Source organism: Rana temporaria, chromosome 5 (assembly GCF_905171775.1).
Source record: "Rana temporaria chromosome 5, aRanTem1.1, whole genome shotgun sequence".
In the NCBI taxonomy this organism is placed as follows: Eukaryota; Metazoa; Chordata; class Amphibia; order Anura; family Ranidae; genus Rana; species Rana temporaria.
The window spans coordinates 235,213,262-235,460,217 of NC_053493.1; the positions used below are offsets into that span (position 1 = coordinate 235,213,262).

Genomic DNA, 246,956 nt, shown 5'->3' on the forward strand with positions numbered 1-246,956 from the left:
TCCCCCCCCCAAGAAAAAAAAAAAAAAAAAAAGGGGCATCCATGTCACTCCCATGTTCTCCCGGCATCTCCGCCGTCTCCTTCCTCTACTCCTCCCCCCTCAAAACTCTCCTTCTCTGTATCTTATGTAGGGATCCCATATCAATCTGTACCTATCTTCTTGTTCTCTTATGCCCATGGTAAGCTTTTCCATTTGTTGAATTTCCGAAATTCTACCTAGCCATTGCTGTTTGTTTGGGATGTTTGTACTTTTCCACAGGATTGGGATACACGCCCTAGCTGCTACTAGTAGATGTCTTAACAAAGATTTTTTGAACCTGGCCACGGAAATTGGTAGATCCAGCAGTAAATACGTGGTGGGGTTGCCTCCCAAATCCACCTCCACAATATCCTTGACCGTGTCTCTAACCATTTTCCAGAAATCCCCCAACTTTGCACATGTCCAGAAAATATGTAACATATTTCCCTTTTCCCTACCGCATCGCCAACATCTATCTGAAACCTCCGGGAATATCCGGTTTAACACTACTGGGGTTTTGTACCATCTGATTAAGATTTTGTAACCTCCCTCTTGGTATCTGGTGGCCAAGGATGCTTTATGTGTGAAATTAAAAAATTTTGTTCTCTGGTTTTCCGAGAGGGCAACCTCCAACTCTCTTTCCCAAGCTCTTATGAACGGTAAGTCACTCGGTGCTGCCTCGTCCACCCATAGGCTATACATCAATGAGAGGCCATGTCTTATCTCTTCCCCCTTTAAGCATATTTCCTCATAGCCTGAAAGATCTCTGAGGGGTTTCCCTTTTGGGTTCATTGCTCTGATCGCCGTTTTTAGTTGATTTTGTCTCATTGGGTCGAGTTCGTTTATTGGTGGTTCCTCCCTTTCATCCCTTCCAACCCTGTGGGTTTCCCCCTCAAAGTGTATTACTCTACTCCAGCCTAACCGTTTTAACGTCTTAAAGTGTGTATCTTCTATCCCTAACTGAAATTTCGGGTTCCCCAAAACCGGGGTAAGTGGACTTGGGAGGACCGAGCATTTCGTTTTCCTGAATAGTTTTTTCATTACTCGCAAGGTGGGCCCTATTGTTGGATGTTTCTTTACTTCTCCTGGTATATCTACTTCCTGTATCCACGCCATACCTTCCAATGGGATATTTGTGATCATTTGCTCTATATGGATCCAGAGTTTATGCTTCTCTCGTGTACACCACTCGACCACTCTTGCCATGTGTGCTGCTTCATGATATCCCACTGGGTCAGGAAAGCCCACTCCTCCCCTCTCCTTGGGTAGCGCTAATATTTCCCTACGTATTCTCGCCTTTTTCCCTGCCCATACAAACTGCACGAACCTGGATCTTAAGTCCCTTAAGTAACTCGGGGGAATCTTTACCGGTAAAGTTTGGAATAGATAAAGTAGTCTTGGTAGCACGTTCATTTTTAAAATGCTAATTCTCCCGAACCATGAGTACGTCTCTTTTTCCCATCTAATGAAGTCAGATTTAATTTGCCTCGTCAGCGGGACAAAATTCAATTCAAAAATTCTATTTAAATTTTTTGATATTTTTGTTCCTAGATAGAGTATGTGCGATTCCGACCATTTAAAGGGAAAGTTCACTGTTAGCTGATCTTTTGCCTGTTTGTTTACTTCTATCCCCATTGCCTCTGACTTAGTGTAATTTACTTTGAAATTAGAGAGGGCTCCGTATTCCCTTATCTCTCTCATCAAAGGTGGCAATGATAATTCTGGGGCCGTTATTGAGAACAAGAGATCATCTGCAAAAGCCGCCACTTTATATTCCACTCCTTTAACCTGATATCCCCTTATGTCTGCATTTGATCGAATTGTCCTCAATAGTGGCTCCAGTGTTAAAATAAATATAATCGGGGAGAGCGGGCAACCTTGTCTGGTCCCGTTCTGGATTGGAAATGGATCAGATAGTACTTCATTAACCTTTACCCTTGCCGACGGGCAAGAGTAGAGGCTTGCAATCCAATTCTGCATGCCTACACCCAACCCTATGTACTTAAGTGTAGCCTTCAAGAAGCCCCAATCCACCCTATCGAAGGCTTTCTCCGCGTCCGTTGAAATAAGTGCTACTGGTTTATGGTGGACTTGGGCCAAGTGAATGGTACTTAACACTCTTTGAGTATTCTCCCTTCCCTCTCTTCCAGGTACGAAGCCCACCTGGTCTGGATGTACGAGGGGTGGGATATTGGGTACTAGTCTGTTGGCAATTATCTTTGAAAATATTTTTAAGTCTATGTTCAACAATGATATCGGTCGATAACTCGCACAGACTGTAGGATCTTTCCCTTCCTTGGGGATGACAGCTATGTGTGCCCCTAATGTTTCTCTTCTCATCGGGTGTCCTTCTTTCAAAGAATTAAAGGCCTCTAAGAATTTCGGTATTAGTTTATCTTGGAAAATTTTGTAGTACCGGAGCGTATAGCCATCTGGCCCTGGTGATTTACCTGGTTTCATTTCCTTTATTACTTCCTGACATTCCTTTGCCGTGATCGGACCTTCCATACTCTCTATCTTTTCCTCTGGTATTTTAGGCATTTCTGACTTCATTAGATATTCTTTTACTCTCACTTCTCTGTTATGTACTTTCTCTACCTGAGATTGATTAGTCAGTTGGTACAGATCTCTGTAGTACTCTCTGAATGCATTTGCTATTAAATGTGAGGGGCTCACTAAGTTATCTCCCTGTGTTTTTATTTTCTCTATATGTTTTCTAGCTCTAGACTCTCTCAGTGCATTCGCAAGCATTTTGCTAGGTTTATTGCCGAATTCATAGTAAGCCCTTCTACATCTATTCAGCTGGGCTTTCGCCTTGTCCATCAATAGTAAATTTAGTTTCTCCCGTAGGGATATCAGTCTTTCCTCCTTTCCTATTTTCTGCACTCTCTTATGTTCATTTTCCACCGTTTTAATTTCTCTTAGTAAGGAATCTATTTTTACTCCTAGTTTTCTCTTCCTCTGAGCCCCCAATGAAATCAGTATTCCCCTTAGGTAGCACTTATGTGCTTCCCACTTACAAAGTGGGGATGTTCCATCGTCCCTGTTTGTATCAAAAAATATCTCTATTTCCTGCCCAATCTTCTCCTCATATTCTGGGTCCTTGATTAGGGTCTCGTTGAGCTTCCAGTTCCATTCTCTAGGTCCTGTTACTCCCCAGTCAATAAGACAACTGACTGGGGCATGATCTGAAATTGTAATCGACCCAATTGAGGATTCTTTTAAATTCAACAGGACTGCTCGGTCAAGAAAGATATAATCGATTCGTGTGTAAGTTTTGTGTTTGTGGGAGTAGAAACTATAATCTCTGTCGTGTACATGCTGGGATCTCCAGCTGTCTACTATTTGCAGGTCGTACAACATATTTCTTACTTGTCTAAGTTTAGAATTAGATATGTTGTAGGACCCCCTGGAAGAGTCAATTTTCGGGTCCAACAGCATATTCATGTCTCCTCCTACTATAAGGGCCCCTTCTTTGTTTTCTTTTATTATTTCTACAAATTTACCCATAGTGGACACTGGGTCTTCATTGGGGAGATAAATATTTACTAATGTAACCTTTCTTTCATTTATTAGGCCTTTTATCAATATGAACCTCCCTTCTTCATCAGTCACTACCTTAGATTCTTTCCAAGTTATGTTTTTGGCAAGTAAAATAGCTACTCCATTCGCTTTTGATGACTGGGAAGCCCCCATGTATACCACTGGGAATCTCTGGTTCTTCCATTTTGGAATCTTATCTTTTCTGAAGTGGGTTTCCTGTAAAAACACAATATGTGTTTTTAATCTCCCCAATTCATACATCAGTTTCGTTCTTTTTTCCGGGATGTTAAGCCCTTTCACATTGTACGATGTTATATTTAGTCTATGCATTTCTGATCTCCTGGTTGCGTTGTCGTTTATATGCCAGATTTTCCCAACCCCCGTCCACTTTTACCGCAGGTCTAAGCCCTTATCTCCCAAGGGGCATATGAGGAGAGAGGAAGGAGACCGGCCCAATTAACCCTGATGGAAGGACACAAGATGAGAAAAAAAAAAAAAAAAAAAAAAAAAAACCCCGAATCCCCCCCCCCCCTTGTATCTCAGGCTCAAGATCTCCGTCCAGATGCCTGGGTAATTGTAAAAGGAAAAAAAAAAAAAAAAAATAAAAATTATTAAGTCCCTTCGGTGGTCACCTCTTAACCAGATTCGACCCCCAGTCTGTCGCTGGGAACAGAGGAAAAAAGAAAGAATAAAAAAAAAAAAAAAAAAAAAGAAAAAATAAAAAACCCACGCGTCTCCGACTTCCCTCCTGCAGGAGGAGAGACGCTAAGTGGGGGGAAGTGTGAGAGCACAGCGGAGAGTCTCCTCCGGTTCCCCTATCAGCACTCACCCTCTTTCTTTTTAAATCTAAATCTATTGCCCCTCACCCCACCATTTCTATGAAAACTTATTGCTAACCGTCCGGTTCACTAGCGGCCAGTATTGTCACCTTCTACACAGACTTCTCCTCTTATTCTCAAACTTTTCCCATAAGTAATATGTAAGTTATGCTTATTTAGATATAGTACACATACATTAATAAACCGAAAACATAACCAACAAAGGCGCTTAAAACTAAAATTTCAAAACATAATTTCACATCTCTATGATCACATATAGGTTAGCACCTACCTCTTCCCTTACCCCCGTAACCCCCTCTCATGTTCCCGGCAACATCGTCTGTTCCCCCTCTGAACCTCCCCATCACCCCCACCACCCCCCCTCCCCTCTCTCACAACTCCTTGTCGTCTCAACTCACTCCCCACACCAATCCGTCAGCCTTGACTTGTACTCTACTCTCTTTTTACTCTACTTCCCCTAGTTCCTAAATCCCTTCTAGGATGCCCTTTCCCACCCTCCCTCCCTCTTACTTCCTCCCGCCCTCTTCCCTCTCCCCCAGAACCCTATACCCCCCACCTACTTCTTAATTCTTGAACTCCCTCCCTCTTACGTGCTCACAAAAATACCACCACTTATATTGCATAGACTAGTGTAGCTTAGCGTAATAATAAAAATAAAAAAAAAAAAAAAAAAAAGGACTCTAACCACTTCTATAATGTACCCTAACCTCCCCCCCCTTAATGGCCATTTTTCACGTCATGAAAAATGCTCTGGAGCCCACACACGGTCGTTTTTATTGAAAAACGGTCGTGTGTACGCGGCATGAGACAAAGGCATCACAACACATTCTAACTCATTATGAAATACTTACCTTAGAACAAAGCCCTCCAGCGGTGCCCGCACACCGCCGAGACAGTTGACATGTTCCCTGGTGTTTCTTCCGGGTTCGCGGGGCTCCGGCGCTGTGATTGGCCAGAGCTGCGATGAATTCACTCCTGCGCATGCGCTTGGGAGCTGCCAGTGGCTGTTCCTTCAGAGCGCATGCGTTGATGACGTCATCGGCAGCATATACAGTAAATATCTCCTAAACGGTGCAAGTTTAGGAGATATTTACAGTACCTACAGGTAAGCCTTATTATAGGATTACCTATACTCCCCCTGGGGACCTATAGGTCCTATAGGTACAAACAAACCAGGGGGAGTTTACTTTCTCACACTTTATTACCGGGCACTTTTACCCCTTCTTGCCCAGGCCAGTTTTTAGATTCCAGCACTGTTGCACTTTGAATGAAAATTCATGCAACACTGCACACATACAACATTTTTATCATTTTGTTCACACAAATAGAGCTTTTTATTGGTGGAATTTAAAGCGGTTGTAATCCCCAAAAAAGTAAAAAAAAAAAAACAACTGCAAGACAAAGGCAGAATGAGCTAGTATGACTAGAATACTAGCTCATTATGCATTTACTTACCTTAGATCGAAGCCCCCTAAGCTGTCCTCGTCTTCCGGGTATCGCCGCTCCGGCGCTGTGATTGGCCGGAGCGGCGATCACGTCACTCCACGCATTCGCGCGGGAGCCGTCAAAGCCAGCATTATTCAATCAGAAAACCAGCATTCTCAGTGCTCCTGCGCCGTAGACGCATGCGCCGTAGACAACGGTGCATTCTATTTGGCAAATATCTCCTAAAACGTGTAGGCTTAGGAGATATTGAAAACACCTACAGGTAAGCCTTAGACCCCTTTCACACTGAGGAGTTTTTCAGGCGGTACAGCGCTAAAAATAGCACTGCTATACCGCCTGAAAAACTCCTTCACTGCCTACTCAATGTGAAAGCCCGAGGGCTTTCACACTGAGGCGATGCGCTGGCAGGAGAGAAAAAAATCTCCTGTCAGCAGCATCTTTGGAGCGGTGAGAGGAGCGGCATGTATACCGCTCCTTCCCATTTAAAACACTGGGAAACCGCGGCTATACCGCCCGCAATACCGAGGCGCATTGTGGGCGGTATTAACCCTTTATCGGCCGATAGCGGGGGTTAATACCGCACCGCTAGAGGCCGATTCCCGTGGCAATCCCGGCGGTATAGCGCCGCTATTTTTAGCGGCGCTATACCGCCACCGCGGCTCCCGCTCCAATGTGAAAGGGGCCTTAATCTAGGCTTACCTGTAGGTGAAAGTTGTAATAGAGGGTTTACTTCCATTTTAATTACCACTGGGCTTTTTATTTTTTGCTAAATAGACAAAAGACTACTGAACATTTTGAAAAAAAACAAAAAACGTTTTTCTTTGTTTCTGTTTTTCATAAATTTCAGCCAAAATGTATTCTGCTGCATTTCTTTGGTGAAAATACCCCAAATCAGTGTAAATCATTTAGTCTGTAGGAAAGTTATAGGCCCAGATTCTCGTAAATTTGGGCGGGCGTAACGTATCTGTTTTACGTTACGCCGCCGCAAGTTTTTCAGGCAAGTGCTTTATTCACAAAGCACTTGCCTGTAAAGTTGCGGCGGTGTAGCGTAAAACACCCGGCGGAATTCAAATTAGGCGGGTAGGGGGCGTGTTTCATTTAAATGAAGCGCGTCCCCGCGCCGAACGAACTGCGCATGCGCCGTCCCTAAAATATCCCAGCGTGCATTGCTCTAAATGACGTCGCAAGGACATCATTGGTTTTGACGTGGACGTAAATTACGTCCAGCACCATTCACAGACGACTTATGCAAACTTTTCGATGCGGGAACGATGGCTATACTTAACATTGACTGCGCCTCATAGACCCAGGGGCAACTTTACGCCGGGAAAAGCCTAACGTAAACGTTGTAACTTTACTGCGTCTGCCGCACGTACGTTCGGGAATTTGCGTATCTAGCTAATTTGCATACTCGGCGGGGAAATCGACGGAAGCGCCACCTAGCGGGCAAAAAAAAATAATTGCAGTTAAGATCCGACGGCGTAAGAGACTTACGCCTGTCGGATCTAAGGGATATCTATGCGTAACTGATTCTAAGAATCAGTTGCATAGATACGACGGCGCTAGGCAGAGATACGACGGCGTATCTGGAGATGCGCCGTCGTATCTCTTTTGAGAATCTGGCCCATAGAGTGTAAAAGAGGAACAGGCTGCACAGCACGGTTTGTGATCCAAAATACGTTATTGTGACACCCCAAGAGCAGAGTGCCCGGTACACACGTTTCACACTGTTATAAGTACTTAATCATTATAGAGTCCACAAACTATGGTATAGACAGTATCTCACAAAAGTGAGTACACCCCTCACATTTTTGTAAATATTTTATTATATCTTTTCATGTGACAACACTGAAGAAATGACACTTTGCTACAATATAAAGCAGTGAGTGTACAGCTTGTATACCAGTGTACATTTGCTGTCTCCCTCAAAATACTCAACACACAGCCATTAATGTCTAAACTGCTGGCAACAAAAGTGAGTACACCCCTAAGTGAAAATGTCCAAATTGGGACCAATGTGTCACTATTTTTGCGGCCACTATTATTTTCCAGCATACCCTATTGGGCATGGAGTTCACCAGACCTTCACAGGTTGCTACTGGAGTCCTCTTCCACTCCTCCATGGCGACATCACAGAGCTGGTGGATGTTGGAGACCTTGCGCTCCTCCACCTTCCATTTGAGGATGCGCCACAGATACTCAATAGGGTTTAGGTCTGGGGACATGCTTGGCAAGTCCATCACCTTTACCCTCAGCTTCTTTAGCAAGGCAGTGATCATCTTGGATGTGTGTTTATGGTCCTTATCATGTTGGAATACTGCCCTGCGGGGCCCAGTCTCCGAAGGGAAGGGATCATGCTCTGCTTCAGTATGTCACAGTACATGATGGCATTCATGGTTCCCTCAATGAATTGTAGCTCCCTAGTGCCGGCAGCACTCATGCAGCCCTAGACCATGACACTCCCACCACCATGCTTGACTGTAGATAAGACCCACTTGTCTTTGTACTCCTCTCCTGGTTGCCGCCACACACGCTTTACACCATCTGAACCAAATAAGTTTATGTTGGTCTCATCAGACCACAGGACACGGTTCCAGTAATCCATGTCCTTAGTCTGCTTGTCTTCAACAAACTGTTTGCGGGCTTTCTTGTGCATCATCTTTAGAAGAGGCTTCCTTCTGGGATTACAGCCATGCAGACCAATTTGATGCAGTGTACAGCGTATGGTCTGAGCACTGACAGGCTGACCCCCACCCCTTCAACCTCTGCAGCACTGATACGTCTATTTCCCAAAGACAACCTCTGGATATGATGCTGAGCACGTGCACTCAACTTCTTTGGTGACCATGGCGAGGCCTGTTCTGAGTGGAACCTGTCCTGTTAAAATGCTGTATGGTCTTGGCCACCGTGCTGCATCTCAGTATCAAAGTCTTGGCAATCTTCTTATAGCCTAGGCCCAATTGTGTCCCCAATGCAGCCATGTGTTCCCAATTGTGTCCCCAATGCAGCCTTGTGTCCCCAATTGCAGCCATGCGTCCCCAAATGCAGCAATGCATCCCCAAATACAGCCTTTTGTCCCCAATGCAGCCATGTGTCCCCCAATGCAGCCATGTGTCGGTCCCCAATGGCCTACCGCTGTAGGGAAAGAGAGAGCCACCGCCACCTGGTTGATCAGCGCGTGGGGAACATAACAGCTATTAATACTGGGATGGTATAAAAGTGCCCGGACAAGGGGGAGGGGCTGTATATGATTGTTCCCGACGGGGAACACACAGCTATTGAAATGAAAGCTGTTATGATGTTGCCCACACGGTGATCAAGCAGACAGCGGCAGCAGAGGCAGCTCTCCTCTCCTCCCCTCCCCTACGATCGCCCCCTCCCCCCCGCTCCCAGGCAGCCCACACTCGCCAGTCCTCAAAATACACTCGCAAAATGTGAGCGGCCGAGTGGAATTTTTGAGGGCTGGCCTAGACCATCTTTCTGTAGAGCAACAATTCTTTTTTTCAGATCCTCAGAGAGTTATTTGCCATGAGGTGCCATGTTGAATTTCCAGTGACCAGTATGAGAAAGAGAGAGCGCTAACACCAAATTGAACACACCTACTCCCCATTCCCACCTGAGACCTTGTAACACTAATGAGTCACATGACACCGGGGAGGGAAAATGGCTAATTGGACCCAATTTGGACATTTACACTTAGGGGTGTACTCACCTTTGTTGCCAGCAGTTTAGACATTAATGGCTGTGTGTTGAGTTATTTTGAGGGAACAGCAAATTTACACTGTTATACAAGCTGGACACTCACTACTTTACATTGTAGCATTTCTTCAGTGTTGTCACATGAAAAGATATAATAAAATATTTACAAAAATGTGAGGGGTGTACTCACTTTTGTGAGATACTGTATATAGTGTAGGTAGGTAGTGTGGTAGGTGTGCTGTGTATTGTGAACCATTCTCCATCCTCAGGGAGGAGTATGGGTGTCTCCAGTGACAGGAGTCCCCCCTCCCCCCATCTCATGTATTATATTGTCCTATATATGGAGGATGGAGAATAATACACAGCACACCTATCTTACTACCTACATTATTTACAGTATATATATATATAATGTAGGTAGTGAGGTAGGTGTGCTGTGTATCATACTCCATCCTCAGGGAGGTGTCTCTAGTGACAGAGGCTATCCTCCTCCCATGTAGTATATAGTTCTCCATATATATATAGTGTAGGTAAGTAGTGAGGTAGGTGTTCTGTGTATTATTCTCCATCCCTAGGGAGGTGTCTCCAGTGACAGAGGCCGTCCTCCTCCCATGTAGTATATTGTTCTCCTTATATATTTAGTGTAGGTAAGTAGTGAGGTAGGTGCACTGTGTATTATTCTCCATCTCTAGGGAGGTGTCTTCGGTGACAGAGGCCGTCCTCCTCCCATGTAGTATATTGTCCTCCATATATATTGTAGGTAGGTAGTGTGGTAGGTGTTCTGTGTATTATTCTCCATCCCTAGGGAGGTGTCTTCAGTGACAGAGGCCGTCCTCCTCCCATGTAGTATATTGTCCTCCATATATATTGTAGGTAGGTAGTGAGGTAGGTGCACTGTGTATTATTCTCCATCCCTAGGGAGGTGTCTCCGGTGACAGAGGCCGTCCTCCTCCCATGTAGTATATTGTCCTCCATATATATAGTGTAGGTAAGTAGTGAGGTAGGTGCTCTGTGTATTATTCTCCATCCCTAGGGAGGTGTCTCCAGTGACAGAGGCCGTCCTCCTCCCATGTAGTATATTGTCCTCCATATATATAGTGTAGGTAGGTAGTGAGGTAGGTGTACTGTGTATTATTCTCCATCCCTAGGGAGGTGTCTCCTGTGACAGAGGCCGTCCTCCTCCCATGTAGTATATTGTCCTTGTGCAGCTTCTCGTCTCCTCCCCCCGTCTCCGCCTCATTACAAGATGGCGGCCCCTGCATCAGGCTCAGGCCCGGGCGGCTCCTCGGGTGTCCCCGCCGGCTCCGCGGGCCCGGTAGGTCCAAGCACAAGTAGTAGCAGTGTGAACCCGTTCCTGAGCGATTCGGAGGAGGAGGAGGAAGAAGAGGACGAAGAAGAAGAGGAGGAGGGTGAGGAGGACGGAGATAACGAGGAGGAAGATGTGTCTCCATTGGACACCCGCCCAGGACACCCGATCACCGGCCGCTATCCCGGGGATGACAGTGACCCCCCTTCCCTACAGCTGGCAGGGGGGTCCCGGTATAATAACCTCCCGCTGCCCTGTGAGCCTGGCCGGGTACCCCTGGATACGGTGGCGGCTCAGCTGCTGCGGGATCAGCTGCTGCTCACAGCCCTAGAAATGCACACCGAGCTGCTGGAGACCGGCCGAGAACTGCCCCGGCTCCGGGATTACTTCTCCAACCCCGGCAACTTCGAGAGACCGACAACCGCGGGGGCTCCACCCTCCACCGGCATCAACAACCCCAATACCGGGGCCGGGGGACAGCTGAGTGAGTGTGACAGGGGGGCGGGGCTGCCTGCGGGCTGTCATTATGTCAGCCAGTCTGTTGCCTGTTACAGGAAGCATTGCTAGCCAGCCTGCCTGCATATATTGGGGGGTGGTTACTGGCCTGTATGGGGGGGAGATCAGGGATCATTGCTGACCTAGCTGTATGGGTGGATCATTGCTGACCTAGCTGTATGGGGGGAGAGATCAGGGATCATTGCTGACCTAGCTGTATGGGTGGATCATTGCTGACCTAGCTGTATGGGGGGAGAGATCAGGGATCATTGCTGACCTAGCTGTATTGGGGGGGGGGAGAGATCAGGGATCATTGCTGACCTAGCTGTATGGGGGGGGGGGGGGAGAGATCAGGGATCATTGCTGACCTAGCTGTATGGGGGGGGGGGAGAGATCAGGGATCATTGCTGACCTAGTTGTATGGGGGGGGGGGAGAGATCAGGGATCATTGCTGACCTAGCTGTATGGGGGGGGGAGATCAGGGATCATTGCTGACCTAGCTGTATGGGGGGGGGGGAGATCAGGGATCATTGCTGACCTAGCTGTATGGGGGGGGGGGAGATCAGGGATCATTGCTGACCTAGCTGTATTGGGGGGGGGGGGAGAGATCAGGGATCATTGCTGACCTAGCTGTATTGGGGGGGGGGAGAGATCAGGGATCATTGCTGACCTAGCTGTATGGGGGGGGAGAGATCAGGGATCATTGCTGACCTAGCTGTATTGGGGGGGGGGGAGAGATCAGGGATCATTGCTGACCTAGCTGTATTGGGGGGGGGAAAGATCAGGGATCATTGCTGACCTAGCTGTATGGGGGGGGGGGGGAGATCAGGGATCATTGCTGACCTAGGTGTATGGAGGGGGGGGAGATCAGGGATCACTGGTGACCTAGGTGTATGGAGGGGGGGGAGATCAGGGATCACTGGTGACCTAGGTGTATGGAGGGGGGGGGAGATCAGGGATCACTGGTGACCTAGGTGTATGGAGGGGGGGGGGGAGATCAGGTGACCTAGGTGTATGGAGGGGGGGGGGGGAGATCAGGGATCACTGGTGACCTAGGTGTATGGAGGGGGATCATTGGTGACCTGGCTGTATGGAGGGGGATCATTGGTGACCTGGCTGTATGGGGGGGGGGGATCATTGGTGACCTGGCTGTATGGGGGGGGGGATCATTGGTGACCTCGCTGTATGGGGGGGGGGTCATTGGTGACCTGGCTGTATGGGGGGGGGGTCATTGGTGACCTGGCTGTATGGGGGGGGGGGTCATTGGTGACCTGGCTGTATGGGGGGGGGTCATTGGTGACCTGGCTGTATGGGGGGGGGGGTCATTGGTGACCTGGCTGTATGGGGGGGGGGGGTCATTGGTGACCTGGCTGTATGGGGGGGGAGGGGTCATTGGTGACCTGGCTGTATGGGGGGGGAGGGGTCATTGGTGACCTGGCTGTATGGGGGAGGGGTCATTGGTGACCTGGCTGTATGGGGGGGGGGTCATTGGTGACCTGGCTGTATGGGGGGGGGGGCATTGGTGACCTGGCTGTATGGGGGGGGGGGGCATTGGTGACCTGGCTGTATGGGGGGGGGGGCATTGGTGACCTGGCTGTATGGGGGGGGGGTCATTGGTGACCTGGCTGTATGGGGGGGGGGGGTCATTGGTGACCTGGCTGTATGGGGGGGGAGGGGTCATTGGTGACCTGGCTGTATGGGGGGGGGTCATTGGTGACCTGGCTGTTTGGGGGGGGGGTCATTGGTGACCTGGCTGTATGGGGGGGGGGGTCATTGGTGACCTGGCTGTATGGGGGGGGAGGGGTCATTGGTGACCTGGCTGTATGGGGGGGGGGTCATTGGTGACCTGGCTGTATGGGGGGGGGGGGTCATTGGTGACCTGGCTGTATGGGGGGGGGGTCATTGGTGACCTGGCTGTATGGGGGGGGGGTCATTGGTGACCTGGCTGTATGGGGGGTCATTGGTGACCTAGCTGTATGGGGGGGGAGGGGTCATTGGTGACCTGGCTGTATGGGGGGGGAGGGGTCATTGGTGACCTGGCTGTATGGGGGGGGGGTCATTGGTGACCTGGCTGTATGGGGGGGGGGGCATTGGTGACCTGGCTGTATGGGGGGGGGGGCATTGGTGACCTGGCTGTATGGGGGGGGGGGTCATTGGTGACCTGGCTGTATGGGGGGGGGTCATTGGTGACCTGGCTGTATGGGGGGGGGTCATTGGTGACCTGGCTGTATGGGGGGTCATTGGTGACCTAGCTGAATGGGGGGTGGGGGGGGTCATTGGTGACCTAGGTGTATGGAGGATGGGGATCATTGGTGACCTAGCTGAATGGGGGGTGGGGGGGGTCATTGGTGACCTAGGTGTATGGAGGATGGGGATCATTGGTGACCTAGCTGTATGGGGGGTGATCATTGCTGGCCTATTTGTATGGGGGGGGGGGGGTGGTATAATTTCTAGCCTGCTTGTGCTGGGGGAGGGGGGCTGGCCTGCTTTCCCTGTGGAAATCATTGCTGGCCTGTGTGTTTGTGGTGGGAGTCCCTGCCGGCCTGCCTGGGTGTCCCCTCACGTATTCCTCTGTTATTAGATAATGATAGTGTGACACATTCCGCAGTAGTTGTGCTGCACAGTAGCTGTTTGTTGTTTGCAGCATTCTGTTGCTCTTGTTCCTAATGTAGCAGTGCTGATGGCATGGTGCCCAATTATCTCTACAATGCATGCTTGCAGCATATTTGTATTTACATTGGCTATACAGAAGAAGGTGGGTAGAATTTCAGTGAAATAATACAAGCCTTGTGATTCCTCACCTATCACCAACATAGGCACAGTTACATGTTTTACAGCCAAAGGACCGTATATTGGTGGCCAAGGGTACCGTAGGCCTACCTGTATACCTACCTAGGCTATCCATCATATGTGGCTTTGACCCCCTTGGTCAGGCATGTCTGCGCTTTCTTTTTATATATCCATCAACTTTGGGCTTCGTGCTGATGTCTGCTGTATACTGTATATCCATCTCACAGCAAAGCTGCACCAAGCTGTAAATCACCTGGGGGTGCGGACACAGACAGACAGACAGACAGACAGACAGACAGACACACACACACACACATAGACAGACACACACACACATAGAGACAGACAGACACACACACACATAGAGACAGACAGACACACACACACATAGAGACAGACAGACACACACACACATAGAGACAGACAGACACACACACACATAGAGACAGACAGACACACACACACATAGAGACAGACAGACACACACACACATAGAGACATACAGACACACACACATAGAGACAGACACACGCACACACACACATAGAGACAGACACACGCACACACACACATAGAGACAGACACACGCACACACACACATAGAGACAGACACACGCACACACACACATAGAGACAGACACACACACACACATAGAGACAGACACACACACACACATAGAGACAGACACACACACACACATAGAGACAGACACACACACACACATAGAGACAGACACACACACACACATAGAGACAGACACACACACACACATAGAGACAGACACACACACACACATAGAGACAGACACACACACACATAGAGACAGACACACACACACATAGAGACAGACACACACACACATAGAGACAGACACACACACACATAGAGACAGACACACACACACATAGAGACAGACACACACACACATAGAGACAGACACACACACACACACATAGAGACAGACACACACACACACACATAGAGACAGACAGACACACACACACACACACACATAGAGACAGACAGACACACACACACACATAGAGACAGACACACACACACACATAGAGACAGACACACACACACACAGAGACAGACACACACACACATAGAGACAGACACACACACACATAGAGACAGACACACACACACATAGAGACAGACAGACACACACACACATAGAGACAGACAGACACACACACACATAGAGACAGACAGACACACACACACATAGAGACAGACAGACACACACACACATAGAGACAGACACACACACACATAGAGACAGACACACGCGCACACACACACATAGAGACAGACACACGCACACACACACATAGAGACAGACACACGCACACACACACATAGAGACAGACACACACACACACACATAGAGACAGACACACACACACACATAGAGACAGACACACACACACACATAGAGACAGACACACACACACACATAGAGACAGACACACACACACACATAGAGACAGACACACACACACACATAGAGACAGACACACACACACACATAGAGACAGACACACACACACATAGAGACAGACACACACACACATAGAGACAGACACACACACACATAGAGACAGACACACACACACACACACACACACACACATAGAGACAGACACACACACACACACACACACACATAGAGACAGACACACACACACACACATAGAGACAGACACACACACACACACATAGAGACAGACACACACACACACATAGAGACAGACACACACACACACACACACATAGAGACAGACACACACACACACATAGAGACAGACACACACACACACATAGAGACAGACACACACACACACATAGAGACAGACACACACACACACACATAGAGACAGACACACACACACACACATAGAGACAGACACACACACACACATAGAGACAGACACACACACACACATAGAGACAGACACACACACACACACATAGAGACAGACACACACACACACACATAGAGACAGACACACACACACACATAGAGACAGACACACACACACACATAGAGACAGACACACACACACACATAGAGACAGACACACACACACACACACATAGAGACAGACACACACACACACACACATAGAGACAGACACACACACACACATAGAGACAGACACACACACATAGAGACAGACACACACACACACACACATAGAGACAGACACACACACACATAGAGACAGACACACACACACATAGAGACAGACACACACACACATAGAGACAGACACACACACACACATAGAGACAGACACACACACACATAGAGACAGACACACACACACATAGAGACAGACACACACACACATAGAGACAGACACACACACACAGAGACACAGACACATACACACAGAGACACAGAGACACAGACACATACACACAGAGACACAGAGACACAGACACATACACACACACACACACACACACACAGACACATACACACACACACAGAGACACAGACACACACACACACATACACACAGACACACACACAAGCCTGAATTAGAACTGACATGCAAAGTCACAAAAAACATGAGGATTCTGATGTGTCCCATATAATCATTTAAGCATGGGAAGGAGGAGGTGCAACTTGCTATAAAATCTGTCACTAATCCTACTGCTTGATAATGGTCAGATTATTATCTTTTTTTTTTTTTTTTTTTGGCACCTCTCTGTTCGCCTTTATAAAAGTAGACATAAAACCTCACTGACTTTAATGACTGACATATACAGTGGGTACCCCACATGCAATTTTTTTTTTATAAAAAAAAAAATATATATATATATATATATATATATATATATATATATATATATATATATATATATATATATATATATATATATATATATATATATATATATATATATATATATATATATATATATATATATATATAATTTTAGTTCTCAAGCTGATGCATTACTCTTTGCCTTCCTTGCTGGGCCATGGACTTCCAGTCCCAGAATCCCATTACTAGATATCACTGAGACGTGGACTGCAATTCTTTTCCAGCCTCTGCCAATCAATTTGGCAGGGCATTGCAGAGGGAATGAGGAATATCGATTGGCAGCTTGACATATGCTGACAATGGGGAGACTACGGACAAACTGTGTGTTTAGCATAGCTGCCTGTAATCCATCTCTATGGCAAACTGACAACGCTACTTCTAGTTCACAGGCAGTGGATGAGTGTTGTCACTCTACTTCAGATAAAGCCTTGACTGGCAGGATCTGCAGAAACAAGGTAGCAAAGGAGAAAACCCCAAGCTTGGGCAGATGCAAGCTGCATGACCTAAACCATTGTAGTTCTGGGGCCTTTTCACACCATATGCATTGGGCAGCCTTGCCTAACATTTATCCTTGTTTATTAATCCAGGTCACATCACTGTGCTGTGGAGGTGTGCACTCAAAAAATGGAACTTGCGTTTTTTTTTTTGCCCAGCATGTTGTGACACATCACACAACTGTGCATGCAGATGAATAAAATGTCATTTTGTGACATTTCAATAAAGTAAAAAAAAAAAATAGTGCGATGCATTGACAACCTTCTTTTGCAGAGCACACCAGCGGCGTTCTAATCTGTATGCTGCTAGTGTGAATAGACCTTTACATATAACCTTTACTAGGCACAGGCTTGAAAATTGCAAATATATTTTTAAAGCATTCTCTAAAAGAAGAAACTGGTAGTAATGCAGCTTACCAGTCCTTAGATGTGGTAGCTGCATTGGTTTTATTTTTTTGCATTTGTTTTGGCCCTGGTTCACGCTGCTGCGGCTAAAATCCTGACATCCCTGCTTGACTTCTTCACAGCTTGCATACGACTTCTTTAAGATCCCTTTCACACTAAGGCAGTTTTTAGGCGTATTGGCACTAGAAATGGTGCCTGAAAACTGCCTCTCATGCCGCCTGAGTGCTTTCCCACTGGGGCAGTGCGCTTGCGGGACGTTGGGAAAAAGTCCTGCAAGCCGCATCTTTGCGGGCAGTTTTAGGAGCGCTGTATAAAGTGCTCCCAAAACGCCCCTGCCCATTGCAATGAATAGGCAGCGCTTCGGAAGCACCGCAACACGGCGCTTTTAACCCCTTTTTTGGCCACTAGCGGAGGGTTAAAAGCACTCCGCTAGCGGGCAAAAAGTGCAGATAAAACGAGTGGCGCTTTATCGCTAGCGAACAGGCAGCCCCAGTGTGAAAGTAGCCTAACGGAAGGCCAATGCACATGGTGTTGAAGTCGCACCAAAGTAGTGCAGAAACCTTTTTCTAGGTTGGAGCGACTTGAGTCACACTATTTAGAACTGTTCCATTGCCGTTCTTGGGGCACGACTTCTTCTCATGAGACTTTGAACTCTCAATCTGGTAATTCTGCCATTAACTCACTTCCTGTCCTAGGCTGACAACCGTAATGAACAGAGCTTCACCCTAGAACAGGGAGTGTTAGGACTATATAACTCCCTTCCACTCTTCTCTACAATGCGGGAAGGTGCTTTGTAGTTTGTCATCCAGAGAGATAGCAGAAAGCAATGCTGATAATAGGGTAGGGGGAAGTGATCAGTTCACATAATTTCTGGAGGGATGAACAGCTACTTGTTAAAATAATATAAATGGGGAGACTACGTACACTTCCATTTATATATTTGACGTCTTGGTGCCGAGAGTACACAAATATGCATCCTCTCGCTGGGTGGGTCTTGATACCAAGACGCTGCATATTTGCATACCTAAATGTAAACAAACCTGTGCCAAGAGTGCATTCCCTGCACACCCCCACACCCTCCATATTATATGCAAGCTTAGGGGATCCTACCTACAGTAGTCATCCGCTTGCCAACAGGAGGATTTTTTATTAAAGGGGTGTGACTGGCCCCGATTTTTATTTTTATTTTTTTTTCCCTCGGTGGAGACGCACTGTCCCTCTCTCCGCAGGGTCCCAGCTCTTGATTGGATAGATTGATAGAAGCACAGCCAATGGCTCTCGCTGCTATCAAATTCAATGACGCGGTCTCCGGGGGGCAGGGCCGAGTCCTGCATTAGTATGGACGCAAATGCTGGACTCGGGAGCGCGCCCGCAAGGTAATCCCCCTGGGAAAGTGCTACTCCTAGGGGATTATCTGATGGAGGAGGAGCCGCGAGAGCCACCGAGGGATCCCAGAAGTCGAGGTTCAGGGCCACTTTGTGCAAAATGAGCTGCACAGTTGAGGTAAGTATGACATGCTTGTTATTAAAAAAAAAAAAAAAGAGCTTTTGCAACCCCTTTAAGAGTAGAGTCATCACAAGAACTGAGGCTGGGCATGAGGGGATGTACAATATTTTGGTATAGCATGTTTGGTGATATGTGTTTGCTCACAATTTTGCTGATTTTTACAGCACATAGTGTGTACTAAGCAGACTTTTCAGCTTGTGTATAGTGATCCCTATGGGAACAGAAATAAAGGATTTGCATTTGCACAATGGTTTTCATGGTGCAGTCGGGCTGTCGTCCAGATCTTGGCTTTGCTATAGTAAAACTAGCCATACATGGTTTCGATTTTTTCATTCCGTCACTAGGTAGAATGTAAAAAACAGATCTAATTGTGTGTGTGTGTGTGTAAATTCTCCCTGCTGCTCTATTGTATTAGAACAGCGGGGAGACCCCCCCCCCCCCCCCCCCACAGATCAGCTATGCAGCCTTTTGCCTTTCAGAGCTGATCAAATGGCTTATATCGACAGGTCAGGTGAACAGAATTCGATTGGTCGATCAACTTCTGTTTAACCACAGTGGCCACACATGACATCGAAATTTATCTGGTCCTTGCAGAGCCGCCCGAATTTAGATCACTGTATGGCCAGCCACTGATATTCAACAAATATGTAGGATAGGCAGGGCTTTTTTTTTCTGGGAATAGGTGCAGGGACTCGCCCCTTCTGAGTCACTCCTTGGTTCTACCCGCCTCTGAGCACCATCTCTTGGTTCTACCCCCCCCTCTGAGCACCATCTCTTGGTTCTACCTCCCAGCACCGACCCTTTGTGGCACTAAATCATTTGTATGGTATTTGTTAACAAGAAAAATAGCAAAATAGATCCCCTCCAGAAGTAATGGATGCCCCCCAGCAACACTAGACCCACCCCAACAGTAATAGATACCCCTAGAAACACTAGACCCACCCCTAGCAACACTAGACCTCCCCCCAGCAACAATAGACCTCCCTCAGCAGTAATGGATACCCCTTGGCAAGAATGGACCAGCGGTTATAAAATTCCACCCCAGCAACAATAGACCCACCCCTACAACAGTAGAATCCCAGCAACAGCAACAATTGACCTCTCCCTCAACAATTGACCCCTCCCTCCCCTGCAACAATTGACCTCAGCAACAAGAGATTCCTGCCAACGTCAATAGACCCTCCAGCATACTGCACTACCCCTTGCCATTACATAGATTCAGTACTGAAGGTGCTGGAACTACGTTCTTCCACGTTCCTACTGAAAAATAGCCCTAAGGATAGGAGATTACTTTTCAGACTTCACTAGCCACGTGTTATCCAAAACACGGTGGTGATGGTGTGGTGAAGGTAGTGATGTAGTAGTCAGCAGAAGGAACCATGGTGCCCAATGGGGAGCACGCTGTTTGACACATCCAGAATGTTGGATAGCAGTAGCAATCATATGTCTTAAAGCAAAACTCACCGCCCACTTAAAAGGAATGCATTCAAGGTTAAATTCACCTTTTTGGAGCATGTTACACCCATATTCCGGGATTAACATGTAATATGCTTCAGACGCAGACCGGGTCCCCCTTTCTTGTGAAAGCAGGCAGGGGTTCCTCTCCCAGCACCCACTGGCACATTTTAACCACTTCAGTCCTGGAGGGTTTTAACCCCTTGACCAGTCCTTTTTTTTTTTTTTTTTTTTTTTTTTTTTGGCCGTGGTTGTGCGACACAGACCCAAATAAAATATTTCCCCCCTCAAATAGAACTTTCTTTTGGTGGTATTTGATCAACTGCGGTTTCATTTTTTTGCGCTAAGACTGACAATTTTGATAAAAAGAAACAATATTTTACCCAATAAAGAAAAAAAAACATGGATCTTTTCATCAATTTAGGCCAATATGTATTCTGCTACATGTTTTTAGTAAAAAAAAAAAAAATCCCTATAAGTTTATATTGATTGGTTTGTGCCAAAGTTATAGTGTCTACAAAATTGGGGATATTTTTATGGCATATTTGTTTATTTCGGGCATCACTAAATGGCGGACCGCAGGCCAAATACGGACCGCCTCACTCTCCTGTGCGGCCCGCCGCGGTAACGCCATTTAGCAGCCATTTTTTCTTCTCTGTAATCCTCACACAGAGCCGACAGAGGGAGATGGGACAGTTCTGGATGGAGGGCGTAGCTGCCGGAGGTAAACAAACCAGGAGATTGGCTGCTAGGATGAAGGGCTGTCTTAGCAACCAATCACCATCTTGCAACACCTGCCCTCCATCCGAGAAATGTCGTGCCTCCCTCTGATCTTTGGTCTGTGCAAGGTAAGTGAGGGAGGGGGAGAAGTTGCAGGGAGTGAGGACACTGGTCTGGAAAGGAGGAAAGTGTGTGCTGACTCGCTGAGGACATGATTAAAGTGGAGTTCTTAAAGGATGGGATGTGGTGGGCTGATGTCATCAGGGTGGGGGGAGGGGTGAGCGGACTGTGATGTATGGGGGGAGTCTGAGATGTGGAGTGTACAGTGGGGGGAGATGTGAATATTAATAGTGCGGCAGCAACATGCGGTTTGGCACATGCGAAAAGGCACCACGGGTAATGACATGATGTTCGGACCTCTGCTGAAAGAAAATTTTGCTGACCAGACCTCAGTGAATTTTAATTACCCATGATTGATTTATTTATTTATTAAAGTGGAGGTTCACCCGAAAAGTTAATTTTTAACCTTGGATTGAGGCTCATTTTGTCAAGGGGAATCGGGTAGTTTTTTTTTTTTTTTAAATCAAAGCCGTACTTACCGTTTTAGAGAGCGATCTTCTCCGCCGCTTCCGGGTATGGGCTGCGGGACTGGGCGTTCCTATTTGATTGACAGGCTTCTGACAGGTTTCCGACGGTCGCATCTATCGCGTCACGATTTTCCGAAAGTAGCCGAACGTCGGTGTGCAGGCGCCATATAGAGCCGCACCGACGTTCGGCTACTCGTGACGCAATGTATGCGACCGTCGGAAGCCTGTCGGAAGCCTGTCAATCCAATAGGAACGCCCAGTCCCGAAGACCATACCCGGAAGCGGCGGAGAAGATCTAAAACGGTAAGTACTGCTTCGATTTAAAAAAAAATACCCGATTCCCCTTGACAAAATGAGCATACATCGAAGGTTAAATTTTTTTTTTCGGGTGAACTCCCGCTTTAATTAGTAATGATGGCCATCAGGGTTTTTTTTTTTTTTTTTTTTTTTCTTCTCTCCTTTTCTTCTTTCAGCAGGACTGCAACATTGCGGCATTCAAATCAAACACCTAACTGACACTTTACAGTGACATTACAGTGATCAGTGGTGAAAAATATGCAGTTACCATACGAATGACACTGGCAGGGAATGGGTTGACACCAGGGGCAATCAAAGGGTTAAGTGTCCCTAGGGGGTGCTTTCTTACTGTGTGGGTTATGGCCTCTCACTGTATGAATAGCAGAAACACAAGATCTCTCCGTTCATACCTGACAGGATGTCGATCTGCCATGTCTACATCAGCAGACCGCTGTTCCGTCTCTGTGGGGAGCGATCGTGGATGGCCGGTGGGCATTGTGTCCACCGGACCTGCTGATTGGCTCCCCCTCTGGCCAATCAGAATGTGTGCCCCGCTAGCTGTTGCACGAAATGACGTACAGTTACGTCATTCCACGCAATCAAGCCGACCTGCCGCAGTATATGTACTGTGACCGGTTGGCAAGTGGTTAGAAACAAAGCAGTTGTGCAGGCATGTCATTCATTCACAGGAATGGTGTCAAAATATAGATCCTAATCTTCATAGGTGACGCTTTTAAAGCCTTTATAGGTTACGGTAGCTGCTGACTTTTAATATTGTGAAACTTGCCTGTCCTGGAATCCAACGATGTCTGCACCTCGGGTGCTGCCACCACCATAGTACGGCTATGGTGACTACCCGCTGTGCTTTATGAATGGCATGAATGGTGGTGGGCAAGGAGGAGCCGAACTTCTGACGTACCTTGCCACGGCGAGGTCCGACAGAAGATGGGACAGATACTCGGAGCTTCCACTTTTGGGTGGCTCTGACACGTAACCAAAATGCACTGGGGGGGGGGTATTGGATTTTTATCATTGCGGTGGGGGAAGGAATCCAGAATGTGTAAAGTATTTTGTGAATGTATAGTCAGTCGACATTAATAATACAATACTGTCCTGTTTGGTTGGCTAACATTCCATTTGGGCGTATGAAGTGCTTTTATACTGTTTAGAGGAGTCTGCAGAAAACGGTTTGCATTCAGGAGTCTTTGTAGCATATTTCTTTTTATTCCGTGGCCCTTCTCGTCTTATGACTGTCATATGATCTTGACCGGACATTCTTTGTCATAATTTTATAGCCTGTGAACCCATTGTAATTTTAACATCAAAACAGACTCTTCCCCCTGTTTATATTCTAGTGGTATAAAATCTGTCTAAACCTGGTACACGCTAGTTTTTTTTTTTTTTTTTCGTTGAACCCAGCGGGCTGAACGAAAAAACTGACAGCTCAGGAGGAGCCGATGTACTAACTATACGACTTTAGTACAGTGATCTCCCCTGCTGTGCTATTGTGTTCTTATAGGAGGACGCCCCCCCGCCAGAACACCCCCCCCAGGGAGAGCTCTGGGCCATCAGCCGATCAGCAGACCTTTTTTGGTCATGCCCCTTTGACAGAAGCCGGTGATCTGCCGAGCTGGTTCCGGCTATCGTGGAAGTTCCAGCGCAGGCGCAATCTGATGTGCCGAGATGGTTCCGGCTAACGGGAAAGTTCCTTCAAGGACTGCACAGGCGCAAACTTGCTGACGGAAATCTCCGAACCTTGGCCAGCATCCATGGCGACGTGGCTTTCGAGGTAAGTGGCCGATCGGCCTCACGTCCTCGCTTCGCTCGGATGGCTCACCCTGCTCGCTCGGCCTCCTGGCTCTTTTTTTAACTTCCTCCAATCCACGGGGATGTTAAAGAATGAGTCTGGATGCCGGGCGAGGTTCGGAGATTTCCGTCGGCAAGTTTGCGCCTGCGCAGTCCTTAAAGGGCCCACCACCCCAATCAGTGGATTGCAGGAGCAAAGCCAGGCTCTTCCTTCAACACCCTGTCAGTACACACCCCCCCCCCCCTTTCCGACTGCAATGATGGTCGAGGCAGTGAAATTTAACCCTCCATTTCCCCTCTCCTGCATTGATGCTCAATGGCAGCAATGTACCCCCATCTCTGCCTGCATTCAATGGTCATTTCAGTGAAAGTTAACTCCTCCCAACATGGGTGGTAATTTACCTAAAACTTACACTGTGGGCTGAGATAATTTTGCTGCCAAACTGGGGGTTTAGGGAATGATAGATAAGGTAATCTACATACATTAGAACTGCATGATTGTTAAGAAAATCCCGATTTCGATTCAACCCCCCTCACGATCTTAATCTGGCATTTCAATAAATCTATGTAAACTGTGCCGAGCCGTTCTCTGCTCAGAGCTGTAAAAAAAAAAAAAAAAATGCTGGCAAATGTTTATCAACATTGGGCAGCGCTTAGCGATGGAGAAGAGAGGCAATGTATCATTTGGTTCTTTTAAGGTCAGTTTAACCTGCTGAGCGGTATTCCCAAGTCTGGCTCGGGGTGGAATTTCAGAATCAAAAGCGGTAACCCCGAGCCAGACTCGGGATCGCCTCGCAGTGTCCACAGGCATGGTTTACTTACCTTGTGCCTGGATCCTGCGATGCCTCCCCGCTGTGTGAGCGAGCGGTGTCTTCTCGCTCGATTCACACAGTGCCGAGTGCCGCCGAGCTCCGTTCCCTGCGACGTTACGAAGCACGGGGGCGGTGATTGGCGCCAAATTCAAATAAGTAAATAAACACATTTCAGTGTGAAACTGACGCGTTTCGCACTGAAACTAGTGCTTAGTCATAGTGACTAAGCACTAGTTTCAGTGCGAAACGCGTCAAGGGTCAGGTTTTATTTTATTTTGCTGTGACTTGTAGTGCTGTCCTTCTTTTAATAAAAGGCTACAATTTGTTCAGAGTGCGGCTGTCCAGAGACCATCTTTGTTCCTCCCAAAGGGGTCTGCTTTTAGAGTTTATTTCTCCATTTCAGATTGTGGCCTGATTGTTTTGAGGTCTACTTTTTCCACCTTCAGCATTTTACAGCAGTTGATATCTAAAGATTGAATCTGCTATTAGAAAACAGAAAAAAAAAGAAATGCTGAACTATGCACTTTTATTTATTTTCTCAGTATCAAGATTAACCTCTTGTCAGTTTCAGCCCATTGGTTGTGCCTATTAAAAATGAGACAAAAGTCAGCAAGAGGTTAATGCCAGGCAACATATAATTGTTCTTGTGTGGGCAGAATTGGCTTTGTTTTGTGACCTAGGTGGTACCAAACCTCGAATCCCCAGTCTTTTTCTGCACATTTGTTAGATTTAAATATATTCTGTAAACTACGCTGAAACCTGTGATCTAGTTCTGGGTATGTGAGAGAAGGGACACCCTCCTCATTCCACTATGTAATATTCAGTGTCTATTGTCGGAGTGTTGTCACACGGAGGTCCTAAGCCTCTCCTTGTGCAATCTAGTGTTACATTTTTAGAATGTCAGAGAGTTGTCACATGGAAGTGTGGCTCATCAATTTTCCTGTGTAAAATACTGACGTTCTGAAAGCCAATTTACACAACATCTTTTGGGCAGGCACAGAATTCAGCCCTCCTCTGGACCATCATCCCATATTATTATTCAGGATTTATATAGCGCCAACAGTTTGCTCAGAGCTTTACAACCTGAGGGCAGACAGTACAGTTACAATACAATTTAGTACAGGAGTAAGCAGAGGGCCCTGCTGGTTACAGCTTACAATCTAAAAGGGAGAGTCTAATGATACACAAGGTAATGACTGTGGGGAATGAGCTGATGGGGAAAACCTAAAAGTACAGCTGCTAGGTGGAGGCAGGATAGGCTTCTCTGAAGAGAGGGTTTTCCTGGGGTCGGCCAAGGCCCCGTACGCACGGACGGACAGTCCGCTGAAAACGGTCCGCCGGACCGTTTTCAGCGGACATGTCCGCCCGGAGATTTCTGTCTGATGGTTGTACACACCATCAGACAGAAATTCGCGCATAAACAATACGCGGGGACGTGGGCGGCCTTGAAGTTCAAAGCTTCCACGCATGCGTCGAATCAGTACGACGCATGCGAGGGATGGCGGTCGGTCGGACATGTCTGTACAGACGACCGAACACGTCTGACGGACAGGTTTCCAGCGGACAGATTTCTTAGCATGCTAGGAAATTTTAGTCCGCTGGAAAAAGTCCGCTCGGCCGGGAATCCGGTCCGGTCGGCTGTACACACGACCGGATCTGTCCGCTGAAACTGTCCGTCGGACAAATATCAGCGGACAGATCCGGTCGTGTGTACGGGGCCTTAAAGTGGATAGAGTTGGGTAGGGAATTCCAGGGCTGTCTTTAAGGCAGGACAAATAGGGGAGAAACTAGGGGTGCAACAGATTCAAAAACTCAGTTCGGATCATTCCTCGGATCAGAGTCACGGATCAGATAATTTTTCGGGTTGGCAAAAAAAAAAATCTCCCCCCACTGTAATATCCACATCTCCCCCACTGCAGTGGCGTCCCACCAACTATAGACCCCCCCCTCCCTCGGTTACAGACGCGCCTCCCCCCTCCCTCGGTTACAGACGCGCCTCCCCCTCCCTCGGTTACAGACGCGCCTCCCCCCTCCCTCGGTTACAGACGCGCCTCCCCCCTCCCTCGGTTACAGACGCGCCTCCCCCCTCCCTCGGTTACAGACGCGCCTCCCCCCTCCCTCGGTTACAGACGCGCCTCCCCCCTCCCTCGGTTACAGACGCGCCTCCCCCCTCCCTCGGTTACAGACGCGCCTCCCCCCTCCCTCGGTTACAGACGCATCTCCCCCTGTTAGACGCCCCCTCAGTAGTACAGACAGTAGCCCCTCAGTGCAGACCCCCTCATCAGTATGACTCCCAGTCCCCCTTACAGACTGCGGTGTGTGTGTCCCTCGAGCTCCTCCTCCTCCTTTGTGGGTGTAAACAGAGAGGAGGGCTGCCGCCGGGTATACCAAGATGGCCACGGCTCGGGAGCTAGGCCAAAGCCGCGGCCTTTTCTATTGCTATGGCCGCAGCAGCAATCCGCGGATCACATAGTGTGCCGATCCGAAGGGGGTGACCCGTTCAGATCACGGATCAACGGTGATCCCTTGCACCACTAGCAGCTACGCTGGGCCCCATCATTGTTGTTGGGCCCAAAGAGCATGCCTCATACTTGCCAACTACCCCAGTTTAAATTCCCTTAAAGTTTTTGTCCTGTGTCTTGATATCTGTGTGAAGTGCTGATACAAATACAGCCCAGCTCTGCATTATTGTTGTGTACAGATGACTTGCCAGCAGACCCTATGTTTACATGTAAATAGCGGTGGCATTCATATATAAACTTAAAATAAGGCGGCATTCATATGTATATCATGACTCCCTAAGTCATATCCACCATCACCTATACTGAATGCTGCCCACTGACAGAGGTAAAGGGGCATGCGTGAAAGTCCTGCCTGCAACTGTGGTCATTAAGCCTAACATTAACTTGTTCTGCGAATGTAAGAAAATTGGTGGGGGGGGGTAACCTCTAGCAACCAGTCAATAAGCGGTAATAATACACTGTAACCTCTGGCAACCAATCGTAATTGCTGCCTGATCTGATTCAGTAAACTGATATTTTTGAGTCTAGCTGCGATTTATTGTATGTCTCATGCCTTACACACGATCGTTTTCCCGACGGAAAACAAGGGGAAAATCGCGAACCTGCTTGGTTGCTTTTCCTTGTGTAAACACGGCCGGTTTTCCCGACAGGAAAACTGCCATGACAGCTTTGGTAAAGAAAACCGGGCATGTGTATGCTTCGCTGCAGTGTTTCCCATAGGAAAACTGCCGAGCAAAAAAACGCCAAGAATCGCGGCGGGGAAAAAGAGAGAACAAGTTCTAATTTTTTTTTTTTTTGCTCGCAGTTTTCCTGTCGGGAAAACTGCTATGGAGCATACACATGGCTGGTTTTCCCGACCAAAAGCAAACATGGCAGTTTTCCCTTCGGGAAAACCGGTTGTGTGTACGAGGCATCAGAGCAGGTGGAGAGCGAAATTGCATAGGGTCCAATTTATGTTAGAAGGCCCTGGGAAATTCCATAGGATGGGAAAGGCTCGGGAGAAGTCCTGGTGGCAAACCAGGTAGAAGGGAGCTAGAGAGCAGGAGGTCTTTGGAGAAACGAAGACAATGATTTGGTATTTTGAAACTAGGGTAGTGATGTACCTGGGGCCAAGTTGTAGATGTCTTTGTAAGAAATTCAAAATACTAATAAAATTCGTAGGGTGAGTGACTGAGCGTTTTTGTAAGGTAGATGAGCCTAGAAGCAGTATTCATAATAGACTGAAGCGGGGATAGTCTATTTTAAAGGTAAGCCAATGAGGGGGCATTTGCAGTAGTCGAGGTGGAAGATGACCAGGGAGTGAATTAGAAGCTTAGCAGTGTCGTTGGTTAGGAAGGGACGTATTTTGTAGATGTTGAGGTGGCAAGCTTTGGAAAGTGAAAAGAGAAAAAATTGCGCTAACAAATAGTAAATCAATTAAGTGAATAAATATGGAGGCAGCAATTGGAGGCAGCAATTGTGTGATCTAACACAAAATAATAGAAACAAGGGGAAAAATTGCGCCAACCTAATACGTGCAATAAAAGTCCTTATGTGTGTCCACAAAAAATTATCAAATTATTAGGAGAGAATCGCACAAAATTGTCCGCTCTCTGGTCAGATGATGGGGACGGTTTGAGGAGGAGTACTACACAACAGATCTCGCATATTCCGCCAAGGATTCCTATGTATTGTTGTCTGTTTACATCCCGGGTTCAGCTGTTCCTCACACTCTGGAGTATCCTGGTGTTAACCATAAATAACGCTGTTATTTGCTTGCCTTGTGGTAAGCCTCAGTCCATGTGGTGGCGGATCACGTTTATGTCATTAATCACACACTGGGTGTCGTTTGTCCTGGATTTCACCATTTTGGACTTTAATGTTGCATATGTGCACTATTAAGGACTTATTTGCACTTATTTTTTGCACGTATTTTGTGCGATTCTCTCCTAATAATTTAAGCTTTGGAAAGTGATTGAATGTGGGGCCCAAAGAGTTCATAGTCCGGGACTACACCTAGCACTCTGGCATGTGGGGATGGGTTGATTTTTGGGCCATTGATCCTGAGAGAAGTCAGGAAGCAGCATGTGGGGGAGGATTCATGAGCTCGGTTTTGGATAGGTTGAGTTTGAAGAAGTGGTGTTAAATTTAGGCTGATATGTCTGTTGGTAAATTGGTGATGCGTGAGGAGACTGATGGAGTGATCTGAGGGGTAGAGAGATGAATTTGTCAGTGTAAAAATTATATTGAAAGCCATGAGAGGGTATCAGCTGACCCATGGAGGAGGTGTATATCAAGAATAGAGGTCCAAGAACAGAACCTTGGGGGACCCCAATGGAGAAAGGAAGGAAGTAGACTTGATGATACTGAGAGCCGGTTCACATAGGGGCGACTTGGCATCCGACTTGACGTCGCCTCAAGTCGTCGCGCTGTCGAGAAAAACAATGAAAGTGAATGGGAGCGGTGTTAATACACACGACTCGAGTGGCTCCAACTTCAAAAGAAGTTCCTGTACTACTTCAATCCGACTTGTAGGCGATTTGTATTGATTTCAATGGAAGTCGCCTCCAAGTCTGATCACTGTCTTAACTGAAGCGGCTTTCCAGGAAGACAACATACATTTCTCAGGCAAACCTCTCCCTCCCCCTCCCTCCCCTAGAGCTGATTGTTTTATTGACCACTGGAAAGTCTCCTGTCCTGGAGACGACTTCAAGTCGTGTTGTAAATCGCCCTGTGGTTCATGCTCAAGTCGCCTCTGAAAGTCGTGCTGGAAGTCGTGCCTCCCTAGTGTGAACCGACTCTTAAGGTGCGGTGCAATATACGGAGGCCAAAGGAGTAAGTGTGTGTGTGTGTGTTGTTTTTTTTTTTCGGCAGAAGGGGTGGTCAACTGTATCAAAGGCAGCCGAAAGGTCTAGAAGTAGGAGTACAGAACAGTAGCCATTGGATTTTACTGTTGGAAAAACCTACAGCTGTAGTCAGCCTGACACACATTCTGTTTGTTAATGGGAGCCCACTAAGCCATCAGTTACAGAACCGTCCCCTCTGCACAGTTCCAAAAGCGGCTGTCACTTTACCTGGCATTCAGGGATGCGTTATGCTGTGCCGCGGGCAGGAGATAATTACTGTGCAGGCACCAGGTATCTTCATGACACAGATTTGTCGTTTCAAGCCTGCTGGCTGCTGCACAAGTTAGAATTGAGGAACCGAGGTCGCCTGACTGAGATCTGTCAATTTAATAATGAAAATTAATAAAAAATAAAAATAAAATAAGCTAATGATGCATATGCTGTATTTAATTTGATATGCATAGTTTTATAATCGCACTAGATGGGGGGGCTGGGGGAACAATGCTTGCAAAAAACACACGTCTTATATTTTTGATAGCACTGTGTTCTTTAAATTGACAGTAAGATCTCATTCACATGTTCGTAACTATAAAAATCATTTTATTTTTATTTTTTTTACTGATCACAAGGAACAAACATTTACGCCTAATACGTAAATAGCTAAACAAAAATTAATATGATATTTTTATTTATTTTTTCTCGCGTGAAGTATACACAGATGCAGAATTTTGTGTTGTGGCTCTGAACGCAGTGCATTTTTATGCACTTGTGTGACTGTCTCCATTGAAAACAATGCAGCTACATTCAGATCCATACATTTAAAAAATGTGTGTTTTTTTTTTTTTTTTTTTTTTGCGGCCATGTAGAGCTGCACGATTCTGAATAAAATGAGAATCGTAATTTATTTTTTTTTGCTTAGAATAAAGATCACGATTCTCAGTGTGACTGTAATCTAATCTTTCACATTATCCCCAAAAAATTGTTTTCATTAAGAGCCGGTTCACACTAGGGCGACACGACTTCCAGCGCGACTTTCAGAGGCGACTCCGACACGACTTGAACATGAACCACAGGGCGATCTTGGGCGATTTACAACACAACTTGAAGTTGTCTCCAGGACAGGAGACTTTCCAGTGGCCAATAAAACAACAATCCGCTCTGGGAGAGGGAGGGGGAGGGAGAGGGGGAGGGAGGGGTTTTCCTGAGAAATGTATGTTATCTTCCTGGAAAGTAGCTTCAGATAAGACAGTGATCCGACTTCTGAGGCGACTTCCATTGAAATCAATGGGTACAAATCGCCTACAAGTCGGATTGAAGTAGTACAGGAACCTTTTCTGAAGTCGGATCGCCTTGAGTCGTGTGTATTAACACCGCTCCCATTCACTTCCATTGTTTTTCTCTACAGCGCGACTTGGGACGACTTGAGGCGACATGAAGCCGGATCGCAAGTCGCCCCAGTGTGAACCGGCTCTAAAAGTGTGTTTTTTTTTTTTCCCCCAAATAATTGCGCAAAATACACTGACATAAAATATTGCAATGGCCTCCATTTTATTCTCTAGGGTCTCTGCTAAAAAATATATAACATTCTTAGTTTTAAGCAAGTTTTGAGCAAACGAATACTGATTTTTAACTTGCAAGTAAAAAGGCTTTAGTTATTAAGTGGCTAACCTGCCCTCATTTACAGACCCAAAGTTCATCCCTTTTGATCTAAAAGAACTAAAGGATACAATGTTTCTTTTTATCTCTCAGCGCTGAGCAATGTTGTGATAAACCTTGCAAGGTACCGTTTATTTTATTTATTTATTTTTGACAACTCTAAAGCAGAGAACGGCTCTGCCCTTTATTACATGAATCGTGGACATGCCGAATGAAAGTGGATGTAAACCCTGAACAGCCTCAGGCTCAGAACACAGTGATGACAGCCAATATCCCTACATAAGTTTTACATGTATATCTGCCATCTTTAGCTTTATATATTCTTTAGAAAGTTCAGATCGTGTTGGGAGAGTTCTCTTCCTGTTCAGCACTGCAGTGAAGCCTGGGCATACAGCCAGGACCGCTGATTAGAGGAAAGGCACATTATAGGTCACATTAAAGGGTTACTAAACCCTCCTTTGTTCAAAAAAAGTCATACTTGCCTCCTCTGTGCAGTTGGTTTTGCACAGAGAGCCCCTGATCCTCCTCTTCTGGGGTCCTTAGCACTGCTCGTGGCTCCTCCTTCTCAAGTGCCACATCGGATAAGTGCTCTCCTTCAAGACACCCGTGCGCATGATGCTGTGTCCTGCTGCGTCTATTGACACAGACAGCAGGACTCGGCCCGATGCCAGCGTCATTGGATTTTATTGACGGCAGCAGGAGCCAATGGCTGTGCTGCTATTAATCTATCCAATTGGGAGACGAGACACTGACTAGAGCTGGTGTGCTCATCCTCATAGGATGCATTAAGGTGAAAAAACACGCTGGTTTACAATCCCTTTCAGCCCAGGGCTGCACTGAGCTGCGGGAATCAAGCCGTGCAAGTTCAGCTGAACTCGCACGATTTCAATCCCACATGCGAGTCCCGATTTCGGCCGCGATTACAGAGACATCTGCACAGATATCAATGTAAATTGCAGCCGAAATCGCAAAAAGTAGTACAGAAACTACATTTTGAAATCTGTGCAGCGCCACACCGATGAGGACGGTGCCATTGGCAGCAATTGCCACCGATTTGGCAGGGGTGTCCCTTTTTTTTTTTTTTTTTTTTTTTTTTTTTTTAACGGGTTGCCCAGAAAAACAGGTTCACTATCTTGGTGCTATGGAGCTGGTAAGTCTTAAAATAATTAACGCCGTTCAATAATTGGTGATTTGGTGAACCACAATGATTCAAAATGTCAGCTGCCGCTTAAAATGCAATAAGTTGCCCAAAAAATCATTTCGTACAATATAGGGTTGTCCCGATACCGATACTAGTATCGGTATCGGGACCGATTGCGAGTATTTGCGGGAGTACTCATACTCCCGCAAATACCCCCGATGCCTAAATAGAATACTTGCCCCCCCACCGCCGCCGCCGCTTGGGTAATACAGGCGGGGAATATTACAGCTTTCATTTGAACAGCTGTAGTGTTTCTCGCCGTGCCGCGTATAGACACTCCCCCCTTGCTCGGGTGAACTGTCCAATCCCGAGCAAGGGGGAGTGTCTATACGCAGCGCGGCGCGAAAGACTACAGCTATTCAAATGAAAGCTGTAATGTTCCCCGCCCGTATTAATCAAGCGGCGGCGCGGCACGGCAGCATGTAGGTAAGGGGGACATGGCTGCATATGGGGGAGGCATGGCTGGATATGGGGGGGGGACATGGCTGCATATCTGTGGGGGAGACATGGCTGCATATCTGTGGGGGAGACATGGCTGCATATCTGTGGGGGAGACATGGCTGCATATCTGTGGGGGAGACATGGCTGCATATCTGTGGGGGAGACATGGCTGCATATCTGTGGGGGAGACATGGCTGCATTTGGGGACACATTTAAAAAAAAGTATCGGTACTTGTACTCAGTCCTAAAAAAGTGGTATCGGGACAACCCTAGTACAATATAGTAAAATGTCCACAGTGCTTCAATGAGTACCCCTGATTACTAAAGCAGCGCTACCATCATTACTTATGACCAGCTTTCATATGATACATGGCAAAAAGTGAATAACAGACGGTGATAAAAGTCCAGAGAAACACAGATGGTGGTCCTAATGGGTGTGCACCTCGCACCAGATTTCTCAAGCCGTGCGTCACACTCCCCCTTAGGATAACCTTCATTGGTAACATATCAAGGCTTGATGTTTTCTGCTTTCTAGTGAGTGCGAACCCCTAAGTGTTTGTATAGCGGCAACAGCTTACGCATTGCTTTACAATTTGAGTGCAGACAGTACAAATACAATACACTTTAATACAGTAGGGATCAGAGGGATTGGCTCCTTTTTTAGAGCTTGCAGTCTAAGGCCTTGTACACACGACCAGACATGTCCGATGAAAACGGTCCGCGGACCGTTTTCATCGGACATGTCTGCTGGGAGGTTTTGGTCTGATGTGTGTACACACTATCAGACCAAAATCCCTGTGGACAGAGAACGCGGTGATGTATACGACACCGACGTTCTCTGACACGGAAGTGCAATGCTTCCACGCATTCGTCGAATCAATTTGATGCATGCGCGGAATTTCGGGCCGCTGGTTATACGTCATAACCAGCGGACATGTCCGATGAGTCATACTAACCATCGGACATGTCCGACGGACAGCTTTCCAGCGGACAAGTTTCTTAGCATGCTAAGAAACTTTTGTCCGCTGGAAACCTGTCCGCTCAGCCGGAAAACTGTCCGCTAGGCCCTACACACAGTCGGACATGTCCGCGGACCAGTTTCAGCGGACATGTTCGGTCGTGTGTACAAGGCCTTAGAGGGAAGGTCAAGAGATGCAAGAAGTAATAACTGTGGGGGATGTGCTGATGGAGAAGATAAATTCACAGTTGTTAGGTGGGGGCCAGATAGGCTTTTCTGAAGAGATAAGTTTTCAGGTATTGTCTGAAGGTAGACAAAGAAGAAGAAAGTTGGACAGATTGGGGTGAGGTGACAAGGGAGTTGGAAAGCAGGAGGTCTTGGGAGGAGCGACGAGAACGATAAGGTTGGTGATGTAGCTGGAGACCAAGTTGTGTATTGCTTTGTTAGTTATTGTTAGTATCTTGAATTTAATTTGTTGGTTGAGTGGCAGCCAATGGAGGTATTGGCAGAGGGGTATAGCAGACTCAGAGCAGTTTTTATGGTGGGTGAGCCTGGGAGCAGCATTCATAATAGACTCGAGTGGGGCTAGTCTATTTAGAGGTAAGACCGTGAGGAAGGAGTTGCAGTAGTTGAGGCGAGAGATTACCAGGGAGTGGATTAAAAGCTTTATGGTGACATTGGTTAGAAAGGTATCTTGGAGATGTTATGGAGGTTGAGCGGGCAAATTTTGGATAGCGATTGGATGTGAGGTCAAAGGTTAGTTCGGAGTCCAGGATTACACCTAGGACCTTGGCATGGTGGGACAAGTTGATAGTTGAGCCGTTGATATTGACAGAGAGATCAGGGGGGGGGGGGGGGGGGAGTAGCACATGGGGAGGAAATATCATGAGCTCGGTTTTGGATGGGTTGAGGAAGTGATGTGACATCCAGGCTGATATGTCTGCTAGTAAGTTGGTTATGCTCAAAGGAGACAGATGGAGAGAGCTGGATGGTGGAGAGATAGATTTTGGGTGTCATCAGTGTGGAGATGATATTGAAAGCCATTGGAGGCAATCAGCTGACCCAGGGAGGTGGTGTAGATGGAGAAAAGAAGAGGTCCAAGAACAGAACCTTTGGGGACCCTGACAGAGGTAGTAGAGTTATAAGTGACACTGAAGGAGCGGTGGGATAGGTAGGATGAGAACCAGCGAAGAGAACCAAAGGAGTGGAGATTTTTGCAGAGGAGGGGGTGGTCCACTGTGTCAAAGGCAGCAGAGGGATCCAGGCGAAGTAGTACAGAATAGTGTCTGTTGGTTTTAACCGTTCATTTTCTGAGTTTAATGAGAGCAGTTTTCATGGAATGTTGTGGGCGTAACCCGGACTGAAGGGGATCAAGACATTTGTTCATGGTCAGATGGTCGCTTAGTCGGTTATAGACCAGTCTTTCAAGAAGTTTTGGAGGAGAAGGCAATTAAGGAGTTGGGGCTTAGGTTGGTAAGATTGGTGGGGTCCAGTTAGGGCTTCTTAAGTATAGGGATGACTAGCGCACGTTTTAGAGCGTTTGGGAAGATGCCACAAGAGGGAGAGGTTGAAAATGTGAGTTAGAGAGTGTAGAATTGAGTCAGTGAGCGTAGCATTTGCGAGGGAGCGGGATCCAGGGGGCAGGTGGTTATTAATAATAAAAAATAATCAAAAAATAGATATCCAGTACCCTTTACCACCAAAAGAAAGCCAAATTTGTACAACCCCCCTCCCAGAGTATAATCCACCTGGATAGACAAAGTAGTTGCAGTGATATGTACAGTTTTACCAATGCATGTCAAAGGGCTCATGCACACATGACGTTTTTACAGCTGCAGTTGGCGTTTTTTTTTTTTTAACTGACTCTAAAAGCCCCTCCATGTTAACCCATGTATCCATACATGTCTTTGGGCGTTTGAACACCATAGAGTGTTTTCCATAAAAAAAAAACTGCTAAAGCTAGAAACACGCAAAAACCTACTGTGTGCATGAGCCCAAAGTTGCAAAATTGTGTTCAGGCGTTTAGGATTTGTTTTACCCTCAGGCACTAAGTAGTTAATAAAATATCAAGTAAATTGCTGGTCGTTTACCTTTTTAAGGCTTCATTTCCATGGACGTTTTTACAGCCACTTTTCTGAGCGTTTTTTGCAGCTTAAAAACGGCTCTCTATGTTAGTCTATGGCCTCATGCCCAGGGCTGTGGAGTCGGTAAATGTTCCGACTCCTCAGTTTTATGTACTTCCGACTCCGACTCCCCGACTCCGACTCCTCTGTATTAATATGCGAATGTATTTTATACATTCCTTGAGGGAAAGAAACGCAACCTACCACAGGACTACTGGCTGGGAAGCCAACAGTCTACTGTATTGCACAGTTTAACCACTTGAGCCCCGGGCCATCGTCAAATGACGGCTTCACGGTGGCTCTGAATATCCAACAGGACGTCAATTCACGTCCTGGATTCCACCGGCCACTGGGGGGCGCGTCCCCGAGATGCCGATGCGCGTGCCTGGCGGTCGCGATGTCCGCCAGGTACCCGCGATCGGTAATGACAGAGCAGGGACGTGGAGCTCTGTGTGTAAACACAGAGCTCCACGTCCTCTCAGGGGAGAGAGGAGACCGATCTGTGTCCCTTATACATAGGGACATAGATCGGTCACCTCCCCCAGTCACCCCCCCTCCACACACAGTGAGAACACAATACAGGCACACATTTAACCCCTTCCTCACCCCCTTGTGTTAACCCCTTGAATGCCAGTCACATTTATACAGTAATTAGTGCATATTTATCGCACTGATCGCTGTATAAATGTGAATGGCGCCAAAAATGTGTCAAAAGTGTCCGATGTGTCCGCCATAATGTCGCAGTCCCAATAAAAAAAATCGCAGATCGCCGCCATTACTAGTAAAAAAAAAATTAAAAAAAATAATAATAATAATAATTCTGTCCCATATTTTGTAAGCGCTTATTGCGATTTTTTTTATTTTTATTTTTTTTTACCAAAAATATGTAGAAGAATACGTATCAACCTAAACTGAGAAAAAAATTTTGGGAAAAAAAAATTGGGCTATTTATTATAGCAACAAGTAAAAAATATTGATTTTTTTTTTCAAAATTGTTGCTTTTTTTTGTTTATAGCGCAAAAAATAAAAACCGCAGAGGTGATCAAATACCACCAAAAGAAAGTTCTATTTGTGGGGGAAAAAAGGACGTCAATTTTGTTTGGGAGCCACGTCGCACGACCGCGCAATTGTCAGTTAAAGCGACGCAGTGCCGGAAGCTGAAATTTCACCTGGGCAGGAGGGGGGTATATGTGCCCGGTAAGCAAGTGGTTAAGCAAAAGACAAACACAATGAAAACAACGTTTTCTAAAAAAAAAAATATTAATCAATCAAGTGGCTGGATAGTAGCAGCAGGCATAAACATCAGAAACAGGATCTTTACCAGTTCAAAAATACAAACCACATTATTTGGTTGTTTTAGAACAAAAACAAAGCTTATCTATAATGAACCAAAAACAAAATCTGCAAAACCTAGAAATGGTTTATATTAATCTTGAAATGTAGTTCTAGGCTTAGCAAATGCAAATCAATTCAATGTAGAGTTCTAAGGAAGAGAATTGCCTCTGCCAGATCCTCTTTCATAGAGGCTCTTAAGTCAGACTTTATTATTTTTAGGGCTGAAAATAATCTTTCGACACTGACTTGGGTGGGTGGCGTTGCAGTGACTATTCTGGCCACATCACTAACGATCTCTGGATAAACAAGGATGGCTTCTTCAACAGTAAGTTTTGATGAGCGATCATACTTTTCAACTTCTTTTAGTGCTTTATAAAACTCCTGCTGGAATTTTTTTATTTGGACACTTACTGGTTCTCTAACATGCGTTCCCTGTAAAAGCAGAACACAACACTATGGAAAGTATAAGTATTGCAGCTCCTAATTGTGCTTTGCGTGCCATATAGTGAAGCACATGAAAAGCGCGCTTCTTCACGGTCACTTAACGTGTTTGTTTTGCGGTTACGTGAGGCACTGCATGCATTGGTCTTTATTCTTACAGTAGATAAGTCATTAATTATAACTTTTTGTGAATTGGGACATTTAAACTTGCTTTTTTTTTTTTTAATTCCAATCTAAATTTAGTAGGAGTCGGTGCATTGTTTGCCGACTCCGACTCCAGATACCCAAAATTTCCCCCGACTCCGACTCCACAGCCCTGCTCATGCCCACCATGACGTTTTTGAGCTGTAGATGGCGGAGCCGTTTTTAAGCTGCAAAAAAAACCCAGGACCAGTGCGTTCTGAAGCTCCAGCGTTAGAGCTGTAAAAACGCCAGACGTCAAACGCTACCGCGGCGTTTTTGAGCTCCAGCTAAAAAAAATAAATAAAAAAATATATATATATATATATATATATATATATATATATACATACATACATACATACATACATACATACATACATACATACATACATACATACATACATACATACATACATACATACATACATACATACATACATACATATAATAAAAAAATCAACATGGACAGGCGTTTTTAAGCTGTAAAAAAAGTGGGTGTAAAAACGTCCATGGAAATGAAGCCTTATGGCAATATCAATACATGAAAATGATAGAAAAGCTGACATAATAATATGGCTGATTTGTACATTCTCCGTATACTGGAATATTGTGGTCTGGCCTTTTTAATGTCTGCCACTCTGCATCCCAGAACCTTTGTGGGTGATGCATTAAAAAGCCCCCGAGGAGGATTTCTGATGTTGATTTGCTTATGGTTTCAATTTAATGAATCATTTTCTCCTGAAAGGCAATCTTCCATAACAAATTGCTGGGAGTTATGATTGGTTTTCTGATCTTTCATAGTCTGCTTTTTATTTTCAGTGGCCCTTGAAGGCCATACATACTGATTTGTTTGTGTTCCCAAAAATTATTTGTCTGGTTTCATACCTACTCTTTGTGCATGAACGCACATGGTAATATGCATATATTTTGGGGGTGTACCCATTCATTTCTAATCGGCCCATAGTGCACACGGGTGTGGTGCTGGAAACCTCATGTGATTTGGACTGGAATCGCATCGCATTCCTTTTTTTAAATTGCATGTGATTCTTTGCAGTGCAATTTGAGCCCACTCGTACACTTGGTTTTCTTCTCACTGAGCACTGCAAAGTATCGCCAGCTCCCCACTTTCTGGAAGCTCGGACAAACTGTATACATCCTGCACTTTGATAAGCTGTAGAGGAGAGAGGGCTGCAGATAAACAGGTACAATTTATGTATGTAGGAGGATTTGTTTCATCTCTGTAATACCTGAGGCCAGTCACTTCACAGGGTATATGTAAAGGTTCACAACCACTTTAATGTTTCTCTAAACTGATACCCTGCAATGTGTATTTTACCGCAAAAATGATTCTACATTTTCTACAATGTCCGTATCTTCATGCATGGGGTTTCACTCACTATTAGAGCCTCGTACACACGACCGGTTTTCTGCTGCCATGGCAGCTTTTGGCCGGAAAAACGGGCCGTGTGTATGCTCCATCGCAGTTAACCCAACGAGAAAAATGCGGGGGGAAAAAAGTGAGCATGTTTTTCTTTTTTCCCGTCGGGAAAACCGGTTGTGTGTGTGCTTTCCCTAGGGGGAAAAAAGGGCCTGCTCAGAAACAAGTATGAGACACGAGTGGAGCTGCGGTGGCTCAACGCGATTGGCACTGACAAGCCAATTGCGAGGCTCCGCAATGACTCCTGGGAGCAATGGGAAAAGCTCCCAGGAGTGCGGGTGAAGGATATGATGCACTACCCACAGAATACCTGCAGAAGAGGGAGACGGGAAGCAGAGTGACAGATGCTGTAATCAAAGGTACTGTCACAGAGTACATGCATTAGAGTACGCTATTTGATTAAGCGAATGTTTAAAAATAGGGTGGAGCTTCGCTTTAAGCACCAGTTTTGGGATTGGTCGCCCGTGTATATAATTCATTGTGCACATTGATGCCTAGTGTGACAAGTGTGTCCTATGATTACATTGAATGAATTGTGGCGTCTACTATATAAATAAGGGGTTAATCCTCCACATTGTGTAAAAAGGCTGTTTGATCCTGTCTTCTCCGATACTCAAATTCTTTGACCTGCCCCACACCATCTCTTCATACAGAGCCTCTGGAGGCACGCCCATCTTCACTTGGCTTGATTACGGAATCAGACTCCGCCTCTGTGACTGGCTGGAGCCACGATAAAGTCCCTCCCGTGCATGTGCGTGGGAGTCACCGGTCACGGCACAGGGCTCTGAAGGAACGGCATGAGTGGCCATTCCATCAAAGCCCATACGCCAGTGATGTCACTGGCTGCCTGTACAGTAAATGTCTCCTAAACGGTGCAGGTTTAATTACACTACTTCTAGGTAGGCCTTATTATAGGCTCACCTATGGGTACAATTTTGTAATGGAAGTTTACTTCCTCTTTAAGCTCCAGTATTTGAGACGGCTTTGTTTTTTGAAATGCACACTTTGATTAAAGCAAAGGAAGGTGTGTTCAGGGATCAAAGTCCTTTATGCTTGCCTTGGTTGATAAACGATGGCTCTATTGGTTTATAAAAGAAGGCAAAAGGTGAAACTAACCAACCAAATGTCCTTTGCACTGCCGGTTTTACATCGATTTATTGTATAGATTATTGGGATGAAGATGTGAGGGTATGAGTCAGGCTGGTTGTTAGGTGGTGGCTTTTAAAGCGTTCTTATAGTTCTGTGGAGTCGGGAAGTACTACAGCTGTTTGTAAGATTGCCCTCATTACATTGTTTTATGATAGACACGGAGAATATGGAAGTGTGTCAGATTACATACAGTATTCTGTCCATAAAAGCGTTTCCTGCTGTTTTGTAATACCAGCTCGCAAAGTACTAACCTCTTTCTTCCTATGTTTACATTTGGGCTTACTGGACTTTTAGGGCCCAGTCACACCAGCTCTGTCTACTGTGGTGCTTGCTGACTGCCTAAATGGGGATGTACGTCATGATTTTGACGTTAAAGGGGTTGTAAAGGTTTGTTTTTTATTTTCTAAATGGGATCCTTTAAGCTAGTGCAATGTTGGTTCACTTACCTTTTCCTTCGATTTCCCTTCTAAATATTTTTTTTCTTTTGTCTGAATTTCTCACTTCCTGTTTCTCCTCGGTAAACTTACCACCATCATCCAAGCGGGGGTTAGTCAGCCAGAACAGCTTACTGAGGAGGAACAGGAAGTGAGAAATTCAGACAAAGAAAAATTTTTTTTAGAAGGGAAATTGAAGGAAAAGGTAAGTGAACCAACAATGCACTAGCTTAAAGGAACCTATTTAGAAAATAAAAAACAAACCTTTACAACCCCTTTTAAGTACCAGGATTATGGCTGCAGCTAGATGCCATAACCCCAGTATCATTCTTTCCCTTAGATGGCTGGCTTTCCAATTAAAAGTGATCCCCATGGCGGATTCAGGTTATTGACAGGTTATTTACACATTTCATGCACTAGCCTGAGACGGGCATTTTTTAACCACTTGACCACTGGGCACTTAAACCCCCTTAAAGCGGTTCTCCACCCTAAAGTGGAGTCCCGCTGATCGGAACCCTCCCCCCCTCCGGTGTCACATTTGACACCTTTCAGGGGGAGGGGGGTGCAGATACCTGTCTAAAGACAGGTATTTGCACCCACTTCCGGCCCGGCATTCACGGGCAAAAGACGGGCATTCCGTCACTTCCCGTCAACCCCCCCCCCCCCCCCCCCCCCGTTGTGTGCTGGGAACACTCGGCTCCCAGCACACAGCGGGAGCCAATCGGCGGGCGCAGCGCGACTCGCGCATGCGCCGTAGGGAACCGCGCAGTGAAGCCGCAGCGCTTCACTTCCTGGTTCCCTCAGCGTGGATGGCGGGGGGAGCAGCAGAGAGACGAGCGATCGCTCGTGCTCTGCTGCGATCGGCGCTGGACTCCAGGACAGGTAAGTGTCCTAATATTAAAAGTCAGCAGCTGCAGTATTTGTAGCTGCTGGCTTTTAATATGTTTTTCCCATGGCACATCCGCTTTAATAACCAGACCAATTTTTAGCTTTCGGTGCTCTCACGGTTTGAATGACAATAACTCAGTCATACAACACTGTAATCAAATGACATTTTTGTCCTTTTTCTCCCACAAATAGAGCTTGCTTTTGGTGGTATTTGATCACCTCCTGCGGTTTTTATTTTTTTCGCTATAAATGAAAAAAGAACGAAAATTTTGTAAAAAAAATGAATTTTTCTTAATTTTTATTATAAAATTTAGCAAAAAAGAAATTTTTCTTCAAAATTTTTACCTAAAATGTATACTGCTACATATCTTTGGTAACGAAACAAAAAAAAATGGTATATTTTTTAGTCTGGGTGAAAGTTATAGGGTCTACAAGCTATGGTACCAATTACTGAAAATTGATCACATCTGATGTACTGACAGCCTCTCTCATTTCTTGAGACCCTAACATGCCAGAAAAGTACAAATACCCCCTAAATGACCCCTTTTTGGAAAGAAGACTTTCCAAGGTATTTAGAAAGAGGCATGGTGAGTTTTTTGAAGTTGTCATTTTTTTCCCACAATTCTTTGCAAAATCAAGATTTTTTTTTTTTCATTTTTATTTTTTTTCCACAAAATTTTCATATTAGCGGGTTATTTCTCACGCATATGCATACCACAAATTACACCCCAAAACACATTCTGCTATTCCTCCCGAGTATGGCGATACCACATGTGTGAGACTTTTACACAGCGTGACCACATACAGAGGCCCGACATGCAGGGAGCACCATCATGCGTTCTGGAACACCCAGCCCAATTCTGACATTCCTCTCCTACATGTAAAAATCATCATTTATTTGCTAGAAAATTACATAGAACCCCAAAACATTATATATGCTTTTTTAGCAAAGACCCTAGAGAATACAATGGCGGTCGTTGCAACTTTTTATCGCACACGGTATTTTATAACACTTTTTTTTGGAAATAAAACAGTTTTGTGCTTTTTAAAAAAAAAAAAACATTAAAGTTAGCCCAATGTTTTTGCATAATATTAAACGTGAAGTTACGCCGAGTCAAGAGATACCCAACACGTCACCCTTCAAAATTGCACACACGCGTGAAATGGCACCAAACTTTGCTACTTAAAAATCCCCATAGGCGACGCTTTAAATATTTTTACTGGTTACATCTTTTTAGTTGGAGAAGAGCTCTAGGGCCAAAAGTATTGCTCTCGCTCTAACGTTCGCAGCGATACCTCACATGTGCGGTTTGAACACCGTTTCCATATGTGGGCGGGGCTTGCGTGTGCGGTCGCTTCTGTATACGAGCACGCGGGAACAGGGGGCGCTTTAAATTTTTTTTTTTTTATTGTTCATTTCACTTTATTTTAGTTTGACACATTTTCCCCCAAAAATAAATGTTTTGATCACTTTTATTCCTATTATAAGGAATGTAAACATCCCTTGTAATAGGAATATAGCATGACAGGTCCTCTTTACAGTGAAATATGGGGTCAATAAGACCCCACATTTCACCTCTAGGCTTGAATGCCTGAAAGAAAAAAAAGAAAAAAAAAACGATCTTCGTTTCGATCGTAGCGGTGAGTCGGAAGAAGCACGGGAGGGAGAAGGGAGGGGGGATGTCCCCTTTCGCCTCCCGTAAGAACAATCAAGAGGCGGAACAGCCGACATGATTGTTCTTATGGTGTAGAGAATCGCCGGCTGAAAAAAATGATATCTGAATGATGGCTGTAGCTGCAGGCATCATTCAGATATCCCTGCACAAAGTCAAGGACGTCATGACGGCCGGCGGGCGGGAAGTGGTTAAAACGCATTTTTTTTACCCCAGAGTATTGGTGCGGGGGGGGGGTATTGCAGAGTATTGGTGCGGGGGGGGGGGTATTGCAGAGTATTGGTGCGGGGGGGGGGTATTGCAGAGTATTGGTGCGGGGGGGGGTATTGCAGAGTATTGGTGCGGGGGGGGGTATTGCAGAGTATTGGTGCGGGGGGGGGGGGGTATTGCAGAGTATTGGTGCGGGGGGGGGGTATTGCAGAGTATTGGTGCGGGGGGGGGGTATTGCAGAGTATTGGTGCGCAGGGGGGTATTGCAGAGTATTGGTGCGCAGGGGGGTATTGCAGAGTATTGCGCAGGGGGGTATTGCAGAGCACTGCGCAAGGTATTGCAGGGATGACTGAGCAGGGATGGATGGATCTGTGACTGCAATAGTCACAGATCCACCCACAGCGCTGCTGACACCCGCGCTCCCTCCTCTCACACTGTACCAATCAGTCATTGGACGGAGCGATCACGTGGTAAACGGCTGCTATCAGCGGCAATTTACCGCGATTCCCGTGTGCGCGATTCTGGGAGGACGTCAATGTACGCCCTCCCAGAGTTAAGCAACCGCCCTGTAGACGTATATTGTCTATGGGGTGGTTACTAAGTGGTTAATTCCCACCCCCACACGTTTTCTGAAGTCGTGTGGTTACTTTTTTGGATTTTGACTGGATGTTGGTGATCATAGCAGAATTTAGTGTAAGGAATACACAGGAGAAATGCATGTTGACAAGGGGAGTGTAGAGGAGGGCGGGGAGTCTACTGACATCACGACTCCACCCACTGAGCTCCAGACAACAGATCTACCCACAGAATCTGCAGTTTTTCAGTTCTTATAACAGACAGAGGAAAAACATTTGACAGGTAAGGATACATGCAGGAGGCATGTATATCCTTATAGATCAGCACTATGGCAGTAGTTTAGAAAGGATGAGAGTGGGTTTACATACGCTTTAAGCCTAGTACACAGGATAAGATTTTTGGACAAATGATCATTCGTGTGTTTTTGTTTGCATGCTAGTCGCCATATCGAAAATGAAAAAATTACTATAGTACGAAAATTCTCATATGACAGAATAAAAATTTGGAAGTGATATACCGTAATGTTTTTGTACTGTATTTTTGGACGAAAACTATACTGATTAAACAGAAATCGTACGATCAGGTTTCTTACAGGAAAAATTTCTGCGTTTTTGTCCCTTCGTAAAATTTTGTCCAAAATCTGTGTACTAAGGAACGGATTATTGTACAAATTAGGGTTGTCCAGATACCGATACCAGTATCGGTATCGGGACCGATACCAAGTATTTGTGGGAGTACTCGTACTCGTGCAAATACCCCCGATACCTAAATAGAATACTTAACCCCCCCCCCCGCATCGCGCCGCCGCATCGAAAGCCGGCGCATTGGTTAAACGGCGTGCGGGAACATCACAACTTTCATTTGAATAGCTGTAGTGTTCCCGCGCGTATAGACACTCCCCCTTGCTCGGGATTGGATGGGTGATCGTGATCTGTCCAATGCCGAGCAAGGGGGAGTGTCTATACGCGCGAGCAAAACAGCTATTCAAATGAATGCTGTGATTTTCTCCATGCAGCGGCTTTCGGCGGCAAAGGTATGGGGGAAATGGCTGGAGGGACATGGCTGCATATGTGAGGGACATGGCTAGAGGGACATGGCTGCATATGTGAGGGACATGGCTAGAGGGACATGGCTGCATATGTGAGGGACATGGCTAGAGGGACATGGCTGCATATGTGGGGGACATGGCTGCATATGTGGGGGACATGGCTGCATTTGGGGACACATTAAAAAAAAGTATCGGTATTCGGTATCGGCGACTACTTGAAAAAAAGTATCGGTACTTGTACTTGGTCCTAAAAAAGTGGTATCGGGACAACCCTAGTACAAATGCTTTGAAAGCGGTATTGTTTTGTACGATATTCTGATTGTGTGTTCAGGGCTTTAGACTGATAAAGAGCAGTGTGTTGTAACACTACTGCGCCTAGAATAATAAATCCCAAGTACTTCTTTTACTACCCAAGTTTAGTAGATTTGTGTGTGTGTGTGTGTGTGTATATATATATATATTGTATTTATCGGGGTAAAGTGTGCACCGGCGTATAGAGTGCACCCCAAACCTAGAAGGGAATTTGAAGGAAAAAAAGCCCACTTTTTTAAAAAGAAAATTTCCATCTAGAATTCCCACGCAGATTTCAAATTGCTACAGCAGTAATGTAATAATAAACCAGCAGTACTGCCGCTTAGACCCCTTTCGCACTGGGGCGATTTGTAGGCGCTATTGCGCTAAAAATAGCACCTGCAAACGGACCTGAAACGACCGCTGCTTTCTCTCCAGTGTGAAAGTCCTGAGGGCTTTCACACTGGAGCGGTGCGCTAGCAGGACCGCTACAAAAGTCCTGTTAGCCGCATCTTTGGAGCGGAGTGTTTACCACACATTCCCAATGAATGCAATGGGACAGCGTGGCTATACCGCTGGCAATGTGCTAAAAATAGTGGCGCCACCGCACCTCCCGCCCCAGTGTGAAAGGGGCCTTAGGCTTTACGCTTTGACCCTCTTGGCCATATAACAGAGTTTCCATTCAACCACTGTACCTCTTTTCAGCTTTCATGCTGCTCAGCCCACAGCTTTGGGCCCTGTGACTATACTATGCAGACATGCAAGCTTTTCTCTTGAAAGCCTGCACCCTGGCTTCTCCAGTGCACGCCGGGACTCCTCGGGAGGGTGGAGCCCAGAAACCTGGTTCTGACTCTGCTATAAGCCCAGGACCCACCTGCTCAATCAACCAGCCGGACTCCTGGCTGTTCCCAAAACCGGTCCCAGGATTGGAGATTCCATCCCACCCATATCGCTATGGAATCTCCGGGCTCCAGGTCCCCAACTGGATTTTACAAACTTTGGAGGAAAATGATAACACAGATTCCTCCACATTAAATAACCCTGGAGCCCCTCAACCTGCCTATTTGAGAACCCTGGGCGACAATTACCAGCAAAGGGAACTGTAATGTCACAATAAATATATATTATATATAAAATCACATTTATGGATGCTATACATAACGCACACTGCTTCCAGGGAAAAGTAGAGAAGCAAACTGACAAACGTTTGTTTCTATGGAAACCGACAGTCAAGAACGAGAGTACCTAATATTGAGCATATCGTGTGGGTGTCTTTATTGGAATTTTCTTTACTCCATATTGAGCTTAGATTTTTCATGTAATAATGTTTCCTAATTTAAATACTATTGTTTTACATGTTTTAGGGTTTATGCATATGTGTAGCGAACGTTGTTTCCTGAAATTAGAAAACTGTAGTGAGTAAAATTTGAATAATGTGTATTCGGTGCTCATTTGTCATCATATTTTTATCTATAAAGAAGTACTAGTACACATTGCTAGAGTGGTGTTTTTTTTGTTTTTTCAACCCAGCGAGCTGAATGAAAAAAAAATCGCTCAGGTTGGAGCAGCTGTACTAACAATCCGCTGTTAGTACAGCAATCTCCCCTGCTGTTCCATTGTCTTCTGATGGGGGGGGGGGGGAGTTGCCTGTTCATTCACAGACTGAAGCATAGTAAATAGGGGGGGGGGAGGGTGTGTTCTAACTGAAGGGGGGGGGAGTGGACTGGCAGGGACAGTAGACGGTAGATCTGGAAAAATATGTAATGTCTCGCACCAATAAAATTTATGTATTAATGTGATAGACAACACATAAATAATAAATAAGCAGCTCCCCTAAAATTTAGACCTCAGTCAAAGGTCAAAAATTGAATAGTAATGGTATGTGGAGGGGGCGCTAGAGCTAAATAATAAATTAATAAGTGATACCTAACGGTAAGTGATACCTAGACAATATTAATATAAATAATGTAAATAATGTAAGATGGTCCGTGTGAACCAACAATAGCATACAAATAATCATAAGCACAATTTAAAGTGAATACAAGCGAAATGTGATGAATGAATAAATAAATAAATATAGTCCATTCATAAGTGTCCTTGTCAGATTGAACTGAATAAAACAATGCTAGAAATTCAATGTGAGAGATGTCCACCTCCACCAAGAAAATCTCCCAAAAAGGTGCGCTAATGGATGGCTTCTTACCACAAGGTGTTGACCTAATCTGTTAGAGAAGGTCAAATAAAGTAGTTGGCCACTAAACCAGTTCCAAGATTCAGCTGCACGGCTCTGTTTCCTAAGTTCAAGCACTCTCATAATATAGGACAAAGAGAGAGAGGGAAACCACCATAGTGAAGTACTGTTTAATAAAATGTAACAAAAGTACAGCATCGCCAAATGGCCTCTTACTTGTGTAGTGCCTCGAACCCGGCACTGAGGCTTGTCAGCGTGGCAGATGGAGATTGTGAAGAGTTCCTCGCTGTGACACTGGCGTGCGTTCCAGGCCGGAGAGCCAGCGGGACTGGAAGTGCGTCGTTGGTGCGTACGTAACCAGGCGCCTCGACGTATGTTTCGTGATTGACACGTCTTCAGGAAGCCTGGACTATATATTTTATTTATTTATTCATCACATTTCTCTTGTATTCACTTTCTCGGCTCTCGCTGCCTGTCTGCAAGGCATGGTGTGACATGTGTAGCCCATCCCCTCAGCAAGGTTCATGGCGCAGCTCCCACCCCCTGCAGCTCGCTAAATCTGCTGGCTCTCACTCCCTGCCTGCCCTCAATGTATGGTGTGATTTACAGGGCCACGCTTATGGGCACGTTTTTATGTTAAAGGACACTCTGGGCACATTTTGTTGTGCCCATCCAAGTTCCCCTTAACATAAAATGTGCCCACCACAGTGCTTCTGATTTTACAAAGCATACCTGCAGGGCAGCTGCACAGAACTGCAGCACCATGCATTTTCCCACACCCCAAAAGTGTTGTGTGGGGGTGCCATTAAGAATTGCCACCCCTGCACGTCTGCTAAAAAGCAGTGCATTGTGTCTGCAGGTTTGGAACCAGTGTGATTTTGGCAACTGATCGCAACATGCATATGTGTGAATCTAGCCTTAGGGAGTTTATTAAAATGGTACCTTTTTTTTTTTTTTTTTTTTACTTTTATATAAAATTTTCCCTAACTTTTAGAGAAAACATTCACTACACTTGTACCACACTAAATCAAGCCTAAACCATTATTCTCCTTGTATGGAAGCTATACATTCTTTTCATCATTTCCGCTGTGAAATTTTCTACTAGGTGACAGATTTGGTTTAATAGTAGCATATTCTTTAATGATAGGCTAAGGATTTTCGTGAATCTTTATTTTCCTTGTTCTCGATCACTCTGTAAAATGGATTACACTGGAATATTATTTAATGTTTATTTAATTTGTGGTATTTCTTCCTTGTTCTATGAAATTCAAAAAATGTGACACACCCCTGACTGAACGATTCTTATTCTTTGCAGATCGAGCTGGTAGCATAAGCACTCTTGATTCACTGGACTTTGCTCGCTACTCTGATGATGGCAACCGTGAAGTTGACGAGCGTGTGGCAGGTGAGTACCAACGGAAGTATCATTTTAGCTTTGTGCTGCTGTTTACAGCTACAACTTACCTGACTGGACTTCTAGCAAAACCAGGGCCTTGTCATCTCCTTGCGATAACATTTAAGTAAAGGAAAACATGCAAAAAAAAAAAAAAAATTAATAAAAAACCTTTTGAAAATGAAAATCAAAAAAATATACAAATCCCGCACACAGTTTTTTTACCGCTTCACAAAAAGGCACAATTTAAAATCTATAAATTATTGTTTTTAACAGTTTTATGCTTTAGCTTAAGTAGGAATTGAATTAATTATTTCAGTGTATTTTTATCAAAAACATCCCTTTTGATAAACATTTGCTCAAATATCATTGAACCTACAAAATTGGTAACACTGTCCTTTTTTATTCTACGGGTCCTGTGCCTTTCGAAAATGTATAGTTTATGGGTCTTTTTGCAAAGTCTAAAAGCTGTAAGTGAAAAATGATTAAAAATGGTGAAAAAAATCAAATTGTCTGGCAACCTGGGATGAAAAAACAGGATGACCTGGTCCTGGAAGTGTAAGGTTTAAAGGGCATGGTTTGTTATGACACACCTTTTTCAGATGCTTTGTATGCCAAAGAAAGAGGATTGTAAATGATGACATACTTCATGGACTGAATAAACTGGCTGGTGCTCTGTGAAAAAGATCTGGACTTACCCAAGATAAAAGCAACTAATAAAAACCATGCTATCGTAAAACAAAAACAAGTTTCTCTACCATTTTAGGATAAGTAAAACACCTATTCAAGTTTTTGTAATTGAGAAATGAAAAAAACCTGTTGGAGAAGCAAAGCATGACTTGACCTGTGCAGAATTAAAAGCAATATGTAAATGGATTTGTAATTTCATTTAAAATTTAAAAAAATGGCTACATTTATTGCATTAAAATAAACCTTAAAGATGAATTCCAGGTAATATCAAAAGTTACCTTGTAGTTGGGCCCCCCTCCACCACACAAGTGTTAAATGTTAATTTAGAGTGAGCATAATGGCTTATCTCTTGGCTGTCGGCACTCACCCCTTCTCTCTGACGCTCTGGGTTGTGTTGGCAGGCCTGGGGCATTTTTGCTTACAATGCAGGACTACTGGTTTCTGAATTGTAATGCATTCTGCATTGGTTTATGTTTGGTATGGCTGCCGGTGTAGTGTCAGTTTGCTGCCTATCGTAGAATGCTGCGGAAGTCACGTGGCGGGCAACTGCGCATGCGTGATGCGTTCCAAACGCAAGTGCGATGCGTTCCAATGGATTTTCGACAGTACACACCAGCGAACCCGGCATTCAGGGCGACGTGGATTTAGAGGAAAGTGGCCAGTCTGCCTCACGTCCTCGCTTCGCTCGGACGGCTCGCTCCGCTCGCTCGGCCTCCTGGCTGTTTTTTTAACATCCTCCAATCCACGGGGATGTTAAGGAAAGAGCCTGGATGCCGACCGAGGTTTCACTGGTGTGCACTGTCGTGAATCCATTGGAACGCATCGCGCATGCGCAGTTGGCCGCCACGTGACTTCCGGAGCATTCTAGGATAGGCAGCAAACTGTGACAATACACCGGCAACCTACAGAGAAGCCAAGACAAGTGGCTTTGGGGGCCTGATCATGCTGCTGGGAGGAAATCTACAGAAGGCAAGTAAACTGCTTGTTTATGTTCCCCCTAAATAAAATGGGCAATTACCCTTACAGTGTGGGAGTAGCTACACTGCAAGGGTGACTTCTAATTATACCTGGACTTCAGCTTTAAGTGAAAATTGGCATTCAGTCTACTGAATAGGATTGTGAATGATGGAGGGAAAAGAGGATGGTAGAGAGGAGGCAGTGAGGCCAGGTGGTAGGGAATGTAGAGACGAGGAGGGGATGGGGCGGGGGGAGTTGATGAGTTAGTCTTGCTCTCTACCTATCTATAGATAAATAAATCTGCTTCTCCCCAATTTGGACCTTGATCAGAACTGGACTTCTTACAATGCTGTCTTCCAGTATCGACATACTGTGGGGACAATTCAATTGGAAGTGAACCCTATTGTTTTCAGCCAAGGAAGCTTACATATTGGCCTGCCATGATGATGCACATGTGATCAGTTATGACACCAGCCCTTGGATAGATTGACAGTTTAGCTGAGTGCACAACCAATGTTGCATGTGTCTAGAATGTAACTGTTTGTGAAACTGTTAAATTTATGGCTTTACTTCTATTTTAAGGTCTAAATGGGGAAGTAATCTCACTTGGGGCCATCATCCCCAAAATATGTTGGTGAATGCCCTCTTTCCCAGTCCTTTTCTGGTTCCAGGCCAGAGCCTTGGTAAGGAATGAAGTAGGGCTGCAACTAACAATTATTTTCATAATCGATTAGTTGGCCGATTTATTGTTTCGATTAATCGAATAATCGGTTAATAACCTTAAAAAAAAAAAATTGCTGCATTTTTTTATTTTTTTTGGCCAATTTGTTGTTGGGCAGATTAGAAAACACAAATTGCCACACAAATGTTTTTCTGCAGCTTCTCTGTTGAAGTATATTGAACCCAAAAAAATGAAACCGCACCGTTTTGCGTTAAAAAAAAGTCCTTGCCCTTTCCAAATACGCAGCAGCTGAAAAAATCATGGATGTAAAACCATGTAAATTAACTGTAGTGTGTTTCTGCAAAAAGCAGATGTGTGACCCAGGCCTGAGATGTTAAGTAACATAACGGGGTTAAAAAAACTAAAATGAGTACAAAAAGAGCAAATAATCACTAAGGGGGGTTAATTTTTTACTGTGGGACAATGAAAGTAATATTTACAGTCAGGCCCGTCGCTACAGGACAGGCAAAACAAACAATTGCTTGGGGCCCCGAGCTGGCCTGGGGCCCCCAACTTCCCCTTCCAGGCTGTAGCGTGGCCGAGCTCCTCTTCCTTCCTTCTGGAGTCCTGTCAGTGCGGCCGGGTACCACATGTGGTACAGGAGATTCAGTTTCCTGTTCACGGCCGGACTGACAGGAAGTGCACACTGAGTGCTCACTTCCTTTCAGTCCGGCCGGGAACACGAGGAACTGAATCTCCTGTGCTGCGCGGTACCCGGCCCGGCCCGGCCCTGGCACTATCTAATAGGGGACTGGGGACTCATAATGAGAGAACACCGGACTAAGAGGAGCTTGGCCACGCTACAGCGACAGCCTACAGGGAAAAAGGGGAGGTGAGAATAGAAAAACGTAGGGACTAGGGAGGGGGGGGGGGAGTAAGAACATGAGAGTAAAAAATTAGTGTAGCGCTAACGTAGGCTTTTTGTGCAGGGGGGGGGTGCTTGAGGGCCCCCATTTTGCTTGGGGCCCCCAAATTCCTTCAAACGGCCCTGTTTACAGTACAGATTTGCTCTTTTTGTACTATAAAGGGCTATTTAAAAAAAAAATGTAACCCCATTATGTTACTGGCCGATTAATCGATTATGAAAATGGTAATCGATTAATTTCATAATCGATTAGTTGTCGATTAATCGATTCGTTGTTTCGGCCCTAGAATGAAGCCTTTCGATCAACAAGACAACCAAGAAACTAGTACTTTCAAAATTGGGGGTCTAAAACGTCAACTGCAATATTTTCTTCCTACAGGAAACTGTCAGCAAGAAAATAGTTCTTGGGCATATACAAGTTCATGACTTGGGTAACGTAGCATATTTTGCCAGGGCTGCCTGCATTGGGGCTACACTGTGACTTTATATTGAACATTACAGCTATGTATCTGCAGCACTAGATAAGGAGCCAAGAACTCCTAAGGATTTGCAACTATGCATATACTGTATTTGTTTGGCGTAAGGTCTTGATAAAAAAGCGGCTAAACCACTTCTACATACATGTGATAGTTTTACTTTAATTGAATTCATTCTAAGCCGTTCGGCACCTAAATATTGTCTGTTCTTCACACTATCGCGATTGTCCCCACCAACAAATTGGTACAGAAAGTAGGGTGTGTAAAATTCCCTTCATTGTCACACCACCTGTGTTTTTCCTATCACGAGACAGATGGTATGGTGTCAGTATTCTGAGTATATGTGAAGTCCTGGACTGATCTTCTTCTGTTTGGTAGTTCCATATGGCATACCATGCATTTGCTGTCAGCATGGAGTGGATTGGAGATCTCAAATGTATTTGAGGGAAATGTCCTGGGAATGCATTGATAAACAATGTTAATCCATCTGGGACCTAAACCAGCACATAAACCTTGCAATTATGAGATGTCTATAGTTAAAAAAAATGTAGGTCTCCTTGAATTGCAATTTTCGTGTTTGGTAATCTCATACTGGATGCCAGGGGCCACTTTCTTGACATAGGATACCAGACATCTCTCTAGGGAAAATGAAAATAAGAGCAGCTTGATGCTGTACACTTAGTCAGACCCAAAAGAGCATTTGCCTGTCTCTTGACATAATGCATCTCCAGAAGTACCTCTGAAAAATTATTAAAATGGAAGTCTAGTTTTGGATAAAGCGGCGGAAAGGTTTAGACCCTCTTTCAGTTTTTATTGCTAATGGTTCCCCCATTAAGGAGATTCACCCCTTCATTTGTACTGGTGACCATTGTCATGAGAGAGAGAAAGTGAGGAAATTTCCAAAATTGTCCCCAAAATAAGAGTTTAAGGGAAATGTTTTAGTGGGGGGCACCTGTCTAAGAAGGGAATATATCAGGGCAGGGTCAAGCAACCTTTAGGAGGTGGAGATTAAAGATCTCCGGGGTGTGCCATTTTGTAGAATTTTTTTATTTTTTTATTAACAAGCCCCCAATAACAAGTAAAGTCCTATAATTTCTTTCTGTGGCCAGGAACCAAAGCATTGTGACCACAGTGTGTGCACACTCCCCGGCTGCTGTCTTTGCAACCTAATGGGGAGTGGTTGAGAGGTGCCCTCAAACCACTAATGTGGACAAGCCCTAACGCACAGACCACTTTACAAAGTACTACCAAAATTACTACCCATATTCCTCACGATGGAGATCTCTCCTAACTTCCCTTATCCCCCCTACCAGCCTACTCCCTCAGTACAGACTCCCTGTCCAGCAGAGACCTAACTAGCTTTCCAAAACTGAACCCTCCCCCCACCTAGTACAGACCCCCTTCCCAGTTTAGGTGCCTCAATACAGAAACCCCCTAATCCCTTTCCTCCCACCCCCCAACCAGGGTACAAAACTGCAGGAACAGAAGACACCCAGCTCAGAGTGAGAAGTCAGGAGTAGGGGGGAGGGGACTTACTCTGCACTGAGCTACTTCTCTCACTGAAGCAGCATAGTAGTTGTGGGCTCACTGGGGCTGCTGCGGCCATCTTAGTTTTTTTCTTTGTGTTAAACAGTGCTAAAGAAACGTGGGCAGCTGCAGAAGCACCAATGAGCCCACACCTGCAGTGCTGCTTCACTGAGAGAGGTCTCACTGAAGTCTCCTCCACTGCCTTCACCCAACTGGCTTGCTCTTTCGCTGCTCCACCCGCCTTGCTCCTTCCTCACCTGTTCTGACTTCCAGGCTCTCTCCTCCCTGGCTCGACTGCCTGGCTTTCCCCTTCTCTGATCTGCCTGCCTTGCTCTCTCCTTCCCTGATCAGACAGGCACAGCAGCCCCAGTGAGCCTACACCTGCTGCTTCAATGAAAGAGGTAGCTCGGTACCTGAGCAAGTCGTCTTCTCCCCTGATCCGCTGGCCCGGCTCTCTCCTTCTGGACCCATGGACTTCTCACCACTGGGGAGGAGCAGTTTGGTCGGCTTTTAGGGCATCCCTAAGATGCACTGTTGTGTCCTTTGGACAGACAGTGAATGGAAATGTCTCCATTTGTACATAGACACAAATTGTTCGGTACATCCCATTTAGGGCAGCCCATATGTTTCAGTGAGCTGTTGTAAATCGCACAAAAGAAGTGCAATCCCCAAAATGCATGGTTTCTTGATGCCATTCGTTTTTTTCCCAGGCATGTTGGCAAAGTGCATTCGGTAACATTAATGCCGCATACACACCATCACTTTATGTGATGAAAAAAAAACGACATTTTCTACACACCATCGTTTTTCTCACAATGTTCTAGCAAAGCGAGGTTACGTTCCACCACGTTTTTCCATTGAAGCTCGCTTCATAACTAGCTTCTGGGCATGCGCGGGTGTAAAAACGTCTTTTTAAACAACGTTTTTTGCTACACACGGTCAATTTCTGTGAAGTAAAAAACAACGTTTTGAAAAACGACACATAAAATTGAAGCATGCTTCAATTTTTTTTGGTCGTTTTTTACAAGACATAAAACAAAGTTTTCCCCCACACACGGTCAATTAAAGTGACGTTTTTAAAAACGTCGTTTTTTTTCATCACATAAAGTGATGGTGTGTACGGGGCATGTGTATTTAAAAAAAAGTTTTTTTTTTTTTTTTTTTTCTGTGAAACGTACAAAAAGGAACACTGCCTTAACCACCTCAATACAGGGCACTTTCACCCCCTTCCTGCCCAGGCCAATTCTCTGCTTTTCAGTGCTGTCGCACTGTAAAATGAGAATTGCTCAGTCTTGCGAATCTGTACCTGAATGAAATTTTGTATCCTTTTATTCACACAAGTAGAGCTCTTTTACAGTGGTATTTACCACTGGGGTTTTAATTTTTTGCGCTACAAATTAAAAAAAATGTTAAGGAAAAAAAAATGTCTTGGTCTGTTATAACATTTTGCAAACAAGTAATTTTTCTTCATACGTTTTGACCAGCATTTATACTGCTATATTTCTTTGGCAAAAATACCCCAAATCAGTGTATAATATTTGGTCTGTGTGAAAGTCCACAAGCTATGGTACCAATCATTGAAAATTGATCACACCTGATGTACGGACGACTTCTCATCTCTTGAGGCCGTAAAATGCCAAGATCGTACAAATACCCCTTTTTGGAAAGGAGATGGTCCAAGGTATTTAGTACCACAGATTGTGGTTGATAGCATCTGAGGTGACTCGCCTGTTATCCAAATAGACTTAATTAAGATAGTCCTGCTCAAATAGCCATAAATAGCTTGGACTGTGTTACAAAGAATGCTATGGAAATTAAATCTGTGTTTAACAAGCTTTTTTAAACCTGTTATAACTGAAGGCTAAACTATTATTATACAGCACTTGTAGCGCAAACTTTTGTCGCTCTATATAAAGCATTTCATATCAAGTGATTTTATTGGTTTTAGTGTTGCAAGTGATGGCAACAACAGGTTAAATAAAAAAATACCATGGGAAAGTAAAAGCTCATGTTTTATTAACTCTAACCAGGCTTCCGATACAGACGTTAAAGCTGAACACAGATAAAGTACACGAATAAGAGCATTTTTACTTGTTGTAAAGGTAGAATTTTTTATTTTGTTTTTCCTTAATGCATGAAGATAAAAAGCCTTCTGTTTTCAGCAGCCTCCCCAGCACCCCTTAATACTTAATTCGGCCCCATCTCTATCCAGCGATGTCCCTCGGCCGTCCAGGACACTCCCTCCTGAGCCATTGGTTCCCACTGCTGTTCATCAAAAACAGCTGGCCAATCAGGAGAGAGAGGTGGGCGGGCCGACCCACAGCTCTGTGTCTGAATGGATATGTAGAGCTGCAGCTCGGCTAGGGTGCGTCAATAAAAGGGAGGGGCCAGGAGCAGCAAAGAGGGCTCTGAGAAGAGAAGGATCCAGGCTGCCATGTGCAAATCCACTGCACAAGGCAGAGAAGTAGAACATGTTTTATACACTGATTTGGGGTATTTTTGCCAAAGAAATATAGCAGTATAAATGTTGGTCAAAACGTATGAAGAAAAATGACCATTAAAAATTTAAAACATGCTCTAATTTTTCTTGTCATTTTTCACGTCGTGAAAAACTGTCGTGTGTAGGCTTTAACGACAGGGCAAAAAACGCGCATGCTCAGAAGCAAGTTATGAGACGGGAGCACTCGGTCTGGTAAAACTAGCGTTTGTAATGGAGATGGCACATTCGTCACGCTGTAACAGACTGAAAAGCACGAAGGCTGAAAAGCGCGAATCGTCTCTCACTAAAGTTTTACTAACACGAAATTGGCAAAATCAGCCCAAAGGGTGGCGCCATTCGAATGGAACTTCCCCTTTTATAGTGTTGTATGTCACCGTGCTTTGCTGGAGCATTTTTTTTCACGATCGTGTGTATGCAAGGCAGGCTTGACAAGAATCACGTTGAGAAAAACATTTTTTCCATGACATTAAAAACGGTCGTGTGTACGCGGCATAAGAATCGGTAAGCTGAAATATATAATACATGTTTGCTTTTGGGATTTAAAATGCTTCAACCTTAAAGCGGGGGTTCACCCTAAAAAAAAAATTCTAACATTACAATGAGCTGACCTGTGACACGGACATTATGCTGGTCTTTTTTTTTTTCCGTACATACCATTTTATCTGTATTTTCTCCCCGGATTTCCTGCGGGAGTGGGCGTTCCTATTCACAGGGTAAGTAATTGATTGACGTTCTTCCGACCGGCGCACACAGTGCGTCACGAGTTGCCGAAAGAAACCGAACATTGGGTCGGCTCTATACGGTGCCTGCGCACCGACTTTCGGCAACTCGTAACGCGTTGTATGCGCCGGTCGGAAGAACGCCAATCACTTACCCTGTGAATTGGAACGCCCACTCTCGCGGGGAATCCGGGGAGAAAATACAGATAAAACTGTATGTACAAAAAAAAAAAGACCAGCATAATGTCCGTGTCACAGGTCAGCTCATTGTAATGTTAGAATTTTTTTTTTAGGGTGAACCCCCCGCTTTAAGTGGTATTAAACCTAAAATGTAGTAATCTTGCCAATGTTAAGCAGTAGTGGTGGATTTAGTTTTCTTTTTTTTGGCCTTTTTCAATCTGTTTTCACCTGGTGATCTGGCCAGTAACACCCCTCCTGCTAGCGATACTCGTATGTAAAATCCAACAGATTGGTTGTACCCAAGTTGATTGACCGATCAACTTTGGTACATTTAGCCTGCCCATACATGGTTCGAAATTACTGACTGACCGCCTTTTACATGTAGTTCACATCTCAGCTAAATAATTGCTGAGATAGTTACCACCTTTCCATATGAAATCTTGGTTACAGCTTTTACATCTTCTATAGATGGAGAAGCTGTATTTCTATCCAGGTTTTTATATGGCAATTCATGAAAGTTGTGCTGTTGTGGAAGGTAAATGGAGAAATCTGGAATTATACTTAAATATAGCAATACCCTCATGAGTCTCTACCTTTTTTTAATGCATTTTTAATTTTAGATCTGTGCTTTGCGCTCTATAAATCAGAGGAGTTTTTGTAGGGCAGGGTATTTTAAACTGTTAATAGGCTGAAACAATCTTTCTAGGTGGCTTGGTTCTGGAAGATTACCAGAGAAGGCATTCTAGTGAGTGTATTCCTAAAATTTTGAGACACGGGCTAGGCTTTCTGATTCTTGTACCAATTGTAGCCATCAATGTAATAAGCTTTCTGACTCTTGTGCTAATAGTCAGCATTGGACTAAGCTTTCTGACTTGTACCGATAATAGCCTGCACTAGACTAGGCATTGTGAACCTTGTGCTAATAATTACCTGCACTGGACTAGGCTTTCTGAACCGTGTACCAGTGATGACCTGCACTGGACCAGGCTTTTTGATTCTTGTGCCAATGATGACCTGCACTGGACTAGGCTTTCTGAACCTAGTACCTATGACGACCTGCACTGGACTAGGCTTTCTTAACCTTGTACCAAAGATAACCTGCACTGAACTAGGCTTTCTTAACCTTGTACCAATGATAACCTGCACTGAACTAGGCTTTCTTAACCTTGTACCAATGATGACCTGCACTGGACTAGGCTTTCTGATTCTTGTACCAATGATGACCTGCACTGGACTAGGCTTTCTTAACCTTGTACCAGTGATGACCTGCACTGGACTAGGCTTTCTTAACCTTGTACCAGTGATGACCTGCACTGGACTAGGCTTTCTTAACCTTGTACCAATGATGACCTGCACTGGACTAGGCTTTCTTAACCTTGTACCAGTGATGACCTGCACTGGACTAGGCTTTCTTAACCTTGTACCAATGATGACCTGCACTGGACTAGGCTTTCTGAACCGTGTACCAATGATGACCTGCACTGGACTAGGCTTTCTGAACCGTGTACCTATGATGACCTGCACTGGACTAGGCTTTCTAAACCTTGTACCAGTGATGACCTGCACTGGACCAGGCTTTCTGATTCTTGTGCCAATGATGACCTGCACTGGACCAGGCGTTCCCATTCTTTTATTGTACCAATGATAACCTGCACTGAACTAGGCTTTCTTAACCTTGTACCAGTGATGACCTGCACTGGACTAGGCTTTCTTAACCTTGTACCAGTGATGACCTGCACTGGGCCAGGCTTTCTGATTCTTGTGCCAATGATGACCTGCACTGGACCAGGCGTTCCCATTCTTTTATTGTACCAATGATGACCTGCACTGAACTAGGCTTTCTTAACCTTGTACCAGTGATGACCTGCACTGGGCCAGGCTTTCTGATTCTTGTACCAATGATGACCTGCACTGGACCAGGCGTTCCCATTCTTTTATTGTACCAATGATAACCTGCACTGAACTAGGCTTTCTTAACCTTGTACCAGTGATGACCTGCACTGGGCCAGGCTTTCTGATTCTTGTACCAATGATGACCTGCACTGGACCAGGCGTTCCCATTCTTTTATTGTACCAATGATGACCTGCACTGGACCAGGCGTTCCCATTCTTTTATTGTACCAATGATGACCTGCACTGAACTAGGCTTTCTTAACCTTGTACCAATGATGACCTGCACTGGACTAGGCTTTCTTAACCTTGTACCGATAATAGCTTTTTTGTAAAATGTATGTTTTTATTTTAGGATTCACTGGTTTCTAATAATAAAAAAAATAAACATTGGCCCGATTACACAAAAATGTGGAAAAAGTCTGCTTGCCAATGCAGTCAGCATCTTTGTTCTTTACCCCATCTTGCTGAATAAAGCACCTTTTATACATTATTAGGGTTAAATGTATGAACGCTCTTCTCTAAAACCTGTTTTCTGTATTTCATACAGTTTGTTCAAGCTGTCATACTTTGTGCATGTTCTTATACTATACTACTTGATGTTTTAGACATGATGTTTTAGACCTGAATAAGTATTAAGAAAAAAAAATGAATAACCAAAAAAGATCACATAAGATCCTCTGTAAGAACGAAACATGCAGCAGAGTGTTTGTTACCGTTGGCCTTTCCTCCCAAACGTGATGCGCTCCATCTGCCATTGGCTTCTTGCAGTCTGACATAGGTTTTCTGTTTATTGTGTTCCCTTTATATTCTTTGCAACATTTTATTGTTTTCTTTGTTTTTACTATGTATTTTTATGTTGATCATTGTTTTTCATCATTAGCATATATAGGAGTTCATTTATAAAAACTAGCTCAAAGGAAAGTGTGCCTATTTATGTGCTTTTTTTAACATTTTTTAAATGTTACGATGTAGGTGACCTACAAGCAATATCCTTTCCATTTGCTCTAGTTTACATAAATGTTCCCCTTGTCATGCACTTCTGTACCTTATTTGCAGAAGAGTTGTGTTGTAAGTAAGAGTCTTTGGCTATTTCTCAAAGGAAAAAATAAACGCATAGTAACTGTCCAACATTATACTGGAGGCAGTAAAGTTCTTATTGTTATGTTTAGTACATTAGGATCACAAATTCTAGCAGGATATACAGTACTTTCCAGAATAAACTGATACAATGTATTTTCTTATTCGCGTTAGCTGAGTTTAAAGCTGAACTCCAGGCAAAAATTCGAATTACACAGTTGATGTATAATTTTATATTTACTGTCTAATCTTAAAAAAAAAAAAAAAAAAAAACTGTCATTAAGTTCAGCTAGTCTTATGATCCAGGCGCCTGAGTAAGAAGGACTCATGCACACTGGACTGTTTTCTGCTGTTCCTAGGGGCATCTAAATGTAGGATTACATGCAGGGGCATTTGGAGGAGTTTAGAAGCAGGAGCGTTAAGAGGCAGACAAAAAAAAAAACAACCTCACAACCAATACATCCAGGAGTTTTGGCAGAAAAAAAGCTTTGTTGCGCCTAAACGCTCTTAACCACTTAAGACCCGGACCAATATGCAGGTTAAGGACCTTGCCCCTTTTTGCGGTTCGGCACTGCGTCGCTTTAACTGACAATTGCGCGATGTGGCTCCCAAACAAAATTGTCCTCCCCCCCCCCCCCCCACAAATAGAGCTTTCTTTTGGTGGTATTTGATCACCTCTACGGTTGTTGTTTTTTGCACTATAAACAAAAATAGAGCGTAAATTTTGAAAAAGATTCAATATTTTTTACTTTTTTGCTATAATAAATATCCCCAAAAAAAGATAAAAAATTTTTTTTCCTCAGTTTAGGCCGATACGTATTCGTCTACCTATTTTTGGTAAAAAAAAATTGCTATAAGCGGTTCACGATTTGGTTTGCGCAAAATCTATAGTGTTTACAAAATAGGGGATAGTTTTATGGCATTTTTCTAAAAAAAAATTTTTTTTACTACTAAATTTTTTTTTTTTTTTTTTTTTTCCCCGTGACTGCGACATTATGGCGGACACATCGGACAATTTTGACACATTTTTGGGACCATTGTCATTTTCACAGCAAAAAGTGCTATAAAAATGCATTGATTACTGTGAATATGACAATTGCAGTTTAGGAGTTAACCACTAGGGGGCGCTGTAAGGGTTAAGTGTGACCTCATGTGTTTCTAACTGTAGGGGGTCGGGGCTGGACGTGTGACATCATTGATCGTCTTTCCCTATATCAGGGGACAGACGATCAATGACACTGCCACTGTGAAGAACGGGGAAGGTGTGTTTTACACACACCTCTCCCCGTTCTTCAGCTCCTGTGACCGATCGCGGGACACCGGTGGCGATCGGGTCCCGCAGCCGCGGTCACGGAGCTTTGGACCGGGTCGCGTGCGCACGCCGGCCCCACGGCTGGGCTCTTAAAGGCGACGTACCTGTATGTGCCTGTGTCCAGCTGTGCCATTCTGCCGACGTATATGTGCAGGAGGCGGTCCTTAAGTGGTTGAGCACCAGGGTTCATTCATTTCAGTAGCCGGAATATATAATTTTTCTGGCCAATTAATTTAACGCCTAAGCACTTGACGCGCTTAAATGCTTTACATGCTTGAAGCAGTTTTCCTGCCAAAACTCTGCAGCCAGGAGTCTAGGTGGGTTATAGCCCACTGCCAGCAACCTGCTGAAATCAATGACAGCCTGAAATACGCTGCAGTTCACGCATTGGAGTGGTACTTGCCTACATGGCCTTATGCATACAAGGGTATACACCGAGTCTGTGTACAGGAGTACCGGCTTGGATATGCATATACAGCAAAAACATATTTCACTCATTGTTTCAGCTGACTGCTGGCAGAGGGCTGTATGCACCCCCTGGAACTCCTGGGCAGTGCTGGGACAAGGTCATCTAATTAACCCCCCCAAGTTGTGAGCATTTTGTCAGCAAAAAACTCCTATAAAATAAGTTGAGCACTAATCTAAATTCCCCCCTGCCAGCACAAATCTCTGCCCTCCCCTCCAAGCTCAAATCCTCTCTCCCGAAATCCCCCCAGTAAAAAAAAAAAAAAAAGAATCACTCCTCTTGGCACAAATCCTTTTCCCTTCATATTTCCCCTCTGAGCACATATTATCCCCCCCAATCCCCCCTCTTGGCACAAATCCTCCAGCACAAATTTCTCCTAGCACAAATCTCCCCCCGTCCCCCCTTTACCATTATTGCCTCTGCTAGCACAAACCTCTAAAATCCCCCCCCCCCCCAAATTTCCCCCTCCTAGAACTATTCTTGCCACCTGTAACCCCCAAAATTCTGCATCCCAACACAAATCCCACCCCCCCCCCCCAAATGCCTTTTTAGTGCTCCCCAACCTCACATAATGCCACAATGCCCAGGGCAGCCGCTCCTCCTGCCCACTACTTGTCCCGGTGACTTGTCGGTATGGTTTCCCTTATCGAGATGGTTCCTGTAAGGACTGCGCAATCCTTGCCGACGGAAATCTCTGAACCTCGGCCGGCATCCAGGCTCATACCTTAACATCCCCGTGGATTGGAGGATGTAAAAAAAAAAAAAAAAAAGAGCCAGGAGGCCAAGCGAGCGTAGCGAGGACGTGAGGCCGACTGGCCACTTACCTCAAATTCCACATCGCCCTGGAGGTTCGGTGATATCCGTTGGCAAGGATTGCGCCTGCGCCGGAACCATATCGTCGGATCACCCGCCCCGCTTCTGGGTGCTGAAATATGCCTGTTGGGTGAACACGCCGTTGTGATTGAAGCCTTATTGCAACAACGGATGTTTTTTAGGACAAAATAAGCACCGCCTCTACAAAGCTTAAAAGTAATACCTAGACCTGCCACTAGTACACAGTGCCAATGCCACTGTGGCATATTGGTAACTCTGTTTAGTCAGTACCCTCTTTTTAAATAAGATTTTGCAACTTAAAAACCTAGGTATATTCTGCTTTTTAAAGAGAGGTAGTTAGGACGTGGTCTCCAGCCTTGTTCCCATCCAGAACAGAAGAAAAAACTTTTGCGGAGATAAATACAATTTAAAATTCAAGTGCACATATTATTTCTTCTCCTGCTGCTTAAGCTCCTTGTCAGACAGCTTGAACGGAATTTGGTTTGATTAGATTCATGTCCATAGCACAAGACGCCATTCATTGGTTTGCTAAGCCAACTCTGCTGCATGCTTCCATAAGTTCCATTAGACTGCATGCTTTCTGTTCCAGTACAAACTGTATAGATATTTTTCCACACCCATCCTTGCTTTTTATTTTTATTTTTGTTTCCCTTTTCTTGGTTGGATGCCTGTGTGTGTTTAATCCAAATCCCTGTCCAGTCCTGGAGTTTGAGCTACGGAAAGCCAAGGAGACCATTCAGGCCCTCAGGGTCAACTTGACACTGGCTGCAGGTGGCGTACATACAATTTTTCTTTCTTCCTAGTTTTCTTTTTAATAAATTCTGGCTAATCATTTGATGAGCAGTATGATTGTCGCTCTAAGTAGATTCATTTTGTTTTGTTTCTGTATTGCAGAAAACGATGTTCCTTTGCAGGAACGAAGGAATTATAAATCGAGTCCTGAAATTCAGGTATGTTGCATTTGTTTGGAAGATATTTAAAAAGCTCCTTTTATTCTAAGGTTCTTTTATGTACTAAATTGTTCCATCCGTGAGTAACAAGGCATGTTGGCCCCCGATCACAATTTGGGGTGATTTAGAGGTGTATTTTCTCCAAAACTTTTTATAATTTTTTTCCCCCAGAAATTTCATTACAAAAACAAATTACACATAAAAAAACAAAAAAAAACGGGAGTTCAATATGTAATGTCAATTATCCCAATCTCTTCCTAATTCCTCCTCTCTATTTCCCATCACAAAACCAACTCTGACCACTAATAGGTAGATTCAGAGAGAATGGTGCAAAGTTGCGGCGGCGTAGCTTAGCGTGTTTAGGCTACGCCGCCGTAAGTTAGCGAGGCAAGTACTTGATTCTCAAAGTACTTGCCTGCTAAGTTACAGCAGCGTAGCCTAAAGCGGGCGGGCGTAAGGGCGCCTAATTCAAATGTGTGTGTGTAAGGGGGCGTTTTATGTTAATGCGCTTGACCTTACGTTTTTGACGGGTTTTTTTCAACTGCGCATGCGCCGGGCACCTACATTTCCCAGTGTGCATTGCGGCTAAGTACGCCGCACGGGCCTATTGATTTCAACGTGGACGTAAACGACGTAAATCCCTATTCACAGACGACTTGCGCAAAACGGCGTAAAAATTTCGAATTTCGAAGCGGGAACGGCGGCCATACTTTAACATTACTATTCCATCTATTAGATGGAATAACTTTAGGCCTAATATTGCCTTATGGAAACGGCGTAAATGTACTGTGGCGGCCGGGCGTACGTTCGTGAATCGGCGTATCTACGAATTTACATATTCTACGCCGACCGCAATGGAAGCGCCACCTAGCGGCCAGCCTCAATATTGCAACCTAAGATAGGACGGCCACTGTGCCCATTTAAAAAAATTGAAGAGTCATTTTCGTATATATATATATATATATATATATATATATATATATATATATATATATGTGTGTGTGTGTGTTTTATATATATATTTATATATATATATATATATATATATATATTAGGGCTGTGCAAATTAACTTTTAATTAATCGATTAATCTTTAATTTTTTTTGATCGATCAAAATCTTTTTGATCGATTTAAAATGATTATGATTGGTACTCACCTCTCCGCCGGCTTCAGGGAGCTCCGTCGGAGATCCAGTAATGTCACGGACACCAGCAGGGCTTGCCGTGTCCATCTGAAGGGCTCCTTTGCTGTGCCTTCATATCTGCATGCTGGCGGGACCTTACTATCTGCCACGCGCAAGGGCTGTTACACTTCCCTCTATCACTTCCCTCTATCAACCTGGGATTCTACAACCATCCACTGGGAGTTGTGATAGTTCCCTTCGTGGGACATCTACATATCGACGGACCGATGTTAACCTCTCCTCATCTGGATTCAGCAGTGGTATCGTTGTACACATTTTTATACCAGTATCATACTTGGCTACATGTTTTTATGACTGCTTTTGGTACCGTTTGGTATTACTCGCACCATTTTTACAGTTTATGTAGCTACATCGATTTTATCTCCAGTGCAATATGTATTTTGTTACCTACTTGAAGACTATAAAAGTTCTAATGCTATTCCCATTGAGCACTGCCTTTGTGTGTTTTTTGTATCCTGCTATCCATTTTTCCAGTTCTTTGTAGCTGCACTGGGAATCAGCCTGCAAGGAGGAGATCAGCTAAAAGTAGTTGGATCTGTATGTGCGTTCTAATTAATCGAAATTAGTCGATTAATCAATTTAAAAAAAACAATTAATCGAACAGAAAAATTTTGATCAGTAACAGCCCTAATATATATATTTATATATACACACACACACTTTTTTTTGGGGGGGGGGGGGGGTAGACTTCACATTTTAAAGTCTATAGGGCCAAAATCGTGTGATTCTGCTCCGAAGAGATGACCTGGCTGCTGAGCTCTGTACTTGTGGACGATATTTCTTAGCTTACACAATAGAGAAATTGTATAAAGTATGGGATTTTGATATGTACTTGACAGATGAGATGTTGCTGGTGTAAGTGGTCTTCATTTGATCTGTAATATACTGTATGTGAAAGGGTCAGAGCAGAGGAAGGATATATAGTATATGTTAAGTCACAACTGTGTATCCAGACCATAATCTTGTAGTAGAGACCAGAACTGACATTGATATCTTAAACTGTTCTGTCTAAGGAAACCCTTAGTTTCCTATTAGTAATATTGCTTCCTTTTGATTGCTGAGTACTGTACAATCTCCCCACCGTCATGCTGTTTAGATAACGTCAAGCAGAGTGTCCTTTATAATCCGCTGCTGGTTAGATAATTCATTGTAACCATATTAACTCTGAGCCACACATTATTGTAAAACCAGACCAGTCTTCCTAAAGTGACTGCAGTTTGGACAACAGTAAGTGTGCATAAACGTGAGACTTGCCAAAAGCAGATTTTGTTTCATGTTGGCTAAACAAAAAGGTTTTTAACCACAAAGTGAGAACTGATCTTCCTTTACCAATGCCCTGTGATGGGTACTCTATAGGCACCCCAATATTTTTAAATTTTGTTAATCCCTGGTGAGTGATAGTTGCAAAATACCTTTTGGAAGCTATAGACTTCTGGAGCTGTCGGTCCAGGCAGGGTGTTGGCAAATCCATTTTAAAAGGCAGGTAACATATTTCTCCATTTGCAAAATAAAGTTTAAAGGCTAACTTGCATTTTTTTGCATCATATTTGGGGAAATAAAACCCCTCTCACCGTTCATGACGGCATGTCAATGAATGAACTACACGTCCCGTCTCCCACTATCTCCCACTGTGGTAGGCAAACTTGAACCTCTTGATGGGACACGAGTGCTGTAATCGCTGCACCCACAGTCTGACGCTCCAGCAGCTGAAAGCCCATACCTTGGTACAGAGCTGGAGGAGCATGACATTGATATCCACTGATCAGTTTCAACGCTTTGCAGGCTACTGTGCAAAAAAAAACTGCAAATCCCCCCCCGCAAATGTCCAGTATTTTTTAGATGTAAAAAATCATAGGCACATTTTGTTTCCCCTTTGTGATCACATTGCCTCTTATCTTAGCTGGGGGAAGGAGAAGCTGCAGTGTGTGTGTGTGTGTGTGTGAGAGAGAGGGCTAGGAAAGTGTCAGGACAAGTCTGATCATTGAAGGAGAGCAGGCTGATTTCCCAGCACAGCTAGAGAACTAGCCCATAATGTGGCACTGTAAACAAAGCCTGCGCTGTCCCCACAGGTGGCCGCATTCATCTTCGCCCCTCTTCCTACTGGGTAGGGGGCAGACTCTCTGTGACTGGCCAGAGCCGCATGACATCACTCCGTGTGTGCCTGTGGGAGCCGTCAGTAACGGCACTTGGGAGAGAAGAAACTGCACGGAGGTCCATTTCTTCACAGCGCATGCGCTGATGACATTGGAGCACTACAAGGTAAATATCTCTTAAATGATGCACTTTTAGGAGATATTTCCACTACCTCTAGGTAAGCCTTATTCTAGGCTTACCTAGAGGTAAAAGTGACTATTGGGGGTTAACAACCACTTTAATAGAGGAAGTCTCTTCTGCTTTTCAATTTCAACTAGTCTGTCCATTCAACAGTAGCTTACTGGCCAGTGGACGTGCATTGTGTTTCAGTATAACAAAAAACTGAATCCCAGTCAACCCTCCTATATATAAATTATTTTCAGCAGCGGCACTCACATGGTGCCATAGGGCTCATCTCTGACTCTGGACTTCTTTTCAGTTGTGGCAGTGGCGGAACTACCAGGGTTGCAGCAGTCGCACATGTGACTTGTGACCGGGCCCTGGTGTTCCGCTAATGCGGGGGGCCCCCAAGGCAGCAGGAACATAGTTGACATGCCAACTATTGGGACAGCGAAACTGTCTCGGGTGCCCACAGATAAGTGTGAGGTTTCACATCGGACATTGTACAAATTCATGCCAGGAAAGAGATCCCTCCCCTACCTCCTCCACCAGAAGCAGATCAGGCTCCCTCGGGTCACTCTTGCTAAGAACATCCCTGAGGTGAATCCTGAGTTGAAGTAATTGATTCTCCTGCACAGTTCCCCACCATTTGTTTCTGGGAGGGAAGGAGAAGTAGTGCACAACCAGGAAGCTTTCAATCACAATGCTGGAACTCTTTGCTTCTGCAGAGGGGGAGACTCTAAAGCCAAATGTGTGGGTGCTGGGCCACATTAAGAGCGGGAAGACTTTGCTGGCCGAGACGGTGGGCACGACCTCCTCCACTGTTGCCTTCCACAAGAACCACCAGAGCCAGGAGAGGGGCATCACCCTGGGCCTGGGTTTTTTCTCTTTCACCATGCCCACCTCTCAACACCTGAGACACCAGAGAATGCTGTCTACAGTTCACCCTGGTGACTGCCTGGGACATTCCTCCCTCAAGATAATCATAGCAAGTGAGTGCACTCTGCTGGTTGAACGGAGGGAGGGACACAGGTCAGCATAGTCCAAAAGAGCACCACAGGACCCATCATGCCTTGGCAGAGAACTAAAAGTCCCAGCATGACCTGATAGAAAACCACAAGTGCCAGTATACCCTAATAAAGAAATTGTTCTTTATCAGGGCATGATGGCACTTGTAGTTTTCTATCAGGCCATGCTGGGACCTGTAGTTCTCTATCAGGCCATGCTTGGACTTGTAGATGTTTATTGGACTTAAACTAGCATTCCCTGCCAAAGAACTAAAAGTCAACATGTTCCATCATTTGAGGGAACACCCTCTGATTGTCGGCACACACTGGGGCTACTAGTTCTTTAGCCAACAGCACATTGGAAATTGTGATGTCCCTGTCTTTGGAGCATGCTGGTACTGGTAGATCCTCCCCCCTGTCAGGGCTTACTGGGACTGGTGGTTCCCCAATCCCCACCTGTTGGAACACACTGGGACTGATAATTTCACAGCTGTAAGTGCCAGCTGAGTTTGGTAGATCCCCCAGCTGTTGGGGCACACTGAGACTGGTAATTCCCCCACCTATCTTTTTACAAAGCCCTGGAATTGTAGAAAGTGACTGATGGATCACCATGCTCACTGACTGCCCCTGCCTTATCGCTCACTGACTGCCCCTGCCTTATCGCTCACTGACTGCCCCTGCCTTATCGCTCACTGACTGCCCCTGCCTTACCGCTCACTGACTGCCCCTGCCTTATCGCTCACTGACTGCCCCTGCCCTACCGCTCACTGACTGCCCCTGCCCTACCGCTCACTGACTGCCCCTGCCCTAGCGCTCTGTGACGGGCCCTGTCCCGCCCTAGCGCTCTGTGACTGCCATGCACTGCCAATTATACAGGAAGAATGAAAAAAAGATTTTCTATCCTGAAAGGAAGAAAAAAACACTGCGCTAACAAATACGACACACGTTGGTGTATATAAAGCTGCTAGTACTAATACTTAATTTACCAAAGTAAATAAACAATAAAAAACAAAGTACAGCGCTCAGTGAACAATGACAGCCAATATTCAGTTGAACAATATTGGTATGAATAACCGTGACATATATGTGAAAAATAATAATAGTCCATAAACCTAATCCTCATCCGACCGAATGAATGAAAAAAAAGTTCATGAAGTGCTCATAAGTAAAGGTGAAACAGAGATCCTCCACCGGAAAGGGCACCCAATGTGTGAAATGTAGTCTCCTTACCAGCTGGGTTGACCGTTATTGCAGCGGTCTAATAAGGCTCAGGGATGTTTAGAGTCTTCCCAATAGGACTATCTCTGGATGTGGAAGATGCAAGGGACAATTCCAAACCATGTACACTCCAGTAAATCTGTGCCTCATTCAGGCTCCCATGAAAAGAAAAAACAAGGGGACCACATAGTGTAAAACCGTGTGATGGCTGATTTTAATGAAGGTAGGATGCACTTACAGTTAGGTAGAACTTTGGGCGCAATGACACATAAGGGGAAGCGGCGTCTCCTCTAAGCTTCCTTCGTCTGCTTGACTCTGTCGTTGCGTGTCTCCGTACGGTGCGTGATGACGTCACTCAGCTAGGCCACACCTACGCGTTTCGTCATCAAAGGACATCGTCGGGGATAGGCTGCTGAGCGTGCGTCATCACTGAATCCCTTATATAGCACTACGACGCCATTTTGAATGAGGGCAAATGCAAAGGAAGTATGGGAAAGGCAAAATAAGCGTACACATATTAACGTGCAACATCTATGGAGTATGCAGACTTAAAAAGAGTATGGGCAGACATCTGCCATCTTGTGGAAAGAAAGGAGAACTACAATTCTATGGATTCAAGCAATGACAAAGAAAAAGCCAGAGCGAGACGCCACCATAATAACACCTTTTGAGTTGCAAATGCATAACTATTATATACATACTAATTAAGGCATATATATAAACATTAAAATGTTAAAAAAAAATGAATAAAAAAGTTATACATTTAAAAGAAATACAAAAATTCAAAGGTAATTAAAACAGGTAAAATAAGAGACATCTAAATATTATTTAAAACCTCTTAGGTATTATTTATGTCCCAGTCTACGTTTAACCCGTACGGAATAAAAGATTTCATGTTAAAAATCCATTGAGTCTCAAGTTTAGAAATGGAACAGACTTTATTAGTCCGCCTCCAATGTGGGCATAATTTCTCAATCGGTAAAAACAGGGTCCCTTTTGATATCTTTAGCATGGTATTTGGCATAGTGCTTAGACAGGTTATGCTTAGGGAAGCCCCGTTTGATATTGCCCACATGCTCCTCCAATCTTATATGGAGAGCTCTTTTAGTCCGACCAATATATTGCCTAGAACATGGGCATTGTATGAGATATACGACACATTCACTGGAGCAAGTGATAAATGAATCAATATTATATGTTGTCTTTCGGGACCGCTTTAAGCCATTGGGGGTGGTGGCAACTGGTGAGTGGGATATAGGCATTACGATCAGTTTCCTTGAAATAAGTGGTAGTTATCACAGCATCATCCCTCACTAGGATGTTGAGATCCAAGAAATGGATCTGTGAATCACTTACCTCATACTTCAAGAAAATGCCTCTGTCGTTGTTATTTAACCCAGAAAAAAAATCCTCTAGAGATGAGAGGTCACCCTCCCATAATATCAAGATTTCATCAATATATCTTTTCCAAAGCCTGAGTTGACTGGGAGGATTGATGTCAATTACTTCTCTTTCCCAAAAAGCCATAAAAAGGTTCGCCAAGCTCGGGGCAAACTTGGCTCCCATCGCCACTCCGCATTTTTGTAAGTAATAATTATTACCAAACCAAAAATAATTGTGGCTAGTGACGAAAATCAACAAATGAATAATGAAATCTTTTTGGATCACTGATAGTGAGGTATCTTGTTGGAGATAGAATCTAACTGCTTCTAAGCCATGGGTGTGGGAAATAATGGTATACAGAGAATTAACATCTGCAATGGCCAAGATAATTCCCTCCCTCCAACCAAAATCTTCCAACAAGTTAACTTGTGTCATATCACGTAGATACGAAGGAGGTGGTAGTGACCAATGGTTGTAAGAACTCGTCTATGTATCTACCGATACGTGCAGTTATGGAATCTATGCCGCTGATGATCGGCCGGCCAGGCGGATTGGTCGTGCTTTTGTGCACCTTCGGTAGGTAGTACATTATGGGAATTCTGGGTGCTGATGGTACCAATTGAGTCTTCTCCTTTTTATTGAGTATGCCCAGAGAGAAGCCCTCATCAATTAAAGCCTTGAGTTCCTTCTTATACTTGACTGTGGGGTTATTGGCGAATTGGCTATAAGTGGTTGTATCGGATAAAAGCCTATTTATTTCAGTCAAATAATCACTTGTATTCAGTATAACACCCCCGCCCTTATCAGCTGGGCATATCACCAGATCATTCCGTGCACAAATCTGTTTAAGATGATTCTGGAATTCAGAATTGTTCCCGGATCTAGGGACTTTCAAGTCCACTATGTCTTTCAATATCAACTCCTTAAATGTTTGTACAGAGGGAGCGACAAAACCAGGTGGATTGAATAAGGATGCATTGGACAGCTTAGTATGTCTGGTAGGTACCAGACTGTCCATATTGGTAGGTGTATCAGACAATTGTATAGAACAAAGTCTCATTATACAGGAAGGGGGCCTGCTGTCTGAGGCCTCGTACACACGACAGAGTTTCTCGGCAGAATTCACCGAGAAACTCGGTCAAACCCGGATTCTGCCGAGAAACTCTGTCGTCTGTACACTTTTGGCCCGATGGAGCCGCCGAGGAACTCGTCGAGAAAATAGAGAACATGTTCTCTATTTTCTCGTTGTTCTATGGGAGAAGGCGGCCCGCCGAGCTCCTCGGCGGCTTCATCCCTGAACTCGACGTGTTTGGCACGTCGAGTTCCTCGGCCGTGTGTACGGGGCCTGAGAGTAATAAAGGGCCACAGAATGGGAGTAAAGGGACCCGGGCTTTGAGGGAAGGGCTCCTGATACTGATGGAAAGGGCCCTGGGATGGGGGTCAGGGGGGCCCTTCGTGGTTTCTTGCACCAGGGCCCTGGAGGTTGTAGTTACACCTCTGAGTTGTGGGTTTAACTTAAAGTATAACTAAAGGCAAAACGTTTTTGCTCTGGATAGAGTGGAGAGGGATTAGAACACCTGTCAGTCCTTATTGCTGTCTGTGCCCCCATTGGGGAGATTCACCCTCTCTATTTGTCCTGTTTACCATTATCAAAGTAAAAGAAAATCTCACATTTTGGGTTGTCCCCAGAAAAGTAAGAGGACAAATCTTCCAATGGAGACACTAGATCTGCGGGTCCCCAAGAGATTCCCTTTGCAGGGATTTTCTGTTTGGCTATGGGACAGGAAGTGAATGTAAATCTCCTGCCCCATGGGACAAAGATAGCAAAAATAAACCTTACAGGAGTTATAACCCTCCCTTACTCTATTCAGAATGGGGAAAATGCCTATAGTTCTACTTTAAGCTGGGTATACACTTATTGAAGTTCGGCCATTGTAGCAGAAGGCGCCTAAATTTTGATCTGTGTAACCCTGTTATTCGCAAAAAAAAACATTTGATCAGCTAATGCAGCGCTCATCAGTGTATTATGAAGGGGGAGGGGATAAACTGCTATTCTTTTATACGCTCTGTTTTTTCCAGAGCAGTATGTTTCCACGCACTATACTACATTATAACCCGCTGAAGTGAATAAAGATGAATGAAATGTAATGTTGTGACATTTCAATTTAGTTGAAAAAAAATAAACAGTGAGACGCGTCGCAACAACACAACCGCATGGCTTCCTTCACAGTGCACACCGACAGCCACAGTATAATGCTGCCGCCGGAGAACACAAACCCTAAAACTGAGTATACACTGATTTTTTTATATATATATATATATATATATATATATATATATATATATATATATATAATACAGTAGGTTGAAAAAAAAAAAAAACTCCAGATCTCCCCTCTAGCGCTATTGGTTTTCCTTTCATCTTAAACTTGAAGCAAATCTGAAGCTATTCAGAAACATTGTATTAGGGTTTTGGAATATACATGAATGGTTATTAATCAGAATGGGAACAGATTCGTTTTGTTTATGATTTATAATATGCAAGCTGTACATTGTTACTTTTCTTCCTAGAGTTACACTTTTACAGCTTTTGTATGCCATCTAGTGGTAGTTTTTCAGATTTCAGTTATTGTTTAAAACCAAACTTAAAGGGGTTGTAAAGGTAAAAATAGTTTTTATTTTTTTCCCTTAATAGCTTCCTTTACCTTAGAGCAGTCCTCCTTCACTTACCTCATCCTTCGATTTTGCTTTTAAATGTCCTTATTTCTGACTCTTCTGTAGTACAAGGGAGGGGGCGAGCATGACACTTTACACCAGGGAGAAAGCCTCACATTACTGTGTGTAGTTAGACAGAAGAACAGGAAGTAAGGATTTCTCAGAAGAAATAAGGACATTTAAAAGCAAAATCGATTCTCTCCTCAACTACTGGGTTTTGGAGCACGTCTACGTCACGGCATCAAAGGAACTACAATTCCATTGAGGCTTAGCAGCATCGCGCATGCGCAAGTGGCACTTTATCGTCACATAATGAGAACAAGCCGACGATCCTGAGTCTAACTCTCAATGGAGCAAATAAGGGGGTGGAGTTAAGGCAGGGCTGTGCAGCTTAGATGGTCATTCGGTACAATAACAAGGCACGGGAGGAGAAGTTACAGCGTCTTAGACACGCCCGCGGATCCCCTGCCTCCCGTGCCTGTGAACGTACGCAGCATCTCCCCGCAGGGATGTAGTCCCAAGGGAGGGGGTTAGCACGTGACTAACCCCCAGCCAGAACGGCTTGGATGATGGGGGCAAGCTGACAGAGGTGGAACAGGAAGTGAGAAATTCAGACAAAGAAAAAAATATTTATAGAAGGGAAATTGAAGGAAAAGGTAAGTGAACCAACAATGCACTAGCTTAAAGGAACCTAATTGGAAAATAAAAAACAAACCTTTACAACCCCTTTTAACCACTTCAGCCCCAGAAGATTTGGCTGCTCAGTAACCAGGCCATTTTTTGCGATACAGCGCTGCATCGCTTTAACTGACAATTTTGTGGTCGTGCGACGCTGTACCCAAGGAAAATGTATGTCGTTTTTTTCCCCACAAATAGAGCTTTTTTTTGGTGGTATTTGATCACCTCTGCAGCTTTTATTTTTTGCGCCATAAACAAAAGAGCTACAATTTAGAAAAAAAACAATGTTTTATTTTTTGCTATAGTAAATATCCCAATTTTTTTTAACCGCTTTCATACCAGGCACTTGCGCACCTTCCTGCCCAAGCCAGCTTTCAGCGCTGTCGCACTTTGAATGACAATTGTGCGGCCATGCTACACTGTACCTATTTTTTTTATTTTTTTTATAATTTTGTTCCCACAAATAGAGCTTTCTTTTGGTGGTATTTGATCACCTCTGCGGTTTTTATTTGTTGCGCAACAACTAAAAAAAATAGCGAAAATTTTGTTTTTTTTCTGTATTTTTTTTATTTTAAATAAGTACGTTTTCTTCTTCAATTACGGGCACCAATGAGTTGGCACTGATGGGCACCGATGAGGCGGCACTCATGGGTGGCACTGATAGACACTGAGGGGTGGCACTGATGGCATTGCTGGGCATCATTTATTTACTAATTTTTGACAGTGCCCATTTGTGGGTACTGATTGGCATCTATTGTATTTTTTTTTTTTTAACATGTGGGTGGCCATGGGGGATACCTGGCCATACACATGTTGCCCCCTTCCCTGGTGGTCCTGGTAGCTTTGCTGGTGGTCCAGTGTGGGCATCCGAGGGGGGGCTGCACTGATAAACAATCGGTGCAAACCCCTCCCTGTCAGGAGAGCCACAGATCGGCTCTCCTCTACTCGCGTCTGTCAGACGATCAACGGCTCTTCCTGTTTACATCGTGATCGGACGGCTGATCACGTGGTAAAGAGCCTCCGCTGGAGGCTCTTTACCGAGATCGGAGATGCAGGGTGTCGGACACCCCGCATCACCGATCGCCGCTCTGCGCACCCCCACGCCGGCATGTTATCCTGCAGGACGTCAATAGACATCCAGTCAGGATTTCAGAACCACTTCCCAGACGTCAATTTACTATTGATCGGGCGGGAAGTGGTTAAAAAACAAAAACCTTTTTTTCCTCAGTTTAGGCCAATACATATTCTTCGTATTTTTGGTAAAAAATAGATTGATTGGTAGATTGATTGGTTTGTGCAAAAGTTATAACGTCTACAAACTACAGGAAAGATTTATTTTTTTTTTGCTAGTAATGGCGGTGATCTGTAATTTTTATCGGTATTGCGGCAGACAGGTCGGACACTTTTGACACATTTTTGGGACCATTGACATTTACAGAGTGATCGGTGCTATAAATATGCACTGATTACTATGTAAATGTCACTGGCAGGGAAGGGGTTAACACTAGGGGGAGGTCAAGGGGTTAACTGTGTTGCCTATTGTGTGTTCTAACTGTGGGGGGTTTGACTAACTAGGAGAGATAACGGATCGCTGTTTTTACTTTGTAGAAACACGCAATCTGTCTTCTCTCCTCTGACAGCACAGGGATTTGTGTGTTGACACACAAACCCCCGCACAGCTTCTCGTGCATGCAATCGCATGTGCCCTTTAGCGATCGCTACCGTCGGCCACGCGCATCAGGTCCCCCACTGTGCAGCTGCCGACAGTCACTTTTAAATAAACTTTTCTAGGCAGCGATTCATCATATAGATCAGGGGTCCTCAAACTTTTTAAACAGGGGGCCGGTTCACTGTCCCTCAGATCGTTAGAGGGCCGGACTATAAAAAATCTAAAAAAAAATTCCTAAGCCCCCCCTCTCACCATTTCAAGCCCCTAACGATCATTGCAACCCTCCCCCTTCATCATTATAAGCCCCTCATTGCAACCCCCCCCCCCCCCTCACAATCATTAATTGCAAACCGACCATGATCATTGCAAGCCCCCCACCTCACCATCATCATTACATCATCATCATTACATCATCATCATTACATCATCATCATCATCATCATCATCATCATCATCATCATCGTGAGCATCCTCTCATTGCAAGCCCCCCCTCGCCATCATCATTGTAAGCCCCTCATTACAAGCCCCCCTCACAATCATTAATTGCAAGCCGATCAAGATCATTGCAAGCCCCCCCAATCATCATTACATCATCATCATCATCAGACCCTCATTGCAACCCCCCCTTACCTTTGCAAGCCCCCCTCACCATCATCAGCCCCTCATTGCAACCCCCCCCTCACAATTGCAAGCCCCTCATTGCAAGCCCCCCACCTTCATCATTACATCATCAGCCCCTCATTGCAAGCCCCCCCACCATCATCATCAGCCCCTCCCACCATCATTACATCATCATTTTATCATCATCAGCCCCCCCCCACCATCATCATCATTAGCCCCCCCCCCCCCACCATCATCATCATCATCATTATTACATCATCATCAGCCCCCCCCACCATCATCATCATCATTATTACATCATCATCAGCCCCCCCCCACCATCATCATCATCATCATTACATCAATATCAGCCCCCCTCACCATCGCAAGCCCCCCCCCCCTCCCTCCCTCACTATCATAAGCCCCTCACAGCACTTTCTCCTTACTGTGCCACTGCTCACCCAACTGCTGTGACGGTCCCGCTGTGTCACGCTGTGCTCACAGTGTTGGTAACAGTTCTGGCGCACTGTGAAAAATGTCCCGCCCTCCTCCTCCTAGACCAGCTCATCTGATAGACAGAACACTGGCTCTATCACACAAGCTAGTCTAGGAGGAGGAGGGCGGGACATTTATCACAGCGCGCCAGAACTGTTAACACTGTCATCTCCGTGACACAGAGTGTTACAACCTGCAGTGTAACCGGTGTTGCCTGTCAGGTTGGGTGGGCCGGTTACAAGTCCTCTGCGGGCCTCATGTGGCCCGCGGGCCGTAGTTTGAGGACCCCTGATATAGATAGTTAATGAGTAACTGCAGATCTGCATTTTTTTTTTAATGCTGTTCTTTTATCTTCTCCTTTCTCCCACTTTACACTACAATAATTAGGATGAAAACCCTAGCTGTAAAAGAACGCAACTCACTGGGGCTGGTGTACCATTGGAATTGTTTTTTAATTTACCTTGTACATTATTGGGTATACAAGGTGAGCACAGCTTTGCCTTATTTCCTTAGCTGTGGGAAGATTCACCAAGTAAATAGTCTGTATGCCTATAGTTATTTAGCTATACTGAGTACGTTGAAGTATAAGAAACTACCCCAATATTTGTTACAAAACAAATATCCTATATTTAGGCTTAAAGGGTCACTAAAGGAAAAAAAAATGTTTTGCCTAAAATTAATGTCTGCAAGGTAGACAGACAGAATAGTGTAATGATTCTGTTAAAAAACGAGTAAATACCTATTAAATTCCTTCATCTATATCACCTCCGGCATTCTAGTTTCTGTTCTCTCATTCACTTCCTGGTTTGCATCGCTCGTTCATGTAAGAACTACATTTCCCAGTTTGAATTGTGGCACGCCTAGTAATTCACACCTCCTTGAAGTCTCTAACACGTAGAGCGCATCCTGACACACAGATGTAGTTCCCAGGAGGGGGTGAGCATGTTACTGACCACCGCAGTAAAGCCTCCCGTCACAGTGGTGACTAACAATCAGACAAGCAGGAAGTGAACAGAACAGAGAAGAAATAGAGCAACTTCTGAGCAAAAACTAACAATGAGGAAGTGAAAAGAGGAATGTCTGCAGGTAAAGGATGCTTATTATGAATTTTTTTTTTTCATTTACAACCCCTTTAATAACTGCTGAAGAAAAAAAAAACGCATTTCCACATTTACATTAGCCCGAAATTGCATTCTAGAATGGGGTATGGTAGAATTCCAAAAGATGGATTGCAAGGGTCATCGATATATGTTTTTAATATGATGAGATGTGGGCCGCCCTCTGTGAACTGCCAATGAATACATAATCGGAAACTAAATCGATAATTTGCTAAAGCGTGTATAGGCCACCATAACACTTCAAATTCTGAGTGGTGTGTGTGCGCTACGTGTACATACTGTGTACATTGTGTATGTATGTGTGTGTGTGTGTGTGTGTGTGTGTGTATGTATATGCGTGTGTGTGTGTGTATATATATATATATATATATATATATATATATATATATATATATATATATATATATATATATATATATAGTGTGTATGTATACAGTAAGCTTACTGTAAATTAATTTCATCATTCTCATGTATTTGTATTAATTGGTCCCTAGGTAAATGAATAGTAAACACTTGCTAGCAATTAGGAGTGCATAATCTCATAATAATTATCTTTCATTAGTAAATTAGATTTCCACTTAAGGTAAACTAGTCTGCAGAGGTGGACGGTAAGGGAAAATATAATTGAAATCCAATATTGTTGCATTATGGGACCAAACCCTGTAGCTCTCTCTGCAACCATCTCACTAATGAGCCTGTACTATTACTGAATACATTGCAAAGGTTATGCTAGTAGGTATAGCTGCTATTGTTGGTCACGATTTTAATACTTGACAATTTAAATTTAATGCAAATTTTAGTCTGATCCCACTAGGGGTGTCGGGACAAGGAAGAAAGAACTCCATTAACCTCTTCCATACAGGGCTTTTATACACACCTCCATACCGGGCCTATTCTGTCACTTCTCTCTTACATGTACAAATCATCATTTTTTTGCTAGAAAATTACGCAGAACCCCCAAACATTATATATGTTTTTTTAGCAGACACCCTAGGGAATAAAACGACGGTCATTGAAACCTTTTATTCTGCACGGTATTTGCGCAATAATTTTTCAAACGCCTTTTTTTTGGAAAAAAATTGTTTCATGAATTAAAAAAATAACAAAACCTTTACTGACTCTACAGAGTTTCGTAACTTATCCCATCACCCTACTTCTGACTGAGACTACCCTGACCTTTTAAGTGACAAATTACCGAGACTCCCTATCCACCTTTTTTTTTTTTTTTCCCTTTTTTATGTTTTGCTTGGTGATTCTTATTTGGAAGATAAAAAAAAAAAAAGAAAGAGGTGTATTACTATTTTTTTTTTTTTTTTTTTTTTTTTTTTTTTTTTTTTTTTTTTTTTTTTAACTATTCCTGATAGAATTTTCTACTTGTTATCATCAGTTATGAAAAACAAAGAGATATGTATTCTCTTGGCTTCTGTTGTTCCGTGGATATTTTTAATTCACTTCATTCGTTCTGTTATTTATCTTGATGTATCAATAGATGCTTATTGCTTTATTGTACAACTTATTTCAAAATTCCAATAAAATCTTTAAACAAAAAAAAAAAAAAAAAAAAAAACAGTAAAGTTAGCCCAATCTTTTTGTAAAATATGAAAGATTATGTTACACCAAGTAAATAGATACCTAACATGTCACACTTTAAAATTGCGCACACTCATGGAATGGCGCCAAACTTCGGTACTTAAAAATCTCCATAGGCAACGCTTTGAATTTTTTTACAGGTTACCAGTTTAGATTTACAGAGGAGATCTAGTGCTAGAATTGTTGCTGGCACTCTAGCGCATGCGGCGATACCTCACATATGTGGTTTAAACGGCGTTTACATATGTCGGCGGGACTTGCGTGTGCGTTCGCTTCTGCGCGCAAGCTACTGGGGACAGGGGCCTTAAAAAAAAAAAATGCATTTCTTTTTTTTTTTTTTTTTTTTTTACATATTTATTTCTTTTTTACACTTGTTTTATTTTATTTTTTTTATTATCACTTTTATTCCTATTACAAGGAATGTAAACATCCCTTGTAATAGGAATGTGTGTGACAGGTACTCTTTATGGAGAGATGCGGGGTCAATAAGACCCCACATCTCTCCTCCAGGCTGGAAACCATGAGATCGGTGAAAAAAAATTCACAGATCTCATGTTTACCGTTGCTTAGCAGCCGCAATTGCGGCTTTGTTTACTTACGGGGACCCGGGCGTGACGTCATCACATCGCGCCCGGGTCCTCCGACGGTCATAGAGATGACTGGTGACCATCTGGTCACCAGTCATCTCTATGCTTCCTGCGAGCGCCGGACGATTCGTTCTCCGGGCCCCCGATGGCACGGGAGAGCCCGGAGAAGCACCGGATGGCGGCGGGAGGGGGGGGGATGTCCCCTTCCGCCGCCTGTAAGAACCATCTAGTGGCGGAACCGCCGCTATGATCTTTCTTACGTTGTGCAGAATCGCCGGCACAAGAGAAGGATATCTGAATGATGCCTCTAGCTGCAGGCATCATTCAGATATCCCCCCCCACAAAGCCCAGGACGTCATATGACGTCCACTCTGAACGGCAGAGGTTCTTTGTGGACGTCATTTTACTATGGGCCGGTAGGGAAGTGGTTAATGGTTTGACGAGCAACATGTACCCCACAAGTACCGCTCACCACTTGGTGTTTAATGCCTTCAAGTTCCAACGCTTTACTTGTATGAAAGACACCCGTATAGTTATCTCATAAATGTTACTTATGTCTTTCTATGCAAAACCTCAATAAAAATATTGAAAGATAACATTTTTTTTTTTTTTTTTTTTTTTCACTCGAAAGATAACATTTTTAAGAAGAATTAAAGTTACTGCAAGTAAATGTCACGTTGGAAACCAAAAAATAAAACGTGACACCCCCAGCCCTCTTCCCACCACCACCGTTCCAAAAGCAAACTATGAAGCGGATGCTGTGGAATTGGAGCATAGCAAAATTGAAGTTGTTTTGAGTGGTCAGTTTCCTTGTCTTAATTTAGATATTGATCCTGATTGTTGTCTATGAACAACATCTTTGAGTACATCTGTTAAGAGAAATGTGTGGATTGGCATTACCAACACCTTCTGAAAATGCTAGTTGACTTAAAATGAATATGCAACAAATGAAATTGGAGAAAAATTCAAAATTCTCTGTATCTCTCTTCTTTTTCTGGGTTGGTGACTTTACAAGTGCCAATGCCAAGGGAATAGCCAATCAACCAGGAAACGTTTTCAGAAGGAAAGGTCAACTATAGCAGCCCACATCTTTCATGATACTTTTTTTCCCCCTCCCATTTATTTTTTATTTTTTTATTATTTTAATATGAACGATTTAGATGCAATCTTTGCGAGCCTACTTAACATAGCTAGTAAACGGAAAAATTTGTGCTAAGAGTATAAATTTAAATCCTGTGATAATGTAAAAACATTGCAAGTATATATCCTTAAGACAAGACCATACAGTACACATGATGATCAAAAACCATATACGTGAAAAATTTAAGACAATGTCTCTGAAGGGATAAATAGTGACTCCTAAGTGCAATGTCTATAAAGAGTGATAAGTGGATCAGGTTCTAAGACAGTATAAATCCGGGAACAATGGGAGAATGTTCAAAATTTCCACCACCACCAAAGGATAAAAAGGACGAGACTCTTCATGGGACGTACATCGGGAGAAATGGAAACTCTTAACGGAAGGAGTGGACCTTCTATTGTAGCAAGGTCGCCTGCAGATATAGCCCTCTGCGGGGTCTGGCATGGATCCAGGTTGTTTGGTGTAGTGTGCTCCAAGCCTCCACCTCATTCAATGGCCACTATCTGTCCGCCTTACTCCAAAGTACGATCTCCCAAGTGAAATCAAAGCATACAAAAGGACAAAGGCTCCAATAATGTGTTATTGTTTTCAAACACAGCTAATTTATTATAAAAAATGTTCCAGTTGGATGAACAAAAACATCATAATAACACACATTTCGGCAATAAAAAATTTCAAATTAAAGCGAATGCCCACACTTCCGGGGTCACGCAAGGCGTGATGACGTCAATGCGCATAGTTGCTTCCTCACATAAGGAGATTCTGTATTATACTCGCTGTTGTTTCCGAAGGTCATTTTTCTCTCTGATCGCATATCATAAAACAGAACTGGTTACAAGAATGGACAAACGGCATAGTACATTAAGATGAGGAGAGCAGGGCCCCCATTTAAATGTACAAATATACAGAGCTAAAACACATGACATTAGGAACCATTAATTTAACACTGTCAGTTTTGGAGAAAATAGCCTTTTTGTCATTTATTTTAATTTTAAGCCATTGCCCCTTGATGATGGTGAAGCGAACCATTGTGTGTATGTTTACCTCTTTCCAGTTTAAAGTCATCACTTCCTTTAGCATTTTAGGATTGCCTTTACCCCTGAGATCCATAATATTTGCCCTGCCAAAGACTGTATTTTAAGATAAGGATTGGAGGCTTGCTTAATATACAATATAGTCCTGTTTCAAAATACCGATGGTAGCGGTTTTATGGAAGTGTTATGAAATTTCCTGGATTTCATATCGGAGTTCCTCATGAGCATTAGTCATCGAGATGCATTCCTTTTTTATTCTTGAAGGCAGCTCTAGAGGTGCCACATACAAATAAAGGTCGGGGGGGCTTATATAGGCAAATTGTTTTGGCTACACAAGCGAGTATTGGATGAATTTTTCTTACCTGGTTGGTAGTTTTTCTTAAGACCTACACAAATATGTCTAGCTTTTGGTAAGCTAGACTCGCGGAATGGATGAAGAGATGGAGCACATCTTTTTACACACTTTTTCTTGTATTTTTTTTTCTTTCTTTTTTTATATATATAAAATATGTCTAGCTTTTTCTAACTGCTTTTGGTTTTGTTTTTATTCTAGGAACCTATTAAAAATCTTGAAAAAAGAGCACTAAATTTCCTTGTGAATGAGTATTTATTGGAAAATAACCACAAGCTTACTTCTATAACCTTTTCTGATGAAAATGATGACCAGGTAATGTGCTCATTACATTTAAGTATAATCTGTTTATTATTGGTTTGTATAGAAACTCTAGAAGGTGCCTAATCCTCAGGTAAAAAGACGGCGTATAAAAACAGTTATGTTCCGAGACTTTTTCTCAGGAAAGCGCCATTTTAGAACAATGTAATATGGAGGAATATCCTAGCAAGGCAAAAGGATATCCTTCTAACTGCTTATATTGTTCTTGGAATTTCCTTCCATAGTTTTCCATTCAATGCCAAATGTGATCTGACTGCAGATGCCATGACGTTAATTACCATGAATTAATATAAAACGTTTGCACTGCTGATTTTCAAAACACTTATGTAGAATATGGATTAAATTCTAAAACACTCACCGGCTCTTATCAAACATGGTGTTTTGTCCATGGTAGTCTACAATATGTCGGCTGTAAAAAGTAACTATACAGTGCAAGATGGTTTGTGTACAATTGCTTTAAATCCTGTTCATGGGTGAATATTGTATGTCATGGGTTCAGATCTCCAACAAATATTTTTTAAAGGACGTGGTGGCATTTGAACCTCCCTGTTCAATGAACCCTTGGAAGAAAATTACCAACTTTTTTTTATTTTTTTTGTGGTTCTTTGCCTAGCCATTGTGCTAACAAAAACCAGCATGTGGCACACCACCAGTGAATTACTGATAATAATTAACTTTCTGTATAGTATGCAGTTATAAAATACAGGCAATAACACTTTTGCTGTATGGAACTTTTTTTTTTTCTAGCTTTAGTGGTATGTTGATTCCTTAAAGCGGTTGTAAACTTGCGATTATTTATTTATTTATTTTTTCACCTGAAAGGCAAAAGCCATAATGAGCTAGTATGCACCGCATATTAGCTCATTATGAAATACTTACCTCGGAACGAGGTGAGAGGAACTTACCTGGTCCACGCCGAGCGAGATGTCCTCTTGACTCGGCGTGTGTTCCGGGTATCGCCGCTCCAGCGCTGTGATTGGCTGGAGCGGCGATTACGTGCATGCTTGCGGGAGACTTCAATTCGGCAAGGTCTGGTGGCTGCCGGTCCTTTAGCTGAGGATCCCCGCTGCGCATGCGCCGCTGCAATCAGCGGCGCATTGCGGGGGGAATGTCTCCTAAACCGTACAGGTTTAGGAGATATTCTTTATACCTACAGGTAAGCCTTATTATAGGCTTACCTGTAGGTAAAAGTCATAAAGTGGGGTTTACAACCACTTTAAATTACACTATAAAGATTTTTTTGTGTAGCACTGACCCCCGAAGGAGCTGCTGGTTTAATTTGGGCCTGCACTCTACTAATAAACCCCACTAACTTGGCTCAATCCCCTTGGCACAGCTGTGATGCAATGCAATGCAATACAATACAATGTAAGACAATACAAAATACCTGTATTATAACCCCAGGATCCACTGACTGCATTTGGAGTGAGAAAAACAGTACGCCACAACAACTGGATACTTAACCAGAGATATATTTTACTGTGAAATATGCAAATAAGTGATTACAGTAATTGTGCTGTCATCCCAACGTAAGACGACAGCACAATTGATTTAAACATAAGCTATTTGAAAACAGTATACATAAACATTTTATACCTGGGAGCTCCCCCTACTTTATTAGCTATGCGTGAGATCTCACTTAAAGTACTTGGTCTTGGATCTTCTTTTCTTCGCTAGCTAAAGTGATTTGTAATCCACAGTTTTGATGAGTCAAATTGAAGTGAAAATGCTCCTGGTATAACTGCAACAACTATTTTAAAATCGCTTGAAACGTCAAATTAGATAGGCCTCAAGCCTTCTCAGTTTCAGTTCCTCTGCTCCTCTGTGGAACTATAACTCCCAGTGAGGCCTGTATATGAGTCTAACTGTGTGTAAACTTAGCAAACTGTGGGTCGTGACCCGCTCACCCACTGGATCGGAGCTCCGGGTAGTAACTTTTGTTCAGGGTCCTGTGACTGCAACTTGCTTCTCCGTCAGCTCTGTTCAGCTCCGCTGGATGGATCCGGTTCTCTGATGCTCGGATGAGTGTCTCTCGGTCTCTGCAATCCGGCCACCGTCCTCTAGCTCTCCAAGCTCAGCCTTTCGCTCCCCAGCAGCTCGGCATCAGCCCCCAGCAGGCTTTTTTGTTTACACTCCTGTCTCCCCTCGTCTCCAAGGCAACCAAAATCCTCAACAAAACATCTCTCTGCATTACCAGTATTTGGTCACTAGATGGCTCCAAATACTTAAACATAGCAATGTCCATAGACGTTGTATTAAAGTATGCAAACACACATCAATATACAGGAATGTCAGCGCTACATTTGTAATATAATTTATGTGATCAACATTTTGGGAGCAGCACCTGTGTTTTTTTCCTTCTCACTAGTAAGCCGTATTCAGAGCATATAACGGGAATTCCTTCTGCCTGACTCCTAGTTAAGCCCCATAACTGACATAACTGACTGCGATCTGAGGTTCCCACAATAGACGATTGAATGGTCAAGGCAGTGAATTAAATGAGTGGAGCTGAAGTTGAGGTTCTCTGTATGCTCCTGATCCAAGGGAGTTTCAGGTGCAAAGCAATGAATTTACCAATTACCAAATGTGTCCTTTTTAGCCCTGGTCCACACCAGTGCTGCTTTGAAATAACGCTACTTCAGCAACATTTTCAAAGCCGTAGATCAGTGCAATTTGCACTTTTGATTTAATTGCGACTTCATTTAACAGAAGTCTATGCAAGTCAAAAATTAAATCCACAAAAAAGTAGAGCAGGAACCTTTTTCAAAGTCGTAAACGATTTTGAACCGTTCCCTTGCTGGCAATAGGGTGGAACCGGTCATGCAATTGTGGACTGTCACATTGCATGAACCAGGGCTTATTGTACATTTCAGGAAAGCAATGAAGTACATGGTAAGCTAGACTCGCGGAATTTATGAAGAGATGGAGCACATCTTTTTACACACTTTTTCTTGTATTTTTGTTTTCTTCATATCTATCTATCTATCTATCCTTCTATCTATCTATCTATCCTTCTATCTATCTATCTATCCTATCTATCCTATCTATCTATCCTATCTATCTATCCTATCTATCTATCTATCTATCTATCTATCTATCTATCTATCTATCTATCTATCTATCTTCTTTTCTTTTTTCATTTCTTTTCTTTTTTCATTTCTTTTCTTTTTTCATTTCTTTTCTTTTTTCATTTCTTTTCTTTTTTCATTTCTTTTCTTTTTTCATTTCTTTTCTTTTTTCATTTCTTTTCTTTTTTCATTTCTTTTCTTTTTTCATTTCTTTTCTTTTTTCATTTCTTTTCTTTTTTCATTTCTTTTCTTTTTTCATTTCTTTTCTTTTTTCATTTCTTTTCTTTTTTCATTTCTTTTCTTTTTTCATTTCTTTTCTTTCTTTCTGTCTTTCTTTCTGTCTTTCTTTCTGTCTTTCTTTCTGTCTTTCTGTAAAAATCCATATACAATAGCGAAGACATGTGCCTATAGAAAATTTTGAATCTTTAATGGATTTTTAGATAACTTTTTTATCTTCCCAAACTAAAATATCCCACTCTTAACATATCGCACCTTATTTATGTCATTGGTTTTTGGCAGCACCTAGATTTGCGAACAACTATTTTCAAGGATCAAGCACAAGTAGGTCAAATTTGGAAACCAAAATATTGGATATGCACCTTGAGAATTAATTGAGATTGCTGCTACATCCATCCCACCAGATATTGATGCATTAAAGTGGATGTAAATCCAATCTCATCCTTTCTAAACTACTGCCATAGTGCTGATCTATAAGGATATACATGCCTCCTGCATGTACCCTAACCTGTCAAATGTTTCCCCTCTGTCTGTTATAAGAACTGAAAAACTGCAGATTCTGTGGGTCGATCTGTTGTCTGGAGCTCGGTGGGTGAAGTCGTGATGTCAGTGGACTCCCCGCCCTCCTACACTCCCCTTGTCAGCATGCATTTTTCCTGTGTATTCCTTACACTAAATTCTGCTATGATCACTAAAATCCAGTCAAAATCCAGAAAAGTAACCACATGACTTCAGAAAAGGAGTGGGGGTGGGAATTTAAAAAATAATTTCTGTCTCCAGGCTAGTGCATGAGATATGTAAATAACCTGTCATTCACAGCAAGGGGGCGGAACGGACTAAGGTTTTTCTCTGTAAGTCTGTTTTATTTCACTGAACAATAAGAGGATTGCGCAGAGCTGGATTAACTCTGTGTGGCAAGACTGGGCACAGATGATAGGAAATCTTATACTGTATATTGTGACATCAAAAAATAAATAAATAAATTCCGGGTTTACATCCACTTTAATTTATCAAAACCAAAACAAATGTGGCACTTGTTTTATGTTGCTCTTTAAATTTTATCATAAATATTACAAGAAAATTAAGTTTTATTACTCAGACAGGTACATTATATGAGCAATTGTTAACTTGTGATCTACCTGACTTTTTCTGCCAATCGTCTATCCTTCTTGTTAGTGTATTTTATGGCCCGAGACAAATCCTCTTTTTCCAATGTGGCCCAGGAAGGTCAAAAGGTTGGACACCCCTGATTTAATCAATTACGCAAAAATGTTTTCCAGTTCTGTTACCATTGTATACACATTATTTTGATATAATGGTTCCTTTTTTTTCTATTAATACAAGGAATGCTTCCTTAACATTGCTATGACCCTGGGACCGGGTGTGCCCTTTTGTCTCAGGAAACCTGATTGTGAAATGTAACATGTAAAAGTATATGTTTTATGTTGTGTTTTGTGGATTGCTGTATTCAAAAAAATTATAGGAAAGAAGGCACAGAGGTTGTATACACTAATCTGTTTTATGCCAGGGAATTGGAATCCTGACCCTCTGTACTTTTTCTTCAGGACTTTGAATTATGGGATGATGTAGGTTTAAATATTCCAAAACCTCCAGACCTTTTGCAACTTTATCGTGACTTTGGAAGCCACCAGGCTGTAGTAAAAGACACTGCAGATGTTGGAGTTGTTGTAAAAGAAGATGACCTTGAGCCCCTTTCTACTCCCCAGATAGCCATAGTGGAACCCCAGTCTGTCCAGGTGAGATTCGTTTTATTATTTATTAAAGCTGAACTTCAGGCAAACCATTTATTTTTATTTTTTTTAATGGTTGTACATTTGTGTTCAATCGTATGGTTTTGCTTTGCTGTTTAAATACAGCTTGTCCCCAATAAAGTCTGTTGATAAGTTGCCTTACCTCAATCCGAAGGAATCTGCAACCTGTCATGAGGACCATTCACCTCAGCTTGCATCTTATGGGCTGGGTGACTGGTCTGCTCGACTCCCCTCGGTGGTTCAGAGCTGATACTGCTGACAACAGAATGCTAATACAGTAAAACCTTGGTTTGAGAGTAACTTGGTTTGAGAGCGTTTTGCAATGCAAGCAAAATGTTTTGATACATTTTGCTTTGATATACAAGCGATGTCTTAATATAAGAGTAAAAAATGTGGCGCTAAAGGAAACCCTGAGGGGGGTAACCTGAGAAATAAAGTGAATACAGGTTGACCCAGCAAGGTCAATCAGGTGTATGGGTGTGTCACCCAATATGGAGCCTGCAATCACTCAAAGCTCCGCAAGGGGGACCACACTTAAATGTCAACCAAAAGATTGACGTGAAAACATTAATAACACGTGTGGGAAATAAAACAAAACAAAATGTACCACAAAATGTGTATAGGGCACATTCAATCTATAAAGGCACCCGAATCAACCAGGCGCATGTGTAGCGGTGTGCCTAAAGGCAAATAGTTGCAGTACACCAAAATGTATTGTGTAGTCTTCCAAAACAATAAGGTCAAAGTTCACGTTATGTTATAGTGAGTAACAATGAGGTGAGTCTCAACAGCAGTGACCCAATACACAGTGATAATAGTCCATTCAATCAGAACTGGATCAAAGTGCTGTATGTTCTCTTCAAACAATGGGTGGAGCAATAAACATCAGATACAATCTTCCGTGCTGGACATATTGATATGTGAGTAAATACTCTTACCGGAACCGATGGACCCTCTATCTCACCATACGATAGGAGGGTCGTCAGGGCTTGGTTTAGACCGACTGTCTAGGCAGGAACGTCACCACGAAGATGGTACGGGGCCAGGACGATCACCATTCGGTTCCGTTTGTCACGACAGTTGATTGTATCCGGAATTCACCAATAGCAGTAGCTCACACACCCCAATCATGAATAGGAGAAAAAATAATAAAAAAGGAGGTGCTCCTCATAGTGTAAAAAAGTATTTAATAAAAATTCCTCAAAAATGTCCACACAAGTGACAAATATTAGATTAAAAAGTCAAACTTGCAGAAATCACACATCAAAAAGCAAACTGAAAAATGAATGAATAACAGCAGCAATAAGAACTCCCACCCTGGATGGATGTGAGGAGTGTTCCAATAAAATGCAGTGGAGATGCGATAGAACAGAAAAACCCTACCGGTTTCGTCTCACAAAGACTTCAACTGGGGTATCTATCTGTCCCCTGCATCTCCCATGCATTAAATACCTGTTGATCCTGCCTCCGTGAGAATCCCAGCCCAATCCGCCATGATCTCCTGGCGTGCGTTCCAAGGAGTCAATCATTTCCGTGTGTGCGTTCCATAGACCGGATGGAGAAAGGCGGGGTTCAATTGTATAAACCAGCGTTGTTTGGATGTCATTAGTTAGCCCATAGGGCGGAAGGGATGCGACGCGACACAAGCCAATCAAACGAGACGAAAGAGGAGGTGAACACACCTCCCAAAGAGACAGCGTCTCATCCTCATCGTCGGCCGCATATGACAGAAGAGCGTCAAACACTCTCCACCAACCAGCGGCACACGATCGCGTGGCCACGCCCCCCGTGGAACACTCCTCACATCCATCCAGGGTGGGAGTTCTTATTGCTGCTGTTATTCATTCATTTTTCAGTTTGCTTTTTGATGTGTGATTTCTGCAATTTGACTTTTTAATCTAATATTTGTCACTTGTGTGGACATTTTTGAGGAATTTTTATTAAATACTTTTTTACACTATGAGGAGCACCTCCTTTTTTATTATTTTTTCTCCTATTCATGATTGGGGTGTGTGAGCTACTGCTATTGGTGAATTCCGGATACAATCAACTGTCGTGACAAACGGAACCGAATGGTGATCGTCCTGGCCCCGTACCATCTTCGTGGTGACGTTCCTGCCTAGACAGTCGGTCTAAACCAAGCCCTGACGACCCTCCCATCGTATGGTGAGATAGAGGGTCCATCGGTTCCGGTAAGAGTATTTACTCACATATCAATATGTCCAGCACGGAAGATTGTATCTGATGTTTATTGCTCCACCCATTGTTTGAAGAGAACATACAGCACTTTGATCCAGTTCTGATTGAATGGACTATTATCACTGTGTATTGGGTCACTGCTGTTGAAACTCACCTCATTGTTACTCACTATAACATAACGTGAACTTTGACCTTATTGTTTTGGAAGACTACACAATACATTTTGGTGTACTGCAACTATTTGCCTTTAGGCACACCGCTACACATGCGCCTGGTTGATTCGGGTGCCTTTATAGATTGAATGTGCCCTATACACATGTTGTGGTACATTTTGTTTTGTTTTATTTCCCACACGTGTTATTAATGTTTTCACGTCAATCTTTTGGTTGACATTTAAGTGTGGTCCCCCTTGCGGAGCTTTGAGTGATTGCAGGCTCCATATTGGGTGACACACCCATACACCTGATTGACCTTGCTGGGTCAACCTGTATTCACTTTATTTCTCAGGTTACCCCCCTCAGGGTTTCCTTTAGCGCCACATTTTTTAATTTTTTTGTATTCACGGAGTATCCACTTTGTTATGTTGGCTGCTTGACTCACTTTCACATTCTGATTTGCGCAATATTTACACATATTATTTTAATATAAGAGTAGCATCATGTCACAACTGAGTATAAAAAAGAGGAGCCTCCAAGTGTAGCAATATGGCTACATTTAATGAAGGTACAACATTTAGCAACTTATTGCTACACTCATGCCGCGTACACACGGTCGTTTTTTGTGATGAAATAAAACAACGTTTTTAAAAATGTCATTTAAAATGATCGTGTGTGGGCTTCACATTGTTTTTTTGTCTTCTAAAAAACATGCTTCAATTTTTTATGTCGTGTTTCAAAATGTCGTTTTTTGTGTCCTAAAAAATGATTGTGTGTGGGCTAAAACAAAGTTTTAAACCCGCGCATGCTCAGAAGCAAGTTATGAGACGGGAGCTTGAATGGAACAGAGTGCCGTTGTACGTAACCGCGCTTTGCTAGAGCATTTTCAGAAAACGATGGTGTGTGGGCAACGTTGTTTTTTTATGATGAAGTTAGAAAAACTTTGTTTTATTTCATCACAAAAAACGACCGTGTGTACGCGGCATTAGAGGTGCCTCTCTTCTCTTTTATACCCTGTAAAAAAATGATTTGATATACAAGTTCTTTGGATTACAAGCATGTTTCTGGAACGAATTATGCTTGCAAACCAAGGTTTTACTGTACTCCCTACTGTACATTGGTGCAAGTTTCAGGTGCTCACTGCAATCCATTTTACCTTATTGCACTCAGGGATGCCGGCAGTGCTTGGTAATTGAATGTGCTAGCGTGGATGGACATGCAGGCCATGGTCAGTGAAAGAGTTGAAGAAAACACTCCTGTAATTGCTGCAGCATTGTCTTGGGCATGTAGGTTATGCTTGTGCAGATTTTGTTGTAAGAAGGCACAGTTAGTTTGCCCAGCACAATGCCCCCACCAAAATTAGTGCTGCAATGCTACAACACTGCTATTAGAGGATGGAGCAACTTATAGTGCTGCAGCAAGTTAGTTTTCTAGTCTTTCACCACCCGCAACAGTGGCCTGTATGTGTTTCTGCTGGCTCCTCCCATCACTTGCTTTAAAGGATAAGTTCACATTTGTGTAAAAAAAAATTTACTACAAGTCTGCAAAGCACTGCACCCGTGATCAGGAGATTGCGGGAGCAATGCAGGGTTCTTGCAGACAGTCTGTGTAAGCTGTACGAGCAGGCAGTTGCACAATGACTGGAAGACGCAATGAGCTACTGGAGCACTCGACAACGCCCTGTTAGTTCATTTAGAACTACAAGCCGACAGCCAGACAGAACACCGTGAATGAATGATGGGGGGGGGGGGGGGTGCACCCGTAACACCTGAATATGGGTGTACCAGAAGGTGAACTTATCCTTTTTAGGGCTGGTTCACATAACAAAAACACGCTTTCCAGATCCGTGCCGGATGCGTTTCTGCATGCACGTTTTTAATTTTCGAATGCATTCCAGGTTCCTTTTCTCCCCCCCCCCTTTTTTTTTTTCCTTTTTTTTCTTTTTCACTGTACTGGGGACTGGTCCCCCCCCCCCCCCCCCCCATCATTTTATCACAGCGTTCTCAAGATCTTATATCTCCACAAAACAAATAAATAAAAATTATACGTTTTACACTACAGAAGGATGGGTAGGGAGCTTTATAGATCTAGATTACCTGGAGATCTGCTTTTAAAATGTTGCCCAATGTTTTGTATTTGTGACTGTATTAATTTGAACAAGTAGCTGCAATTTTTGTTTATTTACGCTTTATTTGGGATCATATGCACCTTCCTAATATGGGTCTGTTATCTCTACCCAAACATATGAGGCCAAATATTTACAAGCTACACATAAAACATATAGTACAATGTTCACATTCAAGTGAAAATCAAGTATATGAAAAGTAGTCATCTTAAAGAGACCATAATAGCATAACTATCTCGAGTAAAGAACGGATATACTACTGCTAGTATGGAACTTTAGAAATCGCAGGGTGGGTGGAATGTTTGGCATAATCTGGATTATGGCACACTTGTCTGCTAATCTGCTCTTTCGGCAAAGCACAATTTATGTCTCCCTTTGTCACTTTATTCATGACCATTGACATCCACAGTTGCACTGTAGTTATGCCGGTACTCTGCACCATTTTCAATATTAAAGAAACTGCTAGGATAAGCAGCAAAATGTCTTCAGCCTTGTAGAACAAACAGTTGAACATAACGATCACTAGCTATACCATGGATAAACGGAAAACGTCACAGATTTAGCAGCGGTTGCTTGTTGAGGAAATGACCATAAGTTTGCATTAAGTTGCAAATCACATGGATTAAGAGGAAAAAAATGTCTGCATTTGTTGTTTCGGGGGAAAATATTTAACTTTCACAATTTTTCTTTAGTCATCTGCAGTAGTTCAAGAACTAGAGGATAAAATCAGTCAGTGCAATGAAGAAAAAGTGGCTTTACTGGAACAAATTACGACTCTGCAGAGGTACGTAGAACTGCTATTCGGATATGTATCTATGTTGTCCTAGAGCAGACACTGTCGTTTGACAGAGTAAAGATGAAGAATGTTATTTCATGGGGATGGGGGGGGTATGTGGTTCCATACTAAAAAAATATAATGCTTTTAACCTAAATACGTACTCTTTTTATAAACAGTTAAAATGGTTAAAGGTAGGCCTTGCATCTCTGTATGCATGTCACAAATTAATCTGAAACTAATACATAATAGATGTTTGGTTTCCCTTTTTTAAGGTCTTGAAGGGCGCATCCTCTTATGCACCATAAGACGGCGGGACAATGGTTCCTTTCCCCATGCTTCTAAATTCATGCACTGGGGCTTTGAGTGCGTTTTTATAATAAGGCTTTTACAGAAGAGGGGAAAGTTGACTTGCCACGTAGCAAGGATGTGGTCAGGAGACTAATGAAAGGGTGAGCCACAGAAACGTTGATATAGTCAATAATTTAATAAGGGCTTAGGATGTTGGAGATCACTCTACCAACAAATTAGGACATTGTAATAAGTGATCACTGGTCAGTATTGCACAATATGGTCACTTACAACTAGGACTGATTAAAACTTTCATGTTCGATTAATCGTTTTTTTTTTTTTTTTTAAATCGATTAATTTACTAATTTCGATTAATTATAACGCACATACAGATCCAACTACTTTTAGCTGATCTCCTTGCAGGCTGATTCCCAGTGTAGCTACCAACAACTGGAAAAATGGATAGCAGGATAGAAAAATTACACAAAGGCAGTCTCGATGGGAATAGCATTAAAACTTTTATAGTCTTCAAGTAGGTAAAATAAATATCGCACTGGAGATAAAATCGATGTAGCTACATAAACTGTAAAAATGGTGCGAGTAATACCAAACTGTAGCAAAAGCAGTCATAAAAACATGTAGCCAAGTATGATACTAGTATAAAAATGTGTACAACGATACAACTGCTGAATCCAGATGAGGAGAGGTTAACATCAGTCTGTCGGCATGTAGATGTCCCGTGAAGGGAACTATCACAACTCCCAATGGATGGCTGTAGAATCCCAGGTTCATAGAGGGAAGTGTAACAGCCCTTGCATGTGGCAGATAGTAAGGTCCCACCGGCATGCAGATATGATGGACACGGCAAGCCCAGCCGGTGTCCGTGACGTCACCGGATCTTCGATGGAACTCCCTGAAGACCCCGAAGCCGGCGGAGAGGTAAGTACCGATCAAAAAAATTAACGATTAATCAAGGAATTAATAGTTAGTTTACACAGCCCTACTTATAACCAAACATAAATTCACTAAATGTACTGCTTGGTGACTTGTTTAAATTCTAATGGCAACCAATTATTTTTATCAAAGTTTCAGCGGCAAAGCTGACTTGTATTTTTTTTTTATTACATACCCAAAGTTTTGCTGACACTGTCTCATCACATTTATATAAGATTGTTGCACACCCAATTATAAAATCAAGAGAATAATTTAGAAGTTCCACCCCTTTTTTGGCTAGAACAGCCTCCACTATTTAAGTGGTTGTAAACCTCAGACATGAAATATGAAAAAAGCTTATCCCTCTATAGTGTGTGCTTGTTTCAATTATGAGCACTGAGTGTCGTTTCTGTCTGCTGCCTCTTTCCTCTGCTATCAGCATATTTCACTTTGGACATGTTTTCCTGACTCCCATACAAAATGGTGACAAGGGAGGGGTCTCCAGCTGATTGACAGCCTCAGCTTTGTTCTTGTGTGCTGTGTGAAGGGGTGGGTCCCTTCACTCCAATCAGCTTTTAGAGCTCTCCTCACTGAGCTCTGCAGTGTGCATCTTCAGCTCTTCGCCCGTTTTCTAACAGCTCAGACAAGCTTTAAAGTGGTAGTAAACCCGCACAGAAAAAAAAAAGGGGGGGGGGGAAACCTGCAAGCCAAAGGCATAAAGAGCTAGTATGCAGTGCATACTAAACCTCAGACCTGAGACAGGAATGATATAGCACAACACAATCCCCCTCCCTTTGGGCCAACAGAGCTGTTTTCTTCTAGGCTCTGTGCTAGTTGCAAGGACCTCCCCATCTGACTGCCTGGACAAGCCCCTAGGGAGGTTAGGCAGGTTTAGGACCGGGGTGACTGGAGGAACCCCTCTCGGTTACGCCCTCCCCTTTGCCTGAGGTTTTGCTCCCATGGGGGGGTGGCGGTAAGCCACTGCCCCCCATCCGCAAGTATCAAATTGGTGGCACCGAGTGTCTCTGCCTCATTGCTGCAGGGCCAGGAGGAAGAGCGTTTGCTCTTTTTCCCCTCCAGGCACTGACTCCCGCCTGCTGTGTTCAGTCTGGAGCTCAGGGTGGACCAAGATGTCTTGCTTGTTGGACATGGTTATATCATCACTTCCGATTGGTACCATCTTGGTGGACACCTTTGGTTGCATACTGATAGGTTGCAGTGGGTGCTATCACTTCCTGTTTCACCAAGGTGGCATTTTTGGTTATGGAGCCAGACACCTGCTGCAGCAGAGGGGACAGCGCACACTATCGGCAGATGTGTCCACCCATACCACTGATGGGGCAGCTGGGGGTGGGGGACGGAAAGCTTTTAAGGAACATAAACTATTGCTCTATCTATGTGGTGGTTCTAATAGCCTTCTTTTAGTAACAGACTTTGTTTCAGAAGTTGCTGTATGATGGTGCAATATACAGAACACTTTATCCTTATGTTTTTTTTATATAACCACATGGGGTTTAGTTCTTTTTAATGAATCCTTTTGAACATATTCAGATTGTAATTGCACAAGGAGGGCCCAGGAGTCTTGGTTGCTGAGAATTCTTTGATGGTTCTGCAATTTGCTGTGTCTCAATGTTATTTTGTCTATATTTCTGATATTGTTTGGACGTGAACATGCACATGAAATGGGTACTGGACATCTAGTTGTTGATGTTTAACTAAGTTCTTTGTCTCAGATCAAGGCTTTAGTCAATTATCTGTGACTGTTTTATTTGATACTCATAGTCTACTTTATGCAATGGCCTCAGCTGCAAGTGATCCAATGATTTGGGAGGTTTTTATTCTATGAATACTGCCTTTACTCTGACTATATGCCATTGGCCCTAGGATTGTCTTTATACATAGACAACGTGTGTATATAGACCTCGCCTGTGGAATGCACTACCAACCACCATCCGACTGGAGTCGGACCACTTGGCCTTCAGGAGAAGGATTAAAACCCATCTCTTCGGAGGTCAAGGGGTTCCTTACCCATGAAATGGATACAGCGCCCAGAGGCGATTCAGTTTGCATGTGTTGCACTTTACTAGTCACTCTCTCACTCTAGATCAGACCTCCTGGGCAGGAGCCTGACCGGGGTACTTTTTTATTTATTTTATTAATAAAGTTCACAACCGGTTACTCCTATATATTGGTGATGGTTCTAAATACCTTCTGTAGGAAATGGTCTTTGTTGCAGAAGGTTCCACATGATTGAGCACTAGTCGGTTCCTTATACATGTATCTCTTTAATTTGACTCCAGTTGTATCTGTCCTTGTATATGATTTGCCCAGGAGACCTAGCTCCTGGGGCTTCATTCAGCAGACAGTCATATCCTGCACATTCCGACATTACCAGACACTCCCTGGACCTGACACTGGTAGTTTTATAGGGCATTATTCCAGTCCTCTAGCACAGTGTTTCTCAATTCAAGTCCTCAAGGCGCACCACAGGTTGTTTTCAGGATTTCCCTCAGATGAATTGGTATGGTGTTCAAATGTTCACACACTTTTTGGCCATATACTGTATCTTTTAAAAGCAAAATATTGCCTTTTTCATTTTATTTTTATTTTTTTCTATGTGTGTGTGTGTGTGTGTGTGTGTGTGTGTGTGTTTTTTCTTTTTGTTTTGGAGAAAACTAGAGCTATCAACCGTAACACTTGAAGACCATTGTATTTTAATGTAAGCACGCTTTGGTTTTAGGGAACTTGAACGTCTAAAGGCAAAGCCTGTGACAGATGTTTGTCTGGAAAAGCCAAGGCTGTCTGACAAGCTGCAGAGTCAAACATCGGTGGAAAGTGATCCTTACATGGATATAAGAATGTCAGACAGTGACAGCAAATGTGACAGGACTGAGGAAAACCAGATTATGGAGCCGTCAGAAACCGACTTCCAGCTGGCTGAGGATATTCCACCTATTGCTGACCTGTCAAATATTACCAAAAGGGTACTTCTTACTACTCCGCCTCTTAAAGATGGCATCCAGTTTGACCAACCTAACAGGTAAGTAGTGCAAAGATAATTGGGTGTTTATTTTTGTTTTTGTCTTGTTTTTCTTTTTTTTTTTTTTTTATAAATGAGTCTTGCACAGTTTGTTTGGCTATTATATGCCCTCACTGATTTGATCCCTGCAAGACTGACAAACATTTTATCCTGTCAACACACTGATACAAAATGAATAGTAATTTTAAGCTCCCCCATTTATTTTTTATTTATTTTTACACCTTAAATGTTGACTTTATGCCCCATGTATCTAAATTTTTATTTTTTTACTTTTTCACAGAAAACTGTCCCCAGCTTTTCATCACGCACTACTATCTTTTTGCCGAATGTCAGCAGACAGTCGTTTGGGTTCAGAGGTAACATAAAGATGCTTAAATAATTAGTTACAACAAAAGCATGTAACTTTTTAAGAGTCTTCATCTTACAAGATGGCTTTACATGGAAACTTTATCCCCTTTTGCCAACTGGGACAGGAAGTAGATTTTAGGAGGCCCCACCTGACCACATCTTGGTGTTTTGGCATTCCAAGGGATAGACACAGATTACAAGATCTTATTGGCCTAGAAGGAATTGACCATGAACTTGATGTGTTACTTTGATCCATTCAGATCCAAACAAGGTGCATTTATAAAGCTCTTGAAAGCGTGCAATCGCCCAGAAACATGTACAACTGATAGGTATTATGTTGGGTTCTCCTATTTTGATCTTCTGTTCCCAGTATAGTATTTGTAATGTAAGACACCTTTTAGTTTGGTTTCATCACCCTACTAGTGTATGGGATCTGTATCACTATAAGGGCTCATGCACACAGGACGTTTTTACAGCTGCTGTTAGGGTCGTGTTTACCACTTAACCCCCGGACCATATTGCTGCCCAAAGACCAGAGCACTTTTTGCGATTCGGGACTGCGCCGCTTTAACTGACAATTGCGCGGTCGTGCGACGTGGCTCCCAAACAAAATTGGCGTCCTTTTTTTCCCACAAATAGAGCTTTCTTTTGGTGGTATTTGATCACCTCTGCGGTTTTTATTTTTTGCGCTATAAACAAAAATAGAGCGACAATTCTGAAAAAAAAAGAATATTTTTTGCTGTAATAAATATCCCCCAAAAATATATAAAAAAAAATTTTTTTTCCTCAGTTTAGGCCGATACGTATTCTTCTACATATTTTTCGTAAAAAAAATCGCAATAAGCGTTTATTGATTGGTTTGCGCAAAAGTTATAGCGTTTACAAAATAGGGGGTATTTTTATGGCATTTTTATTATTTTTTTTTACTAGTAATGGCGGCGATCAGCGATTTTTTTTCGGTACTGCGACATTATGGCGGACACTTTTGACACATTTTTGGTACCATTGGCGATCAGTGCTATAAAAATGCATTGGATTACTATAAAAATGCCACTGGCAGCGAAGGGGTTAACACTAGGGGGCGGGGAAGGGGTTAAGTATGTCCCTGTGTGTTATCTTACTGTGGGGGGGGGGGGGCTTACTAGGGGAAACACTGATCTTCTGTTCATACATTGTATGAACAGAAGATCAGCATTTCCCCCGCTGACAGGACCAAGAGCTGTGTGTTTACACACACAGCACCCGGTCCCCGCTCTGTAACGAGCGATCGCGTGTGCCTGGCGGCGATCAAGCCCGCCGGGCACACGCACGGGTCGGGGGCGATCTGGGGGGGCGCGCGCGCGCCTCCGGCGGCACGCATGCGCCCCCTAGTGGCGGCTCAAAGAGCCGCCGTATAGCTACGGGCTCTCGCCCAGGAGAGCCGACCTGCCGCCGTATAATGACGGTGCGCGGTCGGCTAGTAGTTAACTGCCTCTAAAAGCCCCTCCATGTTGGCCTATGTATCCGTGCACACGTAAACTGTGAGAGGCGTTTAGGGGCAATAGAAAAAAAATGACAGCCTGTGCTTCCAGGAGCAGTAAAAACGTTTCTAAATGCAGCAAGCCGTGTTTAGCCGCATTTGACATTTTTAGGTGTTTTTTTACATTATAGGGAGTGTTTTTAATGAGAAAACTGTGCAATAACACCAACGTAAAAATGCAGCTAAACACGAATAAAACTGGCATTTTTAGCACTGCTGTACCGCTGGCATTTTTAAAACGTCCTGTATGCATGAGCCCTAAAGGTTGAAAATTCTGAATAACAAAAATTGTTGATGCATAAGGTTACAATACAGTTTGGAGAGCTCTGGTAAAGCTGGCAATGGCTATACATGTAAAGCCTCTGATGCAGCTAGCGAAGTCTGAAGGAAAATGTTTATCTAAACATGGCAAAGAAAATGTTTGCAAGATGTGGCTTTCCCGATGTCTCTCTGCTTGGGAAACCAGCTAGCCACAGTTTTCAGAATTCCCTAAACTTTCATGTGTGGCCAACATTTATTCGGCTGCAGGATCATGCATGCCAGTTGGTAACCATCTAAATTTTAAAGGCACCTTGGATCATTTATAAGCATCACTAGAACAAATTATATAGCTATAGACATGAAAACTTTGAGCCGCTTTTCATTGGCCAAACTTTTCGCCTGTATGTCTGTTCATCCATTGTGTTATACAAAAAAGATTGTTTGCAAATCACGAGCACATTTACCAGAACGCATCATTTTAATACTTAAACATGTTTTTTTCAAAGTACATTTTTGTACTGTAAAAATAAATAAATTTAACAGCTATTGTTTTTATAAAGCTTTCTTTTTAAGGACTGGCCACAAATCTGGTTCTTCGCTGTCTATCAGCCTGCGAAAGCCTTTCCTGTCACTATTGCAACCTGTTTTGTTATAGTGATTGGCCAAATCTGGAGAGTCCTTGCTCCTCTAAAAACCAGGAAGTCCCCATAGTGGAGCTGGCCATTTTTTGTTTTAACAAGCCTCCTGTCCCAGTTGAGGACATCTCAGTGTTTGGAGATCCAGTGGCCAAAAGGCTAGAAACCCTTTCCAAGGCTTGATTCTATTGCAGGCCCTGCCCTGCAAACAGCTATTGCTACAAAGTCCCTCTGTCAGAAGTTTGGTCCAAGAATATGTTTTCAGGTCCTGGATCTATCCTAATGGATTCCTCTGCCCCCCCCCTCCCAACAGCTGGAGATCAGGAATGTTGCTATGCTGTACGGTGTTGTTGGGTTGCTGGATATTGTTTTCCCAATCTCCAAAAATGTGTCTCTTCGGTATTCATGTGGAAGATTCTTTTGGCTCATATGCTACTAGTCTGTGGAACAGCAGTGGAAAAAGTGCCAGCTGTGCTTGCCCTTTGATGGGAAATGCCTTTTTGTTGCATCCCTAGACTTCGTTACTATATCACCAGGGGCAAGAGCACCCTTTTGCCCCCAAAAATGATGCCTAAGCCTATATCTTGGAATCTTTCCTTTCCTATCTTTCCTTTTTCAGAGTTCTCTTGCCTCTCACTCCTTAGTTGAAAGCCTTTGTGCTTTGTGCATATTGCTCCTGCTGTTCATTTACCTGTGACTCGATGTGATGTCGGGCTGGTCCTATAAATATTCCAGAAGTCGCCCTTTGAACCTATCAACAATGTTCCCCTGTCTAGTTCCCCTCATAACATTTATGTCCTCATTGCCATCACCTTTGCGAGTTTGCAAAAAGGTGGAGTATGGCTTCACTTAAGGAACATAAAAAGATATATAAAAACGTACCATCATCCAAATGACTACAGCAAGATAAGGGAGGGTGGGGAGGGCGGGGCAGTGGCTGTAACTGCACCCAAATCATCCCCACTCAAAGGGATTTCCTGGACTATGTCGGTACTAGTAAAAATGCAATGTAATACATATAAAAACGATTTATTGAAGAAATCAAATATACACTTGACACAATTAAAATTGAACAAACAAGAAGCAGATGCTCAGGTAACCCCCCATGGACATCTGTAATTGTCAGTTGCTAGATTGGTCGAATTCTCGACTAGTTTCGTGGTTGCCCACTTCCTCAGGAGAACCAATCTCTAGAACAGATATTATAAAACACATAAACAAAATATTTACACAAGCAGCAAATCATAAATACATAAATATAAATTGGTAGCTTACCCACTGAATAGATACACAGTGTGTGAACCAAGGACGCTATACAGGATCCCCTGCGGCGGACAAAGGGGATATGGGTGGATTCCTGGGGTATAGGATATAATTAAGGACAAGGTGAAACAAAGATGTGAGCTTGGCATTAAAGGGGAGAAGGGGAGGGGGGAGGGGCATGGAGGGGAATGAGAGGAAAGGGGGAGGAAGAGGAAGGAAGTAGAAAGGAGAAAATCGGGGGGGGGGGGGGAGGGAAAGGTTAAAAGGGGAACCAAGAAGGGAGGGGGGAAAGAAAAAGGAGGGACAAAAATGGGGGGGGGAAGGGTGATAGAGGATAAATAAGGGGAGGAAAAGGGGGGGATGGGAAAGAGGGGGAAGGGAGGGACAAGTGGGGGGGGGGGGATTTTTTGCCAGGCTGCTGAATAGTGACAAAGATATAGAAAACTCACCCAAACATGTATGTCGGGAGTTTGGTACAGCACCATGGCGAGATATTATGGCCGTGGGAGCTGAGTAACAGGAGGGGTGTCACTGATGTGGCTTGCATGGGGCAGTAGGGGATAGAATTGCACATAATGAGTTGCTGGTAACGAACAGCGATGACTCGAGGGGTGCAGTTAAACAAATAGTTAGCCCCAGTGGCATGGTAATGCCAGTTACTGGGACAATGGAATACAGGTCCCCAAGAATTACTACCTACGGGCAGCCACATGTAGCCTGTGTGTGCCTCACCACGGCGGTCGCCAGGGAAAGGATCCACCATGCTCAACCATGGGTGCCGAAGCACCTTAAATGAGCTCCCCGACCGTGGGACGTCAGGAGCGCCGCCAACGATCAGCGTCTGACGTCACCAGGTGTGTTTCCCCGCACAGGGCAGGTGCGTGGAGCGCTACCGCGCATGTGCATCCAGGGCGAGCCAATGGGCAATTAGCCCACGGCGCACACGGAGCTAGATGGGAAGGAAAGTTATTCCAACCACATCAGGAGGAAACCCATGTCCGCCACTGGGGAAATGATAAGCGACCAGGGTTCACACGATCTAAACAGGGATAAAGATTATAAACAAATAGAGACATTAAATACAATTATTAAGAAAACATGGGTAATGAATAAACAGGTGAACATATGTAGTGCTCACCGTAAGGATCACTGTATTAGTTGACTCAGTGCAACTGTCACAGATTTGACGGCTCAGAGCAAAGTGCGAGTTTATTTTTTGCATTGACAGCCTTAATCTGTAAGGAACCCTTTCTCGTGCTGCAAAGAGTAAGGGTTGCTTTTGGGGCCTAAGGCCAATCTCTCACAGTCGGCAGTAAAACAGCGTGACGGCCGAACAGACTGGATTATACAGCGGCAGACACACGCTGTTTTACTAATGAAAGGTACGGCTGCATATGGATTGCACAGCGACAGACACGCTGTTTTACTGATGACTGTAAGAGACTGCATATGTGGGCACAGTGAGAGACTGCATATGGGCACAATTAGACTGCAAATGGGCACAGTGAGGCCGCAGATGGGCATTGTTTACCCAGTAGCCGCTGCATTTCCCACCCTAGGCTTATACTCGAGTCAATAGGTTTTTCCATTTTTTTTCTTTTTTTGTGGTAAAATTAGGTGCCTCTGCTTAAATTCGGGTCGGCTTATACTTGAGTATATATGGTACACACCTAGGCTTTTATTTGGTATATATAATACATTGTGCAGGGTGAACAGAAATTTCTCGGAAATGTTCTACAGCAGTACCCAGGCAATGCCCTCCCTCCCTGATACAGATTTAGTGACGCAATGATGTATATACTGTTTTTACAGAGTCTTTTTTAAAATCTCCACTTCAAATGGGGACATTTTATGAAAGTGGTGCTATCATGGAAGATTCCTAAAAAGAAAATTAACAGTGAATAAACTGTAGTTTTCCACAAAGGTGGTCACAATTATATTAAAGATAAACTCCAGTCAAATAGCTAAAATACATAAAGTAAAAGGGAGGTGTTTTACCTACCAAAGGATTCTGTCCATGGATTCCTGGGATTTCCACAGTCCATACCGTCAGATGAAGGACTGTAGAAATGTAACAGTTTTTATTGTAGAAGGGATACAGTGGTATGCTCTTTCCACCTCTAGCCTGTTAACTGGTTAGTGAAAGGGCAACTGCAGATTGATGAGGTCACCTTTCTGCTCACTCTGTTTTTTCTTTTATCAGCATGTTTCTTGTCAAGTAATTTTGCATGCATCACATCATAAATGGTGCATCATAAGTGGTTCTAAAGGTTGTGTTTTTTTATTTTTTATATGCATTAAGGTATTAAACCTTGTGGGTGCAGCTTACCCCCCATACTTACCTGATCCCCTTCTCAGTCCAGCAATGTGCATGAGCGCAGAGAGCAGCAGCTCTCCCAGGTCTCTCTCACCTCATTGGCGCTCACGCAGTAGTGGGAGAACTTGGCTCCTGTTGCTGTCAGTCACAGCCAGTGAGCCAATGAGGAGAGAACAGGGGGCAGAGCCAAGCCGCACTCTGTGCGTGAATAGACCATTCACAAGAGCGCCGCTCGGGAGCCAGCCTGCTCATGTGCCCCCATAGCAAGAGGCTTCTCGTTGGGTGCACTTGGCAGGGGGAGGAGCCAGTACCGCCAGCGGGGGACACAAAAAGAAAGAGGATGGGGGCTGCTCTGTGCAAATCCACAGAGCAGGCAAGTATGCTTGTAGGTAATTTTCAACCTTTAGAATCACTTTAAATGTATTCTATATTTGTCTGGAGTTTAGCTTTGACTAAAATATGGTTTTGATAGACCATTGCTCTGTAACATGTAGACTTGTAAACTTTGATGCCTTGCACACACAACGAGAAAACTGCCATTTTTTATATTGGTCGTGAAAACTGGCCGTGTGTATGCTCCCTAGCAGTTTTCTCTACGAAAAAAAAGCTCGGAAAGAAATTGAAACCAGCTCTGTTTTTTATTTTTTCTCGTCGTGTTTCCCGTCAGTTTGTGTGTGTGCTTTTCTGAGGGGGGAAAAAAAACGTGCATGCTCAGAATCAAGTATGCAGCCCAAAGGGTGGTGCCATTTGAAAGGAACTTCCCCTTTATAGTCGTGTTGTACGTCACCACGCTTTGGACGTTTTTTTTGTTTGTTTGTTTTTTTTGTTGTTTTTTTGTTGTTTTTGCATGAACGTGTGTATGCAAGTCAGGCTGGAGAGGAATTGCTTTGGGAAAAACTTTATTTTTTTTCCTGCTGAGAAAAATGGTAGTGTGTACGAGGCATGAGAAGTGTTTTCCTTTGTCACCATAATGATTTTTATTATGTAAGGCAAGATTATCTTTATTTTCATAGATCTTCCAACTCTTTTTGTCATGCAATACAATGCTTACCTGTATTATTGTACTATTATTTTTTTTTAAAAACTGATGACGTATAAAGCTCTGTTCCTCTGTCTACAAACTGTTGTCTGCTTTGTTTAGCCACATACTACTTGGTAATAAGTGGTTTGTGTGGGATTGCAGGTCTTATTGAATACCCGGTCACAATAACAACGCTTCTGTCTTGCAGGTGTCCCGCATAGCTGACAGTGAGAATGGAGTCATGCTGATGCTGGGCCGCTGTCTTCCTCATATTGTCCCAAATGTGCTCCTAGCAAAACGAGAGGTATGGAAAACCTATATATACTATCTCTGCTTAGATTACAGAGATTAAGAAAACCTAAAATGGTCAAATAATTTGGTTGACAGTTTTATTTCCATGCATGCTTCTCCTAGAGAATGGTTGTACATCTGTGCCAGGTGAGTTTGGTAGTGTATCCTGGATTCTTAGCACATTGTCCCTTATCCTTCACAGAATAAAGTCAGTTGTGTCTGTACCCTGTCCTTTCCATCAACGCATATAACATATATGTCATGTGATCATATACTGTGTGCGTGTATATTAAAAAAAAAAATGCCTGTTTATAGAGCCTTGTTAGTTCACACTTAGTCGTGTTTATGTGTTTTCTACTTCACTACATCTTTAAAGGGATCCTTAATAGGAGAAGTATGTAGGCTGCCATTGCTGCTGTTCTTCTGAGAATCTTTGTTGTCTGGCTTTAGTACTAAAGTATTAGGCTCCATTCACACCTAGGCGTATATACGCCTGAAGCGCGACGCCGCAGCAGCCCTAAATACGCTGGAGGGGTGATTTTACATTGCCCTCTATGGAGATGGTTCACATCTCCACGCCGAAACGCCTGAAGCTCAAAACTAGTCCCGGACCCTTTTTTTGGGCGGCGTTCGGCATAGGACATGTGGACCTGGGGGTAAGGCTGCATTCACAATCGTGGCGTTTTGTCGCGGTACAAAACGCTGCAATTTGTCGCCGCAATTCACGGGACAAAACGCCGTGATTAGGTACGCCAAGGTGTGAATGCAGCCATAAAGCCATGTGATCAGCATTACAGCCAGACAAGTTGCCTTTTTGAAAAGGCAAGACCAAGAATGACAGACTATATACTTATCCCAGTACAGGATTATATAATGGCAGGCTAGGTTAAAGTGGAACTTTACTCTCTCAATCAACATTGACTATTTTTAATCCTGAAGCTGCTAGCATTAATAAATAGGACAGTATATTTTATTTAATTTTTATCAATTTGTTCAGTTACTTCCTGGTTTCTATGCCTAGGATACAATGTCATACATTCCAGGAGTCTTCAGGCTCAGCACACCCTCCTGCCTGAGCTAAGGGCAAATGGATTCCAGAAAGTTAATGCTACATGAATCATCTGCCCTTAAAGCTCTTTCACACGGATGGACCGTTCAGATCCACCTGTCAGTTTTTCAAGCGGACCTAAACAGACGCTCCATACATCTCTATGGAGCGACAAATGTCAGCAGTGACATGTCCGCTGACATCCGATCCGACCGGCTCCGCTAAATCCAGAAGGATGGAAAACCCCATTTTCCATCAGTCTGGCAGATCGGATGAAAACGGACAGACGCTCCGTTTTCATCCAATCCCCCCCCCATATAGGAAAACGGAGATCTGACAGGTCAGTTTCTGCAGTGTGCAGAGACGGACTTGTCATCCGCCGGCTCAGCGGGGATCAACGGACCGATCCCCGCTGAGCAAGCGGATGTCTAAAAAGGGATCCGCCCTTGTGGAAGGGCCCTTGCTCAAGATGGCCCAATCAGAAATGCTAGGGAGTGTTTTGCAAAGTGATTTCTCAGTAAAATAAAGTGTGGAGACATGCATGGAGGGGGGGGTTTGTTTTGAATAATAAAAATTACTTAAACCATGTTTTTGTTTTGTGGTGTTTGTATACAGTGTAGATCAGGGGTCAAGTCCTGGGGAAAAAAGTGTGGGAACTCCCACCCAAGATCCACTCCCCCACCAAAAAATAAAATGATACGCTCATATGCATAATTACTAAATTGCATGTTTTTTTTGTTTTTTTTTAAGCAAGTTCTTTCTAAATCCTGCGATAACTCGCGGCAGACCTCTGCAATGTGAACATGGGAACAATGACAAAAGCTCCCAGGATACATTGCGGCATCGAGGAAGTGACGGAATACCCGCACACTACCTGATGAATCCATATACAGGAAGCGGCCAGTAACATAAAGGATTACTAAGGTTCGCCTGCCCCTGACAGTGACTCGAGCTGGGCAACGCCGCTTAGTGAAGGATTGGCTCGGGCGGCTCGGCTGCTCTAGTCCTGCAAAGGGAACGGAGTTCCTGCTGTGAAAAAAGTGCAGGAACTCCGTTCCCGCGCGTTCCCGCAGGACTTGAGCCCTGGTGTAGATCCTCAAAGCTGAGTTCCACCCAAAAATGAGACTTCCGCTTTTCAGAACCACCCCCGGTGTCACATTTGGCACCTTTCATGGGGGAATGAATGAATGAATGAAAAACTTATATAGCGCGGCACATGCGAACTGAATCGCCTCTGGGGGGTGCAGATACCTATACGTTTGTGCCCAAAGAAGAAATAACTTTTTGTGAATGAAAGATTTGTTGTGAACAAAATTGCCATTACCAATATGAATATCTCAGTCCTAAAATAACCGTAATAATAATAAGTACATGGCTATCTTTGTACGGATTTACCAAAATTGGAGCATACAGAATCTGGTGCAGCTGTGCATAGTGACCAATCGGCTTCTAGGATTAATTATCAAAGCTTAATTGAACAAGCTGAAGTTAAAGCTGATCGGTGACTATGCACAGCCGCACCCGATTCTGTGTGCAAGAGTTTTCATAAATATACCCCTTTGTTTGCCCAAATAGCCTTGAAGTTTATCAGGTGTGCAAAACAACCGAGTTGTATACGTTTTTGAGAACTGGCATACCTGGCTTAGGCCCCATTCACAATGGGCAGATCTGTTTGATGGACTCGTAAGGATGAGCTCCGGCATGTTCGCAAATTTCATGTGCAGAGCCCACCAGGAAGTCGACGCTGTGCTTATCGCAGGCAGTGGGACCTTGTCCCGATGCGCTGCTGCAGAGATCGGGAAATGTCTCAATGCCTGTGATTGGCGCAGTGTCGACTTCCTGTCGGCCTCTGCATGTGAGCTTTACGAACACGCCGGAGCTCATCCTTACTCAGCAGGGATCAATCTATCGATCTCTGCTGATCAGTAAGATGACAGGTCTGTCTCCGCTCAATATGCTGAGACGGACCTGTCGGAGTTCTGCTCCCCTCTATGGGGAGATCAGATCAAAACAGACTGCCTGTCCATTTTTCATTCTATCCATCAGATGGGAAAATAGGACTGCCATCCGTTTTTGGATCTGGCGGACAGGACCGGATAGCAGCTGGGTGTCAGCGGACACTAGGGGTACATAGGGGTAAATAGAGCGTCTGATCAGGTCCGCCTGAAAAACTGACAGGTGAACCTGATTTGTTGTTAGGTTTGTTAAACGTGAAAGGGAAAGAAAAACTTGATTCTATAGCTGCGGCGTATGGCCACTGGAGGGCAGTATAAACAAGTACAGCAACTGTGATCAAGCAATTGCTCACAGAACTCAAATTGGATATCTTTTGAATAATTTGTTCATGTAATAACTTGGCTGTGTTATTTTAATTGAGTAATGCCAACATACAGTAAGAAAAAAAAAAAACATCTCATTAAATCTACCTCTGAAATCTAAATAGAATATTAAAATGGGTGTAGTGCAAGTGGCCCTTTAAACCCTGGGAAATGAATGGAGGTCAATACAGTTGTTGTGAAGTTCTTTATATTCTGTGGGCATTTAAAGGTTAATGCGAACCTGTTGGGGTAGAAAACGGCAAGTGCCATCGCTGACTTTGTTATAGGTATGGAGATCACGGATTGTGACGTCACTTTCTGCATGTTGGTTTTCAAATTATTAAATCGGGAGGATCAGTGTGACCATCGGGCAGATGGCGTAACAGAAGGAGTCTACAGTGACATCTTTTTTATTTCTCTAAGCACAAGTTTCTTTAAAAAAAAAATGATGGCTAATAAAAGTTTGTAAACAAAAAAAAAAAAAATTGCATATTTTATATATACTGCGATTCTGTACTTGACAAATATGCTGCAGAAATCTCCCTCCACTGAGTCTGGTTGCATCCATTTTAACTGTGAGCAACTGAAGCTGCTGTCTGTTAACTTCCTGGATTTACACAGAGGCACACCTTCAGCTCTGCATTTCTCATTGGCCCTTTTATGACTCATTCCCCCTCCCTCCCTGGCAAACTCTCACAAAAGTGAGAGAGAGCTGTGCATGATGTCATAAGCCTAGGCTATAATGACCAGACAAACAGGAAGTGGGCTGTATAAGGTATTTTACTGGCAAAAATAAAATGTTTTACTATCCAAAGTTAAAACAACAAGGGCAGAGAATTTAATAGACGGAAAGATGAAAAAATTGCTCAAGGTCCGCTTTTTTAAACTATCTACAGACAAGTGATGTCATCCTCCTAGGACAGAACAACTCACCCTCTCCTTCTCATAACATAGTGGATGTGTTTTGTAGTTTACAGCAGGCCTCGACAAAATCCGCGGCCTCAATTACTGGCCGGCGCGGGCGGGAGCGCTGGGGGCGCCCCAGAAACACAGGATCATGTGCACCCCCAACTCCCCTGCCGCACGATCGCGGCGGGCCCGCGCCCACCGGTAATTGAGGCTGCGGCTTTGCAGCCTTCTGCAGTCCTAAGCTTCCTTCTGTGATCTGGTGCCATCTTGTGGTGGCCGTTGGCATTACAAGTAAAACAGCGGTTCTAATGTGTGTTTCACTGTTTTCACTGCCATCTCCTTCCCTCTAATTACATTATATATTTTTTATTCTAACACCCTAGAGAATAAAATGGCGGTTGCTGCAATACTTTCTGTCACACTGTATTTGCGCAGAGGCCTTACAAGCGCACTTTTTTTGGGGAAAAAAATACACTTTTTTTTAATTAAAAAATAAGACAACAGTAAAGTTAGCCCAATTATTTTTTATATTGTGAAAGATAATGTTACGCTGAGTAAATTGATACCCAACATGTCACGCTTCAAAATTGCGTCTGCTCGTGGAATGGCGACAAACTTTTACCCTTTAAAATCTCCATAGGCGACGTTTAAAAAAATCTGGTTGCATGTTTTGAGTTACAGAGGTCGTCTAGGGATAGAATTATTGCTCTCGCTCTTCCAATCGCGGCGATATCTCACATGTGTGGTTTGAATACCGTTTACATATGCGGGCGCTACTCACGTATGCGTTGGCTTCTGCGGGACAAGGCGCGTTTTCTGGCTCCTAACTTTTTTAGCTGGCTCCTAGATTCCAAGCAAATTTGTCAAACCCTGGTTTCCTTTGGGATAAAGGTTTTACATAGATGAATAAATGCCACTATTACTGTACAGTTTGCTCTGCTAAAGGAAGTTGAAAACGGACTTCCTGGAAGGATCAACATGTAATACTCCTATGTTACAGGGAGGCAGGGGACTCGCAAAAATGATGACTGCTGTGTTAATGCTAGTAACAGTCAGTGTCTTTTTTTTTTTCCATTAGTTCCTCTTTACAGTTCAATTGAATGTTTGTTTTGAATCTGCTAAATACATTTGAGGTCGATCAAATCAAACGGTGTGCAGAGTCTTACAGCTTGTTCTAGAAAAAGTAGAAAAACCTGTCCCCTGCCAGCATGCTGTGAAGAAAGACCCTTGGTCTTTGTGGGGAACTAGTTGTCTCTCTGAAGAGCTCAGGACGCACCCGCTGCTAAGTCGGAAAACACATGGCTCTGCAATCAGTAAAGCTCATGCTCCCTGCTGATTGGTGAGCTATAGCTGTGTGACCGAGCCCTGCAGAGAGATTACTGCTTCCACGCAGAAACCAAGATTCCTTATTCACAGCATGCTTACAGGGGACAGCCTTTTCTACTTGGGCTGTGGCTGCTTTAAAAGCAAACAAACTGCACTACTTTGCAAACCTTTTTGTTCTGATAGATATGAAATGTATTTAGTGGATTTAAAGTGGTTGTAAACCCACGTTTTGGACTTCTACCTATAGGTAAGCCTAGAATAAGGCTTACCTATAGGTAGTAGAAATATCTCCTAAACTTGCGCCGTTTAGGAGATATTTCACTTGTAGTCCGCCTAAAATCTTCAGTGCGCATGCGCGGGGAAGACACGAAACTAAGTGCATTTTCTTCCCCAGCCCGTGCTGCGAATTTGCGGCTCCTGTGTGCATGCTCCGGCGAATTACAGCGCCGGAGTCAGCGGCCCGAAAGGAAGAGGGGCCAGAAGATGGATGCTGCCTACTGTGGGGACATCGCTGGATTATTTTGCAGATAAGTGATACATAATGGGCTAGTATACGATGCCCATAGCCCATTATTCTTTTCATTTTCAGGCTGCAGCAGCGGGCTAAAATAAAACCCATTAGGGTTTACTTCCTCTTTAAACTGAAGGTTCGATTTGGCTTTATTAAAGATCACACTTAAAGCGGATGTGCCACAGGAAAATCATATTAAAAGCCAGCAGCTACAAATACTGCAGCTGCTGACTTTTAATATTAGGACACTTACCTGTCCTGGAGTCCAGCGCCGATCGCAGCAGAGCACGAGCGATCGCTCGTCTCTCTGCTGCTCCCCCCGCCATCCACGCTCAGGGAACCAGGAAGTGAAGCGCTGCGGCTTCACTGCCCGGTTCCCTACGGCGCATGCGCGAGTCGCGCCGCGCCAGCCGATTGGCTCCCGCTGTGTGCTGGGAGCCGAGTGTTCCCAGCACACAACGGGCGAAAGACGGGATGTGACGGAATGCCCGTCTTTTGCCCGTAGCATCTGGCCGGAAGTGGGTGCAAATACCTGTCTTTAGACAGGTATCTGCACCCCCCTCCCCCTGAAAGGTGTCAAATGTGACACCGGAGGGGGGAGGGTTCCGATCAGCGGGACTCCACTTTAGGGTGGAGAACCGCTTTAATATCTGACTGAAACATTTCTAACTAAAGTGTTTGATTTTCTTTGTGGATGCAGTGAAATGTATAGTTGATTACCAGACATTAAAAAACTGTAGGTGGTGTATGTATCTTGGAGTGATATGGGACGCTTGGTAACATCCACTTCTGCTCTATATAGTTCCATATCTCAATCAGATTAGAACACCTCCACATTTCTAGTACAGACTTTCTTCCAATTTTCCTTTATTTGATTTTAAACAGCAAAGCAAGAAATTTTACAATAACCTAAGAGGCATTCCTCTGGTTTCATCCCTTCAATTCATATATAACAAACATCATTCTATCATTCCAACAAAAAAGAAAAGAAAAAAGAAAACACAACAAGAAAAGAAAAGGAGGAAAAAAAAAGAAAGGGAGAGAGCAAGACCTTTTCTCGTCATATCCTTCCCCGTATATGACCGGAAGAGGACATTACAACCAAAATATGATTCAATTATTCTATATTGTTCTGTCTTATCCCTCTTCCTTTACCCTCTCTTGATCCCCCAAGATCCGCTCAATTAACTAATGTCATCCTTGCCTCAATGCCACTTTTATCCCCAACCCGCCGGGAACACATGTCCCGCCGTAGTTGGGGCATTTAATCTAGCTCCGCTTTGCCTCCCCTAAACCCCCCCCCTCCATAACTTAACCCCAAAAAAAAAAAAAAAAACCATATCTCCCCCCGGGGCCCACCACGTTCCCCCTTCCTCAATCTACATCTATCAGGGCCTTTCCCTCCTCCGAATATTTAAATACGTTCCACTCCGCCCACGTTTCTAAATATACCTTCCGTTTCTGCCTTGAGGTCCATACCAAGTCTTCCATTCTGTTTAGATCTTCCACTCTATTAAGCCACATCCCTATGGTTGGGGGCCGTGTCTGCTTCCAGTTCCCCGGGATACATGCCCGGGCCGCATTTAAAAGATGACACACTACTGTTTTCCTGTATCGCCTCACTGACATCTCCATATCCTGCAATATATAGAAAGACCACTCGTCTGGGAGTGGCTCCCCACTGAATCTTTGTATTATTTCCCGGACCTTGCCCCAATAGCCCAAGATCTTGGGGCAAGTCCAGAAAATATGCATTAAGGATCCTCCTCTCTTCCCGCACCTCCAGCATCTGTCTATCATATCCGGATAGCACTTACTCAGTACCTCCGGGGTCCGATACCACTGAGACAGAATTTTATAATTCATCTCTTGTGTATTTACACACATGGATGATTCAAAAATATTCCGGATTATTTTGTTCTTTTGCTCATCTGTAAAAGGTCTTCCTAATTCGCGCTCCCACTTATGAAAAAAGGGTAACTGAGACGTCTCTCCTGGACTATTCAATAGTTCACTAATCCTCGATAGGGAGTGTCGTAGACTCCCCCCCTCACTACAGAACCTCTCGAACCTAGTCAGTCTTCGACCGTATTTATCTGGTGAACTCAAAGTATCCAAAAAATGTCGCAATTGTGTAGATCGCCAGCTATCCAGTTGATAGGGCGACTCTCCCCTTGCCATCTCTTGCCTAGTTATCCAGGAACCCTCCTTCAAGAAATGCGATGCCTGGAACCGCCCCTGTTCTACTAGTTTACTAAATGGTCCTTTCGTCCATTCTATTTTAAACTGCGGGTTTCCCAAGATTGGAAAGAGCGGTGAGTCCTCTGTTGACAGTCTACCCCTAACAAATAACTTGTGTGCAACCAGAAGTGTAGGGCCTATCAACGGATGCTTCTTAACATTTTTTGGGAGCCCCCGATAGCACCATGCCGCCCGCTGCAGCATACTGCCGCATTGATCTTGTTCTAGTCCTATCCACATCTTTTCTTCGGAGTGTCTGCTCCAGTCAATCAGTCGACACAATAACGTCGCTTGATAATATCTATAGATGTCTGGAGCTGACATTCCTCCGTCCCGCTTGGCCAGAGATATTATACTAGCCTTGATTCTTGGACGTTTGTTTGCCCAAATGAACCTATTAATAAGAGATTGTGCTTGCCTAAAAAAGAATTTCGGTATTGCGATCGGTAGGGTCTGGAAGAGGTACAGAAATTTAGGTAGTATACTCATTTTAATGATGCTGGATCTCCCAAACCACGAATGGAACCCCTTCTGCCATCCGTCCAGGAGGGCCCGTGTTTTAGATAGTAAGGGTAGGAAATTTAGTTTAAAGACTTGTGTTAAATCCGACGGGATGGAGGTGCCCAGATACGTAAGAGAGGTATCTGTCCATCTAAATCCAAACCTGGATTTCAATATCCTCAGTTCTCTTCCCGGGATCGCCACTCCCATCGCCTCCGATTTGTCATAGTTAATCTTAAAATTTGACAGTTCTCCATACACCATTAATTCTTGTATCAAATTAGGAAGGGATTCCATCGGGCTGGTCAAGCTAAACATCATGTCATCTGCATAGGCAGATATTTTATATTCTGCCCCTCCCAGAGACACTCCCTTAACACCGGGATTCAACCGTATCCTGCTCAGCAGGGGTTCCACAGTCAGAGCAAACAAAAGCGGTGACAGCGGGCATCCCTGCCTTGTCCCATTAGAAAGTTTAAAAGGGGGTGAGAGTATTCCATTTACTCTGACCTGAGCCACTGGGTGTGTGTAATTACTTGCAATCCATTGCAACATCCTCCTACCGAACCCCATGTGTCTCAGAGCTGCAAACATAAATTGCCAGTTTATCCGGTCAAATGCTTTCTCTGCATCCGTCCCTAAGAAGACACATGGGGTTCGGGAGGTACGCACCAAGTGGATCAAGTTCATAGTCTTAACCGTGTTGTCTCGGGCCTCCCGCATCTGCACAAATCCCACCTGATCTTTATGAACAAGCCTTGGTATGTGCTGTTGTATCCGCCCTGACACAATCTTAGCAAAGAGCTTCAGATCTTCGTTCAGCAGCGAGATTGGTCTGTAGCTCCCGCATTGGGAGGGGTCCTTTCCTTCTTTGGGGATAACCGTTATCACCGCCTTTAGTGAATCCCTATGAAATGTACCTGAATCCCCTAGTCCATTGAACATTTTTACCATAAATGCGCCAAGCTCTGGCAAGAAAGTTTTGTAGTATTGGGTAGTATATCCATCCGGCCCAGGAGCTTTCCCCGCTTTCCCCTTCTTCACTGCATCCTGTAGTTCTTTTATCGTGATAGGTTTTTCCATCTCCTGACTTATTTCTGGTGTAAGACTCGGGATGCCCGAGGCTATTATATAATTCTCCATTTCCACCTGGTCCTGCGGGCTTGTTTGTAAATTATATAAAGAGTCGTAAAAGTCTCCAAATCTCCCTGCTATCTCTCTGGGTAGCACAATTTTCCCGCCGTCCGTACCCTGAATCATTGGGATATAAGTCTTAGTCTGCTGTTCCTTTAACAAGCCAGCTAGTTGTTTCCCACTTTTATTCCCAAATTCATAGTTCTGCCTTCTACCATTCTGAATTGCTCTTTTTGCTTTATATAATAGAATTTCTGTGATCTGTCTACGAGCCGCCCGTAGGTCCCGTTCTATCTCTGGGTTAGGGTTCTGTTTATGTCTTGCTTCCAGACTTGCGATCTCGGTCGTTAAATTTGTTACCTTTAACTCCCTTTCCCTTTTTATCCTTGCCCCGTGCTTCATCAGAACCCCCCTTATCACCGCCTTGTGAGCCTCCCAAACCACTCCTACGTCACAATCTGGGGTCTCGTTTGTCTCAAAATACCACTTTAATTCCCTCCGCACCTCCTCCACTACCCTCTCCTCCTGTAGTAAGCTTTCATTCAGTCTCCATAGCCCGGACCCCGGGGGCCGGGAGTCTCCCAATGCATATCTCAGAAAAATTGGAGCGTGATCTGTCCATGTAATCTCTCCTATTCCGACCTCTTTTACAGAATGTAGCTGATTATGTGGGATAAAGTAATAATCTATCCGGGAATAGCTCTTGTGCGGGATGGAATAAAAGGAGTAATCTCGTTCCCCAGGATGCATCAGCCTCCATACATCTATTAGCCTCGCTTGCTGTAACATATGCTGAGTTCTCCTCCGGGTACCCCCCAAGACTGAGGATCCCCCAGTCGATGTATCTACCTGTGGATCCAGTGGCATGTTCAGGTCCCCTCCCATTATTAGCTGGCCCTCCTGGAAATCTGCAAGTTTATCCAGAAACTTCCTTAGAAATTGATCTTGTTGTGTATTGGGGGAGTAGAAGGTGGCCACTGTTATTGTCGTGCCAGCTATAGTCCCTTTCAGCGCTAAGAACTGTCCCCCTGGGTCCACTAGTGATTCTGAAAATGACCATGGGGTGTTATTTGAAATTAAAATTGAAACTCCTCCCTTTTTGGCCTCTGGGTTCGTCGCGTGGTACACCCACGGGAACAGTCTACTTGTAAGAAAGGGCGGTCCCCCCGTCCTAAAGTGGGTCTCCTGTATCAGGGCAATGTTACTCCCCCTCTTCTTCAGGTCCTGTGATAAAACCCTCCTTTTCCCTGGTATATTTAGACCCTTAGCATTGATTGATATCACCACTAGAGGGTCCATCACCAAGCTGCTGTGAAGCCCTAGATAGTGTATCTCGTTATCCTTAACCAATGAGTCGGGTGGGCCCACGAGGGGAAGGAAAAAAAAAAAACCCCACAACCACCCCCCGCCCAAAAAAAAAAAAAAAAAAAAAAAAAAAAAAAAAGAAAAAAAAAAAAAAAAAAAAGGTAAATATATAAACCCCCCCCCCTAGTCTAACCAGATATCAATGTCCGGTGGGGAGGCAACGTAGGCCCCCTCCCCTCCTTCCAAAGGTATCACTAAGCAACTGCTTTGACACTCTTAACCCCTATGAGTGTTGGCCTAACAGGGGAAATTTTACCTGCGCATCCCCCAGCGAGAGTACCTCCTCGTCCCCCTCCCCAGCTCCTTCCATCCCCCATTCATAATACTTTAGAATACTTAGGAAATTAATCCCATCCTACAAGCATAATCTTCCCGTAGAACCCCTAGGCCTAAAAAAAAAAAAAAAAGAGAAAAGGAAAAAAACAATAAAAAAAAAAAAATTGTTCCTCCTCTTCTCTCTCTTCCCTCCCCTCTCCCCTCTCCCTTCCTTTCCCATCTTCTCCACTGACTCTCCGCCGGCTCTATAATACTCTATATTCATATCTTATGCCCCTGTCCCCCTTTTTACTTTCCTAAAAAAAAAAAAAAAAAAAAATTCTTTCTCATCCCCCCCTCCTCCCTCCCTCCCCCCTGAGGGAAGAGGGAAGAGAGAGAAGTAGAAAAAAAAAAAAAAAAACAACACCCCTTTCGTGTCAGATCACCTTCCAGTATTTGAGGTGATAATAGTTGAAAATAGTTAAAAACATCTAGAATCTCCCCCTTCCAAAAAAAATAAAAAATTACCAAAACATAAGCATGCTCTCTACCAGCATTAAAATTGACATATTGACATTCCATCTCATAGCATAACATTGTTAACATTATTAACTTATCAAGCAATATTAGGAGGGGGGTTAGGGGAGTTAAAGCAAAATACCTTCTAACAGTCTAATATGTCTCTCCCCTTCCCTCCTTCCCTCTTCCTTAACTACTCGTCCTTAACCCCCCGGTCGTTCTCATTCTCCTGGAACCCACCCATATCCCTCCCCTTTATCTACCCCCCCCCATATATACCTGTGCCCTTCTTGTGTACTTTCTGGTGACCCGTTCAATCACTTGAACTGGAAAATCGGTATCTGAGAAAAAGAAACAAAAAGCCCACAACCAAAAAAAAAAAAAAAAAAAAACCCCCCCCCCCCCCCCCTACCCCCAAAAAAATAAAGGGGGGAAGGAAAGAGCCATAGAGCCTCCCTCTCTTCCCCCTATATACCCCTATACTAAATCTAACCCCTCAGGTGCCCTCCTCCTCCCTGTTGACTGGGTGGGTAACTTCACTATGATACCCCCCTCCCCCCCCCCCTTCCCTTCCCCTTTCTGTGTCCACCGTGATATCTCTGAAAAAAAAAAAAAAAAAACAACCCTCCCTCCCCCCCCCTTCCTGGGTCCAAGACCTAAGTACAATTAACCTAAACAAAAAAAAAAAACCCCCATGGGGTGCAAAAGAAAACCAGTATCATACATCATACATCATATGTCATACTTCATGAAAAAAAAAAAAAAAAAAAAAAAAAAAAAGGGGGATATAGCATTCTTCAAAAAAAAAGAACTATCTTCTATTAACATTTGTTAGCATGTGCTATATATTAGATCTAGAGCCATTTCATATTCTACCCCTAGTGCCCCCCCCCCCCCCCCAAACCCCCCCCCCTCTCTCCCAATACCCCCCAAAAAAAAAAAAAAAGAATAATAATAATAAAAAAAAAAAAAAACCATTTTGCTTTATAACCTCAAATGTAAACCCCCCCTCCCCAGACCCAAATTTTTACCCCCCACTTTTAGGGTATAAACTCAAACCCCCCCCCCCAAAGGGCCCTCTCCCAAAAAAAAAAAAAAATAAATAAATAAAAAAGGGGGAACCGAAAAACTTTCCTGTATAATTCAATCCGGGCCAAATTCACACAGACTATTTATACGGATTGTCTAGTCCCAGTCCCTTTTCCATCTAACTACAATCAGGCTTAAATTTACTTATATTTACCCCTCCCCATCCCCCCGAGGGGGGGGGGGAGCGGACCACATTATCCAGAAATATTCAAAAAAAAAAAAATAAAATCCGGCAGGGGAAAAAAAAAATAAGAAAAGAGAAGGGGTCCCGGAAAAGAGAGAAAGCCTTCCCTAGACTATTATGGTCCAATCCTGGATTCCTAGTCTCTTTGATATGGGACGCTTGGTAACATCCACTTCTGCTCTATATAGTTCCATATCTCAATCAGATTAGAACACCTCCACATTTCTAGTACAGACTTTCATTCTTTGTGATCACTAGGGCACTTGGTGACTATTGAGCTATGGGATATACGTAGGTAAAGACTGTTTTGGGTAATTTAAAACAGGGGTCTCCAAACTTTATAAACAAGTGGCCAGTTTACTGTCCTTGAAACTTTAGGGCTTTACTGTCCTTGAAAGTTTTGGGGTTTACTAGGCAGCACAGTGGTGTAGTGGTTAGCACTTTCACCTAGCAGCAATAGGGACGCTGGTTCACATCCCGACCACGACACCATCTGCCTGGAGTTTGCGTGTTCTCCATGTGCCTGCATGGGTTTCCTCCGGGTACACCCGTTTCCTCCTACACTCCAAAGACATGCTGGTAGGTTAATCAGATCCTGTCTATAAATTGGCCCTAGTATGTGTATGTGTTTGTAAGTGCGTCGGGACCCTTCGGGGTAAGACCATGCTATATCAAGATACTTCTCAACTTAAAGCGGTAGTTCCCCCTCAAAAAAAATGTTACCCTTAGATTGATGCTCATTTTGTCTAGGGGAATCGGCTAGTTGTTTTAAAATCGAAGCTGTACTTACCGTTGTAGAGAGCGATCTTCTCCGCCGCTTCCGGGTATGGTCTTCAGGACTGGGCGTTCCTATTTTGATTGACAGTCTTCCGAGAGGTTTCCGACGGTTGCATCCATCGCGTCACGAGTAGCCGAAAGAAGGCTCTATACGGCGACTGCGCACCGGCGTTCGGCTACTTTCGGAAAATCGTGACGCGATAGATGCGACCGTCGGAAGCCTCTCGGAAGACTGTCAATCAAGAAGGAACGCCCATACCCGAAGACCATACCCGGAAGCGGCGGAGAAGATCGCTCTCTACAACGGTAAGTACAGCTTCGATTTTAAAACAACTAGCCGATTCCCCTAGACAAAATGAGCCTCAATCTAAGGGTAACTTTTTTTTTTTGAGGGGGAACTACCGCTTTAACTACTGTCCTTTAAACTTTAGGGGTTTACTGTGTGTTAAACTTTAGGGGGGCCAGACTGTGGCCAGTGGGGCAAGAAAATATCCTGACATCAGTGGGAGTAAGCAATGCCCCATCATTGGTATTAATGTCAGGAATACTGCCCTACCATTGGTATTAGGGGGATTAATAGTGCCCCTTCGTTGGTATCAGTGGGAAATTTAGTGCCCCATCATTGGTGTCAGTGGGACAAATAGTGTCCCATTGTTGGTGTCATCAATAGTGCCCCATAATTTGTGTCCGTGAAAGGAATAGCGCCCCATTAGTGGTGTCAGTGGGAGAAATGGTGCCCCATCATTGGCTTCAGTGGGAGGAATAGTGCCCCATCATTGGCACTCATGAGAGAAATGGTGCCTTTTCTTTGGTAATAATTGGAGATATAGTGCCTTGTCGTTGGTGACAGTGGGAGGAATAGTGCCCCTTTTGTCGGTATGGGTGGCAGGAACTATGCGCTACTGTTGCTGACGGTGGAGGAGGGGAAAAATGCCTCATCATTGGTATTGGAGAAATGGTCCCCCGTCATTGGTTTCAGTGGGGGAATTGGTGCCCCATCATTGGTATTAATGGGAGAAATGGTGCCCAATCATTGGTATTAATGCGAGAAATGGTGCCCAATCATTGGTATTAATGCGAGAAATTGTGCCCCGTCATTGGTGTCAGTGGAAGGAATAGTGCCCCATCATTGGCATTCATGAGAGAAATGGTGCCCTGTCATTAGTATTAATTGGAGAAATGGTGCCCCTTCGTTGGTATGGGTGGCAGGAACAATGCGCCACTGTTGCTGACTGTGGAGGAGGGGAATAATGTCTTAGAGCCCATTCACACCTAGGCGTTTTGTCGCCTGTAGCGCGACGCTCACAAACGCCAGAGGGACCAAAATACATGAAAGTCTATGGGGATGGTTCACATCTGAACGCTGATGCGCCTGACGCCCATCGCCTGTAGCCCAAAAAAGTTCCGGACCCTTTTTTGTCGCGCGTATCGGGCGGTTTGGGCGTATTTGAGCGTTTCCATTTCCCATGGAAAGTAATGGAAACGCTCGATTCAAGCGGCTTGCGCGACAACGGGCGTTTGCTACGGGCGTTTCGTCGCTTTAATCAATAGAACTTGTCGCCCATGCAGAAGATTAAAAAAATCTACCAACATAGCAACAAGTGATGAAAAGATGATAATTTTTCCTATCGGCTAAAATAAAAAACGACGAAGTACAAAAACGTCGGACGACACTTTATGCAAACGCGCAAATAAGCATGAAAACGCCGGAAAAAAACGCAGAAAAAACGCTGAACGACCGACGCTCAGGTGTGAATGCAGCCTTAAAGGGGTTGTAAAGGAAAATTTTTTTTTTCATAATAAGCATCCTTTACCTGCAGACATTCCTCTTTTCACTTCCTCATTGTTCGTTTTTGCTCAGAAGTTGCTCTATTTCTTCTCTGTTCTGTTCACTTCCTGCTTGTCTGATTGTTACTCACCACCGTGATGGGAGGCTTTACTGCGGTGGTCAGTAACGTGCTCACCCCCTCCTGGGAACTACATCTGTGTGGCAGGACGCTCTCTACGTGTTAGAGACTTCAAGGAGGTGTGAATTACTGGGCGTGCCGCAATTCATACTGGGAAATGTAGTTCTTACATGAACGAGCGCCGCAAACCAGGAAGTGAATGAGAGAACAGAGACTAGAATGCCGGAGGTGATATAGATGAAGGAATATAATAGGTATTTACTCGTTTTTTAACAGAATCATTACACTATTCTGTCTGTCTACCTTGCAGACAATAATTTTAGGCAAAAAAATGTTTTCCTTTAGTGACCCTTTAAGGGCCAGATGAAAGCAAGCAAAGAGCTGCATCTGCCACCCAGGCCGTATTTTGGAGACCACTGTACTAAAAGAAATGATCTCTCAAACAATTAAGGCATGCCAGATACACGAGAGCCCATGTTGACGCTGGTAGCCAAAGAACAGAACCACCATAAATTATACCTAACAAATGTGGCTTTCCATATCATAACTCACACGTTTTCTCCCATGGTTAGACTTTAATTTATATGCAAGTACAGCCGAGTCATGAGTATTTTCTTTTACTGTGTTCCCCTAATTCAGTCTCCGTGTCCCGCTCTTGGCTTTCAGCTCTGTTATTATAGAATAATTCAATACACCACAGCTATGCAAGTTTCCTTTTGTTTGTTTTCCTTCCTACAGACTTGTGAACAGAACTTGCCTGTAGGCATAGGAATATTTCCAAGGAGGAAGCAATGAACTTGTCCATAATCTTATGCTTTTTGTAACTTTTTTTTTTTAAATGGGATTTATGTGTATTTTAGATTGTAATGTGATTTTTTTTTTTTTTTTTTTGGTAACTTTTAATGAAGCTTGAGCTATAAAAAAAAAATCAGTAGTTAAGAGCATCTTCAAATGTAAACCCTTGAAACACACACTAAAGGAATAATTCTAGTTGTACCCCATGTACTGTATAGTCCAATATTAACTATGGTAATGTAATGTGTTAGAACCTGCAATATAATCGCAGACATTCTGACCACACTGAAAAGTCAAAACTGTAGAAATTAACTCTCAAATGTCCGCACTCCAACAATGACCCCTTTTTAGAAAGAGGACATTGTTGAAGGAATATAAACATTTGAGTCAACCTATTTCCCACCATTCTCATGATCATTGAAATTCAACGAGGTGAGATCTTGCATTGAGCCCCAGTCTGAGGGAAATTGACAGTTTTGTGTTTCTTCCATTTGCAAATAATCACACCAACTGTTGTCACCCTCTCACCAAGCTGCTTGGCGATGGTCTTGTAGCCCATTCCAGCCTTGTGTTGGTCTATAATCTTGTCCCTGACATCCTTGGACAGCTCTATGGGCTTGGCCATGGTAGAGAGATTGGATTGATTCTGTAAACAGGTGTCTTTTATACAGGTAACAAGCTGAGATGAGGAGCACTCCATTTAAGAGAGCGCCCCTAATCTCAGCTTGTTACCTGTATAGAAGACACCTGGGAGCCAGAAATCTTTCTGATTGATAGGGGATCAAACACTTATTTCACTCAATAAAATGCAAATCAATTTATAACTTTTTTAAAATGTGTTTTTTCTGGATTTTTTTGTTATTCTTTCTCTCACTGTTAACCACTTAAGGACCCGCTCACGTGTGTGTATATATACGTCATTAATTTAAAGATGGATATGTTGGTAATGGCAGCAGCCACTGCCACAACCGAGATATCCATCTTTCCTGTGAGCGGTCCTTTAAACGATAACGGTGGTCTCCGCGGCGGATTTGCCGCAAGATCATCGTTCTCAGCGGCGGGAGAGGGCCCCGCGCCCTCCGCCGCTTACCGGAGCCATCGGCGGAGGCGATTGGGTCCTCTCTCCTGCTCGGCTGGGATACGAGTGAGGGCAAGATGGCCCCCACCCGTCTCCATAGCAGGGCGGAAGCCACGTCAAAAAGTCACTTGCGCCCATGCTTCTTAAAGGCATATTTTCTTGTCATTTTTTTTTTTTTTGCATTTTAGTCTAAATATGAGATCTGAGGTCTTTTGACCCCAGATGTCATATTTAAGAGGACCTGTCGTGCTTTTTTCTATTACAGGGGATGTTTACAGTGGTGTCTCTTTTGTAAACTTGCAGCCTTGTTGTCCAAAAGTAGGGCCAAAAACCGGGTGTGATGCAGGAAGTAGAAACCAAAAAGATTTGGAATGCAGAGAAAGGAAGTGACATTGGGAGGCAGGGCTCAGTTTCCGCTGAGTCTTGTTGTCCCACTGCTGCAAATCTAAATAGACCATCACATGAGAAGAGGATTTAGCTTGAGAAAGAGGCTTGGGCAGCCTCACAACATGTAGCTCTGACCCCGTTCCATCACTTCCAATCTGCTCTGCATCTACAGGTTACCCACTAACCCACCTAGTGTGCTCACTTAGATCACGTCCCCTCCTCTCTCTCTCTCTCTCTCTCTCTCTCTCTCTCTCTCTCTCTCTCTCTCTCTCAAGGTAGCGTGCATGAAGGTTAGGATCAATATTTCCGTTGTTTGCTGCTCACTTTATCATAGGCAGTTCTGTATTTGTTATTATGCATTGCTATCCATGAATTAACATTTTCAGGTATATCTTTGTAAGGCTAACCATCCTTTTTAGGTGATCATATTTTGTACTTTATTACATAAGCCTTCATGCCACCCTATAATATTTAGCAAAATACTTGAAAAGGGAAAAGAACTTGTGTATGAAAAATAAATTGCGCTAATAGAGAAGAAAAGTAGTGATGGTTTCCCTATCCCTTTCCAACTTTTCTATGCACATAATACATTGAATTCTTTTGTGTTTTACATATCCCTGAATATTATCTTCATGGTTTTACTTTTCCTTTTGATGTACAGGAACTGATACCGCTAATACTGTGCACTGCCTGCCTCCATCCAGAGCCTAAAGAAAGAGACCAACTCCTGCATATACTCTTTAATTTAATAAAGCGCCCAGATGATGAGCAAAGGTATGTGGTTCTTTTAGATAATTCTTTTACGAACATTAGTTTGTGTGGGAAAACAGAGCATTTTATCTCGTAAAATTATGTAATATATTTTTTGTCCAAAAACATTTAATCTCAACCTGTTTAACTGCTTATATGTGGAAAGTGCAGTGCGCTCTGATAACTTGCATGCCAGGCGTATGTAGAAATTTTGTCTTTCATACGTTGCATTAATAAAAACATCAGCTCATACATTTGAATCCTTGTTCTGTCTGCTATAAATCGGTGATATTGAAACTAAATGTTGAGTAAAATATACTTTTCTTTATCGTACATCACAGCACACATTGTATCTTCATATGCATAATGAGGTTATGCATCTTCAGGGGATTAGACACTGGCAAAAAAAAAAGTACTCTCCTAGGCATAGCGCCTCCTAGTTAGTCATGTCTTTAGTTTTTTGATAGTTTCTTACGTGATAGTTAGGTCTGTGCACCAATATAGCTAGATTCTTAATGGTTCCATCTGAGGTTAGGAAAACTAGCTGGATTAATTTGCTATGGCTTTTCTGGTTCCTGGAACCCACACTAGACACAAAGAGATGGCCGTAATCCTAGCTGAGGTGTAGAGTCCCTGAAGGCCCTTTTTGGCAGAGCCATAGTGAACTAAGATTGGACACCTTCAAGGGGGTCCTGTAGCAAACGGTGAGTGCCCTGGGATAGCCCCTACACTGCCGGATGAGGAAAAGCAGCTAAGGTAAGCACAATTGTTCTTTCCAATCTTTAAGTGCGAGTTCACTCCGCAATCTGGATGAAGAGCCACTGACACAGGAAAAGGTTGACCGCACTCGCAGATATACACACTTTTTTGGGTAATGCTTGCCACGTCTGCTGTTGATGTGTTTGGATGTCATAACGCATCGTTTGATTTTTATCTTCAATAAAGTTTCTTATTTTCTTCATACCTGAGTGCGGTCAACCTTTTCCTGTGGTGGCTCTTCATCCAGATTGCGGACTGGACTTGCACCTAAAGGTTGGAGAGAACCATTGTGCTCACCTGCTTTTCCTCACCTGAGATTGTACTCTGTGTATCAGACAGCTCAGTGCGCATTTATACACACATTTATTTGGTAATCCTTGCCAAGTCTGCTGTTGATGTGTCTGGATGTCATAACGCATCATTTGTTGGATTTTCTCCAATAAAGTTTATTTTATTCTTTATTCCTGTGAATGCGGTCAACCTTTTCCTGTGTCAGTAGCCCCTACACTGGTTTCCGTGCCCTGGCTGGTGACCCCTTCCCACTAGGTGGAAAAAAAACATTCGTAAATCTCTTGATTCGCTTTTGTGTCAGAGTTCTGAAAAAGATGGAAGGCTCCTTCGAGGTGATCCCTTTTACCCAGTTTTATTCAAAACCGTTTCCAAGGGAAGAACTCTGGATCTTCTGGCATACAGGTTCAGTGCAAAACTGGGTAGGTTTGTCTCGAGGACTAGACATCCTTAAGTATTCACAGTGGGTGCTCTGGTGACGCCCTGAGGCCAGTTCCAACCTATGCCTTTCCGTGATTGCTGCTCCTATCTCATCTGCTTTGCAGGATTCCAGTGAAAGGAATTCCCGTGATTGTCTGAACCTTGCCCAGGAGAACTTGGTACTCCAACATTGTGAACATGTTGATGGACAAACCCTGGACTCTTCCAGACTGACCCAACCTACTGTTGCAATGTACACTTGTCTACCTTTCTTTACTGGCTTTAATAGCATGGCTGTTGAAGCCAGGGTCCTAAGGGACAAGGGTGTCCCTGATTCGATCATTGTTACCCTGCTGAAGGCTGGGAAAGCAACGTCCAAGAAGACTTACGACAGGACTTGGAAATCTTATTTGTCCTGGTGTGAGGCTCAGGGTTTTCACCCTTGCAAGTGCAGTGCCTTGAAAAAGTATTCATACCCCTTGGAATGTTCCACATTTTGTAATGTTACAACTAAAAAAAAAAGTGTGTTGTATTGGGATTTTATGTGATAGACCAACAAATAATTGTGAAGTGGAGGAAAGATAAAAGGTTTTAATGTTTTTTTTTTTTTTTACAAATGAATATCTGAAAAGTGTGGCGTGCATTTATTTTCAGCCCCACTGAGTCAATTCTTTGTAGACCCACCTTTTACTGCGAATATAGCTGCAAGTCATTTTGGGTATGTCTTTACCAGCTTTGCACATCTAGAGTAACATTTTTGGCCCATTTTTCCTTGTAAAATAGCTCAAGCTCTGTCAGATTGGATGGAGAGCGTCTCTGAACAGCAATTCCCAAGTCTTGCCACAGATTCTCAATTGGATTTAGGTCTGGACTTTGACTGGGCCATTCTAACACATAAATATGCTTTGATCCAAACCATTCCATTGTAGCTCTGGCTGTACGTTTAGGGTCAGTGTCCTGCTGGAAGGTGAACCTCCATCCCAGTCCCTAACAGATTTTCTTCTAAGATTGCCCTGTATTTGATTCCATTCATTTTCCCATCAACTCTGACCAGCTTCCCTGTCCTTGCTGAAGAAAAGCATCCCCAGAACTTGATACAAGCTGGGGTGGATCAGGCGTTGGGTCTAATTTTGGCCTAGGTGATTATTTTTCAGAGACTGATTGTCTCTTTCTCTTTGGTGTGGGCCTTTGTACAAGATGTTATGCTCATTGTTCCACCAGTCAAGACACTGTTGACTTTGTGGGACCTCCACTCTGTACTTTGTTTAGCAGAAATCCGCATTTGAACCCATTTAGGATATATCGTTAGTTCTTCTGACTTGAACGTTTTTTTTGTTTTTTTTGTCATTACTTTGGTTCGAAATTGGCTACTCTTTCCTGTGGTATTGTTGCTTCACCGTGACAAGGTGGTTTTACTGCCTCAGACATCCTTTTTGCCTAAGGCTGTTTCTTCCCATCTCTTCGTCTGTGTTAACATCCTTCTGCTCTAAGCCTCAGATGTGGTTTTTGTTATCAGGTGTTACCTGAAGTGAACTGCAGCTATTCTGCAGTCGCATTCCCTATTTGTGCTTCCTGAGGCCCCAAAGAAGGGTCATGCAGCTTTCAAATCTTTTCTATCCCTATGGATTCATCAGCTTATTTCTTAAATGTATGCATTTACCGCTTGTCGACCCCCTCACATAGATATATGTTGGCAGAATGGCACGGGCAGGCAAAGCAACGTATATATACGTTGCTTTGAAACTGCCCCCTAGCGGGCGCTCACCGCAGTCTCCGTGGTCGTGCCCGCGGACTCGGTGTCCCCCGATCAGGTCACAGAATGGGGGGGGGGGGAAACCTTTGTAAACATGGCATCTCCCTGTTCTGCCTGGTGACACAGCACTGATCATCTGCTTCCTCTCATCAGAAGCAGCGATCAGTGACGTCTCATAGCACTGTTATAGCACCGATCGCTGTATGAATGTGAATGGTCCCAAAATAGTGTCAAAAGTGTCCGATGTGTTCGCCATAATATTGCAGTCACGAAAAAAATCGCAGATCGCCGCCATAACATGTAAAAAAAATGTAGAATAATACATATCGGCCTAAACTGAGAAATTTGCTTTTTTATTTTTTTAAATGGGGATATTTATTATAGCAAAAAGTACAAAATACTGATTATTTTTTATTTATTTTTTTTTAATTGACGCTCTATTTTTGTTTTATAGCGCAAAAAATAAAAAACGCAGAGGTGATCAAATACCATCAAAAGGAAGCTCTATTTGTGGGAAAAAAAGCACGTAAATTTGTCAAGTTGGGCCAGTCATTTGGCAGCCAAATGGTCCGGGGCTGAAGTTTTTTTTTTTTTTTCCCCTCCTTTTTCAGTGATGGCTCATTTTAGTAGTGTCTGTCCCTCCTAGGCTATTTGTCATCTGGCTTCTGTAGCTTAAGTTTGTAATGCTGCTACCTGCTCTTCCATTCATACTTTTATCAAGTGAATGTTAATTTCTGAGGATGCCATTTTTGGTTGGCACGTTTTGCATGGGGTTTTAACCTATTCTGGATCAGTTTGCTGCCTGTTGCCTTTTTGCCATGTTGCCCTCCTCACATTCATTGCTTTGGGACATCCATATTATTATGGATATGAAGATGCTCTATTTCTCATGATGTACAACAAAGAAAATTTTTTTTTGTTTTTTTTTTATGTTTACTTGTTATATTCTTTTCTTGTTCTTCATGGGGCACAGAAATCCCACTCCTCTCTCCTCCTTTATGGTTCATGGCTTTTTACAAAAACTGAAGCCTTGCCTAATAAGGAGGGGTTAAACTGGGGGGAGGGCTTCCTGTTTTTTTTTTTTGCCAGTGACCACCTGAAGGTGGCAACATAACCTTATTCATGTGGACATGAAGATGCTCTGTGTCCCTTTTTAATGTACTATAAAAACTATTTTACGGGTGAACCAAAAGTTTAACTGTAAGATGACCCATTTTTGCTTCAATTAAGCCTGGGTATACACTAGTGCGTGCGCAACACGGCATGTGATTCGCACATGCATCACACCACATTCCTGTGCACATCACATGCGATGTCTGTGTGGTGCAATTTGAGCCATTCGTTTTGTGTGGCTCAAATCGCATTGCATCCACACCGAAATGACGCAGGTCCTTTTTTTTTTTTTTTTTTTTTTTTTTCTTCTCACACCTGATTTGCATTGCATGGGTGTCCACACCCATGTGCTTAAATTCTAGCAATTGCACTGCATTTTGCGATCTGTCTCGGGGTGTCGTTAATCTAATATTGACACCCGCAGCAGATTGCTTTGCAGTGCGATGTGGGGAAATGCAGCACATTTTAGATGAATAGACTGCTATTTATTTTAGATTTTATGAGGTTGTTTTTATTAATAAAGACATTTTTTTTCTCCCATATAGACAGATGATTTTAACTGGATGTGTGGCCTTTGCCAGACATGTTGGACCAACGCGAGTTGAAGCAGAGCTTTTACCACAGTGTTGGGAACAGGTTGGATTTCCAGTTGCCATTCATTGAACCCCAAACATCAACTCTGTGTATTCAACCTACTTTAGTTTCATGTTTTCATATTTTGCTGTTTATATTTTTCATGTCCTATCTGGTTCCTTCTAAGACAACATAAACATTCAGTGCCAGTCATTAACTGCCAAGTTTACTTGGCAGGTTTTCTATCACGATATTGTTGAGAAATTGGCAGGAACAAAGTAATTTTCCTTTAATCTTGTTTGAAGAAACATGTTTTGTATAGCTATTGGGCCATATTCCCGTAGATTTCGGGCGGGCATCGCGTAAGCCATTTACACTCCGCCGCCCCAACCTACAGGAGCAAGTGCTGTATTCCCCAAACACTTGCTCCGTAGTTTGGCGCGGCGTAGTGTAATTGGCCCGGCGTAACTCCAAGGCCCCGATTCGAACGAACTGCGCATGCGCCGGGCTTAAAATAGCCCAGTGCGCATGCTCCAGTTCTCGGCGGAAAACATCAATGACGCCGACGTGTGCGTCATTGACGCAAAGTCGTATTCAAGAACGACTTAGGGAAACGACGTACCCGACGGAAAAAAAAAGACTACGCGGACCCGACGCCATACTTAACATGGCATACGTGGGACTGACGTAAGGTTACCCCTCATATAGCAGGGGTAAACTTACGCTTACGCAAACGACGTTGGCGACGGTTACGCGACGCAAATTCGTTCGGGAATTGGCGTATCGGGCTCATTTGCATAAACAAATGAGACCTGAACGTAAACGCCACCTAGCGGCCGGCTGGGTAATTACATTTAAGATCCGACAGTGTAAGTGACTTACACATGTTGGATCTTAAGCGTATCTATGCGAAAATGATTCTAAGAATCACTCGCATAGATACGCGGGCCAAAAAAGAGAGATACGATGGAGTATCCTGAGATACTCCATCGTAACTTTACTCAGAATATGGCCCCCCGATAATTTTGGCATAGGCTTTCTCCCTGTAAGGTCAGCAGGTAGGTAAATTGTAGAATTTAAAATCACGCATATAGTTTAGCCTTAAAAGTGATAGACCAACAATAAGAAGGTATAGATTTCTACTGCTAAATATTTTCATATCAAAGCGTGTGTTGCTTTGTTAACTTGCATACATTACCCAAAATTAATCTTAATTCATGGTTGGGTAAATATCCAAAGATCTCAGGTACCCAAAATATATCTAACTTTTTTAAAGATTTATTTTAAACAAGTGGGTGCTGGGATTTTGAACCTTATAGGACTCACTAGTTGCAATAAATTTGCAACATCTGGTATGGTTGGTTGGCTGCACAGTAAACCTTTTTGAAACATTGCTTCAAGCTTTGAATCATACTGCTTAGTGCTTGGCACTATAGGATACAAACTAAATGGCAATTGAGGGTTTAAAATCCATTCCATTTAAGCCTTGGGTAGTTGGAAATCTGTTTCATGTTGTAGCAGGCCTTTATCGTTGTATGCTCTTCTGGGAAGGAACCCAGTTCCTTTTTTGTTTCCGAGATTAAATATGTGCAGATACTTGACAAAGATTTTGCACTTCCTCATTTTCTATGTTTTTTTTTTTTTTTCTTATCTAGTCCTTTGTGAAAGCAAGCCACTTCTGTCTGTCTGTCTTTGTTGGCCTTTGTTCGAACATATGTTTAATATTTTTCTCACCTTTTTAATTTGGCTTTTTGATTTGTTTTTGCTTTAAAGTAGAACTATAGGCAAACCCCTTTAATTAAGAGTTAGGGAGGGTTATAACCTCTCTTTTTTTTTTTTTCCCTATCCGTCTGTGTCCCATTGGGGAGATTTACCTCTGCTTCCTGTCTCATAGCCAAAACTGGAAGTGAGAGAAAGTTCCTGCAAAAAAAAGGGGATACCTTGGGGACCCCTCGGGTTACCAGAACTAGTGTCCCCATTTGAAGATTTCCCCTCTATTACTTTTCTGGGGACAACCCATAATTTCATAATGGCAAACAGGACAAATAGAGGGGGGTACATTTCCCTATTGAGGGCACAGACCGCAATAAAAACTGACAGGACTTCTAATCCATCTGCAATCTGTCCAAAACCCCCAAAAATTGTTTACTTCAAGTTTCATAAGCACTAATGCGTGTTGTCTTTTTTTAGATCAACCACAAATACCCCGAAAGAAGGCTTCTCGTGGCAGAGTCATGTGGAGATCTTGCACCATATCTTCCTGTGAGTAAATATGCATTAATGTACACATTTATTTTATTTGACTATTTCAAGGCATTCATTTTAAAAAGAAAAGTAGGTCACGTTTATATGAGAGTCACTCTTGTGGCAAATTTATGACTCCCCTTCCTCTGTCTGCTCAGCTCCTCACAGCCGTTTCGTTGAGAGAGTCTAAAAGAAAACACCTTCTGCTTGTTATGTTCTATAGTGGGTCTCCAAACTTTCTAGACAAAGGACCAGTTTGCTCTCCTTCAGTCTATTTAGGGAGGCCAGACCATGACCAGTGGTAGTAAACTGTCCTAATATTGGTATTTGGGAAATCATTAGTGCCCCATCATTGCTGTCAGTGGGAGGAATAGTGACCCTTCATTGGTGTCAGTGGGAGGAATAGTGACCCTTCATTGGTGTCAGTGGGAGGAATAGTGACCCTTCATTGGTGTCAGTGGGAGGAATAGTGACCCTTCATTGGTGTCAGTGGGAGGAATAGTGACCCTTCATTGGTGTCAGTGGGAGGAATAGTGACCCATCATTGCTGTAAGTGGGAGGAATAGTGACCCATCATTGGTGTCAGTGGGAGGAATAGTGACCCATCATTGGTGTCAGTGGGAGGAATAGTGACCCATCATTGGTGTCAGTGGGAGGAATAGTGACCCATCATTGGTGTCAGTGGGAGGAATAGTGACCCATCATTGGTGTCAGTGGGAGAAATAGTGACCCTTCATTGGTGTCAGTGGGAGGAATAGTGACCCTTCATTGGTGTCAGTGGGAGGAATAGTGACCCATCATTGCTGTAAGTGGGAGGAATAGTGACCCATCATTGGTGTCAGTGGGAGGAATAGTGACCCATCATTGGTGTCAGTGGGAGGAATAGTGACCCATCATTGGTGTCAGTGGGAGGAATAGTGACCCATCATTGGTGTCAGTGGGAGGAATAGTGACCCATCATTGGTGTCAGTGGGAGGAATAGTGACCCTTCATTGGTGTCAGTGGGAGGAATAGTGACCCTTCATTGGTGTCAGTGGGAGGAATAGTGACCCTTTATTGGTGTCTGTGGGAGGAATAGTGACCCTTCATTGGTGTCTGTGGGAGGAATAGTGACCCTTCATTGGTGTCAGTGGGAGGAATAATTTCTCATGGTGTCAGTGGGAGGATTAAGTTATATCTGTGCTCAGATCCCAATAGCTTGTACATGAAAATAATCTACCAGGTGCTAAAGGGATGTAACCACTTAACACTAAAAATACTGGATGATCCCTCTGCACACTTGCAAACTTTGCAAGGTTTAGGTCTGGCCACTGACTTGCATTACAACAGATACAAGATATACTTGTGCTCAGATCCCAATAGCTTGTACATGCTTATATTCTACCAGGTGCTAAGGGGGTGTGACCACATTAACACTAAAAATACTGGATGAACTCTCTGCACCCTTTCTAGCAAACTTTGTTTGGCTAAAGAGGGATTCATTTGGCCAGCTTAAACATGTTTTGCAATATGTGTGAACTAACTATCCCTATTTTTAATTGCAAAGTTTACTAGAAAGGGTATAGCAGTGTGCAGAAGGTTCATCCAGTATTTTAAGTGGGGGGAATAGTGTCCCCATTGTTGCCAGTGAAAGGAATAGTGCCCTATTGGTGTCGGTGCACGCATTATTGCCCCATAGTTAGTGGGAGGAATAGTGTCAAGGACTAGATAAAGGCAAGCAAAGGGCCACATTTAGCTCTTGGATGCAGTTTGGAGACCAATGTTCTATAACATCGGTGTCGGGGTTACGCTTATAGAACGCTAATTTGAGTAACTTCCTTTTGTTGGTATACTGGTTTGTGTAACATTTCTAGTTAGGAAGAATGATGCTGAAGAAAACATCCATATGGGCACTTTTACACTGAGGTGTTGGGGGCGGTAGTGGTAAAGCGCCGGTAGATTTAGTGGCGCTTTGGCGATGTCTAAGCGGTGCTTTGCCGCCTCTAGCGGTGCGCTTCTAACACCCCCTCCCTCCCGAAGGGGTTAAAAGCACCCTGCAAAGCGCTGCTCCCACACCGCCCCAAAGATGCTGCTTGCAGGACTTTTTTTTTTTTCTCGTCCTGCAAGAGCACCACTCCAGTGTAAAAGTACTCAGGCTTTCACACTGGGACTGCAGGTAAGGTGCTTTACAGTCGCTATTTTTAGCGCTAAAGCGGCTGAAAAATCTTAGTGTGAAAGTAGCCTTAAGCATAAATTAAGGAAATGGACAGGACTAAGAAATATATTTTTTTGACTGTACGTAAAAGCAGTATGTGGTGTTTATGAAACCTTGCTGTGTAGTAGTGTATGTAAGGTTTTATTTTTTTTTACCATTTTGGTTTTGTTATGCGAGTTAAGGTCACAGATGTATTCTGTCTCCTAAATGTGAGTTTACTTATTTGCTTTCAGAAAGAAATCAGGAGCTCTCTTGTGCTGGCCATGTTGCAACAAATGTTAATGGAAGACAAAGCAGATATGGTGAGAGAAGCTGTGATCAAAAGCCTTGGCATTATTATGGGGTACATTGATGATCCTGACAAATATCAACAGGTGAGATTACTGTGACTATTCCATACACAACCCAAGACCTATTTTTTTAATGTTGGTTAGAGAGTGGGAAGTGTTAGTATTTATCTTGCACCTTTATGCTGTCTGTGTCCATGTCCTGAAAAAAAACTGATTGTAAGAAGAAATCTTCCCAAAGTGATGTTGAATATCAAAAGTAAACCAGCTTTTGATGACTGACATCAGAACCGTTTTTTCCGTCTGGGAATTTTCCTTCACCTCTTGTACTGTGTCAGTTGCCATGTTTTGTATATCCCCTTTCTTTCTCTCAGGGGTCAACTGTCATCAAAAGGTGAGAAAAAATCTCCACAGGATTTATACATTTGTAGTACTATCCTGCACACATACCTCATAAGTAATTAAGGGTAAAAGCTAAAGCCAGTCTTGGTATGGTTAAAACCATAGCCCAAAAAAAAAGGCCAGAACTCTGAGGCAAGATCTTCATGTCGCCAAAATGCGAGTCTGTACACATGACATGCTTTCTGAGTAAACACTGAAATTTACCTGGAGTGCTGCTCTTTCCATTAGTTGATCTATCCAATGGGGACACAGACCGTAAAAAAACCCCCCAGAAAAGTAAAGCATTATTACTGTGCTAATATCTAATAGATAATAGCTACTGGCACAACAATCAGACAAATTGTGTAAGTAATGACATTTAAAAAGTGCAGTGCTAAAAATAAGCTGTGATGCTAGTGCAATATCAGCAAGAACAATAAATTATGCATAAATGCAGGTCTAAATATGAAACATAGAAAAGTGCGAAATAAGTGCATGTTAAAGTGGTTGTAAACCCTTACAGACCACTTGTACCTACAGGTAAGCCTGTAGGTGCAACAATTGCCTCCTAAATCTACCCAGTTTAGGAGATTTGCAAAAAAGACAGCACCGATGTCTACAGCGCATGCACGCCATAGGCAACGGCGCATGCGCACGCAGTGTGCCGTCAGTGAATGGGGTCATGCCGTTGGTGGCGGCTCCCGTGCGCATGCGTGGCAGTGACGTCATCGTGGCTACGGCCAGTCACATCGCTGGAGCCGCGATACTCGGAAGTCTCTCCGGGAGACATGGCGGCGACGGAGGAGTCGAACGAGGGCGGCTGCGGGGGCTTCGATCTCGGGTAAGTACTTCATGATGAGCTAGTATGCTATGCATACTAGCTCATTATGTCTTTGTCTTACAGGGTGTATTATTTTTATTTTTTTAAGGAGGTTTTACTTCCTCTTTAAGTACCTTTTAAGTACTGTAAACGTTAAAGCTGATAATAGTAATGACAAGTACATGTTCAGCCACCTGTGGTAATGAATGGTTGCGGGCAGCTGTACTCGGGTATGTGGCCATTTTATGCAAGTAGCAGCCAATACCTGTCTATAGTCGCCTACAACCATTCATGTCTATAGGTGGATGGATGCACTGGGACACTAAGGAAAAAAACACCAGTTTGTTTACACTGCGAGTAGGAATGATCTCCTATACATGAGCATGTTTTATATAAAGAAATTTAAATACATAACTCCTGATTTTCTCTTTTTTTTTTTTTTTCTACAACCGATTTAGGGTTTTGAGCTCCTGCTAACAGCTTTAGGTGACCCATCAGAAAGGGTGGTGAGTGCCACTCACCAGGTGTTCTTACCAGCTTATGCTGCATGGACTATGGAACTTGGCAATCTTCAGTCTCATCTTATTCCCACTCTTCTCAGCAAGATTGAAAAACTCCTCAGGGTAAGATCAGTCTGCAAGTTATGGGAATGTTTTGTTAGATATCTGGCTATAAATAATAGCAGCGTGCACAGACATGCGTCAAGAATAGTTCCCAGGTTCATAGCAACACTCCCACTGCAAAACACAATAAAGGCTACTACATGTTGTGGTTTCTGCAAATTGCGATAAGTATATAATTTAAGGTGTCTTGGATACTTGCGGTAAAACTTGCTGGGGGGCTTTGGCATGATCTTTTAGGAGCAAATATTCAACAGTTAACTGAACCAAATACACCAGTAAATGTTTCAGTCTCCCATTTTTTTTTTGTATTGATGACCATTGCCACCAGAAAATAGTGATTGGAGGGGAAATTTTCCTTTGGGAGTAACTATTGCACGGAAGTTGAAGGTGGAATATCTTTTTTACTTTTGGTAGACTTTTAGTTCCTTTCGCGTGGACAAGAGGTGAATTAAAATGTCCCCAATGGGAGATTTCTGCAAACCTGCAAAAATTAAAAAATTGTGCATTCACTATTCCTATAGAGAGTTCCTATTCCAAATCACGGTATACAAATTCCTTATTAAGGGGGGTGCATGCACTTGCTCAAAGCAGTTACAGGTTGCTTGTAACTAGAGAGTATAAATAAATACCTTGTGTTTTTTTCCATCATTATATGACTTCTTTTCTCAACTTCAGGAAGGAGAACACGGGCTGGATGAACACAAACTGCACATGTATTTATCTGCCTTGCAGTCCCTTATCCCTTCCCTTTTTGCAATCGTATTACAAAACGCGCCATTTACAAGCAAAGCCAAGCTTCAGGGAGACATACCCCAGATAGAAGGTATGAAAAGGTCATGCTGTCATTTTTACATCATTATTATGAGCTATGTTCTTTCTTTGTGCCCTGGAGATGTGCTTGTATGTGTATTGGACTGATGTTGCAATTGTTGGCAGTCAAAGAGCTATTCCCGTTTGTCTTCCATTTGTCTCTTGTTGCATACCATACATTAGTGGTTATAAAGCACTAGTGTTTTTTTCACACATGCACACAAAAAAAACTTTGATCTGCTTTTTCCAACTTCTATTACAGTCTGTCTACTTGTCCTTAAAATAGATCTGCTAGCTGTGTGATTTTCCTGCATCTGACTCAGCTGTCCCAACATGTGAGACTGTGTAATATCCTATGCCGCAGAGAGTGCTTCTTTCTTATGGTCTTCATATTTTGTTTTATTTCTTCTTTATAGTGGTGTGTATGTCAGGGGTGCTTAACATTTTGAAGAGCGCGGGCCACTTAATTGATTTGGTAACTGGTCATGGGCCACAATGAAATGAAATGATACCAAATTTAAAATCTTCATTCTGTTGTTCAAAATAAAAAAAATATATAAATAAATAAAAAAAATTATTGAAATCATCGTTTTTCATGGGACCAGTTCCTGTTTACCTACTGTTTTTTATCCAAATCACAAAAAGAGCAGCTGACACTAGTGTGAACACTGACTTGGTTTACTTTTTACAAGGACTGTAATAAAAAAATAGAGGATTGGTTCCTGTATATGCTGCCCTTCCTGTCCCAAGTGTAAGGATCCTTTCACACGTGCGGACCGTTCGTCTGTTTTTTCATACGTCCGTTTACGGACTGCAATGCTTTCCAATGGGATAGCGTACGTTAGCGGATGAGCATCCGCTAACGTCTGTTAACATCCGTCTCCGTTAAGCTCCGTTTTTTTGAACGGAAGAAAACCCTATTTTTCTTCCGTCAAAAGAACGGAACGGATGAAAAACGGATGTTAGCGGACGATCCGTTTAACATCCGATCCGCTAACATCCGTTTTTCATCAAAATATGTAATAAAAATAAAGTTCTAACAAAAGAAAAAAACTGATGAAAAACGGATGAAAAACGGATGAAAAACGGATGACAACTGATGAAAAACTGATGAAAAAACGGATGAAAAAACGGATCAACTGATGATAAAAAAACTGATCTAAAAAACGGTCCGCACGTGTGAAAGGACCCTAAAACAGAATGTGACAGGGAGGTCGCATGGGCCCCCTAGAGCATGGGGTGGGATTTCCATTGCCACCCTTGACGCTACACCAGTGGTTGGTAGTAAAAATACATCTCGGCTATGCGGTTTTACCACCCCCCAAAACTGCAAATATGAATGAGGCCCTATTGTCCTGATTCCCCTACAAAGCTTCTCTCGCGCTGATGCACTGTGGTTTACCCACACCATGGGTGCAGTGCAATGCACCTACAGGTTGGCTGCACTTTGTTATAAACTTCTAGTCTATCTTGCTGTTTTGTCACACTTTCTGAAAGCGCACCAAACCTGCAGGATATAATCGAAGTCTTTTAAAAAAGCGCACCAAACCCGCACAATATAATGGAAGTCTATGGCAAAACGCAACAAATCCGCAGGATATAATAGAAGTCCTATGGCAATGCAACACTAACCCACAGGATAGAATACAAGTCTATGGCAAAGCACACATTGCTCTCCAGACTTCGAAGGATAGGAGATGGAATGCACTTAGTGTCACTCCGTCTGCCACAGGAGCTGGCGCTACAGAGCAAGCATTGGCTTGTGCGACCCTTGCTTCCTCTCTGGCTGTCGGCTTATTGCACTGTGATGCTCTGGGATCGCGAGATGGGAAGCCGGGCATGCACTTTTCGGAGCTGTTTTTTTTTTAATTTTCTATTAATAATTATATTAGGTTTAAGGTTGTGGGTCACGGGTTGAGCACCCCGTGTTTGTGTTTGTGTGTGTGTGTGAATACCAATAATAGCTGGGATGGAAAAATAAAGCGTAATTAAAATGGCTTACTTACTTTTCATAAATAAACTTTTCGTAGAAAATTAAGCTCCAGATTCTGCTGACTGGGAAGAACAAGCCATATAAGCACTGATCCTTTCCTCTACCACAGATCACATGACGGGTGCCTACACTTTAGACAAGATGCTGGCACTAATTGGGACCTGGAACTGCAGTTTCTCGTGTTTAAAATAAAAAAATCTCAACCTTTCTGTTATTAACCCATTTCTGCAAAACTGTTAGGGCAAGTGTTAGTTTTTTAATTTACTTCAGAAATGCTTCTTCCCCATACAAGTCTATGGGAAAGAAAATGCAAATCACAGGTAAACGCACCTGCAATAAATTCTGAATGGTTTCTGAATCATCTCAAACAGATGTCAAAAGCACACTGCATTCTGCCCATCACACCCCCATAGACACAGGTCCCTAATATTTAATATTTGTGCAAAGGGCTACTTTAATAAGGTTTGGTCCGGTAGTAAATTAATTTCCAGAATTCGTACAGACATATGCAAGCTCTGCCAAAAAATGTTAAGTACTAGGTAAGCAATTTTACATTTACAAGAGCTGTGGCTGGCCTAGTTTACCGTTTACTACACTCAGAGTGAAACATAAAATGTGGAACAACCTTTAAGTTACAAGCAGTGAGATGTTGCAAAACCGTTCTACGATTGGTAACTTGAAAGTATATAATTGTGTGCGGAATTGAAATGATCCCGCAGTATGCTAAATCTTTCGCTCATCTCTGTAAAGGAAATATTGGAGATATGCACGTAAGAGCCTTCATAGTAAGAATGGCTGTTCTTTAAACAGGATTGGCTAGAAACATATATCGCTATGTGAAATTGCTGGAAACATTTCACCTTCCCCTACGAATACGAAAGCAAATGTAATTTTATTTCCTTGATACTGTCTATGATTAGGTAGAAAAATAAAGTGATCACTCTTTTTGAGCTGTGGGATGACTCGGCCCAACCTTGAACCACACCGGATTATCTTAACCCTTCTTTCTGATCCTCAATGCCCCCTAGGGTTGCCATCTGTCTGATATTCACCATGACAGTCTGGGTTTTGAATCATGTGTCCGGTTTTCAGTGCATCTGAAACCCAGACACATTATTCAGACTGGGCTGGGACTCCCTAATATAGCTAGAGAGATTATTAGGTGTTCTCCTCCCTCCAAGCTGCAGGGGGCGATGGAGAGAAATTAGACTGAGAACTCTTAGTCTCAGTGCGGTACTGCCGAATAAAGAACACAGACTGTCTTCATTCCTCTCTCCCCTTGTCATTTGTCTTATCACATGACTGGAGAGAGGCAGGAAGATCTGACTTTTTGCAGAGTTTGTGAGTACAGGGGGGAAGGGGGAGAGAGAACTCTGATGGGGACGCCAGATGTAAGGGGGCACTCTGATGGGGACGCCAGATGTAAGGGGGCACTCTGATGGGGACGCCAGATGTAAGGGGGCACTCTGATGGGGACGCCAGATGTAAGGGGGCACTCTGATGGGGACGCCAGATGTAAGGGGGCACTCTGATGGGGACGCCAGATGTAAGGGGGCGCGCGTTGCTAAAGTGTTTGGGTTTGGCCTGAAGAAATGGTCATAACCCTAAACCCCCTTCTTTCCTTAATTTCCTTCTTCCTCTTCCTAGTCCGATTCATGCCGGAAAGGTCTAGCTTAGGTGATAACACTTGGGGAAGGGGAGACCATATGAATGGAATGTGGTCCTCTATAGTTATCTTCACCATTTTCATAACTGTTTAACTCTGTATACTGAATGCTTTGTAAACCATGCTTTATAAGAAATGTACATAGAGTATGGTAGTACTGTACCCTTGCTGTTGGCAGTGACAAGTCTTTTTGTGTTGTGACAATTCAAAACCTAAATAAATATTGGAGTACAGAGCATTTATAGTGATAGCTGAAATTCATCCTACAGGAAACCCTACCACCTTCTATTATTCGGATTTTCTTACCTTTGCACTTTAGTATTGTTTGATTTGTATATGTACTAAGGGGGTTGTGTTATTGTGTAGGTGACTTGTGAGAGAGTATATTCTTCTCCATTCGTTGTGTTGGGTTACAGTTTGAAGATCACTATGGTTTTGTTTTCGATATGATGACAATTTCTGTTCCTTTACATTCTGTTAAGATTGATTACAGTGTAAAAAGTCCCTTTTACATACCCTCACTGAAAGCTGAGTGACCATGACAATCTTTTCCAGTGAAGCTGGAGCTTAGCATATGATGGCATTGTGGTATTGACACCTCCTGTAAGTCTACAAAGGAAATCCCCATGGTTGTCGTGCTGTTTAATGTTATTGTGACAGTTTTGTTTATGGTTACCTATAACTTGTCTCAAAGTTGTAGGTTGAAGAGAAAAGACGATTTCCGTATTCTAGAAGCCATGCCTAACTATTGCTTACGTGATCTTCTTCTTTTTTTTTTTTTTTTTTTTTAGTGACCAGATTTCCTCGGCCAATCTCGCCTCTACAAGATGTAGCCACCATCATTGGCAGTCGTGAACAGCTGGCTATACTACTTCAGCTTTATGATTACCAACTGGAACATGAGGGCACCACGGGATGGGAAACTTTACTTTGGGTTGTTAATCAGCTGTAAGTTGGTATCTTGTTTGCACCTGATTTTTCAAAATACTTGGCATCCAATATATTTTTTGTTAAATGCATGCATCTGTACAAAGTAATTTGTAAGTGTAACCATTACAAGTATTTATCAGCTATCCTCAGGCCATAGTTCTTCCCCCAAAGATGTCCATCTTATTTTCCTTCCAGAAGGACAGGGCCCCATTTGTTCAGGTAATTCAACATCTACTTCCTGGATGATGCAGCCACTTAAATCATGGTGCATGTTAATTTCTTGGAATTGTTCACAAATGTTTAACACAGATCAGCTAGTGCTGGAGCCTTGCACTAGCTGATCTGTGACTAAGGATGAGCTCCAGCGTGTTCACACAGTCCATGTGCAGAGCCCGCCAGGAAGTCGGCACCGCGCTGCGATAATCGCAGGCAGGGAGACATTTCCCGATCTTTGCAGCCGAGCATCAGGAAATGTCTCCCTGCCTGTGATTAGCGCAGCGCGGTGCCGACTTCCTGGCGGGCTCTGCACATGGACTGTGCGAACACGCAGGAGCTCATCCTTACTTGTGACTTATGAGGTTACAGTGTTGAGGTATGTGCACTGGGATAAAGATGATTTCTCCTGCCTGTAACAGGCCAATAATTTCATCTTTTAGCCTTAATTAAAGTCATTTGACTGAAAAAATGAAAACTGCTTTTAAAGCCAGCTCCAGGCTAAGCCCCTTAGTGCTCCCACCCTCTCAGCCCTTCCCCCTCCATGGTATGTTGTGCTTTTATTATATATATTTTTTTAGACTTGCTTTTTTCCTGAAGATTTCAAACCATGTGCAGAGTTGGGGACTTTTCTTTCTTTCTTCTCCTTGAGGTGGGTCGTCTTGGATCATGCAGAGGAACAGTTGCCACATTATATTGCGAATGAATAACACAAGAAGGTCAGACCGTAGTCTGCAGCTGTTTGGCAAACTCTGCAATCTTGGTCCCCTCTGCTCACTGGGAGACCAAGGATTTGAATATTGTTCCTCCTCAGTCAGTGTCAATTGCTTTCTCCTGTAAGGCTTTGACCTGAAGTTGGAGGCCCCGGAGATCTCTAGAGTCAGCCTGCACAGTGTTCTCCAACCTGGAGACAGTCTTCTATCTCAGACACCCAGCAACAGAACTTATCCAGGTTATGCCTAAGTAGGCTGATGTCTGTTGCCAAAAAGTCTATCTTTGCAAGCAGTAATTGCTGCCAGGAGATCCGCACTGGAGGGGGCCCATCTCCACTCCATCACCCAAGTAGGTTTCTGTGCCCACAGACATGGCCGCAGCAGGGGACTTGCCTGGTCACAGCAGGGGACTTGCCTGGTCAAGACGTCTGCTGAAGAAGGTCGGAGTATTCGCCTGGGAACGAGTGGTGCACGGCTTACGCTGGGCCATCAACCACTCCCAGGATGTAGCGTAGGCTCACCAGAGGATGTTAAACATGGTTCCTAATCCTGAGATTAGCTTGATGGAAGCTGTCGGAGAAGAGACAAGGTTTGGTGCTCTAGCATCGTTCGTCCAGTCAGGCTCACATGAATGAAGGACACTGTGGTGAAATTCCTTTAGAGGATAAACCCATTTTTTCCTGCACACAATATTTTCTTCTCTGTTGAATGATGCTGGGCATCATTCAGTCTGAAAGATGGTGGGCATCTTGTTGTGTAAAACATATACTGTGGGAAATGGATTCAGACTGAAGGTGAGTTTTGAAGCCCAATGTTTTTTTTGATGCTTTTTATTCAATTCTTTTTTTATCTTTATGTAAATCATATCAGGGTACGATAAAGTGGAATTGACCTCAAAAAGTAAAGTATTGCTGTGCTAAAGAGAGAATTAAAAAATTGTGCCTAAAGCTGATTACATACTGCTTGAATTTTGGTCTATTCCTACCAAATCTGACAATTTAAGCTGCGAGTAGCCCCGTTGCCACCCTCTCTCAACAAAAGTTGATTTTTCAGTTGACTTTTGTTGGAGGAGATGGTCCAAAAATGTTTGGCCATTCAGTGCTTGCATCCAGTCAGAAGGAATTGTACAATAACCAACAGCTGCTTTTACTCTAATCATGCTGCTTAGCCTGGATGGGGGCATCAGTCAGGGCTAAATAAAGAAATTTGAAATAAGGCTAGTTTTAAGCAAAGCCCTAAAAATTCAACCCTTTTGTCCTGAATCTTTCCTGAAAAATAGCAGTGCACTTCCTGATATGTGAGTGGGCCCGGGCACTCCTGTGCCCTACAGCCTCATAACTTTATATTGCAGTACGAATCAAACGACTGCTGCCTCTGACAGATTTGGTGATTTCACTACTGTGTGGCTCACTATTGTCCTTGCTGGAGGCTCTGACATAAGGATAAAGTCTCCTTCCCTTACCAAGATGCTAATGGGAAATAATCCGCAGCAGAGCGACCACAGGCAATACTGTTGACTAGTCGTTTTTTCTCCCTGTCTATTTCTGAGCACAGCTCTGAGTTCAGTTTCTTTTTACTATATTAAAACCTTGTTTGTATGTATGATCCATGTACATGAATCCATAAATGCTTATTACATACTCAGGCTCTCCTTGCTTCACAATGGTTGGGCTTTACTGCACCAACCCACAATGCAACACAATGTTGACCGTCCAACTGAAAATATAGCATTGCCTTTTGTGGCTACGCATCCTATGTCTGCAGTTCTTAAGTATGCAGATCACAATCAAATGCAGAACTCTCATAAGTGGCTAATCTACAGATATAATTTAATAGAATAGCAAAAATAAATATGAAAATGTTACGGCACTGACATGCCTCACTCCTCGGGTGGAGCTTTCCCTCCCATACAACCTCCCCCCCCCCCCCCCTTTTTTTTTTTTCTCTCTCCTTTCCTCCTCTTTATCAACTCCCTTTTCCCGTCCTTTTTTCCTCCTTTCTTCTACCTCTGTTTTTTTTCCCCTCATGTTAACTAGCCAAAAATTGGTATGCTCACACCCTAGTGGGATGCCACTCATCAGACTTTCTCCATTTACGGGTAACTTCTTTTGGAAGTTAGAGGGTAGGCGTTTACACAACCCACCTGTCCCTAAACCTTGATACACTTGTTACATGGGTTGTTTTGTCCAAGTATAGTTTCATCCTCTGACAACTGCTCCAAGTGACTTTTTTTTCTGGTAAACTATTGAATGTACAAATGCTGTTTCATATTGATTACATGTTCTGTGAAGTTGCAGTTTTAGTATCTGTTGCAAATCACTAAATAAATGTTAGACGATTACATGTAATGTTGTTGTTTTTTTTGTTTTTTTTAGATTACCCCAACTTATTGAGATAGTTAGTCGCATTAATGTGGCCTCTACGGCTTGCGTTCATGAGTTCTCAAGGTATTTCTGGCGACTGTGCAGAACGTTTGGGAAAATATTTACAAATACAAAGGTAACAATGCACTGTGGGTTACCCTTCAAATCATTTAGCCTTTATGTGTGCTGTTATGTGCCTGAAATATCTATTCGCTTATCTTGTGTTCTTGTGGCCTAAAAATTATGGCCTAATGATTCTTTGTATTTTCAGGTGAAGCCACAGTTCCAGGAAATCTTGAGGCTGTCTGAGGAAAATATTGGTAAGGGTTAATAAATTGAAGCTTTTCTTTATAATCTCTAATGGACACTGTGAATTATTGTGACCACCTGTGAGAGAACATTAGAGATGGCTCTGTAGCGTTGCTCATTGTGGATAATGTTGCTTATATGAGCTACCCTGTTTCCCCAAAAATAAGACCTAGTGTTATTTTCCAGGAAGGCTGCAATATAAACCCTACCCCGAAAATAAGCCCTAGTTTAAAATGCTTTTAAAATCCTATAATCTACTCTATTATAGTAGTTTATAATGTATAATGTGTGTGTTTCTGTAATATAATTGCGGGGAAGAGAGCTCAGGCGGGTCACAGAAGCGCAGAGCAGCGCTATAACAAAGGTATTTGGCACAGTTATATTACAGAAGTACACACACATTGTACATTATATAATACTGTAATAGAGTGGATTATAGGATTTTACAAGCATTTTAACTCGCTTCACACTGGGGAGTCCTGACGGGCAGGGAGAGAGTGGCGGAGAGAAGACATCACATTACATGGTAAGACCTACCCCGAATAAGCCCTACTGTGTCTTTTGTTGCCAAAATTAATATAAGACCCGGGCTTATTTTTGGGGAAACACGGTAGTTGTTGCTCGGTTCTTTCATTTGATGATTTTGGGTTATACAGTAAATATTCTGGTCCATTTGATTAGAAATTGGCAAGCATACCTCCATCGGCTAATGTTGATGAAGCATATGTCAACATCCTAGGGGTTCAAAAGTTCTCTTCTCCTTCCCGACGAACAACCAGGCAGCGTTCTGAAGGCTTCAGATTCATTGCCTTGAGAAAGCCACCCACTTCTACATGCCAGTGGTACCCCTAGTTCACCTTCACTAAAACCTGTAATCTACGTTAGGCTTTGGATAGTGCTCCACTAACTACTTATAAAATGTGTTTTGGTCCTTTATCTTCAAACTAATGTATGACAGATGGAATCCTGATTGTTCTTGATAAAAATGATTTTCTATTTTGCACTGAAGTTCCCTTTTCTTTATAACTTTGTGGTCTGTGTATATATTGGGGGGGGGGGGGGGGGGGGGGAGCAAGCTTTTACTGGACATTAAGGCAAAAATGTGTGATTGATGCTTCTTCTTTTGTTGGTGGGACTGTACCGTAGATTGTTTGCGTGTAGCAAACCAGGGTCATTATAGTGCAAATTCCTCTACTGTAGGGTAGCTATACAAGGCTGTTAGTAAATGATGACAATTTCATGAAAACAACTGTGCACTGTTGTAGACTGGGTCAGCCAACTAGTCGTATCCAAATATACAGCAGACGTGAGTGCACACAACTTGGAGAGGAAGGGCGCTGGCCAGTTTCCTGAACACTTGTCTGATAGTTTTTCTAGATGTCGACTGAAGTTATGGTACAAACTTCACAAGTCTATTGATGCTTGTCAGCAGTTCACGTTACGGGTTGTGTTATAATGTCTGTCTGGAAATTGTTAAATGTTATGTTAAAGTGAAGTACTATGAGAGAACACTGGGTGTATCTTTACTGCGGCAGTGTAGACATTTGCAAACTATACATAGTAACCTATCGCAGAGCTTGGAAAGTTTTTAAAAATGTTCTAGCAACAGGATTTTTATGAGGTTTAGTGCAGTGACCTGGCAAACCTAATTTGTGTTTGGTGTTCCTGATGAATTTCTGACATTCAGGACCATAGCTAAACCCATCTAAAGCTTTAAGTGCAATACCAGTACAGGCAGTCCCTGGGTTGCAAGCAAGATGATTTTGAAGGTTTGTTCTCAAAGTGATTGTTACCCTAAAAAATCCTGCTCCTTTAAAGCATGAATAACCATCCTTGTGCTGTGTAATTTGGCCCCCTGTATCACCTGAAACACCTGGCTGATCCTGCCTGGTGCTACAGCACACAGGAGAGGCTCCCTATTATGCCGCGTACACACGATCATTTTTCGGCACTGAAAAAAAAAACAATGTTTTTCCAAATTCATCATTAAAAGCGATGTTGCCCACACACCATCATTTTTGAAAAATGATGAACAAAGCACGGTGACGTACACCACGTACGACGGCACTCTAAAGGGGAAGTTCTATTCGCCTTTGGGCTGCTTTTAGCTGATTCCTTGTTGGTAAAAGACGATTCGCGCTTTTCTGTCTGTTACAGCGTGATGAATGTGCTTACTTCATTTTGAATGGTAGTTTTACCTGAACGAGCGCTCCCGTCTCATAACTTGCTTCTGGGCATGCACGGGTTTAAAACGTTGTTTTTGCCCACACACGATCATTTTTAACCACACGAAAAACAACATTTTCAGAAGCACACACGATCATTTTAAATGACGTTTTTAAAAACGTTGTTTTTTTTCATGCCGAAAAATTATCGTGTGTACGCGGCATAAGACCGCCGTTTTTGCCTACACTCCAGATGCTAAGAATCTGGCTCTATTCACTACTCTCTGGGCTACTTTTCTGGGCAGATATTTTCTCCTGCCCAGCGTACGCACCAGACGTGTACTAACACTTCTACCCGTGGCTAATGAGGCTTACTACATCCGGAGGACACCCTCTCTTTCTGCTTACCAGCAGACTGTGTTTGGTTCTATTTTTACTCATTCTTATGATGACATTTTAAAATCCAGTTGGCTATCTGGGTTAGATTTATATACACAGCCAGACTGTTGGTATCCAGGCTCGTGTTCATTATTTAATACGACCGATATACCAACATGCTCCTGAAGAAGCATTTTTACGCGGAACATGTCGAGCAGAACAAGAATTGAAATCTTGCATATTGGACTCATGCTCAAGGCCATACACTTCTACTGTTTACTGTTATGTATTTTCTAATTTGTTGAGTGTACTTGCATTGTTATAACGTTTTGGGAGTGCTATTGTAGTACTTGTTGGGCCCATATGCTGATAATGCTTATAATATAATTTATGATTTTTTTATATACATTTCTACAATAAATATCTATAGAGTTTTACAATTTATTATCGGTGTGCCGCCTAAAGTCCATCTTTCTAGTCTAAATTTCTATTTCCAAATATATTGGGACGTTGGCACACACACATTGGTGCATCCACAGTGTCACCCTGTGAAGATGCACATCAAAGCTATTCCCTTGAAAAACGGTTTAAAATTTGTCAACTTCCCATAATTAAAGTGATACTAAACAATATCCTTATTTTTCAAAAAATAATCCAGACATGTCCACTGCTTAGAGGGTTTGTAATCTATTTTCATTAAATTGTTTTACTGTGTTTTTCTGCCTCCTTGGAATGTCTTCCATGAGCTCCTGAATCTTTTAGCTTTGTTCCTACATACAGTAGGACCATGAGAATATATGTAGATAGATGCCATCTAACAGGATGCACTCCCATGCTGTCAGATTTTACAGGAAGTTCTCACCTAGCAGTACTTACATTTGTTTAAAGTAGTTCTAATGGCTGAAGGTTTTTTACGTTCATGCATTCTATATATAAAAGTAAAAAAACTGAGTGTAGCTCCCCCTCCAGCCCCCCTTATACTTACCTGAGCCTGAACTCGATCCGGCGATGTGCGTGAAAGCAGTGGCTCTCTCCCTTATTTGCTCAGACACGGCAATCACAGCCAGTAAAGAGGGAGCGGGGCTCGGGAGCACTGTGGGGACACTTGGCGTGGAGGGGGACCAGGAGCAGCAATGGGGGCTTCTCTGTGCAAAACCACTTCACAGAGCAGGTAAGTATAACATGTTTGTTATTAAAAAAGAAAAACGTTGCCTTTCATATCTCTTTAAGGCTGGGTTCACACATATGCGATGCAGGAACCAGCGCAATTCCTGTGCGTGTTCCCATATCGCATGTCTCTCGCGGGCAGTTCATCACATGCCAAGTCTAAGATCGCAGTAGTGTCCAGCCTAATGGTTTTGGAATAATGCATAGCTATACCATAGGGTAGACTTCTATTTTTGAGTTCTACTTTTGAACGATGAGTGTAAAAAGATAAATATATTCAATAGAAATGTTTCTACTTTTTTTGAAATGTTGAGGCTGTTTTGTTTGAAATATTTAATTCTTATGTAGAGTTTATTTCAGAATCTGCAGCAGGAAATGGTGTCCTGACAAAAGCCACTGTCCCAATTTATGCAACTGGAGTTCTAACGTGTTACAATCAGGTATCCCAGCTACTTGGCTTGACTACACAATGTTTTAAAATTACACATTCTGACCTTTTTGGTCTCATTTTATATTATAAAACATAATCATATGAGCCTATTTGAACATGTGTTAATTTTTATCCTAAAGCAAGTATTCCTGGTTTTGTATAGGAAGAAGACCGTAAGCTGCTAGTTGGCTTCCTTGAAGATGTGATGACCATGCTCTCATTATCTCATGCACCACTGGATAGTCTAAAGGCATCCTTTGTGGAACTAGGGTAAGCAATTCTGCATATATTTGCCACCTACATGATTAGAATGTACATTAGAGCAGACTATATGTGTTCTAATCCTCCTTCAGTCCGTCCAAAACTGAATTTTTTTTTTTTTACTTTAAAGCCACATTGTAGGAAGGTGATAGGATTAAAATTGAATCCACTTGTGTATTGGTTACAAAACATTAATTATGTTGATATGCAACTAGTATACACAGGGCTTTTTTTCAGGGGGAACTTGGTGGCTCAGACTCTTGGGGGGGGGGGGGGGGGCTGCTCACCACAATCACTTGTAAACACAGAAGTCCGGTTTCTGTGTTTACAACAGGGCTTGAAAAATTTGCTTGGAATCTAGGAGCCAGCTTAAAAAGTTAGGAGCCAGGAACGCGCCCCGTCCCGCCGAGCTCGCGCGCAGAAGCGAGAGCGCATACATGAGTAGCGCACGCAAATGAAAGCGGTGTTCAAACCACAAATGCGAGGTATCGCCGCGATTGGTAGAGCGGCATAAATAATTCTAGCCCTAGACCTCCTCTGTAACTCAAAACATGCAACCTGTTAAATTTTTTAAACGTCGCCTATGAAGATTTCAAAGGGTACAAGTTTGTCGCCATTCCACAAGCGTGACATGTTGGGTATCAATTTACTCGGCGTAACATTATCTTTCACAAAATAAAATACATTGGGCTAACTTTACTGTTGTCTTATTTTTTTATTAAAAAGTGTATTTTTTCCCAAAAAAGTACGCTTGTAAGACCGCTGCACAAATACGGTGTGACAGAAAGTATTGCAACGACCGACATTTTATTCTCTAGGGTGTTAGAATAAAAAATATATATAAAGTTCTAACTTCTAAGTAAAGGGAAGGAGATGGAAACAGGCAGGGAAGCTCCATTAGCATTGCTGGTTGTCTTGTCATACCAAAAACCACCACATTAGGGCGCCAGATTCCAGAAGGAACCCTAGGACTGCAGAAGTCCGCGGCCTCAATTACGTGGCCCGACACGATTACGAGACGGGGTGTGCACGGAGACGGAGTACCCCAGCTGTGCCGCCCTAGGCGCCAGGTCGCTAATTCTAGTCGCAATTGCGACCAGGCGGCCGAGGTTTGTCGAGCCCTGGTTTACAAGCGACAGCTCTGCACTCTGTGTGTAACCCTCCTGAACTCTGCACACTGTATGTAATCCTGGTATTTAATGCCCCTTTAAGACCCTCCTACTGTTTGTGAAATTTGACTTGATGTGATTTGGAGGGTATGTGTGGGTGGAGGGGTTTTGGGGGGTCGTAGTTGAGTTCCAGCACCTATTGTTTAAAAAAAAAAAAAAAAAGCCCTGAAAGCAGTTGTAAACCCCAATTTAAAAAAAATAAAAATAACCTGCAAGACACAGGCATAATAAGCTAGCATGACTAGCATACTATCTCATTATGAATTGCTTACCTTAGATCGAAGCCGCCCTTGTCTCCCCCTCCAGCCGCAGACATCTATCCGGAAGGTTACTTCCGGGTATCGCCATTCGGGTATTAGCCATTCACCGGCATTCCCAGTGCACCTGCGCCGTTCGTGCCGTAGACATCAGTCTACCGTGTAGGTTTAAGAGATATTTCAAACACCTACAGGTAAGCCTTCATCTAGGCTTACCTGCAGGTGTAACTTCCCCCAGAGGTTTTACCTTGAATAGGAATGCAAATTAGTCTTTATATTAGATTTCTGTAAGCCCATGCATAGCAAGACACTGACTGCAAAATAGAAAGCAGTGTTCTAATGTAGTTGGGATTCGCTGCGTTCTACGGTGCATTTTGGTCTAACACTGGGAGCTTGTTGACAAGGGGCAGAGCCTAATGATGACCCCATCCATCTGGTGATGTTCCGATGGCAGTGTTCAATAAGCAGCCTGGGGGCAGATCAGTAACCAAGCTGTAGTACTTGGCGACAATGAATTAACATGATGTTGCACAGTCTCTGCTACACACTTTGTTTTTTTTATATAATAAATTGCATATTTACAGTGTTAAACATTTACTACAAGCAGGAAATTCTCATGTTGTTTTTTTAGAAATGTGAGATAAAAAAAAAAAAACTGTTTTGTTAGCGCCAATGATGGTAATAGTCCAACGAAGTAACATCCACTCCCAGGTCATTGGTAACAAAACATTGCATAACATACACTAAATACCAATGAAATGTCACACTTAATACTGTTGCATCTCTTTCAGTTCTGTCACACTGCCACTTTTTATAAAATATACGTGTTTTGACTCTAGATCACTATAAAACAGAAGATTTCTGGACAAACTGGGCATCTGTTTTAGAGCACAGATGCAAATAGACATAAATGGCACAAATAAATAAATTTGGCTGTATCTGTAGTGTAAACCAGGGCATGTGGAGGCACAAGTTGGCTAAGGGGCAAAATGAAAGATTTTCATGGCTTCTCCCACTCATTAATTGAGGCAAAAAATAAAGCTCTTATTTTCAGGAATTTTAATGGAATATGTAACGCTATGTAAATATCCTTAGGCTCTGCTGTTCTTAGCAAGAGCTTTGCTGAAGTTTTTTTTTGTTGCTTTACAGGAAACCTGTGCTTTGTGCTGCCGAGAAACAAATTCACTAAATTGGCAGTATGTAGAAAACACAGGTTTGGTGTAACGGCAGATATAAGAGTAATGCAGCTCTGTATTCATCAACCACTTGCCAATCGCTGCACTAGGGCAGCCACATACCTAGTTTGCGATCTGACACTTCTAGGTGTGGGGCACGTGCCACCAGCGACCCACTCCCGCTGTGATCACACACATCGGGAGCCCACAGGCCGGTACCGCAGACTCGATTTCCGCCTACACCTGCCGATTACACAGGCAGAACGACAATCTGTCTATGTAAACAAGGCAGATTGTCGTTCTGTAAGAAGGGAAGGCATTAATCCTGTGTTTCTGCTAAGTAGGAGCACAGGTCTTTGACTTCCCCTGGTCAAAGCACCTCCCCTACAGTGAGCAAGCACAACCTAGGCGCACAGTTAACCCTTTGATTGCCCCTGATGTTAACCCCTTCCCAGCCAGTGACAGTGCATTTTTTTTTAGCACTGATCGCTGTATTCATGTTACTGGTCCCCAAAAAGTGTCAAAGGTGTAAGGTGTTCAATTTGTCCACCACAATATTCCAGTCCCGTTAAAAGTTGCTGATTTGCCACAATTAATAGTAAAACAAATAGAAATATCCCATAGTTTGTAGACGCTATCACTTTTGCGCAAACCAATGTATGCTTATTGGGATTGTTTTACCAAACCTATGTTGCAGAATACATATTGGCCTAAATTGATGAAGAAATTATATATTTTTGTTATCATTATTGAATGTTTTATAGTTTTTTTTTTTTGTTTTGTTTTTTTGATTTTGGTCTTTTTTTGTTTATAGAATAAAAACCACAGATGTGATCAAATACTACCAAAAGAAAGCTCTATTTGTGTGGGGGGGGGGGGAGGAGGGAGAAAGTACAAAATAATTATTTGAGTACAGTGTTGCACGACCGTGCAACTGTCATTTATAGTAACGCAGTGCTGTATTGCAAAAAATGGCCTGGTCAGGAAAGGGGGTAAACCTTTCCAGAGCTCACGTGGTTAAAACATCATGAAATGCAATTTAGCAATGAGTGTAAACACCTAAATTTGACTAGATATTTGCCTCTTGCAGTTCTTGTACAGCAGGGTGCCGATTGGTTGGGGGAAAAGCAGCACAACGAGCCAATCTGATATGCTGCAGTGCATGGAGCGTTCTAATAGGTGGGAACAGCAGAGTGACAGATATGAGCTCATCAGTCTCCTGCTTTGCCTTTTAAAGAGTTGTACACCAACATTTTATATTCGATATGTGCCTGCTGTACCATGTACTTGTATGAGAAAGTATCCTGTTCTCTTTGTATTGCTTCCTTTGTGTGAAATCCCTGGTGTTCCTGCCAGTCCCTCTGCTTTTGTATTAAAAACTGAGCAGGAGAGCACATCATGGTCAGTTCTCTAGCTGTGTTGGGAACTTGGCCTGCTCTCCTCCAATGATCAGACTTGTCCTGACATGACCCCCACTGCACAGCCTTTCACTGTTAAGATCAGTGTGCTGCTGATTTCCAAACACCCTCTCCCTTTATGCAGCCGAGAACAGAGGGAATGTGATCACTTATAAAAAGGGTATTTAATTTTTTTCATCTATACACAAATATTTTGCCTTTTCATTTCTATTTTAAACGGAATGGGTTGTTTTACAAGGTGATCGTTTGCAATCGCTTTAACTGCCCAGTGGGGATTGGTAGGAAACATGTAAGTGTTACTTCACTGCAGTGGAGAACAATGAAGTCTCCTGCTTTGCCAGGCAGGGCTGTGTGGTGTGGCAGAGATGTGTACATTTTTAGAACTGGATTGACAGGAATGCAAATCTTTTTTGGCAGATAGAACAGATCTTCTCTGTAGTGTATTTAGAAGTTTACCTGAGGTTCAGCTTTATTTCCACCTCACATAACCTGTCTCTTTATACTGTTCAATTCTGACTTGTAAAGGTGCCAAAAACCGATAAGGAATATACTAGATTTATATTCAAGTATCGTGATTATTTTGGCAATTGAGGAAACATTTAAATTGCTACTAAAGGATAACCTTCTTAAAGGGGAGTTCCAGGCTTTTTTTATGTTTATTAAAAGTCTGCAGCTACAAAGTGTAGCTGCTGACTTTTTTTTAATAAACCGACACTCACCCGCTCCACATTCCAGCGCAGCGCCGCCCGGAGCTCCGCTCCTCTACCCCCTCCTCTACCCCCTCTCCAGCTGGCGCCTTCATTCATAGTGTGGACACCCAGCTGTGGTCAGGCAATCGGAGGGGCCACCGTAGGCGATATGACGTATCGCCTAAAGCCTCGTACACACGATCAGTCCATTTGATGAGAACGGTCTGATGGACCGTTCTCATCGGTTAATCGATGAAGCTGACTGATGGTCCGTCGCGCCCACACACCATTGGTTAAATAACCGATCGTGTCAGAACGCGGTGACGTAAAACACAACGACATGCTGAAAAAAATGAAGTTCAATGCTTCCAAGCATGCGTCGACTTGATTCTGAGCATGCATTGATTTTTAACCGATGGTCGTGCCTACTAACGATCAGTTTTGACCTATCGGTTAGGAATCCATCGGTTAAATTTAAAGCAAGTTGGCTTTTTTTTTTAACCGATGGTTAAATAACCTATGGGGCCCACACACGATCGGTTTTGACCGAGGAAAACGGTCCATCAGACCGTTGTCCTCTGGTTAACCTATCGTGTGTACGAGGCCTAAGCGGTCCCTGGGCGGAAGGAGGAAGTGGGACAGGAAGTCCCACTCCTACTGAAGCCCCCACTCCCCCCCCCTTCACAAAAAAAAAATGACATGCCAAATGTGGCATGTAAGGGGGTGAGGAGTGGTTTAAGCGGAAGTTCCACTTTGGGTGGAACTCCGCTTTAATAAAATAAATACATGGTTTATACTTGCCTGCTCTGTGCAACTTTATTGCACAGAAAGGTCCCTGACCTCCTCTTCTTCTGGCAGTCCCCACCATTGCTGTCTGCTCGTCCCTCTTCTGGGGTCTCCTTAGCAAAGTTCTAAGGAGGCACCCGGGTGCATGGACTCCTGAGCCAGGCTGTGTGAGTCCATAGACACACACGGCTCCAGCAAGCCACGCGCTCTCCTCACAGGAGCTTGACTGACAGCAACAGAGGCCTATGGTCCCGACTGCCCTCAGTGTCTCCTTTTGAAAGCAGGAAGTGAGATAAGTGCTGTTGGAGCAGGGACAGGAGTCTGGTAAGTGTTTAGGGATGGGGGAGGGTAGAACAAGTAGTGGGGCTTTTTTTTTTTTTTTTTTTTTTACTTTTTTAAAGTGGTTGTAAACCCTTCCATATACCCAGTAAAGTGACTGACCTCAGGGGATAAACTAAGATGAAATAAATCCCCATGCATAAGTTGTACCGGTCTATTTGCAGGCTCCTCTTTTCTACATCCATTTTAAAAGTGCTGCATTTTTAAGCTTGCCTGAGAGTTAAGAAAAAAGGGGGTGGAAAAATAATGTTGCACTCTGCAGAGCTCAGTGAGCTGATTGGAGGGAAGGGACACGCCCCCTCTACACCACTTGGGGACAGAGCTGAGACACTCAATCTGCTGGAGGCCCCTCCCTTGTCACTGTTTTTCTTTTAGTGTCGGGAAAACTTGTCAGAAGTGATTCATGCACACACTATAGAGCAGGGGTCGGCAACCCTGGGTCCACTACCCGACCGTGGTGCTTCTGCAGCCGGGCTGCGGGTGTGGGCGGCCGGCAAGGGAGATCCTAGGCTGCCGGTGTCCTGCAGAGAACTGTCCGAAGAACACATGAGAGCGCTGTGTGGATGGGAAAAAGCGGGCGAGCAAGCAGAGATGATATCTTTCTCCGCCCCCCCGCATCACTGCTCTTCCGCCCTCAGTGCCAGTGCTCTGTCTGTCGGAGATGCGGCTGGGAGCAGAGAGGTGACATCATTTCATACTGCCCGCATCACCGCTCTCCTGCAGCTCCTCGCTGTGTGAAACTTTGGATTCCTTGTTCAGTCGCCGCAGATTGCCTCTGAACAAGGGAAGGGAGACCAGATCCATAAAGCTATGCTTTATTGATCTGGTGACAGGCAACGTGGCAATCCACATCTGGTGACAGGCAACGTGGCAGGTGGCAATCCACATCTGGTGACGGGCAACGTGGCAGGTGGCAATCCACATCTGGTGACGGGCAACATGGCAGGTGGCAATCCACATCTGGTGACGGGCAACGTGGCAGGTGGCAATCCACATCTGGTGACGGGCAACATGGCAAGTGACAATCCACATCTTGTGGCAGTAAGCGTTGCAGGTCATGTGGCAAGTGACATTCCGCATCTGGTGACAGGCAGCGTGGCAAGTGACTAGCCACATCTGGTAGCAGGCGACAGTGGCAAGTGACACGTCAGGGCTCCCACTGATTCTACATTATGGTGAGTTGAACTATTTCATTTATTACTACAATGTAATAATAGAAAAAATGTGTTTCAATCACCCTGACACCATAACACGCATGGATGGTGCTGTAATGATTGAAGCGCTAACACCAGCCATTGCCCCTGAAAAATCGTGACCCCCCCTCAGTCATTGGCACAATTTTCTTCCAACCAGCTGGTCCCCGGTGCCAAAAAGGTTGGGGACCACTGCTATAGAGCATGTGCTTTGTTCATATTTCATGTCTGAGGTTTACAACCACTTTAATGCTGAGGATGCACAAAAAAATTCTTTTGACTTCAAAACCATTTTAACTTGGGTTGATATCATTTTTCTCCATCTACTCTATCGTACCACATTTGGACGAAGTTGTTAAAATCTATATTGTATTATTAAGTTCTTGTTCTTATTATATGCCTAATCTAAAGGGGTGTTCTTTTGTATACACTATATACCAGACAATTTTGGGGTGTATATTCGTACTGTTATCAAGTAATTGAAACGTTCTTTTCTCTCTCCAGGGCTAACCCTGCTTACCATGAGCTGCTCCTAACTGTGCTTTGGTATGGTGTTGTTCATACGTCCGCCCTTGTCAGGTGTACGGCTGCAAGGATGTTTGAGGTTAGTAAACTATGATAAAAATGTCTGTTTATTACTTGTTTATTACAAGGTGCTGTGCGATGGAGCAGAAACATGATGTTTACAACTCTTTAAGATTTGCATGATTTGATGTAGGCAGCTCCCTGCTTTATTTCATGACGATCTTATGCATTAGAATTGGCATTTGTTTTGCATTGTCATATGTGAGTGTAGTATCATCAATAGTAATTCCTGTTTAGCATTCTTTTATTTCTTCACTGCCTTGCAATTCTGACCCGCCTCTGAAAAGTACTACTGCTATCCGTCCAGATAACAGTACTTTACTTTTACAGTCCTTCTGCATTGCTTAAAAACCTGGCTGCTTTTTGGTGTATTCTACTGAGGACTGCATACAAAATATGAGAAGTACTTCCAATTTCTGGGGATCCTCCATAGATTATGCAATTTTCTTTCCTTCAACCGCGATTAGACGGAAAGAGTCGCTTTATTCACCCATCACTTATGGGGGTACCCCTTCTGCTGTCACTATTGTATTGTGACAGTGGAAGGTTTCCCTGCTGTCAGACTACAATAATTGCTGCTGGCGATCATAGCCGTTGACAATGATGATCTAAAAAAAAAGCAGACAGGCCAGTTGTACTGAAGGCAATCAATAGATTGCCTTCAGTACAACCAGCCTGCCCATGTATGGATCAAAATTCGGCCGGTTCTTGCTGAACTAGCCACAATTTGATCCAGCTATGGCTGGCTTTATAAGGTCTAGGCCAGTGATGGCGAACCTTGGCACCCCAGATGTTGAAACTTTGTTTTCCATGATGCTCATTCACTCTGCAGTGTAGATGAGCATCATGGGAAATGTAGTTCCAAAACATCTGGGGTGCCAAAGTTTGCCATCATTGGTCTAGGCCAGGGGTCTGCAACCTTTAAGACATAAAGAGCCACTTGGACCCGTTTCCGAAGGGAAAAAAAAAACTGGGAGCCGCAAAACCATTGCAACATTTAAAACAAATATAACACTGTATATATTGTCTCCGCGGGGGAGATGTCGGCGGCTGAGCTGAGAGCTCTCGTTGTGACAGGCGGGCGGGAGACTCCAGGCGCGTGCATGCGCCACCGCCACCCGGGCCGCGAGCACAGACAGGCCAGCTCTGTGGCCAGTCACATGACGCGCCGTGACCGAATCACAGGCCAGCTCAGGCCTGTGGCCACATGAGCCCCCCGCACGCCGCGCAGTTGATGTAATTGCGGTAACGCCACCCAAGTAATGGGATCGGCGTTACCGCGAGGGTAAGAGTAATCGGGTAGATTACTCGTTACCCTCAAAAGGTGCCCCGGAGCCGAGGCAAAGGTTCCAAAGGGCCACATGCGGCTCCGGAGCCGCGGGTTGCAGACACCTGGTCTAGGCAATGGCCTACCTGTGCATACAAATTGTGACTACAAAGCACAGTCATAATCTACCATTAAATACTCTAACAAAAATCCATCATACTTCATAAAACGTTTGGGATAACTTTAATCTGAAAAGGTCTTATATTTGCCATATATAAACAACGTAGATAGTTTGGGGACTGACAGCATGTCCAGTCAATCACACCAGTATTAATGCGTGATGTGCGCATTCCCAACAATACTTGTAATATTCAAGCAGTAGAGGGTTTAAAAACTGAATAATGAGCATGCACTTCATACTTGTTGCTTGCAGAGGTTTTCATGAGCATTTATTTCTACACATGAACTCTATAAAGACAACCATTTGTGCAGGGAATGGAGGGAGACGGTACAGTTACAATAGAATTCAAACCGTACAAGAGGAATTTGAGGATCCTGCATGTTAGAGCTTACAATCTAAAAGGAAGGCTCATGGTATACAATGGGTAATAACTGTGGAGGAGCTGATGGACAAGGTAAAAGTCCAGTTTATTGGTTAGAGGCGGGATGGGGCATGGAGGGGACATGTTCTGGTTAGCAGGCTGTAGGACAGGTTCAGGCACAGATGACACGCAGGTATACAAACTCATTGAATAAATATATACATTAAATAACACTAAGCTATTGTAAATAAACCTCAGCTGCTATAATAAATATTCATATACACACACTATAACTATATATAGATATAGATATATATCTATATCTATGTGTGTGTGTGTGTGTGTGTGTGTATATATATATATATATATATATATATATATATATATATATATATATATATATATATTTTGTGTGTATGTATATATGTGTGTATGTATGTATGTGTATATGTATATGTATGTATATATATATATATATATATATATATATATATATATATATATATATATATATATATTGATTTTTTTATATATATTTTTTTTTTCCAATCTACACCGTTTTGAATTTCGATCCATAACGCAGAAGGGTTGTCACATAAATTAAATGACTCATTGGATGCTTGCGGAGGGAAGTAAGATGGCGAAAGTCAACTTTTAAAAGGAGCCACAAATACTAGAGCCTCTTGATGGTCTTAATGAGCAATTGCGGTATACTTTTGACATCTGTTTTGAGATGCTTCAGATAATGAGAACATTCTGAATTCATAGTGGGTGCAGTTGACCTGGAATTTACCTGTCCCAGCTGCTTTGCTTTCCCATAGGCTTGTATGGGGAGAAATGATCTGAAGTGTGCAAAAGCCCATCAACACTGGCCCATAAGCACTTATGCCCCGTACACACGATCGGAAATTCCTCCAGTAAAAGTTTGAGAGCTGGTTCTAAAAATTTTCAGACGGGGAAAAAAATCCAATGGAAAATCCGATCGTCTGTAGCAAATTTACGACTCTCAAAATTCCGACGCATGCTCGAAAGCATTGAACTTAATTTTTTCAGCTTGTTGTAGTGTTGTACGTCACCGCGTTCTTGACGGACGAAAGTTCAGAAAACTTTTGTGTGACCGTGTGTCTGCAAGCCAAGCTTGAGCGGAATTCCGTCGGAAAAACCATCCAAGATTTTTCCGACGGAAAATCCGATTGTGTGTTACAGGGCATTTACACCTTCTTTTTTTTTTTTTTTTTTTTTTATATTTTTTATTGAGTTTTCATGTGAAAAAAAAGTTACATATAAAGCCTCTGGGCATACCCTGGCTTAAAAAAAGCACTTACACCTTTTGAGGCAAGTTGTGGGAGAGTGTGTATATAATATATAAATATATTATATATTGTATTGGGTGCACAGCGCGACAAATATGGTGGCCTTTACTGAAATGTCCTTGGGTCAATTCATAAAAAAGACACAAGGCTAGGGTTGCACCATTATTGATCTATGTTTGAATTGTGTATTTTATTTTATGTATGGAAAATGACCGAAACTGGATTTATTTTGAAGGGTTTGCTTTTTTTTATTTTTTTCTCAGTACTGCTACAGGTGTCAGAAGTGACCGTATAGGGAAATAGATACGTGAAAAATGCTGGTTTAGTTCTTTGCACTTTGATGATACTGCAGATAGGGGATAATAAGGGACTTTCCAGAGTACCTGTTCTTTAGGGCAGGTTAACCAGGTGTTGGCGTCTGACATTCTTAGAGAAAAGAACAGGCTGCTAAGAAAGTATGAAACAATTTTAACTATCTCTGAGCTTTTCCAATGCAAATACAATGGCTTTTTTCGCTTTTGTTGTGTAGACTGCTTTTTGGACCACACCTGTTGTACATGCACATATTGCATTTAAACAGTCAAATTTATGGGACATCTACTATTGCTGGTAGGTGCTGTATGAGGTCTGCTGCATGTTTTTTTGATATGTGGGCAGCCTTTGAAGGGAAATGTGTATAGCTGTTTAGTAGAACTGCACCAAAACCATTTTTTTTAACACTGAGTACGAGTACTGATACTTTTTTTTTTTTTTTTGGGGGGGATGGAAAATGCTGTAATCGCTGGGGGGGGGGGGGGGAATAGGATGGAGATGGGAGGGTCTTTGATAGCAGCTGGTGGAGGGCAGGAGGACACAACACAGAGCGGGCAGGATACAACTTGTGGCGGGCGGGAGGACACGGCACTGGGCGAGCACAGTACAGTGGGTTAGGAGGGTGCAGTGTGTGAATGGGGCCATAGCAAAGCATTGTGTGAGTTTTAGTTGCGGTAGATAACTTCATATATCTGCAGCTAAAAGCTGAATTCTTTTTGTCAAAGGGGCCTTGCAGCTACAATGTGCACAGTGTATAGCTAGCTATGGGTTGCAGTTCCGACCTGTGACATTCCATGGTAGGAACGGAGTTGTAGTAGCTAGCAATACACAATGCAGTAGCTAGCTATACGCTATACACATCATAGCTGTAAGGGAATGGAATGGGGAGGAGCTCTTAGTGCTGTGTGCCATGTGGGGATGGGAGACTGCCGGCCAGCATCAGGGGTTGTGGAGGACTTGGAAAGGGGGAGCCCACCTATCCCCAATAGCCCCCTAGGTTTGGGAATGATCTCATCTCTGCTACTTGTGCCAGAGGGATGTGTTTTGGTCCGATCCCCTCTCCTCTCCATGCCCTGTGATTGGAGCACTACAGAACCTGCCCAGGTTGGCCTGTGCATTAGGACAGCCCTGAGTCAGAGGAGGCAGCAGGCCGGAGGCGAGGAGGAGGCAGCGTTCCACTCCCAAGCTGGTGTCACTTCCAGTATCGGTTTTGCGTATCGGAGCATTTACGTGTTTACCGATACTCGCGAAAATGCCTGTTATCAGTGCAACCCTACTATTTAGGCTGGGTAAATATGCCTGAATTTATGGACTTCGATATTACTATGGACAGTTGGGGGGGAGTTTATTGGCCATTGACATTCTCAGAGAACCTCATATAGAAAGTTTTTAGCATGCTGACAAATAAACAGCTTGAATTTTCAAAAGAGCAATGGTAGCCTTTGTATCTTTAAAATAGTTTTGCTGTCAGCCTGTTTAGAACACCTATCCATCTGAAGTTGTCAGTTTGTATATGGTGACACTACTATAATTGTATGCTCACCAACTTATGAACTGACAGTTTCCACATCAATGGTCTAATGTACAGGTATAAAAGCTTTCTTAATGACTGTGAACACTGTTAGTTCTGCATCAGTGCCTAAGTTTCCAGTCATTCGGTCACTGTAGAAGTGAATGGACCATAACATAATGTAGCACTAGTGTAATTTGTAATGTGATATAGAGGAGGAGTTTTAAGATTTTAAATTGTAATCTTCACTCATAAGCTGCTGTTGTGATGGAGCTTCTCGGTGATTGGTATGTGTGCTGATATTCGTTTTATTGTCTCGCTATCAGAACAGAAATACCAGCCCTGCGTCAGATTGACGGCTGGAGAAGGGTAAAACTGTTGGCAAGAAAAAATCTTTTTTTTTTTTTTTTTTTTCTTTCTTCCAAAATGACATGCCAGTTTTGGAGTGTTGTCAGGATATGGGACAAGTGATGGTAAATGTAAATAGTCAGAAATCAAATAGTTTGAAAGGAAATGCAATATTATTATAATTTAGAAATTAATTGTCACATTATTGCAGATGGCCTTTGACTGCTTCTCTCGTTTTTCATTCTGGGTACTACTAGAGTAAAATGCGTAGCAGGAAATGTACTATAAAATACTGTGCTTTATTGGCACTGATCCCAAGTAAAAGTGCTGACTGGCGTTAACAGATATTCATTCAGCAAACGTTGCAAAACACCAAACCTTTATAATCTTGTACAGAAAAAAAATATTTATGTACTCGGTGTGCTCCATGTGCGTAGTTATAAGTGGCTTTAGGAAGAATAAAATAAAAAAGGTTGTTCTAGGCCAGGGATATGCAATTAGCGGTCCTCCAGCTGTTGCAGAACTACAAGTCCCATGAGGCATAGCACGACTCTGACAGCCAAAAGCATGACACCCAGAGGCATGATGGGACTTGTAGTACTGCAACAGCTGGAGGTCCACTAATTGCATATCCCTGTTCTAGGCTTATTCATAAAAGAAGAGCAGATCTTATTTCCAGTTATATGATTCGTAAATTATCATTTTCCTGCACAGCTTTAAATAAGGCTGCTGTGCATCTTATACATACAGTTCTAATTTCAGATACTGTAGCTCTTAGTGAATGGCCTTTTTGTTTTCTTGTTTTGACTGTTATCATTGAGACATAGGGGTAGATTCAGGTAGAATTGCTTATTTTTGTGCGGGCGTAGCGTATATTAGATAAGCTACGCTGCCGTAACTTAGTGAGGCAGGTTCTGTATTCACCAAGAACCTGCGCCCTAAGTTACGGCGGCGTAGCGTAAATCTGCCGGCGTAATTGCGCCTAATTCAAATTGTGAAGAGGTGGGCGTGTTTTATGCAAATAAAACATGACCCCACGTAAATGACGTTTTTGACTAACGGCGCATGCGCCGTCCATGAATGTAACCCAGTGAGCATGCTCCAAATTAACCGGCAACAAGCCAATGCTTTCGACGTGAACATAAATTACGCAAATCCCTATTCGCGAACGACTTGCGCAAACGACGTAAAATTTTCAAAATTCAACGCGGGTACGACGTCCATACTTAACATAGGATACGCCTCATATAGCAGGGGTAACTTTATGCCGGAAAAAGCCTAACGTAAACGACGTAAAAAAAAGGCGCCGGGAAAACGTACGTTTCTGAATCAGCGTATCTACCTAATTTGCATATTCAACGTGTAAATATACGGAAGCGCCACCTAGCGGCCAGCCTAAAATTGCAACTAAGATACAACGGCGTAAGAGACTTACGCCGGTCGGATCTTAGTCAAATCTATGCGTAACTGATTCTATTAATCAGGTGCATAGATACGCCGTCGTATCTCTGAGTGTGCGGCGTCGTATCTGGAGATACGCCGTCGTATCTCTTACCTGAATCTACCCCATAGTGTATTCTAGCAGGGTAGTTTTGGAAGGCTTGGACTAGCAGTTAGCAGTTTTAGGGCCTGTGTCAACGAGCTTTGATGGACAAATGCAGCGTTTGGACATCAGTTTGAGGTGCTGAAAGCTTTGAGATTTGGTTGAAGTTTGGTTGACCTGCTTCAGTTGCTTTTGCATTTGCATAGACTTACATCAGGAGAGAATCCCTTATGAATTGAACAAATGCTCATCAACACTGGCCCTTCTGTTTTGTTAAAGTTAATGAGAGAGTAAAAAAAAATTCTGGGATACAAATGTAGAGTTTTACCCATTGGGACTTTAGATGAAGCGCCACACAGACGGTAATAAAAACATAGTACAGGTTTATTGAGTATATGCCAGAAAGAACATTGGGAAAAATGCTAAACAGTTGGCCAAAATATACAAATCCATTACATGGTTACATACAGTAATCAAATAGTCCATTGTAAGTGTGTCATAGCATCTATGGTGACCCAACACATTTTGTGAGTTCAGTCTCACTCTTCAGGGGTTGATGCATAGACATAATTCAAGTAAAACGGTTAAAAGATATAACCTAGTAATGAACATGGAAATGTATAAGGTAGATTGAAATGTGGGAATCGGACTAAGTGATCCATACTCGGAGATGGTGGCATGCAGCATCCTGCATGTCTAAATATGGATCGATGGGTCTGACTCCCACATTTCTATCTACCCGATTGCTGGCATATACTCAATAAACCTATGCTATGTTTGTTTTTATTACTGGCTGTGTGGTGCTTCATCTAAAGTTCCAATGGGCAAAACTCTGCATTTGTATGTACAATGGGGTTGGAGGCACCTCGCAGGGCACTACCAACCATATTTAGTTGTTTTTACATTTTTATGAGACTATTGGGGCTATCAACGCCATGGTACATTAAGCCAAATCCCAAACTTGAGTTTTTTCCATGAAGTCAGTTCTAAATTGTAGGGAAGAAGTATGATTTAGAGTACAGTACACTTATTGTGATTGTTTCAAGCAAACCATAAAAGATGGTGGCATTTGCAGAGCTTTAATGCAGTGCATTTTGAGTTTTATTGGTCATTGTGACATTTCAAGTAATGAGAATAACTTCTGCCGCTTTATTGGACCTGTTTACCATTTGATTGCAAAATACAATTTCCTTGTCTTATCCTAAAGTAACCCAAAATGCACTGCATAAGGTATAAACTTTTTAAGATTTGGATAAAGTGGTGTGGGGATAGAACCAATGTCAGGTTCCTATTTTAGTCTGTGTCCCTTTGGGGAGATTCTCTTTTTCTAATTATACTGATCACCAATGTCCCTGCAAAATACAGTGAGGTTAAATCCAAAATTTCAAGTTGCCACTAGTAGTGGATAGGAAATCTTCCAATGAGGACACATGTTCACATCTTAGAGGGAATTTCCCTCTGGAAAAATATACTTTGATGCCGCGTACACACGACAGTTTTTCATGACGAGAAAAATGCAATTTTTTTGTAAATTGGCCATTAAAAGCGGTTGTGTGTATTCTCCAGAGAATTTTCTAGACGAAAAAAATAGGCATTAAAAATTTAGAACATGCTCTATTTTTTCTCGTCGTGAAAAACAGTCGTGTGTACGCTCTAACGGCGGGGGGGATAAACGTGCATGAGAAGGGAAATTTGCATAATCAGCCCAAAGGGTGGCGCCATTCGAATGGAACTTTCCCTTTATAGTGCCGTCGTACATGTTGTACGTCACCGCGCTTTACTCAAGCATTTTTTTTTTCACAATCGTGTGTATGCAAGGCAGGCTTGACAAGAATCTCGTTGAGAAAAACTTCGTTTTTTTTTTTCCATGACATGAAAAATGGTCATGTGTACGCGGCTTTTTCTTTTTGATGGTTTTCCAGAACAGGAATTAAAGCGAAATCTCCCTAAAGAGCAGATGAGAAAAAAAATCAACAGCAATTTTAACGCTCCACTACTCTATTCAAAAGTTTGGGGTTTCGATGCATTTGAAAGAACATGTTCATGTTCTTAAATGTGTGTGTTGTTTTTTTTTCATATTATGCCAGTTTCCTTTAAGTTCTATTTCTTTGAGCATGCTTGGTATTCCAAAATGTGACTTTCAAGGCTGAACTAGTACACTGCAAGTTAGTATTAGAAGTACGCCAGTTCTTTTGCTGCTCTCTTTGCCTATATAAGCCTTAGCTTGCAAGTAGTGAGTAGCTTCTAATTCGTGTTTGCATTTTGTATTTCTTCCCCTTCATTTGGCTCTGTTGTTCTTCTGCCTCCCTCTTCTGTGCACCACATCATGGCTACCTTTTGTTCCGGCAAATCAGCTTTTGGTGAAGGGGGTGAATGAGACTTTGGTTGCTCAGAGAGTTGTCCCTGCTCTCATCACTCTCTCCAGCGATCCTGAAATGTAAGTTTCTGAGCTGCTTTTTTTTACAGTAAGCATCCTAAATGTTTGAAATGCCCATCAGAATGCATTCCCCTTTTGGACACAATTTTGACTTTAATTCGTAATGGCATCACTGGACTTCTTAAAGACATTTATTTTTTGTAAGATTTCCTATGTGTCTGTGGTAATACTGATGGGGCATCTCTGACAGAATGATGCTTAATTTTTTGACTAACCCTTTTAATTCAATTAATTTGCAGCATGCTGTGCATACTACTTCCCAATTCAATGCATGTTATATTGGATCATTTAAATAAAACCAGTTAAAGTATCTGCCCATCCACAGTCACGGCTAACAGTCTTATTACCCATTTACCAAACAATTTTTTATTGCATGTTGACTGGTTACAGCTGATTCTCCAAGGCATGCGGGAATCCTTAGTTGACAAGCGAGTTGCTCCGGCCCTTGTTACCTTGTCCAGTGACCCAGAATTGTGAGTTCTAATGACTGTCTCAAACGAATTCTCTTCTATTGAGACTTTTCCTGACCCATTTAATATCTAAAAATTACTCAATTTAAAAGTTAGTATTCTTTCTTTGAGTGGTGTTTTTAACATATTTTATATAAATCTCCAAACCACACCTAATCTTTTACAGCTCTGTACGCATTGCCACAATTCCAGCTTTTGGTACCATCATGGAGACTGTTACACAAAGAGAGGTAAGTCTCTAAGATTAACCAAATGTGAATTAGTAGAATATGTCTGACTCGCAACACACCTTGGTTTTAATTTATACAAATGGTTATAACTCATGAAGTACTTTTTCAGCAAAGAATGACTTTAGCTTGTAATGGGATATAAGAGCTTATTTTATTTGGAAATTACCACATGCATGAAGTTTGAAATTGATATCTGACATCAGGAATGGTTTGTAGGCTACATGCATGTAGCTCTTTGCTGAAATGAGCAAAGGTTGTGTATGCAAACAATCCAAAATTAGCTTTCATGGTTGGGATTGCTTTAAACTGATGAAAGCTGTAAATTAATAAGTTGGTATATGTCAAAGAACTCTCACCAGAAGTTTAAAGGCTTGCTAAATCCCCTAGGGGATTCAGTACACATAGCACTTGTCCCTGTTAAAATCTGTGCTGTGCTTTGGAAACGTCATTTTTTATTTCCTTCAGTCTCCACTCTTGGCAAAATCAACTTTTTTTGGATATCTCTATGGGGGATGTACAGGAAACACTGAAGCCACAGTCCCCTCTATTCTGTATCCCTCCTTGCTGTGCAACTTGTGCCCCTTTTGCCTACTCCTTGGTACCAATAAAAGCCTGAGCCCACAACATCCCACTACTGCCAGCTGGTTCAGAGGAGATTCATACAATGGTAGCTGACAGCCTATGCTGTAAATGGCTGTGGCTTGAGAGGGGCACCGTTATTCACAAAAATGCAAGCCCACAACAACGTACGCTCACGGACGGCTACTACACTAGTCCGACTCAATGTAGTAGCCGACTTGGGTGTTGTGGGCTTGTGTTTTTGTGAAGATGGCACTCCTTTCTAGCCACTGTTTTTTTATTGCACAAACTGTCAGCTACTGCTGTAGTAATCTCCTCTGAGCTAGCTGGCGGCTATAGGAGGTTGTGGGCTTACATGTATATAAAAGAAAGCTGGCAGCTCTATCTTCCACCATGAATATGTTTATTAATCCAGGTGTGGTACAAAGTAATGCAGGGCTTGCGCGTTTCGACAAAGTAGCCTTAATCCTAGCCTAGGTTGTGGGCCCAGTCTTTTATCAGCACAAAGAGAGCAGAAGAGGCATGGGGCTGCAAAGCAGAGAAGGCTGTAGAGCAGGGGTCTCCAAACTATGGTCCTCCAGTTGTTCAGGAACTACAATTCCCATAATGCCTAGTCAAGTCTGTGAATGGCAGAGTTTTACAATGCCTCATGGGGCGTCTATTTCTGCAACAGCTTGTGGGCCGTAGTTTGGAGATCACTGTTGTAGATGTCTAGTAGAGCTCATAGATGGCTGAGGCTATGTGGGTATCAGTGTACTCTGTGTCTGTTCTGCCCCCTCTCCTTTGTGGGATGTTAGTTGGAACTAATGAAGTATTCATATCCTTACTCTAGCATGGTCAGATAGCTGTGAAGTAGGGGGCAATATTTTCGACCATGCTACTCAGCAAACGCTGCACAGATTTTAGCAGTGGCAGGTCATATGTGCACTGGTCCTCGTAGGAGAGATTTACAAGCTGTTTTAACTCCTGGTTAAACTTCTTTAATCCATGTAATTTCCTCTGACTAAAAGGCAAACTTTAGTCAACATTGAGAATTAGTAGTTCAGTTTTCATCCAGGTATGGCTTTGCTGCACCACTCCACTGCTCTCCCTTTCCTGAAATCTGAGGATGTGTGCACACCTGCTTGTCATGTAGAAGAGGTAGTCCTAAACACACCCACTACAGACTCATTGCTGTCTTACACCTACAGAGTGCAGTGACACGGATACAAATTATGTGCGACAACACCCAAGTAATAATGGTCATGTATGGTTACGTTTTAACTAGAGGAAAGAGGGTTTTCAAGAAAGATTTAGATTATACTTTATATATACATGCAATAAAATATTGCTTAATAACTACATGGTTAAAGGGTTTAACTGTTTTTTGTTTTCTATGTAGTAGTAGTTCACATGTTTAGAACTAATCTTTTATCCATGGCACCACTCTCAGATTAGCCTGTTTCTTTAGGATCAGTGTAAGATTCTGCTTTGAGGGGTTATCTATATATGTATCAAATTCAGACAACACCATTTCTGAATAGCCAACAGCCATGTAGCAGGACGAGCCACATCTAGGCCTTTTTCAAATGGGCTTGTATAAGAGCAGTGTGAACAACAAGCTTCAAGAAGTGCTGAAGCCTGCTAGCAGCTTGCCTAAACAAGGGAGCTAGAGAGCAGGAGGTCTTGGGAGGAGCCGAGAGGTTGGTGATGAAGCTGGGGGTGATGTAGATGGCCGTGTATGCTGTGGTTTAGTATTTAGAATTTTTACAATGGGGTAGGGGAAGCCAGTGAAGAAATGGGAGAGGAACAGAAGTCATTGATCGGTTAGCAAGTCTAGCGGCAGCGTTCATAATAGACTGAAGAGGGATAGCTTTTGTGTAAAGGTAGGCCACTGAAGATAGTTGCAGTAGTCAAGGCGGGAAATAACCAAGGAGTGAATAGGTTGTTTTGTGTCCTTAGTCAGAAAGGGGCGAATTCTGGAAATGTTGCGGAGGTTAAGGCAGCAAGATTTAGCCAGTGATTGGATGTGGGGGCTGAAGGAAAGGCCCGAGACTAGGATTACACCCAGCACCTTGGCATATGTGGAGGGACCAACGGTAAAGTCATGGGGAAGGGATTGGGGAGGAGGAAATATTACAAGCTCAGTTTTAGAAAGATTGATTTTGAGGAAATGGTGTGACATCCATACTGACATGTCACTCAGTATGTTTGTGATACGTGGGGTGGTTGTGGGGGTGGGTTGAGGAGTCGAGAGATAGATCTGGATGTCATCAGCATAGGGGTGGCTTTGGAAACCTTGGGAGGTTATCAACTTGCCCAAGGAACAGGTATAGAGAGCGAATTGGAGGGGCCCAAGGACAGTGCTTTGTGGGTACCCCAACAGGAAAAGGAGCAGAGATTTCCTAAGACTTCTAGTTTTAGAAACCAGCTTCAACTATTGCATTAACATGATTAGTCAAAGTCATGAATATATTTCAGAGAGGTAGTTAAAGGAAAGTATGAGGAACAGAATTTTTCCCCTAAGGTTTCCTATGAATATTTTATGCCCACACCAGACATTGTAAACATGGGTTATATTGGACACTTTCCTGCACACTCGGTATCTCTGAACCCCACGTTGCATAAAAAGAGGCAAGCAGGGAGTTTTCAAATGAAACCAAAGAATTTACAAGCTCAACTTACCAACCAGCCTGCGACCAACCAAATTAACCTGTTTAACAGTATGTGTTAAAAACAGAGGTTTAGTTGCACACATTTGCAAATAAATATGTAAGCTGCAGGCCCTGCCAAGGCACCCTGTATCCTGCTGGGAGTTTTGTTAAGGTCTTTTTCTCCTCCTATCATTTGAGCTTGTATTTGCTCATTAAAACAATTAACAACACAGAAGTGCTGCCAGATTTTCAATGTGTAATTTCTAATGTTTCTCAAGTGAAAGCAGCCAAGTTAAAGCGGGAGTTCACCCATTTAAAAAATAAATAAAAATCTCCCCTTAGCTTCCTGCTCGTTCGGTCTAGGGGAATCGGCTATTTATATTAAAATATGTGCAGTACTTACCCGTTTTCGAGCTGCATCTTCTTCCGTCGCTTCCGGGTATGGGTCTTCGGGAGCGGGCGTTCCTTCTTGATTGACATTCTTCCGAGAGGCTTCCGACGGTCGCATCCATCGCGTCACTCGTAGCCGAAAGAAGCCGAACGTCGGTGCGGCTCTATACTGCGCCTGCGCACCGACGTTCGGCTTCTTTCGGAAAATCGTGACGCGATGGATGCGACCGTCGGAAGCCTCTCGGAAACCTGTCAATCAAGAAGGAACGCCCATTCCCGAAGCCCATACCCGGAAGCGACGGAGAGGATGCGTCTCGTAAACGGGTAAGTACTGCACATATTTTAAAATAGCCGATTCCCCTAGTAATAACGAGCAGGAATCTAAGGGGGAAAAGTGCCCTCTAAGGGTGAACCCCCGCTTTAAGAGGTCCATTTTTGCAGCCAATGCTGTCTCTGTTCTGTGAGGTTTATCTTTACTTTGCAGGACCATGTTTTCTGTAATTTCTGTACACCAGCACACAAACCGGTGAAAGAACAAATGGTAAAACTACATTCTTAGAGTTGGATTTGCTAACGTATACCTTGTGACACTGTTGAATCCCCTACATACCTAATGCTGTTCAGCTGCATTCTGTAATAGAATGAACAAAAAATAATTCTTTATAAGTACTTCTAACAATTTACTTGTGTATAACTCCTATCCAAGGCATAATGATTTGTGAGTAGTGTGCAAATGATTCTCAAATGTTTATTTTTTCTGTAGTTATTAGAGAGAGTAAAAATGCAGCTGGCTTCATTCCTTGAAGACCCTCAGTACCAAGATCAGCACTCCCTGCAGACAGAAATTATAAGAACGTTTGGTAGAGTTGGACCTAATGCAGAGCCAAGGTTTAGAGATGAATGTAAGTCGGTTTCTTCACATTTTGAGATTTTTAGATTAGTACCACGTGACAAGTAGCAGCTGAGGGAACTGTATGACAGTAATTCATTAGGGTTAGCCTTGTGGCCTTTACCTTTTTTGCATGGAGTTTCCAGACTTCATTTATTTAGCTGTGGAAAATGAATTTTCCACTTTTCCCTTCCATATAGACAAAAAGAGATTTTAAGCAGCGTATACACGTATGAAAATTCTTTTGGTTCACCAGGAACCTGCCAATTTTTTATGTCCTTCTGGAAAACCAGTATTCGATCAGAGTATGCAGTCAATGGCTGCAGCACTAATCGGTATATTGACGGGGGAAGGCCTCACTGTCAGAATGCAATAGTGTAACGGGGAGTTTTACCGCATCCACACTTTTTGTGTGGATCTGTCTGTTTTTTTGTTTTCAACCCGCCGGTTGAATGAAAAATGTTTAAAATAAAATGCTTTGTGTATACCCAGCTTAAGAAATTTCCACCAACCAGTGCCACGGGCACAAAAATAACGCAATGTTTGCTTTCATTAACTCCAGGAACAGTTTGATAAGCTGAACTGCCCATTCACATGTTCTATATATGTGCAAAGCATGCAGTCTTTGGCCCATTTTGTGAGTATAAAGCTGGCCTTAGATGGACCAATGTTCAGCAGGGACTGGACAAATTTTGATCCACATGTGGCCTCTCCTGTTCTACAGACGTTAATCTAATGTTTTATTTCTGTTGAATGGGCTTGTTGGACAACTTCTCTTGATTAGCTGCTGCAGCCAATTACTCTCCTGCAGCCGCTGAGAGTCCCCTATATCAGAATACAATGTCTCAGTAGGGAGGATTTCTCTATCCAACTCAACTTTGTGGATGGAGGAAGACATTTGTTTTTATCGTTCAGCCTACTGGCCAGTCTAAGTGTGTATATGTATATAACCGTGAACTAATATTTGCAAAGAAGATGATCATAACTTTCCTTTTTGTAGTTGTTCTTCCTAATTTGCACAAGTTAGCCTTGGTCAACAATCAACAGTCGGTGGATTCAAAGAGACTTGACATTGCTACATACTTGTTTGAAGCTTACAGTGCGCTTTCCTGCTGTTGTATCCTTTTCATTCTGAATGACTAACACCACATTTTAGAAATGGAATTTTAGTCATTTTTGATTTGTGCAGGTCACCTTTATGTAGTGGTTATTATTATTATTATTATTATTATTATTATTATTTATGTAGTGGTTATTATTATTATTATTTTTTTTTATTTTTTTTTACAGCCTGAATTTGATTTGAACTAGGCTGTGTGAAAAATATAAACATATGCGCTAAAAACAACTAATTTATGTGATACCTTACTAAGATCAATCCAATTGTGATAATAATCAGCCCCCTTCTTCAATACACCACAACAGGTGTGGAACATGTAAGAAAAAGGGAAACACAATAGTGTGATACAGCCAGACACGACAATACCGCTGCCAATGCTATGCGCCGATCCACTCACGCTCTCCCCGTCTTTGAATCAAGCCACTCAGTAACGAAAAGTGTAGAGGTCCTCACTCGGGAACTTCCGACAGATCTCGTACAGCAGACTCCTCCCCCACGCGTTGCGTCACTTGCCACGTGACTTAATCATGGGTAATGTCCATAGAGCAATTTCCCTTTTTCTTACATGTTCCACACCTGTTGTGGTGTATTGAAGAGGGGGGCTGAAGCCTGTTTTTTGCACCATCGCTAATGACCAAGGCTATGTCGTTGGAGCTACTGAAGTGATTTGAAGCTGAGTATGAGATACCTGTTTCACAGAGCTGTTGTATCCAGTGACACTCTCACGCTGCTGCTAATCAACATTGTTTAACCCTATTTTACCATCTACTCTACAGGGACGGTATTCTGAGATTGAGTACTATTTGATGCTCTGAATTAATTAGCTTTGTATTAATTTATTAATTAATTTTTATACACTAATTATTATTTTTTTCCCTCATCTATATATATTTTGTGTGCTTCACCCCATTGTGGCAACACGACTAAGCCCCTATTCAGGGTTTTGAATTATTATCACAATTGGATTGATCTTAGTAAGGTATCACATAAATTAGTTGTTTTTAGCGCATATGTTTATATTTTTCACATTTTGTTGTTTGGTTGGTAACCTTTTTCACATACTGCAGCTTTTTACATTTATTTATTAATTGTGTGGTGTATTTTGGATTTAGTAGCGCTGTAGTTTATCAGTTATATTTACTCGTTATCACCAATTTTTCACCAACTAGGCTGTGTGTTGCCATTAACTTGGCTATATGAGTAGTTTGTAGATCTACTTCCTTTTTACCTGTACTCATTTGCTGTCTGTAAAACAATTAGGCTGAATTCACACTAGCATGCCATAAAAAACGTGTGTTGATTTGTGTCTGTGTTTTTGATGGCGTGAGTAAACAAACATTTTATTTTTTGTAGTTTTTTTTTTTGGTAAACAGGATGTCTAGCACAACTGACTCTAATCATTGTGATTGTGCTAGCTTTATTGAGGATAAGGAGACGCATGAAGAGATTGGGGCAAGCCAGAAGACGCTATTGGGTAAATCCATTGCTCTCAGAACATGAAAGTAAAGGGCAGTTTTGGACCTTGTACCGGGATTTATGAAGTGCTTAAACGTGAGCTACAAAATCATCAATATTAATAAATTCTGACATGCCGACTAGAAAGCACTGGCTCTGCACACACTTCTCTTCTCCTCATTCTCCAATTCCCCAAAGATGGCCACTGGTATGGGTGCTTGTAAAGGGACAAAATGAATGACAATGCAAAGTTTTTTTCTTTTTTTCTTCTTCTTCTTCTTCTTCTTGTGTTGCATTGCGCTGGGTTGATACATTTTTTACATGCATTGTGTTGCGTTAAAATGCATACATAAATGTTGCATTTCAACACAGAGCAGGTCAACAGTCTTGTAGTGAGAACAGGACACACACACACAAATTAAGGCTCCATATCTACACGAAAAAGATGACAAAGATCTCACTTTTTTAAAGAATTTTGCATCCCGTGTCTTCTAAGAACCAAACTTTATCAAAGGACAAACCATGTCCAGTAAACAGACAGGCTATAGTCTCATAACATTAAATAATCTTTTTTTTGCTGCTGCAGCGGGGAATGCCCTCTTTATTTTACTTCAAGAGTATGCAAGTAGAAATAGTTTATTTTGGGCCAGCCAATGGGCGCTGGCATTTTGGCCATCAAAAGCTCTGCTTAAGTGCAATGTTGATTAGGCATCCAAAAAAATGTCATATGACATAGGGATTGTCCAAAATACATAAAAGCTAAGGAAAGGCTTAGTGTCTTATGAGAAAGTTTAATTGCCTACCACAAAGAAAAATAATCTGCTTTCACAGGGAGAGAGAATACAAGTGATCAACAGACCACACATGCCCAAGAAGGCTAAAGTGGTTTTAAAGGTATTCTATTCATTAGGGTAAAAAGCTATCTGTGTGCAGCCACAGCCCCCTTCCTGTCCTCTCCTTCCTCATACACAGCAGTGGGAGCCATTGGCTCATGCTGCTGTCAATCACAGCTAGTGAGGAGGGGCCGGGCAGTGCTAAGCCTTTCTCTGTGTGTCAGTAGACACAGAGTGCGGTTTGGGAGCGAACCTGCATGAGTGCCCTCATAGGCGGCTTGCTGTGGGGGCACTCAGCAGGGGAGGAGCCAGGAGTGCTGGTGGGGCACATAAGAAAAGTAGGATCGAGGCTGCTCTGTGCAAAACCATTGCACAGAGCAGGTAATTGTAACAAACACTTAAGGCTGCACTATTATAACAACCTAAGAGGGGAGATGGAGGTTCTTGAAAATATCTATTCTTGACCTTTAATCTTCAACCACTTGCCACCCGCCATATAGCAGAATGACGGCGGCAAAGTGTTTGTGATATCCTGACCTGACTTCATATAATGTGATCAGGATATCACAGCCGGCGTGGGCCCACGGGGGCATGCAGTGCAGCGATCGGAGGTGCTGTGTGTCAGTCTGACACACGGCAACTCTTATAGTGGTATGAAGCCTCTGACAGAGGCTTCTTACCACGTGATCAGTAAGGATGAGCTCCAGCGTGTTCGCGTAGCACACGTGCAGAGCCCGCCAGGAAGTCTGCACGGCACTGCGCTAATCACAGCCAGGGAGACAATGTCCCGATGCTCGGCTGCAGAGATTGGGAAATGTCTCCCTGGTTGTGATTAGCGCAGCGCCGTGCAGACTTCCTGGCGGGCTTTGCACGTGTACTATGCGAACACGCTGGAGCTCATCCTTGGTGATCAGCTGTGACCAATCACAGCTGATCATCACGTGAACCATGAAGTGTTGTAAACGGCTTTCCTTGGTTCACGTTGACAGGGAGAGCCAATCGGCGGCTCTCCCTTTCAGAGGGGGGGAGGGGGTCTGTGCTGATAATCAGCACATTGATTATCAGCACAGCTCCCATCAACACCTGCCAGCCTGCCCCCTAGTAAATGCCTGTCAGTGCCCACAACAGTGCCTGTCAGTGCCCCATCAAAGTGCCACTCAGTAGCTCCTCATCAATGCTGCCTATTCAGTGCCGCCCATCAGTGCCTTCAGTGCTGCCTATCGGTGGCCCATATCAGCGCCCAATTTTTTTTCTTTAAATTGTCGGTCTTTTTTCATTTATAGCACAAAAACTAAAAACCGCAGAGGTGACGAAAAGCTCTATTTGTGGGAAGAAAATGATAAAAATTTAGTTTGGGTACAGTGCAATTGTCATTCAAAGTGCAACAGCGCTGAAAGCTAAAAATTGTCCTGTGCAGGAAGGGGGGGAGGGAGTGCCTGGTATGGAAGAAGTTACAGTAGTGTTGTTTTTCTTTTTCTACTTACAAAATTAGCAGTACAAGTTTTATCATGAGTAATGTTTAGGAGTGAAATTCCACCTATAGTCCCTTACATGTCTGTATTCAAGGTTCACTGGCTTAGTTTTTCTGTATAAAAAGAAAAAAGAATGTAGCCCCTGTCTTGAGCTGGCCAATACACGTATGGATTTTCTCTATCTACGCAGATTGGATGCAGGCGCTGCTGAACTGACAATTTTCCACCTGGCTCCTTTGACAAAAGCCGATTTTTTTTTTTTGGTGTTGCATTAACATTTTGGTGCAGCATTGACATTCAGCCCAGGTTCACACTGGGTACGATTTCCTTCGATTTGAGATGCGATTTCACATGTGAAATCGCATCTCAAATCGGCGGCATTTGCCGGCAATTGTCGGCAATGACACTGTCCTAATCGGTGCGACGCCGCATCTGTGGCGCTGCACCGATTTCAAAAAGTAGTTCCTGTACTACTTTTTGCGATTTCGGGCCGCGATTTACATAGACATCTGTGCAGAAACCTGCACAGATGTCTCTTAAATCACGGCCGAAATCGGGACTGCGAGTTCAGCTGAACTCGCACGGCTTCACTCCCGCAGCCCAGTGTGAACCAGGGCTCTATGGGTGTATGGCCAGCTTTAGAGACCTTGTGGTCGGCCATTACTTATCAGATGGGTTTAACACTTTGATCTTGATCTTCTAAAATTGCAAATCTTTTAAACATGTTTCTTTGACAACTGAGACTTTAAAGAGATATCAAGTCATGCTACAGTATGAATAAATTTATGCTACCGGAAACCAACTTACGATGCATTGGCCTGTTGCTGCCAAAAACTCCAGGACAGTCTACTTAAAATTAGCATTGTCGGTTGCGAAAGAGGATGGTTACCTCAATTATAAATGGTACATTTGTGCTTATAAAGGAGAAGTTCCAGTGATGTGTCAATCAATAACTGCTTCCTTGCTGACAACTTCCTCTTTTACTGTCATCCAGCTTTTGGCATTTACTTTATTCCTTTTTCACATAATTTGTAAAGCAAACACTTTGAGATTTGTTAGACATTTGTGGCATATTAAGAGCTTACTGTGGTCAGTAAGATTCCTATATATTATGTACTTAATCTTAACTGATTGTTTTCATGGTATAGACTGTTGGTTGAAGAGATTCTTGGATTGTTGTTGTCAGTTTTTAGCATAGCTGTACTGGAATTCTTATGAATCTATACATATTCTGGCTTCTTTTTGGAAAATGTGGTGCTTATTTCATATCTTTTCTTCTTCCAAAAATGTCGTATATTGCAGCTTACCGGTCTTTGGAGTTGGTGTCTGCTAGTTTTGTTTTTTTTTCAGGGATTTATTTCTTTATTTTCACCTGGTAATCCTGCGAAAAACGCACTTTGTCCTTTCATCTACTCATATTTTCTCCACTGTATCTATTGGGTAGTTATGATGGTCTTAATACAGGCTGGATTTTTAGCACGTCTGCCTTTTAGCTTTCTTCATTGAATGATGGGACTAGTAGTTTACACAAGAGAGAGTAAGCTTGACAGACACTGAGCAAGAACAACCGCTATTGAAAATGTGCTTTATGCTGAATTCCTCGATTTCACCCACTTTGTGAAAATCACATGCACACTATGAATTAAAGGATAACTAAAGGAATTTTTTTTTTTAAGCTAAATAGCTTCCTTTACCTTACTGCAGTCCTGGTTTCATGTCCTCATTGTTCGTTTTTGCTTTGAAGTTGCTGTAATTCTGCTGTGATCTCCACACTTCCTGCTTGTCTGGCTCCTTATGAAAAATCTCATGGCAGCTTTTCACTGTGGTCCAAGCTGTGTGTCTAAAACTCCTCAGAACCAATCCGATTCATTTTAAAACCAAAACACTGCCCTGGATTTGTTTGTTTTTGTTCTGTGGGTCTCTTTACTTCACAGAAACCTGAAACCAGTTTAAAAACGAAAGTGAAACTGTAGGTACATTATATGATTGAATTTAATCTATCTTTAATCATTTTTAAAAGGAATCAGTTAACTTGTATGTCAATACCCTGTAAACAGTAATTTCAGCAAAAAAATTTTTTTCCTTTAGTGACCCTTTAAGTCCAAGGAGTTGCATGACATCCCCTGAGCTCATTTCTTTATAGCTCGACAGGTTTATGGAGCTGCCAGGGCATACACTGACACTCTGTGAGTAAGGAGACCAAGACACACAGAGCAGCTATACCTGCCTCTTTACTTTGCTGCCCATTCAGAGAAGCCTTTGTATTTTATGAATGAGTTCACATAATAAACAGGCTTCTGTGATTGAGCAGGAGGAGGGGAAGGACAGCCAAAACAGCTACACCTATTTTAATGTTGAAAATGCTTAGACCTGGAGCATCAGGGCTCCTGAAAATACAGCGGGAGTGCAATAAAACTGTCAGATGTAAATGATAGAGCCAAATCCAGGAGCTGTCATTCGCCTCCTTAAATTTAACTCATAGTGTGCCTTCACTTTTTACAGAGGCGCTGAATTCCTGGAATTTTAGCTTTTTAACCTGAAAAATGTAAATGAATACAGTCCCCTCATCTTAAGACTGATAAATTGCTATATATAGTATTTTGGGGGCTTAAATACGCTTTAACCTGTCATGAGCGAGATGCAAGAACCAATAACTAACATTGCAGACCTCCGAATCAATATACAGTGGAAGTTATTTTTGTGACCAGATACTAATGGTTCCACATTTCTTTTTTTGGTGCCTTGAGTCAGTCATTAAAGTGTAATTGCTGCCAAAACTTTTTTTGGTTTAGTTTTTCATAAAGTCAGGATTCTTAGTTCTCAGACATGACAGGAAATTAAAAGCAATCTCCTCAAAATTAAGGCAAATCCTACCTCTGGCATTTTCACTGGAACCAGTGTACCCATTGGGAGATGTCCCCTCTAGTTCTCTTCTGGTGACAACCTTTAAGGGCCCTTAGTTTTCTTTCCTGTTTGTTGGTCCTCAGGATAAATGGTGAGGTTGGACCTTCCCAACAGGGAAAGCAATAAAAAAAAATTAAAAAAACTTGAAAGGTGTTCTAACTACTCTGTTCAAAGCTAGAAAGCGACATTTTACTGCTGGGGTTATAGTTGATGATTGGCTTATGTCGCATTTTATTGCCAATTATGAGCATGTCAGGAAAGTTGATGTGCATGGTCTACATTATATGTGTATTTGACAGACAATAATATACCAGCGTTCACAGTATAAAGCAACTCTATCAGCATATATAAAAATTCCTTAACAGTATGTTGCAGTCATATCTGAGGAGTTAATGGTGAATCACTTTTTACCCGGACTCAGGTGCCTACGTGCTGATATGGAACAGCTGTCCCCTGAACATGAGGTACGCGCTTTATTTCTGCAATTGCTAATTCCTAATGAAAATAATTTTTAGAATTACTCTATTAATAGGTTTATGGCGGTAGGTCCTTTTTTTTTTTTTTTTTAAACTACTTGTATCAAATTTATGCAAGTATTTGCGCAAGTGTTGCTACAGACATAGGCGAGCCAGTGTGAATGAGGCTTAACAATTTGCATCCTCCACTTCTGTTTCGGACCTTATCAAAATTCAAATTTTATTGCAAAAGCATTTTCAGCATCCACATTTGAACTGGGGTAACCGATCACTTTAGTTGGATTTGACATATGTTTTATAAACCAATTCTCTGTTATAATATTTACTTTTATACTTTCATAAACTGTCCCACAGAATACCTACACACAACAGAAGTCAGAGCTATCCTTATCAGGTTTAAAGGATAAGTTCACATTTTGTAACATGTTACACCCATATTCTGAGAAATTTGCATGAATCTCCCATCAACACAAACAGTGCTGACAGGGGAAAACCTCCTGCTGAGAAATTGTCTTCTCCTGGCGGGGGCAGGCGGGGTAAGCCGTTCCCGCCAGGGGAAGACCGTGATAAGCCCAAGAGAATCCAGCAGGCTAGTTGTACCCAAGTTGATCAATCAACGGTTCGAATCTTGTCCGGTTCCTGCTGAACCAGCCAAATTTCAAACGGTGGCCGGCCCAACATGTCTGAAATTCACCGGGCCCCGCCTTCCTGTTGTGGCAAGGGATCTTTCCCCCTTGCTGTGTCACACTCTGCAAAGAACTTGGTCGTGTGGGCTCCACCTGCCCAGCCCCGTCATTCATTCACAGAGTTCTGTAAACAGAAACTACAAGGTCTGGCAGCCAAATGGCTTACACACAGGGTCTGCAAGAGCCCTGCATTGCACCCACGATCTGCTGATCATAGGTGCAATGCTTTCCAGGCCCCCAATATAAAATATGATAAATGCAATTTTTTTTTTTACCTCCAAAAGATGTGTCTTTTTATTTTATTTTTAAAAAGGTGAACTTGTCCTTTTAACTTTTTTCTCTTAAGTAATAATGACATCTGCTCTATGACCGACATCTGGGAATATCACAGTTGAAAGTGTAAATAAAGAAGTGCAATGGCTTATCGATTGCTGAGCCTAATTGTGTTGGTACACAGGGATGAATGCCATGTTGGCGAGGTGCTTTATCTGAACTCTGATACTGCTAATAACTGAGTGGGCAGCATTGTTTATCTCTCTCCAATTATTATCTGATATAGACTACTTTTTTATGAAGACAGATGGAAAAACGTGCATGCATTTTTTTCATCTGTCTTGATGGTGATTTTAGCATAGGGAAACATTCAGTTGCAGGGAGTTTAAAAAGACACGGCAATTAATTGAGACTGGAAAAGAAGCAGTCAGAGGGATGAGACAAACCAGGGGTGCTTACAATGCTCCGCTTTTATTTATTTATTTATTTTAAACCTTTATCCCATTTTAAACCGTTTGAAGCTGAACGCCAGCTAACACTTTAACAGTTAGTGTATTTAAGTCTTCTAGTGCATCTGACACTCCCCTTCCCCCAGACTGACAATATTGCTGTCTGAAAGTGCCCCTGTGCTCCATCCAGAGTAGAGGCACTTTATACAGAAGTTGTGTCAATGGCCAGATCACAAGATGAAAACGGAGGCGAAAAAAGCTAAATGGCACTGTGTTACTTTAACTGACAATTGCGCTGTCATGCAACTCTGTACATAACTGAAATTTGTAATTTTTTCCCTAAATGGAGCTTTCTTTTGGCAGTATTTGATCACCACTGTTTTTTTTTGGGGGGTTTTTTTTTCGCGCTATAAACAAAAGAAGTTTACAATTTTGAAAAATACTTTTTTACTTTTTGCTATAAAACCTATCCTATATAAAAAAAAAATCATCCATCCATCCATCCATCTGACATTTTGTGGGAACCAGTGACACTAATACAGTGATCAGTGCTAAAAATATGCACCGTCACTGTACTAATGACTCTGATTGGGAAGGGGTTAAATATCTGGGGGGATCAAAGGGTTAAACGTGTGCCTAACCAGTGTTTTTGGGCTTACTATGTGCTGTTTTTACTAAAGAATGTGCTTGATTTAATTTGCTGCTTTGCAGGGAAACAAAATCCAGCACATCCCCACTGACGGGACAGAGCTCTGCCTTGTTTACAAAGAGCTCTACTCTTTCTCCTTGCCGATCAGCGGGTGCCAGCGGTCATCCATTGACCATAACCACCCCGATCTGCTTGTGCTGTGTTAATCATGGCACAGGGGGCACACCGGTGCGGCGCCCCCTACCCAAGAGTACTGGATAATGTTTCTAGGTGCGTGATCCGGCACAGGAGAGCCACTTTGCCGCTGTATCTTGCGCTATGATTACCCATGTTTTTCCTGAGCTCTATTGACTGATTAGTGCTAAAGTCAGAGGGATCGCTCTCATTCATGCTGTTGGTTGGAAGAAACCTATCATTTCTACGAGGCATTTTTGTTTTAAAGTTCTGGTGAGTTTGCATTCCTAATGCACATTTTGTTGTGGGGCTCCATTTGAAGAATTCTCTACTTTCCTATTTATTGTCTACAGTGATTGACTTTTTGTGTGTGTGTGTGTATATTTTTCTAATTTTACTGTGGGATGGTATATATGATTATATTACGTCTGTTGTAAGATGAAGGTTTATATATGAGTTGGCGCCACAACCTTTTTTTGCACAAAGTTATTTCCTACAAAGTCCAATACCTTACTCTCCCAAAGAGATCCTCACAAAGGAGTATGTACTAAAAACAAAAAATATCCGGCGGTGAACGGGAAAATTGAAATCCATGTTTGCAGCTCATCTTGGCTAGTGTCCAAGGAAACATCAATTTGTATCCCAGCTAAACTGCTTACATACTTCTATACTTCTGTATAGATTGTCTAATATTTCTAATAAACAATAATTTTTAAATACTTACCTGGTCTTTCCTAAAAATCCTGAGGGGGTTATGCTGTGCCTATGAGCACTAGGTTTGTCTTTTCGTTCATTGGATTGGCCAGACCAGGCCATACACACGCTGTCAATCTTCTAGTATGTGTTAATGTAAATATCAGTTTACTCAGCCAAATCTAATAAATCAAATACATTTTAATGTCACACGTGTGCAGCTTTGACGTGACTTTGGATGGGTGTGACTTGGATCTGGCTTGTTGTCCCTCTGCAAAGTCGGACCCACTGCTACAGATAAAACTTTCAAATTGTAAAGGCTAGAAGAATAGACAGCCGCACTTCCAAAAAACCCTTAGGTTGTCTTTATTTTAAAAAAATGGCAAATGCACTACAAAGTACAGCAAAACAGTGGAGATAGCAGCCTACGCGTTTTACACTGCGCTTGATTAAGCACTGACCGCAGTGTGAAACGCGTAGGATGCTATCTCCACTGTTTTGCTGTACTTTGTAGTGCATTTGCCATTTTTTTAAATAAAGACAATCTAAGGGTTTTTTGGAAGTGCGGCTGTCTATTCTTCTAGCCTTTACAATTTGGAAGTGCGGCCGTCTATTCTTCTAGCCTTCACAATTTGGAAGTGCGGCTGTCCATTCTTCTAGCCTTTACAATTTGCCTTGTGCATTGCCGGCACTCTCCTGAGAAGCTATTGATTGTCCAGCATACCCACCTGGAGCGGTAACTCCCTTTTCTAGATAAAACTTTCAAGTACGACTTTCATGCAACTTTTGAGGGTTAACATTGAAGTCTATGGCCCTCAAGTTGCATGAAAGCGGACTAAAGTAGTGGATGAACTACTTTGAAGTCCCTGCAACTTTAAGTCGCAAATATGAGTGGTTACCATTGGAAAACGCTGTGCGACTTGTCATGTGACTTTGATGTTCAAAGTCACACAAGTGTGAATAGGGTGTAAGGCAGTGATATGGTTGATGGTTTCTCAGTATTCTGTTATTGATGAAGCCGAAGTTAATCATGAATATGTCTGGTTTGCGTTTTTTCATTTGTTGTCACGTCTCTCTCCTTTGCAAGGTTATTTTAAGCTCCATGATAAAGGAATGTGAACAGAAGGTGGAAAACAAGACCGCCCAGGAGCCACAAGGGTAGGTGAAATTATTAACTTATTAAAAAAGAATTATTTAATTATTTTGATATAGTCTATAGGTCTAATTTCTACAGTGGTAGCCAGAATTTGTGTACCTTTCCCAGTTTGAAATTCCGTACTTTATGCATGACCAGCAATCAAGTATCCGCTGTCAGGTTCTATTGTCAGAGTTGCACAGAAAACATGGACGGTGTTTATTTTCTATTCAATGCAATGTTCTGTTGGCCACATACAATACAGTCTGATCACGCAACTTGCTACATTTAGGTTGAAGGGTACAAAAGTGAAAAAATATATATAATGGAGATGTTAAACGTTAATAGTAGAGACTGCAAAGTGGAAGGCCAGCTGCAATACATTTAAAGACCTTCAGTCATTTTTTTTCAACTTTCTATCTATTTAATCTTCTGCCCTTGTTTTAATTTTGAATAGTGAAATATTTTTTTCTCTGCCAGTGAATACCTTATACAGCCCACTTCCTGATTCTTGTCTGGTCATTAGCCTAGGCTTATGACATCTTGCACAGCTCTCTCTTTCTCTGCGAGAAAGGGAGGGGGGTGAATCATAAGAGGGCTAATGATAGCTGCAGGGCTGGAGGTGTGCCTCTGTGTAAATCCAGGAAGTGAACACGCAGCGGCTTCAGCTGCCAACAAATGGTTTCAGCCAGACTCAGTGGAGGGAGATTTCTGCAGCACATTTGGCAAGTACAGAACCGCAGTATATATAAAATAATATGCAAATTGGTTGGAGGGAAGCTTCAGAATGGCAAAGATGTTTATTACAAATTATGTGAGCAGACTGCAGTTCTTCTTTAATGACAGAAATATCAACTTAGCATGTCAATGTCTTCTTTTTTTGTTAGTACCTTTGAGGCCTCATACACATGACCAAACTTGTCCGCTGAAACTTGTCTGCGGACCAGTTTCCGCGGACATGTTCGGTCGTCTGTACGGCCGACCGGACCGTTTTCCAGCGGACATTTGTCCAGCCGACCGTTTTCCGGCGGACAAAAATTTCTTAGCATGCTAAGAAACTTGGGCCAGATCCACAGCCCGGCAGCGCAACGTAACTTTTTAGATTTAAGTTACACTGCCGCAAATTTCCTAAGTTAGGTACCGATCCACAAAACACTTACCTGGAAATTTGCGGCGGTGTAACTCAAATCCGTCCGGCGCAAGGCGGGCCAATTCAAATGGGGCGACTCCCATTTAAATTAGGCGCGCTCCCGCGCCGGACGTACTGCGCATGCTCCCGACGCTTTTTTCCCGATGTGCATTGCGCGACGTGACGTCATTTTTTGAACGGCGCGTAGCGTATTTGCGTATTCCCGTACGGCTTACGCAAACGACGTAAAATTTAAAAATTTTACGCGGGAAGGACGGCCATACTTTACACAGCAGAACGCCTGCTGTGTAAAAGTAGGGCTGCCTCACAAAAGTGTAACTAAGCGACGGGAAACTAACGTAGCGGCGACGTAGCGAACGCAAAAAAGCTTTGAGGATCGACGCAACTCCTCATTTGCATACCCGACGCTGGATTACGACGCGAACTCCCCCCAGCGGCGGCCGCGGTACTGCATCCTAAGATCCGGCAGTGTAAAACAATTACACCTGCCGGATCTTAGGAATATCTATGCGTAACTGATTCTGTGAATCAGTCGCATAGATAGAAACAGGGATACGACGGCGTATCAGTAGATACGCCGGCGTATTCCTTTTGTGGATCTGGCCCCTTGTCCGCTGGGACGATGTCCGCCGGACATGTCCGATGGTCAGTATGACCGATCAGACATGTCCGCTGGCCCGAGAACCCGCGCATGACGTCGAAGTGATTCATCGCATGCGTGAAAGCATTTAACTTCCGGGTTCGCGCACGTCGCCGTGTCATCGTCGTCACGTCACCGCGTATTCTGTCGGCACGGATTTTGGTTTGATGGTGTGTACAATCGTCAGACCAAAATCTCCAAGCGGACATGTCCAATGAAAACGGTCCGCGGTCCGTTTTTTCATCGGACAGATCCGGTCGTGTGTACGAGGCCTAAATCTTATGTGAGCCCACACATATTTTAATATCTTTTACAATCTAAGTTTAGCAGAGTCAAATCATAACGCATGGGTGGATTTTAAAGAATAATACCCTGTGCTATATTTTATGCGGTTCTATAATGATGATGGATTAAACATTACTGCTTTTGTTTAGCTACAGTATGTCTCTTTATTTAAAATGGCAGAAATAAGAACTCTACAAGTACAAATTTAATTTGGACCTGCCCTGGAAAATGTTGGGAAATTACAATATTGTTTAGTGTTTATATTTTAGTACACAAGGCAATTGTTTTGTAATGCAAGAGGTTTGGTAACTGGTTTGTGCTGCTTGATGGGCATTATTTTTGTCAAAACCATATACAGTAGGTGTTTGTGATATTGTGTTTTTAGCATGACAGCATCGCGCTGATTCTCGGCGACATGGTGCCGAGATCTCGCCGACATCTCGCACTCACTGGAATAGTGACAGCACATTCCAACGTGCACGTCATAGAAGCGACGGGAGATCCGACTTGGATTCCCGCCAATTCTACACGTGTGCGGCGTTTGTTATGAATCCTGAGGGGGAAGTCCCCGCCGGATTTTAAATAAAAATTTGGCATGGGTTCCCCCCTCAGGAGCATACCGGGCCCTTAGGTCTGTTATGGGTTGTAAGGAGAGCCCCCCTACGCCGAAAAAACGGCGTAGGGGGTCCCCCTACAATCCATACCAGACCCGTATCCAAAGCACGCTACCCGGCCAGTCAGGAAAGGAGTGGGGACGAGCGAGCGCCCCCCCCCTCCTGAGCCGTACCAGGCTGCATGCCCTCAACATGGGGGGGTTGGGTGCTCTGGGGCAGGGGGGGCGCACTGCGGCCCCCCCCACCCCAGAGCACCCTGTCCCCATGTTGATGAGGACAGGGCCCCTTCCCGACAACCCTGGCCGTTGGTTGTCGGGGTATGCAGGCGGGAGGCTTATCGGAATCTGGGAGCCCCCTTTAATAAGGGGGCCCCCAGATACCGGCCCCCCCACCCTAAGTGAATGGATATGGGGTACATCGTACCCCTACCCATTCACCTGGAGGAAAAGTGGTAAAAACACAAATAAAAAACACAGGGTATTAAAATATTTTATTAGTCTGCTCCGGAGGCTCCCCCTGTCTTCTTTAGCTCTTTTACCAGGGGGAGCTTCTTCTTCCGATTTCCGGGGGTCTTCTCCTGCTCTCCGGGGTCTTCACCGCTCTTCTGTGACGTTTTCTCCGCTCCGGGGGGTCTTCTTCTATGTTCGCCGCTCTCCGCTCTTGACTCGGCGCACCCCGGTTCTTCCTCCCGCTGTCCGGTGCCTTCTCCTTCTTCTGCTGTTCTGTGACGTCTTCTCCTCTTCTTCCGCTGTTCTGTGACGACTTCTACTTCTCCCTTCAGGCCGCTGTGCTGTGACGTCTTCTCTTCTTCTCTTCTCCCGATGTTGACACGCCGGCTCTTCTCGCTGAAATGGCAGGTGCGCTGCTTTCATCGGACCTATATAGGCCTCACAGTCCCATCATGCTCTGTACCTACCCATGTGATACATACCCACATGGGTAGGTATCACATGGGTAGGTACAGAGCATGATGGGACTGTGAGGCCTATATAGGTCCGATGAAAGCAGCGCACCTGCCATTTCAGCGAGAAGAGCCGGCGTGTCAACATCTGGAGAAGTGAAGAAGATGACGTCACAGCCCGGAAGAAGAAGAACACGTCACAGCACGGAAGAAGAAGATAGACGTTCAGCGCTGAAGGAGAAGGCACCGGACAGCTGGAGGAAGAACCGGGGTGCGCCGAGTCAACAGCGGAGAGCGGCGAACATAGAAGGAGACCCCCGGAGAGTTGAGAAGACCCCCCGGATAGCGGAGAAGACCCGTCGGGATAGCAGAAGAAGAAGCCCCCCCGCCGAAGACGCCGGAGGAAACCCGCCGGGGGTGGGGGCTTTTTTAAAAGCGACCCCCCCGGCGGTGGAAGAGAACCAGACGGCGGCCCCCACCCACCCGAAGATGTCAAAGAAGAAGCCCCCCCTGGTAAACAGAGCTAATAAAGAAGACAGGGGGGGGCCTCCGGAGCAGAAAAATTATTTTAAAAACCCTTGCGTGGTGTGTTTATTAACTTTGACATTTTTCCTCCAGGTGAATGGTTAGGGGTACGGTACGATGTACCCCATATCCATTCACTTAGGGTGGGGGGCCGGTATCTGGGGGCCCCCTTATTAAAGGGGGCTCCCAGATTCCGATAAGCCTCCCGCCCGCATACCCCGACAACCAACGGCCAGGGTTGTCGGGAAGGGGCCCTGTCCTCATCAACATGGGGACAGGGTGCTCTGAGGTGGGGGGGCCGCAGTGCGCCCCCCTGCCCCAGAGCACCCAACCCCCCCATGTTGAGGGCATGCAGCCTGGTACGGCTCAGGAGGGGGGGGGGGCGCTCGCTCGTCCCCACTCCCTTCCTGGCCGGCCGGGTAGCGTGCTTTGGATACGGGTCTGGTATGGATTGTAGGGGGACCCCCTACGCCGTTTTTTTCGGCGTAGGGGGGCTCTCCTTACAACCCATAACAGACCTAAGGGCCCGGTATGCTCCTGAGGGGGGGAACCCATGCCGGATTTTTATTTAAAATCCGGCGGGGACTTCCCCCTCAGGATTCATAACAAACGCCGCACACGTGTAGAATTGGCGGGAATCCAAGTCGGATCTCCCGTCGCTTCTATGACGGCTCTGTCTCCATCGCGGCAAGCCAGCTCGGCGCTGGCTCCCGCGATGGGGCTCGTAGGTGGTCAATCTCGCCGAGAAAGGGAGCGAGATTGACACAATATCGCGTTCACCTACTGTACTATTATACTTGAGTATTAGTCAAAGTAAACCGGTCACAATCCTTTACACTGAGCATATGATGAAAAATGTAATAGCAGAGTTGGAGATATTGGCCATTAAACAGACATTCAAATCTGAACCTTTCCTGAAAAAGTTAAGCTTGATACCTCATGCTCCTATATAAAAGTCCTTTTCGTAAGCTTGTAATGAAATAAATATGTAGACTGCCATTGCCGACCTCCTCCTAGAAATAGTAGTTTCCTGTCTGTTATGCTGACCACTGCCTTTGATACTTTGAGTCACTGACCAAAGACAGTATGCCGGTTAGGAAAGTTCTTAAAGCAGAAGTTCATATTTGTATACATGTTCTGTATGTCAGAGTGTTGAACGTAGAGAGACAGCAATGAAGCAACTGGCATCGGCAGAGGCCATTATGTGTCTGTTATGATGGGTTTCCTTTAATGTGATGAGTGGGCCACACTGGCCAGTAGAGGGTTGTGGAAGCATATACTGTAGCTCATAGGTGCTCAACCTGTGGCCCTCCAGCTGTTGTGAAACTACAAGTCCCATCATGTCTCTGTCTTTGGGAGTTATGTTTGCACCTATCAGCCTTGCAATGCCTCATGGGACTTGTAGTTTTGCAACAGCTGGAGTGCCACAGGTTGAGCACCCATGCGTAGCTACTACTATATATTTCTGTATTTCTTGAGTTACCTATCATTTTGACATACATGTTCTGAAATTGCCTTTGTAGAAATCTGCATTTTTCCGTCCTATTTCTAGATGAGTCCAGGGATGAGTCCAGGGATGAGTCCAGGGATGAGTCCAGGGATGGAACTGGGCCACCCTTATTTCTCTCAGCTAAAGCAACCAATCTGATTTTAGTTGGCCATAGTGATCAGCACATTTTGATACATACTATGGGCTACTGCATTTTACAGTTTTATAAATTTTGTTGAGCATGTGGGGTTGGGGGGGGGGGGGGAGCATGGGGGCAGGGTTTTTATTTTATTTTTATTTATTTTTCCCCCTCCCAAGACGGTTTTGGGTTGTATGTTGTTTTTGTTGTGTTTGCTGTTTGTATATAAAAGAAATAAAAAGATGATTTGATTTAAAAAAAAAAAAAAAAAATTCTAAAAGCAAACTACAGCCATTATTATTATTATTATTATTATTATTATTATTATTATTATTATTATTATTATTATTATTATTATTATTATTATTATTTTTTTTTTTTTTTTTTTTTTTTCAATGAACCATTTGATTTTACAACACCTAAAAGGTAACGTAACCAGAAGTACTAGAACATTTTTCAAAACTGGTTTCAATTAACATTTGGCTCCAACTCTTTGCTGTTGTATCAATAGTGTTTAAAGCTTCTGGCTTTGCCTGTACAGGGTGACTCCAAAATGGTTATTATGTGATTTAGTATGTGGTGGTGGGTAATAATGTCCAATCCTCTTAGGAAATTGGACTTATTCCCAACTTTTAGTTTTGCAGTCAAATTATAATTGTGTAATTTTCAATAGCTAGTAAGAATGTTCATCTTTTTTTTATTTAGAAGTATCTTGTACTTAGTTTTGATCATGGTTTATTTATTTATTAGCAAAAAATACTTTTTTTGTGTCTTTTTTTAAATTCAAAGTTTGGGCACAATTTAAATTGAAAAATAGCTATGCATTAGACATATAGGGAAATGTCTCTGCTTCAAGCCTGTATGGAACGCTGAGTGTCAAAGAGAGCCCAGCCACTCTATGGGCTTACCTCATGCTACCAGGATACCAGGAAGTTGCACACCAATGATGTCAGATCACATCCATCCAACTTTTATTAAATGGGGCATAGCACTCTGCAGCCCTGCCTTGGACCGTCTCTCTAACGCTTTACCCAATACAGGCTTGATCACAGAGAACTTCTTTGTAATCAAGCCCATATTGGTTGAAATGTTAGGTGCTGTCCTAGGCAGGGCTTTAGTGTCCAGGTTTAACACTGAATGTTATCCTACAACATTGGTTTATGATGTCCTGCTTTCTTTCTAAAATTTCTGCAATACATGCAAAATTCACCATGTTTTGAAAGTGCAAGTACAGAAAATGCATGTGTATCTTGCCAGAAATTTAGTTTCTGAGTCTAACCTCCAAGTAGAAGTAAAGTCAAAACCTAAGTCTAATCTATCTGACCCTTTAAAGAAAAGATTGCTATACTTGCCTATGCTGAAGCTGCCCCGGTCCCTTCTCCAGCGGTGCCTTCTGTGTGCAGGAGAAAGCCAACAACGGCTGGGCAGTGACGTCACCCATAGAATTTCTATGGGGTTTCTGATGGCGGCTGCCTCTTCTATATACACTGAAGTCACCACTGACCACTCAACCTGGGACCAGACTGCAGAATAGGCAAGTATAGAAATCCCTTTTTACAGGGCTAGATAAATTAGGGGGTGGGAGTAGGTTTAGAGTTAAGTTTTTTGCTTTTACTTCCACTTTAGGTTCACAGTATGGAGAAATGCCCATGTATTGCAGAGATGTACAGATTTTTTTTTCTTTGTTTTGCTAGGACGTATGCTTTGAATGCAAATTAAGCTCTAGGCCAGTGGTCCTTAACCCTGTTGGAGGTACTGAACCCCACCAGTTTTATATGCGCATTCACCGAACCCTTCTTAATTGGAAAAATAAAATATGATTTTTTTCAAATTCAAAACCTAAGTATATATTTAGGTATATATTTATACATAGGTGCACAAAATGAACAAAACCATTAAAGCGGATGTTCCGCCCAAAAAAAATATTAAAAGCCAGCAGTTTCAAATACTGCAGCTGCTGACTTTTAATATTAGGACACTTACCTGTCCTGGAGTCCAGCGGCGTCCGCAGCAGAGGACGAGCGATCGCTCGTCACCCTGCTGCTCCCCCCTCCATCCACGCTGAGGGAACCAGGAAGTGAAGCGCTGCGGCTTCACTGCCCGGGTTCCCTACGGCGCGAGTCGCGCAGCGCCCGCCGATTGGCTCCCACTGTGTGCTGGGAGTCGAGTGTTCCCAGCACACAACGGAGGGGGGGGGGTTGACGGGATGTGACACAATGCATGTCTTTTGCCCGTGAATGCCAGAAGTGGGTGCAAATACCTGTCTTTAGACAGGTATCTGCACCCCCTTCCCCCCTGAAAGGTGTCAAATGTGACACCGGAGGGGGGGAGGGTTCCGATCAGTGGGACTTCACTTTAGGGTGGAGAACCGCTTTAAGAACAAAGAACAAAACCATTAAAACATTAAAACATGACCAATGGTGTGTGGTTTGCCCTGCTTTACGATCGGGTAAGCAACTTTGTTCGATGCTCTGAGGATCGGTTTGTTGATGGATACAAAGCTGAGAACAGGCAGACTAGCCTTTTCATCGAATCTGGCTCTCCTCGCCTTGAATTCAGCGAGTGTTGTGCTCTTGTATATTCCATCTCCATTCAGCTTAAGGAAGTGTTCTCTTAGTTTTGCCTGTGCTAGACTAGAATTGCTTAACTTGGCATTGCAAATCATGCAGTGCTAGACTAGAATTGCTCAACTTGGCATTGCAAATCATGCAGTTAGGACGCCGACTCCCATCACGTTCCGTTATACATGTGAATCCATATTGTACATATTCGTCCGACCACTTTCTTTTTTTGCTCGACATATTATGAAGGGATTAAAATATTAAGAAAAATCACACGACGTACCATCACGACAGTTACAATTAGACTACTGGGCGCGCCAAATTCCTGCAGCACAGATAGGCCAAGCGATGTTGCGTGATCACCTGCAGCCAATGATGGACAAGCGGGGCGTGTCATCACAGAACATATGAGTCGGGTGTGTCTTGACCTCCGCCGAACCCGCGAGACTGACTCACAGAACCCCTGGGGTTCGATCGAACCCAGGTTAAGAACCACTGCTCTAGACTGATCTTATTTGTATTTACCAGAATCATTTTTTTAATTTATATTATTATTTTTATTTATTTTTTTGCTCTGAAGCCTGTAGCATTAGTGTATCTATAGGTATGTCTTTGTGCTGTGACTCTTGTCACTAGCTTTCTGCTTCAGTATTTCCATTGGACATTATTGTAGTAGTTGCAGTACATTGCAGTCTCTTTTTCCTTTCCATGCTGGTCTCCCAGATATTTCCATGGCAATGTAGTTTGTGTGTGCAAATCTGTACCTGTTGAACTGTCAATTTTGATCATTTGTATAACATTTGGTATAGTATAGCAGTTTGGCTGTGAAAGTGAATGCAGAGTTAAAAGCTGGGATTTGCAGAAGCGCCGTGTGTAAGTGGTCTGTGTGTTGTGTTTGCACGCTGTGTAGAGAGCACATGAATTAAAGACTTGTCCTGAAATGGGAAGTTCCCTTTAGGACTGGTGAGTGTTGCTTCTCTTACAATACCTTCCTCTTTTTATGTCTTCCTTCCAGATTTTAAATAGATGTTATTTTGAAAAGTCTTTAAGTACGCTCACACCAAATCTGTGCATCTAGCGTCTGCTGTTAAATGGACACTGGTAACTGCAGATGCATTTTATACTCAGAACACTCTCATGCATTAGGAAAAGGGCAGCCAGCTGAATAAAATGCACCAAACACTATTTTTTGTAGAACAAGTAAATGCAATACAATCACATTTTTTTTCTGTGCTTTTAGAGTGGTTGTAAACCCTCACATATACCCTGTGTGGTGAATGGCCTCGGATGGTACACAGAGATGAAACCAATCCTCCTACATAAGTTGTATCTGTTTTATTTGCAGCCATCTCTTTTCTGCATCCATTGAAAGTGAAGAATTTACACAGGATCTCTCAGCTCTGGGGAAAAAAGGGTATGGAGAGCTGAAGTTACACTCTGCAGAGCTCAGTGAGGAGATCTCTGAGAGCTTATTGGAGGGAAGGGACACACCCCCCTTCACACAGCACACAAGAACAGAGCCAAGGCTGTCAATTAACTGTAGGACCCTCCACTGTCACCTTTTTTCTTTTGGTGTCAGGAAAACTTGTCAGAAGTGACCCATGTAGATAGCAGAGGAACAAGGCAGCAGACAGAAATGACACTTTGTGTATTGGATTGAGACAAGTACACACTATAGAGGGATATGCTTTGTTCATGTCTTAGGTTTACAACCACTTTAAGTGCATTCAAGCTGCAGTGTGCTTTATCCTATGCTGCAATTTAATAGGCCAGGTTAGAAATTTAGATGCAGCCATTACGGAGTCAAGTCAGAAAATCTGTCATTTTGTGGGATCAGGCACTTGCCAAAAAGCAGCTGTTGGATATAATGTGACCTCTGACCCCCTGACTCTCCTACTGAAGTATCAGCCTCAAGCAAATAAAGTGAAGCTAAATGAGGAGGGAGGAGGCTAAAATAATTAAGTGAAGCTGTAAAATTCAATTACAGACTTCATATTCTTTGAGGAGCTTAAACCTTCCCATTTTATTTATTTATTTATTTATTTATTTATTTTATTCCACACTTACCTGATGATGGGTTCTGCATAGTTTAGATACTTAAGCATCATACACACGATCGGATTTTCCGTGGACAAAGCGTAGGACTTTTGCTTGAAGGCCGTTGGCCGTGAACTTGTCTTGCATACAAATGGCCGTTGAAATGACCGACCCACGATGATGTAACACCCCCCCTGCATTTGTTCGGGAGTCGCAGCCATGGCACAGAGCTCTGAGAGGACAGCTCGAGTATGCCCTCTCTTTAGAGAGCATGAGCCGGTGATGTCAACAGCTGTAGAAACAATAAACATCTCCTAAATGATGCTCGTTTAGGAGATATTCTTTGTACCTACAGGTAAGCTTTATTATAAGTAGGGTTGTCCCAATACCACTTTTTTAAGACCAAGTACAAGTAACGATACTTTTTAAAAAAAAATTCAAGTACTTGCCGATACCGATTACGATACTTTTTTTAATGTCATGTGACGCACTGATAGATGGCACTGGCTGATGGGCACTAAAAGGTGGCACTGACTGATAGCTGGGACTAATGGCTGGCAGTGGCACTGATAGCTGGCAGTGGCACTGATAGCTGGCAGTGGCACTGATAGCTGGCACGCACTGATAGCTGGCACGCACTGATAGCTGGCACGCACTGATAGCTGGCACGCACTGATAGCTGGCACGCACTGATAGCTGGCACGCACTGATAGCTGGCACGCACTGATAGCTGGCACGCACTGATAGCTGGCACGCACTGATAGCTGGCACGCACTGATAGCTGGCACGCACTGATGGATGGGCACTGACAGATGGCTGGCACTGAAATAAATGACAGAGGAAAAGAAAGGAACCCAAACTATTTTTCTATGCTATACAAAAAGACCCCCCCCCCCCCCCCCCGGGGGGGGAAACAAGAGATGTATCCTCCCGGAGATAAAGATGCCAAAAGTGGGCCGTGCTGCATAAAAAAGGGGTTTGATACAAAAATTTAGCAATCACATAAATTCAGACACTTTGACACCCATCACCAACACCCAATATAATAATTAGATAACGTTATCTAATTAGACACTGATTACATACAGGATGCATGCATGCAAATTACTCGACTAGAAAAATCAGCTGGAATTTGTCCAGCCGACTACCCAGCATTTGGTTGGATGATCGGCCTCTAAGCTGATCAAGTCCAAGCAGGACATATATCAGAGTAAAATTAGATAAGTTAGCTATGCGCTATGGCTGATCAATGAATGATGTCGTGACCTGAATATCACAGCTCAATGACACACGGTTCAGTATGAGAGAGCTATCATGGTATAACATTCATGAAGGTCAAGGACACTGTGCAGCCAAGTCATATAAGCAGAAAGCAGTTTAGCAAAATAGCAGCATAAAGATCAAGTTCATCAGCATGGCAATTTGATGATCAGCTGAATGCAGCAACAGTCACAAAGCAATGTGGTTATGTGCAAGGTGCCAACATAATCAAATGAAAGGAGACACAGATGGAAACAGGGCTGGAAGTCCGCTCACCAGACCAGGTTATGTGTGGAGATCATCTGATGTTGCAGAGTCTTCCTCTCCTCTAATAGAAAATCAAGAGACGGCTTGCTGCCATGTGCAGTGTAATGCAGCCAGGAAAGTCTTCACCCCCGTCCCTGGGGATTTGAAGCTTCCGTTGGTATCTCTTGTGTGGAGGGATCCAGGTACTACACACGGGTGCTCCCAATCAATGTGTCTTAGTATGTTGGTCTGCTGCTAATGACTGCTTTTCCAGCTGCATTCCTTCGCTCAAATTAGCGTATCGAAAGCCGGCTTCATACACGTGTCAAATCATAACAGGCCATTTTATTGTATCAATAAACCCCTTTTTTATGCGGCACGGCCCACTTTGGCATCTTTATCTCCGGGAGGATACATCTCTTTTGTTTTCCCCCCGGGGGGGTCTTTTTTGTATTGCATTGTAATCTGCCAATGGACACCGCACCTTAATTGGGGAGTCCGCAACTAATGGGTTGCTGTGACATGAACAATATCCTACACCGTTAATTAATATAGTGAGCATAGGACCTGCCCCCCCCCTTCTTTTTCTTATTTTTCTATGCTGCCTGTGACGCCCATCTTGGTACACCCTGCACTCGGCCACATAAAAGCAGCAGCGGACATATTGTTACACCCAGCCCAAACTATATGGGCTGGGTGTAAAAAGATGTCCGCTACTGGCTTAACGTGGCCGAGTGCAGGGTGTACCAAGATGGGACTCGGGATGTTCAAGCACTGACTGTGTACAACGACAACACGGAGTGTCACTTCAGTTACCAAATGTGAAGGCTCCGGTCACCAATGGATATGTGGCTGCGCCCTGCACCCCTGACAGCTTACCTGCTTGAGGACTCACTCTCTGCTCCGCCCGCTGACTTCCTGTTGCATGCCGCCTCTCTCTCTCCCATCCTAGGTATCGGATCAGGCATTGGGAGCATTTATCGGTATCGGAACAACCCTAATTATAAGCTTACCTGTAGATACAAGTGTCCAAACAGTGTTTACTACTGCTTTAAGATTTGTCCTCCAGAAATGTACACTCTGAGGATTATGAGGTGGGTAGCACTGGATGAAGGTCAGAGCTATCATCTCTAGTTTATTGAGCATCAGCACTTCTTTATCTTTGTAAATAAAATGTGGGGTTTTCCTCATCTCCTAGGATACTTTTTCACAAACTTTTCAGATTCTAACCTTTGTCTTTTGAACCACGACTTCCCAGATGTAGGAGATTGTGTCATGATAGTGTGAGACAGGCTGTTTTATGAAGAGACAACGCGTTCATGAAGAGCTATATTTACTAGAAATCTGTTCAAATAAAGTTTGTAGGCTTTTATACCAATGGGATTCATGCATCTTTTTACCTGGTAAATACTGTGCACTCTATTGACAAGTAGTACAGCATTAGTATTACTAATGGAAAGGATTTATATATTACTAATGGTTTTTGCAGTAATTTTCAAAATAAAGGCAGTACTGTTACAATTCAATAAAAAAAAATTGAGGGTCCTGCTCATGAGAACTCACAATTTACAGTATTCAATGTGCCTTAAAATGTACTGTCAGTGTAAAAAAAAAAACACACGCTACACAGCTCTGCAATACATGTATTATACATTTCCCCATGTTTTATCCCATTAAGGACCCTGCGTGTACAGAGAAATATCTACCAGAAATGCATTCTGCTCTTAATTTCCTGCTGTGGACTTAGAACATAGTACCTTTTCTGGGCTGTAATCCCAAGAAATGGTGACAGTCCTTCCCAATTGTCTTCTGTTGAACTATTGAATCCTCCCCCCTTATCAACACAAGAATTGTTCAGTAGTCTACAATAAGGCTGGAAGGAGTTGGGATTCCTCAGGAAGGTGGGCACAGGACAGCTGTGACTTTCTGACATGACCAACAGTTTTTTTGCACTTGCCAAACAAATATAACAAAACACTTTCAATATGATATATTTAACAGATCAAAAGTGTACAACTAAACTAAGTTCTTTAGGGTTTACATATACTTTAAAAATCTACAGCTGGTTTGGGGCTGCTCTGCTGTTTTCTATGAAGAATCCTGCCCCTGTCAGGCCTTGTACACACGACCAAACATGTCCGCTGAAACTGGTTCGTCGGACCAGTTTCCGCGGACATGTTCGGTCGTGTGTAGGGCCGACCGGACAGTTTCCTGGCCTAGCGGACAGGTTTCCAGCGGACAAATGTTTCTTAGCATGCTAAGAAACATGTCCGCTGGAAGCCTGTCCGTCGGACATGTCCGATGGTCAGTACGACTCATCGGACATGTCCGCTGGCCCGAGAACCCGCGCATGGCGTCGAAGTGATTCGACGCATGCATGGAAGCATTGAACTTCCGGGTTCGCGCACGTCGCCACATCATCGTCGCCGTCACATCACCGCGTCGTCTGTCCGCAGGGAATTTGGTCTGATGGTGTGTACAGCCATCAGACCAAATGATCCCAGCGGACATGTCCAAAGAAAACGGTCCGGCGGACCGTTTTCATCAGACTGTCCCGTCATGTGTACGAGGCCTCAGAACTCCTGGCTGATATCTGGAGTGCACTTGATAGGCTCCTACATGTATCTGTTGCTTCCGCCTTATTTCATATATGTTTAGAGGGGTTGTAAAATTTAATATTTTCTTTGCGGTGTTATGTAATTGAGATTATTGAAATGGGGAAGGTGTAAGAACAGTACTATAGCCTTTTATGTTGGAATGGTCAAGGTGTGAGAACAGTATGACACCTTTTTGTGCTGAAATGGTCAAACTGTAAGATATGGGTGCTCAACCTGTGGCCCTCCAGCTGTTGCAGAACTACAAGTCCCATAAAGGCATTGCAAGCTGCTGACAGTTACAAGCATGTCTTTCAAAGGCAGAGGCATGATCCACAACAGCTGGAGGGCCACAGGTTGAGCATCCTTGGTGTAAGACAGTGTTGACTGACTTCATGTAACCTCGGTTTAAATGCTCACTGCAGCCATCTAGAAGAACTGGAAAACATGCACTGTTGGGCACACCCTTGACTTGAGCAAATACTGCCTTATAAACTGACATTCTGAAGTCTCTCTCCATCCCATGTCCTTTTGTTTGCCAGCCGCAATAAAAACAACATATAAGACAGCTGAGCACAAAAGATCAGAAGTAACTAAAGTGGAATAGCTAAGCACAAAATATCAGACGTACAGCATCTCACAAAAGTGAGTACACCCCTCACATTTTTGTAAATATTTTTATATCTTTTCATGTGACAATACTGAAGAAATTACACTTTGCTACAGTGTAAAGTAGTGAGTGTACAGCAAATTTTCTGTCCCCTCAAAATAACTCAACACGCAGCAATCAATGTCATATTTGTTGCCAGCGGTTTAGAGTACACCCCTAAGTGAAAATGTCAAAACTGGGCCTAATGTGTCAATATTTTGTGTGGCCACCATTATTTTCCAGCACTGCCTTAACACTCTTGGGCATGGAGTACACCAGAGCTTCACAGGTTGCCACTGGAGTCCTCTTCCACTCCTCTATGATAACATCATGGAGCTGGTGGATGTTTGAAACCTTGCGCTCATCCACCTTCTGTTTGAGGAGGCCCCACAGATGCGCAATAGGGTTTATGTCTGGAGACATGTTTGGCCAGTCCATCACCTTTACCCTCAGCTTCTTTAGCAATGCATTGGTCATCTTGGAGGTGTGCTTTAGGTCGTTATGTTGGAATACTGCCCTGCTGTACAGTCTCCGAAGGGAGGGGATTATGCTGTGCTTCAGTATGTCACAGTACATGTTGGCATTCATGGTTCCCTCAATGAACTGTAGCTCCCCAGTGCCGGAAGCACTCGTTCAGCCCCAGACCATGACACTCCCACCACCATGCTTGACTGTAGGCAAAACAAACTTGTCTTTATACTTTGTACTCTTTACCTGGTTGCTGCCACACACGCTTGACACCATCTGAACCAAATATATTTATCTTGGTCTCATCAGACCACAGGACATGGCTCCAGTGATTCATGTCCTGTTTGTCTTCAGCAAACTGTTTGCGGGCTTTTTTGTGCGTCATCTTTAGACGAGGCCACCTTGTGGGATGACAGCCATGCAGACCAATTTGATGCGGTGTGCGATGTATGGTCTGAGCACTGACAGGCTGACTCCCCCACCCCTTCAACCTCTGTAGCAATGCTGGCAGCACTTGTATATTTGTTTTCCAAAGACAACCTCTGGATATGACGCTGAGCACACGCACTCAGCTTCTTTGACCATGGCGAGGCCTGTTCTGAGTGGAACCTGTTCTGTTAAACCGCTGTATGGTCTTGGCCACTGTGCTGCAGCTCAATTTCAGGGTCTTAGCAATCTTCTTATAGCCTAGGCCATCTTTATGTAGAGCAACATTATTTTTTTTCAGATCCTCTGAGTTCTTTGCCATGAGGTGCCATGTTGAACTTCCAGTAGCCAGTATGAGAGAGTGAGACTGATGACACCAAATTTAACACACCTGCTCCCCATTCACACCTGAGACCTTGTAACACTAACAAATCACATGACACCGGGGAGGGAAAATGCGAATTGGTCCCAATTTGGACATTTGCACTTAGGGATGTACTCCCTTTTGTTGCCATCGGTTTAGACATTAATGGCTGTGTGTTGCGTTATTTTGAGGAGACAGCAAATTTACACTGTTATACAAGCTGTACACTCACTACTTTACATTGTAGAAAAGTGTAATTTCTTCAGTGTTGTCACATGAAAATATGTATTAAAATATTTACAAATGTGAGGGGTGTACTCACTTGTGTGAGTGAGTTACTGTACCTAGGGTGGAATATTTTTTTATTTTTAATTCTCACAGAAATCAGAAGACTAAATCACAGAATATACAGTATATACTATGGGGCAACATTAGGTCAAACTAGTATGTACTTTACCCTTGAGAAAACGGGGTAAAGGAATAAAAAATTAAAATGTCCCACCAGAATGTTTGCCATTGCAGAACAGAAACTGTGCTTATTTTACATGGCCGGTTTAAAGCTGTTTTTTTCTAAGACATGTTTTTTTTTTTTTTTAATACATGCTGTCCAGTTCTCATTTTAGTGTTCTGAGAAACCTCTTTGCATGAATGTAGGAAATCCAAGCGTTCCAGATTGGAGACAGAGCATGTTGATTCGGTAATTGAGAGCTAAAAGCTGGCTGAGAACTTTCTTCAGTGATTTGAGTAGTCTGCTCCCTTCCTTCTCTTCTTCTTCTGCTAAGGTGTTCTCCATGTCCTTGTTGCCCTCAATGGGATTTCACTGTGCCTCTTTCTGTCTACTCTCAGCTTTTCTTACTCTCATTCCAGAATGCTCTCAGCTTGTCTTTTTCCGGCCAATCTGTTTTCCATGCCATCGTGTGCTCGTGCTCCAACCTGGAACGTTTGGTCTCTGTCCAAGTCAGGCGCTGAAAAGAAGGGTTAGAAGTGAGTTTTTTTATCTATTGTTTTCAGCACAATGTGTGAGTTCACTTATATTACTGAAGTTATTTCCTAAGAAAACAATTCTTCTGTTCATTATATAATGAGCACAATTGGTTTGGCAGTAGGAACCTTCCTGATGGTCACAAAACCATTTCCGTATTGCCTTACCACTGCCTGCTAATGTGATTTGTATCCGTTGGCTGTCGATTTTGTTTTGAAGGATGGCTGGCTGTGTATTGGACAAGGGGTCCATTTTGATTTCGAAGTCAGAATATTTAGATGATTCTTAAGTAGCCAGGAAATTCTTACAAATGAAAACCCAGTTCTGGTCTAATTGCTTATTTATTAATTAAATGGGTAAGGGTTAGCAATTCTATCAGTTTTTATTGCCGTTTTTGAATACTTTGGGGAGAGTTCTCTCTTGCGACTCAGTGGCAGCTGGTCAAAAATTATGAAAATGAGGGGTCACTGGACTGCAGGACCCAGACAGCAATGGAACAATTTTTAGAGGTTCTGGCCTTTCCCACGCTATTAAAAATATATTTTTATGTATTTATCCCAATTGGTGAAATTCCATCTTTTCTTGTCTATTGAACATTCGATCACCAGACTGAAAGGGTTAGGAAATCTTGCTAAAGGGCACACAATAACAAAATCGGATGCAGTTCTAACCCTTTCACACAAGTTTGGTCTTTAAAGTACAACCGTCACTGAAGAGGTAAAGAAGCTGCCATTGCTGGCTGATTCTGAAAATTCTAGCTGCATGGCTAGTTTCCGAAATTTCAGATACAGAACATGCATGGTCTAAATAATTTAGAAAAGTGTATGTGTAAACTAAACAAGGTGACTTCTGTTGTGCAGCTGATAAAAGCTACACTTGTTTATAACATTTCCTTGTCTTTGTTGCTGCAAAATAAATTGAGCCCAACTCTGGGAAACTTGAAAACTGCCCCTTGCGATGGGGCTGTGCCTGCACTGCAATAGTTAATTGCTTGTTTAGGTCTAGGGGACTTTAATAATAACAATAATATTAGTTTAATTAATTTTACTAACCCTGGTCCTCCACTCCTTCACACTACTGGACCGGTCCCTGCAGCTGCTTCTTCTCCCCTTTGCTCTAGTGGTTGCTGATGTTATCAACACCAATACGCTGAGGAACAGTCCAGTGCAGGAGTATGGGGGAGCACCGATTTGCTGGGGAAGCGGAAGATCAGATGAGTATATGTGCGTCTACTCTCCCCTAGACTAAATGAGCAGTTGGCCCTTGCAGTGCGGGCACAACCCCACTGAAAGTGATAACTTTCACGTTTCCCTGAGTCAATTTCTCTGGAATAAAGTGTTCGGTACTGAAGTGGTACACATTCTTTCATAGAATTAGATAGTTGTGGCACCGTAAAGACTAACTTTAACTCACTTTTAAATGTAAGTTTGACGTGCTTGTTTTTATTATATTCTACTAGAAAGCCACACAAGCTCAGTATAATTTCTCCAACCATGAGATTTTAGAATTATGGAATTGATGAGATACAATTTCAATGTAATAATGTGGGTCAGTACATCTAATAATCAGAATTAAGCTTTTAGGAACCTAGTCGTAATGGTAGATTCTCTGACAAGTGGCCTTTAACTCACTAAGGTGTACTATGCGTGTCAACCTGGAAATCTGACTTCAACTGCGATGTTGTATACACTGATATGACTAATGCATGTAATGTATTCTTGTCTGTCGGCAATAAAAATTGTTTTGATTCCAAAAAAAATCACTAGGGTTGATTTACTAAAATTGGAGAGTGTACAATCTGGTGCAGCTGTGCATGGTAGCCAATCTGCTTCTAACTTCAGCTTGTTTTATTAAGCTTTGACAAATAAAAACTGGAAGCCAATTGGTTTTTATGCAGAGCTGCACTAGATTTTGCATGTTTCAGTTTTAGTAAATCAGCCCCACAGTATTTCTCGTGACCACATTTTAATCTGACTTTTATGTTTTTCAGTTCCATGTCAATTGCAGCAAGCCTTGTGAGTGAAGACACAAAGACAAAGTTTCTGAACAAAATGGGCCAGCTGACAACATCTGGTGCAATGTTGGCAAATGTTTTTCAGCGCAAGAAATAGGTGGCTTGCTGCTAGCCAATAAAACACTAAAAATGGACCACTTGCTCCTTGTACTTGAACTACTTGCCTTTTTTATTTTATTTTTTCTTCATGTCTTACGTTCTTGTAATATATTTTATTGAAGACTCCAAAGAAATTTGCACTTCATTAGAATCCGCATGTCTGATTCGGGAGTTCATACTGTAACTGAAGTTGAAGAAGGATCCTTAGCCTATACCATGTCTCCGTTCTGTGTTTTGTCTAATTTTTCTTTTCTTTTTTTTTTTTATACATAAATATATATATATAGTGAAAAAGGTATTTTTTCTGAAAAGAATATTGGCAACTCTATCTGTTATATACTGCACAAATTGCAATGGTACTTATTAATGTAAATTCTTTATCATGAAATAATAAAGTCAGATATTGATATGTACGTAAATATTGGAAATAGCAATCAGTTTGTTTTTATTTTTAAATGAATAAGAAAACAGCCAGCGTTAACCTGTGCCTTTTTTGGATTCATCCTCGAGTCTACGGTAGAAGGACAAGCATAAATAACTTGCATTCCCAGTTTTGGAGACAATGCTTTTTTCATTCGATGTTCCCTTGACATTAGTACTGTGTGCAGTAATACTGTCATGTTAAAAATGTAAAAACCTTTTGATGAAGTCCATCTTAAAAAACATACTTTAATTGTGTTCGCTATAATCGGATCTAAAATAAGGTATTTCGTATTTTTATGGTGTTTCCTTTACCTCATTTACGGTTCTGCTTTTTCTATAAGTCGTATCCCTTTTTTTATTTTATTTTTAAGCTCTGCTTGCATTCCATTAAAAGCTGTGACTGAAAGCCTTCTACTATTAGTTAGAACCTCCAACAGAAGTGCACCCCAACAAGATCCTCAAATAAGTTTAAGACTTCTTTAGAAAACCTCTGTTCTTAATGGCTATTTTCCATCGCAGCAAAAGTATAGTCAGAGTAGCTCTTTCACATACTTTGAGCCCAAGGGATGAGAGGATCCAGTGCAGGGTCTCCATTGTCAATTAAAAGACTTTGGCCCTCTACAGCACACACACGCAGGGTACGGCTCTGCTATTCTCATGTGAACCCCACAGAGACTTGTATTGCCATGCCATTATGGGTGATTTGCTTGGCTTGTCTCTTTTGTTTATCACCACTCCCTTAGTTGCCACAAGATGAAGTTAAAAGAATCTGTCTAGATCGAATAATGAAAGTTTCTGATTTATTTTTAAAGGTGTCAGGGTGTCATCCTTAGCCTGTATTGGTGATTCTCTGACCCAAACCACACATGCAGTCAACAAGGTTTCGGAACACTTTATACGCCAATGTTTTTCCTAGGTCAGTGGTTCCCAAGTAGTGAAGGAATGATAAGGATGGCAGCCCTGGCGCTCAAAAACAGCTAATCCTCTATCACAGGGGTCTCAAACTGGCGGCCATTCAGCTGTTGCCAAACTACAAGTCCCATAAGGGCATGAATCCCACAGACAGAGACATGATCTATCATGACTGGTTCCTTCTAAGTTGACAGTCTGTCACAAGGAATTGTTAACTGCATGTTGCCACTAACACCTACCTGTTGGTATCTCCTAAACAAAATTATGCAAGTGTGTGTTCATTTTTTAAACCATCTTATGACTCTATTCATAGTGTCACCAATGGTATACAGATACTCAACATTTTAAACAAAACATAGCATTGCAAAATATATACACCAAAAGCATAATAACAGTGCCTCATATAAGCTTGCAATTATGAGATTGAAATCAGGTGTAAAATAAATTTGACCCATAGCAGCATCATTAAAAGCACACAGAGTGATGCAATACAGAATTGCAAATCAGATTTTCCTTCACCAATGGGAGGTTCGATGAGATCTGTTTTGGTTGATCAGTTTAATCCATATCGATTAAAAGTATCAAACGACAGCGTTCTGTGATCTATAGGCACCTGTGAGCACGAAAAAAACACTTTTTGTAATATACAGAAAAATAAAAGGGAGATTCATGCTACCAGTATGCAGGAAAAAATACAGCTTTGTGCATTCTAGTCATAGCAACTCTAAATACCCCCCTTCCCTTTCAAAGTCAACACCTACTGACTTAAATGGAGAATCCCAGACTATGTTTATATTGACCTTTTAAAATGTATATTCTCATGGTTTTCCTTTAAACACTAATTTCCTTGGTCTATATAATGTTTGAGAATTACGAAATGTGAGTCTCTATTTTTGGGATTTTTCATTTTTTTGGCTCTGAGGAGCACAACTGTATGTAAATATTCCATACAGTATTATAGCGACCATAAATGTTATTTATTTAGTAAAGGCGGTCATCTTTACTTTTCTCAGGATGGTTTACTGCTGGTTGGCCAGCTTAATATATGAACATGTTCTGGCATAAATGGAGCTATTTTAAATAACTGTACAATACGGCAATGAACAACTTTTTGTTTGTGATTAGATAATATATTGGGGGCGTTGAAGGTCTTATTTATGCAGTGTTTTACAATATGACACAGAAAAATTGTGTACATGAGCTTGTGACAGGCTATCAGACATCAGCTTTCATTACTTGAAACTGGTTCTATTTAATGTCAGATTGGTTGCTGTAGGCCTCTGCACGCCTTGGTTCTGTGCCATGTTGATGGGCTTATTGATGCAGTTATCATACTTCTTGTCATGTCATTTTGTATAAAGAAGACCCTTCCTTTTTGAAATATTTTATTAATGCATTTGTTTGCTGCAAGTTTTAAAATTTGACCCAGTTAAACCTATCGGGAACATTTTGCAGAGTTTATTTCAACCAGGGGAACACAAGAAAGGTCCAAAGTTGAACAGTAACTCAAGTAATTTCCTGAACACCTCCTCAACACCAACCTAATATGAGGAAATTCTCCTCCTCCCTTCCTCTTTCCAGATGAGGATTCAGAGCTCATGGTCCAGGTAATATTTTGGCATATAATTTGGGTCCTGTGTGCAGGAAGTACTAGCTGATTTGGTTGCTCAGGCAGAGGCATCAAATCTGTATCCCTTCCACAGTTAAGTGCTGAAAGTAGCCTTGGGACTGGAGGCTTCTGGACCCAGAACTGCTGTAAAGTGGCTATGAGGATGTTTTGTGTAGATTAGTTTAGCATGGAGATGAATGGTAGGAAATTAGCTTTTTGAGTGAGTTTAAAACCCTCTGTTTATGCCGGCCATACACTGTTTGAATCTCGGACTTCGAACTATTAATGGGTTGGCTGAATGTGCCAAGTTGATCAATCGATCAACTTGGGTACAACCAGCCTGCTGGATTAATTTATGATTATCGCAAGCGGATGTTATAGTAGCTAGCGATATTCACTGTTCCGGCGGGAGAAGACAATGGCCTATCTGTGTTGATAAGGGAATCGAAAATTTATTTTCTGCAACCCATGGTTGCAGGAGAGAAATTTGGTCCGTGTATACCTTGAAATACCGCTTTTTCTTGTTTGTAGCGCAAGAGATATATTTCCAAACACTCACACTAAAGGCTCATTGCTGTCTCAAGTAAAGAATGCCTGTATGTATCAAAATGTCAATATTAAAAATATCATGACAATCACCAATTAGATTCACACTTGCCATGGGGGCTTGAATCTGACTGGTGACGGGTTCCAAAAAGCAGACCCTCCAAATGAACATGTGTAGGTCTATGTGAAATTTAGCTGATGCTGCAGCATTAGAAGTTCACTGATTGATTTCACTTGTCCTAGAAATGCTGTTTAAAAGGAGCGGTATTGACCGAGATATGGAAATCGTCACTGCAGATTTTGATGGTCTAAAATTTATCTATTTCTGTCTTAAGTTTGAGTTAAAGTGATTTTAAACCTCAGACATGAAATATGAACAAGGTATATCCCTCTATAGCAGTGATGGAGATCCTTGGCACCCCAGATGTGTTTGAACTACATTTCCTATGATCCTCAACTACACTGCATAGTGCATGAGCATTGTGGGAAATGTTATCCCAAAACATCTGGGGGTGCCAAGGTTCGCCATCACTTCTCTATAGTGTGTACTTGTTTCAAAAGCACTAAAGCTGTTTTTTACATTATACCATTTTCTTAAAATTCCTTTAAATTTACCATCAACTATGTAGTGCAAGGCCCTGCCTGATTGCATACAATATGGTTTTGCTAAATATAAAAGAAAAATGTATGAAAATTGCATGATGTGTAGCCAGCTTTAGTGTCACTTTTGTCTACGGCTTTGTTTCTCTGCTATCGGCATGAATCGCCTTCTGAAAAGTTTTCCTGACACCAAGTGAAAAATGGTGACGGGAGGGCACAGCCTGTGACTGACTGCCTCAGTTTTGTTCCTGTGTGCTGTATGAATGGGGGATGTTCCTTCCCTTTAATCAGCAGTTGCACGTTTAGTGCTTTTTGCATTTTGCAGATTTGCACTACAGATTGTGTTCCATAGGAAACCATGTAAAATGGACTGTAGTGCCAATCTGCAAAAAGCACAAAAAAGGCATAGATGTGAATCAGGCCTAATTCAGCAATTTTTAACAGATGTAGAGAAGAGCGGACTAGTGATGGGTACAACTTATGTAGGTGGTTTTGTTTTAATCTGTGTATCACCTGAAGCCAGTCCCTTTATTGGCTATATGTAAGGGTTTACAACCACTTTAAAACCTTCATTGGTTGCAACTCACTGGGTAATAAAGCGAAGATCAGGTTTACAAACCGAAAACCTGATGGTTAAAAAACAGCCAGCAAAGCAAGGCAACTTTGCTAGAAAAGATTAGGGAAGAGCAAAAGGCTAGGGATACAAATGTGTAGGGTGTTCTATAATTGGCTCGTAGGCATGATTCTTTGATCAATTTCTAGGGCAAAGAAAATTGACATTGGGTAGATAAGCATATCATACATTTGTACCACTTGCAGTAAACTTTAATAACAGATTTCAAAAACGAAGAGTTCCTTGAGTGGCAATCTTAAATTATTTGTAAATGTTGGCATCCATTGTGGCTGCTGAGGAAGAGAAATCCTGAATAGCCATATATATTTATAGCGTGTTACTGTAGATGTAGAATAATACTACAATTGTAATTTACGACTGAATGCACTGATTTTGTTTTGTTTGTTTTTTCCCTGCCTAACCCTTTTTGAATTTCTGTGAATATACATATTTTATATGTTGCATTTTTTTCATCAATGGTGACTGTGCATAGTTTTGGGATAGTTTGAAGATTTACAAGAAAGTAAGTCAGCAGTGTGTCATTTGGAAGGCTCTAAATTATTGCAAACCAGGAAAAAGAGCTTACATAAATTTTAGTATTCCTCATTCTATGCGCTCGTCCACAAGAGCGTGCACTGTTTATACATGAAACGTAAGACTGTTTTTCACAATAACTGTCTGGGTAATAATGGAAAGCTTTTCTGTTCAAATAAATGAATAAAAAAAATTAGTTTTTTCGCTATGCAGTATTTGTGACTTCTCCCAAATGTGGTATATCTTTAACGGTATGAATTCACCTAAATACAAGGAACACTGCTACAAGAACTTTTTTTTTTTTTTTCTTTTTTTTATTGAAAAGAGAGACAAACCACATTAGAAGATAACATCGGGGTAATGCCAAGCCATACATCTCCATAAACGTACAAAAAGAAAAACAAAGTACATTACATATGGTAAGGATATTGGAACCTGCTGAAGTCCATGGTTGCGGTAAGCCTAACCTCATACATAGATAATATCTTACCACCATGGTACTTGGCAACTTAAACAGGCCAAAGGTCAAGTTAGCCACTTTAACATAGCAGTAAACCACCAGAGCCCAAGGTGACCTTCACAACTAAGCCCCAACAGGAGACCACTATCCCATTGGCCAAATACACACTCTACAGTCTCGTGCACTGGCCTAATACACGGCCCCTGACTACCTCTAATTGGAGGGGATAACTTCACAACCCCAAAAAATTGTCTATCCCACACAATCGGTATGGGGACACTGACTCCCAAAAAAAAGGGGAAAGGAAGAGATGGAAGGATGTGCCAACTCCTCCAAACCAGATCACTGTGTAAACCATGGGAGCCCGGGCTCCAGGTTTTCTCAAACTGCTTTAGTTTGTCATTCAGAATTGCAGATAGCCTTTCTTTTAACCATAATCAAAGACAATTTAGCCCTTACCAAGTCCATAGGTGTCACTTCCAGTTTTCTTTTAACTACTTGATTTATGCCAATTGTCTTTGCCAATTGTCTTCCAGTTAAGCAGTTAAATCGTAATTTCTGTCACTGAGGCCAATTTTGGCTGGCCACTTTTAGGCTGGGTTTACATCTGAGCATATCGGGAATTTGGCTTTTGATCATGTGCGTTTTTTTTATTTTTTTTGTTTTCTTTTGTGTGTGTGTTTCTGCTAGTCGTGCATAGGGCACCCCATTCAGCAGCAGAGCTTTTCTCACTGGAAAAATTCTGTGTGTACCTAGGCTTAGAGACCGCCATTCTGTACAGCTTAATCACTGACCCAGAACAAGCATGTCTTGATTGGGTATCCCAGATACTCATAAATGCTTGTTACAGGTCAGTAAATATAGAACAAGGATGACAACCCTGGGCTATCAGCCTTAATGGTAGACCCCGCATTTCTGTCCTGACTGGTTCCTGTCCTGTGCCATATTGATTTCATGTTACTAATTTTATATACAGTGGGTATTGAAAATAATCACCTCCACCCCTTTTAAAATCACATTTTGTTGCTTTGCAGCTTGAATAAAAGACACACGGTTTTTGTTGTATCCAGTTGTATTTACCCAGTGCAACTTATAACATCCAAGTAAAATATGTAACACCAACATGTTAGATTTTTTTTAAAATAAATCAAAAACCGAATTGAGTTAGAAAAATCAGGTGTAGCTAATCACCTTCTTGATGGTGCACACAGCAATTTAGCTTTCCACTGGGATCAGTTGTGGTAATTTTGACTAGCTCAGCATGAAAAGAGCTTTTCTATAGAATTTCAGTCCCTGGTAGTGCAACTGAAGCGAGCAATCCTTTATGAATGGCAAGGTACTGTCAAACGATCTCTGGGATAAAGTTGTGTATTGGCACAAGTCAGGCGATGGATTCAAAAAAAATATTCAATGGCTTTATCAATGCCTAGAGGCACAGTGAAATCTATTAAGAGGTGTGAGATTTTCGGTACAACACAGACCCTCCCTGGATCAAGATGTCGCTCCTAACCGGATGAGAGAGCCAGTAGGGAAACTGGTCAGAGAAGCTACCAAGAGGCCTACAGCAATTCTGAAACAGTTGCAGGAGACGGGGAACTCCAGGGAACTCAAAAGGATGCGTGGGGGCACTGGACAGCGGGGCTGCAGGAAATGACGTCACTGCTAGTGGACGCGTTTCGTGAGCATGCGCACTGCGGTGTACTGGCAAGCCACGCTCCTTTCTCAACTGACATAGGGACAATACCAAACAATGCCATATATAAAGGAAGTAAAAGTTATAAGTGGGCTGGACCAAAGTGAAACTAAAAAATGGATGGGCGGAAATCGGCTCTGGATATTTTAAAACATATTATACTAAAGTGAACTGGAAAAAAACGGGCACCAGATAAAGCAATAAGTGCATAATATAAAATAAAAAGGGTAAATATGTAGGGTGCTGGCGACTAAATTAAATATTGATAGAAATGAGGATGAGATAAAATGGATGATGATAAATTAATAGAGATAGGGAGATGGAGATGTATATAAAATACGTGTAAACAAATGTTAAAGAATTATTATTTGTATAAAACAATCTTTCTATATAAAACGGAGAAAAGAATAATATATGCTGGCTGATAATTCATATATGGACCTATAGGATAGATATGTATTGAAAGATACATAATGAAAAAATATACATGCGTGTATTAAAAATGGCAAATAACGCATGTAAATAAAACATTAGGTGGCATACAATGGTGACTGTAGATAAAAACAATAAAAGCAATGCCCGTACTGATTAGATAAAAGATATAGGATAGTAGAAATTTTGATTCCTTCGTTAATACCGCCAGGCGAGAGGACAAAGATTATACGTTTTTTTAAACGTTCTACCACTTGGAGAGAGCTGGATATCTGTTCAATCACCCAAACTTGCAAGCCATTAGTGGATTTTTGATGGGCTACAGAAAAATGTCTAGGGACACTGTGTGGATCGATTCCCCCCCCCCCCTTTGATCAATCTCCTGTGTTCCCCAAATCTAGTTCTCAGGGCTTGTATGGTGTGGCCCACATACAGTAGGCCGCACAGACAGCTGAGCCAGTATACAACAAACTCTAAGGAACAATTATAAAAATCTTTCAATTGATATTTTTACCACAAAAGGAAAAACATCTTTCTGACCATGTTTAACATATTTACATGTTTTACATAAGGATTTACAACACCGATACATCCCAACCAGTGGTATAAGGACAAGTTTAGCTGTGGGAATATCACAGAATCGAATTTTGCTTGGAGCTATTTTGCTTTTCAAATTTGGCGCTCTGCGATATGTGACTTTGGGGTGTTCTGGATGATGGACTGCAGAAGTGGATCCTGCAAAAGGCTATTCCAATGGTTGGCCAATATTTTTTCCATCTTTTTAAATTGTAAATGAAATGTAGTGGTGAACCGAACAGAATGATTTTCTGGTGCTCGGGCCACTTTCAGAGGTACCCTTAAGATAATGTTGGAAAGCTTGATCAATGAGGGTGTGCTTTAGGGATATTGTCGATCCATTTAGGAAAATGGCAGCTTTTGTGGTGCAGGTACCTGCACTTAGTTTGACATAATTCTTGCAAAAAAATGGTGGAAGTTTATTTTATCATGACCTAGCTCAAGGTCTAAGAAGGCTAATGAGTTGGGGTCCGTGACAAAGGTAAAAGATAAACTATATTAATTGTTATTGCAGTGGTCCACAAATGGGTTGATGGCATCAACAGAGCCATCCCAAATTATGATTATATCATCGATATAGCGACCAGGGGCTGTTATTGAGGATATATTGATTGTCCCAAAAACCCATAGCCAAATTTGCGTAGGAAGGTGCAAAATTGGCCCCCATGGCTGTTCCCTGTTGCTGTAAATAAGTCACCATCACATTTGAAAATAATTATGGGTCAGACAAAAAGATGTGGCATTTAAAATGAAGGAGGCCTGGCGGGGGTGAATTAAGGGATCTTGGGATAGGAAGTATTCCAGGGCCTGGAGACCAAAAGCATGAGGGGGATTGATGTATATAAAGAGTTGACGTCAAGTGAGAGCCAAACATATGTTGGCTTCCACTTGTAGACAGAAAGGAGTTCTAAAAGATGGATACTGTCTCTGATATATGATTCCAATTGGTGTACGATGGGCTGTAAAAATTGGTCAATGTATAGGCTAAGCCCCGTGGTGACGCTATCTATAGCGGCCACTACCGGCCTGCCTGGGGGATTATCTAAACTCTTATGTACCTTTTTTTTTTTTTTTAGGGAGGTGGTAAAAGTAAGGGATCTGATAGAAATCTTTGAGAAAAAAGGATTTTTCTAATTGGTTATGGATGTTGTCTTGGAAAGCCGCAAATACCAAGACCTCAATCTCCCTAGCGAAATCAAGAGTGGGGTCTTTGGTGATTTTTTTTTTTTTTTGGTATGTAGTGATATCAGAAGGCAGTCTCCTAGCCTCACCATAATCATCACTTTGTTTTGTATAACAAATACTCCACCCTTGTCGGCCAATTTAATGACTGTGATCGGCTTCGATGAGGGATTTTAGGGCTCCGATTTTGAGGGGGGACAGATTGTTGGTTAGTTTTGGTGGTGCTAGGGGACTGACATAGTTTTTGAAAATCAGCAAACACCACCCTATAAAAACTCTCTTTATACTGACCCTTAGCATGTACAGGGTTAAAAATGGACTGAGGTTTAAAAGAAGTATGTATAACTGGGGGCGAAGTGGCAGGATGTTGTGTAAGGGGTTGAATAATTGTTTTGTCAAACAAGGAATTCAGTGTCCTCAATGGGCCTAATGTCAAATAGAAACAAATCTGAAACAATGGAAGGGGATGGTGAGGAGGGAACAACAGTAGACAATGGGGTTGATTTACTAAAGGAAAATCCACTTTGCACTACAAGTGCACTTTGAAGTGCAGTCACTTTAGATCTGAGGGGAAGATCTGGAATGCGGGGAAGCTCTTCTGATTTTATCATCCAATCATGTGCTAGCAAAAATGCTGTTTTTTTTAATTTTCCTTGCATGTCCCCCTCAGATCTACAGCGACTGCACTCCCAAGTGCACTTGTAGTGCAAAGTGGATTTGTCTTTAGTAAATCAACTCCAATATGTTCTTCTTTTTTTTTTTTCTTTAATATGATAGTATCTTTTCAAGTTGAGGTTGCGAACATACAGTGGGGCAAAAAAGTATTTAGTCAGCCACAAATTGTGCAAGTTCTCCCACCTAAAAAGATGAGAGAGGCCTGTAATTGTCATCATAGGTGTACCTCAACTATGAGAGACAAAATATGGAAACAAATCCCGACAATCACATTGTCTGATTTGGAAAGAATTTATTTGCAAATTATGGTGGAAAATAAGTATTTGGTCACCTACAAACAAGCAAGATTTCTGGCTCTCACAGACCTGTATCTTATTTTTTAAGAGGCTCCTCTGTCCTCCACTCATTACCTATATTATTGGCACCTGTTTGAACTTTTTATCAGTACAAAAAGACACCTGCCCACAACCTCAAACAGTCACACTCCAAACTCCACTATGGTGAAGACCAAAGAGCTGTCAAAGGACACCAGAAATGAAATTGTAGACCTGCACCAGGCTGGGAAGACTGAATCTGCAATAGGCAAGCAGCTCGGTGTGAAGAAATCAACTGTGGGAGCAATAATTATCAGTGGTCTTGTATATCTTCCATTTTCTAATCTCCCTCAATCTGGGGCTCCACGAAGACTCTCGCCCCGTGGGTTCAAAATGATCACAAGAACGGTGAGCAAAAATCCCAGAACCACACGGTGGGACCTAGTCAATGACCTGCAGAGAGCTGGGACCAACGGAACAAAGGCTACCATCAGTAACACACTACGCCGCCAGGGACTCAGATCCTGCAGTGCCAGACATATCCCCCTGCTTAAGCCAGTACATGTCCAGGCCCGTCTGAGGTTTGCTAGAGAGCATTAGGATGATCCAGAAGAGGTTTGGGAGAATGTCAAATGGTCAGATGAAACCAAAGTAGAACTCGTCGTGTTTGGAGGAGAGAGAATGCAGAGTTGCAGCCAAAGAACACCATACCTACTGTGAAGCATGGGGGTGGCAACATCATGCTTTGGGGCTGTTTTTCTGCAAAGGGAACAGGACGACTGATCCGTGTACATGAAAGAATGAATGGGGCCATGTATCGTAATATTTTGAGTGCAAACCTCCTCCCCTCAGCAAGGGCAATGAAGATGAAACGTGGCTGGGTCTTTCAGCATGACAATGATCCCAAACACACCGCCCGGGCAACGAAGGAGTGACTTCGTAAGAAGAATTTCAAGGTCCTGGAGTGGCCTAGCCAGTCTCCAGATCTCAACCCCATGGAAAACCTTTGGAGGGAGTTGAAAGTCTGTGTTGCCCAGCGACAGCCCCAAAACATCACTGCTCTAAAGGAGATCTGCATGGAGGAATGGGCCAACATACCAGCAACAGTGTGTGACAACTTACAGAAAACGTTTGACCTCTGTCATTGCCAACAAAGAATATATAACAAAGTATTGAGATGAACCTTTGATATTGACCAAATACTTATTTTCCACTATAATTTGCAAATACATTCTTTCCAAATCAGACAATGTGATTGTCTGTCTGGATTTGTTTCCACATGTTGTCTCTCATAGTTGAGGTATACCTATGATAACAATTACAGGCCTCTCATCTTTTTAAGTGGGAGAACTTTCACAATTGGTGGCAAAATACGAAATACTTTTTTGCCCCACTGTATCTGTTAAGGTCCTTGAATAAAAGAAACTGGTCGGGTTTATTAAGGGGAGCTAAATTTAGTCCTCTACTCAAGAGAAGTATCCGCCGTGGAGAGGGTATGTGAAGATAGATTAAATATTTTTATAGTTTACTGATTTTTACAGCCTTGAGATCGTTTCTTATTTCGTCCTCGACAGGCTCTCCGGTGAGCTTTTTTTTTTTTTTGGAGGCTGTCATAGAAGGACTGAGTACTAAAAAATAAATGGGGTCAGTCTTTATAGTAAAGCATGGAGGTGGTAATATCCTGTTATGAGGTTTTTCTCTGTAGCAGGAACTGGAGCACTTGTCAGGATAGAAGGAAAAATTAATGGGGCAAAACGCCATCCAATTCTTGAGGAACATCTACTGCCCTTGAGAAGTTCTGCAAGGAAGAGTGGGCAAATATTGCAAAGTCTTGATGTGCAAAGTTAGTAGAGACATATCCAAACAGACTAAAGGGGGTTCAACAAAATACTGACACAAGGGGGTGATTCTTTTTCCAACTCAATGATTCTATGTTTGATTTTTTGTTTTTTACTGACATGTTGGTGTTCTATGCTTCACTTGTTAGATGTTAAAAGTTGCACTGAGTGAATACTGCTGCATAAAATAAAAACTGTCTGCCTTCATTTCAGGCTGCAAAGCAACACAATTTGATTATTTTAAAGGGGGTGATTCTTTTCTATACCCACTGTAGAAAGCTACAAATTAATGTATTTCCCCTTGGGCTTTAAAAAAAAAAATTGTGCAAATGTTGATGTGCAGTAGCATACACTAGTAAATCGTATACTTACCTGTTGGTAATTATTCTTTCTTGGCGCTAAAGTAAGGCAACATATACAAAGGTATGGCTCTGCCTACATACCCGATAGGACCAACGGTACTATAAATGAAACCCCTCGAACAAGGCTAGTTTTCTACATGCTGGTTGGAAAAAAAATGAACAGGTATACCCTACTTAACAGGGATCTCTGGCATGGAAAGTGAGGGTAAAATCCACCAGTCAGAATTAAATACAGCAATAAAATCACCTTTTATTTAATGAGCAGAATATAAGTTTCTATTGCTAATTGAGTTCCCAACTGGGAGATTCCCCTCACTGCCTGTCCCAGTGACAACAGGGGTCATGTGAACAAGAAAGGGAAAATTTCCCCAATATGGAGAACAGATACTGTAGCAATTGCATTAAGCTCTGTACAATGGCAATAAAGGTGTTTAGGCTAGAGTTGCACTTTCAGTTTAAAATAATATTACAATAAAACATGTTTTTTTCAAACGTCCACACATTAGCAGAAATCCTGCTCTGGTGAGCTGCAACCTATAGACTATCATTTGTGTTCCCAGCGCTGTGAAAGTAGCGCTATACAAACCAGGATAGTTTCAGATCTGCAATGAGGTAACCAAGGGTCAGACCGCAGAAATGTGGGCATTCACAAGAAACAGAAGTAGTCATTTTATAACTTGTGCAGATTTCCAGATAAATAAGTTCATTGGGATTCAGGTTTATGGCCTTGTTAAAGTTTAACTCCACTCTTGTGGGGAGAAAAATTAATATAGCATATATAATTGCTAAAAAAAAGTAATGGTGTAATTGAATTTTACAAAAAATAGATTTTCCTGTCAATCTACAGTGCTATGGTTTTTCTAAGGAATTAAATATGACTACCTGGAGGCATTTTGTACACATATGGTGTACAGAACACCCCCCCCCCCCCTGAAATATATCTTCTTGTTTGTGTGATTGGCTTACTGATTTTCCCAGAAGTCTTCATTAACCACTTTGCGCCAAAGGTACATCATATGACGTCCTGGACTTTCAGTGGGGATATCTGAATGATGCCTGCAGCTACAGGTATCATTCAGATATTCATCTTTTCAGCTGGCGATTCTGTGTACCATAAGAATGATCATAGCGGCACTTCCGCCGCTTGATCATTCTTATAGGCGACGGGAGGGGACATCGCCACCATCCGGTGCTTCTCTGGGCTCTCCTGTGCCATCGGGGACCCGGAGAAACAATCTGCCAGCGCCGGATGGGAAATATAGAGATGACTGGTCACCAGTCATCTCTATGACTGTTGGTGGCCCGGGCGCAACGTTATGACGTTGCGCCCAGGTATCCGGAAGTAAACAAAGCCGCAATTGTGGCTGTCGGCATGAGATCGTAATTTTTTTTTTCACAATCTCATGCTTTCCAGCCTGGAGCAGAGATGTGGGTGGGGTCTTATCGACCCCGCATCTCTCCATACAGAGTACCTGTCACAAACCATTCCTATTACAAGGGACGTTTACATTCCTTGTAATAGGAATAAAAGTGTTCAAAAAATTTAATTAAAAAAAGTGTAAAAATAAAAAAATTAAGTAAAATAAAAAAAAATAATAAAAAAAATGTAAAAATGCCGCTGTCCCATGTAGCTTGCGCGCAGAAGCGAACACACATGCAAGTCCCATTCAAACCACACATGTGAGGTATCGGCGCGTACGTTAGAGCGCCAGCAACAATTCTCGCACTAGACTTCCTCTGTAACCTAAACTGGTAACCTGTAAAGAAAATGTAAGCGTTGCCTATGGAGATTTTTAAGTACTGAAGTTTTTTAGAGCTTTTAAAGCATTACATGTTAGGTATTTATTCGGCATAACATAATCTCTCACATTATACAAAAAAATTGGGCTAACCTTACTGTTTTAATATATTTTCTAATTCATGAAACCTTTTTTTTGGCCAAAAAAAGGCGTTTGAAAAATGATTGCGCAAATACCGTGCGAGATAAAAAGTTGCAATGACCGCTATTTTATTCCCTAGGGTGTCTGCTAAAAAAAAAACATATGTAGTGTTTGGGGGTTCTGAGTAATTTTCTAGCAAAAAAAATATGATTTTTGCATGTAGAAGAGGAGTGCCAGAATAAGCCTGGTAAGGAAGTCGTTAAGATACAGGTCAGATTTCGGGCATCCTCTGCAACAAAAATGTTACTTTTGGTGTGATACTCCCAAAGGGAAGTCACGTCTAAGGGGAGAACTTGACACTTTTCTTATTGGAATTCTGCAAGTACAGCACCTGATAAATGATTCTAAAATCACTCATTCACATGGACACAGAGAAACAAACGGCTATTTCTTTAGAATAACGCAAGGTGGGAATCGGTGATAACGTTTTTTTTTTTTTTTTTTTAAATCCCTGCAATTTACATAGATCACCCAGAAGGGAATGTTTTATCCTCAACAAAAGGGAAGTTACTCTTTAAGACATTTTGACTACAGCAATAATTTGTAATTTTCAGCCTTTTCACATGGAAACAAAATTAAAGTTCCTTCAGCATTACCAATTTTTTGACAGGAATACTTGGAAGTTGATAGATGTTCTTAAAGAATGACGTTTGTTAGATTTTCAACATAGGTACACATATGGAAATAAAAGAAAAAAGGTGCATAGGGGCTTCCCAACCTTGTAAAAAAACAAAAACATCAGGAACAGATACATAGCAAGGTAGAAGATTCACATGATTACTAAGAGTCAGACTCAACTGAGCATAAGCGTGGATCATGTAATCTCAGAACTTGGAATAAATCAAAAACCTACTGGCCTGAATTCAGATACATTGGCGCATATTTACGCCGGCGTAGCGCATCTTATTTACGCTACGCTGGACCAGCGCGGAGAGGCATGTACTGTATTCTAGATATGTGCATTCCCGTTCGTACGAATGTTCATTTTCGTACGAAAATGTTCATTTTCGTACGAAAATGTTCATTTTCATACCCGCAGAATAATGTGTACATACGAAAAAATTAAAGAACCAAAATACGAAAATGACAGGATTATGAATGAGCCGCATAACGAACAACTGCAAATACGAACGAACGATCTGACGAAGATACGACAAAACGAAAACGGCACAAGAACGAAAATTACATCTATAACAAAAGATTTGCATTCTGTATCCTGTTTGAATCCCTTCTCTGCTCGTATCCTCAGCCGTATGTTCACACGACATCCACAACAAAAGATTTGCATTCTGTATCCTGTTTGAATCCCCTCTCTGCTCGTATCCTCAGCCGTATGTTCACACGACATCCACAACAAAAGTTTTGCATTCTGTATCCTGTTTGAATCCCCTCTCTGCTCGTATCCTCAGCCGTATGTTCACACGACATCCACAACAAAAGATTTGCACTCTGTATCTTGTTTGAATCCTTTCCCTGTCCGCATCCCCAGTCGTATGCTCATATGACATCCACAACAAAAGACCCGCACCCTGTATTTTGAATTCCTTTTTTCTGTTTGTATTTTGGATTCAACAGAATGCAAATCTTTTGCCACAGATGTCGCACGAACACATGACCGAAAACCCCAAAAGAAAAAGGACCCAAAACACAGAATGCAAATCCCTTGCCACAGATGTAATTTTCGTTTTTTTGAATGGGCAGTGAGTGTAGTTAGTGAAGCAGCTTCTCTTTTGTGCTGAGTAGTACAGTAAAGCCAAATAAACTTTTCTGTGGATTTTCATCTGAAGGGAGATCAGTTGGCCAGACTTTTGAACCCAAAAATGGTTTTCTGATGGAGTTTAAAAACGAACACATTTTTTTAGAACGAACGGAAAACGATCGTTTTTATGTTAGTTGTTAAAAAAAGTCTGACCAAGTGTATGGGGCTTAACAATCGTTAATATGGATGAGCCGCATGTTGAAAGTGCCGCGAATCCCGCAATATATTTACGAAAGTACAAAATGACGAAAATCCTTTTTCTGTTCGTATCTTCAGTCGCATGCCCACATGACATCCACAACAAATTGTCATAGATGTCACACGAACACACGACCGAAAACACGAACAGAAAAAGGAATCCAAAACACAGAATGCAAATCATTGACGAAAATTCACGAAAATTATTGTCTAACAAGTAACGAACATGAATTAAACAGAATAACGAACCATCCCGCATGAACGAAAATAAAACGGTAACGAAAATACGAAACGATCGGAATACGAAAAAATCTCGTCGTACGAAAAACGAACGGGAACGAACAGGAAAACGGGCGTCTTACGAAAAACTAACGGGAACGAACCTACGGAACGATACGAAACAGAACAAAAAAAATTTCTGTGCACATGTCTACCGTATTCAGAAAGATATTACTCACCAAGATGCACCAGCGGAACGTATTTTCGACGGCGTAAGGCGGCGTAAGTGTAAGTGGCCGTCACCCCATGCAAATGATGGTCCGACCGTGTCGCAGAGAGATACGTCGGGCGTATCTTAAATGGCGCATGCGCTGTGACGACGGATTGTCTGCCCCCATCTGCGCATGCGCACAACTGCGCCCGGCGTAACCCCTAAGATACGCCAGCCCACTGCCTACACCCAGTGCATAAATACGCCCAGACATGCGCCCGTCAAGTGCAAAAGTACACAAGCATTTTTGGGTGCTAGTACTTTTGTTTTTTTGGAATTATGTCTGCACCAGGGACTTCGACTGACCGCAGGATGACCAACTTTAGCCCTGAGGAAAAGGCTATAATTATTGATGGCCTCTCCCAATACGGCGCCCGCCTCTATGGGCCACAGAGTGGCACCACTGACAAGGACGACAAAACCCGCATATATGCGGAGATCAACACACAGGTGAATGCCCTTGGCGTGGCGGCTAGGGAGCCAAAACATATCCGGAAAAAGATCAACAATCTGCGGAGACTGGTCAAAGAGAAGCTTGTGGCGATCAGGAGGCATGCCACTGGCACAGGAGGAGGACCAGCCGCAAACATCTCCCTGACGGTAGAGGAGATGGTCGTTGCCAGGTGCCTGGATAGGCAGCTGGTGGAGGGCCTGGAGGGCTTTGATTCTGGGGAACAGCCCTTGAGGACAGGTAAGTGTGTTTTATCTTCTTTCTGGTGTGTAGCATGTGTGTGGGGGGGCAAGGGAACATGTGACAAGTGTGTGGGTCCACCAACATGTGAATGTTTTGTGTCATCCACAGATGTGCAGGAGGGAGCTGGGTCATCATCGGCTGATGGGCGACCCACGCCATCCGTGGTGGAGAGTGACCCCTCCTCACCTGTTGAGGAAGTGGAGGAGGAGCACGTTGGGATAGAGGAGGATACAGTCTATCTTGTGGAGGAGACCCCCCATACCTGGTCCCTCCCAAACATCCTCCCCCATCAGAGATAGCCACTCAAGGGCCACCATCCCTATCAGGGATAGCCACTCAAGGGCCACCATCCCTATCAGGGATAGCCCCTCAAGGGCCACCATCCCTATCAGGGATAGCCCCTCAAGGGCCACCATCCCTATCAGGGATAGCCCCTCAAGGGCCACCATCCCTATCAGGGATACCCTCTCAAAGGCCACATCCCTATCAGGGATACCCTCTCAAGGGCCACCATCCCTATCAGGGATACCCTCTCAAGGGCCACCATCCCTATCAGGGATACCCCCTCAAGGGACACCATCCCTATCAGGGATACCCCCTCAAGGGACACCATCCCTATCAGGGATACCCCCCTCAAGGGCCCTACCCTACAGCCGGCCCCAAGCCTCTCCTGCCCCTAGGAAGGCTACCCGAAAAACCAGGGGAGTTCCTGAGGAATTTGAGGATCATCTGGCGAGGGACCAGACGAGGCAGACCCACCATATGAGTTCCCTAGTGGGTGATCTGCACCGAGTTGCAGATAGCCTGGCCTCCTCGGCCGAGAGCCAGGCTGCCTGCACTGTGCCTGTGCAGGACGCCCTCACCCAGCAGGCTGGCCAGAATGAAACCATCAGTGAGAGCCTGCAGGATGTGGTTGGCAACGGGTCAGCCCTTGTGACCTGTATGGTGGACCTGCAGGCCACCACATCTGGCCTTGTCACTGAGGTCTGGAGCCTGGCAGCTGCTGTCCATGAGGAGGGGAGGCAGACAAGGCGCCAACAGTGCAGCAACACCACCCGCCGGCTGCGGATGCAGGCTGCCACCAATAGCTACCTCCACCGGATAGCCGTGGCATTGGAGGGCAGCCAGGGAGAGACCGGGGGACGTTCCACCACCAGACGCCCCACCTGAGGCGCGCCCCGGGCAACTGCGCCCCAGGAGCCTAGGGACCAGACGGAGCCCACGACAGGGCCGATGAATTTTTTTATTATGTTAATTTATACTCAAGTGCTGAATTTTTTTTTATACTCAGGTGATGAGTGTTTTTATTATTTTTACTCAGATTATGAGTTTTATTTTTTTTATCCCTGCACACGGGGAGTAGTGCAGGCTACAGTGTGACTGGTATGTGAATGTGGGGGGGTGACACTCCTGCCGGCAAAGGGGTGTCACCCTCGGTCGTTGGGGAGAAGTTATCCCCACGACCCGTGTGAATGGTGTATGAATGTACAGCAACATAATTGGAGCCTCGGCACGGCGTTGCTGCTCCCAAGTCCAGAATGGTGGACTTGGGCTAATCCAACATGATGAGGATGTGGGGTGTGTGTGCTAGGGACCACAGTGGTGTGCATGCGTGCATTCTCCTTGTGCCATGATGAATGTGTGTGTTTAACTTGTAAAGAAGCCTACCACGAGGCATCTCCTGACTGCTTTTCCCTCAGCAGACGGGGTACCCTTGGGCAGGGGGGGACTGTGTGGTTGGGGGGTCAGGTCATCACGTAGGTCAATCTCCAGGCCCTTTCTCATGGCGTAGTTGTGTAGAATGCAACATGCCCCGATGATCTGGCACACAAAGTTTGGGGAATACAACAGGGTCCCCCCGGACTTATCCAGGCATCGGAAACGGGACTTCAGGAGGCCAAATGTGCGTTCCACCACTGCACGGGTACGTGCGTGTGCAGCATTGTATCTTCTCTCTCCTGGGGTTTGGGGATTCCGGAATGGAGTCATGAGATGGGGTCCAAGTGCATATGCCGCGTCACCTGGAAGGGAAAAGACAGGAGGATGTTAGTCGTGCATGTGGCCCTCGTGATGTCTGCATCATGGGGTCGGACAGTCATGCCTGACACCCATGTCACTCACCAACCAGCCAGCTGTTCCTGTACACGTTCTGTTCAAATTCTGTTGGGATGTTGCTTTGACGGTATATGAAGCTGTCGTGGCTGGCCCCGGGGTGTTTGGCACGGACGTGCCATATGAGGCATTGGGCATCGGCTATCACCTGTACATTGATGGAATGCCAATGCTTCCGATTGCAGTATATGTGCTCTGTGTCACCGGGGGCCGTAGTGCCACATGGGTGCAATCAAGGGCCCCCACGGTGCGTGGGAATCCTGCAATTCTGTAGAAATCTGCCATTGCCTTCTGCCGCAGATGCTCCTGGGTGGGTTTGATGAAGTGGTGGGACATGCGTCTGAGGATTGCATGGACAACTTGGTGCACGCATCTGCTCATGGTGGATTGTGACAAACCAGCCACTACTCTACTCGTTCTTTGAAAAGATCCACTGGTGAGGAAATGCAGTGTTGCCAGTACTTGACCAGTGGCTGCACTGCATGTACGCGATGTGTCTTGCTGGTGATGTCATCATGCAGGGTTCTGGCCAATTCCAGGATGGCATCAGGGCTGAATCTGAAGATGCGATACACCTATGATTCACCCATGCCAAAGACGTCAATGCGTGTGCGGAATATCCTCTCCCGTGCCCTTCTACGTGCTCGTCGACGCAGTAGTGCTATGACCACAGCTGCCCCTGGCATGTTGGCATACAGATGTGTTGTCCTGCAAGTGTTGGTGCTCAGGTCGTCTGTAACGGTGCTGCTGTAGCTGCTCTCCAGCTGACCTGTGCAACTCTGGTGCAAAGTTACCCCTGCTTTATGAGGGGTAACTTTCCGCCGGAATTTCCACTTACGCGCATCCCGCGTAGCCTGCGCCGGCCAAGCGTAAGTTTCTGAATCGGCGTATCTCACTCATTTGCATATTTGAATACAAAATCCATGGGAGCGGAAGATCCGTCCAGCGTAAATATGCGCCTACGCCGAAAAGTTACGCCGGTAGGAAGAAGCCTATTTTGAGGCGTATCTGGTTCTGTGGGTACGGCGCATAGATACGACGGCGCAAATTTACACTTACGCCGCGCATCTTTAGATACGCCGGCATAAGTGCTATCTGAATCCGGCCCACTGTGTCCACCACTGCACATAGGAGAGGTAAAGTGGCACTAAATTCTGGTTAACAAAAACAAAATTATACACTGCTCCAAAAAATTAAAGGAACACTTTGAAAACATATCAGATCTCAACGGGCAAAAACCTCATGCTGGATATATCTATACTGATATGGACTGGGTAATGTTTTAGTAATGAAAGGATGGAAATTAAAATTATCCACCTAAAGAGTGCTGAATTCAAAGACACCCTGAAAATCAAAGTGAAAAAATTATGCAGCAATCCATTTTGCTGAAATTTCATTGCAACAACTCAAAATGGTCCTCAGTAGTTTGTATGGCCCCCAAGTGCTTGTATGCATGCCTGACAACATCAGGGCATGCACCTAATGAGACGACGGATGGTGGGGTATTTCCTCCTAGATCTGGACCAGAGCATCACTGAGCTCCTGAACAGACTGAGGTGCAACCTGGTGGCACCGGATGGACCGAAAACATAATGTCCCAGAGGTGTTCTTTTGGATTTAGGTCAGGTGAGGTGGGAGCCATTTAATTATATCAATTTCTTCATCCTCTAGGAACTAGCTGCATGCTCTTGCCACATGAGGCCGGGCATTGTCATACACCAGGAGGAACCCAAGATCCACTGCACGAGCATCGAGTCTGACAATGGGTCTAAGGATTTCATCCCAATACCTAATGGCAGTCAGGGTGCCATTGTGTAGCCTGTAGAGGTCTGTGAGTCCCTCCATGGATATGCCTCCCCAAACCATCACTGACCCACCACCAAACCGGTCATGCTGAACTATGTTACAGGCAGCATAAAGTTCTCTATAGCTTCTCCAGACCCTTTCACGTCTGTCACATATGCTCAGGGTGAACCTGCTCTCATCTGTGAAAAGCATGGGGCACCAGTGGCAGACCTGCCAATTCTGGTGTTCAATGTAAAATGTCAATCAAGCTCCACAGTGTCCAGCAGTGAGCACAGAGCACACTAGAGGACGTTGGGCCCTCAGGCCACCCCCATGAAGTCTGTTTCTGTTTGGTCAGAGACATTCACACCAGTGGCCTGCTGGAGGTCATTTTGTAGGGCTCTGGCAGTGCTCATCCTTTTCCTCCTTGCACAAAGGAGCAGATACCGGTCCTGCTGATGGGTTAAGGACCTTCTACGGCTCTGTCCAGCTCTCCTAGAGTAACTGCCTGTCTCCTGGAATCTCCTCCATGCTCTTGAGACTGGGAGACACGGCAAACCTTCTGGCAATGACACATATTGATGTGCCATCCTGAAGGAGTTGGACTGCCTGTGCAACCTTTATAGGGTCCAAGTATCGCCTCATACTACCAGTACTTATCCTCGCCCAAGCAGAAAAGGCCAAAGATTTACCATTAAAGGCTACAAACAAGACCTGATTAAACAGAAAATAGAAGAAGTGAAAAGAATGGACAGAGCAACACTTATCAAGGATAAATATAAGGATGACACCAGAACCAATGCAGTATCAATAGTTTTAGATTACAACGCTCAACACAAAAAATTTCGAGAAGATTATAAAACGCCATTGGCACATCTTACTGACAGACACACATTTAAGAGAACTCATTCCACAGACACCAAAATTCGTATATATAAAAGTGCTCCAACTTTGAGGGACAAACTGGTTAAAAATCCCAGTGCGCATGCTCGAAATTCCGCCGCAAATCGTCATTTCTTTCGACGTGAACGTAAATTACGTCCAGCCCTATTCGCGAACGACTTGCGCAAACAATGTAACATTTTTAAAACTCGACACGGGAACGACGGCCATACTTAACATAGGATACGCCTCCTATAGCAGGGGTAACTATACGCCGAAAAAAGCCTAACGTAAACGACATAAAAAAATGCGCCGGCCGGACGTACGTTTCTGAATCGGTGTATATACCTAATTAGCATATTCCTCGCGTAAATATACGGAAGCGCCACCTAGTGTCCAGCGTAAATATGCAGCCTAAGATACGACGGTGTAAGACACGGCGGTCGGATCTTAGGGAAATCTATGCGTAACTGATTCTATGAATCAGGCGCATAGATACGACCCCGCAACTCAGAGATACGACGGCGTATCCAGAGATACGCCGTCGTATCTCCTTACTGAAAATTTTGCAATCCACCACAAAAAGGATCAAACACATTTGAAATTCTGGGGCATTGAACCCTATAAGGCAGTGTTCCCCAACCCCCGGTCCGCGGCCCACTACCGGGCCGCGGCACTTCTGCAGCCGGACCGCGAGCAGGCGGCATGAGAGAGCCCCACATGCGGACCGCGGCACTCTGCCATTCGGACCGCAAGGAGACTTTTCTTCCTCCTGCTTCCTCCGACAGCGGGAGGCGGAACAATTCTGGGTGGAGGGCGGAGCTGCCCGAGGTTATCAAACAGGCGATTGGCTGCTAGGACTGTCCTTCATCCTAGCAGCCAATCACCTGTTTGTTACCTCGGCCCTCCATCCAAAACTGTCCCGCCTCCCTCCCTGCAACGTTTCTCCTCATGCTGTGCCTCCCTCCGATCTGTCCCTAAGTGTGGGGGATGGAACCGAGGACTGTAATGTGTGGGGGACGGAACCGAGGACTGTAATGTGTGGGGGACGGAACCAAGGACTGTAATGTGTGGGGGACGGAACCGAGGACTGTAATGTGTGGGGGACGGAAACGAGGACTGTAATGTGTGGGGGACAGAACCGAGGACTGTAATGTGTGGGGGACAGAACCAAGGACTGTAATGTGTGGGGGAGGGAACTGAGGACTGTAATGTGTGGGGGAGGGAACTGAGGACTGTAATGTGTGGGGGACGGAACTGAGGACTGTAATGTGTGGGGGACGGAACTGAGGACTGTAATGTGTGGGGGACGGAACTGAGGACTGTAATGTGTGGGGGGGACGGAACTGAGGACTGTAATGTGTGGGGGGGACGGAACTGAGGACTGTAATGTGTGGGGGGGGAGGCTGAGGACTGTAATGTGTGGGGGGGAAGGCTGAGGACTGTAATGTGTGGGGGGGAGGCTGAGGACTGTAATGTGTGGGGGGGACTGAGGACTGTAATGTGGGGTTATGATATAAATAGGGGCAGATGACAGTACTGTTAATGGGGGAGCCCAGAGTATGACAACACTACCAGTGACAGGGTGAGTGTGAGCAGGGCCTAGTGGGGACACTAGCTTCATCTGTTGGGGCCTTACCACATCTGGTGGCAGGCAGCATGGCAAGTGACAATCCGCATCTGGTGGCAGGCAGCGTGGCAAGTGACAATCCACATCTGGTGGCAGGCAGCGTGGCAAGTGACAGTCCACATCTGGTGGCAGGCAGCATGGCAAGTGACACACTCAAAGCTCCCACTGATTCAACATTATGGTGGGTTTAACTTTATTTTTTACTACAATGTAATAAATAGAAATAATAGGCTGACAAATTGCCCGCGAAAAATCGCTTACCCCCCCGCATGCCATCCCCAACCTCCCCCCAACCGGGCCTTGGAAAATTTTCTTCCATGCAGCCGGTCCCCGGTGCCAAAAAGGTTGGGGACCACTGCTATAAGGGACACTGGAGAGGGGGACATAAAGTTAGAACCCTGAGCCAACTTGAGCCCAAATGAATATTTGTTTTAGACACATTAACGCCCCGTGGCCTTAACATAGAATTTTATCTTAATTGTTTTATCAGTGACTTTTAAGATGCCTCGCCTCCTTTTATAGACGCACTTCCTTTGGTCTATTCGCAATTGTTTGTTTTTTTTAGATCCTGCATCCTTTTATATATTTATTATATTGGTGTTTACCAGTCCTCTCTAATTTTATCATATTTGGCCCTCCTCCTAACAGCACAATATACATATTTTTATACCGCAATTTATTTTAGAATATCGAAGAATATCTATGGCTACTGATTTTATTGGCAATTGATTTTATGACGTCTTCTGCTAAAACATCACTTCCGGAGTCCTAATTTAAACACCCCCGTTTTTATTTGACCATGGCTACCCCTATTATTATATACAACGAATGCTTCACACTCCCGGTGCTGCAACAGCAGGCACAGTCTTGAGTTTTAAGGTTTTAATACTTTTATAACATTTGGAAAATTCTGTTTATGATGTATTTTTGCCTATAATTCCTCTTTTAGGTGTTTGCTACATATATTCTTGGTTACATATTTATTTGTTTTTTTTACCTGAATATAATCCGCTACTGTATTTAATTGTGTACTCTATAATGTTATATTGGATTTGTGGCTTTTAGAAAGGCTTTTCTGCCTAAAACGTTGATTTTTTAAAATATATGTTATTTAACCACATCCCCATCCGCCCACCGTCAAATGACAGGGGGATGGTGTGGCTCTCGCTCTGGGTGGACATCACATGACAGCGCCCAGGATGGCCACTCTTGTGCGCCCACAGGGGTGGGCAGTGCGACAATCGTGGCAGCACTGCGTTGCTAGGACACGGCGCGACCCCGATCTCTGTAAAAAAAAAAGATCATGTGGCTCTTTAATCATGTTATCGTCTTTGTCCAATCACAGCCGGTCACATGTAAATGCGGGTGACTGGCTCTCATCGCCTCACACTGACAGAGTGTGTGGTGGGGAGAGCCGATCAGCAGCATCTTCTCGCAGGGAACACCCGAACATGTAAACAGGGCACTGATCATTAGTGCCCTGATTACAGTAAAGCCCCCCCAGTGCCACAAATCGGTGTCCATCACTGACACAAATCAGAGCTCAATTAGTGAAGCCGGTCACTGCTGCCTTTCAGTGCCTGCTCATCGGTGCCTCCCATCAGTGCTGCCTATCTGTGTGGCATTATAGTGCCTCCTCATTAGTGCCACCTGATCAGTATCCATTAGTGCAACCTCATCAGTGCCCATAAGTGAAGAAGAAAAATTGCTTATTTACAAAATTTACTGACAGAAACTAAGAAAAAGTCATTTTAACTTTTTTTTTAGTAAACAATAAAAAAACCAGCAGTGATTAAGGCTGCATTCACATCTAGACGGACGAAATCGCGGCGTTTTGTCGCCGCAAATCGCGGTAAAAATAGCGGCGTTTTGTACCGCGATTTGCGGCGACAAAACGCCGGTATTGTCCGCCTAGATGTGCCCCAAGATGACCCCCTCTATGGAGATGATTGCCATCTCCTAGCCGAACGCTCGAAGACGCCTGAAAAAAAGGTCCGGGACCTTTTTTCAGGCGACAGGCGTCCGGTGTTCGGCGTGGAGATGTGAACCATCTCCATAGAGGGACATCTGTTTTCAGCCCTCTGGTGGCAGCGGCGTAGCGCTACAGGCGTAAAAACGCCTAGGTGTGAATGGGGTCTAAACACCACCAAAAAAAAATCCCTATTTGTGTGAAGAAAATAATTAAAAATAAACTTGGGTACAGCGTTGCATGACCGCACAATTGTCATTCAAAATGCGACAGCGCTGAGAGCTAAAAATGGCTTGGGCAGAAAGGGGGTGAAAGTGCCCTGTAGGCAAGTGGTTAATCATAAAAAGCTACCTTAATCAATTAATATAAAGGTCAAATCAAAAAATGTTTCAAAGAGAAGCCAGCGTATTGGTGTAACTAGCATTTTAAAGGGGATGCCAGGAACAGAGCACCCTCAGTACAATATTTTTTTTTAGAAGAAATAAATATAATTAGAATAAATAACAGGGATCTTGATCAAAATGATCTTAATATGAGTTTAAACAATAGGAACCCATATGTCTAAAAGTAAAATGTATTATTATTCAGTAGCCACTAATCATACTATGTTGCAATGAAGAGGCTATTGTAATTTTGCCCTAAGGTTGGGATCTATACAGTTTATGTATGTTATTTGTAACGGCATTTACTTTATATAATAAATATGTTTTTTGTGTGTTTGTGTACAGAGTTCTGACAAATGGGAGTTTCCACAGGTAGTAAATCTTGCAGCCTTAATGTATTCAGTTTAACAGTTAATAAGAGGCTGACAATTTATAGGAAAACAGTTTAGGTTTCAGTGAAACAAAGTATGTGCTGCCAATGTTTGCTGTTGCGGCAACAATACGTCTTAGAAACTGATCAGTGACCACACAAGTTGCCCCAAAAAAAAAAAAAAAAAAGGGGGGGGGGGGGGGTTTGGCATGCCAAATTTTCTGCTTGCAATCCCAATCCCAAATCCAAATCCTGTGTGAAAGTTGTAGCATCCACAAACTATAGTATAAATATTTAAAAATTGATCAATCCTGATGTTCTGACTGCCTATCTCATTTCTTGAGGCCCTTAAATGCCAGGACAGTATAAATACCCCCAAAATTATGCCTTTTTGGAAAGTAGACAGTCCAAGGCATTCAGTAAGCAGCATTGTGAGTTGTAGGTAATTGTTTTTGTCACAATTTTTGGGAAAATTAGGATTTTTTTTTTCTCACAAAGTCATCATTTTAACAGGTTATTTCTTGCACACAGCATAGGCATATTTCCAATTATGACCTAAAAAACATTCTGCTACTCCTTTCGAGTATGGGGATATCCCATGTGTAAGACTAGAGGGGCCCAAAATCGAAGAAGTACCTTCAGGCTTTCTAAGGGGCATAAGCTACACATTTAATTTTCTTAATGCCTATTAAATTTTTAGAGGCACTGGAGTGCATGGGCAGTAGAAGCATCCACAAAATGACTACATTTTGGAGAATAAACATCAACACACAAGGTATTTTTTGGGAGGCGAGGTAATTGTTTACATGGTTGTCAGTTCTATAAGATATTCACACACAACATAGACATACTTAGAATTACACCCAAAACCACATTCTGCTACTCCCTCTGAGTATGGGGATTCCACATGCGTGAGACTTTTTTTTTTTTTTCAATGTATGGACTGATTTACATTGCACTTTACATATACAGTATATTGCACATTCACATCAGGCCCTGCCCTTTAAGGAGCATTACCTCAGTTAGTCTCTCTAATTCAGTGGTTCTCAACCTGGGGGTCGGGACCCCCTTGGGGGTCGAATGACAATTTGCCAGGGGTCACCGAATCCTGGGCTGTTCCTAAATCCCGCACCGCTCTCCCAGCCTTTTCATGGCTACCCAGCAGGGCTGTCCCTGGAGCTTGCGGTGGCCCAGTCAGCCTCTTCGCAGCCACCCATTCAGTTCACGGCATGGCTGGGGGGCAGAGACTAGATGTCAGCTGACTGGTGAGGAATGTGAAGTGGGAGGGGCTGGAGGAGACCCTATCTCCTGATTTTGGCATAGGTGTCACTGCTGCAGAGACACAGTGAGTACCATAAGGGGTTTTAATACTGTACAAGTGGAAGGGACTGAGGGAGCGCTAAGTATCTGTGGGTTAGGGGTGCAAATTACTTGTCTTGCCTTGGGTGCTGACAACCCACGCTACAAAAATAATTTTACTGTTAGGGGTCCCCACAACTTGGGAAATTTTATCAAGGGGTCACGGCACTAGAAAGTTGAGAACCACTGCTCTAATTGCAGGGGTGTGTATAAACCTGCTCCAAAGAAATAACTAGAAAAGTAAGAAATATTAAAAAAATATATAATTTAGGTATTCTGTGTGAATGGGAAAACAAACATATAGTGGGTGTTTCTCAAATTTGAAAAAGTGGAAATTGACTTTAGGGCTGGTTCACACTGGTCTGACATGCGCTCCGACTTCGAAAGCACAAGCATGATATCCCTATGAGAGCCGTCTTAACTGGTCCAACTTGGCCGACTTCAAAATGGCCCCCATGGTCACCACCCATCTTGAAAAGTTTCCCCCCTTACATATACTAATGTGCCACAAACAGGAAGTTAATATCACCAACCATTCCCATTTTATTAAGGTGTATCCATATAAATGGCCCACCCGGGTGGATCCATATAAATGGCCCACCCGGGTGGATCCATATAAATGGCCCTCTCGGGTGGATCCATATAAATGGCCCACCCGGGTGGATCCATATAAATGGCCCACCCGGGTGGATCCATATAAATGGCCCACCCGGGTGGATCCATATAAATGGCCCACCCGGGTGGATCCATATAAATGGCCCACCCGGGTGGATCCATATAAATGGCCCACCCGGGTGGATCCATATGAATGGCCCACCCTGTAGAAGATGTGTTACTGGCCAGATCACCAGATGAGAACAGAGGGAAAAAAAGTGAAATAAAATAAAACTACAGTAGCCACCACATATACTTGTTGGTATGCTGCAATACAGTATATTACATTTTTAGTTTGGTGTTTAAATAAAATAAATATCTCATGATTAAAAAAAAAAAGAAAACACAAGACAGACAGCCACAGTTGTGCAGCACTTTGCAGGGCATACACCACCCTTGTTACACCCTTTTGAGTAAAGACAAAGGGCCAGATTCTTAGAGGAGATACGACGGCGTATCTCCAGATACGCCATCGTATCTCTGCGTCCGGCCGGTCGTATCTATGCGCCTGATTCTTAGAATCAGTTACGCATAGATATCTATTAGATCCGACAGGCGTAAGTCTCTTACGCCGTCGGATCGTAACTGCATATTTTCACTGGCCGCTAGGGGCGTGTACGCTGATTTACACGTCGAAATATGTAAATCAGCTAGATACGCGAATTCACGAATGTACGCCCGGCTGACGCAGTACAGTTACGCCGTTTACGTTAGGCTTTTCCCGGCATATAGTTGCCCCTGATATATGGTGGCGTAAGTGCGGCGTACCAATGTTAAGTATGGCCGTCGTTCCCGCGTCGAAATTTGAAAAAGTTACGCCGCTTGCGTAATTCTTCCGTGAATGGGGCTGGACGTCATTTACGTTCACGTCGAAACCAATGACGTCCTTGCGGCGTACTTTGGAGCAATGCACACTGGGAAATTCCACGGACGGCGCATGCGCCGTTCGGGAAAAACGTCAATCACGTCGCGTCAAGCCTGATTTACATAACACACGCCCACCTCTTCATAATTTGAATTAGGTGGGCTTACGCCGGCCTATTTACGCTACACCGCCGCAACTTTTTTTTGAGAATACGGCACTTGCCTGTAAAAGTTGTAGAGGCGTAACGTAAATAAGATACATTACGCCCGCACAAAGTTACGCCATTCTACGTGAATCTAGCCCATAATAAACAGTTTTAATCCTGCTTTATTATAATACTGTCTCCTTTTGGAAATACGTTTGGCAGCTTGTAATTATCAGCATTGCATAATGTATCTGCATTTTATATTGACGTGGTAAGCTGCTTTAATTCACAAATATAGACTATTGTCTTCTGTGCATGTTCTTAGGCAAGGAGAACTGCTAGGCAATGCCAAATTGTAAACATGGACTTTATCTCTCATTCTATACCACTGTCTAACGAAGCCATTGTCACATGTGACACTGGGGATTTCCAGAGGTGTGCTTGGCATGTTTATTTTGGACTGGTGCTTGTAATCATAGTGATCTTCAGAGCAAGAAGATGATCTGTAGCCAAACAGAGCCAAGTGTGTGAAGCTCTGGTTGATAAGGATTAAAAAGAACCTGCCACAAAAAAATATAGGCTGCCATTATTGAGCTCTCCTTCTAAAAGTGCTAGCTGCCTGTTGTCATGCTGATCCCCCTGCTTCCACCCCATCATGATCCAGGACAATGATATAGATCAGGTCATATGACTTTCCTGATCTGTGTGCATGTTGTAGGTCACTGACTCAGAATATACTGAAGCCAATGGTTCTGCATAAGAGGCAAGCAATAAGTACAGGTGCATCTTAAAACGTTTGAATTTCGTCAAAAAGCTAATTTATTTCAGTAATTCAATTAAAAAAGTGAAACTCATATAGTATATTGATTCATTACACACATGCAGTGATATATTTCAAGCATTTCTTTATTTTAGTTCAGTTCAGAAAATTAGAATGTTGCGAAAAAGTTCAATATTGTAGACTCATGTGGGGGTTATTTACTAAAGGCAAATCCACTTCGCAAAGACCACTTGAAATTGCACTGAAAGTGCACTTGGAAGTTCAGTCGCTGTAGATCCGAGGGGGACATGCAAGGAAAATAAAAAACAGCATTTTAGCTTGTACATGTTTGGATAATCAAATTAGTAGAGCTTCCCCTCATTTCAGATCTACCCCTCAAATTTACAGTGACTGCACTTCCAAGTGCACTTTCAGTGCAATTTCAAGTGCACTTTGCACTTGTAGTGCAAAGTGGATTTGCCTTTCGTAACCTGTAAAGGTTTCCTGGGACTTTATATGGTCTCTCAGTCTCATTCAGTAGGTTACACAATCATAGGGAAGACTGCTGGCTTGACAGCTGTCCTGGAGACAGTCAATGACACTCTCCACAATGAGGGTAAGTCACAAAAGGTCATTGCTAAAGAGGCCCGTTGTTCATACAGTACTGTATCCAAGCATATTAATGGGAAGTTTAGGGGAAGAAAAAACTGTGCTAGAAAAAGGTGCATAAGCAACAGGGATACTGCAGCCTTGCGAGGATTGTGAGGCAAAGGCCATTCAAGAATTTGGGGAAGATTCACAAGGAGTGGAATACGGCTGGTGTTAGTGCTTCAAGAGCCACCACACAAAGACCTATCTAGGACAATCCTTGTGTCAAGCCACTCTTGAACCAGAGACAACGTCAGAAGCGTCTTACCTAGGGCTAAGGAGAGTCAGGACTGGACTGTTGCTCATTGGTCCAAAGTGCTCTTTTGGGATCAAAGTGTATTTTGCATTTCATTTGGAAATCAAGGTCCCAGAGTCTGGAGGGAGAGTGGAGAGGCACAGAATCAAAGTTGCACAAGGTCTAGTGTGAATTTTCCACAGTTAGTGATGATTTGGGAAGCCATGTCATCTGCTGGTGTTGGTCGACTGTGTTTTATCAAGTCCAAAGTCAGCACAGCCCTCTACCAGGATTTTCTGGAGAACTTCATGCTGTCCTCTGCTGACCAGCTTTATGGAGAGGCTGATTTCATTTTCCAGTAGCAATTGGCACCTTCCAAAACTGCCAAACATACCAATAGCTGGTTTTATAATCATGGTATCACTGTGCTTGATTGGCCAGCAAATCCGGAGACCTGTAATCAGTGCCCTGCTTATCAGTGTACATGGCCCTTTTAGAGAAGCCAGTTATCGGCTCTCTTTTCCTCTCCTCATGCTGTCAGCATGAGAAAATGTGTGGCAATAACCAGCTTCTATTTACATCTGTGATCAGCTGTGATTGGCCACATCTGATCAAGCAGTAAAGAGCCGCTGATTGACTCTTTACCTCAATCTGTGATCGGTAACAGGCGCGTAGCGGGCGGGATCACGGGGGCTGTCATATGACGGCCTCCCAGAACTAGCCGGCCGAGCTGTAGCCATGATTTAGCTATAGCCTGGTCGACAAGTGGTTAAAATATCTGTTTCACCATCAAACGTAAGTCCTGATAATTAGAACACTTAGGTCAGTGTACCTCACCCATCCGCTTGTCACTGCCGGAACGTCACTTCCAGTTGGGTGTGATATGTCACTTCTGGTAATAATGAAACAGACAACAAGGCGGCATTCTCCTTTTTTCCTTCGCTACTCTTGCTGGGGTTAATAAGAATTTTTATTTTACCCTCACCCTGCTGGATTCATCTGCACAGGTTCAGCCTCCCCTGTTGGAAAGTTGCTTCTGTACAGGCAGCAAAGCACCTATATAGAAGAGTGACAGCAGAAAAAGACCAAGTGGTCCATCGAGTGTGCTCCACTTTTTTTGGTGCTTTTTGCAAACTCCAAACAGGCTTTCACGTGTTTTGCACTGAAGAAAGGCTTTCCGTCTAGCCAAGATCAGTGGAGGACTGCAGTGATGGTTGTCCTTCTGAAACTATGTCCCATCTCCACACAGGATCTCTAGAGCTCAGTTAGCTTGACCACCGGGTTTTTGGTAACTTCTCTTACTAAGACCCTGATTGCTCATTTTGGCTGGGCGACCAGCTCTTGGAAGAGTCCTGGTTGTGCCAAACCAGACGTGCTGGATTTATGAATGCTAAGTAAGGGAAAGAGGAAGCCGCAGGTGCTTAATGGAGGTGGTTAGGCGCTATGGCTGAGGAAGCAGGCCTTAAAATAGAGGAAGAAAATAAGGGAGAAACTGCAAGTCCATCTACACAACTGGTGGTGAAACAAAGTTTTCTTGATGGTTTAATACCCCTGTTGAAAGAAAAGTTGTTCACAGCAAGGCCTGAGGCAGGCTATGGGCCGGATTCAGATACATGCAGTATCTGCCGGCGCGGCGTAATGTATGTCAGATACGGTACGCCGCCGTAACTTAGGGCGCAAGTTCCGTATGCAGAAAGAACTTGCTCCCTTAGTTACGGTGGTGTAACATATGTGTGGTGGCGTAAGCCCGCCTAATTCAAATGGGGATGATGTGGGCGTGTTTTATGTAAATTCACTATGACCCCACACATTTGACGTATTTTACGAACGGCGCATGCGCCGTTCATGAAAAAATCCCAGCGCGCATGCTCGAAACTACGCCGCAAGTCGTCATTGCTTTAGACGTGAACGTAACTTACGTACAGCCCTATTCGCAAACGACTTGCGCAAACGACGTAACATTTTCAAAACTCGGCGCGGGAATGACGTCCATACTTAACATTAGCTACGCCTCATATAGCAGGGGTAACTTTACCCCGAAAAAAGCCTAACATAAACGACGTAAAAAAATGCGCCGGCCGGACGTACGTTTCTGAATCGGCGTAAATACCTAATTAGCATATTCCTTGCGTAACTATACGGAAGCGCCACCTAGCGGCCAGCGTAAAGATGCAGCCTAAGATACGACGGTGTAAGACACTTACGCCAGTCGGATCTTAGGGAAATCTATGTGTAACTGATTCTCTGAATCAGTCGCATAGATACGACGGCCCGCACTCAGAGATACTGACTCCTAGACTTCGCTCCACCATTCCCACCAGAATTGGAAGTGATTCCTGCTAATTAATTGGCCACCAGCAAATATGATGTAGGTCTGCTGGACTGCAACCCAGTAATGATGATAATTAAACCAGGAGCTCATAGCCCACAGTTTAAACAGTACCCACTCAGTATTGCTCAGACTGAGGGGATAAAGAATCGGATCACTCAACTGAAAACAGCAGAGGTTGTTGTACCAATTAAGTCCCAAGCCAATAAACCCCTTTTCCCAATTTGCAAAGAAGCCAGACAAGAAGGGTGGGTAAGTAACATACCACATGGTGCATGATTTGAGAACCATTACCAATATAATTGAGGCAGATACCCCAATCGTGCCCAACTCCCAGACTTTACTAAGTGGAATACCTGCCTCCAGCACCTGCTTTACAGTGATTGATCTTGCAAATGCTTTTTTTTTCGGTGCCCCTACACCCAGATTTCTGGCACCTTTATTCATCTCTAGAGATTGTCAACTCTAATGCCGCGTACACACCATCACTTTATGTGATGAAAAAAAATGACGTTTTTAAAAACGTCACTTTAATTGACTGTGTGTGGGGGAAAACGTCGTTTTATGTCTTGTAAAAAACGACCAAAAAAAATTGAAGCATGCTTCAATTTTATGTGTCGTTTTTCAAAAGTGCACTTTTTACTTCAAAGAAATTGACCGTGTGTAGCAAAAAACGTCGTTTTGTAAGACGTTTTTTCATCCACGCATGCCCAGAAGCTACTTCAATGGTAAAACGTGGTGGAACGTAACCTCACTTTGCAAGAACATTGTGAGAAAAACGATGGTGTGTAGGCAACTTCGTCTTTGAAAATTGAAGTTTCAAAAACGTCATTTTTTACTTCACAGAAAGTGTCGTTTTTTTTCATCACATAAAGTGATGGTGTGTACGCGGCATAACAAGTAGGGCCCTCTGATCCCTCCTGTATTGAATTGTATTGTAACTGCACTGTCTTCCCTGATGTTGTAAAGTGCTGCGCAAACTGTTGGCGCTATATAAATCCTGTATAATAATAATAATTTACCCATGATGCCCAAAATTTAGCCTGGACAAGATTGCCCCAAGGCTGTGTGAGTAGCACCTCTGAATATAATATTGTGTTAAAGCAAGTATTGGACCAATGGTCCCCCTCACACCCAAACACAGTTTTGCTTCAGTACATAGACGATTTGCTTATTTGTTCTGATACAAAGGACATTTGTTGCAGAGAAACGGTAAGCCTTCTCGTGTTTCTCTATAACAGTAACAACAAAGTTAGCAAAGATAAGCTACAATACTGCCAAGAGAAAGTGATCTTCCTGGGTCACTGCATTTCACAATCCATCATCTAACCCCAGATTGAGTTAACACTCTACAAAATTTTGAAAAGCAAAGAAATGTATTACAACTACGTGCCTTCCTGGGGTTAGTGAGATATTGTAGGGACTGGATTCCAAATGCATCAGAACTTATGGCTCCTCTTTGAGGCTACCACTACAAACCCTTTCAAACTCACATGGGACAATGAATTGCAGATGAAGGAGCTTATTAAAATTTTGTCTGAAGCTCCCACCATTGGACTTCCTGACTATACTAATGTCGCATACAGACGATCGGTCAAACCGATGAGAACGGTCTGATGGACCGTTTTCATCTGACCAAACCGATCGTGTGTGGGCCCCATCGGTTATTTATCCAGAGGTTAAAAAAAATCAATCTATACCTAACCGATAGAACAAAACCGATCGTTAGTAGGCACGTCCATCGGTTAAAAATCCAGGCATGCTCATAATCAAATCGACGCATGCTTGGAAGCATTGAACTTTGTTTTTTTCAGCACGTCGTTGTGTTTTACGTCACCGTGTTCTGACACGATTGTTTTTTTAACCAAAAGGTGTGTAGGCACGACTGACCATCAGTCAGCTTCATTGGTTAACCGATGAAAGCGGTCGCCGCGAGATCGCCGTTATCGGTGGCGGGAGAGGGCCCCCCCCTCCCGCCGCTCTCCCGCGCCCTCCGCCGCTTACCGGAGCCATCGGTAGCGGCGGAGGCGATCGGGTGCTGCTGCCTGAGCGGTGAGGACTCGACTGAGGGCAAGATGGCCCCCACCTATCCTCATAGCTTTGCTGGGCGGAAGTAACGTCAAAACGTCAGTCCCGCCCAGCGTCTTAAAGAGAAATTTTTTTTGTTTGCATTGAAGTCTAAATATGAGATCTGAGGTCTTTTTGACCCCAGATCTCATATTTAAGAGGACCTGTCATGCTTTTTTCTATTACAAGGGATGTTTACATTCCTTGTAATAGGAATAAAAGTGATACATATTTTTTTTATTTCAGTGTAAAAAATTATAAAATCAATAAAAATAAATAAGAAAACAATTTTTTTTTTTTTTAAAGGGCCCCGTCAGAGACAAGCTCGCGCGCAGAAGCGAACGCATACGCGTGTTCAAACCACACAAGTGAGGTATCGCCGCGATCGTTAGAGCGAGAGCAATAATTCTAGCCCTAGACCTCCTCTGTAGCTCAAATAATTCAATGTATAGAATTTTTTAAACGTCACCTATCGAGATTTTTAAGGGTAAAAGTTTGACGCCATGCCACGAGCGGGCGCAATTTTTAAGCGTGACATGTTGGGTATCATTTTACTCGGCGTAACATTATCTTTCACAATATATAAAAAAATTGGGCCAAATTTATTGTTGTCTTATTTTTTAATTAAAAAAAGTGAATTTTTTCCAAAAAAAGTGCGCTTGTAAGACCGCTGCGCAAATACGGTGTGACAATAAGTATTGCAATGACCGCCATTTTATTCTCTAGGGTGTTAGAAAAAAATATATATAATGTTTGGGGGTTTTAAGTAATTTTCTAGCAAAAAAAAAAAACAGTTTTAGTCTTGTAAATGCCGAATCTGAAAAACACCTTCTGTTAAGTGGTTAACTATACGCCTGAAAAAGCCGAACGGAAACGACGTAAAAAAAATGCGACGGCCGCTCGTACGTTCATGGATCGTCGGAAATAGCTAATTTGCATACTCAACGCAGATTACGACGTGAACGCCACCTAGCGGACACCGAAAAATTGCATCTAAGATCCGACGGCGTACGAAGACGTACGCCTGTCGGATCTAACACAGATGCCGTCGTATCTTGTTTTGGGGATACCAAAACAAAGATACGACACGCAAAATTTGAAATTACGCGGCGTATCAAGAGATACGCCGCGTAATTTCTTTAAGGATCTGCCCCACAGGGTTTTTTGTAACCACTGCAGACACCATTTTACATCAAGAAGCATTGACAAAACTGTCAGCCATTAGGTGGTGAAGGTGGTTTAATGCAATATATGACAGGAAGAACAGAGGAACCAGGGCCACATCAACCAAAGGAGAGATGATGGACACCAAGAAGTTCAGGAAAATGGGTTATCCAGTACTCAAAGCCATCAATGAAATGTGCCTACAGTATATACTCCAAATATAGCCACCAGGGCTCTTCTTTTTGGATTACTTTATGGATACACCTCCCACAAGATTATACTAGCCAAAAGGGTGAAAAGTAAACTTACCATTCATTTGTGCCTGGAGAGTTACTCAAATTTCTAAATCATTTTATTTGGAATATAATTAACAGTGATTATTTAAACTAATAAACATGTCATATTACCACTTACCAGCTCTGTGTAATGGTTTTGCTCATAGAAGCCCTGAGCCTCCTCTTCTGGGGTCCTTAAACGGCCCTACTGGCTCCCCCCCCTCAAGTGCCCCCTTTAGCAAGCCCTTTACTATTAGGTCACTTGTGCAGGTTTGCTCCCAAGCCATGCGCTGTGTGTCCATTGTGTGTCTCTTCTCACTGGCTATAATTATCAACAATGGCTCCCCCTGCTGCCTCGATCTCCAGTGGGAGAGAGAAAGCTAAGTAAGAGAGCCTCTGCTCTCGGGCACCGAGCTGGATCGAGATCAGGCTCAGGTAAGTATCATATAAAGGGGGAACTTGGGGGGGGGCGGGACTGCACACAGCTTTTATCGTTGTAGTCTGCTCTATTAGGCTGATTAGGTTGTTTAAATGCATTTGTTTTGTCCAGTGTATGTGTGGTGACCGGGGAGGGTGAGCCCCACGGCCACACACATGCGCTTGATGGTTAGCTACTTGGTTCTTGGGGCTAGGAGCCCGGGGTCAGGTGGTATTAACCCTTAGTGAGGGCCAGATGGTATTAACCCTCTCTGTCACGTGACGCCACTGTAGTCTTGGAATACCCCGGGAAACTACAGCTCCGGGGGCCTCCGTATCCCCGCTAGTTAGGATGGTAATAACACAGTCCACAACAGGGGTTAAAACAACAAAGGCTTTACTGGCATGAAGGCAGGTGTCAAAATCTTCACAGCGTTTAAACAGAGTGTCAAAATGTTCTGCAGGCAGTCTCTGGATCACACGGCTGATAATGCTTGAGCTTAGCTGATCATATATATATATATATATATATACTCGGCTGCAAAAGCCAGATTAGTAATTCAGGGCCTATGCTTAACTAGGCTGAAAAATAGATACACTTACTGAAGTGTCTGTAGACTTGAGGCTTTTCGCCGGAATAACGGATTGATCCGATAAATGAGCTGAAGTACTGGTTCTGTAATGTTTAGGGATACTCCACTCTTTGCTGTATTTTCTCCTGAACTGTATAGTCTAGACTGGCTTAAACAGGAAGTACAATCCCTTATCAGGGCCTGATCAGACTGAAGCCTATTGGTTGAGAGCTGTGGATCATAGAGACTGACCTGTAGTATAACACAACACAATAAGGTCTTGTCTAGCATTTAGTCCTCCCGACTCTAATACACTCTGACTGAACATGAGATGGTAATGCACTCTGATTGAACATGAGATGGCTGACTAAAACCTCTTAAAGCTATACACACCTAATAAACGTATTATCAACCATAACAGTATAAATCACATCATAACTAGCTGAGTCCCTGCAGGGGAGACCCCACAAGCCGAGGGCCTCAATCTGACAGGGCCTACAGCAGATACCTGCACTGGGACACCACATATGTCAATGTTTGTAATATGCATTTTCTCTATACAATCACGTGCTATTACAAAGAGAGAAGCCAACCTGGTTTCAGCAGGCAACTGATTTCCCACAATGCATGTGCAATACATATTAAACACATTTGCATGCATTTAGCTGCATTTCCATGAGTTCAATTAGATCAGTGGTTCTCAACCTGGGGGTCAAATGATGATTTGCCAGGGGTCCCCACATCCTGGGCTGTTCCTGAAGCCCACACCGCTCTCCCAGCCTTTTTGACTGATCAGCATTGCCACTCATCCCAATTCCCTGCCAGCACTGCCACTCATCCCCCCCCCCCCCCCCCCCCACCAAGGAGCAAGAGAAGTAATACAAATAGAGAATACATGGAAAATAGAGAAAAAGAGCGGGATGAAAGAAAGAAAAAGGGAGAACAAGAACAAGAAAGACGGCTGGAGAGGGATGGGGGGGAAACAAAAAGAAATTAGAATAAAGGGAAATAAAAGAGAAAGAAAGGAGAACAAAGAGAAAGAGTTGTACATCCTAAAATGTACCATAGGGGTTTTAATACTGTATGCGTGGAAAGGATTGCAAAATGTCAGTGGGTTTGGGGGTGCAAATTACTTGTCTTGCCTAGGGTGCTCACAACCCACGCTACGAAAATAATTTTACTGTTAGGGGTCCCCACAACTTGGAAAGTTTTATCAAGGGGTCACGGCATTAGAAGGTTGAGAACCACTGAATTAGATCCAATTATTGTTGATTGCACAGAAATAAGTCCAGACCTGTCTGAAAAAGCAGATTGCAACATACGGAAAGTGCACTGTATTAATCTTATGTGTGGCAACACATTAAAAATAAAAATAGCATTTTTCAATCACCAAAGGTTGAAGAAAGGTTACTGAACAGATGTACTCACTTGGCTGCAGATGTACAGATGACTCGTAGGATAATGCGGTGGGTATACATGTCCATCTTAGAAAGCATTGTTCAGGTGCAGGGACCCGTTTCACTCAGCAAGTGGAAACGTACACAGGAATCTTAGGCGTAAAATCTTTGCTCTCTCACAGAGCTATGGGTGCTGCTATCCAAAACTTCTGGGCAGGGCCGATCCTAGGGTCAGAGAAGCCTGGGTCTGGGCCTCTGACCCTAGGATCGGCCCTGACCAATATTTTTGGCGCCCCCGCATGGGCGTGGTCCTCTTACTAACTCCTCCCCTTTACAAATGTCTCTATGGTAACGAGTCAATATCACAACACCCGAGGATAATGGTCAACAGCTTATCACCGGTAATTCGAAACTTTTGCATTTACAGTTGTTTCAGTAAGTCTAAACTGCAAGCATGCCAACCACATACTGAATTTTACCAGCATTAACTAATCACGGCTCTATTACTTAGCAATGCAGGGATTTGGAAACAAGAAATAAAGAACTTGAATGCAGTAAAAGTCTGCAGCCCCTGGTGGCTCCTTCAATATTTCTAACACTTATCAAGGAAAATTAAATCATTCTTGCAAAGGACGTGTTAGCACTTAAATCATCCCAACACCATGCTTGATATGGTGTTAGGATGATTGAATCACATTATTTCTAATACTACATTGTAATATATAAATTGTACGATATAATGAAATAGTTAAAATCACCATAATGCGGAATAGGTGGGAACCGTGAGCTTATCATTTGCCACTAGATGCAGAGTGCTACCATCGCATGCCACCAGATGCAGTGTGTCACCATCACTTGCCACCATTATTTGTCACCAGATGCAGCATGTCACTTGCCACCATTGCCTGCCACAAGGTGCACCCTGACACTTGCCACCATTACCTGCCACAAGAGGTAGCCTTTCACTTGCCACCATTGCTTATCACCAGATGCAGCATGTTACTTGCCACCATTCCCTGCCACTTGCCACCATTGCATGCCACTTGCCCCCATTGCCTGCCACAAGATGCAGCATGTTAGTTGCCACCATAGCCTGCCACTTGCCACCATTGCCTGCCACTTGCCACCATTGCCTGTCACCAGATGCAGCGTGACACTTGCCACCATTGCCTGCCACTTTCCACCATTTCCTGTCACCAGATGTAGCCTGTTACTTGCCACCATTGCCTGTCAACAGATGTAGCCTGTCACTTGCCACTATTACCTGCCACAAGATGTAGCCTGTCACTTGCCACCATTACCTGCCACAAGATGCAGTGTGTCACTTGCCACAATTGCCGAATAACCAGATGCAGCCTGTTACTTGCCACCATTGCCTGCCACAAGATGCAGCATGTTACTTGCCACCATTGCCTGCCACAAGTTGCAGCATGTTATTTGCCACCATTGCCTGCCACTTGTCACCATTGCCTGTCATCAGATGCAGCGTGACACTTGCCACCATTGCCTGCCACTTTCCACCATTGCCTGTCACCAGATGTAGCCTGTTACTTGCCACCATTGCCTGTCACCAGATGTAGCCTGGCACTTGCCACTATTACCTGCCACAAGATGCAGCCTGTCACTTGCCACCATTACCTGCCACAAGATGCAGCGTGTTACTTGCCACCATTGCCTATCACCAGATGCAGCCTGTCACTTGCCACCATTACCTGCCACAAGATGCAGCATGTTACTTGCCATCATTGCCTGCCACTTGCCACCATTGCCTGCCACAAGATGCAGCATATTGCCTGCCACTTGCCACCATTGCCTGCCACAAGATGCAGTATGTTACTTGCCACCATTGCCTGCCACAAGATGCAGCATGTTATTTGCCACCATTGCCTGCCACTTTCCACCATTGCCTGTCACCAGATGTAGCCTGTTACTTGCCACCATTGCCTGTCACTAGATGTAGCCTGGCACTTGCCACTATTACCTGCCACAAGATGCAGCCTGTCACGTGCCACCATTACCTGCCACAAGATGCAGCGTGTTACTTGCCACCATTGCCTATCACCAGATGCAGCCTGTCATTTGCCACCATTACCTGCCACAAGATGCAGCATGTTACTTGCCATTATTGCCTGCCACTTGCCACCATTGCCTGCCACAAGATGCAGCATGTTACTTGCCACCATTGCCTGCCACTTGCCACCATTGCCTGCCACAAGATGCAGCATGTTACTTGCCACCATTGCCTGCCACAAGATGCAGCATGTTACTTGCCACCATTGCCTGCCACTTGCCACCATTGCCTGCCACAAGATGCAGCATGTTACTTGCCATCATTGCCTGCCACTTGCCACCATTACCTGCTACAAGATGCAGCATGTTACTTGCCACCATTGCCTGCCACTTGCCACCATTGCCTGCCACAGATGCAGCATGTTACTTGTCACCATTGCCTGTCACTTGCCACAATTGCATGCCACAAAATGCA

At 43.3% G+C, this 246,956-nt stretch overlaps 1 protein-coding gene across 9 annotated transcripts; it reads left to right on the forward strand.

Annotated features, from left to right (window-relative positions):
* The first annotated feature begins 10,772 nt into the window (after positions 1-10,772).
* On the forward strand, positions 10,773-205,037 carry RELCH (RAB11 binding and LisH domain, coiled-coil and HEAT repeat containing). Of its 9 annotated transcripts, XM_040353589.1 has the most exons (30): positions 10,773-11,335; positions 49,961-50,050; positions 64,955-65,026; positions 65,150-65,205; positions 84,451-84,564; positions 89,441-89,632; positions 94,819-94,910; positions 98,866-99,165; positions 99,446-99,521; positions 106,738-106,833; positions 125,826-125,938; positions 130,793-130,883; positions 133,011-133,082; positions 135,492-135,632; positions 137,205-137,369; positions 138,045-138,192; positions 142,630-142,786; positions 146,070-146,193; positions 146,329-146,377; positions 150,425-150,516; positions 150,670-150,776; positions 158,298-158,397; positions 167,568-167,650; positions 168,287-168,350; positions 172,716-172,854; positions 173,842-173,958; positions 181,001-181,089; positions 185,113-185,183; positions 202,376-202,492; positions 204,481-204,570. In XM_040353589.1, the coding sequence occupies exons 1-29, from the start codon at positions 10,792-10,794 to the stop codon at positions 202,488-202,490; spliced, it is 3,669 nt and encodes a 1,222-aa protein (XP_040209523.1). In that variant the 5' UTR covers positions 10,773-10,791; the 3' UTR covers positions 202,491-202,492; positions 204,481-204,570. The 9 variants fall into 9 exon arrangements, with proteins under 9 accessions (XP_040209523.1, XP_040209521.1, XP_040209522.1 ...); XM_040353587.1 differs by lacking the exon at positions 202,376-202,492 and having other exon boundaries at positions 204,481-205,037; XM_040353588.1 differs by lacking the exons at positions 167,568-167,650; positions 202,376-202,492 and adding an exon at positions 168,041-168,123 and having other exon boundaries at positions 204,481-205,037.
* The last annotated feature ends 41,919 nt before the right edge of the window (positions 205,038-246,956 follow it).

Excerpts from the sequence above, each read along its gene's own strand:
- RELCH (XM_040353587.1), top strand. The coding sequence starts at position 10,792 with ATGGCGGCCCCTGCATCAGGCTCAGGCCCGGGCGGCTCCTCGGGTGTC. Across the intron at positions 99,522-106,737 it reads ACAGTCGTTTGGGTTCAGAG|GTGTCCCGCATAGCTGACAG; the intron begins GTAACATAAAGA and ends TCTGTCTTGCAG. Across the intron at positions 181,090-185,112 it reads AGCTGTCCCCTGAACATGAG|GTTATTTTAAGCTCCATGAT; the intron begins GTACGCGCTTTA and ends CTCCTTTGCAAG.